Source organism: Hesperophylax consimilis, chromosome 22, assembly GCF_061612785.1.
Source record: "Hesperophylax consimilis isolate HC1 chromosome 22, BYU_Hcon_1.0, whole genome shotgun sequence".
Classification (NCBI taxonomy): Eukaryota; Metazoa; Arthropoda; class Insecta; order Trichoptera; family Limnephilidae; genus Hesperophylax; species Hesperophylax consimilis.
Window position 1 is genome coordinate 28,387,655 of NC_142857.1, and position 288,358 is coordinate 28,676,012.

The following is a 288,358-nucleotide window of genomic DNA, read 5'->3' on the forward strand; positions in this document are numbered from 1 at the left end:
CTCAGGTGTGCCCCAGGGATCGCATCTTGGACCACTCTTATTTAATATTTATATAAATGACATTTCCGTATGCTTTAAAAATAGTTACTTTGTTTTATACGCGGATGACATGAAAATTTATAAAGCTATACAGTGTTTATCCGATTGTATGGAATTGCAAAGCGATCTTGATAATTTGTGCGTATATTGTGAATCAAATTTATTGTCCTTAAACATATCTAAGTGTCACTCAATTACATTTACTAGAAATAAAAACAAAATCATCTATCCATACAACTTGAATAACAAACCTTTACAACCTATGTCTACGTGTAAAGATCTAGGTGTTTACTTAGATAGCAAATTAATTTTTGACAAGCACATTGAACACATTATTTCTAAATCCTACAGAATGCTAGGTTTCTTATTAAGAATATGCAAAGTTTTCAAAAGTGCTAAGACTCTGAAAATTTTGTTCTGTTCATTGGTCAGAAGTCCACTGGAGTATGCTTCCACAATATGGAATCCTCAATATAAGGTATACATAGATTTAGTAGAAAGTATACAGAATAAATTTTCGAAACATTTACTCAAGAAATACAACAATACTACAAATAATATGTTAACTTTACAAAAAAGACGCACATTGTCAGACCTGTTGTTTCTACATAATCTGCTAAATAATAAAATAGATAGTCCCGAATTACTATCCGTCATTGGTTTAAATGTTCCAACGAGGCGTACCAGGCACACTACACTATTTCATATTGAAGCCAACAATACCAATGCAGCAAACAACTCAGTAATTACTCGCGCAATCACAACATACACCCATTACGAAAAATTACTACATTTAGACATCTTTCATGATTCCTTTCTAACATACATAACTAACTTATTAAATTTCTTAGCATGACAAATTTCAAAAATATTTTCACATCATTTTTCAAAACTCCTATGTATTAACAGTCAATTACAATTCGTGAGCTTATTATAAGTCTTATTTTCAATTCATTTATTATTATCTATCCACACACTTCCTTCCTTTTATAACAATCTCAGGCGAAATTACGTAATGACATTTTATGGACATACGTAATAGGTACTACAACTATGTAATAACTAAAAAATTTCTAACTGTATCTTATTGTACTGTGTATGTCTTAACAAATAAATAAATAAATAAAAATAAATAAATAAAGACGCGTGAGTAAGAAGAGAATTACGTTTGTACGAGCTCTCGTTGGGACTAGTTTATTGACTAGCAGGTCGTCAAAATGTCGATTAGTGTTATTACTAAACAATTTGGCAGGCGGATTTGGGTACCTCAGCTCCGTGAAACATTTATTGCATAACCAACACCTCTGCCATGGATCAGCGCAAGTGGTTCGCTACTTTTGTTGACTTAGCAGGGCTGCATGAATTCATGAGGTGAGGTTTGTTCAAGTCTTGCCGTTGGATGTGGATTATATTGATAGATAACACAAAAATTAATCGCTTTTAATATCTTTATATTTTGAATTATCCGATCACCTAAATGGCAAGTCTTCCAAGTTCGTTTAGTTTTATCCAATGATGATATTTTGTCGTAAATGAAATCATTATAGCTGCGGAAATATTCCAGAAATATGAAAACCATATTGTGGAGGTGCACCCATCTCATTAACTGGTATAATACCAACAGCCCCGCTGTAATGGTTTTTGGTTTACTTAGCTGCAAAATATTCATTGACAAATTGGCTTTCAGCGGCCATTGTTGATTGTTTATAAAATGGATGAAGCCAATTTTAAAAGCTTTTGGTAATGGGGTTTGAAATTTGATCCTGAATATTAGTCGATAGTGGCGAACTGTAATTTATTTTTTAATATCTTCTATAGTCCACGTTTTGATTGAATGTGGCCTGTTTACTGTTTACACTATTCTATGGCGGTATTGAATACCTACATTCAATATAATAGACATCGTGTTTCTAATATTTTTTAAATTTTTCTTTATATTCAAATGTACTTATAAATGCACTATGACTTCTTAATTCAATTTATTTATTTAGAATTAACGGCACCAGTGTCATTTATGTGCATGCTAGTTAATGACAGTGCAGTATAACGGCACCAGTGTCATTTATGTGCATGCTAGTTAATGACAGTGCAGTATAACGGCACCGGTGTCATTTATGTGCATGCTAGTTAATGACAGTGCAGTATAACGGCACCAGTGTCATTTATGTGCATGCTAGTTAATGACAGTGCAGTATAACGGCACCAGTGTCATTTATGTGCATGCTAGTTAATGACAGTGCAGTATAAAAAGAAGAAAGAAAATTGTATTATGATGTAATTATACAGGGCTTTCCAATAAGAGGTGTTATTTTGAATAGCCCGTTATTTCAGTAAATGTTACTTTTAAAGCTGTCATTTATTGACATTTGACAAGTAGAAACTACGCCATTAATAAAAATGGAACAATACACGCTTCGACAACGCATTAAAATTATTAAAATTCACTTGAGTGAATCGAATGCAAATCATTTTGAGTGATGAGGCCCATTTCCACCTCGGTGGCTTCGTCAACAAGCAAAATTGTCGCATCTGAGGCTCGGAAAACCCAAGAATTATTATTTAAAAGCCTCTCTATCCTCAACGTGTGACTGTTTGGTGCGGTTTATGGTCCGGCGGAGTAATTGGACCTTACTTTTTCGAAATTGAGACTGGAGCAACAGTTACGGTAAATGGATCGCTATCGAGAGATGATTAATGATTTTTTATGGCCGGAATTGGATGGTATTGATCTGGACAACATTTACTTTTAACAAGACAGCGCTACGTGCCACACAAGCAACGAAACCATTGATATTTTACGATTGAATAGCACCTCTTATTGGAAAACCCTGTATAAGACAAAAAATAATATATTAGTACAAAGAAGAAACAAAAACAAAAAGAAAAAAATATATTTTACAATAACCTCGTTAAAGTATGCACTGCTTAAACGTTTAATTAGTTAAGTTTTATACATCAATAAAGGCATATTTAAAAAATATCAGCTAACATAGCATTATAATAATAATAAATAATAAAAGTGTTTATTCCGGTATGAGGGGAGATTAGTGCAGTCCTACACAAGAGTTGCTAATGTTGTGTATCCTATTTATAACATAATTGTAGCCTGAAACCGTAGTACACTTGTGACAATAATACATAACTAGCAGTTAAAAACCCGCTCCGCGGGTTTTTTTCTGCTAGGCCCTGCGGGCGGCTCTTGCTTGGGCTTCGCCCATTTTAAGTGATATTAACAACAGTTACATTTAATATATAGATATTAGAACATTCACAGAGAGAGGGTGAGTATATATATTGTTAAAACACGGAACAGGAAGGAGTTAATTAATAATAACATTCTAAATTTACGCATAATAAGAATGACAGTTGTTTGAATAAATGAAATTTTACGTATTTGTGATGGATTATTTCAAATGAAACACTATTATTGACTACATGTCTACAACTGATATTAACTGTTATCGTACCTAATATAATTAGCTCATAGGAGACTTGCAGTGCTTAAATATGTGTTACAACCGTCAATGTCTATAAGTTGAATCAATATCGTTTAGTTTGTCACAATTAAAGACAGTTTTAACAAAGATTACTTAAATAATAGATTATTACATATTGATTAATTGTACCCGTGTTTATGAATAAAAGGAGGGTAATTGTGCGATGACATTAGCAGTCGGTTTAATTAAAAGGTGTTAATTTTACACCAACTGGTGGTAATTCTTTACCTACAACTGTTACTGTACCTAATAAAGTTTAAAGCTAGATTATATATACACCTTCATCAGGAGAGTAAAAATCTATATATAAAGGTAGATTATTACAATATAGCGCCCCTGAGGTGATATCTCACAAAAGCGGCGCTATGCAAATTGTCCAATAAATAAATAAATATAATGTTTACATTTTATTGTGTATACACCGAAGTCAAAAATTAAATATAGATTGCAATTGGGAAAGAAGAAGTGGAAGGAGGGGGGAGGAGTAAGAGTGTAATGATCTGCCCTTTCTACTTCAAACTTTTCCATAAGGCTTTGCTTATATATATATCCGGGGTAGGAAGGTCCTCCCTGCCGTCTTTTCTTTATTACACACCCCTTCAAGTGTGTACATCCTAGTTTGTCTACGTGACGTACGACCTTGAACGTACTCATTTCACGTGACGGTTCAGTATAAAAAGGCTTCACCGAACGTTGTGTTGGGTTTTTGTTTCTCGGTTTAGAAACCTAGTTATTTATGTTTTGTGTGGTATCCCTTGGTTCTTTTGAGATAGAGTGAGTTGAATCCATTACCGCTGTTTTTCAAAACCATTTTATAAACCTTATCTTCTAAGTCGCCTGCTCACCCCCCCCTAGCTACTCGATTCTACCTATCGTAGGGTAATGTGAATATAATAAAGTGTTAGATTTTATATATGTGATATACATACGATAAATTCATGGTGTTAGTTGTCGGCGCCATCCATGTATATATTTTGGGAGGGGAAGGAGAGGAAAGGAAATGAATTTTTTCAAGTTAAGACTGGCTCCTCCGCTTACCAAACAAAACTGATGGATGATAATTCGAACAAGGCAATCGATATCTGCGTGTCTGGATATCACAACCGGCCGGGTCTCCCCTTGTTCCAAATCGGCAACCTTCACGCCAGAATAAAGAAAACCAGGTCTCTTCACCAATTTCAGAATTGCCCCAATCTCAAACACCTCCAGGATAAACTACTTTACTGAGTGTAGAAGGGGAAAACCATAACATCCCTTTATCACGAATCTAGTCGCGAAAATGTGACACGCAAGGTCCTAAGTTACGTGCCACCTCCAGAAAACGTTGTAACTCCCACGCCGTCGGGGATTTACATCCCTTTCTAGGTCAATACACATATAACACACGACGATCTTGTCGACATTCTGCCTGCTTATTAACGATAGGTTGTGTGCCTACCCATTCAGCCAATTATCATGTGAGATATATGTAAGGTCTACTCGATATGCCAAATTTGGGATGAGGACTGTCTGTATTTTAATATTTGGTTCCAGTATTTATTTTATGAGGTTACTAGCATCCTCGTGTATTAGGTATGGGTAACTTCTACTGAATACCTATCCTCTCAGGTAAGGTATAAACGGATAATTGGTTTGATTTTTTGCATTTAATTTAAAGAGGCTGCCTACCTCTCGAAAGATACCTGTTGAGAAAAGTCGTTCGGTTGGTAGTTTTATTTCGGAGATTACCATCTCCCTCTTTCGACTTTAGATTTGTTTTTGTGCATCCCAATTCGTAACTTAGAAAGTCAAACAATAGATGAAAAGTATTAAATTAGAAGGTCAAATAACAGAAGAAAAGTTTTCATTTTGTTCCGTCTGGTTGTATCCGATCGCTTTCAATTTGGGACGGCATACGCTAGCAAAACTTCCCCTTTGACTGACTATACTCCGCGCCTCTCGGCCTATATATGAAAAGGTCGTTGACTCGTCTCTCGCTCACAGCTGATTGACAATGCGTCTAGCGTATCCCTTCTTATGGGAAGATTATTTGGGTTGCAGGCGTTGCAAACTCGGTTCCTGTACCTCGGTTGTATCCTATTATTATTAAAAGGGTCCTCTGAAATTTAATAAATAATATAAAAAAACTCACCCTGTTAGTCACCTCCAAATCCTCGTGTGAAACTTACCTGGTTACACTATATAGCTAAATCACTTTAATTTTCGACCTCCTCCCTACGCTTATAAAAGGGTAATTAAATATTCCTGTAAATAAAATTGTACCTCCCTAATCTGTTAGGATTCGAACCCACAGTTAATAATCTATTTGATTCTCTGGTTTTCGGTCTCCGTGGATAGAATGCCATCTCGCCAAATCAATAACTTAGCCCGATTAAACACTTCCTGCCTTTAAGTACATTCACTCTATTTTAAAACGCAATCAATATTTTTATTATTTTCATGTTTTTAAGACAAGCAATCTAGTTCGAACTGTATACGAAATCACGTTTAAATCAACACAACTTTATAACACAATCGCGATTGCACAACACCTGGCGCCCCTGAGGTGGGTTTTTACAAAACGGCGCTCTACAAATTATCCAATTATTATTATTGTCATTATTATTAATTGTTTTCCCACTGAGTCGAATCACTTTCACTTCACACAAACACCGGATCAATAATCTTTCACTTTAATTCAATATTCCGCAATATTCTCTAATACCATTTGAATTCAATAATTAACTGCAATTTCAAACAACACTTCTGATTTGTATCCCTTTCTCGGGGCTGTCAATCCACCCAAGTTCCAAACTCGACTGTCCTCCGGTCTCTCCTTTCCCGTGGGAATCTGTTTACTCAAGGCCTGTCTGTCAATAAATCTTCCGTCGTTGTTTAAACAAAAAATTTTTTAGAGCACGTTATTTTATTATTTATCGTTTATTTTTGTGGATGTCCAAAACATCACAAGAGTAGGCTGGGTTTATAATAATTAGGAATTACAAGATCGTTAGACGGGAAAGACCAGTTGAGTGGGAAAATATTTAAAAGAGAGTTTATAAAAAAATTCTTGTTAATTATATCTGCTTTTATATTAATATGTTTCCTCATTTCTAAAATTTAAAAATTATTTATAGTGAAGTATTTTAAGACCTGAAAAAAACAAATAGCATATAACCATAAAACAATATATTCATAAGACAAATAGCATTTAATAACGGTTATTCTAATAAATTGATAGTTGAAATACTAAATAAAAAAATTAAACACATTCTCTTCAAACGGTCTTTCTAAAGATAGAAATAAACAATGGCGTAGAATTCTGTTTGTGGATAACGATACTTCTAAAATTATATATATATAAACAATCCTGGTACCATTCAACTGGCGTTTTACACTAATAACAATGAAGAAATATATTCTTAATAATAATGATAGCAAAATTCAAACAAAAAAAACAGGAGTTTAAAAACTCAATTGAGATGATTGTAATTTATTTTACAAAGGTAGAACCAATAGAAACTTTGAAGTCAGAACTAAAGAATATCGCAGGGCTATAAATGGAAATAGTGAATCTGAGTTAATCTTTTAAATAATGATCACACTTTCGATAAAAATTCAGGTCTTAAAATACTTCACTCAGGATATAAAGCATCGCAAATAAATAATTTTGCAATTTTAGAAATTAGAAAACATGCCAATATAAAATCAGATATAATTAATAAGAAAAAAAATGTAAAAAATAATGATAAATGCCATTACAAAGTGATAAGCTTCCAGAAGAAATCTTCTTATAAAACGCTTGTTAATGGTAAGTAGTCAAGTATTGTTAGCTGCATATTTAAATATTCGCGCCAGGCATTTGGTTCGTTTTTAAACCGCCAGAGGTGCGCTCTGTCGGCCATCTTGAAGAAACGCGTGAATTTTTATAAACGTCAAACATAATCACGTAACTGTGGAGAATTTTCATTGTAATGTAATTAATCCAATGGATTATGAACTTTCTAAAACATATTTTCTTCGATATTATCCAAAAATTATATGAGCAGAAACGATGCTTATGAAGAAATCTCGTATTATTATGAGGCGATCCTATTTTAGTATGGAATTGTGTCTTAATATTCAAGTTACCCGAAACAGACAATTTAAATTTGACCAATCAGAGGGCCTACACCGTCCAGACGCTGGGACAATAATACTATCAGATTAGAAAACTTAATCTAATAGTAGGAGCACGAAAGTGAATCAACATTATTGTATCAGGGCTATCTCACATATTGTTTACAGTAGAATCGTTTTAAGGAGATTATTGCAAATTTAGCCATGTAATATGTATATAGTAGGACTACTGCGGGGTATGAGGGGAATGCGGGTGGATGTTACTACCGAGTGGAAGATACTACCAGTATCGCCCTGGTGTAAGACCACCATTCAGAATTGAAACGTTGCTCCAAATGGCTTTAGCCGTGTTTAGTGACTAGATCTGAATAGCCAGGTACTTCCCCACCTTCCTCTTTCCCTTCCCCACTTACCTTCAGCCTCACAACATCCCCCAATTGGGGATGCCATAGTCTCACTGGCTCCAGACGGGAGCAGTTGGGACTCTTGTGAGGTATTCACTATAAAAAAAAAAAAAATGTTCGAAATTATAGATTTCCTCACCAGACTGTATTTAACAAAGAAGTATATTTTCGAATTATCTTTTCCAATTACTATATTTTGTAATTATAGACATAAACTTCGTCCACCATACTACGGGCATGTGCCTTGTATGGTAGTCTAAAACACGTAAAAGTTATGTCTGAATTTTTCACACAATCAGTTCCAATTTAAAAAATGATTGTATGTAAAATAAATTCAAATTATTAAATGAATCAGAGTTACGCAGGACAGACACAAAATAAAATTGATATTTTTTTTAAACATACGCACTTGATGAGTAACTAATGATAAAATTTAATTATTTCGTTTTCTGAACTATAAACATAATTTTTTTGTTGACACACAAGTCAAAATAAAATGTGACCTTAATCGTTGCATTCATTTAAATTTGTTGATCGTCAAAATGCACTATTGTTTTATTAGCAACAATAAAAATGCAAACGAATGCAAAGAAACAATAAATTAGGTCGCGGCGCTGCAATACGGACATGTCATCTTTGTTTCCCATTTACAAATAATATGTAACAAAACAACAAAACATTTCAATTAAAAAATAATAATTTACACATCATTTTTACATAACAATAAAATAAAATAATCTGTTTAATTATTGCGATATAATATATAATTTTTTTAAATGATGTTTTAATGTTTATAAGACAAGGTTTTATGCAAAGCACAGAGGACAACACATTATTATAAGCAATAATTAGTCGCCTGAAATATCAATACGAATTGAAAATATCTCCCGAGTAAAAATAAATGCCGCCGACGGGAATTGAACCCGCACATTCTGATGTCCGGTCAGGTGCTCTGAACCATTGAGCTATGTCGGCTTATTTCCAACACGCCAAACAATTAAATATGTACTAGTACTTCAATCAACAATAACAGTTTATTATATTTTTTCTCACCTGTAAGTAATTTAGCGGCATTTATTTTTACTCGGGAGATATTTTCAACTTGTATTGATATTTCAGGCGACTAATTATTGCTTATTATAATTTGATATAATATATGTATCCGCAAATATATTATATATAACATTTGCAGCTAAATTATTAGAAACCGTATTCTACGTAATATCGCTTTCCTAAGGCCGAACTTAGATAAAATGCAATAACTCCTAATTCTCATCCTATCTGATAGATTTGAGAAAGTATACAAAAAATCAAAATGGACATAATCGTACTTTCACAAAGTAATTTCAAAGAATTTTGGTTTGAACCGTTTTTGTGGCACCAAGTGAAAAGGTATCATGTTTTTAGTATCGGAGCCATCACCGACTGTTTTGGAAAGGAAATGGACTTTTAATAAAGTGGCATTTTTACGCGTAGGTAGGTACTAAGGTAACATGCTTCACACCAAACGGTAAATTTATCATCTCGGATGGTACTTGATTGGATGGGGAAACAAATATTTGGCTCTCGAAACAATGACTTAAAATTAAAAATGGTAAGTAGGGAAATGTCCACGTAAATACAAAAAATTTACGTCAATATGTAAATGCATTGTACTTAATCAAAATATGTATTATATATATGTACATAGATATTCTAAAGCAGTATGTTTTTATAACTAGCAAGGATTTTTTGTTTGGCTTTTTTGTCCTCATAGCACTCATATTGATGCATAAACCTGTTAACAAGTACTAATTTAAAATTTTATAACAATAGGATGCGAATTTCATATCATTAATCAACAGGTAATTTAACATTGTCACTAATGTCACTGTAATTGAACGGAAGAAAGGTATTTTTTTCTCTCGTCACAGGTTTCTCCTCGATATTAGGTTAGTATTGAACATTATATTCGAAGAGGATGTTTTCATATAAATAATGAGTTTTGCGAAATGTAATTCGAATAACGTGAGAGTTATATTATGGCCGCTGGAGGTGACCTTATCTGCCAGGTACTTCTGCCAGTGGCAGCTCATCTTCGAAGGTCTTTTGGTCAAAGACCTCCCAAAATATGATGCAATAGTATTAATATAAACAAAGGATTTAACAAACTACCCGATTATTAATTTATTTTAATATCCGTGCATATTCGTACGGTAAAAGTAATAAGTTCCAGTGTCATCTAGCGTACAAATGAGAAGCTGCTGTATGTACCTGGCGTGGGTGACTCAAGTTTTTTTACCAAAGCTATCTCCTTTCTTTCTCTTTGTTATACAGACAAAGGGGCTGCCAGTTGGAAGAACGCATTTCTTTCATAAGTAAGTAGCCGTTAATTTTTACCGTAAGTTTTAGGGAGACAAATATTGATTATTTTGTTCCCAAAAATTACATCCAAAGTGGTCCAGTTCCAGGATTCCTCCTGAGTATAATTCTAGCAGAACGCGTTTTTTCTACTAATCTTATTTGTTGTTTGTATCTAGTAATCAATGTAATCATTTAGTTGAGGTAACTTATTGGTCAGGTTATTTTGCGGCTATTGTTTGAACCATAGTAAATATATGGACCTACAATACGAAAAAGGCATGAGCGGAACATGTCGAATAATTCACAAAACGAAAAATATAACTACTCATGATATGGACAACGTTATCAGACAAAGGTCATGTTATATAATTATGTCACAGCAACACGATTTCACCCTATGCAGAGAATGGTATTATTATAAATCATAATTTATAGTTTTCATTTATTTAGTTTAGGTACAATTTTTTAAATGTTTACGTCAAAATATTATCTTTTCAATAAAGTTGTTTATGTTCTCAATATCTATTTACTAATAACGATTACTTAAAACACCACATCTAAACTAGGTGCTCATATCAAAAATCCATTATTAGAATTGGGCTGCCCTTGAAATGATCTTTACAAAAAATGATCTTTATAAAAAAAGTATTAATGAGTATTTCTCAAAATAAATGTACGTAACGAAAATGTAGTTACGAAATAGTGTTACGAAATAGTCATAAGACGTAACTAAATAGTAAACATAAGGCTTGTTTACACAATGGCAAATTTTATTTTACTTTTTTTATTATTTATTCAATTTAATTAGTTGTCGTCTTTTTTAAATGTAAGTAATTATCCTTTACTTTTTTTTATTTATTGTACATACTACAAACATACATAAACTCACGACCCAAATATTTGTATTTTGTTATACCAAAGGGGTTTAAAAAAAAACAAGGGAGTATAAATAAATGTTTTTTAATCAAATTATCAGCTCCCAAATTGAAGTACCTAACACAATATTCAACAAATCTTAAGAAATTAAAGAACAGGCACTGTTTAAACTATTAAAAAATTAATAACATACAATTATTTAGTTTGAATCACTATCCATTAGCGTTTTATAAATTTCTTCCTCATCTTTATAATAATTGAAATCTTTCCGAGACACATTTGGTCAGTTTTTCAGTCTTTGGTTTATCACTCCGCTTTGGCGCATGAATATAGTCATTTAGTGATAGAGATTTAGAGATAAGGCCCTTACAAACCACTTTCTTTTTTGTATGAATATTTTCCAGTTTTTCGTTTTTAAGATAGTCACTCCACATGGTTTATCTTTGATTTTGTTAGAATCTTCATTTTCACTATATTTTCACATATTTTCAGTATCAGTGTTATTTTCTATGGCATTATTATTTCCTATTATAACATCTCCGATTTATTATATAATCCAGTTTCGATGGGAATAGCATCATTATTAGTCTTAGTTTGTTTATGCAATAATATTTTCAGAATATTCACTTGCCTTTTCATCCGATTATAGCACTGTCTTAAATTCTTATTTCGACTTTTTAATCGAGTATTTTCTTCAGTCAGCTTTTGTAGTCTTTCCTTTAGGATTTTTTTATTATTTTTTCTACGTTCAAATGTATTATTGTCTTGTGTCGTAGGATTAGCCTTTTTCTTTCTTTCAGCTCTTTTATCATTGGCTTGTCTCCACTTTGCCCGTAGCTCTTCTTTTTCTTCTTCTGTAAGAATTTATTTTTTTATTTTTGATATTTTCTATAACTTTTGTTAAATGCTTAATTCGGATTTCCTCATATTTATTTGTATTTTCCTTTTTCAGTCTTTCTCTGTAAGCGTTTTGCTTTTTGGCATTGGTTTTTGGGGGCATTCCTTAAAAAAAATTATGCTGTAGTTATGGTTTTATCAGAGTAAATAAAAATAAATTTATATTTAAATAAGCTTTTATAAAAAACTTAAGGCACTTATAAATATTGTATAGAGCGCCTGTAGAACGGATAGTGTGTATGAGTGCCTCACGCTTATTTAAAATAAAACCAGTATTGGACGGCTCAGCTTGATCTTCAAGTACTTGTCATTATGTATAATGCCATATAATCGCGATGATAAAACATACAAGTCCGACGACACCTGCTCTGCCATTGACCATCAGGAATTTCCAGCGCATCCTATGTATTACAACCTACCTACTTTCCAGCGCCATCAACAGATCTGCTCTATGGTATAATAATATTTATTTTTTTCCTATTATATCTAAATACATATGTATATTTGTGCATTGTGCATAATATATTACATTATTACTAAACTTACATAAGACTTTCATAAAAATGCTAGACACACTTACAATATACTTACTTTTCTTAATCACGTTGTAACTGTGTACACTCAGCTTTACATTGAACTTTTTCGTTACGTTACGAAATTCATAACAAACGTTACGAAATTGTAATAAGAATTTATGTTATAAAAAGTCAATGGTTTGATAAAATTTAAAAGTGTTAATATGTAAGCTTAGCAATGTTCGTACCGCACATGTTACAAAAAGATGAGTAGAAAAAGACTTACCGTTTTGTGAAAAAAGGCTAAAATATTTTCTGTTACGAAATAGTGGTCCCACTAAAGAAACACGTTATTACTGATTTTAACAATTAATGTTATGGCGGAGAAGTCAGACCAACAATTAATCAGAAAGAGGCTAGTGTTGCCCATGTTAAATTTTACAAATGGGTTAAAAAATTACGGTGGAAGTACTAATAAAACGTAACTAAAGAGTAGTTACTAAAAAGTAAATGGTGATGTCTCATTTTGTTTTTTGTGCATAAATTATTAATTTATTATGAAACCCCATAGAAAATTACCTTTTTACAGAAACTACATTTAATTAAGACCCTAAAACTTACAAAAAATCACATATTATAACGTTATTATCGCATTTTATGAAGTATAAACAAATGAAGTGGGTAGGGTGGCAATTTTATTTTGTATGGAAGGTAAAAATCGATATTTAAAAAAAAATTAAAATGTTTGCGAATTGATACGATTGTAATGTTTATTTTTCGATATTTTAAAGCCTAATATTTATTCTACAAAATGGTGCATATTTTTTTTGTATGATTAATTAAAAACATGTGAAATTTTTGAACTGTTTGTAGGCACACTTTATTTTTCCAAAATGTACACTTTTTTTGAGAAATACTCAAAAAAAATATTTCAAGCAGTAAACAAAGGTGAGCGACCACTGTTATTTCGGCGTTCCATATTCGCGCTTGTATTTCTCCCGCCTCAAGCAGTCCGCTTTCTCCGACTCTCCTTTCTCTTTCATTTCCAAACCGCGCACGCGCAATCGCCATTTCTCCGTCATTCGAGCTGCGCGCGCCGCTCGGCAGCCGCCATGTCTGAATTTCGCGAGCCGTCTGTCAACATAACCTAGCCGAAACTTTCTTACTACCGACAATATTATTACATTATTGAGTATTTCGCGTAACGCACTTGAAACTCTACGTTATCGTTCTTAACATTGATCCCGATAACACGGGCAAACTACTACCGGTCAGTCTTTAATTGTTATTTAACGCACACGGATCGTTTTCGCGCCGTGAAAATGGCTTTTTCTGCGCTGGAAAAGGTCGGAATTATTTCTCTGGCTTTCTTCGGATGCATTGTGGTGAATAAGTTGTTTAGATTTATTTATAGGAACTACTTATCGCCGCGTGCGAGGAAGATTAATTTCAAGCAGCTCGGGCAGTGGGCATGTAAGTATTTTTAAAATTTATTTGTTGACTTTTTAACATGTGATTAATTGGGTTTTCCATTTGAGTGTGCGTGTGCGCAGAACGAAGGAAAATTTGATTTTCGTACTTGGCGAATCTGTTATTGTATACATAATATTGTGTTTTCCTTGCCGTCTCCCAAAGGAATAAATTGTAATAGTTCAATGTGTAAATAGTAGATAGTAATCATTGTAATGATGTACTTAAACGTACTACGTACCAACTAGAAGTTTTGAATCACTTATTGGTGCTTATTTTATTTGGTCTCTAGGCATGAACGATATTGGATAAAAATGGGTTTACTGATCGTACGATGTATTGTTTGCTTATCTTTTGGCGCTTTCTGAAAACTCAAGTCCAATGTACATTTTTTATTGCGGATTAACTTGGCCTGAGTTGTTTAATTCGATAATGCGGTCGATATTACGTATCGCTTTATCACGTAAATAAATACTTTATCAATAATGATTTATCATCGTTGTTCATTGAACATTAGTTTTTAGCAGAACATTATACTATTGTCTAAACAGTTTTTTAATATTTATTTTACTTATCAATGTTACCTACGCGTAGATTTTCAGTGTCATGTTTTTCAGGACAGTACTTTTGTTTCTTTATTATTTTGCCTTTAAGTCAAATCAAAGTTTTGCACTAAACTATTCAACGAAGTTGTGTTTATCAATTTCCAGTAACTTTATCATGTCATTGGAACTGTTTTTGATTTCCAGCTCTTACATAATAATAAACACAAGACATGCATAAGAAATATGACATTGATGCATTTACAGTGTCATATTTGAAAGGTATTTGTAAGAACAAACAATGTAGGTAGTTAATTTAATTTTTTTTGGAATAAGTTAAAATATAAATTTTTATTATTGAAGGCAATATAAGCAACTATCATACGAAAATTTGTATTAGAAAAAACATATAAAGATAGCAATAAAAATATACGTTAAGAAAATGAAAATGTTTTTGGTAATTCTTAGTCGAAGTATGATACAGTTAAATATGACCGAGGGGGATAGGGTCGGATTAGCTCAGTGGTAGAGCATTTCCCCGGCAAGGCTAAGGTCCTGGGTTCAATTCCAAGATGCAACCGAATCTTTTTCTGATTTTTCTGTTTTAAATTTTCGTTTGTGAGTCACTTATATAACCTTAATAAATGCAGTTATTTGTAAAATTACCCTACCTTACTACACGCAGTATTTTTTGTATGATCTATCTCATTATGAATATAGGATTAACTTACACGTGCTACTAGTACCTGATAGGTATCCATCATAAAATCTTTATTATTCAAAGAAATCACATAAAAAGATCGCGTCGGTATTTTTTCCACCTTTTGACCCTTGGCGATCGATAATGTTGTTTATAGTATTTCCTGTGACTACGTGATGATTAGTTGTACTAACGAAATAAAACAATTCTTTGTTTTAAACCAATTTATTTGACTTATACTGGTCGATCGGTTTCGGTTGATCTTAACCTTCATAAGGACAATAAACATATAGACTGTTGTCAAGCCACAAGTGTTTGCTGTCTTCTATAATAGTTTTACTGTCTCACATTATTTTTCTGCAATAAAAAATGGTTAACCACTTATGGTAAATAAATTCTTCAATATTTCGACCGTCAATGGTCAATGGCTGAGTTGACATCACGTTTGGTTTCCAACCATGCGTGGTGTGTTCAATTCCTCGGCTGGCTAAGTCCTCCATCACAAAACATTTTCCGCTCACAGTGGTGGTAGTAGGAGATGTTCAAAGTCAGGTTATTCGTAACCCGGAAATATTTGTCTTTGATCCCGATAACACGGGCAAACTACTACCGGTCAGTCTTTAATTATTATTTAACGCCAACGGATCGTTTTCGCGCCGTGAAAATGGCTTTTTCTGCGCTGGAAAAGGTCGGAATTATTTCTCTGGCTTTCTTCGGATGCATTGTGGTGAATAAGTTGTTTAGATTTATTTATAGGAACTACTTATCGCCGCGTGCCAGGAAGATTAATTTCAAGCAGCTTTTTCTTTAAAAAAAGATATTTAATAAAAAAAATAAACATTTCTATATTTCATGGAATTGAATACAATGTAAACAAGAGCAATCTAAGTGTGAGATTTACGATTAAATTTGATACGATTGTACTACCCCAGACAAGTGTTATCCTGTACCGGTGAAACTTAATTGCTGGGAGGTACCAACTATATAAACAGTACCTAATATATAATCGGTACCTAATATATAAACGGTACCTACTATATAAATTGACCAGGCTTTTTTGAAGTTTTAGAAATCTAATGTAGACAGTGGCCATAATTGACCGACTATTTTTTAAAATAGCCTCTTGTTTTAAAGGTCAGATCTACAACATTTCATCAATATCGGAATATAACTGTAGTTTTGTATTAAAATTAAATTCATGCCGACCGCCACAAACGCTCTTCGGTCGGTTCGCGTACCTGAATGTTGGTTTGTTTTAATACACACTATCTATTCAAAAGAACTCTTCACGTCGTCCGGATAAAAGTTTATTTTTTGATTAGTATTGAATCCAATTCTTTATGAAATTAAAGTTTTTGATGTTGAAATTCATAAATGATTTTGTGCCGGTAATTCAGAGTATATCGCACTTTGGAGCGAGTGACCTATAACAAATCAAAGCGATAAATGCTCGAATTGAATATTCGTTTTGAGGGGAACTTTTGACCCTAGATCATAAATATTTATTCAAGTGTAGAGGTTAAATATTCAGAATATTATTATATCCCTCTTTCTGGATAGTTCGTTGATAGTCCATTGTATAAAGTAATAACTGTGTATGGATTGATTGGTTCCGTATGCATTTTGTTAGAATTTGGCAAATATTCGACAACTAACTTTCGGTGTACTTTCGCTCACGGATCGCTTCTGTCATAAACCTCTATATATATGATGCAGTGAATTATCTTGGACTTCGGAGTCGATGGTAATGGAAACGATTCTGAAAGCTTTTAACAATAGATTTACAGCAACACTATGTTACTCCGTTAAATCCCTATTTCCTGGTTTGAATTTGACTTATGTCGTGGGTTTTACTAATTTTTCATCATGTCATTGGTACCCTTTTATGATTTTATGGATAATCAACAACTTATGATATAATTTCGTTAATTTTTTTCGCTTTTTGTCATAAACTTCTATATCTATGTTAAGAGAATTATCTCGGACTTTGGAGTCAAAGGTAATTGGGTCGATCCTTTTAACAATATATCAGGAACACTTTGTAACTTCGTTAAATCCTTATCTCCTGATTTGAATTTAACATATATCGAAGGTTTTACTATTTTTTTAATAATTGGTACCCTTTTGTGATATTGTTGTCCATCTGTAAAGATGCCAATACTACAGGCAATTGTTAAGTAACAATGTTTTTTTCATTTTCAGGGGACAAAGTCAATTTTTTTTTCATATGTTTCTATTTGTGAACATCCTACGCAATTTCTAATAGCCCTTCGTTGGTTTGAACCCGCAATCTTTGAACCCTAGTACACTTTCACTGAGTTCAAAGGGCCAATATCAAGGTATTTCTTAGGTAGGTTCTTTCGTATGCTGATTGTAGCCCGAAACAAATAAACGAAATTGCATTTATGTCATCTTCCATAAATCTTTTTCTTGGTTTTAATTTTTGTAACCTTGCATTCTCTGCCCTTCATAATCAGGCCAACATATACAGCACTTTTAATTTCTGAAACAATATGGTAATTTTTAGCCGCTCAGCGGAAAACTGTACACCGGGTATTCTATCAGGGTTTTGCAGTGAATAACTGCGCCTTTTGCAGTGCTAAAAAAGTCGCGGAGAGATGAATGAAGATGGAAAATCGTTTGATGGATTATTTTTTATTTAAAAACACAAAATTTACACGCGATAAAAAATGACCTAAAAGTGAACGCGGGAAAAAACTAAAACACACGGCTGCTCTGCTGCTCGAGTCGGAATGATTTTATTGTTCGCCGCAATAGTCCATGGGGGCTACGCGTCGCTTCAGTGTGGCAAGCTGATAAATCTTGCCAGTTGCCAAATATGAAATATGTGCGAGCTGTTCCTACAGGGGTAATTTTGAGAATGCGCCAAAAAAGTCATATCTTTTGTTATTTTTGTGATTTGTTTTTGGGGTATTATGCCGTGTTGCGCTACCTCCTTCTTTAGCCAACGTTTCGGACACTGCAATGCTGTCAGATGTGTAGTGATTACACATCTGCCCTAATGATGGACACTGCAATGCTGTCTGAAACGTTGCCCAAAGAAGGAGGTAGCGCAAAACGGCATAATACCCCAAAAACAAATCACTTTAATACTTTTGGCCGTGAAAATCTCAAATCATACCTCATATGTATCACAATCTTTAGTTCAGAACAAGAGTTCTTTAAACAGAACAAGAGAGAAAACAATATGTCATCGAACCTTACTGTCTACTGAAGTGTAACCCTTGGTCAGGTTTAAACACATTTTAACAAACAGTTTACTAACAGATAAAACATAAGTATATTTGGAATGTATTAGTGAGAAACACCGGATGGCAGATGCAATTTTACTTTCTCGAATCTCTGGATTGTCAATTCTGTTATCCATGTGTATTCATGTCACCGCGCACTTTCACATTTCGTTTCGCCATTCCTCTTGTCACATTCGTCTTTCTCTGGCTCGTGGGTGAGGAATCTTTGTACTGCAAACATCTTTCCCAAACTTTACAGAACTCACACAACCTAACAATAGCCTTAGAATATGCATTTTGAGCTACATACTACTAAACTACTGTTTTTGAAGTGACTGAATTTGAAACTCAAATTTTACAGACGAAAAATAAGTGTAATCATTTTATTATAGCACTGCTTTTAAAAGAAATGCCGCACAACTTGTTCGAGTTAGTTAGAACATATTTTTATTTTTCGGAAAGAAACATATTTAGACAAATCTTACAGTATTTTCTAAATGGAAATCTTTTAGTATTTAAAACATTCTGATTTCTAATACAATCTAAAGCTAGCTAAGTCTTCCATCATTGCACAAGCAACATTTTCAATTTTTGTGTCCTCAATGTGTATCGTTTGGCACTTCAACAGGGGTCTCCCGAATTTGGGGTCCTATGAAAAATGTGATACATTAATTTCCGAGTCCTGGTCCTCAATGTGTACCATTTTCACAGCAATCCCAAAGCTGAAATTATGCCCTAATGAACTTATTACCGCCCCTACTCCAATTAAATAATATATAAATAAAAAAGGTAAATGTTCCTTTGTTCAAAATCTTAAATCTCCGAAAGTTCTTCTCCGATTGCTTTGAAATATCAACACGTTTCTTTTTTACATAGATGTCACTTGGCATGTTTTTACCTGCCACAGCAGTCTTATTTTTAAGAGGAAAACGAATAATTTAACGAGATTTTTCAATAAATTAATAGTATTTCATATCAGTAAATTTTCTTCGTGTACTGTTATCTAAAAATGAAGACCGAAAGAAAGATCACAGAGCTTACAAACGATATAATATACTTATCTTTGTCACCACAAAGTATCTTTTGGATTAGATAACGTCGGTCTAATACTTATCGGATTTGTTTTAATAGAATGATCCAGTTTCGTGATAGAACAGAAGTTTTTTTTAGCGTGACGGTTGGCATGGTAACCTCGTTACGGTGGGCTAAATAAATAGCTATGCCAAAAATAGACAGACTAAAACTGAAGAAAGAATTTCTTGGGATGGTCAAATCGACTTGCTCATTGTTTTTACAGCTAGTTTTTCGATGTAATGTAAAAATGTAAGGTAAATTTGAAAATAAATAAGGTCAAGTCATTTTATAAATAGACCAACATCAGACTGATGTGGCCACGGTGAGAGTTTTTAGGATGGATCGAACCAACTTACTGTACTCATGGCCGTTTTTTTAAATTAAATTAAATTCTCTTTCAAAGTTAAAGTTGTTTGTTTGTTCAAAATCATAACCCGAGAGATTTTAATTATAAGCAATCTAATTTTTTTAATTAGGTTGCTTCCTTCCTTTAATTTATTTTTATAATTATAAGCAACCGCTAAACTACCAACGCAGTTTAATATAGCAGGTCAATTTCACAATATTATTTATTAGCTGTCATGTACCCGGCTTGGCTCGAGTTTTGTCAACTTTCAATAATAACAAGTATTTATATAGCGCAGTTTAGTGCAATTTCACTCAATAAATATAATATCCCTGAATTATATTTATTGAGTGAAATTATAAACCTTATAAACCTTCCAGAAGAAATTCTATAAATGATAGTGAAAAGCCTATCTTACTCCGTTGCATAGTTTAGAAGAGCTAAGCGCACAAACAGACATACGCGGACAGTGACTTTATTTTATACTATTTAGAGATAACACTAAAGCACACATATAACAAGAAGCCACCATATGGAAAATAGATATAGAAGAATAAAATTTAACAAGACATAAAATACAAAGGCACGAAATGCTAGACAGTTAGGTGTAACACAGTTAAGACGAGACAATACCCTAAAATCCAGAATAATAGCCAAAATCTTAACGACTTAAGTGAAGCAGCCGTGCAGACAAATATGCAACGCGCGGTCTTTGTGTATTGGACATACATGCGGTTGAATTTGCCCCATCAAATCTATAAAATAAAATGGGAATCTTAACGACATAAGTAATGAAGCCGTGTAAACTAATATTCGGCGGGCGGCCTGGCGTAATGGACAGACCTATGCTCGACTTTGCCCTAGCAGGCCTAGAAAATCAGTCTTTCCGTGGGGTTTATTTTAATTATTTCTCATGAATGTATTACTAAAATCACAAATGTTTCTAGAGAAATCCCTAGGAATGTATTTTTGTTATTTGTTTTTGGGGTGTTATGCCGTGTTGCGCTAACTCCTTCTTTAGCCAACGTTTCGGACAGCATTGCAGTGTCCATCATCAGGGCAGATGTGTTATTTCAAAATAACACATCTGCCCTGACGATGGACACTGCAATGCTGTCCGAAACGTTGGCTAAAGAAGGAGTTAGCGCAACACGGCATAACACCCCAAAAACAAATAACAAAAATACTTTTGGCCGTGAAAATCTTAAATCATATTTTCCTAGGAATGTACCTAAGTTATGTATTTCGAAGATTAATAAAAACAGGTCCTTACAATTAAAATATTTTATGTAAAACGGCTAATGGAATTCATAATATATACAAATATTTAATATAAATTTGAAAGTCAATTCAGTTTATTAATAGACAAACCTTAATGATTCCGGGATAAGTTTAGGTTATGTAATTAAAGGTTAAGTGAAAATCTATCAGTCATAATCAGGGTGAGGGTTTAGTCAAATACCCAAAGTGACTTATGATAGTAATTGATTTCATTAGACTGTAAGTGAATGAATTATAGAGTGTTAAGTAAAAGTCATTATAACACGATTAGGTATAAGAAAAAAATATGTCTGATATCACTGATAAGAAAATATATTTTCAGTACCTAATACTTTCCTGAAAGAAGTTAGTTTTAACAAAAGCTGGTTGACACAATGCATAGATTACAATAAAGTGGTAAAACAAAATAACTCTTTTCGTTTAATTTTATAATCTTAGTTTTGCTTTGCTGAAGTCCTCTTTAAATAAATCTATTTGAATGTCACTTTTGTTTTCGTTAATTAATGTAAATCTTGAAAGTAGATGCTAACCTTCTTCCCGAAATCCGATCGAGCTGAAGTTCGGCAGATAGGCTCGATGTCGATGACAAAACATTTTATCAACATTCGGTGGCACTTGATATTGGATTACATTAAACAAGACATAAATGTGTTTACCATTGTAAATTCAAAATCTGCTTATAACCATTTTTCACATCTTTTTATTTTATTTTTCCTTGTTTTAGTTTCTCAACTCTCTTTTAAATTTTAAATATTAATTTCATCTTAATAAAAAGTAAAATTTCATTTTGATAAACTCACATGTCAATATTTTTTTACTATATTGCTATTTTTGAATTATCATATTGAAATATTCTTTTAGTCTATTCTCTACGTTCATATTCAACTTCTTATATCAACCAAGAAAACTTTTCATATTATTTATAAAGTGCAATAACTAAGTAAAAGTCAATACACTAGACTAAACAAGAATCGCATTTAATAAATCTGCCTATTTCTGACTGTCCTAAAACAGGTAATCTCCTAGTTGGACAGCCAAAGATCACTGTAATTTGTAATATGTCATGTTTTTTAAAAATTAATAAATAAATAAATTATATTTAAAAACTTACAGCAGTTCTATACAAAATGAATGGTGACAATAACATAGACCACGCGGAAGTACAAGCATTAATTTGATCTTGTTTAAAATATTGTCGATTAGTAACGATTCTTCAAAAAATCAGTGTTTTAACGTTTTAATTAATTTGCAATTAATGCATATTTTAAATATTCTCCGACTGTTTTGTATTTATTATTGATAGTGAAATTATTTTTTGCTTTCGCGTCCGTTTTTTGTTATTCTTGACATCGCAAAAAAATAGTTTTTTGAAAATGTTTTGCACTTCCTCTTTGTTCCTATTAATCGTTTTTATGCAGTAACCTCAAACAGGAGGCACTGATGATAATAATTTCATTTATGGGCTATGTTATCTTTTGGAATTCTGTATGGATGGTCCTTTTTAAGGAAAGGAAGGAATGGATGTTCTGGGAAGGTAAAGGGTATGAGGGTTGTCTAGGAATCTAGGAATAAGCGTGTCCAGGAGTGACACTTCAGCCGACGAACCCGGGCACCCCTGCTAAATCACCAAACGTTGCGAACCACTTGTGGTGACCTATGGCAGAGGTGTTGGTTATCCAATAAATGGTTCCCAGGGCAGCGGTACCCAAACCCGCCTCACAATTTATTGTTAATTTATTTATTTACGAACTTTTTATTTTTTTTTATACATAGTTTACTCATAAGAAAGTTTATTCGTGGCTATCTTTCGTTTAATTGCGACGTGGTTAATATAAATTGTTTAAAATGTCATTAAAACAAAGCAAGCGTTATAATTTTCAAATATTTTACGTGTTATTGTTCATATTATTGTGTCTCCACTTGGAATTTATAATTTAATCTTTAATCATGCTAAACGTTGTTTACGAATCTAAATCTCCATAAAATAATGTAAATCTCGCTTACGTTGCTATCTACTTCAATTATTGAAGCTTTGTTGTATTGTAGATAATTTAAGTAGAGCAGTGATATAAACAAACCAGATGAGCCCTTCACCAGAAGAAAATTTACCCTTACTTTAAAAAAATTCTTATGTTGAAGATATTTCTTGATCTGGTAAACGATTTCTTTGGTCTATCTGAAGTCTAGGGTCGATAGGACTTTATGAATTGCCAATAACCATTTTCTATGAAATCGGTTTGGATTGCACTTTTATGGAAATTTTCTGTTAAACATTTGCAGTCTTACTTAAGATTCCCTAATACGTCGCTACAGCGTTGGTATAGCTATACGAGAAAGGGGGCCGTATACTGCTCAGGTTAAAATTGCAACTCATAATAATAACATTCATCGAAGATTTTTAAAGATTTTATTCCAACCTCAAAAACACGGTAATTTTCGCATTTCGAGTTTTGTTTCTGACTTTAAGTTTCCGGTCTGTTGTTATTTCCATCAAAATCCAGCTAATTCGAATATGCGTTCTGTATTTACTTTGGTAAATCGATATTTCGATTTAAAATATCCCTCCGATAGAGCTGAAAATGGGGTATTACTGCTTTTCTACATTATAATTACGCCACAGATTAATATTTGTCAAACTTCACAAAAAAAAAACAAATTCGTGCATTCTTCATTTTGCCGGCGCTATCCTGACGCTAATACTTAGGGGTCAGCCGATATAAATCTGACATTTACAATAACACGGCCGGTATATAAGCCGCATTCGCAGCGATTATGAGTAACATTTTCCACTATCCCGACCTTATACGCCCGTATAATATTGATTCCGCGATTAAGAGTAACACGGTTGACATTCTTTCCTCCTTTAGTCCTTGGATCCTATCGAATATTACAATAGTGTCATGCTCAATAAGATATTAGACAATGGTTATTCAAGTGCAAGAAGGAACTGTGGAAGTAGTTTATTTAATTAACGTTATTAGGATAGCAGTTTATAATTTACAAACTAACGACCGCCATGTAGTCATTTTTGGTATGAAGGGCTCAATCTTGGTATTTTAAAAGATTTCTTCTGTGTATTTGAACGAGAGCATTTATTTCTTAAAATTAAAGCAAGTCACTACAGTAACAGGCGCGTTGCTTCTTATTAATATGCACGTTGAGCGGTTTTGATCGTAATTCTCAATACGTTCACAAACAGTAAAGTTGTGCGGAAATATATCACAAGAATTTAGGAAAGATATTGGATGCTTTTTAGACAATATTACGCTGATGAATTTTGTTTTTGAACTGTATCGAAATTCGTCGTTTTTATAAAATAATTTTAATTGGTATTATTTTATGCAGTGATAATGCTTCTTTGGTACTGATCAAAACACTACTTATGATTACACATATTTGATTATGTATATTTATATCATACATATGATAATGAATAACACAAGAAGTACATTGTCTATGTGTTTCGTGATCCAAATATTCAAATGGCGTGGAAACATGGAATTTCAGGCCAGTTTAAGAGAGATGGACCGCATGTTGAACGGTCTTGAACCGGAAGGTAATAAGTCGTTGGGACATTTGTTTCCATACAAAATTGAATGAAAATCAATTCTAGTTTCATCACACTACTTTATGGTTAAATTTGATTTATTTAAGCTATTTTGTTTTGCTTAAAGTAAATGGACTGTTTAAGCATTGCAGATTGGTGGTATTGGGTTTGATTCCCGATAAAAACAAGATTAAACATAAACTTTTGCATTTCGCAAGTTTTTTTACTAAGAATTTTTTTAATGAATTAAAGTTGACAGAGACAAGTAATGAATTAAACTAAACAGATAATTTCCAGCATTTTTTTAAATTAATGAAACTTAACAGAGACTTTCCAAGATTTTACTAATGAACTAAACTTAACAGAGACTTTCCAGGATTTTACTAATGAATTAAACTTGACAGAGGCTTTCCAGCATTTTTTTAATGAATTAAACTTAACAGAGACTTTCCAGGATTTTACTAATGAATTGAACTTGACAGAGGCTTTCCAGCATTTTTTTTAATTAATCAAACTTAACAGAGACTATCCAGCATTTTTTAATGAACTAAACTTAACAGAGACTTTCCAGCATTTTTAATGAATTAAACATAACAGAGATTTCCCAGTATTTAACAGAGACTAGTAATGAATTAAACAATAATTTAATAATAACTAAATGGTTGATTGGACTGGGTAAAGGAGAATCTGAAAAAATGTTAAAAAACGTCACATTATAATAAATAGACATAGACTAATCACACACTGTATATATCTTCCATTATTCGAATTATTGCTCATACACAATTGAAACATAAACAACAGCTCAAGTTCGACTCTATCATAAGATTGTAACGATTAAACATCACAAATTAAAACATTAATGAGATATATTGTAGACATAGACAAATCACACACTTACTTTCACATATTTTTGGTTCCTTGGAACGGGCAATTTGCCTAGTTAGGAACCAACAATTTCGACCTGATAAGGTACAATAATCTATAATCACTAAACATATTTTAATTATATCTTGTATCATATTGTACTGTGTGTAAATCTAAAGGAATAAATAAATAAATAAAAATTAAACAGAGACTTTCCAGGATTTTACTAATGAATTTAACTTAACAGAGACTTTCCATCATTTTTTTGATGAATTAAACTTAACAGAGACTATCTAGCAATTTTGAAAAAAAAAAGTTAATTTAATGGTTAAAAAGTAGAAAAAAATTTGTTTTTCAAATATTACAAAAATCTTAAAAACGTTATCAAAAATGTTCAAAATTTTTCGTTTGTTTAGAACATTTTTGTGATAAACCGTTAGCGTAAAATGAAAGATTTTGTATGCGTAAAGTGGATTCTTGCTTTTTAATTAACAATAATGATTTTCGGCCATTGAACTACTAGCTGTCTATCTAGCGACCTCCATAACGGAACAGTTCCATTATAATAATTCGACCGTTTTCATAAATATTAATTTCGCTGTTTCACCCCGGAGCAGAATAATTATTTCACGTATTTTTGGAATGACGGTGTTCAAAGTTTTAGTTTTAAATATTTATTTTTGATGAAATTCACCGTTTCGTGCGGATTTAACAGTTAGTTTTAACTGGCCGGTTAAAGAGTTTATACGATAGTAAATCTTTTACCAGTAAATTAACGTAACATTAAAAAAGATTTATTAATTGGAATTATTATAAATCATACGTGTAATGTTTCATACAATATCATCTTTTGATGGATTGAAAAATCTGTTTGCTTATGTAATAAGACAGACAAATAAACCCATTTCCGCATTTTTCAAGGAAAATTATCTATACAGGGTGTGCGGGGGTAAAGTGCGCTAACTTCGGGAGAAGATTCATAATGGTAAGAAGTAAAAAAGAAAATTAACTTTTTTTGAAATTCCAATGTTTATTTTTCCATACAAACATATTTTCCATATAAAAGTTTTTTTTCCCATACATGAATATTTTTCCATATAAGAATATTTATTTTCCCATACAAAAATATTTCTCCATTTTAGAATATTTATTTTCCCATACAAAAATATTTTTCCATGTAAGAATATTTATTTTCCCATACAAACAATTCTCCTTTTTTTTACTTAAAAACTACCTTAAAAAGTTCAAGTTTCGAAAAAAGTTATTTATCTTTTTATTTATTTTTCGGAATAACTTTATTGAGTAAAACCTCAAATTGTAATATTTAAATATTGAAGACGATATTAGTGATTTCTAAACGAAAATCTGAAACAGAAAAATCAGAAAAGGAAACGGTCACATCTGGGACTGATGTGACCGTTTCCTTTTCTGATTTTTCTGTTTCAGATTTTCGTTTAGAAATCACTAATATCGTCTTCAATATTTAGTTATTTATCTTTTTTACTTGTACTATTATGTAGAATCAAGCCCCGAAGCACTTTGTGCGCTAAGCGCTTTACACCCGGACGTACTGAATATATAAAAAAGAATGTTTCTTTGTTTGTCCCGTACGCTTTCCTACACCATTCATCCGATTTCACTGAAAATTTTAATGTTTGTTCTTTTAAGTGCCAGAAATGATAGAAAAAGTCGGGACACTAGAAAAAGACTCATTATCTCTGCACTGGAATGAGATACGGAATCGAATTAAAGTCGATATAATGTAGTTTTCTAACAGTGACAATGTGTATTTCATGATACTACATGAAGTGAATGGTAGAAAAAGTTGGGGACGTCAGAGAGAGACACGAATTACAATTAAGAGTACACTGAAATTCACAAGCTCAAAACTTTACACCAAACCATTTATAAATTCCCGAGAAAGGCCGGGTACACGTCAGCTAGTCAGATATAAAAGAAAAACTAATAAAATAATTTAAAATGGGTATTTAATATTTACATTACACTAACACGACTATGTTTGCCGTTTAATATGTCCGAGCTAAGGATCGTAGCAACCCTTTCTAAATCTAATTTATTATTACGTCACTTTTAAGGCGATGCCATACGTGGTAATGCAAAATCATGTGTTTTTGGTTTGAAAATTTGGTCGCCTAGAAATGTTTCAGATGCTTTAATTAAATACTGCGAGTAGAATACATCTTGGCCTTTGAAATCATCGAGTATTTTTTAGATAAGTCTTTTTATAAGCCCAGAAAAAAATAATGTATAAGGCCTATGAAAACTGCTTTAAAGATAAAAATCTCCTACTTACGAACCCATTTTCGGTTAAGATTTTATTGTATAATGTGGCAAATTAAGTTATTTATAAAATGATTGAAAAAAAAAATATTTATGCCTGAAGATCCACAAAATAAAATAAAAGGCATTTTTTGGCCATGTTTTTTTCTTGCATAAATCAAAACAGGCGGATGGTGTTAAGCGGGAATTTAAACTTTATCGCCATCTAGGTAAGGGTTGCTATTGATAGCGGCTCAATTTAAAATATTACTCGACGTAGTGCATCGCCTTAAGTTTTTTTATTCTGGACTTTCGTACGTCATCGCCGTTAATTTCAGAATTTATTTCGTAACATAAAAAATTAAAAACAATGCGATGTCTTATCATTTTTAAAAATACGTTGCTAATTGAAAAAAGTTGTTGGACTGCTCGTCCTAATTAGAGAGTTTTTGTTGCTTCAGACAAGACAGATTTTATCTCATAGATTATGATTGAAGTCAATAAACCATAGATCATTTTCTCACACTTTACAAAACCTGATCATGAAATCATTATCAAGGTGAAACGAGTCTACTTGGTAGTTGAACCGAGCAATAACAACAGTTGACTGCGACCGTTAACAGCCCGGTTAAAGCGAAAGTAACCGTCATCTCGACTGTGCCCTTTACCGGAGGTTGGTGATTGGCCCAGTTAACGGCCGAGTTAAAGTTGAACCTCTTCGTTTTCTTTGTTGGATTAGAGAAATGATATTACTCATATTATTAATAAGGTTATGTGCAAGTGAATTTATCAGTGGTATATTGAAATGCGGTCATTCACATGATAGATGGATTCGTGTTTGCCATTTTAACTTAATGTGAGTTTATTATTTTTATTTGAACATCGCTCAAGAGTCCAAACAAGCGATGAGTCTTTCTTGAGCGAGCCGCACAATTGAGCTAGATTTTTTTGATGAGAAGTCTGACAGTCCGGCATATGGACTTGGACATTATGTATATACACCTACTAACTACCTAGCAGCAATATTTTTTCTCATATGAATTATTCATAAGCTGGGAGCTGGGTGCCGTATCTGAGTGAGCTGCACTGAGTACAGTATTCTCATTGCTCTGAGCTCACGGCTCCCGTTCAATTGAACCGTAGTTCAATTGAGTCGAATCTTTGAGCCGTACAAAAATATTAAGCTGGTACCGTGGCAGCCGTGTCGAGCGAGCATAGTATTCTCATCGCTCTGAGCTCACCGCTCCCGTTCAATTGAACCGTAGTTCAATTGAGTCGAATCTTTGAGACGTACAAAAATATTGAGCTGTTACCGTGACTCCCGCTCTTAATAAAATTAGTCATGACCCACCACTAGTCCAAGCTGACTGTAGCCAGTGAGATTATGTCATCCTCGATCGGATTGGGGAAGGGTATGAGATACATAATTAGACAGAGCATAGGAAGGATTAGGATTTTTCACAAAACCGGTGCTATACAAATTATTAAAACTTTGGTTACTCTTGAAAATAAAACAATACAGGATATAATTTTATTTTTGAAATGATAGCAATCGTGTTTAGTGCCAGATCTGAATAGCCAGCTACTTCTTCACCTTTCTCGTCCCCACCTCATTCCTTCCTCCACTACCCACAGCTTCACAATATACCCCAATAAAGGTACAAATTATTGAAAACTCATCGAAGAAGAAGATAATACTAATAAATCCAAAGGAAAGATAAAACAGAACCAGATACCGACAAATAAAAATATAACGGTCTTAAAATATTCGTTTAATATTTTTGAATGTTTTCTTGTAGAATTTCAGACATCACAAGTTTTTAAAATTTGCGCATTGATTGGAGTTGCATCCATGAGTTAGTTATCAATGACTTCCGTGGTCAAGCGGTAAGGCACATGACTCTCGACTAGCAATCCGGAGGTCACTGGGAATCGAACCCAGGATCTCTGTATTACCGGGACAGGGTACCTACTTGGGACCTATTTAATATAATATACAATATTAACAAAGTTATAAAGAAATGGTATGTAACTTAGATAGTGTCTAGGATAAACATACCCGATTTTCAATTATATGGATCACCTATTGACTTTTTCTGAAAGTCTAAATAAATATATTTACATTGAAAAATCGTTTCGAAATATTCTACCTACCCCCGTACTATCTTCAAAGAATGATAAAAAATTACAGATTAGCATTCAAAACATCCTCGAATGAGAACAATCTTGTGCCCCTTCCCTCAAGAAAACAATTCAATAGAGTCGATGCGGGGAAGTTGGTGTGATTGGTGGAATATCCCTGATTGGGATCGCAAGCGAAGTCTTTCAATCGACGCCTCTGTTCTGAATACCAACCGGTCACAGGAAGACGGGCGGGAGGGGGATATTAAATGTGCGGAGGATCAAAGGACACCATAAAATTGTTACCTGTATGAATTTAAGGCTGTGCGGCTTTTTTCATACAAAAAATAAATCGGGATTTGAGGCTAAAATACAATAAAAAGACAAATTTCAATTAAAATTAATATATCAAAAATGTAGTGCGGATGCATATGTGCTGTTTGATTGATTTGTGTGTTAAATTACCTATGCTTTTAGGCGATACCTTACGTAGTAATGCAAAATCATGTGTTTTTGGTTTGAAAATTTGGTCGCCTAGAAATGTTTCAGATGCTTTAATTAAATATTGCGAGTAGAATACATCTTGGCCTTTGAAACAATCGAGTATTTTTTAGATAAGTCTTTTTATAAACCCAGAAAAAAATAATGTATAAGGCCTATGAAAACTGCTTTAAAGATCAAAATCTCCTACTTACGAACCCATTTTCGGTTATGATTTTATTGTATAATGTGTCAAATTAAGTTATTTATAAAATGATCGAGAAAAAAATAAGTATTTATGCCTGAACATCCACAAAATAAATTAAAGGCAATTTTTGGCCATGTTTTTTTCTTGCATAAATCAAAACAGGAGGATGGTGTTAAGCGGGAATTTAAACCTTATTGCCATCTACGTAAGGGTTGTTATTGATAGCGGCTCAATTTAAAATATTACACGACGTAATGCATCGCCTTAAACATTTTTATTGATTCGGGACGGTACATATAGGTTCCGTAAGCACTTGCAGCTTTTTAAAAGACAATAGGTACTGCAACAGAGTCCGAACTGTTCCCAACCGTCTAGAGCCAGTGAGACTATGGCATCCCCAATTGGGGTATGTTGCAAGGTTGTAGGCAGTGGTGAGGGGAAAGCGATGGGAAGAGAAAGGTGGGGTAGTACTTGGCCATTGAGATCTAGTCACCAAACATTATTAAAACTATTTCAAGCAACGTTTCAATTGCAATTTATTTGATAGCTGTAAAATATACACAAACAGTTTGAATTATTTTTCTTTCATTTTACTATTAATAATTTTTATAATAATGGCGATTTTTTTTCTAAAAAGTATGAACAATCATAGTTTTTCACCAGTGGTTTTTTAGTTTTCTATTTAACTGACCGCTAGAACATTGCTTCTCTCGCTTTTTCAAAATGATTATTAGTACCTACCCATAAACCGTTTTGTGACGTGACCGCCTGCTAAATTGAGTTAAAACATTGGCCCAGTTTCCTGCCGCCGAGAGAACTCGCGACGGACCATAAAAACCTCCACGAGCCTCCGAGAAGCCATTGTCTCTAGTTATCCAGAACTGATTGAGACGGAAGCCAGACTGTTGGCAATTTAACTTTTTAAATAAGCAGGGAATTGTTATTTGGAAAAGTGACAAAAAATATTCAATTAATACATTTGAATGTTTTCTTGTAGGATTTCAGAAATCACAAGTTTTTAAAATTAGCACATTGATTGGAGTTGTATCTATGCACTTGACTCTCGACTAGCAATCCGGAGGTCACGGATTCAAATCCCGGCGTGCGCAAATAAATGTTATTTGATTGAATTGTATTATTTCACTATTAAATCATTTAAAATAGTATAAAGCACGTTCCAGAGCGGAAAATATTTTTTTTTTCGGTCACCAGGGGGACAACCATACAGAATTAAAACGTTGCTTGAAATGGCTTTAGCCGTGTTTGATCGGAATACCTAGGTACTCACCCAGCTTTCTCTTCCTCGTTTTCTTCCCCTCCCCACTAAATTCAGCCGCATAATACACCCAAATTATCATAGCCTTATTATTTTAACTCGTAAATAAAAATTCAAGGGTTCTTCAAAGTAGTGTGATAGTAATTTTTGAAGTATTTATATTTTGTTGTTTATTTGTTTTTTTAATTTAATTTACTATCGTTACGTAAAAGCCCAATAGGGTGTTAATAAATACTTTATGCTGAAACTTCATTGGTACAACCAAATAAACAATCAGTTTCAAAATGTGTTCGCAACTGTATATTTCCAAAAAAATGCAAATACTTCTCTTCTTCAAAAGTCAAATAATGAAAACGCATTCACTTTGTAAAAGAAATAAAACTGCATTAAAAAAATTTCCACCTTTCCAATCTACATAAAAATTATCACAGCTCATCTCAGCGCACACGTTTTTCGTAGTTGATTTAAGTTAGACCGCGAGTTGGCTAATGAAAAATGCAAAGCGGTGTACTTGAAAAAGTTATTACTTGAAAAACGGTTTCTTTATCGGGTACAGTTCCGCCTGTAAGGGGGTCAACGTACAACACGAGTGCCTATTAATATGTAAACAGAATTTGCAGTGGCGTGTGGCGAGCTTTAAAGCCCCAGGGCTGTGTCTTCACAAGTTTATTGGGTGTTCACAAGTTCTATAAAAAACAAGCAGTTATTTTAACGTTTTATGTAATATGTAAAATACATATGTTGTGTTACGTTATCTATTGCAAAATTACTAAAACCCGTCAAAATCATTTGTATTTTGCAGGAACAGTTTTTATTCACTCACATTAAATTTTAGTCAAAATCATGAAGTTAACCTAGTTTGCAAATCTGTGTCTGTTTAAAAATAAAATGTTAGCTTACTTGTCGAATTATTATCGGATGGGGAATAAAATCCATTTTAATATTATTATGTCAAAACATGGCTTGAATAGCTGTTAAAATTCATTACTTTTCATTTGCGGACACTAAAATACTTACTTCTTATTGTTACCTAACTGATAGACATTGTTTTTTCCATAATAATTGTGTATTAACCGTGTCCCTATTATCTGTATATTTACCGAAAGTGTACCTAATTATTTTTCTCCATACGCTCAGCTTTTCAAAAGTAAACCTTTAAACTCTAAACCCCGACCAATCTCAAACCTTTAACGCACCCTATAAGTTTACTGCGGAAAATCCATTACTAATGACATCATATTTCGAAATGTGGCAGATTTGCAATGCTTTAAATGTGTCTTTAAGTTGCCCTTAACACTTGAATTGGCATATAATTTGTAATAACTTACCAAAAATGTTGAAAATAGAATTTATTAAATCTGTGACACATTGACCATCCTTCGATGAGACCTTAAATTAGTAATTTTCGTGCATATATAAATGATGTCAGGTTAATCTTGTTGGTTTATTAAATAACAGATCCTTACCGTCGACATCATAATTTTACTGAAAGAATAAAAAAAAAAATGGCCAAAGATCTAAAAATATTGTCAATTAATCGATTTTTAAATTTTATTGTGAATACCGTACAAGAGTCCCAATTGCTCACCACCGTTTGGAGTCAGTGAGATTATGGCATCCCCAATTGGGGTGTGTTGTAAGGCTGAAGGTAGACGGGAGGGGAAGGAGATGGGGAAGAGGAAAGTGGAGGACTACCTGGCTATTCAGATCTGGTCACCTTAGATGGCTAAAGCCATTTCAAGCAACGTTTCAATTCTGAATGTTGGACTTACACCAGGGCGATACTGATAATTACTTCCAGTCTGGAACGTGCCGCAAGAATACTATATATACTACCAAACGTCTGGAGTCGGTGAGACTATGGCGTACTCAATTGGGATTTGGGGTATGTTGTAACTTTGAAGGTAGTGGGGACGGAAAAGAGATGGAAAAGAGGAAGGTATCGCAAATATACCTTATATTATTTTAAATTATTAAATAGTGAAATAAAACAATTTAATCAAATAAAATTTATTTGTGCACGCCAGGATTTTATCCCGTGACCTCCGGATTGCTATTCGAGATTCGAGTGCCTTATCCCTCGATCACGAAGGTCGTCTTTGATTACTACAACTCTGATCAACTTGCAAATATAAAAAGCTTGTGATTTCTGAAATTCTACAAGAAAACATTCAAATTTATGAAAGAAACAATTTTCACAGTTTTTTTGTCACTTTTCAATCGCAATGAAATATAGATAGGTACTGGGAAATACATATACAGGGTGTATCGGCACGTACCCGACAAACTTTAACCAGCTATTCCTTAGCACATTTGGAGTAAAAAATGTTATAGGCACTTTGCTGTCCGGTAACATTTTTTTTAATAAAAAAATTATTATTCATATTTTCACCACATGTCACCAATGTTTTATCCTTTGTCAAAGTTTGAAAACCCGTCTGGCAATATTTTGTTCGAGTTTCGTTGAATAATGTACGTACGTACCTACGTTGGCGCGCTTTTACAATCACAACGAAATGGCACGGCACCATTCGTCTCATTTTTAAGTATTGTTATTGAGTGTGTACGAAAGAGCGAGGACACTTTTTGACACACTTGCTAGTAACAGCCGTTGAACACGAGAAACAATGCAAATGACAGTGACGGAGTGTGGATTTTTAATTTATTTTTTGTTTTTAATGGAAAAAAAATGTTACCGGACCGCAAAGCGTCCATAACATTTTTTACTCCAAATGTGCTGAGGAATAGCTGGTTAAAGTTTGTCGCGTACTTGCCGATACACCCTGTATACGAGTACATACGTTTACCTTCCAGTAGTGATTGCGTGCATTGTCTCCACGCCGCCCTGGCACTCGCTACGCCTCTGCGTGATGGGTACCAGTCACTAGTCATGAGTAGAAATAATGGACGCTTCATTGAAAGCGAAACCCGTTTGACTAGCGAACATACTTTCTACACAAAAGGGAATTCGACAGCGAAAAGCAAAATTAATCTTGTTTACGTGATATATTTTTTGTGCATTAGTAGGGACCTAACACATACATACATAAAACATTTATCTAATAGCTCTTTTTTTTTGACAAAATGGTTATTATTTCTAAGTATTTATTTTTATCAACATAAAATTGTAGAATTTAATTTTTATTTCACAGCAGAACTTATTTATAAATAAATTTTTTTTGGTAAATTTAATAAAAATTGTATTGGATGCTGAAAAAAAAACTTCAAATAATTTTTTTGCTTTTTATAAACAAAATACCCTGTCAACAAGCGGTTTGCAATCTTTAGAGTACAGGCGTCAGATGGCAATGCAGACCTTGTACTACCGGTATTTCAATGGAAGATACTCCGAGAGTTAAAAAATAAATAAAATCATGTGAAAATGCTTCCAATTGTCTGGATCTGGACCAATTGGGGTATGTTTCGATCCTTAAGGTAGTAGGGAGATGTAGAAGATAGAGAAGAGTTCTATGGATAAGTACTTGGCTATTTAGAACTGGTCACTAAACACGACCATAGCCATTTCAAGCAAATTTTCAATTCGGAATGGTGGTCTTACACTAGGGCGATACTGAGAGTATCTTTACACTCTAGAACGTGTCGCAAATACTATTATAATAACACTATTTAATCAAATAAAATTAACCTACGCACTCCGGGATTTGATCCCGTAGCCTCCAGCTTGCTAGTCGAGAGCCTTATACCTCGACCACATAGGCCGTCACAACTGCATCATTGATCCCTTCGGCACCAAAAGCATGCCTAATTCTAAACGCATGACATTTGATACATGATAACGGGTTGTTTCGTCCTCTTCTCAAAAAGACCCTTCACGTAGAATCTTCATAGATGACATGGGCCCTGACGTAAATTATTTTCTCGGGCCTCCTATAATAGTTCTAGTCAATGTTAAATAAAAAAAGCTGCACAAATTGCTTGTCCACTGATGGAGAAGTTAGCTAGCAGAGGAAATGAACCCACTAATTTGTCAACTCGGCTACTAACCGGCCTAACCTAACATAATAACTTAATAACCTAACATAACCTAACCTAAAATTATAACTTAATAACCTAACCTAACCTAACCTAACCTAAGCTAACCGGCCATTAAATCGAGTTATCGGTTCATATAAATGCATCGGACTTTATACTAATGTCTTAATGTGGAACAATTTAATATTTTCCAATACGAGCTCATATGAGCTACAATGTTTTTACATTAACGTCACATTAATGTATCTGCTATTCCAGATACTTGGCAGAGAAAAGCACCGCACGATGTTGCAATTTTCTCTGTATATTTTTATAGAATAACTCCACTGCGGGTTTTTTTCAAAATACAATTGCATTGTGCACTTTTGTTGCACATTTAAACTTCTGCACAATGCGGTATCACGACATTTGCATTTTGTTCAATGGAAATTTACCTTGTACAATATATTTTTAATTAAGTTTGATAAATGGTATTTAATAATTGACAAAATATTTATGAATCACAAACGAAAAATGTGAAACAGCCAAATCAAAAAAGTTTCGATAGACATCCTATTGAGCTGAAACAAGCAGATAAAGGTGATAATGCTTTATATCATTTTGGAGGTAATCACGCACACACACACACACTCGGACGTATAAGCATCTCCCTGAAATTCAATCGCATTACAGCACTTAATTACTCAATAATTTTCGGTCTTATTCAATTTGCTCAATTTGTAGAGTTGTTGACTTCAGTTCCTGTGTAGGAAAATTCAATCCTCGGTCAATTTTTTTTTCACTTTTAAAAGACGCTGAAAATAGATATTATATATGTATTATAGTAAAAGAGATTTTTAAAACTGATAATTATCGTTCAATTAAAGGGTTTAAAATCTAAAATTATTACAAAAGGGACTCTTATAAAAACTAAAATTTAATTATGGTCGGTGTTGATGATGTCACGTATAAGAAAGTCAGTTAAAAGGTTTTTTTGTGAGTTTGTGAAACTATCACATAATTAGTCGTTCCATTGGGGTTAGAATTAAGCATGCTTTGTTACGATATAATTAGGAGACCTTGGATAGAAAATTGCCGGATTTTGGACACTTTCCATTTCTCGATTTTGTGTACTGAATTACTTTGTTCGTGGTTCATTGTTCTACTTTTCGATTGGCAAAATAGTATAAAACAATTAAAATAGGTAGGTAGGTACTAACCTAAGCTCTTGTGGGTTTTTGTCTTTTATGTTAATGCGAATGTGTTCCTTTTATAAATAATTCTGGAAAACAAAAGAGTTGTTGTGATAGAAAGAAAATACTAAGATAACTAGATGGCAGCACTTCTGTTTGTAGCTGTACGTGGAGCGAGCGGTTATGGCAGAAGTTAGCGTAATAATATTTTAGATGTTTGGGTCCAAGAAAGGTTGAAGTTAGAAAGATGCATGTTGAAATTTTGTTTGGTAAGCAGAAATGTAAGTAATGCATTAAAGCACAATTGGATTAAATTTTGCCATTTTATGATATCAAGCTATTGTAATGATGTCTTTTAATAACATCTTCTTATCTCCTTTAAGCCCTTATTAATAATTAAGTAAATTAGTTTTTATTTTCTAACATCCTCTCACCATATATATTACATAGTAAATATATATATTTACTTTATTTACTTGCGCAGACCCGTTAAAAGTCACTGGATAATCTAAATTGTTGTCAAATCATTTCCGATTTTGAGAATGATAGTTACACTCAAAGCAAATTTGAATTTATTGAACCGGAGTTACGCAGGATGCACCAACAGAGAAAAATGAGTATTGCTGTTTTATTAAAACAATTAAAAATCATCCTAGTAATCTATAAGTGAAGACCACCATTCGTTAATTCACTGTGTTTTGGTGACCAGTTCTGAATAGCCAGGTAATCCCCCACCTTCGTCTTTCCCCATCTCCTCTCCCACCCTAATAACTTCAGCCTCCCAACATACCCCAATTGGGGATGCCATAGTCTCACTGGCTCAGAAGGTTTGGAGGAGTTGGGACTCGTTCGGTATTCACATAAATATATAGGATGATCTAAGTAATAAAGGTATGATAATAAATAAATAATTTGTAAAGCACCGTTTTTGTTAAAAAAAAAGTAGTAGTAAAACATGAAGGTATTATATATTTACCGTTTTATTCAGAAAATTATGATGCCTTAAAACGTTTGAACATATAAGTACAGTACACAATGAAGTGGTTAACTTGGTTTAATAATTTTGATAATTCAACGCTCCAATTTTATTGATGACCAATGAAAGTAATACACTAAATGCCATACATATGGTTTTTATAGAATTGAAATAATCGTTTGAACAAATAAAACATCAGATTAAATCTCAACAAGTTTTTCTCATAAGAAGTTGAATTTTAAGTAGAAAGAAGTAATTACAAGTTGAATATTAAAACTTCGTGTCTTCATTCCCAAATTTAAAGAAAAAATTGGTTGGTTTCCCAATTTCGTTAATTTGATTAACATCAGTTAGCACATCACTTTCAAATAAAGAAATCGTCGCATCTAATCGTCAAGTTTCCCACCTGCGCGGCCAATGTCCCGCCGGGTGTTGAACCTAACCCCCCTCCGGCCCCCCTTCACCCGTCCCACAGTCCGCCACTAGGCCACTACAGATACCGTTGTCGTGGGTCGCCAGCAGGCGCAACTGCACGAGTCTGCTGCTTTGTCAGAGTTAATGAATGGGTACTTTGTACTGCTGTATCAAGTTTGTATTGCTATTATTATTATTTCTTATAATTAGGTGAAACTGTCGAGAATTCAGATTATCCTTATTTGGATGAGATTCGAAGCGAAAAAACTGGTTCCACTTTTTTTTACATCTAATTAGTCCAATTCAAAATCTAGCACCGAACGACCGGAAACTACCGAATCTGGTCCCCGCGCATTGCTACCCGCTAAGTTTCGACGAGATATAAGTAAGCCATAGCTCCTCAATAACTCCCCTTTGTTTTTTCACCGGTCTGCGCTAGTAACTCATAAAAAGTTTGTAAAACATACTTTTTGAACTACATTATAAATCGAATCCATTACTTCATTATTTAAGATTTTAAACAGGGAAACAAATTTAAAAAATATATATAATACACTAACCTCTTCTTATTTATATATAAATGAAACACTTTTTTATTTATTTTACAACATGCGAAGCTCTGATGCATTTATTACATAAAAAAATATAAAGGGAACGTGTTCAGGACCTTGCGGTAAGCCGGTATTTTTGTGAAAGCTCAAACACATCTGTCGTTCTTCTGTTACTTTTTAAGTGGCTTGAAATGAAGCTTTAAATTGGGAGCATTTTATTTAAAGTCGCCTGTTTTTAATGTACTTTACTCTCGTTTGTCTTTATTGTCTGTTCGTCTGACGGCCAGGTGCTGTTTATTGATTATTTCAAACCATCCATCAGCTTGGCAGATTTGTGCCGTTGGAATTTATGCAAACATTATATACGACATATACTAAGATTTTGGAAGCGGTTTAATATAATAATATATATTATTACGTTGAATGTTCGTGTTTTCGTTTTTGGACCGTGTTACACAATTAATTACATCTTGGTTTTTCTCTGGAGTGAAATGATGAGACAGCTTTCGTGATTCCTCCCTCCTACAATTGTTGATACAAGGCCAAGGTTAACTAAATGTTTATCGTCTGCGAAGTTGAGTATGTGTTTAGCGTGTTTGAAGATGTGCTTTGGAGCTGAAAGGATCAATTATCAAATTTTCGGATTTATACCTTCCATTGAACTATCGGCAGTACAAAAATAATTCCTTGACACTCAATTCTAATGATTAAAGGAGATTGCAATCCTTCTGTTGACAATTGAATTTGTCCTTGAAATTCTCCATTTATGCAGGTAAAACTTATTTAATAATAGTGTAAAAACAGTCAGTGTGTTGCTTTGGATTAGGTACCTTTAATTAATATACAAGAATATTGCCGTGTTATTCATAATGTAATCATCACTATTGCATGTACAGATAAATTATTCTTTTTTTATGTGATGACAAAGTACGGAGTTATTTTTAAATTCTCCTAGAGCAGTGAGAATAATACTTGGAGAAAAAGGTTTCAGTGAAATACCTATATTATGCTGACCTTCAACACGATGATATTTATACATAAAATAATAAACAACCTATTACCAAAATACTTTTCAAAGAAAATTATATATAAAAAGGATATTCACAAATATTATACAAGAACGTGCAACGAAATTAGGTTACCAAAAAGACAAAGCCAATACACAAAGTAATTGACTGTGTAAAAGGATACTATATTATAATTCGCTGCCGAAAACCATGAAGTCTGCACCGATTGATAGATTCAAGCTGGATTGTAAGAGCCATATTAATAGAAATAGAATGCAATAAATATTAATTTTGTAATATGTGTATGTAATTGAATAATAAATAAGAGATTTGTAAACTTCGATGTACAAATGGCTAAAATGAAATTAAAGTTCAACTCAAAATGCATTGTTTCAAGTCTTGTTTGTCATTGATTCGACCCCTGTTCCGGGGTGCATCCAAGTTCTCCTCAGTACCACGACCCGTCACCATCCGTGTTGAGTGTCCTGACACGGGTGCTCGCTGTTCAGCAGCTAAGTAAAGTGAAATAGCTATCGTATAATCCGACCGTTTGTCAACAAAATGCAATGGATTTTCGTTGGGTTTTGTTCGACGATTGGAATTTAAAGCGTTCCTTCGATTCACGAAATTTCAAGACTTTCCTATGCAATTGGAATGAAGAAAACATTCTTTCCGATTGTTTTGAGTTCTTCGAGGCATTACGAATGCATACAAATGCTTACATCGATACGTTTCCGAGTCTGCTACGTGTTGAACTATTATTGCGATGTTCATCAAGTTTTTAGTCAAAATCATGATTTCATTTGCAAATGAGAGCGATTCCAAAGAAAACAATGTTGGTGTATGCATTCTAGCATTAATAATGCAACATAACATATTCAAACATAGAACAATGGTATTTAAAATAATAATACATGTTTATCATTTGATTAAAAGCTGTGTTTTGACTGATGTTTCGATGCGAATTAAATATGCGTAAAGGTTCATCAAGTCTTCCGTTACGGCCTACTTAGATGTAATAAAGCGTTCAGTTGCTTAGTTTTAATTGATAAAAGCCATAGACATTTAATTGATAGACTAGCCAACCATGTAAAGGAACAAGAGAGGAAACCCGTCTTCCTTTCCGTGATTTGTTAGTAAATAAATCTGTCAGTAAACAGGCAACTTGCATTGTAAGAATAACTATTTAGTCTTTGAAAAAAACTCTGCTTACGAATTACTGGTCCTTTTTTCAATGGCGCGCAAATTGATGGCTGTGCTAAAGACTAATCTTAAATCAGGTAAATAGAAGTTCGTGCTTGTTTCCAAAATTGAATATTTTGTTCCACTATTTCGTTGAACACTTTATCAAATGTGTTTTTATGTTAGGGCAAGTCTATCAAATTGGATATCTATGGTAAAAGCAGTCTGTAGTCATGTTAGATACTTAATTTAGTTTTTTTTTCATATTGTAATCTTCTCTTCGAAACATGTTCTACTATTATAACGTGGTATTAGCTTTTGCGCGAGGCCAAATTCGGTGGTTTCTGGTCGATCGGCGTAAGGGAGTGTTGGAGGTCAATAATTGGAGGTAAAAAAATGGAATCTATTTTTTCGCTTCATGTCTCATCTAAATATAATGCATCGATGTTATGATACGTAATAAGTTTTTTAAATCATAAGTTTCTAATCACGTTCAAGAAAGTTCAATGGAAAGCCACTCTCAATTCTCCGTCCATTCCTTCTTTTGAGCAGTTTCACGAACGCGGCAGTAAATACATGGACTGGTATGATGAATTTATATCATTTTACACCCGGCCATTCGGGACATCGGGCGGCTGCCACTCGCTCACTCGGCGTGACGTCACCGCGCATCTGCCGGTGTCGGGAATAACGGTTAACCCAGGTCTCGCCAAGACTCAAACTAACAGAAAAATAACGAAAATTTTTTACATTAAATAAATAAATATTTTTTAGTTATTACAAAGTTCCTCACCATAAAGAAACAAGGCTGTTGTGATTGGTGAGGAAATTCAAGCTCAAATAATAAAATCGTATAAGTAAGTAAGACAAATGCAAGATTTATCGATATCAGATACAGAACAAAAATTTTGGTCAAATTACTCGAATTCCTGCTAAAGACGGGACTGCAGGTCTTTAACGAATAAATTGACAGATTTTCTAACAGCAAAACACGAATGTATTATAAGAATGTCGGAACACGTGTTCATAAAAATTATAATATTGTCGCATTTCCTTATCCTCATTATATTTATCAGAAAAAGCGCAGTTGCACGAACACGTGTTCCGATATTCTGAATGGACTAATATTTTATCAGGAAATGGCATGCCATCACGTTTTTAACAGCATTTTAATAAATCAGCCAAACTCATTTTTCTTCGGGTAATAATAAATACTAACTCTTTTACTAGTTTTAGATGGGTACCTAATATTTCAATTAAGGCGATGCACTACGTCATGTAGTATTTTAAATTGAGCCGCTATCATTAACAACCCTTACGTAGATGGCGATAAGGTTAAAATTCCCGCTTAACACCATCCGCCTGTTTTGATGTATGTAAGAAAAAAACATGGCCAAAAAGTGCCTTTTATTTTATTTTGTGGATGTTCAGGCATAAATATTTATTTTTTTTCCGATCATTTTATAAATAACTTAATTTTCCACATTATACAATAAAATCATAACCGAAAATGGGTTGGTAAGTAGGAGATTTTGAACTTTAAAGCAGTTTTCATAGGCCTATACATTATTTTTTTTCTGGGCTTATAAGAAGATTTATATAAAAAATACTCGATTATTTCAAAGGTCAAGATGTATTCTACTCGCAGTACTTAATTAAAGCATCTGAAATATTTCTAGGCGACCAAATTTTCAAACCAAAAACACATGATTTTGCATTACTACGTATGGCATCGCCTTAAGCTGAAATTCATTTATAGTTTTACATTTAAAGGATGTTGTTAACGTAAGTTATTCCTAGATAGGGGTAGGTATTTTAGTAATAATAATAACACGCTATTCAATTTACAGATTTTGATAACTTGCTGATAATACAATTGTTTTTTTTTTTAAATTTATATTATTGAATATTTTGTATGTATTGTCCTCCTTACTCATACGCACGGTGTAAATATTATGCGACGCAATAATGAAAAACTTGACCTAATAATAGCGTGGCGTTTGTTTGTTTAAAACGGTCTTCAACAAGGCTCAAGGTCGGCTTTACCAAACCATCTTTGATATCTCATGTCAGTATCTAATTAGTAGTAAGACGGTTTGTTGATTATTTTTGTGTTTAATTCGTAAAATTTTCATAAAAATTTAATGTAAAATAAATAAAATAATGTTATTATTAAGTTCTGCTATGGAAAATAAAATATTTAATTATGTAATTATTAAGTATTTGAATAGTTTGTTTATTGTTGTGACAACTGTTTCGGCATTCAAGGCCATTTTAAAACTGTCACAGAACTTCCTTTCCTAAAAAGATCCTCCCCACGGCATCCCCAAAGATGACAAAGATCTTGAGGGGAATTCTCTTCCTGATAGTTTCCTTTTTGGAGCTAACGTAAAAAAACTTGTAATTTTTTAAAAACACTACATTTTAATGAGAAAAATTAACTTGCTTTGTTATTTATACTTTGTCTGCTCTTACGCACCGCACATCTGCCTTTGGAGTTTCCCATCTTCTTTTAGCGTTAGTGTTTAATATAACGCTTTCTCTTTCCGCCGCGGCCGCCGCAAATTACCAATACGAATCTACTGAAACTTTCACGATTTTGTATCTCTCGTTTAATTACGTTTTCCCGCCATTTACTGCCACTTTTCACTTTAATAATCTAATGCCTTATTGACTTTCGATGTTTATGATGTAAAAGAAGTGATTTTGTTATTAAAATAAATTGAATCAAATGTGTAATAATACTTAAATCGTAAAAAAAAACATTTGGAATAATTTAGAAGAGATTAGGCTATGTCAATGGTTTAAATTTTATGAACATTTTTACCAAACCTAACCTAACCTAACCCCTCGAAACCTGACTTAACCTAACCTAGCCTATATAACCCCTCGTAACCTGACCTAATTTTCTCAAGAATTGGAACATTAAGTACCCGTCAATTTATCATAAATGTTTTTCTGTTTACCGTACATAACCGATTAGGAGTACGTTGTGTGGCTTAAATAGCGAAGAGGAGGGAGATAAAGGCTTGATGAAGGTAGAGCAAAAACAAGCAGTAAGGTTGTATGTAGGTTACCAATTTATTTTCGATATAATTATTAATATAAAATAAAGAATATATTTCACATAAAATCCTTTAAAATGTATGAAAAAACAAGGCGCCCAACTCATGCCGCTAGGAGGCGCTAGTATAGCATGCTGCCATCAGAATGTGTAGGAAATGTCAGAAGTTGGAGATATTATTAATATTATAGGGACAGGTAATGAAATACACCTTACCACATCTTTTTTATTAAAGCTCTCTCTTCTAATACCTTCCCACTGTACTAATAGCTTCCTGCTTCGTCAAAGGTTAATCCAGCATTTGTAACCAAGTTTCCTAAGCTTAATCTTCTCCATTATACTTATCTCGGCTTAATTAATATTTATCTAACTTCTGAAACTCATTTTCAATAACCCATTATAGGATTACACAACTTCCGTATAATATGCACGGTTAAATTCCGTCCTTATGACTAAATACATAATACACATCTATCTTATTTACGTAACTCGTCAAATATAAATAATAAAAAGCTGTTCACGTAACGGTGTTATAAAATACTACTTAGAAAACAATAATATTATTAGAAATTTGAAATGCCAATGACTCCCATAAAACCTGTTTTTATTAGACATAGAAAAAATCTTATTTCTCGCAAAAAATACGACATTCAACAAAGAAATTATTAAAAGTTCAAATGTCTTTGAATAAAAAACGTACTGCCACTTTCATTAGGCAGCTATTTAACGGAAATAGATATTTACTTTCTCCGATATTTTATGGTGTCGCATCGTCATTATTTACGAAATAATCGAATGTTTATGCAGATTTTAACTCTGAATATTTAAATTATGTTTACGTGATACGTTATGACGGATCTCAAGAATTTTTGAGATATATTTTATAACGTGATGTTTGACTAATTTAAAAAAATTATTTTGTTTGACGTCCTCGTTGGTTGAGTGGTTACGATCCTCGGCTATGATTCCTCAGTCACAACGAGCGCAAGTAAATGTTACTTGATTATTTTGAGTTATTTCAAATACGTACCAAAGTGGTAAATACTTTCAGTACCGCCCTACACGGAAAAATGAGTATTGCTAATTTATTAAAAATATCTTCAAATTATTCAGGTTTAAAACGGGATTGAAGACCTTTAAATAATGAATTAACATGTCGGAACAAGTGTTTGAACACGTTACAATCCCGTTTTTAACCGGATTACTAATAATTTGTAAAGATTTTTAATAAATTCTAAAAATATTTCCATGCGGTGAGAGACCACCACTCAGAAATGACTTTAGCAGTGTTTAGTGACCTCTTTCGCATCCACATAACAAACGTTCAGCATTAAAATATATCTACCCCAATTAATTGGGAATGTCGTAGTTTTACTGGCTTTAGATGTTTAGTACTGTTTTGTAGCCCTTCATTTGTTTAGTTTGCAATTTTTTCTGTGTATTTCAATTTCAAATAAATATCTTTTTTTTTAATTTTTCCTTAAAAAAATACTGTTTTAGAAACTAGATAAAATTGTCTTTCCAATAAAATAAACATTACCATTTCCAAATAATAACATTTTAATATCATACATGAAAAATGTTGCCAAAAACGCTAACCACATTTTTATTTAATTTTTTACTCCAATCATAGAGAAAAACGAGAGAACAAGATATTTCAAAAACACATTCGTTTTGTTTGGGGAATTTGTAAGTAAACTGTAACTTCTCTTTTATCTCGTTCATATAATAAAAAATAATTTTTAAAGTTAAACCGATCGTTACGATAGCGGCGCGAAATATGAATTATTAATTTTGGCTATTTTTAGGATTTTATTAATGGATTCCAGTATAAATATTTGAGATGAACTGAAAATAATAATTATTTCTCTTTCTAACGTCAAAATAAATGTATTTTTGTATGAAAGAAAAAAATATAAAAAATACTTTTATAAAATATGGATGTACAGGTTATATATGTCCCTCGAACGCTGGAGAGGAATTCTACTTTTTGACCTAAAATGTACTTACCTAAAAATGCGTTTATCTATTTGCTTGTACTGTTACGTACAATCAACCTCCGAAGTTAGTAAACATTACCCCCTGACACTTAGATATATATAGTTTTTATGTTTAAGTTTTCGTTTTTGTTGTATTTTGTATTCTATATAGCATCTTATATATTCTTGTAATTTCTTAAATAATTTTGTTCCTAGCTATTTGTAGTTCTGTTGCTCACATGCTCTTGTTCTTTGAAATTATTATTTTTTTTACTGTGCAACTTTAAGCACGGTAGAATATGTTTGTTAAAAAATTTAAGCACACTGCTAATGGTTATTTTCTTTTTATTTTAGTGGTTACTGGATCTACAGATGGAGTCGGAAAGGCATACGCTAAAGCTGTAAGTAAATTAATTGCCATATTTTGTAAATGGGACTTGTCGTAATAATTAATTAGAGTTTTGTTTACATTAGCTCCACATAGAAAGCCATGGGGAAAATTTTCCTAAATTTTCCATAAAGCTTACTCCAGAGTCCGACAGACGTCGCAAGAGTGTAACAATTACTTGTGAGATGAGATTGACAGGGAACAAGCTTCTCGAACCAGAGAATTACCAACCCTCGGGTAATGAACAGTGTAAATAAAACCATACCTATTATTTGTAACGTAAATAAACACAATTATAAGTAGAACCTTTTACTTTTTAACAAAGAGTTCCCAACACTTAAATCTGCAAAGAAAGGCAGATATAACAGATACCAAAAAAAATGTGTGGTCGATGAATTATGTTTTTCTGTACCTGTTTGTAAATAATGAGTATGTTTGTTTTTTTTTAGTATGTTAATAATAAAATAAGATAGAGCCTAGGAACTCTTCATAAATTAAACAGGGCCCTTGAGGTGATTTTCACAAAAAAACAGGGCTATACAAATTGTCCAATTATTATTATTATTATTGTTATTAAGGCATGGATTAATGTAGGGATTAGCTTATATATTATTAGTTGAGGAGGTTGTTTGAATCTTAAGAAAATTAAAGTACAAATCTGGGATTTTCCTGTAAGAGTAGAGTTCCGTTGCCATCGTGTGCTATGGGTATTTGAAATTTCTACTCATTTGTCAAAAAAAGACAGGACATTTGATTTAAATTTGTTCAATTATAAAATGTAAAATTTTGATTGAAATGGCTTTGGCTATGTTTGGTAATTAGATCTGAATGGCCAGGTAATTCCCCACCTTCCTCTTTCCCATCTACTTGCCCTCCCCACAACATTTAGCCTCTCACATACCCCAATTGGGGATGCCATAGTCTCACTGGATCCAGACGGGTGAAAGCTGTTGGGACTCCTGTTTTGTATTCAGATAAAACAGTGAGAGTTGTTTTGTATTCAGATGAAAATTCTATCCTTCAAAATCAATATATCCATAGAAGTTACGTAACTGAATATTCTGTACTTTAATTTATGCAACAAACGTTTTTTCAGAAGGATGAAATATTTCTGATCTTATCTGAAAACTAAAAACTGTTTTTGATAGGTGATGAAAGACGCTTTCAAATTATATTATTAGAAACAATGAAATAATTTTTAAATTTAAATGCAAACAAAAAAAAGCTAAAAATGGCTCCGACCAAATAATCAAATACTGATTCTAAAAAAATATATTAAAAACCACGCATTTTATTCCACAAATTTAATACAAAAGTTTTTGTCGTTTCATATAAAAAATTCAAAAAGAGTCGCGGTCGGAATCTTAGTTTTATAAAGGTGCACATTTAAATTAGTCCGTGCTTAACTTCTAGATTTCAATATAGAGCGCGGAATTTATTTCTTATATCGTTTCTATAATATTTCTCTCCATGACACAACGATTTGTATGAGACCATGTCAATTGTTCCCAAAAGCGAACACATCAGCTCGAGGTGTTAAGACATTTTAATTTCTTCTCATTTCATACGAAAGCGTTAATAAAGCAAAATGGTGACTATATGGAATGTAGTTACCGTTCACTGTTTCTTACATAAGTTTATTTTTTCTTAAATAAGACATTGCTCAGTTTTGTATGGTGAATGCGACCGTAAAAGACTACTATATTGAAATGTGATTTCCACAAGAAGTTTCGCTCTTTATGTCTCAAATCCCATCTTATTTCCATGCGAATTGAAAAGTTTTATACACTTTCCGTTTATACATGAAGTATGCTTTACGGTCGGAATTTCACATGGCTTTTTGATCGTGCAAATAAATACTATGAAAAGCGAATTTTATTTCATTTCACCGCTTTCGTTTGGGTAAATTTATTATTTCATATTCCTGACATGTAGGGCTACCACTGAACAGAACATGTTTAGAAGTGAGATCAATCGAACGAAAACTGTTGAAAACTGATCCTCGAACGAAAACTGTTATCGACAATCTGATAGTATTATTACCTTAATGACTCTACAGTTTAGGAATGTTGTAAATGGAAGTGGCGCCCTCTGTTATTTCCAAAAAGAACATTAGAAGTTTTCAAACCACGACAAAGGGTTTTTATCTGCTAGTAATTATTTATTGTACAATCTTTTGACTTTCAGTGAAAAAGAAACTTAACAATGTCGGATTGATAGGCATAACTACCGATTAACTAACGACATTATTAGTGTATAATGACAGTTAACCGATGCTTGGATGCGCTAAAATTTATTTGTCGTCAGTGGGAATATTTTTTATCAATCGAGACTATAGATGACCGTGCTCGCAAATATCGAAAACTGACCATAGATGACGAATTTTGTAAATACCGTAATGATGTAGAGTTTTATCTGTTCAAGAAGCCGTTCAACGGAAGCCGGCCGCCGACTCGGCGACTAAGTTAGTTTAACAACTATTTTTGGTTGGGTTAAGTTATGTTGTTATTATTATTATGATATTGTAAATGTAGTGGGAGCGCAACGTCACAGTTGCAACGATCGGTTAGTTTTTTTAATGATGGTACCTTCAGCTTTTTTCCGTTGCAATTGACCATTTAAGTTGTAATTGACTATGTATTCTTCGGACACACAGAAACGCCCTCAAGAAACTTCCGCCGATTTCCCTCTTCAGTGAGAGTTACCATGAAAACGTTCCGTCAAAGGTTTGCCAATAATTTTCAAATGGAAAGCACAAGGCCGCCCTCCCTTGGCTCGCTGGCGGGGAATTTAAAACAGATTTTGCACCCTCATAACCTTTATTCAGATACACGTTTCAACAATGGGGCATTACTGTTCGTGCCATTAAATTTTCCTGACAAATGGTGGATCGATTGAATAATCTTGGCATATTTTAATTTTTCATAATTTAGTCATGGCATGCCCCAATTACCTAGTGCCAGAACTCAGGAATGAAATACTAACAATGTCATCAAATCACCACTACTTGAGGGACCGTAGGTTTATACGATTTCCTGATAACTGTAAGATTAAACAAAAAAAAATTGCATTTGAGAAAAAAATATATGCTTTTTTTGGGTCCCATAGCCCGAACTCTGTGGGAATGTGTAATATATGTATTTTAAAAAAATATTCAAATTTAAGATTAATTTTTTTTTTAACAATTTTTTTTAAAATGAGTTCTTCAAATTAAACTTAAAAATTATAAAAATTTTAAAAGAAGTAATATTTTTCAGGCAACGTTCCTCTTTAACGTCTTCTTTTTTCCATTTCACTTTCTGTTTGACGATATCTTACCAGGTCAAAACTAAAGGTATTGTTATTATAATTTTAAACCACGTTGATTAAAGTTTCATTATTATTGTATTCGTAGCCACTATTATATTCCATTCCTACACTGAGTCATTAACAACTTAATTGATAGTCCTGCCATTGTTGCCACGATTAAATTCCATGCAATTCCACTAGGAATCCATGACAAAATGTAACGTTCTTGTGCAATGCATTCGTAACCAACTATCAGACACACTCACTAACCAATAGGATGCATGATCTGGGAAACAAGTTTGAGGGTACTATTGATATATTTACTGACATTTATTGAATTAAATGTAATTAACGTAACCATCATTTTGTTGAATCCTACAAGTTATAGTAGCGTAAGTAATTTAGTTTTAGTGATTTATCTTATATGTAGTTTTGTTCTAGTTTCTATTTTATTTTATGTTACTGTTACATGTTTTACTTACATTGTTTCATGTTTAGTGTATTAGTTTAACGTTATTTCAAGCTTTAAAAACTTTGTGTACAATTGTCGATAGCTCAATAGGTATATTCTGTTCTTACAATCCATCTAATAGCCCAGCTGGGCGTGAAACCAAATAAAATAAAATTAAAATAATGATTTCCAAGCAAGATACTTCTTCAACAGCTATGCAGATATTCATGTATTACTAATTTTAGCAATTGATAGCACAATAAAACCAGATCTGGCACTTAATCACATTATTTTTAAACATTAAAATCCTGACAATATTCGAATTCCTCCTACTCCTATAATTTATATATGCCTTGCTGTACTATCTCTACAATATTCTGAATTGTCTTCAACCAGGGTCATACTAAGTCTTCCACTCTGGAAACTAATAACTTATCATATTTAATAAGCAAAGTGTGAAATATCACAAATCGTCGCATTAATTCGTAGAATGCGTAACCACCAAATGTAAAATTTTACAGGAGGCACAAAAAACCTCGTAGTGAAAAAAAAAATGAAAGACGGCTCATTCTTTTTATTTGTGTTTCGAACATATAATATATTTCGAAATTTCTTTTCAATCATTAAACTTTTGTCAGTTAAGGCTTTCTATTTCAAATCGGAGTTAGGAAGTTTACATAAAAACCGAGAATGGAGATACGTATTTTACAAAAGAAAACCCGGGCAAAGAGTAGCCATGACAGGAAACGTTGTGAAAGAGACTCCTCAGAGTGTGAAAATAGGTGGGAGAGACTTGAAAGTGGAACTGGTGAGCAAACATGTGCTTTGAGCGTAGAAACTCTTCATGCTCAGCATCACTTTGGAGTAAAGTGAACGCTTCATCTTGCCCGGCTGGTCGATCCCGAGGCGAGAAGAAAGAACGTCGATAGATGCGTGCGTTCCTGCGTACAATGCAGGACAATTGAACCTCCGCCATCATCCCATGAAGCGGGTAATCTTAATGTTGTGACAACTTGGAGTCGCTTGGCAGTTGATGTTACTCATTTCGGTAGGAAATGTTTACTCACATTTATCGATTGCGGTCCAAGTAGATTTGCCGTGTGGCGGGAAATCGAGTCAGATAATGCAGCTTCGATTATCAGAAATTTGGAAGAAGTGTTTCGGGAAAGAGGCCCGCCCAAAGTAGTTCTCGTGGACAATGGTACTACATTTTGTTCCTACAGTGTTACAGATAAGTGTTAGAGATGGAATGTTCGTCAAAGATTTCGCGCGGCATACCGACCAGCTGGAAACGGTATATTTGAACGACATCATCAAACAATAAAGAGAACTGCAGCCAGAAGTGGAGGCAATTCCCTGCAAGCAGTGTTTTGGTACAATCTTTGGCTGCAAAAAGTCAGGATGATCAAGGTGTTGCGCTGTCTAGTATAGTTCACACTTACTCGTGGAGACACCCTTCTGCGCAAGTGAATATAGAAGAGGAAGTATTGACTGAGTTCTAAGTGGGCGATCTTCTTGGGGTTAAGCCAGTAGATGGGAGATGCACATCGTGCATGGAAGGGTGACAGGACTTACTTCAGTCAACAACATCGAAGTAGATGGCATACCAAGACATGTGCTTGACCCACGGAAGATGCCTGACAGAGAACGGACTGTGTCTGAGGAGAGACGAGATGGAATTGCCGCACGTTCCACCGTCAAAATTTTGGGTTTATTTGAAGAGGACAGTGAAGAACCGGATCCGGATATGCATCAGGAGGAGATCCACTTGCAAAGAGATGGTGACCTTGAAGAAGAGATAATCACAGAACAACGACCTATTAGGTAGGACGCGAAGGGCTCCGGGTTAGTTAAATCAATTCGTGCAGTGATGATGACATTAGGAGGGCGTGTGGTGATAAGCAGGTACCACTGTAAAAGTGGTGAACGCAACCGCAGAGGCACATAGAATAAGAGAGCTACGGCAGAGCGTCACACGGTGCAGAAGACGTCAGTTTAGACTACAGATACAAAAGACTATTCGTGACTTCACAATTAAAATTAAGGTTATAAAATGTTTAAAATTGATTAATCAACTTATCTCAGTTTATTTCACGGTAAAACTATTACACCGTAAATAAATTTCCTCAGTCAAAAACACAACAAGCGTGCACGGCTCACCGGCCAATACTGAATTAAGGAGTTTCGAAGTATTCGTGAGTATAAATGGCACCATGATTTTACGCAGTTTCCTAATTTGTGTATCTAAAAGGTTAATTTTTTTTTATTTTTTCAAGTTTTACTAGTCGATGCGGGACTAATTTTAACACAAGATGGCATTAAAAACGTATTTTCGAAAAATTTGGAGTTACGCAGTCTACGAATTAATGCGACGAAATGAATCAAATAAACCCGTGATCTCCGGCTTGTTTCTAGAGCCTTACCCCTCGACCAGGCAGGAATCGGTACAGACTGACAACAGTTCACTGATTTTATTTAAATCATATTTTATTCTAAATTTTATTACATTTTCAGCATGAAATATAAAAAAAAAATGAGGGTTCAGTTTAAGAAATGAATTGTACAGATTTTTTGTAAAATTATCCTTTCTCGGTAAACAGAGGTAAATAGTTGCCAGGTTTTTGCAAATAGCTTTTTAATGTTGTTGTTGTAAAAAAAACATTTAGCTTAGGGCTTTAGCTTAGGAACCATTTGAAAAAATAAGGTAATCTTCCTGTTTTCAGAGTCTGAAAACGGTCGTTTATAGTCAGCTTATTAACATAAATATCACACACTGGGTGTAAAAATTTATTATGTGCAAACAAGGTAAAACTTGTGAAAATATTTTATTTTGCAAAATATTGGTTGATTTTTATTTGTAAAACAACTGGAACTGACGAAGTGTTCTAATAAATAATCAATCACGACATATTTTCAATACGTATTCTAAATATCCAAAAATTCTATTGTCTGAGCTTACAGTAAGACTGCATACTAGGCCGTCACGAGTCATCGATAAAAAAATATTTATTTTGCTTACATTTTTCCATATTCATTATCTCCCTTTTCACACGACTTGTATGATAAATAAAAACAGACAGAATATATCAAAATTTCGAATGTTTCCAATCAAATAACCATAGAAATTAAAGAACTTGCATTCATTTTCAGTTTCAGTACCAACAAATCCGCGTTTCTGTTTATGATAACGTAATATGTAAAGTTAAAGAAATTTCAGCAATCTTAAACCATCATTAATTGAAAAGTTGGACAAGCGTAAAAAAAAAAATCTCCGACAGTAAATACAAGCTTTGGACAAAGACACCACAAATACTTTAAAAAAACAATTAAACGTACTGCACACTACCATTGCAATATACACAACATGTGCCTCATAATACGAGTATAAAACGCGTTGCTGTGCTCAGTCTGTCTGTACAGATAAAGAAACAATAGGACGTGTTGCTTTTACGTCGAACAGGTGGCACTGTTTTTTTTTTAAAATGCGTGTAGGGTTTTTAATATCATTTAGAGAATTCCTTCCGGAAGATTTATATATATAAAACATGCATATTATGTTTCTGGAAAGTAGAGAAATTTTTTCGATTAGTAATCAAATTTCTGGCGCTTACATTTCTAACACTGGCTAAAACTCATGAGATACATCAAAATAACGTACTGAGGAAGTTTACATCTTAAAAAATCATACAGAAAAGTGCAGGATGGTATATGTCTATCTCTCAAAGATAAACCCCATCAACTTTAGACACATAACTGTGAAATAAATCAATGTGAATAAAACTGCAAAGGATTTTTCACGAGTTTTTCTAGATTATGGATTTTATTCCCAGTGTGCGAAATGTAGGTTGCCTGAAATGTTATGTACATAGATAGGACATGTGATGTGTTTGATATTCCATCTTGTTGTTGTTTTGTTCCAGTTGGCGAAGAAAGGATGTGACGTCATCCTAGTCAGCAGAACAGAGTCCAGACTGGAGGCTGTGGCGACGGAAATTGGTATTTATTTTATCTTTTTCTATTTCCTCATGCATGAATACAAAGCTTCGCCTGAAACTAATAGTGAATTGAATCTTTATACTATGAGAGGAACTAAGGATGAACACTTTCACGTTATCGATATGACCAATGTGACAGATGGCAGTAATTTTTGCTCAGGATTATACCTAAAAATTAATTTTGTGCATATAAATGTAACAGTGTCGAACTATCGAGCTGACGCCTGCCTTGTTTTTTTAGGAAAACAGCGCAATTCTTTAAAGTTTTGTTGAAGTTCTGATACTTAATCATTGTGGGGCATTTGTTTCACAGCACTGAAATAAAAACAAAACTTGAATAGCAATTCACAGAACTTGAATTTTAACTTTTTGACATTGGTGAATTGTTAACATTCTGTGAAAAAATATTTAAAGTGTTACGACTCAAGTGTCAAGTGGTGTCGGGATTTACGGGACCTTTTCAACCGAGGGTGTCTGCCTGGAGGACAGATAAGCCATATTTTGTTTAAAGTTTTTATTTTCTGTTTTTGTCTATGTATTTTGTTACAGATGACACACATAAACTCCACTTTGACTTTGGTTCAAGATTTTGCTTATGATAGCCTGCGATAAGCGAGCCCTAAGGGTCTGAGACAGAGGTGTGAAATCGTCGGATCACGACAATAGAAAGATTTTTTTTTTTTTTTTTTTTTTTTTTTTTTTGCTGGTTTTTATTAAGTTATTGGAGCCAGGAAGGAGTCTGAAAGGGTCGAGAGGATGCACTAGGTGGCATGAAAGGCTGGGAGGTGACTGGAGAGACTAGGGTAGACTAGGATGAGGTGATTTTGCACAGCGGTGCTGCCAAGGTCTGTTATCTATGTGAGGATGTTGTGTCGGCGCTCTTTATTGGCAGCAGACACATGTCAGCGCTATATTAGCGGCGGACACATGCCTGAGCGGATGACGAGCCTCGTGCTGGCACAGTTGGTGGACGGGGTAGTCTCTCTCCTTGCAGCAGCTGGTACAGTTCCTTCGCTACCTAGGACTCTTGCAGCAGAGTCTCCATCTTCTGTCTTTGTCGAGCGTCACAGCGGTGCTGCCAAGGTTTGTTGTCTATGTGAGGATGTTGTGTCGGCGCTCTTTATTGGCAGCAGACACATGTCAGCGCTATATTGGCGGCAGACACATGCCTGAACGGATGACGAACCTCGTGCTGGCACAGTTGGTCTAAATAACAAATGTAGATCCTAGGAAATAAATTGTACAGCGCCCTTGAGGTGATTTTTCACAAAAACGGCGCTCTACAAATTATCCAATTATTATTATTATTATTATTACAAAATACGAGTGTTAAACGATTTATCTGACGAATTCGACATGTGTAATTTTTTTGCTTAGTCTTCTGCTGAGGGTATTAATTTAATTTTCTCGTAAATTATTATTTACGTAAATAATATTAAACTAGCAGTTAAAAACCCGCGGAGCGGGTTTTTTTCTGCTAGGCCCTGCGGGCGGCTCTTATTTGGCCTTCGCCCATTTTAAGTGATATTAACAACAGTTACAATTAATAGATAGATATTAGGACATTCACAGAGAGAGTGTGAGTATATATATTGTTAAAACACAGAACAGGAAGGAGTTAATTAATAATAACATGCTAAATTTACGCATAATAAGAATGACAGTTGTTTGAATAAATGAAATTTTACGTATTTGTGATGGATTATTTCAAATGAAACACTATTATTGACTACATGTCTACAACTGATATTAACTGTTATCGTACCTAATATAATTAGCTCATAGGAGACTTGCAGTGCTTAAATATGTGTTACAACCGTCAATGTCTATAAGTTGAATCAATATCGTTTAGTTTGTCACAATTAAAGATAGTTATAACAAAGTTGACTTAAATAATAGATTATTACATATTGATTAATTGTACCCGTGTTTATGAATAAAAGGAAGGTAATTGTGCGATGAGATTAGCAGTCGGTTTAGTAAAGAGGTGTTAATTTTACTCCAACTGGTGGTAATTCTTTACCTACAACTTTACTGTTACTGTATATAATAAATTTTAAAGTTAGATTATATATACAACATAATCAGGAGAGTAAAAATCTATATATAAAGGTAGATTATTACAATATAGCGCTTCTGAGGTGATATTTCACAAAAGCGGCGCTATGCAAATTGTCCAATAAATAAATAAATATAATGTTTACATTTTATTGTGTATACACCGAAGTCAAAAATTAAATATAGATTGCAATTGGAAAAGAAGAAGTGGAAGGAGGGGGGAGGGGTAAGAGTAGGCTGGGTTTATAATAATTAGGAATTACAATATCGTTAGACGGGAAAGACCAGTTAAGTGGGAAAATATTTAAAAGAGAGTTTATAAAAAAATTCTTGTTAATTATATCTGCTTTTATATTAACATGTTTCCTCATTTCTAAAATTTCAAAATAATTTATAGTGAAGTATTTTAAGACCTGAAAAAAACAAATAGCATATAACCATAAAACAATATATTCATAAGACAAATAGCATTTAATAACGGTTATTCTAATAAATTGATAGTTTAAATACTAAATAAAAAAATTAAACATATTCTCTTCAAAAGGTCTTTCTAAAGATATAAATAAACAATGGCGTAGAATTCTGTTTGTGGATAACGATACTTCTAAAATTATATATAAAAACAATCCTGGTACTATTCAACTGGCGTTTTACATTAATAACAATGAAGAAATATATTCTTAATAATAAAGATAGCAAAATAAAAACAAAAAAATCAGGAGTTTAAAAACTCGATTGGCATGATTGTAATTTTTTTTACAAAGGTAGAACCAATAGTAAATTTTGAAGTCAGAACTAAAGAATATCGCAGGGCTCTAAATGGAAATAGTGAATCTGAGTTTGCAAATCATCCTTTGGATAATGATCACACTTTCGATAAAAATTCAGGTCTGAAAATACTTCACTCAGGATATAAAGCATCGCAAATAAATAATTTTGAAATTTTAGAAATTAGAAAACATGTCAATATAAAATCAGATATAATTAATAAGAAAAAAAAATATAAATAATAATGAAAAATGCCATTACAAAGTGATAAGCTTCTTATCTTCTTATTAAACGCTTGTTAATGGTAAGTAGTCAAGTATTGTGAGCTGCATATTTAAATATTCGCGCCAGTCATTTGGTTCGTTTTTATACCGCCAGAGGTGCGCTCTGTTGGCGTGTCGGCCATCTATAGCCGTGCGTATCGGCCATTGAAGGAACGCGTGATTTTTTTGTAAACGTCAAACATAATCACGTAACTGTGGATAATTTTCATTGTAATGTAATTAATCCAATGGATTATGAACTTTCTAAAACATATTTTCTTCGATATTATCCAAAAATTATATGAGCAGAAACGATGTTTTTGAAGAAATCTCGTATTATTATGAGGCGATCCTATTTTAGTATGAAATCGTGTCTTAATTTTCAAATTAGCGGAATTTACCCGAAACAGACAATTTTAATTTGACCAATCAGAGGGCCTACATCGTCCAGACGCTAGGACAATAATACTATCAGATATCAATATTTTTCAAAATCGTTAATGCAAAAAGTTATTGTTTATTGTCATCAAGATTAATCAAATGATTGTTTATTTTTAAATGCGTGTTAAAAACGGTAGTCGTAGGTATATATTTACCATTATTTCTACTAAATTTAGCATTTCCCCCGTTTTGTTTGATGGAAGCGGTCTTGCAATTGAGCTTAGAACTAGAATGTTCAATCCACCTCAGCAATATATTTTGGGATGCCGTTAGACCAGTCATTCCCAAAGTGGTTTCAACGCGTTGCGCTCAGTTGCAACGTTTTACCAAACTTGTACCAAAGCTTTGCAAGGATGGCGTAGACTTGAACTAATTGTGCTTGCACGGACTTGTTTAATTATTTATTAATAAATTCGAAGAATGTCAGAGACAAATTCTGTTCATTTTTTTACCGAATTTTTAGGAGAAATATTCAAAAAATTTTAAAAATAGTTAATCACTTTTTAGAAGCCGTATGTATGCTACGATAGTTAGTTTTGAAATACAAAATATTAGGATGTCAAACATTATGATGTAACGAGAATTTCGACACTTTAATTGCATTATTACTAAAATTGTTTTTTGTGTTTTACTGATGAATGTGTATCTATAAAACAACAAATATTTTTTACTATTCGAAAATTTTCCACTCTAAAGTAAGCCCCATCAATTTGTCAGCTTCAAAAATATATTAAAGTTGATGCATTTGTAAAAAAAACAATATTAGGAAAGCAAGAGATCTAACCAAAATAGAAAAAATCGGCCTGTGGTCTACGGGACAAAAAAGTTTGAGAACCTCTGCGTTATACAATGAATTCCACCAAAATAAATCGCAACAGTGCTAAAGAGCTTGCGCACATCGGTCAATACATTTCATACTCTAGGCGGAATCATTAGAAAATAGTAGAAACTTGGAGTCACATTGACTAACATTGCAGCCTCGACCCTCGATATTTATTTCGTCTGGGCACAAAGCTCCAGAATATGTTTATAAAAGCTTGGGATTGAGTGCTCCGGATAGAGGATTCTTTTAAGGAGAAGAGCGGACAAAGGAAGTGAAAGGGACTCGACGCGATAGGGCTCTCGAACTGGAGTGTGCCAGGAGATAGAAAAACGAAAAAATAATCTATTTTCATTGTTGAATACACATCTAAACTAAGTGGTTTTGTTATAACAGAAAATATTTAGAAAATATTCGCAGTCAAAGGAATCTTTGAAAATTTTCAGAAATTTCTTTTGGAAAAATACTTGAAGCTTAACTTAGCAATTGTTTCCCGTTCAGACTCGATATTATTATTGATAATATAAAAATTTATTAAAAAGAGTTTTTGTGGTTAGGTCTATTTATAAAAAATATTGACAACCTCTACATTTTTTGATGACAATCAATTCGTCGATTAGCACCATTTTGAATTTTTGACAACGTTCGGTTTCTGTTCAACACCGATTCTCGACCCGTTACAGCTTTTAATCAAATTGTGATCATTTAACAAACACGACAGTCATGTTTTTATGCTATTCAGCTGATCAGAATTGATTCAGAAACTGATTCAGAAACTGAAATGGCCCAATAATTGGCTTTCTGAGTGTCGTAACTGTGCTGATCAACGAATTAATGAAAGGATTTTTAACAATTAAACCTTAGGCAGGTTCATCCACGATGAAATAAATGTATTTTAAAGTCTTAGGCACTTTCGTTTATGATGTAATCAATATATTTTAAACAACCGAACCTTAGTCACGTTCGTTTTTGATGTAATTAATATATTTTGAACAACCGAACCATAGGCGCTTTCGTTTATGATGTAATAAATATATTTTAAGCAACTGAACCTTAAGAACGTTCTTCTGTGATGTAATATATAACTTAAAAATAATGTATAACTTCTTCGCAAATATAGGAAAAGTTTTAGCGAACCGTAAATTGCATAACACAAACACACTAACACAAACAAATAGATCAAATATCATTAAAAAATCACAGATTTATAATAAAAATAACACAGATTTATAATAAAAATAACCTCGGGAGAGGAAATTGACAAAATAATAAACACACTAAAAAACCGAATGAAATTTAAAAACCTATAACACACTTAATCAACCTTAGTATAACACACTCCTGCTTTCCTAGTAGGTACTCTTAAAAAAGGAATAGTGATCTCCATTTATAAATCCGGAGACAAAATGGAAATAACTAACTATAGACCAATCACTCTGTTAAACTCGCTTTCAAAGATTTTCGAAAGAGTATTAAAAAAACAAATTATAAAATACCTAGAAGAAAATAAATTAATCTCGGATAACCAATATGGATTACGAGAAAAAATAGGCACAAAAGAAGCTTTGCCATGTACAATAGATTATATACATAGCAACTTAGATCAAAGGTACAAATGCAAAGCAATATATCTAGATTTAGCTAAAGCCTTTGACTCAATCTGCCCCAATTCACTTTTTAAAAAATTAGAAAATATGTGTATCAAAGGCAAGGAACTCCAACTATTAAAAAGTTATATTAGTAACAGAACACAACAAGTCAAAATTAACAAACATACTAGTAAACCACTGCCGATTACATATGGAGTTCCACAAGGAAGCATACTAGGGCCCGTACTTTTTATTATTTACATAAATGAACTTTGCAGCATGAAAATAGACGGTGAAATAGTTAGCTATGCTGACGACACAGTTTTACTCTTTAAATCTAAGGATTGGAATAATGTATATAACATAGCGAATTGGTAATCTCGCAAGTGAAAACATGGCTAGACTCAAACATACTTACACTTAACATATCAAAGACAAAATTCACAACATACAGTATAAATAGCAAGGGACAGCCAAAAAACAACACTAACACCATAAAAATACACGAATGTTTAAACACCAACATCTGCGATTGCCTTCCTCTAGAAAAAATAGAACAAATAAAGTATCTAGGAATCGTAATTGACCATAACCTTAGATGGATACCTCACATCAACAAATCACAAATAAACTTCTCAAAACAATACACATTTTCCTAAACATAAGAAAAATATATAAAATAAAACAATTGAAAACAATATATTTTGCACTCTGCCAATCAATAATAGAATAAAGAATTATTGCTTGGGGAGGAGCAACAAACTCGGCAATCAATTAAATAGAAACCGCACAGAAAACGATCTTAAAGGTAAAACTAAAAAAACATAGACTGACTGATACAGACCACATATTTAACAGCTGTCACGTACTATATATACGCCAATTATACGTTAAAACACTACTAAACTACATTTTTGACAAAAAAAAATTTAAACATACACAAAATAATACTAAGAGACCAGTTAGACAAGCATACAAAGAAAACATAAAAACTCCGACAGTAAATTCAAGCTTTGAACAAAGACCCTACCAATACCATACTATAAAAGCTTTCAACAGTGTAAAACTTGAAATTAAAATTGAGGAAAATAAAAATAAATTCACACACAAAATTACAAAATGGATTAAAGAACAAAAAAGACAATATTACCAATATTTCATAGCATAACATAAAAATAAAACCTACACGTAACACACAAAACCAATATAAACACATATCACACAAGATCATATTTTAAATGAATTATTTTCTCTGTATTATGTAGATTATATTTTCATATTATAGAATGTGCGGTAAAATACCCAGTGAGGCCAACATTACTGGAAAACTTTGAAATGTAAAAAATATTGTACCAAATAAAAAAAAAATAAAAAAATCAATGTATTTTAATAGAACTGTATTTTTTGAAAATTTAATTGAAAAGTAAACAAATAAAAAATATATATTTAAAAAAATCGTTTTAGTAATGAAATACAGCCCGCCATTTTAATAACTTGTTAGTCAATATCCGATTCAATATTTGTTCATAATAAAAAAAGTTAATTTACTTTGAAGGTTTCTGTTTTCATAAAATAGTTTTCCATGTAATTAAATTAAGATGGATCATTTTCAAGATAATAAATAAATGGCTTCAGTACGGTAGACTTCCCCATCCTTTAAAATTAAATTTATTTTGTAAAAATGTTTTAGTGAGATGGTTTTATTTATGGATGTCTATGTTTTGTTGTTCTGCAAGAGAAGTAAAATGAATTGCAATTGCCTAAATAAGTCTCCAATGTCCTAAATAAGAAGGCGACATCCTTTTCTTATATTTTTACCAGTCTGGCTAGCATCCCTGGTATATTATATAATATTGCATCCCTGGTATAATTTTGATAAAAGAAGCCGCAGATTTTGTAAAAATAATTATGGATTTTTAATAACGGCGTTCAACAGTATTTGGTATCTGCAGTTATATCAGAAATCTGATATGCTTCCGGCACCACTTTTTAAGAACCATTAATTTCTTTCCGTTTTCTTCTACTTGTCAAAAATAAGGTTATTTTTATCGTAGAGGTACAAAATGTTATATTAAACAAATCGAAAACAAATACTACCGTAGAATTTCTTAACAACCGAATGAGTCAAAATAATTGGATATATTACATTCTTCCTTAGCATCGCATTGCAAAGCCTTTATATTTCGTGAATTTGTAATAACATTTAAAGAATAATAAATGTTTTAACCCTCGAAATGCCAGGTGTAAAATGCTAAACGCACGCCTTAAGGCGGCTGATACTATTTTCGGTAATAGCTTACTTGTTTTTTACAAAATTGTATTTTTTTCCGTCTTTAAAAATAACGTGTTTATACATTTATAATTTTTTATGTAGGTACACCTATCCTTTTTAGCTACCCCAGGATAGCTACTTATATTCAAATACATATTTTTTCTCTCTCTAATCTTATAAAAAAATATAAATATATTTTCAGTGTATTATATTTTCCAGCTAAACAAGCGTTTTATTAGCTTATATGAGGATTACTTGTCAATAAATAAAGTACTATTACTTTTAAAAAGCGAAATACATTATGACTTTGACATGTAATTTTGCGACGCGCTGTTTCACATAAAAAATAATATATTTATTTGCAAGTGACAAAACGACGAGCACAAATAATATTAAAAATCATTATTTCCTTTCCGAGCAAATTAAATATATTTTAGCATTCTAGGAGCATTTACATTTATTTAGTGCGGTGAGTTACCAGTAAATCCACGGTGGATTTCTTGGCACAGTAGGGGTTAAGAAATTTAATTTAATCTTAATTGTTTCAGAGGCGGAATACCGGGTGAAGACCAAGATCATAGTGGCGGACTTCACGGAGACCGAGGGAGTGTACGAACACATCGAGAAGCAGCTGACTGGGCTGGAGATCGGCGTGCTGGTCAACAATGTTGGCGTCTCCTACCCGTATCCCGAGTACTTCCTCAATCTGCCCGACAAGTAGGTTCCTTTCACAGACATAGGAATTAATAGACGAGAAGATAATGGCGAGGGGTAAAATCAACTGTTGAAGAACGAAGGGAGTGAAGCTGACTGTGATTCGTCAATAAATCAATCTGACAGTAAATAGGCATCTCGCATTATAATATCACCATTTACTTCTTAAAAGTAAAATCTGCTCTTGAATGAATAGACATTTTTACATGGGAGCGCAAATTACTCGCTACGTTATGAACAAATTTGCGAAGTCCAAATTCGGCAAAAAATTCGGTTGTATTTTCAGAGTCGAATATTTCGTTTAAGTATTTAGTTAAGACACTTTTATAAATGTTCATAATTTACTTCCCAGCAACCAACCAGCTTTGTGTTTCGCATCCAGACGTTTCTCGATGTGATAGTAACAACTGATTCATGTTATACGATGTGAATATGCTTAAAATAAAGTAAAATAATGCTTATATATGGAATGTAATACGACAATTGGGTTTATTCTCTTTTTCACATCTATTTTTACAAGTTTTCATAGTACAAGTCAACATTTTGCCGTTTTATTTCGTAAAATGAACCGATGATGCCTCGACCATAGTTCGCACAAGAATGATGACGTCACGTTTTTAAATTTCACTTGAGGCCATACGCGAGCACAGCCGGCTCCAATGGAACCGGTATGGGGAGTGGGGATAATACGCTTTTAATCACTTAGGGCAGGTCTACTAATATTCATATGTCTATGGTTCCTTTACATTAAATTATGTTGGATTGTTGGTTTGATTTCGGCAAGAATTTGGGTGTGGAACGCTACAAGAAACTACTTCCAAAAATGTCATTGGAAGCACTCGCAGACACTAAAGTTTCTACATATTATGGTATTTGGAGCCGGATTCGAACCAGCAGGTGCTGCCAGCAGTCTCCAGTGTTCCAATATTCTCCTGTTATGTTTAATGATATTCGGAGATTTTTAGAGTAAAATAATTTACTGTTTTCTAGACGATGATTGTAAATTGTAACGTCATAATGTTTTTAAATAAAATACTTGGTTCATCCCAAACGTTATTTTTTATGATTCTACATGTACGCAATTGATGCAATGTTTATATGACTTTTCCATGAGCAAAGGATACCATCGAAAACAACAATTGTGTGCTTTTATTCACATTTGTTAATAAGTTATTTAATTTAATCGAAAAGTTTATTATATGGTAAGTTTATAATAACAAATATGAGTGCAGGACAAAAAAAAGGAAATTCAAGATAGTTCCACATGTTCTCATTCCTTCTTGAAATACATTAATGGACAAAGCGTCGAGCCTTGTGGCACACCGCTTTTCCAATTCTTTGAACACCTATTCTATAGAGCGGCGTGTCTCTTGTAGTCTGTTGTCTCACATTCACCGAGTCTAGGGTCTAGTGTCTAGATGGTGATGTGAATTTGTCAGAGGAGGTCCTGACGGTGCTCCGACACCGTTGCTCTTAGCCGGGCTTCCTTTAAGGCTCTAGTCCCAGGGGAGAAGGCTGTATGCATACGGAAATAGTGAGGGAGGGGTGTACAAAGGCTCAGAGTGTATGTAGAGTTGTATGCAGGATGTAAAATATCATTCGCTTTGAAAATGTATGCATTTTGAAATGGAATTGAAAACACATATACATAGAAACGTACCTACAAGTTTAGATACCAATCACGATCTAAAATAGAGTATTACGTGCTAATAAATTGTCAACTATTGATTGTTTTGTTTTTAAAAACGTACATTAAATTTACAGGTAAAATATTTTCATTCCTTTTTAAATCGATTTAAATCCGTGTTATGTATTTGTCCAAACGTGAGCATCGGTAACATGCTAATCAATTATAATCACATTGCTAGAGAGATAACTTTATATTTTTTAGTGCTAATTTGAATTGTTTTTTAAAAATGTCGTTCTGAATTCCATCAGGATATCCAGGAGTGGTGCCCATCTGAATATATATGTCGGAATATTTTCCATCTGAAAAAGGAGAATGAAACGCAATACAATATAATACTTTTGCCATGATATTCTTACAATTTTAGAACACGTGTGCACATATTATATATTCGTAGAATTTGTATCATTATTATTTTGTTCATCATCCGGTTGAAGGCTTATTGCGTGGTTGGGTCTCAATTGATGTAGAATTTCTAAATGTCACCGCCCTTCACGAGAATAATTGTCTTACAAAAATCTGACATAATATCCTTATTTCCCGAGTATAACGAACTTCCCTTTCCACGTGAATTTTTCATTACAACCCCAATTATCATACATATTAATGTTATTTCGTTCACGTTTCAGTTTCACATAAAATAATTTCCTCTTTAAAAGTAAACGAAAACCAAAATTTCAGCGAATTGTCTCCTTAGATAAGAAGGTTCCATCTTACATACACATGTTATGAGATAATAAGCTTTAAAACAAATCTTTCTGGAGCCCATTATCGCATAACATAATTCCGAATACGCAAAGGCAGCATTTCTCCTGAAAAAGCTCCGTAAAGTGTAGGATTTCGCTTCGTCGGTGTAATGGATTAGTGCACGGACCGCAGAGAACTCGTCACGGGTTCGATCCTCGGGCCGGAAGGCTCTATGTGTATGGATTGTGGAAGGTTCTGCCTGACCTCTGTGATTAATGAGGTCTGCGGCGCCCCGTGACCTCGGGGTGATTTAAGACTTTTTGAGTTCTTTGGGCCGGTTTAACGAATCTGGAATATAGCGGAGTTAGGTGTAAATGAATTGTTACGGAGTTGTTGTTACGTGTAAAATATATTCACGCACCTTTTGTGAATTTGGCCAATGCTGTGATTTTATTTTTGACTGTAATTATTTTGAGTAAGTTGAGCTCGTCGATGCTGAAGGTTTTTAGTTTTTTTTAAATGAAAATTCGTCTATTATGAAAGAAAAAAATGTAAGGATACTTTTTTTAAATTTAAGGATGTGCGTAGGTACTGACACTGACAGATTAATGACCCCTACACTAACCACCAAATTTTTGAAATGAATGAATTGTTAATATAAAGCTAAAAATCGTATCTCGTAATCGTATAAATATTTAAAGAAAAGTGTCTGTGGTGAGCGGTCTCGCGGGTGTATTTGATTTTTATGCAAATCTACAGTTTTATTCAGAGATTGATCTTGCACAATTTACCATCAAAACCAGAGGAGGAGGGTCACTGTCCACGATATTTCGAAAAACCAATCTGATCAATTTTTCCCAGCCCTTTCAGCAGAATTTTGACAGTTCTTGGTGAAATTATGCCCACCTTTGAAATACGAGGAATATTACTGTCTACATCTGATTTTGAAAAACTCTGTTTAAAGCCTGGGCAATGCCGGAAAGTTCAGCTAGTCTTCTTCTTTTAATATATAAAATTTCAGCCTGCGAATGTTTCTGCAAAACTCGAAAAGTAGTCTACCGATATCGCTGAAAATTTCAAAGTTTATTGTTATTAGTACCAGGAGTGTTTAGAGAGTGGTTTAAATGGTAGAAAAGTCGGGGATGCTCAAGGAATACTTAACACAATATCTCTGCACCGAAATGAGATACGGAGTAGAATTGAAGTCGATATAAATGTAGTTTTTTAATAGTAACATTTTGGTATACAGTAGTGAATGGTGGGAGAAGTCGGAGATGCACAATAAAGACATTAGCAATAGCGAAGCGTTGATGGGTCCATTAGTATATTATAAAACTAATTTTCGATTTATTTTGCTATTCATGGCTTTTATTACTTGGTCTTTGAATATTGATGTGTGTCTCATAATTCAATTTATTTACCAAAATTCTGTGATATTTAAGTCAAAGCTTTACTCTTTATTGCTGTTCTTATTCATTAAATAAATGAGAATTGGGTCACAAACATGTTTTAATATCGCTGAAACTGCGGCAGTGCACTTCGGTGAAGCTAAAAGTTTTGTGTTCGCCATCAATTCGATATTGCCGCCAACGCCATCTGTGAAATAAATCCGAAACTACAGTAATGGTTTTTAGTTTCATTCATAAAACGTTTTCTCGATAGGTGGCAGTTAAAGCAACTCGAATAGACGGAATTAAATTACTCGGAACAAAATAAAATCGAGTGATTTCCAAAAGCCGTAGAAGGATTGACATTAACCGAAGCAATTTCTAATTTTGTACAAAATAAATAAGACTTCAACCAAATCATTTTATTTTTTATGTGCAACATTTATATAATTCTATGACAAAACTCAACATGATTTGCATAACTTTAAGTTCTTGTCTAAAATGACTAATGAAACCTTCAAGGAAATGTCAAGAGATTGTCATGCTTTTATGTTGGGTCAAAACGTCCGTTCTGAAAAGTGGAATATAGAGCAAGCCGTGGTGTCGCCCTTGGCGGTAGTTGTTCGGTACAAACAATTTATGGTATTTCAGGAGGCTGTCATTAAAATAGTTTAATATTTTAAATGCTGTTACTGTAAAGGGGTCCCATTCCTCCTAGATTAAAGACTTTAGTAGCATGTTTCGGAGAAATCCATGTGGTGCATGAATCGCGGGTGTTCACCATACAATCTCATATAAAGATACCTAAGAATTAGATTACCGCATACGAGGAAAAAACAGAATCACAGAATTGATTAATTTATTAGTATTAAAGATGTATGTAAATGCCCAAATGTCGGAAGAATTAACGTATTTAAAAAAATGTTATGTTTATTGCACATATATAACTATACAGATAATGTAATGCAACCAGGTAAAAATTGGTTTATATACGTAAAATATACAATATATTATGTATTTTTTCTTTTTTAATTTGTTCTAGTAATTGTATGTATGTTATAAAAAAATATGTATTTGTATTACGGGAAGTTTTTTGTCTGTTTTGGTTTACATTTGTAATTTTTACCTTAAATCTGTTTTTTTCCTTGTTTTACAAAATATTATTTTTCATTTTCCTGCATTATAATTTAAATCATGCACGACTCTCATAATACGGGCATGAGCCTAGTACGGTAGTAAAGAAAATCGCAAAAAAATATTTATAAAATTAATTAATAAAATACAACATTAAATAAAATTAAATGCATCGAAGTATATTTTACTTGTTATTGTACTCAAAAAATTAATACCAGTGAGCTTACACAGATATTAGTTACTTCAGGCAATAATTGAAAATTTTACAACATTAAGATTTTTTCTTTAAATGTATTACGTTAATTAGCAATATTAGTTCACTTTCATTTTGGTGAAGGTATATTTAGGATAAATATAGTAATTATTGTTAATTCAAGGTTTGACTGCCCTGACGCTTTTTCATACATCCTGGATAGAATATAATATTTCACAACAATAACTTCGTGTTGAATTCTGTTATGGATATAATAAATATTTTTTTAATCGTTAAAAAAAAGGTAATAAATATATAAGTAAAAAAAAAACAAGAAAAAACAAATTTTCTTCACATTTTCACAGTATGTTTGCGGCATGCTTTTTTGGGCACAACAGAATTTTTGTCCATTTACAATGTACGTGTAACATAAAATATAAATTTAAAAAATTACATTAAACACATATTTATAATGGGTAATGAATGACATTTGCATGCTCCTTGAATCTTTCAAGGCTACTGTTAAAATGTGAACCGTTTTAGACATATAATATAACGCCATAACTCTTGTCACACTGTGCCGAGCAAGTAAGTCCATTCTGCTGTGTGGGATACATAGCAGATTATGGTGCCGTCCCTGGCTGTAGTTGTTTGGTACGAATAGCATTCTAGGAGGTATGCGATATCTATTCATAATTTTATACGCTGTTAATGCAAGGGCCCCACTTCTTGACTATAGACTTTAGTAGCGCGTTTTATTGAGAAAATCTTCGTGATGCGTGAATCCCCGCTCCTCTCAATGTATTCTCATAAACTAGCCATCAGAGTGGAAGATACTCTCTATTTCGCCCTTGTCCTGAATTGAAACGTTGCTTGAAATGACTTTACCCGTGTTTGGTGACCAGATCTGATTAACCAGGTACATCCCCATCTTCCTCTATCACATCTCATTCCCATCCCCACTCCCTGCAGCCACACAACATATCCCAATTGGGGACGCCATAATCTCACTGGGAGCAGTGAATATTTTTAAGCACTTTGATTAGGTACTAAAATAAATGTAGAACTGCCTAATTGGTCATATTTTGATATTGTTATGCAGTCGATTATTGTTCGCATTTTCTATATAAATAATGATTAAATCGGTTGTCAAACAATGCGGTTATTTGAGATATTTATTTCCCATACAACATATGCCCAGTAAAAAGCATCGAAAGCTTTTATGCCGTAATAATATAAACAGTCAGGTGCAAACATATATGAAAGTTGAATGACTGAAAAATTTGAACGGAGAAAGGAACCTGGAACCATTGAATAAAGAAACAACTAGAAATAATACCTTCGTCGCAGATTTGAATAGAAACCGATGTCGCCACTGGCTTTATCTTTTAGTTCTAGCTCATTTAGAACAATTTCTATCTCACTTAGCACTTGGCTGCCATCGCTTAAAGCCATCCCATTTGATCGAAATTATAAATTCATAATCAAGATGATGTTCCGTATTTGAAGTTTAAAGGAGAATCCCACAGACTTTTGGACCACGAAATACGCCCACAAGTAATGTTATTCTTTATGCAATGGCTGGAAAGAAATAAATAATTATACATTAAAATAAATCACGTGAAATTAATTTATTTTTCTGGCAAAGATAGGTAATTTTTTTGTTACTTTACCAAATATGTGTGAAAATATTCTTGGAAAATCCTGTTATTTTTAATTTTATGGAGCACTATCCATAAAGGCTGGCTCAAAAGCGTTGGTAAATATTATAAATAGCTGAAATCTCCGGCGTTGCTCGATTTCATCAGGAAAATATCAAATTTCTGTTTTAATCAGTGGAAAAAGCGGATGGTTTTTCTAAATCTCATATAACATTTCTTCTGTTTTGAAGTTCAAGCATTTGTGAATTTTATTAAGTCTCTATTAAGTCTCGTAATTAAACTGTAGATTTGCATTAAGGAAGGTCAAGAAAAGGTGTTGAAGAAGGTTGAATGTTGGACTGTTGACTGCAGTGTTATATTTGTTTTTGTCACACGCTTACGTAATTTTGCAGCAGACTGTTTTATCTATGTTGGATTAAACAAGAGAAGATAAACTTGGCCACCCAAGATAAGTAATTTCCCTTGTTTGCTTGTTTTTGCTTGACTCCCCTCCAATTTTTTTGCCCTCAGAAAAATATCTTATTGTCTCGAGGAGTGGATTATATTGCGTATTATGATTTTAAGATTTCCCATTAATCTGTTACCGAGAAGACAATCTAATACTTTGTCTTCTTAAATTATAACAAAAGTTTGTTGTTGAAAAACACCAAACAAAGACTCTTATTTTTTGGCTTTTTGACTTGAAAATTACAATGAACACTTGGATTTAAAAAAAAATGTATTTCGCGATTTATTTGGTATTGTTCTATATTTTTGGTTTATTTATTTTAAATTTGTGTCGTCATTATACATAATGCATTAAATTATGAAAGAACCCTACAAAATAAATCGAAAGGCTTTTATTAAGTTACATACTAGGCCAAATAATGATACATTTGTAATAGATATATGCATAGTGATATTTACAAGTAAAATGTACGGTGAGGAAAAGCTGCAATACGGGGGTGAATACATTATGGCCCAGTTAAAAAAGCAATAAAAATTAGTTTCTCCATAGGCAGTGCCTGTTCTAAGAAACTAATCACGACTTTGATTTTTATTGTTTGGTGCGTAATATCAAATATTCCAAATTTAAAAAAAATATATTAACTCTATAATATTATTATTAATCCAGCGACGAATTCCGCGGCGATGAAATGAGTGATGAAACATGCAATAAAACTTATGATGAAACATGCGATGTAATAATCACTGATGAAACTGGCGATGTTGTGTTGAATCGAGTGATGAAGCACGCGATGAAATCACTGTTGAAACTGGCGATGTTGTGTTGAATCTAGTGATGAAGCACGCGATCAAATCTCTGTTGAAACTGGCGATGTTGTGTTGAATAAAGTGACGAAGCACGCGATGAACTCACTTGTATCATTAGTCATATTAATTGATGTTTTTCTCGATCGAGATCCAGAACATTGGTAATTGTAATAATTTTGTAAGTATCTGTTTCAATTTTCAATCCAATGTTTACAAAGTTAATAGAAAAATAGTAGAAAAACATTGAAAAAATGCATTAATTAGTTATAACTTTTAATCAACAGATGTTAATTTTAAAACACGTATAAAGTCATGCCAAATGATATGCCAGATATCTATTTACTGCTTTCGGCATGGCCTTCACGGTGGAGGTCTGAAGGTTAAGGCTCTCGACTAGCAATCCGAAAGTCACGGTTTCTAATACAGGAGTACGCAAGTAAATTTTATTATATAATCTTCAACCTCACAACATACAACAATTGGGGATGCCATGGTCTCACTGGTTCCAGAATTAAAAAAAAATATATTTAGAATTCTATCCGAACCGCATTCAGCGTGGAGATCACAAATTATTCGTAAATAACATGTTTTATGGACAAAACATTCGACATGATGACGAACCCCAATGCGAAATTTTAGGTGTAAATTTTTTTAAATGTTAGTCAGTTATTTTTCTGTTATTTCCAGTCCAGATTTGATAATTGAGTTATTAATTTATTTTTATAGGTGAGAGTTTGTTGTATAACTTTACAGCTAACAATTCAGAAATTTTTTCTCCAAAGGTTGTATTACACTCTGGTTTGGTTGCTTATTTGTTTTGCTGTGGTTTTACGATTAACTGAGGTGTTTCCTTTGTGTCTTTTTTTCTTGGAACGTCGAACTATAGATTTTTATTGTTGAAGTACTTATGGGGATCTTTTAAATGGACTATGATACATTTCTGAGTTATATTTAGTCATTTTAGATGATTTGGTATTGCTCAGCCCCGAACTACTGTTTAATATTACAAATGAGAGTGCGTTTAACCCCTCAAGACTCAGAATAATAATAATAATAATTGGATAATTTGTAGAGCGCCGTTTTTGTGAAAAATCACCTCAAGGGCGCTGTACAATTTATTTCCTAGGATCTACATTTGTTATTTAGGAAAGATACCAACAGATGCTTACCTGGAAAGTCACTTCCGACAAACACACTTATATTAAAAAGTTTATGCTTATAAAATATAAAACTGCACGCAGAGGACACTATATAAAAAAAAACACTGGTCATCGCATGACCTTAAGTCTGCTTTAGTTTTTATTTTAATTTAACTGTATTTTAACTGTCTTAAAAAGCCTACAAATTGTTAGTTGTTATCATTTTTATTTATTTATTTTTAATTATTATTTTTATTCATTTTATTTTATTTTCAGTTTTTTTTTAACATTTTGTTAATTTAAATTGCCGTCGACTGTGAAAGTGTAGGTTTCTGAAATTATGGATACGACTGTCTGAAAAGGTGCGTTTTAAGTTTAGACCTAAATTCCGTCGAGTCTGCGATCATTCTCAAATCATGCGGCAGTCCATTCCAGGCTTTAGGTCCTGACACGGCGAAAGCACGCTCACCGAACTTAGTATCTGGTGTGCGCTTTGGTTCCTTCAACCTTCCGATAGCTGATGACGTTGCTGACCTAAGGGTTGACTGTCGGGAATTGGAATCTTCTGGAATACACAATTCTGATAAGTAAGCCGGAGCCATTCCGTCAAGTGACTAAAATACCATACAGCATACCTTGAACTGGATTCTTTCAGGACATTTGAGCCAGTGCAGATTTTTGAGATGCTCTGAAATGTGGGAGTATTTAGATACTCCGGTGATAAGCCTTGCCGCGGCGTTGAAAACGGATTGTAATTTGTTGATTTGACATTTGGGGAGACTTGCATATATTCCGTTGCAATAATCTAGACGTGAAACAACATAGGAATTGACTAACAATTTAGTCGCCTCTGTTGGCAGGTTTCTCCGCACTGCTTTAATTTGCCTTAATTGAAAGAATCCCGTGCTAACAGTTCTCTTCACCTGAGTTTTAAGGGAAAGGGAAGGACAATACTAGCTAAAAACATCATATTCCACTAGAGCTTTAAAAGGACAGATCTTACCGGGGAGTCCGTACACAATAAAATTTTTCTTTTTTTTTTTTTTTATAATTCGGAGTTATGTGTTTAGTTCATCGTTGGACAAACAAAAATATTCTTTGTTTTTTCGTTGGCAGTTGAAAGTTAAAAAGATAATTTCTTTATTGTGTTACCAGCACAAAAAGTGAAGTTCCGTTTACTTATTCCCTACAAAAAGGAATATGTTTTCTAAATATCTAGTCTTTTAAACATTATGGACCTTTCGAGTCAAAATATATCGCAAAGATTTTTTGTCAACATTTTCATGTTTGATATAAAAATATAATTATTTAAAAAAATATCAATGTTTATGTCAAATACAAACATCTGAAATATTATAGTTTCTTAAATAATAACTTCAAAAATACTAAATTTATAACATAATATTTGAAATACCCCTAAAGCAATCCGAACTTTCATTAAAAATTTCACCGTCGTCTTTAGGTCTCGTAGGTAAAAATGCCTCGAGGGTTAAAATTGATATTCAGAGAACATAGATATTCTTTCATCTACTGTCTTAAAGTTGGGGATGTAACCTAGGTATATGGGTAGTATGGAAATGTAACCTACGTAGGTATAGTTTACAACTACTGCTATTTTAGAAAGCATCTCCACTGGCCGGGTTCCAATATACGACGCTAGATGACTATAGTTTGACAGTTCGACAAGGAATGTCTCAAATATATAATATAAGTTCCCGTGTCAGCCCAGTTTGAATATTAAACTTTGGCTTTTGATAAGGGAGTAAGAATTTGTCGAAGAACTGGGCAAACAGAAATTCTTTTGCAAACTTAAAAAATTCTCTTAAGGAATTAAATATATTTAAATAATTTCACACATTTTAGCACTAAATGAAAAATCAGATACCTTAAACTACCAAAAATTAAGTACCCATCTTCTTATATACAAATTATGTGGATATGGGTATTCCGTGTGGTTTATTTGAATTATTTATGCTAAACGTATTACTAAAATCTCAAATGTGTCTAGAGGGATCACGCCAGAAGTTGCAAATTCATCGACTAGATAATAGAAAAAGCCGACATAGCTCAGTGGTTCAGAGCACCTAACCGAATATATATAACCTAACCTAACCTAACCTAACCGAATATCAGAAGGTACGGGTTCATTTTCCGTTGGCGGCATTTTGTTTTATTCGGAAGATATATTTAATTTGTATTTATATTTCAGGCGACTAATTATTTGTTATCCTTTGTGCTATGCATAAAACTTTGTCTTATAAACATTAGTTTATCATTAAAAAAATAATAACTGGTTCTTACCGCTAATTTTATAGTTTTTACAAATAAATTATATTTGTAAGGATCCCTCTAAAACATTTCAGATTTTAGAAATACGTTCATCAGAAATAATTAAAATGTGAGCTTCTAGCAAACTTAGATCGCCCTCGCAAACAAAATCGAGTGTTCACAAGTTCGTAGTCAAGTCAAAATGCAACCATATCCGAAAACTTATTGATCTATTTATTTCACTACCACTTTGGATTCGGTCGTAAAAATGGATTTGAAATATTATGATAGTAAAAAATTGTGCTTCTTGCAAATTTTTGTCTAATTTTTAACGCACTGGAAATCACAGTAATGTTTGCTTTTTTTCATGTGTTTGTAAATAAAATCCGTTATTTTGTGATCGTTCAAAGATTGGCGATCGAAAAATTACCCTCATCTGCGTTGGTGACACCGAAAATGGTTAAGCTTAAGTTAAGCCGAATTTGAAATTGGAAATCGTTCATTTTGGTTAGTGAAAAAAGTCGTAAATTTATGGTTACAATTTTTTTCCGCTGTGTACTGATGAAATGATCATGACCTCGACTTTATTTACTGATTTAATTTAGAACATTTGAACTTTTTCGAATATTTTACCGTGCCTCTCTACCAAAAGTGTTATTTTTTACTTTAATGCTCTGCATTTGAATGAAAAAGGGGAAGGAGGCCATCACCGAGACACATTTCTGAATGGAGAATGTAAAAGTTCACTCCTCCAATACCAACCCCTCTTCCCCTCATAAAACCTAGTATTGTTTCACCCCGACACGGTTCGTGCTCTTTTGCTTTTTCTTTACTCGCGAAGGGAAAATATTTTCGCTGAAAGGGGGACCAGTGAAAGGGGTGTTTTGACATACGGGGAGCAATGGTAGGGGGAGGGGGGAGGGGTTGAATGCGATTGCGTAACTTCAGCGAATAAAACGAAAGAAACTTTCAAACGCGTGAAAGGCTTCAACTAAAATTATTTTATCGTAAACGCAGGAGATTTTCGATGGAAGTATTTGCATGATAAAAGACGCTGTGGAATGAAAAAGATATTGAGTGACGGGAGCATATTATAAAGAGGAATACAAAGATGGGACCCTTCCGAGGGCTGATGCGTCACATAAAAATGTATATACTGAATTGTATATAGAAACTCAAAGAAAGTCAACCCTTAAAAGGTAACGCTCTCGTCTCGCAAACCGAAGGCGGCAGGTTCAAATCCTTGTGTACGCAAGTCAATTTTATTTGATTATTTTGTGTTATTCCACAATTTACTCCTATAAAATAATATAGAGTATGTTTGCGGCACGTTCCAGAGTGGAAGATACTTTCAGTATCGCCCTGGTGTAAGACCACTATTCAGAATTGTATTGAACTGTTGGTTGAAATGGCTTTGGCCGTGTTTGGTTTTCAGATCTGAATAACCAGGTACTTCCCCACCTTCCTGTTACCCATCTCCTTCTCCTCCCGAATACCTCCAGCCTAACAGCATACCCCAATTGGGGATGCCATAGTCTCGCTGGCTCCAGACGGTTGGGAGCAGTTGGGATCAAACGGACCTCTTTGTTTCACAAAATCAAGATTGCATTATTTTTATTCTTCATGTTCCTGAGGGAAAACACTGCCATTGAAAAGGTTAATTGAAAAACTTCTTAGAAATGCGATGACTTCGTTGAAGACAGTATGAAAAGACAGGGATTCAAACATATTGATTTTAAATGGACCTAAGCAGGTTGCCTATCGTTTTCTTTTCTGCGACTCCCAATTAAAATTCTGTTGTGGTCTCTCTGGTATACCCGGAGTAGATGGATTCTCCCTTACTTCGGATAAAATTAACAAATAAATTATGGTTTTTGATCATAGAGAGATGACGGGCGGAGAAAGGAATACAAAAAAATGAGACTCGCACGAAACGAAGTTGGATGAATATTTTGGAGTGCAACGATCAACTGAAACCATTTCGTGAGTCAAGTCAAGCCAATAGTCGGTATAGCAAAACATAATCACAGTCAAAAGTGACACAGTACATAATAGTAATGTAGTGTGTAGTTCGTTCTCTCTTACATCACAACATAGCTATCTAGTTTAGCTATGTTGTGATGTAAGAGAGATCTACATAATAGTAATGTAGTATGTAGATCGTTCTCTCTTACATCACAACATAGCTATCTAGTTTAGCTTTGTTGTGATGTAAGAGAGAACGATCTACATAATATTAATGTAGTATGTAGATCGTTCTCTCTTACATCACAACATAGCTATCTAGTTTAGACCATAGAGCTACAATCAGAGGAGCCTATGCGTACTAATATTAAAACGCTATGAGCCGTGCGCTTAGATCGGATAAGGTTGTTTTAGGTAGAACGTTGAAAAAGTTGGAGGTAAAGAAGTGGAACATGTTTTTAGCTTCATGTCTCATCTAAATATAATACATCAATGGTTAAGACGTATCAGCAATCCTGTAATAGGTCTGATACATGTAATAATCTCAGAGTCAAATTGAAGTCTACCCGATCATCCACACACAGTATAATAAATAACCATGCAGCAAAACAAAAACAACAAATACTTATATTTTATTTTATTTTATTTGTGTACAAAAATTTTTACAACATTACAGATATTTTATCTAACTAATTGTAAAAGTACCATTTTCACAGTGAGAATGTAGCGCCAAAAACCTTACAAACTCATTGAATTTTCCGAAGAATATGTCGAAATTTTTATCTAATATATTTAAATAGCGTATCGCTCTTCCCACGGGCTAATTCGGGTATAGATTTGTACGAATCAATCGGCAATATAATATGTTATGGTGACGTGCCCGAGAGTGAGACTCTGGGACAAATAAATTGATTTGCGCCAGAATCTCACCGTTAGAGACGAGGCCATTGATTAATTGAAAGAAATATTTTAGCAACGCAAAACATCTACGAGTTTCTAGAGAATGGTAGTTAGTCATACCTAGAATAAATCTCGATGGATATAAATATGGATATTTTCCATAGAGGCGAAAAAATAAAAAAAAATGTAGGGATTTTTTATGAACTCTTTCAAAGTTTAAAATATAGGATGCTTCAAATGGGGCCCAGATAATACAATTCGACTCCAGTACACTTAGCACCAGTGAGTTGTAAAGTAGCCTAATTGTTAGTGGGTTTTGACATGAGCGTGAATTGCGAATGACAAAGCCCAGCAGTTTATATGCTCTGTTGCATAAGTTATTATTAAATAAAGGATGTCACAAAAGTTATCCATTGAAGGGCTGATTGACTGACCAGAATATTAAAATATGACCACAGTGAAAAAAACGCTAGATACACAGTAAGAAGAACGCCCTGATGAAAATAATTTCCCTCGAGGCCTATGTCATCTTTAGGAATACAAAATACATGAGGGGTCGGTAGGAATCTAAGGATCAGTGTGGTTCAGGAGTGAAGGAGGTATGAATCAATCCTTCCCGCTGCGGCACAAGGCGATGGATCAAAAGAGACCAGTTGTACATAAATCCTGAATAGACTTGCTAATCCACCTTTGATCGAGAGGTTCCCTCAATATTCAGGGACAATATTTTTTAATTGTTCCCCGATATTTTTTGACTCCCCTTGGCCGGGAGACCTATCGGTCTTCGGCCCCTTAAATAGCGGCATAGTTTGTAGTTGGAGGCCCACTTAATTTGGTATCCGCTTCACTCACTGCACTACCTGCACGCGCGGTAACAATAACTTGCCGGTGGCATCGCGAACATCGCGGCGGACACAACCGTTGCGTGCGGTAGTTGGCACACTACTTGAACTACCGGCAACACATGGAAACAGTGGGTAAAAAAACAAGGACAAGGCTTAACTTAGTTAATAAGCTAGCTGGAACTAGCTGGGGATGCGACGCCAACACGCTCAGAACAGCATCCATTGCCCTGGTTTTCTCAACGGCTGAATACTGTGCTCCAGTATGGGCTAGAAGCGCCCACACTTCCATGGTAGACGTTCAGCTTAATGCCACAATGCGAACCATCAGCGGGACTTTAAAATCTACTCCTCTCCCTTGGCTCCCCGTACTTGCAAACATAACCCCGCCAAACATCAGGCGAGAAATTGCAACACTGAGGGAATACAAGAAGGCGCTGCAAAAAAGCGCAATACCTCTACACGAAGATGTCGTCTCCCACCCGGCATGCCGCTTGAAGTCCCGAAAGCCCTTCTGGGCGGAAGGAGAGAGGCTCCTCCGACTACCTCTCACCCCAGAAGATAGGTGGACACTTGAGTGGCAAACGGCCAACGTGGGAAATGCCCATCTCATACATGACCCCACCGAGAGACAGCCTGGGTTCTCACTGCCTCGCAAAACCTGGTCCGCCATCAATAGGTTAAGGTGCTCCCATAGCCGCTGTGCCCACATGATGCACAGATGGGGCCTTAAAGAGTCGGCGATGTGTGAATGTGGTGCGGTGCAGACTACCGAACATGTGGTCAACGAATGCCCGCTCCATTCATTCCCCGGCGGGATTGATGAGGTTCACATGGCGACGCCTGAGGCCCTAAAATGGCTCGCAGATCTAGATGTCCCCCTCTGACCCCCCACCATATGAAAGAAGAAGAAGAAGAATAGACTTGCTCACTTCACAAACGAAAATAAAGCGAACAGTGCCTTTATACTCTTAGAAAAAATATAATTTTTACCCGATTCGTTAGTAATTTTTTTAAATTAATAATTTTTGAGGTTAGCGTAGCACATTTTTTTACCATATTACGAATCGTAGTTAGAAAAAAAAAACTCGTGAATTGGTTTCTCTCTTTGGTGTTTTAATCTAAAAATATTTATGAAATTCTGTCAACGTAGGGTACGAGCTAGTAACCACAGGCGTACATATCTGTTTTACTTTGTCATTTACAGTTTGATTATGTTTGTAAAAATAACTTTCAAAAATCACTTTCCGTGGGCATCTTAGATAATAATATATGTATTTTATGAAAGACGTCACCCGGAAACTTTAATCTTGGCAAAAGTCGTAAAAGCCTTAAACATTTCCCATAAATGTGACAAGTTCAAACTTAGGACCAAATATTTTAACGATCTCAATATACTACCAGCCAATAATGCAATAATTTTAATTAGAAGTCGCTCATATTTAAAACTTTTTATAACCAGATATTGGAGATTCTGTGAACACGATTATATTATTTGTTCAAATCACTGTCTCCCGAAATGTCCAAATAGAATTCTTCCGAAATTAACGAGCAAAGGTTCTTAGTTATCACTGGAGAATTTTCTCACTTTTAATTAATAAAACTTCTCGTTCAAAGAAAGTTAAATTGGCGTTTATTACAGAATCACTTAAAGAACCTTCGAATTATTATTTGCCAGAGGTCTCTTTTTCACTTACGACATCTAGCACGTCCGCCTTAAAATTGTCAACAATGACAAGAAAAGAATTATTTATATAACACAATCGACCAATAAATGAGTTTCGCTATCATTGCCCGCAATAAAAAATTCGTTTGACACATCTTATCGACTAAATGCTGCTTAGTTTATTGATACTGCCGCAAGCAAGATGAAATTGTGTAACATTAATGAACGTTGTTGGTTATAAATAATTTTGACTTATTTGAAATAAATGACAGATTCGGACACGTGAAAATGAACAAATAAATAATAACACCAAAAATATAATATGTGTTTGTCATCGGTCGCGTCGTAGATCAATTTACTTTCCGACAAATCATAAAATTATCGACATATTTACTAGCGACGTTGATATGCAATTAGTATCGACGTAATAGTTTGTCATATCGATTCGGATTGGTTGTCGATATGGTCACGCTGGGGTCCTGGGGCATATAAAATAAAACAAACAACCTGGAGTTTATACAGCTTTGCACTTCATAATTATGAACCATTCTGACCGTTCGCTTTTACAGAAACGCACTAATCTTCTATAAACGTCACACATTTATGAATATCAAAAAATACATGGTTGAATCAGAAGCCAGTAAGCAAAGAAATTCCCCTAAGATCCTGCAAGCCATTTCACTCCCTTCCCGAGGTGTCAACAGTTTCGCTGGGTGCCGCTTAGTTGTTAATATTTTATAGCCTGGAAATTGCTACGTGATTTTATTTGGGAATTCTCACGAATTTACGGCACTCCGGACGGTCTTTAAGTAGCCTGCTCCGAATCGTTTTGATTTGATTCAGCAGAACGATAAAAGTGTTATTCTTCTGATTCTTTATGTGTCGTTTCTATCGGTGGTTGGACAGCATAATTAATAAGTTACCTGCCTTCTGTTAGGGAGCGTCGGGCATGGTACCGTGTTATATAATCAACTTTCGTCATAATTTGGTGCTTTACTAAAAACACCTAAAAAAAATATGTACCTTTCTATGATGTGATGTAAAAATTTTCATAAATTCATAGTTTGATTGAAGTATTTGAGTGTATCAGATATTCACGGGCTTCCAGTTTATATAGTTCGCCATTATTTCCCTTATCGATCTTACCAGTTAGGAGAGCTGTCTCTTTTCTGATGCTTTGAATTTTTTGAACGTTGACCTTTTACATTTTAGTGAGGTTGAGTTGAAAATCATTAGCGTTCGATGATTAGTAGTCGAAACAATTAGAGAGTTCGTAAAACAATAGTTCTCAGCTATGAGGTTTTCTTTGCGCCAATATTTCGTGTCCTGTTTCTGTGGATTTAAAAACAACTCTCTTCTACATGTCTAAACTACTACAGATTATGCTTTTTGACAGTGTTGATCCTCTATAACATTCGATATCATCAACAATTTGGTGTGTCCAGAATCCATAAGCAGTCCGAAACAACAGCTTTGGAAGGCATTCTGCCATAGGTACACTCTGACTGATGGTGATGATTTGTCCAAAACGTTTACATTTCTCTTCTTTAATACTCCATTTGTTCATTTTCAACGAGACTCAAGAGAATACTGCTGACCAGAAGTATTTTGACAGAAGACGCTAGCAATTTCACATAAAAGTCTTGAACGTTTCATTTTTGCATTGTTGTACCTATAATGTCTTCCGTTTTGTATCATTGGGCTTCTCAGAAATAAGTACATTTCAAAATGACCTCCAGCTATTTCAAAAGATAAGACAGACATTTTCTGAATAAATGCCGTGAATGCATGAGCAACAAGATAGCGGAATGGAGACAAGCGAACTACTCGGTATTTTTAAAGCTTCGCTGCACTGGAAATATGGAATTTTATACATCTCGATAAACAAGTAGTGGTACTCGTACTGTAAAGCGAGTGGCTCTTGAAAGCATTTATAAATAAGTTATCGTATTTCACATAATATTTATATTGTGCGCTTGGAACAATACCAAAGTATCTTATAATAATGATAATGGCCTGTTTTGAAATAGGGTTATTATTTTTGTGGTTACCTTTATTAATTGCATTGTTGTCGAATAACCTTGTCACCTTATCAGTACCTTCTACACTGCTAGAGAAGAGAAAATACACCTATTTTCTGGTCATTATATTCATACACCCTTATCACGTTTGCTTTTTTAACGACATTCAAGAAATAAATGATTGAACTCGTGTCTTTCAATATTTTTTTCCAGTTTTTCGACAAACCTAAACCCTTTCGCACAGAGTTCTGTGGACATGTTATGTTTTCTCATGGAACCGATGATAACAATAATATTAGTTGGTTGATTTTTTTGGAGTATGTTTATAATATGACTGATTAATTATCTCTCGAAATAAAGTACCTATTGAAAACAACTCAAAATATGAAAAATTTATTTATGTTTACTTTGTCTATCTTAAATTTGAATAATTATCGGAAGGATAATGCAACACCGAATTAGGGTGTTGACCAAGCAGCAACAGGAAGCGAATGTTTTCTATCTTACCAATCTTATCTAAAATCTTTGAACGTGTAATCTACGATAGATTAAACAACTTTCTATCAAAAAAATCGTTCTTATATAAAAAACAATATGGCTTTAGGAAAAAATCAAACACACTTGCGGCAGTAAATGACTTAATCAGTAAACTTAGAAGCAGCATTGATGGTGGAAATTATATTTTATCTATACTAATTGACCTTCAAAAAGCCTTCGATACAGTAAGCCATGACATACTTCTCAAGAAACTCGAGAAAATTGGTGTAGTTGGTCCTGCTCTTAATCTATTCAAATCATATCTTAGCAACAGAAAGCAATTCGTTAGCATCAATAATCAAAATAGCAACCACCTACCAATAAACTACGGAGTTCCGCAAGGATCCATACTAGGACCACTTCTGTTCCAAATTTATATAAATGATATCTCCCAATTAGATTTAAACGGTGATATTTTTTTATATGCAGATGATACTGCAATTTTCTACTGGGGTAAAGATTTAAACATCTTACTAGAAAATGCACAGAGTGACTTAGACAAAATTAACAGTTGGCTCCAATCAAATATATTAACAATGAATGTTAAAAAAACAGGATACATGATTTTAAGCTCAACTCGTAAAATAATTCCTCCTCATGTACCCTTAAAAATTGAAAATAACAACCTGCAAATCCTGATACAGGAGAAATATCTTGGACTGTGCATTGATAAACACCTAACTTTTAAACAGCATATTCAAGATATTAAAGATAAAATCACCCCCTTAATTAACGTATTCAGCCGGATATCATATCTGTTACCAAATAAAATTAAAAAAGGTTTTCATTATAGCCTTGTACACTCACATTTAAACTACTTGGTTGAAATCTGGGGAAATACATGTGAAACATATATAAACGAACTACAGGTAACACAAAACAAAGTAATCAAAAAACTATTTCACTTCAAATCTAGAACATCAACAAAAAAATTATATATGGAAACAAAACTATTAAAATTAAGAAAATTATATGAATATAATACATGTCTTCTTATTTACAAAATAAATAATAAACTCATACATACAAATACAGAACTCATTAAAACGTCCCAAGTACACACACACTTTACACGGCAACACGATAAAATACATTTAAACACCATACATACTCATTATGGCAAGCAATCCATTGGTTACGAGGGAAGCAACATATACAATTGCCTCCCAGACGAAATTAAAAATGAAAAAAGTATAGGTACATTTAAAAAAAAATTGCTCAGTTTTATGCTCAATCAACAAAACAATGAAAGTGAATAATATCAGTGTGTAATATATTTATGTGTAATATATATGTTATTTCTAGTTAAATAAGTGAAAAATGTAATTTTCTTTTATCTAGAATAAAAAAAAAAAATAAAAAAAAAAAAAAAAAAAAATGTAATGATCTCAGGTCGGCAAACGGTGAGCAGGTCATGGCTTGATGATACAATAGCGCAGAAATTGGTTGAAGTTGGGAGCCGCCTCATTTCTAATGACGATGATTTTCTTTGTTCCAGAGAAAAGCTGTACGACCAAATCATCAAGGCCAACGTTGTAGCCGTGACCAGGATGTGCGCGCTGGTGATGCCGGGCATGGTGGAGAGGAAGAAAGGGCTGGTAATCAACCTGTCTTCCGCTGCAGCCGTTATGCCAGCTCCACTGTTCGCCGTTTACTCTGCTAGCAAGGTTAGTCTGAATACTTAATTAATTGGGTAAATATTTACCTACGACTACCGTTTGAGAAAATATTCCGTACGAGACACTATTTTGACATACCGAGTTCTCGCATACTTCGCGTTTGTTATTACGTAGTGTAGGGCACTGCCAACATAACAATTGAAAAACACAATCGGATAGTTTTTAAAATTTATATGGCAAAACGGTTTTTTTATATCATAGACAATGAAAAACATTTTTTTTAAATGATGTGTTAATTTATTTATACAAAAAAATATTGTAAATAAAAAATTATTTATTAAAATTAACGTATTAAGGAAAGGTTTTTTGGTAAAGGTTACGAATTCCGCTTCACGGTAAATATGGAATGATTCATTTTAATTAATACTTGAATTTAGTTATATTATTAAATTATTACTAAAAGTTACTATAAATGTTGGGGAACCTTTAATAACGCCTGCTCGCGTCCCCTTTAGAGTTATATCCCAGTTTTCAAGTAGTTTGTGGGCTACGCTAGGTTTGTATAGACTGGTTTGTGATTTAATTCTAATACCTATTTTCCATGTTATTTCCTGTTACAAAAAAATGCCCCTTTAATAACGCCTGCTCGCGTCCCTTTTAGAGTTGTATCCCAGTTTTCAAGTAGTTTGTGGGCTACGCTAGGTTTGTATAGACTGGTTTGTGATTTAATTCTACCTAATCCAACCTAACCTAACCTAACCTATCCTATAATAATCCAACCTAAACTATCCTATAATAACCCAACCTAACCTATCCTATAATAATCCAACCTAAACTATCCTATAATAACCCAACCTAACCTAACCTAACCTATCCTAATCTAACATATATATTAATCCAACCTAACCTAACCTATCCTAATCTAACATATATATGAATCCAACCTAACCTAACCTAACCTATCCTAATCTAACCTATAATAATCCAACCTAACCTAACCTAATCTATCCTAATCTAACATATAATAATCCAACCTAACCTATCCTAATCTAACATATAATAATCCAACATAACCTAATCTAACCTGTAATAACCTTTAATAACCCAACCTTACCTAAAATGAAAACGTTTTATTTAAAAAAAATCGTAGTAAACCTTTAAATATTAAGAAACTAAATTCATCTGATGTTTGGTATCAAAGTTGAACGCCTAACAATTAACGGATGCGTGTCTAGCGATCTCGAAAAATTGTCTATTATGCCGATTATGCCTTTCATGTTTCCTACACTGCCACTACACAAACAAACGCGAAATATGCGAGAACTCGGTGTGTCAAAATAGTGTCTCGTACGGAATATTTTCTCAAACGGTAGTCGTAGGTAAATAATTACCATTAATTGTTTTTTAATTTGATAACTTTAGTGATCTTGTAATGATCTGCCCTTTCTACTTCAAACTTTTCCTTCTCTTCTTTCTACGATACATTTTCCTTAAGTCCCGTAGGTAACTTTTCCATAAGGCTTTGGTTATATATATATCCGGGGTAGGAAGGTCCTCCCTGCCGTCTTTTCTTTATTACACACCCCTTCAAGTGTGTACATCCTAGTTTGTCTACGTGACGTACGACCTTGAACGTACTCATTTCACGTGACGGTTCAGTATAAAAAGGCTTCACCGAACGTTGTGTTGGGTTTTTGTTTCTCGGTTTAGAAACCTAGTTATTTATGTTTTGTGTGGTATCCCTTGGTTCTTTTGAGATAGAGTGAGTTGAATCCATTACCGCTGTTTTTCAAAACCATTTCATAAACCTTATCTTCTAAGTCGCCTGCTCACCCCCCCCCTAGCTACTCGATTCTACCTATCGTAGGGTAATGTGAATTAATAAAGTGTTAGATTTTATATATGTGATATACATACGATAAATTTATGGTGTTAGTTGTCGGCGCCATCCATGTATATATTTTGTGAGGGGAAGGAGAGGAAAGGAAATGAATTTTTTTCAAGTTAAGATTGACTCCTCCGCTTACCAAACAAAACTGATGGATGATAATTTGAGCAAGGCGATCGATATCTGCGTGTCTGGATATCACAACCGGCCGGGTCTCCCCTTGTTCCAAATCGGCAACCTTCACGCCAGAATAAAGAAAACCAGGTCTCTTCACCAATTTCAGAATTGCCCCAATCTCAAACACCTCCAGGATAAACTACTTTACTGAGTGTAGAAGGGGAAAACCATAACATCCCTTTATCACGAATCTAGTCGCGAAAATGTGACACGCAAGGTCCTAAGTTACGTGCCACCTCCAGAAAACGTTGTAACTCCCACGCCGTCGGGGATTTACATCCCTTTCTAGGTCAATACACATATAACACACGACGATCTTGTCGACATTCTGCCTGCTTATTAACGATAGGTTGTGTGCCTACCCATTCAGCCAATTATCATGTGAGATATATGTAAGGTCTACTCGACATGCCAAATTTGGGATGAGGACTGTCTGTATTTTAATATTTGGTTCCAGTATTTATTTTATGAGGTTACTAGCATCCTCGTGTATTAGGTATGGGTAACTTCTACTGAATACCTATCCTCTCAGGTAAGGTATAAACGGATAATTGGTTTGATGTTTTGCATTTAATTTAAAGAGGCTGCCTACCTCTCGAAAGATACCTGTTGAGAAAAGTTGTTCGGTTGGTAGTTTTATTTCGGAGATTACCATCTCCCTCTTTCGACTTTAGATTTGTTTTCGTGCATCCCAATTCGTAACTTAGAAAGTCAAACAATAGATGAAAAGTATTAAATTAGAAAAGTCAAATAACAGAAGAAAAGTTTTCATTTTGTTCCGTCTGGTTGCATCCGAACGCTTTCAATTTGGGACGGCATACGCTAGCAAAACTTCCCCTTTGACTGACTGTACTCCGCGCCTCTCGGCCTATATATGAAAAGTCATTGGCCTGTCTCTCACTCACAGCTGATTGACAATCCGTCTAGGGTATTCCTTTTAATGATAACATTATTTGGACGGCAGGTGTCGTAAACTTAGTTGTATCCGTCTTTTAAAGGGGGTCCTCTGGAATTTAATAAATAATATAAAAACTCACCCAGTTAGGCACCTCTCATTCTCAGCGTGAAGCTTACCTGGTTACACTATATAGCTAAATCACTTTAATTTTCGACCTCCTCCCTACGCTTATAAAAGGGTAATTAAATATTCCTGTAAATAAAATTGTACCTCCCTAATCTGTTAGGATTCGAACCCACAGTTAATAATCTATTTGATTCTCTGGTTTTCGGTCTCCGTGGATAGAATGCCATCTCGCCAAATCAATAACTTAGCCCGATTAAACACTTCCTGCCTTTATATGTTCACTTTGTTTTAAAAACGCGATCATTATTTTTATTATTTTCATGTTTTTAAGACAAGTAATTTAGTTTGAACTACACATTTAAATCAACACAACTTTATAACACAATCGCGATTGCACAACACCGGGCGCCCCTGAGGTGGGTTTTTACAAAACGGCGCTCTACAAATTATCCGATTGTTCCTTATTGTCATTATTATTAATTGTTTTCTCACTGAGTCGAATCACTTTCACTTCACACAAACACCGGATCAATAATCTTTCACTTTAATTCAATATTCCGCAATATTCTCTAATACCATTTGAATTCAATAATTAACTGCAATTTCAAACAACACTTCTGATTTGTATCCCTTTCTCGGGGCTGTCAATCCACCCAAGTTCCAAACTCGACTGTCCGTCCCTGCGCCCTGTTCCGTGTGAATGTGTTTCTTCAAGGGCCGCCTGTCAATAAATCTTCTCATATTCTAAACAAAAAATTTTTTGGAGTATGTTTGTCTCGTTTATTTTATGTGAGTATCCAAACATCACAGCCTCCCTTTAGTTCTAAGCCCAGCGGGTAATCTCGCTTCCTCGTGTTAGTCGATGGGATTAGAAATAACTATAGGTAATTTACGTTTCTCGAACACCTCTGTATTTATTTTTTTATTTTTATTTTAAATTTTATTTTAATTCTTCCAAAATGTTGAGCGCCCCTGTTCTTCGGTTTTTTCTTCGCAACCTACCATCTGTTTATTTTTTGGTTTCCGTGATTATCGGCTTGTTCTACTGGTGAGTTTTTTTCCGCCCTCAGCTTTTTCAAGTGTTTCGTGTCGCTATGGGTAGAAATTCAATATGTCATGTCACACTTGTTTATTTTAGAATTTTAAACTCCGAGTTTTGTTTATTACATAACAGTACTTGACTTAACTTTGTGTTTTTTTTCATCTCAATGCGTTATTTGTATTATGTTCGAGTGTTATTTATTTTCATGTTGATTTATTTTGTGTCCTCGGCTGTGATCCGATGGTTTTTTGTCCGTCTGTGTTATTTATGACTTAAACATTCTCTGCCTTTTAGATCTGGAATAAACAATAATTGTTTACAGTTATTCTAATATCAACGGTATAAAATATGCCATATACTTCACGATATCCGATGCAATGTTTATTTTAGATTTGTCCCAGCTATCTTATTCTTGTGTTATAATTAATCCGATTTCGATGTTTGTTTATCCTTTGGCTTCGTTGTTTATGAACATTTTAGATGTTTTTTGTCGTCACAATGAATTCAATGTTTTCCGGGTCTGTCTGTTTATTCTATTTTGACTTTGAAGTACGATGTCTCTGTTATCATTTTTGACGATAGGTACCATTTCTTTTGCTGTTAATGTGAATTAATAAGGTTTATGAAATCCATTTTTTCCTCAACAACAGTAATGAACTCAAGCCAGCTTTTATATCTATCTCCTCCTGGTTTGCGGCATCAGATGTAATGATCTGCCCTTTCTACTTCAAACTTTTCCTTCTCTTCTTTCTACGATACATTTTCCTTAAGTCCCGTAGGTAACTTTTCCATAAGGCTTTGGTTATATATATATCCGGGGTAGGAAGGTCCTCCCTGCCGTCTTTTCTTTATTACACACCCCTTCAAGTGTGTACATCCTAGTTTGTCTACGTGACGTACGACCTTGAACGTACTCATTTCACGTGACGGTTCAGTATAAAAAGGCTTCACCGAACGTTGTGTTGGGTTTTTGTTTCTCGGTTTAGAAACCTAGTTATTTATGTTTTGTGTGGTATCCCTTGGTTCTTTTGAGATAGAGTGAGTTGAATCCATTACCGCTGTTTTTCAAAACCATTTCATAAACCTTATCTTCTAAGTCGCCTGCTCACCCCCCCCCTAGCTACTCGATTCTACCTATCGTAGGGTAATGTGAATTAATAAAGTGTTAGATTTTATATATGTGATATACATACGATAAATTTATGGTGTTAGTTGTCGGCGCCATCCATGTATATATTTTGTGAGGGGAAGGAGAGGAAAGGAAATGAATTTTTTTCAAGTTAAGATTGACTCCTCCGCTTACCAAACAAAACTGATGGATGATAATTTGAGCAAGGCGATCGATATCTGCGTGTCTGGATATCACAACCGGCCGGGTCTCCCCTTGTTCCAAATCGGCAACCTTCACGCCAGAATAAAGAAAACCAGGTCTCTTCACCAATTTCAGAATTGCCCCAATCTCAAACACCTCCAGGATAAACTACTTTACTGAGTGTAGAAGGGGAAAACCATAACATCCCTTTATCACGAATCTAGTCGCGAAAATGTGACACGCAAGGTCCTAAGTTACGTGCCACCTCCAGAAAACGTTGTAACTCCCACGCCGTCGGGGATTTACATCCCTTTCTAGGTCAATACACATATAACACACGACGATCTTGTCGACATTCTGCCTGCTTATTAACGATAGGTTGTGTGCCTACCCATTCAGCCAATTATCATGTGAGATATATGTAAGGTCTACTCGACATGCCAAATTTGGGATGAGGACTGTCTGTATTTTAATATTTGGTTCCAGTATTTATTTTATGAGGTTACTAGCATCCTCGTGTATTAGGTATGGGTAACTTCTACTGAATACCTATCCTCTCAGGTAAGGTATAAACGGATAATTGGTTTGATGTTTTGCATTTAATTTAAAGAGGCTGCCTACCTCTCGAAAGATACCTGTTGAGAAAAGTTGTTCGGTTGGTAGTTTTATTTCGGAGATTACCATCTCCCTCTTTCGACTTTAGATTTGTTTTCGTGCATCCCAATTCGTAACTTAGAAAGTCAAACAATAGATGAAAAGTATTAAATTAGAAAAGTCAAATAACAGAAGAAAAGTTTTCATTTTGTTCCGTCTGGTTGCATCCGAACGCTTTCAATTTGGGACGGCATACGCTAGCAAAACTTCCCCTTTGACTGACTGTACTCCGCGCCTCTCGGCCTATATATGAAAAGTCATTGGCCTGTCTCTCACTCACAGCTGATTGACAATCCGTCTAGGGTATTCCTTTTAATGATAACATTATTTGGACGGCAGGTGTCGTAAACTTAGTTGTATCCGTCTTTTAAAGGGGGTCCTCTGGAATTTAATAAATAATATAAAAACTCACCCAGTTAGGCACCTCTCATTCTCAGCGTGAAGCTTACCTGGTTACACTGTTCAGACTTTAGCCAAGAATCAAACCAACATGCCACATGTATCTGTATTGAGTAATTGAAATATCCGACAGATGTCTCCCCTAAATAATTGGGCAATAATTGTGATTATATATACACCAATACATTCAAATGAATTAGTTTATAAATAGGTTTGCAAGCCCATTCTCTTTCTCTTCTCTCTCTAAATAACGGATCAATAACAACCATGAAATAATTAAGGAATTCGAGGGTCGTCATTTTTTGTTACCAGTGATGTGTGTTCTGAAGAATAAAACTTATCAATTATTTTCTTGGTATCATTAATTTAACCAGGCCATTACTGTAACATATGGTCCAATCGAGCCGCATCGTGCACCAGAACGAGCCGAAATATGAACCAGCAAAAAATCAAGAAGATGCAGATCATCATCAGATAAGTATCCCAACGCCATCCTAGACAAAACTGTGACCGAATCCCGAATCCTTCCTATTTCAAATTATCCCAAATGAAATATTTAAATATGCAACAAAGATTATTGTTGTTTTTGATTTTTCAGTTGCATAAAATTTTAATAGCTACCTACATTGCAAATTGATACGATTATTGTTAAATGAGCATCTCAATTGTAAGAGTTTTGTCATTGGATTTATTTAATTAAAAATAATTCACGCGAATATTCAAAATTACCGGGTAAAATCTCGCTACAAAATAATTTCAGCGAATTTCTGATTTAAAAAGTTGTCAGTGGTGAGTGGTTCAGTGGTTGTTCTGATTTAAAAGGTTGTCAGCCCTGGCACTAACAAGCATTTTTTGCTAACATCGCCGTGTTTTCATTCGTAAACTGTCAGTTGTTTGAGGTTAAAAGTTAAATTGTTTATTATTTGCCATTAAAGATGGAAAAGTTAAAGCAGTTAATCAACAAGCGTGGAGTTTTGAAAGCGAAATTGACAAGGTTTAATGATATTTTAAAGACACTCGATAAAACGGAACTAGAATTACGTTATCAAAAGGTCGAAAAATTGTTAGATGACTTTGAAAAAATTCAATCTCAAATCGAAGAACTTTCGGATGACGAGGCAGAACACGTAAGTCAACGTGAATCCTTTGAAAATCAATATTTCTCTGTACTTGCATTAGCAAAAGGTTTATTGAATTCAGTAAATCATGAAAAATGTGAAATTAAATTACCAACTTTGAAACTTATTGAATTTCATGGTGAAATTACTGAGTATGCTAAATTCGCTGAGACCTTTAAAGTACTGGTTCATGAAAATAATACGTTAAACAAGTCTCAAAAATTCTTTTATTTACAATCGTGCCTTAAAAAAGACGCAGCTAAATTGATTGCCTCCTTGACCATATCGCACGACAATTACGAATCTGCGTGGCAGATACTGCAGGAACGTTACGCGAATAAAAAAATAATAGTTCATAGGCATGTTGCATCTTTATTTCAGTTAAAAGATATGAAACAAGAATGTCCAGTCGCGTTAAGGCATATTATTGATCAGGCTAATATAAATTTAGAAGCGTTAAAAAATCTAGGATTACATGTTGATTCCTGGGACGCGATTATGATATATTTAATATCTAATAAATTGGATGGATCAACTCGTAGATTTTGGGAAGAGCAGCCAATAGATGGTGCACTCCCAACGTTGAAAGAATTTATTACATGTCTAACCAAACGTGTTGAGGTACTGGAGTTCACAAATTTGCAAGAAAAAAGGCCTACCCACAAGAATGTTACAACACGTGATGATCGCAAGAAAGATTTGTCTGTCTCATTGATAGCAACCAAACACGGATGCATCCTATGTAAAGAAAATCATCCAGTGTATTATTGTAAAAAATTTCTCAAATTAAATATCCAAGGAAGATTAGAATTTTTAAAAAAGGCCCGAGCCTGTTTCAAATGTTTGAGGGTAGGACATTTTACACAAGATTGCAAAAATAAATTCAAATGTAAAATCTGTGCAAGTGATCAACATAATACTTTGATACATGTTAATGAATTAAATAGTGAAAACACAAATGAAGAGGCACACAGCTCGACATCAGTGGCAAATCATACGGTGTTAAATAAAAATGAAAAGATAATTTTATTATCTACAGCGATCGTGAATATCGTAGGTAGCGACAACCGTTTACACAAAGCGAGGGTATTATTGGATTCAGGCGCCCAATCGAATTTCATAAGAGAGAGTTTTGCAAAAAAATTAAAATTAAAAACAGAAAAAATAAATATGCCGGTGTCTGGAATACAAAATCGCATCACACATATCAATCGAAGAGTTACAATTGACATGTTAGCAGTGAATAGTGATTATAATAAGAAAATTTCTTGTTTAGTATTGCAGGCTATAACAACCGACCTACCCCAAATGACCTTCAGGAAACAAGAGTTGAAGATCCCATCTGGCTTGCAACTAGCGGATAAGGATTTCAATGTCACGTCTCCAATTGACATCCTGTTGGGTGCGGAAGTTTTTTGGGAAATAATGAATAATGATCGAATACGCTTAACGGAGGGCGGGCCAACTATTCAAAGGACTGAACTCGGTTGGATTGTTTCCGGAGCGATCGACATCATCACTAAAACAAGGCCAGTATCAATTAATTGTAATCTAGCCATTAATAAAATAGGTAACCAGATGGAAAGATTCTGGAAACTAGAAGAGGTGGATGTCATGAAACCTCAGAATTTTGAAGAAAAGGCTTGCGAAGTCAACTTTACAGAGTGTCATAGTAGAGACACGGAGGGCAGATTTACGGTAGCCTTACCAACCCGCCCTTGTATAGACCAACTAGGGAGTTCTTTGTCAATGGCTGAAAAAAGGTTTCATACATTGGAAAGAAAATTTTCCACCAATAAAGAATTGAAATGTCAATATAGCATGTTTATGAGAGAATATTTACAATTGGGTCATATGGAAGAGTGCCAAAAATCCGAATGCGATGCGAGATCATATTTTTTACCACATCATGCGGTGATGAAGGAGTCAAGCACCACTACTAAAGTTCGCGTGGTGTTCGATGGATCGGCAAAAACATCTTCTGGTATTTCCCTTAATGATGCTCTGATGGTCGGACCTAACATACAAAAGGATTTAAATATGCAAATTTTACATTTCAGAAAACATCCTGTAGTCATAACTGCGGACATAGAGAAAATGTACCGTCAGATAAACGTGCAGGAAAGCGACCGCAATCTACAGAAAATTGTTTGGCGCTTTTCACAGGATGAGGATTTGAAGCATTACAAGCTAAGGACAGTGACTTATGGATTAGGACCGTCATCTTTCCTGGCGACAAGATGCCTGAAGCAAATAGGTATTGAAAATAGACTTTCATTTCCTATAGCAAGCAATGTCATTGAAAATGACTTTTACATGGACGACCTATTAACGGGAGGAAATGACGTTGAATCGTGCCACCTTCTAAAACAACAGATAATCAGTTTACTAAAATCTGCAGGGATGAATCTAAGAAAATGGAGATCGAACGTGGCAGAATTATCTTCCGAACCAGGTCAGGATATGCAAGGATTGATATCTAAAGAACCCCAAGAAGAAAAAATACTAGGATTAATCTGGAACAGTGAGTTTGATTACTTTTCATATGTAGTGAAAAAACCAGTATGTACCGTACAAAGCAAACGGCGGATATTGTCAAGTATCGCCTCAACGTTCGATCCTTTAGGACTGCTAGGACCAGTAACGGTTGTAGCAAAACTAATTATGCAGAGATTATGGATATCTAAGACTTCCTGGGACGAAGAAATACCCGAGGGAATATTAAAAGATTGGGAAAATTACATGAAAAATTTATCTCAAATAAACCTGTTGAAAATAAAGAGAAGAATCTTGTGGGTTCAAAACAGCCTACAAATCCATGGTTTTTGCGACGCATCAGAAAAGGCCTACGGAGCCTGTGCGTATCTAGTATCCAGGGACGCCGAGGGTAAGATGCACTCTCAGTTAATATCTTCCAGGTCCAGGATAGCGCCATTAAAAAACATATCCCTGCCAAAATTGGAACTTTGTGGTGCGGTGCTGTTAACGAAATTATTAAAAAACATCAAAGAAGCGCTCAACATGGTTGAGGTGGATACATACTACTGGTGTGACTCTACCATCGCACTATGCTGGATAAGAGGACAGCCAGCTAGATGGAATACCTTTGTGGCCAACAGGGTTGCCGAGATACAAGAGGCCGGCGATCCCGCCCATTGGCGACATGTTTCATCGCAGGAAAACGCCGCTGATATTTTATCAAGAGGAGTTACAGCAAACAAACTATTACAAGCAGATATTTGGTGGAAGGGTCCGGATTGGCTAATAAGAGAGGCCGATCACTGGCCGAAGCCAGAAAATTCCTGTATAAATCCTCCAGAGATAAAAACCAAGGCGGTATGCGTGTCTACTAATGTCACGGAGTGGGACATCTTTTCAAAATTTTCCTCTCTCAACAAGCTAAAGAGAGTAACTGCATATATATTGCGTTTCTTTAATAATTGTAACACAAAAAACTGTAAATTAACCGGGAGGTTAAGCGTGCCGGAGCTGGACAATACATTGCATCGTCTAATAGCAATAATTCAACGCTACCATTTTAAGGATGAGTTCAGGGCTTTGAGTAATAAATGTTCACTGGATAAACGTAGCGTTATTTTGTCGCTTAATCCATTTATAAATAATGGATTAATTTGTGTCGGGGGCAGGCTAACAAAGGCGAAACATTTATCATACCAGCAACGACACCCAATAATTTTACCAAAAAATAATAAGTTAACAGAATTAATTATTCGACATCTTCATTATGTACATTTACATGCAGGGACACAAACTTTGTTATCTCTAGTGAGATTACAGTTCTGGCCGATTGCCGGAAAAACCACTGTTAAGCAAATATTACATAAATGTATAGTATGTTTCAGAAAAAATCCAGTAACCAGTCAAGTTATCATGGGTGACTTGCCGGAAAACAGAATAACACCTAGCAGGCCGTTCGAGGTTACCGGGATTGATTACGCAGGTCCTATCATGATGAAAAGCGGTATCACCAGGAAGGCTCCATTGGTGAAATCTTATTTATGCATTTTTGTTTGTTTCTCAACGAAAGCTGTGCATTTGGAACTGGTAACAGACCTCACCACTGACAACTTTTTAAATTGTTTAAAACGTTTCATTGCGCGGAGGGGCAAACCCTTTAAAATATATTCAGATAATGCGACCAATTTTAAGGGAGCATATAATCAACTGAGAGAATTGTATGATAAGTTAAAGAAATCTGATGACAAGATTCAAAAATATTTAGCTGATTTGTCAATACTGTGGGGATTTATTCCACCACGGTCACCGAATTTCGCTGGACTCTGGGAAGCAGCAGTGAAATCCGCCAAATATCATTTAAAAAGAATAACCGATAATTCAAGTTTAACCTTTGAACAATTATATACTTTATTGTGTCAGGTAGAATGCTGTTTAAATTCACGTCCGCTCACTCCTCTGTCCAACGATCCGACTGACCTGAATCCTTTGACTCCAAATCATTTCCTGATTGGCGGAGGGATAGCTTCTATCTCTGAGAAGGATGTTCGGGAGATACAATATAATCGATTGAATCAATATCAAAAATTAAATGCACTGATTCAAACATTTTGGTGCAGGTGGAAACTGGAATATCTTGCAGAATTACAAAGACGTACCAAATGGAAGGAAGACAAGGGCCTCAGGACTGTTGAAAGGGACGACATGGTCATACTAAAGGAGGACAACCTGCCGCCTAATATGTGGAAACTAGCCAGGATCCTAGCTACTCACCCTGGAGCTGACGGGAAAGTGCGGGTGGTTACCCTCAAAACCGCACAAGGAACATTTAAGAGACCTATCAGCAAAATATGTTTATTACCCATGGAAAGGGATTCAAGCATTGCTACAGGGACGCCCGATGTACCCCCCGGACTGAATAAATAAGTTCCTGCAGTCATAAACAAGAGAAAAATCAACAACCTACCTGAAGGATGACCTTGGACCATCAAATTTTTGCTAGCAGTCATAAAAAGGAGAAGAATTAACAACCTACCTGAAGGATGACCTTGGACCATCAAAATTTTGCTAGCAGTCATAAGACGGAGAAGAATTAGCAACCTACCTGAAGGATGACCTAGGAACATCGAATTAACTTGTTCATATTATGATTCTCTTATTTTAGAACTTTTTGTTCATATTCATCTCATGATTGTTTTTCAAATTAATTTGTCCATATTTATATTATGTTTATTTTTCAAATTATTTTTGTTTATATTATGGTATTTTTAAAAAATTATTTTTGTTTATGTGTAAAAAAAATAAATTCTTCCGTCCCCTGGCAGCATGTTCAGACTTTAGCCAAGAATCAAACCAACATGCCACATGTATCTGTATTGAGTAATTGAAATATCCGACAGATGTCTCCCCTAAATAATTGGGCAATAATTGTGATTATATATACACCAATACATTCAAATGAATTAGTTTATAAATAGGTTTGCAAGCCCATTCTCTTTCTCTTCTCTCTCTAAATAACGGATCAATAACAACCATGAAATAATTAAGGAATTCGAGGGTCGTCATTTTTTGTTACCAGTGATGTGTGTTCTGAAGAATAAAACTTATCAATTATTTTCTTGGTATCATTAATTTAACGAGGCCATTTACTGTAACATACACTATATAGCTAAATCACTTTAATTTTCGACCTCCTCCCTACGCTTATAAAAGGGTAATTAAATATTCCTGTAAATAAAATTGTACCTCCCTAATCTGTTAGGATTCGAACCCACAGTTAATAATCTATTTGATTCTCTGGTTTTCGGTCTCCGTGGATAGAATGCCATCTCGCCAAATCAATAACTTAGCCCGATTAAACACTTCCTGCCTTTATATGTTCACTTTGTTTTAAAAACGCGATCATTATTTTTATTATTTTCATGTTTTTAAGACAAGTAATTTAGTTTGAACTACACATTTAAATCAACACAACTTTATAACACAATCGCGATTGCACAACACCGGGCGCCCCTGAGGTGGGTTTTTACAAAACGGCGCTCTACAAATTATCCGATTGTTCCTTATTGTCATTATTATTAATTGTTTTCTCACTGAGTCGAATCACTTTCACTTCACACAAACACCGGATCAATAATCTTTCACTTTAATTCAATATTCCGCAATATTCTCTAATACCATTTGAATTCAATAATTAACTGCAATTTCAAACAACACTTCTGATTTGTATCCCTTTCTCGGGGCTGTCAATCCACCCAAGTTCCAAACTCGACTGTCCGTCCCTGCGCCCTGTTCCGTGTGAATGTGTTTCTTCAAGGGCCGCCTGTCAATAAATCTTCTCATATTCTAAACAAAAAATTTTTTGGAGTATGTTTGTCTCGTTTATTTTATGTGAGTATCCAAACATCACAATCTATTGGCTAAACATCAAATTGCCAATTATTAGCCTAGCTCGAAGAAAGCAACCTTCACACTCTAAATATACCTGGGCCTACATATTGACAGAAAAGTTACGATAATACAGGTATTTTTATTTTATTTTCATGTTGACGAATAAATTTTCTCTAACTAAAGGATGTTCCAATAAGAGGTGTTATTTTGAATATTAATTTAGGAATTAAGGTTTTTTATGGCCGGAATCGGATGGTATTGATCTGGACAACGTTTACTTTCAACAATACAGCGCTACGTGCCACACAAGCAACGAAACCATTGATCTTTTACGGGAAAAGTTTCAGGACCGTGTTATCTCTCGAAGAGGTGATCACAATTGGCCACCGAGATCTTGTGATTTAACACCTTGCGACTTCTTCTTTTTGGAGCCACGTGAAAGAGAAGGTCTACGCCAACAGCCCAGATCAATTCAAGACCTCAAAGATGGAATTCGTGAGGCTATCGAGGACATAAGGCAGCCACTTTGCGATTTGGTTATGGAAAATTTCATGAAAAGGATATGGTCCTGTGGGCGTGGTCGTAGTGGTCATTTGACTGATGTTATTTTTTATTATTAATGGCATATCTTCTTCTTTATAATAAAATAAACATTCGATAATTTATATTAAAAAATGACATTTTTTTAATATCAAAATAACACCTCTTATTGGAAAACCCTGTACTTAAAATGTGCCATATTCAATTTTATTCGTGAATACCGCGACATTGACGTCTCGCCGAGCAACCTGTCGGCGCCAGTTTCCAGCCATTAGCGTTCTCGTCATGATCACGTTGTCTCCAGTTCAAACCGTTTCGGAATGTGCGGTTTAAGATCGCTTTTAAAATAAAAAATTACGAAAGAAAATTACACATTTTTAGCGCAATGATCAGAATCAGAAAAAAATAATTAAAAATCTTCCACTCATTTTTAACGGCATATGTACACAGTTTATGAAATGACCTCAGTATATGACATTTAACTTACAAAATACAAAATTTATATAAACGTCACAAGTACACGAACACTAAAAAGACGTGCAAAGTGATGCAATCATATGTCATGGGTGGTATACACATTTAAAATCTCCTTCCCAATGGCCAGAAAACGAATAATCGAATAAACAGAATCATAATTATTGTAATATGGATTTTTTCAAAGATTTTAAAATACAACCTAATCTAACTTTACACAACTGTGTGATAAAAATAATATTATTTATTTATTTAATATCAACGGTATAAATATACCATAAACAATGATAACATGTATTTATGATATAAGCAATATATTATGTAATTAGAAAGTGAAGTGTGTATATTAATTAACCTTAATGTATAGAATACCACCATATTGCTGTGTAAAGACATACTTGTTTGTGTTTTTCGATGTAAGACTTACCAATATTTATTTTATTTATTTGCGTATATTTAGGAAACATGCAGTTAGCATGCGAGATATGTGAATTAATTTTGCATTTAAGATGTTGAATATAAAATAAAACAGTAAAGTTCTATTTTTAATGGTCACAGCACAGGTTAGAAAGAAAGTAGATATTTTAAATTATAATTCGAAGAAAAAAAATATGAAAAGGGTATACGATCAAAAAAAATAAAAATAAATGTTTGGTTTTAATAAATTGTAAGGTTAATTTGATTTTAAAATGTATAAGGTAGAATTTTAACAATTCATCAAATTTCAACGATATTTTTCAAGTTCTGTGAAAGTTTTGTTCAAGTTCTGTTTTTATTTCAGTTCTTTGAAGCACTTTTACAGAACTTGAAAATTAACTTTTAAATTTGACGAATTGTTTAAATTCTGTGAAACAACCCGTCCTTACGGAATTTTAAGTTTTGCAGATACGTCTAAGTAAAGAGTTTTGTATTATTATTATCACAATACTATAACCTTAACCATTCTTTTCTGCGTTGTTCCTGGTGAACTTCTTCCCTTCCATCTGTGATTTATTAAGGCGTTGCATCGAAATATTTATAATATATGTTTCCATTATTATTTCACTTTTGCCATTATTACTAATTTTTCTAATTATACTAACCCAATTTCAAATTATTAAATCTACTACCAGATTCAAACTATTCAAGATCTATTCATGTTGGAAATTAATTTGTTCGCTCATTAAAATAATGAAGATTCGTTTGCAGCGATTCTGTTCGTCTATGAAGTTTGAGTGCGGATTTAAAGTTCTTTTAATAGTTTAGCAATAAGTCTAGACCTTAAAATCACTCAGATATGTGTCTGAACTATCATTTTAAATATCAATTCATTTCAACACATCAAAAACTAACTAATCAACCACCTCAGCATGTCTCTGCATTGGCAGAGGCAGAGTCGTAGCAAAGTCTCCTTTCATTTCGATTTCTCATCTGACTTAAGTATTTAGTTCTTTTGATGGTGCCACATCATCCAATACCATCCCCAATTAATATTATTACTTTACAAATCCTATAGCAGTATATAATATCTTGGCTTTAACCAAGCTTGTGAACATTTCAAATATTTCTATTACCTATAATTTTTTTTTTCTAAATTATAAATAACCAGGTAGAATCTTCCCTCTTGGCCACAATCAAAATCAATACAAAATAACCGTCTATCTTATATAAGAAACCCCAAAACTTTACATGTTCCTTTTCAAAGATCCTTCTTAATCTTCTCCCAACCTCTCATGTGATTGTACACTTCTTGTGTTATTCGTTATTCTATGGTTGTTTATCAGTTGTGTAAAATTTAACACCCATTTATTAGCAAGTCCCTTATTGTTTTAATCTTACATGTTGCTGTATGCCGTAATGGAAAAGTTATTATTTATTCTTTGTAATTATTTTAAATGTTCGCTCTGTAACATACTTAACATGCATAATCATACAGTATTATCTCATCAAGCCTTTTCTTTATTTCTCATCAGATTTACGTGGACAAGCTCAGCCGAGATCTAGCCACCGTCTACGAGAAGCACGGCCTGATCATCCAGTCCGTGCTGCCCGGTCCGGTGGCCACGAAGATGTCCAAGATCCACCGCGCCACGTGGATGGCCCCCACCCCCGAGGTGTACGTGGCCTCTGCGCTGGGTAAGTGCGGCAAGGGGCGCGCCACCACGGGGTACCTGCCCCACGACCTGCTGGTAGGGTTCATCTCCGGATTGGGGTGCGTGTGTCCTGCTGCCGCGGAGTGGCTGGTCACCAAGACCACCGAGAACATCAGGAGACGAGCGCTCAGAAAGGTGAAGGATGCCGATGTGCCAACTTCATCGCAGCGATTAGATTGAGTACAATTAAAATTTAAAAGTAATAATAATATTATATTCACTGCTGACGGATTCATTGTAACCTAACTGTCTTTGTTACTTTTCTCCTCTAGTAGAAGGTACTTTCTGTATTCCTGTTTCAAATCATCTCTTTTTCCTCTCCCTACATTCTTTAACCTCACAGCTCACGACGTATCACGAATTGGAGATGTTATCACTCAGATAGAAAACCGTTACAAAGGAGCTCTTAGTGATAGCATTGTAATCTTTCATGTGTACTTTGTAATTAACTATCCACTATTAAACCTAATTAACTATCTTATTTTGTCAGTTTATAAACTAATTAAACTGATTTCTGAAGTACCCTAATATTATGATGGTACTTCCGGGATTCCTTCAGAACTATAGGTTCAGATTTTGTTTTTTGAAAATATTATTGTAGATTTTTCCAACAAAAAAATTATGTTAGTACTGACGGTCACTTTTGCCAATCAAAAGTGACGAACTGCACTGATTTTAAAGTTTTTAAATCTTTTTAGAATCTTTTATAAATTATTTCATAAACATTTTTTAAAAATTATTTTTATCTTATTATAAAACTTTCAACTCTATTAGAAGATACTTTTTTTGATTAAATTCTAATTAACTTTAAAAACCAGTTACTTTTGAAAGTATCCGACGATAATTAAGGTTTATTAATTTATTGAATTCTTCGAATGGGCAAGCTAAATAATATTAATATAGACAAGACTTTTTAAAATTAGATTTAAGCGTTGAAAATTAATTTTAATTAATTTAGGCCGTTATATTCGTTCTAGAATTGTATGAAAGCAAAAAATTAAAATTGACTTTTACTTCGCCAATTATTTTTATAAAGTAAACAGAAAAATTCCAAAGATTCTAACCATTCTTTTGAATTCAAATATTTTGAATGAATTTCATATTTTATTTCAGACTTTGATTCCACTTTTCAGTATAATGACGTTAACGTGACTTTAATTCAAAAATAAATATCTCATTATCTAACCTTTATGTTCAAAAGATTAACATAAAACCATATTATCCAGTCTAGGAGTCTAGACTTCAGACCTATACGACACCAAAGTTAATAGCTTCGCTGTGGTTTCGATTCAAGACAGATTTTAATCAATCAATTGCAGATATCTGATTACTTATGTGCCTAAAACTTATACGATCGAAAAATGACGTAGTTACAAAATAAACACAACAAGTTTCCAAATCGCAACCCATTTCAGACATTTTAAAAATATGTTTTACAAACAATTTTCTAAATAGGCAACATTGGCCTGTCGCCTATTCCAAAACAATTGTTAGAATGATAGGATGACGAATGAATGAATCTTTTTAATTTAGTATTAGGGTTTTAGAGTACTTTGAATATTTTAATTTTAAAGCGAGAGTTAGAGGTTCCCTCCTCTTGTAAACAACGGTGTTACGTTACCAAACAAAACTGTTCTAGAATATTTAGATAATAAATTAAACAATAATGTTGCTATGTTTTATCTTTTTATATTGCTCTTTAGAGAATTCAATAAGTCAAAAAACTCTCAATTTAAATTTTTTATATTGAAGCCAAATTAGTTTTCATGTTATTTATATCACACATGTAAACAATAACAGGTTTTTTATTGTAACACAAATGTTTTCTTTTCTTGCCTTAAATTAATACCTTCTCTTTTAAACTTTACTCTTAAGATAATATTATATTGCAAACTTTGTTTCTTGGTGTTAAATTCCTTTGTTTTTGGGTAGTTTTATTTGAGTTATAAGCGCTTTTATATGTTGAATGCTAGGAATATTTTCTTTTGTAAATAAATAATGTTTCGTAGTTTTATTTGAGTACCTCAATAAATACTTCATTCTATATATATACATGTTCTTTTAGAATACTATTTTCAACTTGTTTGTCTTTTTTATATTTAAAATATTAAAAACATTGTTTCTTTATTGAATGGCTTTTTATTTATTTCTCTAAACAAATAAGTGTATTTATTATGTGAACAGCACACCGAATAATTATAGATCAAAGTTTTTTTATGTGAATTTTTTTAAAGATATCATTTTTCAGTCAATTTCCAATTTGTTGAAAGTTCCCAACATGCCAAAAAGATCATCTACTCTAGTTTTTGAGTGCTTTATTCTCTTGGATTCGTCAGTCTTGTAGTTCACGGAGTCGAGGAACCAGGCTCTTATTTCTTGAGACTTAAACATCTTCGTCATTTTATCTGAAATTTTAAAAGCAACCCTTTTATTCAAACCATAGACATATGAATATTAGTAGACCTGCCCTAAGTGATTAAAAGCGTATTATCCCCACTCCCCATACCGGTTCCATTGGAGCCGGCTGTGCTCGCGTATGGCCTCAAGTGAAATTTGAAAACGTGACGTCATCATTCTTGTGCGAACTATGGTCGAGGCATCATCGGTTCATTTTACGAAATAACACGGCAAAATGTTGACTTGTACTATGAAAACTTGTAAAAATAGATTTGAAAAAGAGAATAAACCCAATTGTCGTATTACATTCCATATATAATCATTATTTTACTCTCTTTTAAGCATATTCACATCGTATAATATAGATCAGTTTTAGAAACATATACTATCACATCGAGAAACGTCTGGACGCGAAACACAAAGCTGGTTGGTTGCTGGGAAGTAAATTATGAACATTTATAAAAGTGTCTTAACTAAATACTTAAACGAAATATTCGACTCTGAAAATAGAACCGAATTTTTGCCGAATTTGGACTTCGCAAATTTGTTCATAACGTGGCGAGTAATTTGCGCTCCCATGTAAAAATGTCTATTCATTCAAAAGCAGATTTTACTTTTAAGAAGTAAATGGTGATATTATAATGCGAGATGCCTATTTACTGTCAGATTGATTTATTGACGAATCACAGTCAGCCTTACTCCCTTCGTTCTTTAACAGTTGATTTTACCCCTCGCCATTATCTTCTCGTCTATTAATTCCTATGTCTGTGATTCAAACGCATATTTTTTAGTTCTGTACTAATAGTTTTCTGCTTCTTTTCATACAAGATGAAGAGTCTTAAGAGATGTAATAAAGAATAGTGATCAAAGATATGATATACATAACAACCAAACAGGCGTTTTTATATAACGCCTTAAAGACGAAGGAGTTTTGGAAGAGATATTAGATTGGCACCATTACCTTTCTTATGACGGTATGAAAACTGCTTCGTCGTACACTTCTTTGTAATCCTCTAACTAGCTAAGACTTATAATTTGATCGCTTTCAGGGTAATAATAACTCATATTCATTATGGTGCAACCCTGTGATAGTGAGTTAAATAGCGACCGGATAACTCAAAACAGTGACAATTGTGAACATAGTGATTTAAAGTTAGTAAAGGCGATGAAAAATAACTAAAGTGTTTCATCACTTTTCATGACTTTATATCACTTTTTAAACGTGTGTTGAATTAACATTGTGTTGAGTTATCCGGTCACTGTTTAACTCGCTACCACAGGGTTGTCGCATAATGAATATGCGTTATAATTGGCCAGGTAGCAAGCAAATCAAACGTGCAGGGACACAGGGATAGCTTGTCAAAAGTAGAGCAAAAATTTTATTTTTAATGTCTCATAAGAATCAAATTAGTAACAGCTCCAACCGTCTGGAGCCAGTGAGACTATGGCATCTACAATTGTGGTTGTTCATCTACATGTAGTAAGGCTAAAGGTGGTTCAAAACAACACAATTTGAAGCCGCGACTTACGGATTCGTACCCAAGGATCGTAACCACTCAAGCATGAAGGTCGTCAAAAGTCACTATCCGAATGTTGTTGACGACATGCGTCAAATAAATTACTTCAAATAATATACGTCGGAATCACATTTCCACGTCTGAATAACATACGTCGGAAAAACATATGTCGGAAAAACACACGTCCGAATAACGTCGTACGTATGATCGTTAATGAATTTGAAGAAGGCAAACGGAAAAAAATGGGGTGAGGTTTAGTTAGGTGAAATTACATTTGTAAAAAGGCATAAAAGGGGTTATTTTTTCTGTTTAGACTATAAATATTTTATCTACATAAATCATTATATTGAGAAAATGAGATTTTGTGATGAAAAATATGTTTTTAGTTCCATATTGCAATATTTGTATCTGATGTAAATACAACATTTTTGCAACGATTTTGATTAAGTATACATTTGAATATTTCTGTTATATAAATACAATATCTGAGCCCATAAAAATATGACTTGGATGATTTAAAAAAAATATTTTAAAATTTTTGTATCTTTGTGACGGTAGATTTAGGAGATGCAATAATTGAATACAAAATAATATGGGCTATCTTTGTTATGTTTTGTACCGAGCTCATTTTCGACCAAAATTTTTAGTCGACCAAGGATAATCTAGACCGGGCGTGTGAATCTTAAAATTAATATCTAAACTAAAAATGTTTATCAAAAAGAAAGTCCATTATATCGCAGTCGAAATATCGGAAGTATCGCTGCTTTGTACCTTTTTTGGTCTGCACGTAGCAATGTTTTCCAGACAGGTCGTCCCAAGACTAGTGAGCTTTGTGATGATCATTATTTTTCAAAAGCGAAATTGAGGCATATAGAGATATTTTCGGTATGGGCTCTCACGGACTTAATGATTAATAATTTATTCAGCTATATTAATATAAAAAAATATACTCTCATTATAGATGGCTTCAAGGCGGCGGCGTGATAAAAGTTAAAAATATTACATTTATTTCTAGCAAACCACCAACGTCACACACAAATTACGACAGCACTTTTGCCACAAAACAAACGATCTTCGCTGGTTTCGCGAGCGTTGAGCGTTTATAAAAGTTGTGCAACAAGTTTACATAAAGTTGGGTTGTTAAGTTCATCTCTATATATCTTTTGACATGTACTTTTCAGGTTGCCTATTGGCCAGGTTAGTATTGATCAGGTTTATATTGTAGGAAAGTTGCATTTATATATAGGTTTTAAAGCAAAGTATCGGAATTCGATGGGAAGTTGTATTATGAAAGTTTTTTTAGATTTTTATTAACATTAGGTATCAGATGGCTATGATTAGTGTATTTCTGAGCCATCAAATTTAATCGTTAAAGTAAAATATAATAATTTGACAATACCTGAGAACTCCTTGGAAGATATTGGATAATCTCCCCCCAAGTCCTTGGGAATTAGAGTCTTGGGTACAATTTTGAAGAGGTCCTCCATAGATTCATAAATGAAAATCCTGTCCGCATGTTTCTTGTTTGAGATGGTCTTTATGGCAGTGATTACAAATTCGGCAAATCCAGGCAGGTAAACGTAGTGAATTCCTTTTATATTCATTGCGTAACATCTCTAAAAAACAATGTGTTTGGTTTTATTGATAACAATTGAATTGAACATCTAATACTGAAATATCAAATAACTTAATCAAAAAAAAGTGTTGTTTTAAAATTTGTAATTTATAATTTATTTTAACAGTTTCATTATTATGTAACAATCATTATCAATGTCTCGGTCACAAGGAGCGATTCGTCGCTGCAAGTAACTCTACTAGCAGCTTTTAAACCTAGTAGCGATTCGATCGGAATATGTTCAATTCTGATTTGAAATTTTCACTGGCAAAAGTATTCTCGTTATTAGTTTGGGTTATTATGCCGTGTCATGCTGTCTGCACTTCTTTAGCCAATTATTTTAGTAGGTATTGTTTAGGTATTGTTGTATTTTTTACGTTTGCTAACTCAGGTTAACTCGGCGTTAAATGAGTCGTATGTAACGTACATATCAGACGCACTCCCCAAAAGCTAATGTGTATGTTCGTTTCATTTAACGCTGCGTTAGCTAACGCAATAGGTACAGACTCACCACTCTGATGATAGACACTGTATGTAAAGTGGTCCGAAATGTTGGCTAATGAAGGAGAAAGCACAATGCAACAAAACAACCTAAAAACTAATCTACATGGTTTTCCAATAAAAGGTGTTATTTTGAATAGCCCGCTATTTCGGTAGATGTTACTTTTGAAGCTGTCATTTTTGACATTTGACAAGTAAAAACTACGTCATTAATAAAAATGGAACGATACACGCTTCAACAACGCATTGAAATTATTAAAGTTCACTTGAGTGAATCAAATGCAAATCATCTTGAGTGATGAGGCCCATTTCCACCTCTGTGGCTTCGTCAACAAGCAAAATTGTCGCATCTGGGGCTCGGAAAACCCAAGAGTTATTGTTGAAAAGTCTCTCTATCCTCAACATGTTAGTTTTTGGTGCGGTTTATGGTCCGGCGGAGTCATTGGACTTTATTTTTTCGAAAATGACGCTGGAGCAACAGTTACGGTGAATGGATTGCGCTATCGAGAGATGATTAATGATTTTTTATGGCCGGAATTGGATGATATTAATGTGGACAACGTTTACTTTCAATAAGACGGCGCTACGTGCCACACACGCAACGAAACCATTGATCTTTTACTATTAAATATCAAAATAACACCTCTTATTGGAACACCCTGTAGATAAGGATTTATGTAATATGTTCATTGCTGATCGCGATAAACGAGTGATTTTGGCGTTCACGTGACATATATGCCGGTCACGTGACCTCTTAACATCTCTCCGACATCTCAAATCACTAGCTCCAGACGTTGAGTTTTTCCGGTTTATTTCATGTTTTTTTACAATTCACTCGCTACGGATTGTAGCTCCGGGTTATTGAATACTAGCTGACACAACAAGATGACGATCATTCAAAATTGCTTCGTGTGACCGAGGCTTTAAGCGGCAAATATTGTGCCCACCTCAAAAACGAACGTGAACTTTTTCAGTAGCACGGGGCTAAATTTGACTGCTTGGCTGAACGTCAAATCTCTCATATCAAACACAATATTTGATCCAACATTTACATCCAGGTATATCCCGAAATCCATCATCATTAGGATAAGAGACATGGCTCCTATTGGACTAAAGGAGTTCACATCATTTGGGTTCATTCTGCAACAAAAAATAACATAAATTTATTTTGATCAACCAGAAAGTACTAAAAAATTTATAAAATATATTTATAAAATTCGATAAGTGTTTGTTGCTCCCCGGTCAGAGGTGAATAAAAACTAACAATAATAATAAAAAGATAGTTTGTATAACGCCGTTTTTTGTGAACCTGGGCAGATTATATTGTAATTAATAATAGTATTGTTGCAGCACAAGGGTGCTCAATATATTATCACATTATTATTCAACCTTGATCCAATATTATTATGATGAAAATGGTAAAATGCAGGTTACAAAAAATGGTGTTAATTAAATCATTATTTATAATAATATAGGACATGAACGCCATATCGTCACCATAATTAGTAAATTCCATTTTTTTATAATTGTGATAAATACAAAGGTGCGTTATGTTTATATTGTTCATACTAATCGAATAAAAAATATAGCACTAAGTAAGTTTAGTAATTTTTTTGAAATATAAGCAGGCATCGCTCAAGGCCTAGAGCAATGGGACCTAAGTATGGTTAACCATAGTCCAACTGGTTAGTTTGAAAATAAGTTTTTTGTTTCTACCATAAAGTTGTCAAAACGGACAAGAATGTATTATTAATTAAGGTGGCAATATTTTAAATTGTACCTTATTATGAATAGCCTTGTCAAGTCGGCCATTGTTTGAGGTATAGCAATCCATTGAAAAGAAGCCAATATTTTGGACACCTCTGGACTCCAAGTGTCTCTGTTGGCAAATATTTCTGGCATTAAGTTCCTGGCAGTGAATAGATTTTCAAGTCTTTCCTTCGACTTTTCAATTTTGAATTTATTCATAGCCAAATATCTGTACGCTGATCTTTCATCTGGAATTGAAACGTAGGTAAATTATAAAACCTGGCATAACATAAATATGCTTAAGGAAATAGCTTTCATTGCTGTTCTGGAGAAAGACTTCAATAGGCTTTTCCAGAGCTGAAGGAAATATGGATTACCACTGACCTCCGGTTAACTCTTAATCCAGAAGACAGATGGTAACTTAAAAGGTAATTGGCTGATGTAAGATGTGCCCATCTTGTAACTGAATCTACTAGAGATAGCCCGGTTCACACTGCTTCGTTGATTCTGGTCCTTCCTCAATAGGATAAGTTGCTATGCGCACATGATATGCATAGGTGTGAAAAAAAGAGTTGGCTATGTGATAATGCATACAAGAACATATGGTCAGCGAATATATTCACTCTATTCATGATAAAGTCCACAGAGCCTGACTTCTGAGGCCCTAGACTGGTTCATACATCTAGACGTTTCCGTCACCAAACGAAAGAAGATATTTATTTTCATAACACGGCTGCAACTTGCGGGACAAAGGAGTGTTAGGAAATCTATCGTCAGCATCGAAAATGTTGGCATATAAAGCTGGATAGAGACAGCAGGATACCGGCAGCATTGGATGCATTGTTAAATTTTACCAGGAATCGAAGTTAGGTTTGCAGATGAAAATTCTCACCGATATCGGGCTTTGGAAAGTGTAGTTGAATTCGATACCAGTTCCTGAAGTTCTTCACGATTTCCTTCACCTTCTTATCGGTGACCTTATAGTGGTCTGCCACCAGGTGAAACATGTCATCTGAAACTCCGTACATCTCTCTCTGCCAGTAAATGAAGGCATCTGGAAGTTCTGCTTTGGCCCTGAAATAATTGTGTTTGAGCTATGCATTGTATCGTTTATACCGATAATGTATAATACTTGACAGACTTTAACCAGCGATTTGGGAACTTTATTGGAATAACAAATTAAGTTGTTATTGTGGATTCCAATGAAATGTTAAAAAATATATTCCATCCCACTTGTTAATCAATAAATAAATAATACTCACATTGTAATTACACTTGTAAAAATAAAAATGTATAAAATGTAATTGTGAATCTGTTTTATAATAACCAAGGTAATGCTTCCGCTCACAAAATTTTCCAAACACTGACCGCTAGCTGCAGAGGAGACATAAAGGAAATTTTATAAAAAGTACTTTGCACTTAGATAAAATAAATCAATTACTTCGAGAGTTCTCAAACTTTCTAGAATATTCGCTGCGCAAACGTGCCAATCCCTAAAGGCCTTAACCGTAGCAGGTTTTTAGAGATTCGAAATAGAATTTATTTTTCATAAAACCAGTTAGTTACCTAAATGCTCGATTCAATTAACTTATCAAGAAGACCTGAAATAAAATTGGGCTTTAGCACCAATAACCTTAATTAGGTTCTTAGTACCGACAAAGATATTGCTATGTTAATTCAAAGTAGTAAAAAGGAATGCAACTTACTTCGAATATATACTTAATTCTGCAGAAAAAAAAATACATAATGTTAAACACTTGCATCATTTTTAACATTCTGGCACTTAAGCCCTACTTTTTACAAGTCAAATATATAAAAAAATGTTTGGGAATCATCTGTTATCGAATTGTTTCATTGAAAGACTGTGCTATTTACATTTATTATTAAATTTATAGTAGTCAAGTTGAATAATCAGGCGTTTTCTTTTCTGTACCAAACATGACAGTCATGTGCTGTTTTTTTGAAAATAATTTCCTTCAGGGCCTACTTCATCTTTGGGAACGCTGTGTGTAATCTTTTTTAAAGAAAAAAAAGAGTGGAAGTTCTAGGAAGGAAACAAGTATGAGGGGTGGATAGAAGTCTGGGGGTCAATGTGTCCAGGAGTGACGGACGTATGAATCTATTTGTCCCGCTACAAGGCGATGGAGTCCTGCTGGTAGATTTTATAAATTGAAATAAATAATTTTGTTTTCGTTAAGCGTGTAAATTTTAATGCAAACATGGATTTACATTTATATTCCACCTGCAATCGCACATTTAATATGTTTTTACCAAAGACAACAATCGTAAAATGTTGTATCTACAGTAATTTTTACATTTTCAAGACGAATTAACAATTTCTAAAAACAAAACAATTAAGAAACATTATTTATTGAATAAAAATATTTATTCTGTGGTTTGTTGGATGAGTATTATCACTAAGCCCCGACAGTATTATAGTAGGTTCATATTTTTATAATTTCAGTCGATATCCAACTTCCTGAAGGTACCCATCATTCCTAAAAGATCGTCCACGGTCTCCGACTGTTTACTTCTTTTGGTCTCATCAGTTTTTTGATTTTCATAGTCCAGGTACCAATTCCTCCACTCTGGAGATCTGACTGCTTTTCGCATGTCCTCTGGAGTTAAAAAAACAAAACAGTTTTATTATTCATTCATATTATAGCAAATTATATTATAGTAGGAAGCACAGGTTGCGTTTTATGTTCCAAGCTGAATTTGTTTAGCTGCCATTTTGGTTTGGATGACATTTGTCAGTTGGCATTTGACAGACAGATTGGTTGATAACAATTAGTTATGAAGCATCTAACGCCAGAACAACTATTGAAAAAAATTAACCGTAAAATAAACTTAAATTAGTAATAAAATCTTAAAACCATATCTTTAAAATAAAAATGATTTGCCTGAGGACTGTACTTTCCTTCCAAGGGAGACTTTGATTTATAAAACTGATTTCGGAGAAATGCGAATATGTCCCGCGTGTGTGTACGTGATTGACTTAAAAATTTGGTAGAATGTACTGTCATCAACAAAGAGTCTATTTGTCAAGTTTCAAATCAATCGGATACGGTGAAGTGGGTTAATTTTCACTTCCTAGATTTGAACTCATTTATTACTGAAAACAAAAGTGTAATTCAAATAGATGTATTAAAAATCAATGAGTTCCCAAAATTATATTTACCCATTTGCTTCTTCTTCCTTCTCCCTTCATCATCAAAACATACAATCCAAACGATGAATGCAACAATCCCACTAGCTCTGGACGTATGAAGTCTTATAATAATACTTCCCAAAATACGTACCTATATAGGTTTCTTTTGTTAACAGATGTTATTGGAGGTAAGATTTTATTACCTGCAAGATCATCACTTGTTCTTGGGTAATCCCCTCCCATGTCCTTGGGAATGAGGTCCTTAGGCAGGACCTTGCGGAGATCGTCTATGGACTTGTGAATGAAGACCCGATCCGCCACCTTCTTCTTCATGCAGGCTTTCATTATAGTGACCAGGAACTCAGCGTAAGGAGGGAGGTTTAGGATGTGCATGCCTTTTATATTGGACCCGTAACATTTCTATAACATTGAAAATATAATTTAACATTCTCTATTTTTTAAATAATGGTATACAATGGGCATATCAATTGTAAGACAGACCTGAGGGGCATTCTGGTTCTACTTAAGGCGAAGCTTAATGCTAAATCACTATTTTGATTAATCTTTATAACGAATTGGTGTACGTTATGAATACCAAAAATATACTTTAGATAAATTGAAGGTTTTCCTATCATTTCGATTGAGTAAAATACAAACAAAAATAATAAATTACTCAATAAAAAATGTAAATGTAAGCTACTAATTTTTTTTTTTCAATAGAAAAGTATGTACGCGTAAACAACTTTTAATACTCAATTATAGCTAAGATTATCTGCGACAGTTTCACTTGATTAACTTTTTTGCTTTCTTATAAAATTATTTACAAAATAAATAAAAACCAGTTTTGTGCTTGAAATCGAACGTTTCTAGACTCCGTTTTTCAAGCTATTTTAATGCCTATTATCTACAATATAAGGTATACCAAGAATATAAACATTTTTGGCTTGTAGCTTCCTCTTAAGAATAAGGAATAGGTATAAGTAATCAGTGAAAATAATATAAACTACTCTCAAACAAATGTTTGAAAAATAAATTTCAGAAAAAGAGGTTTTGAAGTAACTCAGCCTTGTCGGGGCTTTGATCTAATTTAACTATATCTTCGCTGCTCATATTTAACTAATAATAATAATAATAATAATAATAATAATAAATTTAAAAAAAGAATTTAAATTTTTTAAATTTAAAGCGCCGTTTTTGTGAAAAATCACCTCAAGGGCGCTGTACAATTTTTTTCCTAGGATCTACATTTGTTATTGTACTTCCACCAAGCACCAACTGTATTGTACTTCCACCAAGAACTAATAACATTATCTTCAGCATGTTTTGATTGACAGCTATATTTTATCATTTTTATTTTAGTTTATTTAGGAAAGATCCAGTTAAACATGTGAATTAATTTTGCATTTAAGATGTTGGGTAAAAAATAAACCAGTTAAGTTCGATTTACAATCTTTTTCTTGTTAAAGGTTAGGAAAAAACTAGATATTTAAAGTTATAAGTAAATATATATATGTATGAAAAGGATAGACGAAAAAAAAATGTTTTGGTTTAAGTACATTGAAAGGTTAATTTGATTTTAAAATTTTAAGGTTACTGTGGAAAATATCAATATCTCTTAGGGAATTGTAAGTTTTAGCAGATACGTCCGAATAAAGACTTTTAACCCTTAAATGCATGATTTATTTATTTTTCTGGAAAAAAAATATTTTGTTGATATTTACATGCATATGCAAGGAAATATAAAGAATTTTATTTTTTTATAATTTTTTAAATATATTTGATTTAAAAAAAAATGTTGCATGTTTTCAACACCATGTATTTAATAAAAATTAATATGAACAATTTACGCATGAAAAAAAATAAAAAAACCTAAAAAATTTCTCAAAACTAATAAGTGTACCGGAAAAATACGAGTTATTACATATAAGTATTGTATTATTGTATCTACTTACCTAATAAAATCAAAATAATAACAGCAAAACAAAACTGTAATTCTAACCTCCAACCAATTTTCGAGAATCTTCACTTTGTTAAATAAAAAGTGACATTTGACATTCGCGAAAGAAAAAAAAGGTGATGCCACTCGATAAAATATATTACCGTGAACTTGATAATTCTAAAACGGCATGCATTAAGTATACACCAAAGAGTTAAAGGTGGTTTGAACGGTATGTTGCAGTTTTGCAACAGTATGCATTTAAGGGTAAAAATAAGGTATTCGATCTGGTATTGCGTTCAGGGCAACGAAATACAATCTTTTCTAATAGAACTGGTTACTCAAAAAAGCAGTTCACGATCTTATATAGAAACAGTACGTCAATTTTTTTCTTCGTTTGTAAAGAATATTGGGTTACATTAATAATTTTTCAAAGCGATACGACAGGTAATTCAATTTTTTTTAATATTTTTAATTCGGTTAATATAAGTTTGGTATTGAGGATTCCAAATGATGTATATTCTAGATGATATTTTATGTAGTATAGTTAAAGAGTAATAGGTTTATTGAATGGTTTTGTGATGCGTATAATGAACCTCATTTGTTATTACGTATGATTGCAAGATTATTTTCGAAATAAATGTAATCTGTATAGTGTATTGCATAAATGTTTTTATTTAAACGTGCGAAATCTATTAACTTTTAATTCTAGGATGATTTTTTATTTTATTTTTAGAATAACTTTGAGCAAAGCCTTGGCAGGACTAAGGTCCTGGGTTCAATTCCTAGATAGGACAGTCGCTAAAAGAGTATTCATTGATTAATTATAACACTTTAAGTTATTCCAAAAATTAAAAATATGTAATTTAACTTAATTTTTTTAACTAACGATTTTTCGCTGTCATGCGAGAGAACTAGAACTACGCCTATTTTGTAGAGATAAATGAATATTAGTTACATAAATGGTTTTTTCTTCAATAATCGCATTTTTTTTAATTAAACATGCAAAGCATGCATGCACGCAGTATGCAAAATGGTTTATTTTAATTAAATTATGTAAATAGGATCTATTTTCACATTTAATATAAGTTTGCCTGTGTTCAAGAGATACCTGAATGACATTTTAAGTAGCATATTTAAAGAGCGATTGCGTATATTTGTTGTTTTCTTGTAGATATGTTGTGAACTTAAAAAAAAGTAATTTTTAGTTGATGTTTTAAAAATACAAATAAACAGTTCAGTTGTCACTGTATTATGCAGTAAATGATGTAAAATATGTATCGTGTAAAAGCCCATCAGGGCGTTTAAATAAATAAATAAAAATTGTAGTTATTGGAAAAGCATGAAATTTCAATATTAAGTAACCGCACGGCGACCAGCCAATCGAATTTGTTACCACTCGCATCGCCATGGCGGAGCAATTAAAAATAAACATGAAAGTCGAGAAAAAATGGCAGTATTATCGACAAATGTGTGAGACATTTCGTACAACAAAAAGAGAGGTGGTAAGGAGAATATTGTGATTTCAGTAGCGTCGTGCAGAGAATATAAGAACAAGAACAACATCAGTATCGGATCCCTGCGTAATCCTGTGGAAAAGGGTCTTAATAAATTTACAAAACTCACTTGAAGTACGAACATGACTTTCTTCATGATCGAGGGGCTCACTTTGACCGCCTGGGCGAAGGTCAGGTGTGCCAAGTCACACACGTAGATATCTCCTAGCACTATGTCCAGGTGGTACCGGATGTCGGCCACCATGAAGCAGATGCCAAAGGCGGAGATGGGATCGTAGTCGGCGAAGTTAACGTTATTAATTCTGGAAAAAAAGTCAAGCTTTCATTTGTACGGATTTCATCGATTAGGAAGTCCCTGGCTTCATTTGAAAGTCAGTTATTCTTCTAGCGCTTCTTCTGGATCACTTCTATTTTATTATTTTTTTATGTGAAATACTCCCAACCGTCTTGAGCCAGTGATAATGTAACAAACACATAGGGGTATGTTGTGAGGTTGAAGGTACTGGGAATGGAAAGCGAAGGGCATGATTCTGTTGGTTGAGATAAACCAAGAAACAGAAAATCTGCAGAAATTTGAGGAAGACCTATGTGGAAAGCTGGACATATGATTTACAATACAATGATTCAGAAGTCCTTCAAGGATGAGACATCGTAGAAGAAAAAAAGGCATATTATATATTTATATACAGGTTGTCCGGAGTCAAAGTGCAGTAACTTCAGGAGGTGATTTTACATGATGGTAAGAGCATAAAAAATAAAAACCTTTTTCCGAAATTCCAACTTTTTTTTCTATAAAAAAAGATATACCTACTAAAAATCCGTAGTGGACGTACACACTTACCCGATAAATTCGCTGTGTGCTCGTCGAGCGCGAGATTGGTGGCGTTGTTTATTTTTTGCCATTGACGCGTAAACCGAGAGTTCGAAGTTATAACAATGCACTTCAAAATCGTCTGTTTTATGATGTTTTAAACCAAATTCGAAGAACAAAGAGAACTGCACTAAAATAAAAATACGAATTTACACTTTTAATGATATATGTTCTGTTCCAAGCTACAAAGCGCGGGAAAGGAGGGTAGCGCGTGTTAATTCTAGGATCGGCCGGTCGATTTCAAATGATCCAAAAGCAATAATAATGCAGTACGCACACGCGCGCCGGCGCAATTTTTCGTTTGTAGCTGAAAAGTACATCTAAAAGTTGAAATTTCAAAAATTTTTATTATTTTTCTTTTTTGCTTCTACCATCATGTAGAATCACCTCTCGAAGTTACTGCACTTTCACCCCGGACATCCTGTACATAGAGGTCGAAGATTAGGTGACTGGATAGTGTGAAGGATCACACTGTAACCGTAGGCATACGAAACTTGTCCAAGAAATTCAGATTTGCCTTGCTGTTGTGGCGGTGGTATGAATCCAGGTTTGTGTGATTTACTTTAATATAATGTCCAGGTGCATCTTTAGGAGTAGATATCAAGACTTCAGGTGTAAATGTGGAAGATAAACTCCAAAAAGATTCCCAGTGAGGAGAAAGACGTGATAGCTATCTAGTTCATCAGTTAGTTACCTCAATATTTGCAGTCTGAGATTTCCAGGCGCACGTTTAGGGATCGAGATCCAGTCTACGGAGTCTAGTGCCTTACTTATATCTGGACTCCAGGGATCTCTGTTTGAGAAGAATTCCGGCATAATACTACGCGCGGTGAGCCAACTCTCCACCTTCTCTTTCGTCTTCTCGACGCTGAATTTGTTAATTGAAAGATGCCTTTTGGCTGATCTATCATCTGAAAAAGAAAAATTATTGCCATGAAAAAAATGAAAGAAAAGCAATCTATCAAAAGGAGACACAAAAACCAAAAACGCCAACATTGTGCTTGTGTTTTTATGTACTTGTTCATAATTTATACAGGTAATTTCTGTCTTATTCAATATCCTGAATTCAGATGTACAGTGAGCAATATTTTAGTATCCATTATGAATGTAGTGAAAAGTCGGCTCGGTGTAAATTCGGTGCGATGAACACCACCGAACACGTTGTCAATGAATGCCCGCTGCATTCATTCCCCGGCGGAATTGATGAAGTCCACAGGGCGCCTGAGGTCCCAGACTGGCTCACTGACCTAGAAGTTCCCCTCTGACTCCCCACTATGCGAATGAAGAAGAATGGTGAATATAAATATGTGCATTTGCGTAGTTGGTCGAAATGAAGACAAAACATAAAGTATAAAAATAAATAAAAAAATTTTCAGTATTTTTATTTTGTTCATTTTATAAAGTAAAATCATATTATTTAGTCTTTGATGTCTGGAGTAAAATAAGAAAACAACATATTTATTTTAAGAATACTTAGTGAGTGCTAAGAAAATGTTGTCAAAGACAAATCTTTCTTCTTGGTTTACAAGTCCCATAAGCGAATCATGTTATGTACGCTTGATTTATTTCGCTGTAAAATAATACATTACATACTCATGTGCTTACTAAATTTCAAATTCTGTAATAAAAAATAAGACAGTCACAAGAATTATTACTTCAAACAGCTCTCCTAAAAAAATGCGAAAAATTATGAATAGTTTATATCGAGACCTTCGTTTTTATTTTACTCCCAGTAAGGTATTTAATAAATTATTTTTTAATGATAAACTAACGTTTATAAGACAAGGTTTTATGCATAGAATAAAGGATTACAAATAATTATAAGCAATAATTAGTCATCCGAAATACTAATACAATTTCGAAATATTTTACAATTCATAAATATTTCACCAATAAATGAAGATATAATATGTCTCGACGCCATCTAGTGAGAAATCTAGCACTAACAAAGTCTTTCCTACAAAAATGAAGTTGGTTGTATACAGGTGAAAATATATAATAAGCAGTAATTGTTGATTGAGATACTAGTACATATTGAATCATTTAGCGGGTTGAAAATAAGCCGACATAGCTCAGTGGATACAGAGCCCCTGGCCGGACATCAGAAAGCACGGGTTCAATTCCCGTTGGCGGCATTTATTTTTACTCTGTATTTTCAATTTGTATTAGTATTTCGGATGACTAATTATTGCTTTTAATTATTTGTTAATTGAATAAATGAATATTCACATTAAAAAAAACGGTTTTTAGAATTAACGTTGTTTTCATGGTCAAAGTACTAGGTACTAGTGACGTCATGCGGACATTAATTTTGTCAGTCAAAGTATAGCGATTCCCAAAATAAATAATAAAAAGTACTTTTGAATAATAATTTGTATAGTCCACGCAGCGTTCTTATTGAAATACATGCACATATATTTTTAAGCCATAATAATTTTCAATCAAGTGTTCCTAAGTGGTATTTTATTAGTTCACATAAACATTTTAAAGCCTAAATTATATACTGAGGTAATTTGTTCTTCTGCACAACTCACCGAGTTTTATTTTAGGGAAATGAGGCTGCATGGCGAACCATTCCTGATAGAGCTTGACGCTATCCTCCAGCATTCTGTCGGAGATCTTATGGTGGTCCGTAACTATCTGGTACATGTCATCTGTGACGCCGAACAGCGGGGTCTGCCATTCGAGGCTTGGTAACACCCCCGCAGTCCTGCAATATGAAGTATTTAAGGTTTCAATATCAATGCTCATAAATTGGCGGTTATTAAATATTTAGTACATTTAAATACAGTTATTAGTTAGGATTCATCGGGTGAGGTGTGTTCAGGATGCGCCTGGCCACCAGCAGCGTGGCGTGCCAGATCGAGAGAGGCTGGTTCGGGAAGACCCTTTGGCCTCTTCAACACCAAGACAGTACTTTTTCTACCACGCAACCGAAAAAAGGTTGCTAGTTCGATTCCGGGTGACGTGCAATTCATCGTGGAGTTTTCGTGGTGGTAACACTGAAGACAACAAACTCAAGGTAGGGCTTTTAATATTCTGGTGGCATCCTCTCAGAGTTCCATTCCGTTCCTTTTTCTAGAAACTCGCTGCCGACAATATTCCAAGCGGGTTCCATGATAACTCAATATAATGACAATTCAACACACTTTTAAAAAGTGATATAAAGTAATTAAAAGCGACGAAAAAACTAACATATATACCTAACCTACGGAACCTATTTAATCTAGTTTTTTTATACTCATTCCTTTTCCTGACTTTAATATCATTTTTAAGGTGTGTTGAATTGTCATTTTACTCTTTCGCTGCTTTTTCCGGTCACTCGTTTCTGCACAGCGTCAGGGATGGGCAGCGTGTGAGGCGGGTTAAGATGGGGGCTGTATGAAATAATTAATTAATGTGGGTCTTGAAAAAGTCCGGATTATATGAAGGAGAAAAACAGGTAATAATTTTCTAATAATAAAATGGCATTTATATAGCGCAGTTTAATGTCATTTCACTTCAAGTGCGCTTAACTATAACAAACTTAAAAATGGTAATTCAGTATTAGTGGTTCTTAAAATAATTCCTACAGTGTGCCTTACCCAATAAAGATCTAATATTATAACACTAAAAACACTGTTTATACAAAGTGATGACAAAACTTAGAATAACAGTACAGGACAAAACAAGAATATTAAAACTAAAACATCATATAAAACAGGAGGCAGTTTGTGCTCAGAAACGAGAATTTTCTGAGCAGACGTTTTAATAGGTACAATAAGGAGACAACCGAAACCAAACTATTAACGGAAGTTTAAGAATATGGCTTATTATAAAAAAATTGAAAAGAAGTTAAAAAAGTCATTTTATTTTATTTTAAATAAAATAAAATAAAATGGCCGCCAAGAAAAAAAAAGATTTATGAATGTAATGTAATGAATTAAATAATTTTGTTTTTAAAGCCCGTTTAAATTCAGCCAAATTCTGGAGATTAGTAAGAGCTGAGAGAAGTCTATTCTAGATGAGCGGGCCTGTTCTAAAAGAACGATCATAGTATTCTAACATGAAAATTTACCAACAAACATTTTTATTGATAGATCAGAAAATCATCAAAAAATACATTACTAAAGGTGGCAAGTCACTAACCTTTTATCAACATTTTACATAGTATTATTAGAAGACAAGCTGCACCTACCTCGTAACCTACCTAGGGACGTTAGATAAATATGCGGAAGGTTATAATGAAAATCATTTGGTTGTTCATAATGCATCATCATTAAAACGTTTGTTAAGCGGTGATATATAAAAATATGATAAAGGGACAAGCAAATAGAAGTATATAATGCGAACGAATCGCAAAGAAACGGGGAAATAAATTTATTTATATTATTATTATATAACTAGCAGAAGTCAATTGAGGTGTCAAGTGAAGTGGTACGTCAATTGTAGTGCTTTCGATTTCGTCGTTTCAGTACTAAACTGTCACACGTAATGTAAGTTTGCTACCTCTAAGTTAATTGCCTTAAAAAAGCCAAAATTTCCTCGTGTGAGAAGATAAAGTGTTTTAATTGTTCAGCAAATACTAGTAAAGGCCAAGGAATAACATTTAATTTGAAAAAAACAAGCAAATTACTTATTTTTTCGATTATTATAAATAGTTCAGTTCTTTCCATTCCAAATTTTTTACACGTTGTACAGAAAATTTAAGGCCGACTAAAGTAGAGGTCTGTGCGCGCAAAAAGCAAATTTATTTATTAATTAAACTTCACTGTTTTAAATATTCTTATCACTCTGTTTATTCATATGCTTGCGGTAAAACAACATATATCAACAAGGATCATCACTATTTGCAATCTGTCATTGCTCTATTATGACACGGCAAAGGCTTAATTACTTGACACCTCAAAATACTTCAGACGCCCAGGCTTGTCCAGTCCGCCTTGGTGTGGTATTCGAAGAAACTTATGTAATACGGAAACGCCGCTCGGTCCTATCGTTTATTTCGTTCTTGCAAATATCTTTGTTTTGAATCTTAAGAAGAAGCTACAAGCCAAAACTGTGTTTATTCTTGGTATACCTTATATTGTAGGTAATAGGCATTAAAATCGCTTGACAAACGGAGTCTAGAAACTTTCGATTTCAGGCACAAAACTGTTTTTTATTTGTTTTGTAAATAATTTTATAAGAAAGCAAAAAAGTTAATCAAATGAAACTGTCACAGAAAATCTTAGCCATAATACTATAGTATTTAAAAGTTGTTTTGCTTTACGCGTTCATACATTTCTTGTGAAAAATTTTTTTTTTGGTACTTTACATTTATATTTTTTATTGAGTACTTTACTTTTTTTATTTGTATTCTACTCAAACAAAACGAAAGGAAAACATTCAATTTATCTTAATCATATTTTTTGGTATTTATAATGTACACCAATTCATTATTAAGATTAATCAAAAAAGTGATTTAGCAATAAGCTTCGCCTTAAGAGTGTTTCTTACTTGCCACATTTTATGAAACAATAACAAGTCCAGATGTATTGTTATTGGTTTCTAAATTTATTAAAAAAACTAAAAGAAGAATTTTCGGTTTTAAATTTCCAAATTATATCGAATATTTTTTTATTTTTTTATGTAGTAATAATTTTAATACCATGACCACTTATACCAAATTACTATTTTTAAGTGTGTTATTGAAACGAATTGACACTAAACTTCACTGTATAAATGCTATGTTGTTATTATTATATTATATAGGTACAAATAATGCTTATAAATTCCAGAAAATATTATGTAAGTTCGAATAATGCTCATAGATTCCAGATAATATTATGTAGGTTTGAATAATGCATACAGACTCCAGATAATATTATGTAGGTGCGAATAATGCTTACAGATTTCAGATAATATTATTTAGGCAGGAATAATGCATATAAATTCTAAATAAAATTATATAGCTACGAATAATGCTTATAGATTCCAGAAAATATTATATAGGTACGAATAATGCATTTAGATTCCAGATAATATTATGTAGGTATAAATAATGCCTTCAGATTCCAGATAATATTATGTAGGTGCGAATAATGCTTACAGATTCCAGATAATATTATTTAGGCAGGAATAATGCATATAAATTCCATATTAAATTATATAGCTACGAATAATGCGTATAGATTCCAGAAAACATTATATCGGTACGAATAATGCATTTAGATTCTAGATAATATTATGTAGGTACGAATAATGCATATAGATTCCAAATAATATTATGTAGTTACGAATAATGCATATAGATTCCAGATAATATTATGAAGATACGAATAATGCATATAATTTCCAAATAATATTGTGTAGGTACGAATAATGCATATCGATTCCAGATAATATTATGTAGGTACGAATAATGCATATAAATTCCAGATAATATTATGTAGATACGAATAATGCATATAATTTCCAAATAATATTGTGTAGGTACGAATAATGCATATCGATTCCAGATAATAGTATGTAGGTACGAATAATGCTTAAAGATTCGTGAATAAAATGTAAGTGATTCTCTTCTGACAACAAATTAAGATCTGGCAAATTTAGAAACAGCCATTTACTACTTTGATGTTATTTTGTCTCTTGACATGACCTGACTTAAGCATTTTGTTCACTTGATCGTGTCATGTCTTCCTCGGGCGTCCCCGAATTCTTTCACCACTTACACTCCTTTCTTCGTTCATTCGCTCTACATGCCCAAACCATCCAAGCCTCCCTTTCTTCATTACTTCATTGCGCTTACATCAGCCTTGCATTATTTGCAAATCTCTATATTTCTCATAAAATAATACCCAACATAACCACACGTACAGCAATCAAGCAATATAAAAACAAAGTAAAAAAATGGAACTAAAATAATTTAGCAAATCAAAACAGAAAAATATAATGAAATAACGACGAACACCTGCATTTTATTAAGGAAAAAATAAACTTTATAAATGAAATGAAAAATAATATAAGCATTGAGGATTTTACGAAGGTAACTCTATTACAATCGTAAATTTAAGAATGGTTGGCCAATCTCATAATAAAACCATAAAATTATAGCCATGGAGATATCCCGACCTTGACCTGGTTAAACTAATCCGAAACATTTGTTGTTGGTACAAATTTCTGCACTGTGATTATTGTTACACCATCAAATAATACATTTCTCATTTACTAATTTTAAATCCTACCATAAAATCTCACCTAAGCATAAAATACTTAACATACACATCCGCGTTATGAATTACCTGTCAATATTAATTTGTATTCATTCTTGTGCAATTCTTTATTATAATAAGCGGAAAATTATTCAATCATTAACACACAAACATAATTAAAATTGATTTTATGTTTATTTTTTACTGTCTGACGTGTACCCGGCGACGCACGGGGACAGTGGTTCGCGTTAAAATTTTGAGATTGTGAGGAAGATGTACTATTTCATTTTACATTATTTTGATGTATCTCATAAGATTTAGCCAGCGTTAGAAATGTAAGCGCCCGAAAATAATTTTTAAATTAAAAAAATAATATATGTACCTATACATAACCTCCCGGAAGAAATTATCTAAATGGTAATGAAATCCTATTAAATATTATTGTAAAATTATACATTTTAAAAGAACAAAGTCCAATTACAGATATACGCGGAAAATTAATTTGTTTTATACTATTTAGAGATTAAGCAAAAAGACTACAAGTCAATAATTTTTCAAAAACAATATTTTAGGAGAGCGATTTCAAATTTATAAACTGTAATTACTTATATTGTATAACAAATGCTTAAATTTTAACGAATTACATTTTTTATTTTTTTATTTTGATACCATGTGAAGATATTGTCCCAAAGATTGAAAGATGAAATAATATTAAAATAATTCTTTGACTTATACTCTTTATAACTATCATGATAGAATTATGAACTCGCGTACGTATTTAAGTGTTTTATTGCAGTCATTTTAAATTTAAAGAAGTCAATATAACTTTATTATAAGATCATACTTGGCTAAATTTACAATGTCGACTTAGCAGCGCAATCCAACGACATAGTTTTGTATTTAATATATATTATTTACTATATCGCACATTATACTAAATCGCGCTGCTAAGTCGCTAATGTAAAACTAGCTTTGTAACATTCCTTGATAAAAACAAAGTTAACAATTACACTTTGCGTAATAATCACGATGGTTTTAATTAGCTTCATTATACGATTCAATTAATATACTTAAGTGCAGCAATTACGAAATAACTTTTAATTGCTCTTTTGATGTCCTTTATTGATGACATTATTATTCATGAAATTGTATCCGTACCCAGAATCCAGTGGCTTGCATTCATATACGTTATTATTCATGCTGTACGACATTTAAAAAAAATTTATATATATAAAATAACACTAATTTAATACGAAACACGGAAACGATCGTTATCAAAACGTCAACACACTTGAATATAAATGACAATAATAATAATCCATAGAATTAGAGCTACAACTTATCTGCCTCATTAAATATCTACAGTTTGACGTTGCATCGACACCATAGAAATTAAGGATTATTGGGGATAACAGTGCAAAATAAATTACTGATTTAGAAATAATTTGAAAGAGTAAAATTATTTATCAATTAAATTTATTTTATTCGGTTTTACGCTCAACCGGGCTTTTACATGGATATAAGAACAGAATAATATACGTAGTGAGCTATCGAAAATTATACACAAAGTTTTTAGAGCATGAAATAACGTTAATCTGATAAATTGAATGTGAAACAATATTAGTAAACGATGTAACAGTAACATACAATAATTTGTAGGATTCAACGAAGTGCTGGTATAGATTACCCTTAGTTATATAAATGGAGTCAGTAAATATATAAAATAGTACCCCCACACTTGTTGCCCAGATCATGCATCCTATTGGTTAGTGAGTGTCTCTGATAGTTGGTTGTGTATGTATTGCAGAAGAATGTTTGTGTTCCCAGTCAGCTACTAAAAGTGCAAACCCATGAAAAATAGTTGTAAGATTTATGAAGCTGAAAGTATTTATAAAATATTTGTGTAGCGATCATTGCCTTTCAAATACAAAAATTTTTCAATTTTCTGTCCAGTATTTTTTTTTATCACAAATAACGACGATCAGAAATTTACCTGTCGGATGAACACCATACTAACAGGTACTTTCCCATCTCCTTCCCATACCTAATCACTATCTTCAGACGGTTGGGAATTGTCATTCTGGCGCACATTAAAAAAACAGCATTTCCAATCCTTGCCATATCTTGACATTGAAAAAACTCGTTCTCGAAAGTATCTAATATGCTAATAATATTGCGGATTAAAACATCCAGGGAAAAATAAAATGGCTAATATTTTATTTAACGACCATTGAATATAAATTTGCATGCCACATTTGAAAATAATGAAATTTCTGGCTTACTCGTAAATATATTCACATTTGAGAAAAACGGCAAAACAACAAACATTTAAATTTTAGATTTGATGCCAAAATACCGGACAAAATGATTATTTTTTTTAAATCTTATGTAGTATAGGAGTGAGCTATTGTTTTTATTTATTTTTGTTTTAAATTATAAAATACAGAAAATGAAAGAAGATAAAATACTAAAAATTTGTCATGTTTTTCAGAAATAACTTTTGTGAATTAGAAGCATTTATTGAAAATATAATCTTGCCGTAACTGATGTATTAATATAATATTGGAAATGGCCTCCGTAGTCGGAGGTCGCGATTGTATTTGATTAATTTGTGTTATTTCGCAAATTACTCACTAAAAATAATATGTAGTATATTTGCAGCACGTTCCAGAGTGGAAGAAACTTTAAGTATCGCCCTGGTGTTAACTACGATTCAGAATTGAAACGTGGCTTTGGCCGTGTTTGGTGACCAGATCTGAATAGCCAGATACTTCCCCTCCTTCCTCTTAATGATCTACTATCCTTCCCCACTGGCTCCAGACGGTAAGGAGCAGTTGGGACTCTTGTGCGGTTTCACATAATAAAATAAAAAAAAATATGTTCCAACCTAAATCGGTCGTATGTAATAATTTAAATCTACGCCATCAAATCACTTAATTTGTAATATTATTATTTTTTATGTATTTTATATTTCATCGTATTTACAATTTGTACAATTTAAATCAAGTTATTCACTTATTTCAAAGGATTATAATTCCAAACCAAACATAACCAAAATATAATAAGTAAAATTAAATATTTATACGCGTTTTTCAAGAATTATCCAACAATACATACACTCACATAGAAATGTGTGTTTGCATGTTTGAATATGTGCCTGTGAAAAAATAAAAACTAAATTTCTACTACAACTCATAAATATTTGTCACACTTAATCACAAACACGTTTACACCTAAGCACAGGTTCTCCTAGTGAGGTGTTCACGTAACATACAATATTACCCACACACAGTTTTACCTCATCAATCTATTTTTTGTACCTTTTTCTGTACCACAATATAAACCACTGTAATCATTTGTAAAATGTGTATTCAAGAATAGACATAAATAAATTAATAAATATATAGCAGAAGGGAAAACTTATTTTAAAAATAATTATCAAAATTGCCAAAGTTGCGCCTAAAATCATGAAAATTGAGTTCCATAACACCCTTACAAATAAATAAAACAGCTCGAATCCGAATTTGATATTTGCTTTCTCCGGATTTAAAAAAATATACATTTTGGTTGGGTGTTTTGACATCTTTTTCCTTTTGTTTACGAAAAAGGCCGAGCAGTTAATTTATCATCAAAAACCAATTCTCATGTATCTCTTTCCGCGTATTGTGAATTAGCCTTCAAGTAAGGCCAACCTTGCTGAGATTGTTGCAAAGGCGTTGCGTTGGCTGTAAGAACTTACGAGTCAGTTAACACTCGGTCTTGTGATTTTTACAGTTTATTTAATTCTCGTGACTGGCGGAGTTATTTTTTTATACAAATTTATAAACAAACTATTATTGATCATAATGCCAAATGTTATATTACCCTTGACAGTTAACCTTTGTCAGCCGAGATCTTGTCGATTAAAAAACTTTATTTTATTAAGTACATGTTTATTTATTTGCTTTGATTCGTATTAGCATAATTATATTTTATAATGTTTTCCTGACTAGGATTTTCCGTATTTGGGGACACATACGTTGATTTTATTCAATCCAAATGATAATGTAATCTTATACCTATTACACTAGTTGGTACGTGTGTTACAGTATTTTTTGTATTTCTAAATACTTAACATTTTAAATTTTAAATAAAAGGTAATACAATTTATTTTGACCATACTTTAATTATTTAAATATTAAACAGGTTGTTTCACTTCAATCGTACTGTGTTTTGGTTGCAACATTCCATAAATATCAGGATCCCCTGTGTTCTAGATTCATTGTATTAAGAATGTTTTGTTGTAGGAGGGTGGTAATCTATCTTTATGTTTTAAGGCGTAGTAAATTTAATTTCTCAGTCAAAATGTTGTGTTTTGTTTTTGCTTCTTGGATGTACCCTTGATTGAAGTATTTAGTGATTTTGTTAGGTATGTTAGTTATAGATCAGGTGTATTATTGTTGTGAGTAAAGCTAAAGTATAGTTTTGGCATAGATTTGTTTGAGTGACATGATTTTTAGATTATTGATAATTAGGTCAGTCATTCCAGTTCCATAGTTCCAGATAAAATACCACTCAGAGTTCTGATAGATATTATGAGCGTGAGTTATAATTAGGTGATTTAAGTGATAATTATATTGATTTCTAAAGCTACGATGACATGTAGCTGACTTCAGGTAAGCAATTTAGAATATAAGAAGTAGTGAGATTCTTAGAATAATTTGTTTGAGAGACGGTTCGAAAGGGTTAAGGAATAGATATTCAACCGCATTTTTTATTCAATACAATACAACTAAACTCTAACGTCACAAGGAATCAAGTATTAAAATACAATCATTAACATGTAAATGTCATGAAAACTCCGGTAGTTTATACATTATAATATTGTTTGTTTAACTAACTAACTGAATAACTAAATGACCACTACGCCGTTTCACTGCAGGGGTAGGCAGAAAGAACACACCGCCCAACAACTCTGTCTTAGCACACACTGCTTGCTTCAGTCACCTTCATATATATTCAGTTCTTCTGTTATTCTAACTGACATGATGTCATTTATGTATTTAGTTTACTTGATCATGATATCTTTCTCGGGCATCTTCAACTTCCGTATATATTCGCATTCATCATCATCATCATTATCATCATCATCATCATTACGCTTAGATCAGTCTTGCATACTGAATTATATCATTTTAAACTTAACATAGTTTACGTTGGACCATCCCTACATTTAAACTTAACATAGTTTACATCCGAGCTGTGCAAGCCTAGGTTTTCTACATAGCGTTGGACCATCCATATATTTAAACTTAACATATTTTACACCCACGCTGTGCAAACGGATTTCCTGCATAGCGTTGGACCATCCCTATATTTAAACTTAACACAGGTTACACCCGTACTGTGCAAGCCTAGGTTTTCGACATAGCATTGGACCATCCCTATATTTAAACTTAACACAGTTTAAACCCGCACTGTGCAAGCCTAGGTTTTCTACATAGCGTCAGACCATTTATATATTTAAACTTAACACAGTTAACACCCACACTGTGCAAGCCTAGGTTTTCTACATAGAGTCGAACCACCCCTATATTTAAATTTGTGAGAGATTTGTTTTGTTTTGTACGTAGTGACTTCATGTCTCTAAAAACATTATGAATCGCGTTTTTTTGCATTGTTCTTTTTCCTGTTAAACTTCAGGAATCTAGTTAAAACTTTTCTTTTTTCCATTTTTAAATACGTCTATTTGAATTTGAATTTTGTTTTTTTTTGAAGAATGAATGAATGAACGAAAGAAATGGAATCTTGGAAGTGGAAATTAACACTCATCCAGACATCCGATCGAGCTAAAACTCGACAGATAGACTCGATGTTGATGATAATGCATTCTATCAACTTTTGGATACACTCATTACATACACGCGCGCACACGAAATTTGAAGACATTAAATGCAATAAATAAAAAAAATGTTGACTACAGTCCCTGAGGAGGAAGATTCAATCCTCAAACAATATTTTTTTTGTGATGTTTTAAAAGACATTTTAAAAGTTCACAGCAATTATTCCAGTCGCTGGGGAGGAAGTTAAATCCGAAGTCCAACAAAAAAATTAACTTTTAATAAAAATAGATGTTGTATAAGTTGATTTTTTCTTCGTAATAATTTTTGTAACTTTTTTCCTGATACTTTTATTTTACCTATGATTATTTTTCATAAATGTTTTAGTTGGCATTGATTATGTACCTAAGATAAATTTTTATCTATATTTTAGCTAGCTTTGATTACGTACCTAAGATATATTGTTATCTATGTTTTAATTAGCATTGATTATGTACCAAAAAAAAAAATTGTTCTTCGTTTTAGTTAGCGTTGATTACGTACTTAAGATAAATTGTTATTTATGTTTAAGTTAGCATTGATTATATGTACCTAAGATAAATTGTTACAAATGTTTTAGTTAGCATTGATTAGCACCTAGGATAAATTGTAATCTATATTTTAGTTAGCGTGGATTATGTACCTAAGATAAATTGTTACAAATATTTAAGTTAGCATTGATTAGCACCTAGGATAAATTGTTATCTACATTTAAATTAGCATTGATTATGTACCTAAGATAAATCTATTTTTAGAGAGCTATAAAATTCCACAGCTGGATTTAACGACAATGTTAACATATACGTTATTATTCTGAACAATTTTATTTTAATGGACGTCATAAATGAGTAATATCGACTGTAACATTATGCTCGTTTTAAATTAAATAATCACTCCTTAATAATATATTTAAATTTATTAAAATATGACTACAATTGGCTACAGCGAAGTAACCAGGGTCACCTGCCTATATGGTACACATAACACATTATCCTGTAATTGGATCGAATCGTTGGTAACTTTATGATATGATTTTAATATTCATTTAACACATCTGACGTGTAACCGGAATTGCTCGGGACTTATGAATGGTTCTGTCAACTGGGTACATGTGGAAATACTATTATTCTTTCACTCGAGCGTTCCACATCTTCCTCGGGCTTCCTCGATTTGTTCAACCATTCATTTCCAAGACACACATTGCCCTTACACCTCTTTCATCGTTAGGTATGATTTGAGATTTTCACGGTCAAAAGTATTATAGTGATTTGTTTTTGGGGTATTATGCCGCGTTGCGCTACCTCCTTCTTTAGCCAACGTTTCGGACAGCATTGCAGTGTCCACCATCAGGGAAGATGTGTAATCTAAGGTTGTGGTGAAGTGTGTGTTTATGTATGAAGATGCGATACCGTGTAGCATCGTTCATAAATATTTGATTCGTGTCTTTTCTATTATGCACTTAATGTAATATCACGATATCCACATTATAACTTTTAAAACCTGCAATTTATCGTCTATATTTCTACTTGATATATCATTCCAGGGTATCTATTCCAGAGTCTCTACCACGAATTACTCGCCATGCACCATCTACGAACGAAAATCTCTACGACTTTTGTCATAAGTTCTATTTATACATTCTTGAGTGTCGCACGGTTGAAGAGATAACTGTGTTGGAAACCCTGTGAATATTGTCTATGTTTCTGATGTGTTTGAGGTTTCTATGGAGTTAATTTGAAATGTCAAAAACAAACCGTTGCCGCGTCGTTCCGTCAACGTTTTTATTTGCTACCGCACTTTTTCTGAAATGAATGGAGGTGGTGGATACATATCGAAATGCCAGAAAAATCTTTTAATAGAGCTGGTTGGTGCAGACGCAGAGTTGATGTCTGGCAAATTTTCATCTATTTTAACCGGATTTTGACCGGTTAATCAGCCATTATATTACCCATAACTCGGTATCTATGTCAGGTAATGATTTTAGCAAAATAAACTTATCAGACCCGAGTGGTTAAAAAAACTTTGCAGAACTAAACGAATCCGATATCAACTTCGAAAAGCGCGCGGGAAACGATCTTTTTTTTTGCATATGGCAATTCACCAGGATGCAATGAGATTTTGACAGTTTTGCCGATCTCTACTGCTTGGACCAGCTCGTTGTTTAAGTCGAATGAATTTTGACGTATGGCGTGTAGTATGTACTTTCGGTGAGACTCAAGAATAACAAACTCTACCAGTGTATGTACTTTCGGCGGAAATTGCGAGCGATCAAGACTGGGGAATAGATACCCAGTACAGAAATACGAATTTAGTCTTTCTCGGTCCTCCCAGACTTTTTCTACATTTCGCTACCTGTATACCAAATTGTTACTTTAAAAAATCTACACTTTATCGACTTTGATTGATTTAACTCCTTATCTTATTACCGTGCTTAGAAAATGCGTAAATTCTTCCCTAAACATCTCTGACTTCATCTACAATTCAAACTACAATTTAAACACTCTTGACACTAATACGAAATCGGTCCAGAAGTTTTGGAATTTATAGGGCAAAAACAAATAATCATTTCTTGAGGCCGGATTACATGTACGAGTATGACATATATCAACTGAAGTACCTAGCGTTGTCCGGTCTTTATTCTACATTAAAGGGTGGTAAATAGGGGTGGTAAAGAGGGGTGGGTGTTGTTTTACGAAATTTAATGTAGATAGTGATCTTCCTCCTGCTTTGAAGCTTAATTATGCAAAATTTGGTAAAGTTACCTTACTCAGATTACTGCTAAATACGCCTAAATTGTAGAATTAACACTTTGTTTCAACTCAATTAGTACAGACAACAACTATGTACACGTCGAGGGAGATAGAAAAACATCCACATAATAGGTTTTCGGTTTGGGTTATATTAATGTGAATAAAGTAAGGAGAATGTATAAAGACATAGTTGTTTGTCAGTCCACCCTCTATGTCTATCTACTTGTTGGTTACTTAGTTTAAAAGTACCTATCTACGAAAATATACCGAATGCAGAATAAATGAAATTCCTGAGGCATACGCGTCGTAAAACTTTGAATTACTTAATTACGTGTGACTTGTATAGTTGAGGAATGGAACTATCAGAGGTAATATTAAATGTTTAAAAAATATAGTAATGAGATATATTTATGCGTGTTAATTACATAAATATTATGTCACCAATTAACAGGAAAAGGTTGTAGTAAAAATGTTTTGAAAACGAATGGAGTTTTGAAGAAGAAAGGAGTATCAGAAGAATCTATTATTATGACGTTCAGGTGGAAGGAATAATAAATCGGGGACTCCCGGGAAAACTAATTACACGTTCAAATGAGTCGTGGCACTCCAAATAAAATATTGAACAAATATGATACTATGCGTGAATGTAGATGAAGCAAGCATGACGATGGGCAAGTACCTGGCTATTCAGATATAGTCAAGTCACCAAACATGGCAAAAGCGATTTCAAGCAACGTTTCGATTCTGAATAGTGGTCTTACACCAGGGTGATACTGAGAGTATCTTCCACTCTGGAACGTGCCGCGAATTTACTTTATATTATTTTTAATGAGTAAATCGTGTAATAACACAAAGCAATCAAATGAATTGCCTGGCTTTGTTTTTTCATACAAATCTACCGTTTTTTTCGAAATTGATTGACTGATGAAATTTTGCACACTTGATGGTCAAATTAAGAGAAAAATTACTGTATTAATTTACTTTCAAAAACTCTGCGGACAGAGCGGACAGCGCCGGGGACTCCCGACAGTTACAGTATAAATTATTTTAAAAAACGGAGTTCTACATACTGAACAAATATTTACAAATTAAATGTTTACACATACGTCGTCTTGGTGGAAGCTGTAACGCTGACCGAAATAAAAATAAGTAGGTAGCGCAACACGGCATAATACCCCAACAATAAATCACGATGATACTTATGGCTGATGGAAAATTACAAATACATTCTAAAACATAAATTTCATTTTTCACACACATTATTAGTATTAAAAAATATACTATAAGAGAATTCTTACAAAAATTAACACTGTGACAGAAAGGTCAATGACATATTATTATTTAAAATTTAACACTTCATAAAAACTTACATTTTCACTTTTTTTCACAAGACACTAACAACAATATTATTTTTAAAACTTGTCAATATAATGATTATTAAAAAAAATGTTTGCTTTAATTTCGAATGAATTATTTGTCGAGAGGTCTTTTAGAACATGCAAACCTAAAGACCTCCTGCCTGGTACTGTGTTCAACATCGGACACTCTGTGCCGAACTGTGAAATTGTAAAAACGAGTTTCTCTGCTAATTGTTACAGCCATGAGTAAGGAGTAAGGATACGTCCATGATAGTGACTGTATCAAACAACTGGATTCTTACATAATATTTATTAATTTAAATACCTGATCTCGCAAAGGAACTTTAAATAATACACAGGGTGACTCGCAGATGATACGAAATAATATAGATGTAATTGATATGATCAAGCAAAATAAACACAAGTTAGTGGGATAAAAAATTAAGTTTCGGTAAATTTCCAGCAGCCATTTCAAGTAACGCCATTTTCGTATGTTTTTATTAAGTTATAAAAAATTACATTTTTATATCTAGTATAAACCCTTTAACAACTTATTTCTATAATGTTAAGGACACTTTACAAAATACTTAAAACTTATTTTTTATTATATTTAGGCATAACCTATTTTTTGATTCTGAGAGATTTAAATCTTTGTTTTCGTTACATGTAAATTTTACTATCAGCTTAAAAAAAAACTATTTTTTATACATATGCCACGAGGAAAATAACTCAATTCAGGTTAATTGTCGTCTTTGGGGATGCTGTGTGAATGGTCTTTTTCCACTCTTCTCCACAGCCAAGCTGTTGAACTCAAGAACGAGTCGTGGAAACGACCCGTTCTCTTTACCGTTTCAATATGAATGTGTTGTCTCTTTTTTTTACGTAGGCAGGTAGATACACGAATTGTGTGCGATTTTATTATATTTCCCGTGAAATTTAATCTAACGTGGGGTGAACATTATATACTATTTTAAATATGTAAAAAATGTATCTGGTTTCGAACACGTGACCTTTGGTTCCGAAACCAAGGAACTTTCCGCTCTGTGACAAATTGTCCTTGTAGTGGCTACTCTGAATGCAGATTGAGGTGTAACAACCTGAAAAAGCAGAATCCTGAACGTGACATATATAAATAGGTCTACCTATAAATGGCCTCAACATGCACGTGCACTGACTAGGTACGAACATATTATGTAAAAAATTAATTCAGTTTACTAAACGGGAATTCCATAGCAATGCGTCTACGTTGAAATTAATAAGAAAACGATTTCAATCGACTTGCTGAACACAAACACTTTTTATTTTAATGCCGCACAAAAGTCATAACTGCTCCCATCCGTCTGAAAATAGTGGGGAGGGGAAGGAGATGGGAAGAGCAAGGCGTGAGAAGCACCTAGCTATTCAGATCTGTTCACCAAACAAGAAACTCATCAAATCTGAATGATGGTATTTCTTTCTGGAACGTACCATATGTATTTTATACTGTACCTATTACCTACTGGACCCTACACCGACATTGTTTCTTCTGCAGCATTACTATTTATAATTACTATTAATAATGCATTAAATAATATAATGAAATATTCAAAAGTGTATCCAAATTTAGCTGAATTTTCTATGATTTTTTTTTCAACTTGACAACGTCGGTGATGTTTGGTAATAAGTTGGGTATTCAAGCGATAGATGGAACTAGTCAGAAAGCTTACTCCAGAGACTGACAGATGTCGCTAGAGTGTAACAATTGCCTGTGGGATATTATTGACAGACAACAAGTTTCTAGAAACAGAAAATTACCAACCCTCGGGTAATGAACAGGTAGCTAAATCCAGACATATTAATTGTTACCAAAATAAACACAATTATAATAAAATAACCTTCTAATATATCAAAGAGTTCCCAACACAGAAATCTGCAAGTCTTTGCTATCGGAGACATAAAAATTACGATGTCATCAATGCCGTTCCTTGGCTGGGATAGAGGAACAGAGATCGCCCATCGATGAGATGGGCTGATGATCTGAAGACGATTACAGTTTTCGAAAAGATGAGAACCGCCCAGGATCGACAAACTTGGAGAAATAAAAATAATATTTTATTTAAGACCTTCGAATATTGTGCATTATGTTTCATTCTCTCTGTAGTGTACTGCTTATCTTTTTTATAGTTACCTACGCGAACTGATTTTTAGAATGATTTGACTATTCTAAATATAAATGCTTATCTATGATTGTACGGAAAATCTCAAGGTTATATGATTCTTTGTGTTGTTATAATGTCCGTGGACATATTATTCAATAAGTTAATTCATTGCCAAATTACCGAAACTAATTTACTCTAATGGTTTATGTGTGTGAATGATTGTTAATCCGTTAAAAAATCATAAAACATAGTATAATATGCATGAAACATATTTTATGTGAATTTAACACAAACGTCCCAGCTGCTCCCAAAAGTCTGGAGCCAGTGGAGCAACAGTAACAGAGAAAAGCTGGGAAGAATCTCGCCATTCAGATGTGGTCACAAAACACGCCCAAAATTGTTTCAAGCAACGCCAACCCATTCTGTATGTGATATTTCACCCAGAAACTCGTTTGTACTATTGAACCTGCCATAAAAAAAATATAATAAGCAGTAATTGTTGATTGAAGTACCTACCATTACAAATTGAATTATTTGGCGGGTTGGAAATAAGCCAACGTAGCTTAGTGATCCAGAGCACCTGACCGGACATCAGAAGATGCGGGTTCAATTACCGTCGGCGGCATTTATTTTTACTAGGGAGATATTTTCAATTTGTATGGATATTTCAGGCGACTAATTATTGTATATAATAATTTGCTATCCTTTGTGCTATGCACAAGAAACCTTGTCTTATTAACATTAGTTTATCATTAAAAAAATAATGAATAGATAGGCTCAGTATCGTAACTGGGCGTTTGAGTCAAATCAGTTACTTAACTCTGTAACTTAAGCGTAAACGAAACGTACGTTATAATCTACGCTTTCATAAATGGCAATAATTTTATTATTTTATTATGAAAATACACTTTTTGCAGGTCATGTATTAAAATATTAATACTAATAATTTGTTTGCGCCTGTACAGTACACACGCAATATGAACATGAATAAATAGTTTTGTCCATATAAAAACTCAATTTTTTCAAGTAAGGCATACAAATAAGGTGTCAGTAGTAGTACCACGTGATAGAGACAACTGTCGGATGTTTGTGTCTAATACCCGATGGTTACGATGATCGCCGATGTTAGTCGATCTACAGGCGAGCATCTTTAGTGAGCTTCAAAATAACTTACGAGATATGGGAAGGCTGACAGAGATATTGAACAATGTCCGCAATGGAGTGCTGGTACCTAACCTGATATATGGAAGTGTGTATGGAAAAGTAAACTGAATGAAATGAGATCCCTGAGGCGTATGTGTGATAAAACATGAATGATCGTTTGAGAAATGTGGAGATCCACAGGAATGCAAGGCTGATGTAAGCGTAATGAGTATGAATAAGAAATGGATGCTTAGATGGTTTGGGCATGTATAGCAAATGATACTTGAGTCGGGCCATGTCAAGAGTCAGAAGAGTATTATGAGACGATGTATGAATGTAAATGAGGCAAGGAGTATTTGCCAAGACCAAGTTGTTTGGTGGTCCGCCCTCTCTGCCTACCCCTGCGGAGAAATTTTATTTATTTATTGTTTGTTTGTAAATATTACATAATACAATTAATGAACTTAAAATGTCCAACTAGGCGATTGCCCGTTTTAGGACATTCCAATATGATAATGTTTTTACATGTAAAATTATAGTAAATTATAGTTTTGACTATTCTGTTATTAAAAAAAATACATATGTATATGTATATTCATATTCTAGAATACTTTCAGTTATATCACGACATATTTTACTATTGTTTAGCTGACATAATAAACTAAAGAAATATTAATAGATAAAAACAAGAAAATGAATTTGAAAATGAAACTGAATTGAAGAAATTCTGTTGGTAAAGTAATACAAATGTATATTCATAATCTAGTATACTTTCAGTTATACCACGACATTTTTTTTTTTTTTTTTTTTTACTATTGTTTAGCTGATATAATAAACTAAAGAAATATTAATAGATAAAACAAGGAAATGAAAAATAACAAAAAATAAAAAATGAAAGTAAAGAAGGAACTTTTCCTTTAAGGAAATATATATATATATATAAAATACCTTAATTACCTTTACGGAAGAATTGAACAATTTTCGAACTTTCTTTATGTAAAAATACAGTTCCTGTAATGCTAATATAATACCAATATAAGTTAAAATGTAAAGAAGAATGTAAAGAAAACAAAATTTACAATTTAATTACTGTTTTTTAGCATATTCTTGCCTTCAGCTCTCCTCAAGACCAGAAGCCAATGGCGTGATGGTTAGTTAGTTTGTTAATAAAAAAATCCATTATCTCGGAACGAACCGAAGTGTAAAAACTCCCGAATATCCAAGTGTATTACATAGTGCACTTGGCATGGAAGGTCACCAAGACACAACAGTTATATAGTGCACTTGGAATGGGAGGTCACCAGGACCCCGCAGTTACGTATGGTACTTGGCATTGAAGGTCACCAAGACACCGCAGTTACATAGTGCTCTTGGAATGGGAGGTCACCAGGACCCCGCAGTTACATAGTGCACCTGGCATTGAAGGTCACCAAGACACCACAGTTTCATAGTGCACATGGAATGGCAGGTCACCAGGACCCCACAGTTACGTATTGTACTTGGCATTGAAGGTCACCAAGACACCGCAGTTACATAGTGCTCTTGGAATGGGAGGTCACCAGGACCCCGCACTTACATAGTGCACCTGGCATTGAAGGTCACCAAGACACCACAGTTTCATAGTGCACATGGAATGGCAGGTCACCAGGACCCCACAGTTACGTATTGTACTTGGCATTGAAGGTCACCAAGACACCGCAGTTACATAGTGCTCTTGGAATGGGAGGTCACCAGGACCCCGCAGTTACGTATTGTACTTGGCATTGAAGGTCACCAAGACACCACAGTTACATAGTGCACTTGGCAGCCTACGAGAATTAGCTCCCTACATCATAAAAAAAGGAAAGCAATATTATGTTACGATGAATGGCAATGAAAGTACCTACGTCAATTGTTACATACTATGTCAGTCAAGAGTAGATATCTGATCGTCGATTAGTCAATAAGTATAATTTAATAGTAATTACAGTGTAATAAAAAACATACGTGAATAAAGAGAGTCGTACGAGGTGGCGAGTACATTGGCAGCACACACAAAAAATATTAGTGCTTCAACAATATAAAACTACTCAGGTTTTTGAATCATATCAAATATAGCATGGAAATGGCAATTAAGAAATCGTCAACACTAATATAAAAATTATTGATTACTAGCCTTACTTCATTTGAAAATAATGATTAATGATCTCCCTTCATCCAATATCCTTCCCTTGGCAGCCTTTCAGTACGTGCCTTCAATAATTTATTAAAAGAAAGTGAAATTTTTAATGAAAGTACGCTTCTGTGTACGGCAAGTGTTACTTAATTATTCAATTTGTTTTTACAGGTCCAATAAAATTATTACTAGAGTTATGAAGGGTCGTATATGGTAGCAAGTATAATATTAACTAGCTCGCAAAATATAACGTAAGTAGTTCATGAAATGTCGGTGAAGAAATAAATTAAGCACTCTGTGAATAAGTGTGAACACTTACTTCTGTTTTTTTAATAATGACCTTTGTAGAGGCTTTACATACGTTTAGAAAAAAATATAAAGTATTTATTATACATTAACTAACATAACAACTAAATTATCATATAAACAATCTTTTATATTTTTTAGATCTGGAATAAACAAGAAAAAAAAATGATTTCTAAATTGAAGATTTCGACTGACTCGGTGTAATTATTTTGCTCCATAAGTATTCTGTAATGAAAAAACTCCCGCCTTCTAGTATTACGTAGATTTATTTATATATTTTAGGAAAAACTGACAGCAACTCTGTAATTATACAATAATATTATAATTAATCATGCCAATTATGAACTTTCCACTGGTGAATAATTAATGGGAAGGTGTTCTCTTAAATTAATTTCTTTATTTGTTTTAGTTTTTAGGGTGGAGTAGGAGGAAACATAGGATAAGGATTAAGAGGCAAAGGACGGAAATATATAGGGATTGAATTTCTAGTTTGAATTATGTTGATTAGTAAGGTTTTGTTTTATGTCGGGTAAAATCGAGTTAAAAATGTCAATATGGTAATCATTTAAGTTAAATAGATCTGTAGATAAATGAGTTTTGTTTGGAATTGGTCCTGCAAAGAGTTAGATTAAAAGTAAGCTACTGTCTGCTGTTGCAATTAGGAACATGGAATAATAGGGGTTGAAAAAGATCAGGACTATCGATAAAGTTATGTGTTATTTAAATAACATTACCGAATCTGCTATATTTCTTCGAGATGCATCATTTAGAATTTAATATAAAGAAAAAGTGGATCCCCCGCAATGATTCGCTTTTGCTAATGATAATAAAGCTTTCTCGGGCGCCTCAGACTTTTCTACCATTCACTACTGAATACCAAAAGGTTAAATTACATTACTTCGACTTTAATTCTACTCCGTATCTCATTACGGTGCAAAGTTATTGCGTTAAGTACTCCTCGGACGTCCCCGACTTGTTCTACCAAAGTTATTGCGTTAAGTACTCCTCGGACGTCCCCGACTTGTTCTACCAAAGTTATTGCGTTAAGTACTCCTCGGACGTCCCCGACTTGTTTTACCAAAGTTATTGCGTTAAGTACTCCTCGGACGTCCCCGACTTGTTCTACCAAAGTTATTGCGTTAAGTACTCCTCGGACGTCCCCGACTTGTTCTACCAAAGTTATTGCGTTAAGTACTCCTCAGACGTCCCCGACTTGTTCTACCAAAGTTATTGCGTTAAGTACTCCTCGGACGTCCCCGACTTGTTCTACCAAATTTATTGCGTTAAGTACTCCTCGGACGTCCCCGACTTGTTCTACCAAAGTTATTGCGTTAAGTACTCCTCGGACGTCCCCGACTTGTTCTACCAAAGTTATTGCGTTAAGTACTCCTCGGACGTCCCCGAATTGTTCTACCAAAGTTATTGCGTTAAGTACTCCTCGGACGTCCCCGACTTGTTCTACCAAAGTTATTGCGTTAAGTACTCCTCGGACGTCCCCGACTTGTTCTACCAAAGTTATTGCGTTAAGTACTCCTCGGACGTCCCCGACTTGTTCTACCAAAGTTATTGCGTTAAGTACTCCTCGGACGTCCCCGACTTGTTCTAGCAAAGTTATTGCGTTAAGTACTCCTCGGACGTCCCCGACTTGTTCTACCAAAGTTATTGCGTTAAGTACTCCTCGGACGTCCCCGACTTGTTCTACCAAAGTTATTGCGTTAAGTACTCCTCGGACGTCCCCGACTTGTTCTACCAAAGTTATTGCGTTAAGTACTCCTCGGACGTCCCCGACTTGTTCTAGCAAAGTTATTGGGTTAAGTACTCCTCGGACGTCCCCGACTTGTTCTACCAAAGTTATTGCGTTAAGTACTCCTCGGACATCCCCGACTTGTTCTACCAAAGTTATTGCGTTAAGTACTCCTCGGACGTCCCCGACTTGTTCTACCAAAGTTATTGCGTTAAGTACTCCTTGGACGTCCCCGACTTGTTCTACCAAAGTTATTGCGTTAAGTACTCCTCGGACGTCCCCGACTTGTTCTACCAAAGTTATTGCGTTAAGTACTCCTCGGACGTCCCCGACTTGTTCTACCAAAGTTATTGCGTTAAGTACTCCTCGGACGTCCCCAACTTGTTCTACCAAAGTTATTGCGTTAAGTACTCCTCGGACGTCCCCGACTTGTTCTACCAAAGTTATTGCGTTAAGTACTCCTCGGACGTCCCCGACTTGTTCTACCAAAGTTATTGCGTTAAGTACTCCTCGGACGTCCCCGACTTGTTCTACCAAAGTTATTGCGTTAAGTACTCCTCGGACGTCCCCGACTTGTTCTAGCAAAGTTATTGGGTTAAGTACTCCTCGGACGTCCCCGACTTGTTCTACCAAAGTTATTGCGTTAAGTACTCCTCGGACGTCCCCGACTTGTTCTACCAAAGTTATTGCGTTAAGTACTCCTCGGACGTCCCCGACTTGTTCTACCAAAGTTATTGCGTTAAGTACTCCTCGGACGTCCCCGACTTGTTCTAGCAAAGTTATTGCGTTAAGTACTCCTCGGACGTCCCCGACTTGTTATACCAAAGTTATTGCGTTAAGTACTCCTCGGACGTCCCCGACTTGTTCTACCAAAGTTATTGCGTTAAGTACTCCTCGGACGTCCCCGACTTGTTCTACCAAAGTTATTGCGTTAAGTACTCCTCGGACGTCCCCGACATGTTCTAGCAAAGTTATTGGGTTAAGTACTCCTCGGACGTCCCCGACTTGTTTTACCAAAGTTATTGCGTTAAGTACTCCTCGGACGTCCCCGACTTGTTCTACCAAAGTTATTGCGTTAAGTACTCCTCGGACGTCCCCGACTTGTTCTACCAAAGTTATTGCGTTAAGTACTCCTCGGACGTCCCCGACTTGTTCTAGCAAAGTTATTGCGTTAAGTACTCCTCGGACGTCCCCGACTTGTTCTACCAAAGTTATTGCGTTAAGTACTCCTCGGACGTCCCCGACTTGTTCTACCAAAGTTATTGCGTTAAGTACTCCTCGGACGTCCCCGACTTGTTCTACCAAAGTTATTGCGTTAAGTACTCCTCGGACGTCCCCGACTTGTTCTACCAAAGTTATTGCGTTAAGTACTCCTCGGACGTCCCCGACTTGTTCTAGCAAAGTTATTGGGTTAAGTACTCCTTGGACGTCCCCGACTTGTTCTACCAAAGTTATTGCGTTAAGTACTCCTCGGACGTCCCCGACTTGTTCTAGCAAAGTTATTGGGTTAAGTACTCCTCGGACGTCCCCGACTTGTTCTAGCAAAGTTATTGGGTTAAGTACTCCTCGGACGTCCCCGACTTGTTCTAGCAAAGTTATTGGGTTAAGTACTCCTCGGACGTCCCCGATTTGTTCTAGCAAAGTTATTGGGTTAAGTACTCCTCGGACGTCCCCGACTTGTTCTAGCAAAGTTATTGCGTTAAGTACTCCTCGGACGTCCCCGACTTGTTCTAGCAAAGTTATTGGGTTAAGTACTCCTCGGACGTCCCCGACTTGTTCTAGCAAAGTTATTGGGTTAAGTACTCCTCGGACGTCCCCGACTTGTTCTAGCAAAGTTATTGGGTTAAGTACTCCTCGGACGTCCCCGACTTGTTCTAGCAAAGTTATTGGGTTAAGTACTCCTCGGACGTCCCCGACTTGTTCTAGCAAAGTTATTGGGTTAAGTACTCCTCGGACGTCCCCGACTTGTTCTAGCAAAGTTATTGGGTTAAGTACTCCTCGGACGTCCCCGACTTGTTCTAGCAAAGTTATTGGGTTAAGTACTCCTCGGACGTCCCCGACTTGTTCTAGCAAAGTTATTGGGTTAAGTACTCCTCGGACGTCCCCGACTTGTTCTAGCAAAGTTATTGCGTTAAGTACTCCTCGGACGTCCCCGACTTGTTCTACCAAAGTTATTGCGTTAAGTACTCCTCGGACGTCCCCGACTTGTTCTAGCAAAGTTATTGCGTTAAGTACTCCTCGGACGTCCCCGACTTGTTCTACCAAAGTTATTGCGTTAAGCACTCCTCGGACGTCCCCGACTTGTTCTACCAAAGTTATTGCGTTAAGTACTCCTCGGACGTCCCCGACTTGTTCTACCAAAGTTATTGCGTTAAGTACTCCTCGGACGTCCCCGACTTGTTCTACCAAAGTTATTGCGTTAAGTACTCCTCGGACGTCCCCGACTTGTTCTAGCAAAGTTATTGGGTTAAGTACTCCTCGGACGTCCCCGACTTGTTCTACCAAAGTTATTGCGTTAAGTACTCCTCGGACGTCCCCGACTTGTTCTAGCAAAGTTATTGGGTTAAGTACTCCTCGGACGTCCCCGACTTGTTCTACCAAAGTTATTGCGTTAAGTACTCCTCGGACGTCCCCGACTTGTTCTACCAAAGTTATTGCGTTAAGTACTCCTCGGACGTCCCCGACTTGTTCTACCAAAGTTATTGCGTTAAGTACTCCTCGGACGTCCCCGACTTGTTCTAGCAAAGTTATTGCGTTAAGTACTCCTCGGACGTCCCCGACTTGTTCTACCAAAGTTATTGCGTTAAGTACTCCTCGGACGTCCCCGACTTGTTCTACCAAAGTTATTGCGTTAAGTACTCCTCGGACGTCCCCGACTTGTTCTACCAAAGTTATTGCGTTAAGTACTCCTCGGACGTCCCTGACTTGTTCTACCAAAGTTATTGCGTTAAGTACTCCTCGGACGTCCCCGACTTGTTCTAGCAAAGTTATTGGGTTAAGTACTCCTCGGACGTCCCCGACTTGTTCTACCAAAGTTATTGCGTTAAGTACTCCTCGGACGTCCCCGACTTGTTCTACCAAAGTTATTGCGTTAAGTACTCCTCGGACGTCCCCGACTTGTTCTACCAAAGTTATTGCGTTTAGTACTCCTCGGACGTCCCCGACTTGTTCTACCAAAGTTATTGCGTTAAGTACTCCTCGGACGTCCCTGACTTGTTCTACCAAAGTTATTGCGTTAAGTACTCCTCGGACGTCCCCGACTTGTTCTAGCAAAGTTATTGGGTTAAGTACTCCTCGGACGTCCCCGACTTGTTCTAGCAAAGTTATTGGGTTAAGTACTCCTCGGACGTCCCCGACTTGTTCTAGCAAAGTTATTGCGTTAAGTACTCCTCGGACGTCCCCGACTTGTTCTACCAAAGTTATTGCGTTAAGTACTCCTCGGACGTCCCCGACTTGTTCTAGCAAAGTTATTGGGTTAAGTACTCCTCGGACGTCCCCGACTTGTTCTACCAAAGTTATTGCGTTAAGTACTCCTCGGACGTCCCCGACTTGTTCTAGCAAAGTTATTGGGTTAAGTACTCCTCGGACGTCCCCGACTTGTTCTAGCAAAGTTATTGGGTTAAGTACTCCTCGGACGTCCCCGACTTGTTCTAGCAAAGTTATTGGGTTAAGTACTCCTCGGACGTCCCCGATTTGTTCTAGCAAAGTTATTGGGTTAAGTACTCCTCGGACGTCCCCGACTTGTTCTAGCAAAGTTATTGCGTTAAGTACTCCTCGGACGTCCCCGACTTGTTCTAGCAAAGTTATTGGGTTAAGTACTCCTCGGACGTCCCCGACTTGTTCTAGCAAAGTTATTGGGTTAAGTACTCCTCGGACGTCCCCGACTTGTTCTAGCAAAGTTATTGGGTTAAGTACTCCTCGGACGTCCCCGACTTGTTCTAGCAAAGTTATTGGGTTAAGTACTCCTCGGACGTCCCCGACTTGTTCTAGCAAAGTTATTGGGTTAAGTACTCCTCGGACGTCCCCGACTTGTTCTAGCAAAGTTATTGGGTTAAGTACTCCTCGGACGTCCCCGACTTGTTCTAGCAAAGTTATTGGGTTAAGTACTCCTCGGACGTCCCCGACTTGTTCTAGCAAAGTTATTGGGTTAAGTACTCCTCGGACGTCCCCGACTTGTTCTAGCAAAGTTATTGCGTTAAGTACTCCTCGGACGTCCCCGACTTGTTCTACCAAAGTTATTGCGTTAAGTACTCCTCGGACGTCCCCGACTTGTTCTAGCAAAGTTATTGCGTTAAGTACTCCTCGGACGTCCCCGACTTGTTCTACCAAAGTTATTGCGTTAAGCACTCCTCGGACGTCCCCGACTTGTTCTACCAAAGTTATTGCGTTAAGTACTCCTCGGACGTCCCCGACTTGTTCTACCAAAGTTATTGCGTTAAGTACTCCTCGGACGTCCCCGACTTGTTCTACCAAAGTTATTGCGTTAAGTACTCCTCGGACGTCCCCGACTTGTTCTAGCAAAGTTATTGGGTTAAGTACTCCTCGGACGTCCCCGACTTGTTCTACCAAAGTTATTGCGTTAAGTACTCCTCGGACGTCCCCGACTTGTTCTAGCAAAGTTATTGGGTTAAGTACTCCTCGGACGTCCCCGACTTGTTCTACCAAAGTTATTGCGTTAAGTACTCCTCGGACGTCCCCGACTTGTTCTACCAAAGTTATTGCGTTAAGTACTCCTCGGACGTCCCCGACTTGTTCTACCAAAGTTATTGCGTTAAGTACTCCTCGGACGTCCCCGACTTGTTCTAGCAAAGTTATTGCGTTAAGTACTCCTCGGACGTCCCCGACTTGTTCTACCAAAGTTATTGCGTTAAGTACTCCTCGGACGTCCCCGACTTGTTCTACCAAAGTTATTGCGTTAAGTACTCCTCGGACGTCCCCGAATTGTTCTACCAAAGTTATTGCGTTAAGTACTCCTCGGACGTCCCCGACTTGTTCTACCAAAGTTATTGCGTTAAGTACTCCTCGGACGTCCCCGACTTGTTCTACCAAAGTTATTGCGTTAAGTACTCCTCGGACGTCCCCGACTTGTTCTACCAAAGTTATTGCGTTAAGTACTCCTCGGACGTCCCCGACTTGTTCTAGCAAAGTTATTGCGTTAAGTACTCCTCGGACGTCCCCGACTTGTTCTACCAAAGTTATTGCGTTAAGTACTCCTCGGACGTCCCCGACTTGTTCTACCAAAGTTATTGCGTTAAGTACTCCTCGGACGTCCCCGACTTGTTCTACCAAAGTTATTGCGTTAAGTACTCCTCGGACGTCCCCGACTTGTTCTAGCAAAGTTATTGGGTTAAGTACTCCTCGGACGTCCCCGACTTGTTCTACCAAAGTTATTGCGTTAAGTACTCCTCGGACATCCCCGACTTGTTCTACCAAAGTTATTGCGTTAAGTACTCCTCGGACGTCCCCGACTTGTTCTACCAAAGTTATTGCGTTAAGTACTCCTTGGACGTCCCCGACTTGTTCTACCAAAGTTATTGCGTTAAGTACTCCTCGGACGTCCCCGACTTGTTCTACCAAAGTTATTGCGTTAAGTACTCCTCGGACGTCCCCGACTTGTTCTACCAAAGTTATTGCGTTAAGTACTCCTCGGACGTCCCCAACTTGTTCTACCAAAGTTATTGCGTTAAGTACTCCTCGGACGTCCCCGACTTGTTCTACCAAAGTTATTGCGTTAAGTACTCCTCGGACGTCCCCGACTTGTTCTACCAAAGTTATTGCGTTAAGTACTCCTCGGACGTCCCCGACTTGTTCTACCAAAGTTATTGCGTTAAGTACTCCTCGGACGTCCCCGACTTGTTCTAGCAAAGTTATTGGGTTAAGTACTCCTCGGACGTCCCCGACTTGTTCTACCAAAGTTATTGCGTTAAGTACTCCTCGGACGTCCCCGACTTGTTCTACCAAAGTTATTGCGTTAAGTACTCCTCGGACGTCCCCGACTTGTTCTACCAAAGTTATTGCGTTAAGTACTCCTCGGACGTCCCCGACTTGTTCTAGCAAAGTTATTGCGTTAAGTACTCCTCGGACGTCCCCGACTTGTTATACCAAAGTTATTGCGTTAAGTACTCCTCGGACGTCCCCGACTTGTTCTACCAAAGTTATTGCGTTAAGTACTCCTCGGACGTCCCCGACTTGTTCTACCAAAGTTATTGCGTTAAGTACTCCTCGGACGTCCCCGACATGTTCTAGCAAAGTTATTGGGTTAAGTACTCCTCGGACGTCCCCGACTTGTTTTACCAAAGTTATTGCGTTAAGTACTCCTCGGACGTCCCCGACTTGTTCTACCAAAGTTATTGCGTTAAGTACTCCTCGGACGTCCCCGACTTGTTCTACCAAAGTTATTGCGTTAAGTACTCCTCGGACGTCCCCGACTTGTTCTAGCAAAGTTATTGCGTTAAGTACTCCTCGGACGTCCCCGACTTGTTCTACCAAAGTTATTGCGTTAAGTACTCCTCGGACGTCCCCGACTTGTTCTACCAAAGTTATTGCGTTAAGTACTCCTCGGACGTCCCCGACTTGTTCTACCAAAGTTATTGCGTTAAGTACTCCTCGGACGTCCCCGACTTGTTCTACCAAAGTTATTGCGTTAAGTACTCCTCGGACGTCCCCGACTTGTTCTAGCAAAGTTATTGGGTTAAGTACTCCTCGGACGTCCCCGACTTGTTCTACCAAAGTTATTGCGTTAAGTACTCCTCGGACGTCCCCGACTTGTTCTAGCAAAGTTATTGGGTTAAGTACTCCTCGGACGTCCCCGACTTGTTCTAGCAAAGTTATTGGGTTAAGTACTCCTCGGACGTCCCCGACTTGTTCTAGCAAAGTTATTGGGTTAAGTACTCCTCGGACGTCCCCGATTTGTTCTAGCAAAGTTATTGGGTTAAGTACTCCTCGGACGTCCCCGACTTGTTCTAGCAAAGTTATTGCGTTAAGTACTCCTCGGACGTCCCCGACTTGTTCTAGCAAAGTTATTGGGTTAAGTACTCCTCGGACGTCCCCGACTTGTTCTAGCAAAGTTATTGGGTTAAGTACTCCTCGGACGTCCCCGACTTGTTCTAGCAAAGTTATTGGGTTAAGTACTCCTCGGACGTCCCCGACTTGTTCTAGCAAAGTTATTGGGTTAAGTACTCCTCGGACGTCCCCGACTTGTTCTAGCAAAGTTATTGGGTTAAGTACTCCTCGGACGTCCCCGACTTGTTCTAGCAAAGTTATTGGGTTAAGTACTCCTCGGACGTCCCCGACTTGTTCTAGCAAAGTTATTGGGTTAAGTACTCCTCGGACGTCCCCGACTTGTTCTAGCAAAGTTATTGCGTTAAGTACTCCTCGGACGTCCCCGACTTGTTCTACCAAAGTTATTGCGTTAAGTACTCCTCGGACGTCCCCGACTTGTTCTAGCAAAGTTATTGCGTTAAGTACTCCTCGGACGTCCCCGACTTGTTCTACCAAAGTTATTGCGTTAAGCACTCCTCGGACGTCCCCGACTTGTTCTACCAAAGTTATTGCGTTAAGTACTCCTCGGACGTCCCCGACTTGTTCTACCAAAGTTATTGCGTTAAGTACTCCTCGGACGTCCCCGACTTGTTCTACCAAAGTTATTGCGTTAAGTACTCCTCGGACGTCCCCGACTTGTTCTAGCAAAGTTATTGGGTTAAGTACTCCTCGGACGTCCCCGACTTGTTCTACCAAAGTTATTGCGTTAAGTACTCCTCGGACGTCCCCGACTTGTTCTAGCAAAGTTATTGGGTTAAGTACTCCTCGGACGTCCCCGACTTGTTCTACCAAAGTTATTGCGTTAAGTACTCCTCGGACGTCCCCGACTTGTTCTACCAAAGTTATTGCGTTAAGTACTCCTCGGACGTCCCCGACTTGTTCTACCAAAGTTATTGCGTTAAGTACTCCTCGGACGTCCCCGACTTGTTCTAGCAAAGTTATTGCGTTAAGTACTCCTCGGACGTCCCCGACTTGTTCTACCAAAGTTATTGCGTTATGTAACAATACTAAGTGTCACAGTCAACACGTAAATTTTTGCTCCACACAAATTAATAATTATATTAAAATTAAGAGCTTAAAGTAGTGTTTTTCACCCACGAGTACTTTACCATAATCAAAAATTAACATTGTGTACCAACAGTTGCAGCTGCCTAACCGGTAATTCTTTATTATTAATTAAAATTTCAACTGTCACTGGATTCCATTAGACACACACATACAAAGCCGATTAGAAGGAAGAATACTAATACAATCAAAGTTTCGAAGAGTACAAGTGAAACGCCCACCCACTTCTCGCCATAGACAACGCATGAACACTGCATCTTATATAAATTATTAATATACAAAATCCAATTGCAAGATGAGTACCACTGATGCACTATCATATATCAACAAGGCTAAGGAGGAAATTAGTGCTTTATATAGTAATATTACTGATCCGGCACTTAAACTAACTAAAGATCAGATGACTAAATTACTAAACAAACTTTCCAACCTCTCTGGCACCATGCTGGATGTTGGTGTCAAAGTTGGAATCCTCGAGGGACAGGTTAAGTCATATGAACACATGGTCTCTTCAAAATTGATAGAATCAACCTCACAACATGAATCTTCATATTTACCAAATTTAACAATGTGCGAAGCTGCTGACGAGCTCGAGGAGAGGAAAAAACGTTCGAAAAACATTATTATTTTCAACTTTCCTGAAAGCTTGGCCTGCTCTCAAATTGACAAAATTACAGATGACACGACAAAAATATCAAATACACTAACGGCCATAAACTCAACCATCACCAAGGCCAACATCACAACCTTTCGTCTGGGGATAAAAAAAACGGACAAACCCAGACCTCTAAAAGTGATGCTTGACAATCCCACCCAAGCCATTGATATTTTGCGAAAAAAAAATAGCATAACAGAGTACCCTGGCATTAAAATTTATTCCGACCAAACTCCAGCCCAAAGAAATTATCTCGCCAATTTACGATTAACCCTAGACCAAAGAACCCGAGACGGTGAAATAGGTCTCACAATCAAATATAAGAACAATAAACCTGTTATTGTAAATACAAAAAACTCCCCACGAAACTAACATTTTACTACCAAAATGTTAGAGGTTTGCGTACCAAGCTCAACACCCTAAGGTGTAATATTCCAACGATAAATAACGATGTGTACTGCCTAACAGAAACCTGGCTTCATGAAAATATATCTTCCCCTGAATTAGGCTTCACCAACTACGATGTTTACCGGCTGGATCGTGAAAATATTATTGGCGGCGGGGTTTTAATATCGATCAGAAAGATGTTCCATTCAAAACTATTAAAACTAAAAAATAAAAACATTGAACAAATAGCTATATTAGTGAAACTCAAAGCAACAAAAATAATAATTGTGTGTGTGTATATCCCCCCCCAAGTTAGTGCTGATGTGTATTGTAAACATTGTGATGAAATTGAATCTTTGAAATTGAAATATCCTGATGCAAAATTAATAATTTTTGGGGATTTTAATCTCCCAAATGTAAACTGGGTACAACCCACCGAGTCTTCAAATCCCATTTCTGCTAAAGCCCAATTAATCATTGATATCATCAACTTTCTCAACCTTAAACAATTAAATCATGTTAAAAATATAAATGACAGAATTCTTGACCTTGTCATATCAAACATAAATAATAGTAATGTCAGCGAATCGCGTGAATCAATAGTATCCATTGACTCTCATCATCCCCCTTTACAGGCGACCATTTATTTGGCACCCATTGAACTCCTTAGTCCCCAACCTCCCGTTCACGAACTAAACTACAAGAAAGCCGATTATAATCAAGTGCGGTTATATCTTTCTTCGCTCAATTGGTCCCGCATTTTTATGTCTACAAACGTAGAAGAAGCAACAAATGTGTTCAATTCAAACCTTTATGATACTATTGAAAATTGCATACCAACTTCTATTGTAAAACGTAACGACTGTTACCCAAAATGGGTTAGTACTGAACTAAAAAAACTCATTCAATGTAAAAAAATTGCCCACATTAACTTTAAATCCGATAACTCCACTGACTGCTATAAAAATTTTTCTGTTTTACGAAATAAATGTAAAAGTCTATCTAAAAAATGCTATTCAGATTATATTACAGATGTAGAGCAGACTATCAAGTCAAATCCAAAACATTTTTGGAATTATGTGAATTCTCTTAAAGACAACAACGGCTGTCCTCGATCAATGTATTCAGGGCGAAAACATGCTGACAGTGATCAAGAAATAGTTGACCTCTTTGCTGATCATTTCTCAAGTGTTTATGAACAGAAAAATGATAATGTAACTATACCTGAATTTAAATACACCAATGTAACTGACATATCAACATGCCACATTTCTCTGGATGATGTTAATACAAAGATCAGATCTCTAGATTGTAAGAAGGGGTCAGGTTCTGACAAAATTCCACCGGTATTCATAAAGGAATGCGCTCAGTTTATAGCAGCTCCACTTCAACACATATTCAATCTGTCACTTCAAACTGGAATATATCCTGATCCTTGGAAACTTAATCACTTGACACCTGTATTTAAATCAGGTGATAAAAATTGTGTTTTAAATTATAGACCAATTTGCATACTGTCTACCACCCCGAAAATGTTTGAAAGTATTGTCTTAGATAAAATTGCTGTTAAGTTTAGGCATATTATTACTCCAGAACAGCATGGTTTTGTGACCGGTCGGTCTACCACAACCAATCTTCTATTGTATGAACACTATATCTGTGAAGCTTTCACGTCTCGTGCACAAGTAGATTCAATATATACTGACTTTTCAAAAGCCTTTGATAAGTTAAATATTAATATCCTTCTCGCGAAACTGCAAGCCCTTGGTATACATGGATCATTCCTAAAATGGTTGAATAGTTACCTCTGTAACCGCGAACTGATGGTAAAATTAAATAATAAAGTCTCATATAAATTTAAAGTAACATCTGGAGTTCCTCAAGGCTCTCATCTGGGCCCACTTCTCTTCGTATTGTTTATAAATGATTTATCTTTATGTTTCGAAAATGTCAAATTCATTCTATTTGCAGATGACCTAAAGCTTTTTAAGATTATAAAATGTTTAAATGATGCACTTATCCTTCAGCATAATATAGATAGACTTGCTAGCTGGTGTGAAATAAACAAATTATTCCTAAACGTAAAAAAGTGTTTCCACATGTGTTTTTACCGTTCACGGACTCCAATAACCATATCGTATTCAATTAACAATAATGAAATTGCATTAGTACCATTTATCAAAGACCTTGGTGTTATTTTTGACAGAAAACTTACCTTTGATCGTCACTGTGAAACAATTTCCAATAAGGCCATGCAAATTCTAGGTTTTGTAATGCGTAACACAAGGACTTTTCAAAACATTGAGTCAATTAAATTACTCTACTGCTCTCTTGTGAGATCGCACCTAGAATATGCATCTCCTGTATGGTCTCCGATTTATACCTGTAACTTACACCGCTTGGAGAAAGTACAAAGAAAATTTCTTCGATACGTTCAATTCAAATTGAGACAGCCTGTAATTGATATCTGCTATAATACATTAATGTCTGGTCTAAATCTACCACTTCTTTCTACCCGGCGAACTATTAATGACATTCTTATACTTTTTAAATTACTGAACAATCTCATAGACTGCCCTCAAATGTTAAGTGTTATAAATTTTCGTGTCCCTGTTAAATCAACTCGACTCCACCATCTTTTCCACAGTGACAATCATAGCACTAACTATTTGTATCATTCACCGTTGGCGCGTTTTCACCGCACTGCCAACACGTATACAGACCTTTTTGATATTTTCAAAACCTCACCGTCTTGCATCAAGGCAAAAATACTTGGTTATGAATGTAATTGATATGTTTGTGAAATGTTAAATGTCTGTTTGTACTGCATCATACTGACTGTTGTGTTCTTCTTTATGTGTAACATATATATGGTGTTCTATACATATACATTCCACATATATACATATATGTGAAATGTATATGTATAGTATCAATAAAAACTGCTTGTGGATGTATTATTTTAATGAAAAATGCTATTTCTAATTGTCAAGTCTCTGACAGCCCTGAACTGTGTACTTATAATCCCATGTTTCACATTACTGTAAAAGCCTTTTATGGCGTTTAATAAATAAATAAAAAGTACTCCTCGGACGTCCCCGACTTGTTCTACCAAAGTTATTGCGTTAAGTACTCCTCGGACGTCCCCGACTTGTTCTACCAAAGTTATTGCGTTAAGTACTCCTCGGACGTCCCTGACTTGTTCTACCAAAGTTATTGCGTTAAGTACTCCTCGGACGTCCCCGACTTGTTCTAGCAAAGTTATTGGGTTAAGTACTCCTCGGACGTCCCCGACTTGTTCTACCAAAGTTATTGCGTTAAGTACTCCTCGGACGTCCCCGACTTGTTCTACCAAAGTTATTGCGTTAAGTACTCCTCGGACGTCCCCGACTTGTTCTACCAAAGTTATTGCGTTTAGTACTCCTCGGACGTCCCCGACTTGTTCTACCAAAGTTATTGCGTTAAGTACTCCTCGGACGTCCCTGACTTGTTCTACCAAAGTTATTGCGTTAAGTACTCCTCGGACGTCCCCGACTTGTTCTAGCAAAGTTATTGGGTTAAGTACTCCTCGGACGTCCCCGACTTGTTCTAGCAAAGTTATTGGGTTAAGTACTCCTCGGACGTCCCCGACTTGTTCTAGCAAAGTTATTGCGTTAAGTACTCCTCGGACGTCCCCGACTTGTTCTACCAAAGTTATTGCGTTAAGTACTCCTCGGACGTCCCCGACTTGTTCTACCAAAGTTATTGCGTTAAGTACTCCTCGGACGTCCCCGACATGTTCTAGCAAAGTTATTGGGTTAAGTACTCCTCGGACGTCCCCGACTTGTTTTACCAAAGTTATTGCGTTAAGTACTCCTCGGACGTCCCCGACTTGTTCTACCAAAGTTATTGCGTTAAGTACTCCTCGGACGTCCCCGACTTGTTCTTCCAAAGTTATTGCGTTAAGTACTCCTCGGACGTCCCCGACTTGTTCTACCAAAGTTATTGCGTTAAGTACTCCTCGGACGTCCCCGACTTGTTCTAGCAAAGTTATTGCGTTAAGTACTCCTCGGACGTCCCCGACTTGTTCTACCAAAGTTATTGCGTTAAGTACTCCTCGGACGTCCCCGACTTGTTCTACCAAAGTTATTGCGTTAAGTACTCCTCGGACGTCCCTGACTTGTTCTACCAAAGTTATTGCGTTAAGTACTCCTCGGACGTCCCCGACTTGTTCTAGCAAAGTTATTGGGTTAAGTACTCCTCGGACGTCCCCGACTTGTTCTAGCAAAGTTATTGCGTTAAGTACTCCTCGGACGTCCCCGACTTGTTCTACCAAAGTTATTGCGTTAAGTACTCCTCGGACGTCCCCGACTTGTTCTACCAAAGTTATTGCGTTAAGTACTCCTCGGACGTCCCCGACTTGTTCTACCAAAGTTATTGCGTTAAGTACTCCTCGGACGTCCCTGACTTGTTCTACCAAAGTTATTGCGTTAAGTACTCCTCGGACGTCCCCGACTTGTTCTAGCAAAGTTATTGGGTTAAGTACTCCTCGGACGTCCCCGACTTGTTCTAGCAAAGTTATTGGGTTAAGTACTCCTCGGACGTCCCCGACTTGTTCTAGCAAAGTTATTGGGTTAAGTACTCCTCGGACGTCCCCGACTTGTTCTACCAAAGTTATTGCGTTAAGTACTCCTCGGACGTCCCCGACTTGTTCTACCAAAGTTATTGCGTTAAGTACTCCTCGGACGTCCCTGACTTGTTCTACTAAAGTTATTGCGTTAAGTACTCCTCGGACGTCCCCGACTTGTTCTAGCAAAGTTATTGGGTTAAGTACTCCTCGGACGTCCCCGACTTGTTCTAGCAAAGTTATTGGGTTAAGTACTCCTCGGACGTCCCCGACTTGTTCTAGCAAAGTTATTGCGTTAAGTACTCCTCGGACGTCCCCGACTTGTTCTACCAAAGTTATTGCGTTAAGTACTCCTCGGACGTCCCCGACTTGTTCTACCAAAGTTATTGCGTTAAGTACTCCTCGGACGTCCCTGACTTGTTCTACCAAAGTTATTGCGTTAAGTACTCCTCGGACGTCCCCGACTTGTTCTACCAAAGTTATTGCGTTAAGTACTCCTCGGACGTCCCTGACTTGTTCTACCAAAGTTATTGCGTTAAGTACTCCTCGGACGTCCCCGACTTGTTCTAGCAAAGTTATTGGGTTAAGTACTCCTCGGACGTCCCCGACTTGTTCTAGCAAAGTTATTGGGTTAAGTACTCCTCGGACGTCCCCGACTTGTTCTAGCAAAGTTATTGGGTTAAGTACTCCTCGGACGTCCCCGACTTGTTCTACCAAAGTTATTGCGTTAAGTACTCCTCGGACGTCCCCGACTTGTTCTACCAAAGTTATTGCGTTAAGTACTCCTCGGACGTCCCTGACTTGTTCTACCAAAGTTATTGCGTTAAGTACTCCTCGGACGTCCCCGACTTGTTCTAGCAAAGTTATTGGGTTAAGTACTCCTCGGACGTCCCCGACTTGTTCTAGCAAAGTTATTGGGTTAAGTACTCCTCGGACGTCCCCGACTTGTTCTAGCAAAGTTATTGCGTTAAGTACTCCTCGGACGTCCCCGACTTGTTCTACCAAAGTTATTGCGTTAAGTACTCCTCGGACGTCCCTGACTTGTTCTACCAAAGTTATTGCGTTAAGTACTCCTCGGACGTCCCCGACTTGTTCTAGCAAAGTTATTGGGTTAAGTACTCCTCGGACGTCCCCGACTTGTTCTAGCAAAGTTATTGGGTTAAGTACTCCTCGGACGTCCCCGACTTGTTCTAGCAAAGTTATTGCGTTAAGTACTCCTCGGACGTCCCCGACTTGTTCTACCAAAGTTATTGCGTTAAGTACTCCTCGGACGTCCCTGACTTGTTCTACCAAAGTTATTGCGTTAAGTACTCCTCGGACGTCCCCGACTTGTTCTAGCAAAGTTATTGGGTTAAGTACTCCTCGGACGTCCCCGACTTGTTCTAGCAAAGTTATTGGGTTAAGTACTCCTCGGACGTCCCCGACTTGTTCTAGCAAAGTTATTGGGTTAAGTACTCCTCGGACGTCCCCGACTTGTTCTAGCAAAGTTATTGCGTTAAGTACTCCTCGGACGTCCCCGACTTGTTCTACCAAAGTTATTGCGTTAAGTACTCCTCGGACGTCCCTGACTTGTTCTACCAAAGTTATTGCGTTAAGTACTCCTCGGACGTCCCCGACTTGTTCTAGCAAAGTTATTGGGTTAAGTACTCCTCGGACGTCCCCGACTTGTTCTAGCAAAGTTATTGGGTTAAGTACTCCTCGGACGTCCCCGACTTGTTCTAGCAAAGTTATTGCGTTAAGTACTCCTCGGACGTCCCCGACTTGTTCTACCAAAGTTATTGCGTTAAGTACTCCTCGGACGTCCCTGACTTGTTCTACCAAAGTTATTGCGTTAAGTACTCCTCGGACGTCCCCGACTTGTTCTAGCAAAGTTATTGGGTTAAGTACTCCTCGGACGTCCCCGACTTGTTCTAGCAAAGTTATTGGGTTAAGTACTCCTCGGACGTCCCCGACTTGTTCTAGCAAAGTTATTGCGTTAAGTACTCCTCGGACGTCCCCGACTTGTTCTACCAAAGTTATTGCGTTAAGTACTCCTCGGACGTCCCTGACTTGTTCTACCAAAGTTATTGCGTTAAGTACTCCTCGGACGTCCCCGACTTGTTCTAGCAAAGTTATTGGGTTAAGTACTCCTCGGACGTCCCCGACTTGTTCTAGCAAAGTTATTGGGTTAAGTACTCCTCGGACGTCCCCGACTTGTTCTAGCAAAGTTATTGGGTTAAGTACTCCTCGGACGTCCCCGACTTGTTCTAGCAAAGTTATTGCGTTAAGTACTCCTCGGACGTCCCCGACTTGTTCTACCAAAGTTATTGCGTTAAGTACTCCTCGGACGTCCCTGACTTGTTCTACCAAAGTTATTGCGTTAAGTACTCCTCGGACGTCCCCGACTTGTTCTAGCAAAGTTATTGGGTTAAGTACTCCTCGGACGTCCCCGACTTGTTCTAGCAAAGTTATTGGGTTAAGTACTCCTCGGACGTCCCCGACTTGTTCTAGCAAAGTTATTGCGTTAAGTACTCCTCGGACGTCCCCGACTTGTTCTACCAAAGTTATTGCGTTAAGTACTCCTCGGACGTCCCTGACTTGTTCTACCAAAGTTATTGCGTTAAGTACTCCTCGGACGTCCCCGACTTGTTCTAGCAAAGTTATTGGGTTAAGTACTCCTCGGACGTCCCCGACTTGTTCTAGCAAAGTTATTGGGTTAAGTACTCCTCGGACGTCCCCGACTTGTTCTAGCAAAGTTATTGCGTTAAGTACTCCTCGGACGTCCCCGACTTGTTCTACCAAAGTTATTGCGTTAAGTACTCCTCGGACGTCCCCGACTTGTTCTACCAAAGTTATTGCGTTAAGTACTCCTCGGACGTCCCTGACTTGTTCTACCAAAGTTATTGCGTTAAGTACTCCTCGGACGTCCCCGACTTGTTCTAGCAAAGTTATTGGGTTAAGTACTCCTCGGACGTCCCCGACTTGTTCTAGCAAAGTTATTGGGTTAAGTACTCCTCGGACGTCCCCGACTTGTTCTAGCAAAGTTATTGGGTTAAGTACTCCTCGGACGTCCCCGACTTGTTCTACCAAAGTTATTGCGTTAAGTACTCCTCGGATGTCCCCGACTTGTTCTACCAAAGTTATTGCGTTAAGTACTCCTCGGACGTCCCTGACTTGTTCTACCAAAGTTATTGCGTTAAGTACTCCTCGGACGTCCCCGACTTGTTCTAGCAAAGTTATTGGGTTAAGTACTCCTCGGACGTCCCCGACTTGTTCTAGCAAAGTTATTGGGTTAAGTACTCCTCGGACGTCCCCGACTTGTTCTAGCAAAGTTATTGCGTTAAGTACTCCTCGGACGTCCCCGACTTGTTCTACCAAAGTTATTGCGTTAAGTACTCCTCGGACGTCCCTGACTTGTTCTACCAAAGTTATTGCGTTAAGTACTCCTCGGACGTCCCCGACTTGTTCTAGCAAAGTTATTGGGTTAAGTACTCCTCGGACGTCCCCGACTTGTTCTAGCAAAGTTATTGGGTTAAGTACTCCTCGGACGTCCCCGACTTGTTCTAGCAAAGTTATTGCGTTAAGTACTCCTCGGACGTCCCCGACTTGTTCTACCAAAGTTATTGCGTTAAGTACTCCTCGGACGTCCCTGACTTGTTCTACCAAAGTTATTGCGTTAAGTACTCCTCGGACGTCCCCGACTTGTTCTAGCAAAGTTATTGGGTTAAGTACTCCTCGGACGTCCCCGACTTGTTCTAGCAAAGTTATTGGGTTAAGTACTCCTCGGACGTCCCCGACTTGTTCTAGCAAAGTTATTGCGTTAAGTACTCCTCGGACGTCCCCGACTTGTTCTACCAAAGTTATTGCGTTAAGTACTCCTCGGACGTCCCTGACTTGTTCTACCAAAGTTATTGCGTTAAGTACTCCTCGGACGTCCCCGACTTGTTCTAGCAAAGTTATTGGGTTAAGTACTCCTCGGACGTCCCCGACTTGTTCTAGCAAAGTTATTGGGTTAAGTACTCCTCGGACGTCCCCGACTTGTTCTAGCAAAGTTATTGGGTTAAGTACTCCTCGGACGTCCCCGACTTGTTCTAGCAAAGTTATTGCGTTAAGTACTCCTCGGACGTCCCCGACTTGTTCTACCAAAGTTATTGCGTTAAGTACTCCTCGGACGTCCCTGACTTGTTCTACCAAAGTTATTGCGTTAAGTACTCCTCGGACGTCCCCGACTTGTTCTAGCAAAGTTATTGGGTTAAGTACTCCTCGGACGTCCCCGACTTGTTCTAGCAAAGTTATTGGGTTAAGTACTCCTCGGACGTCCCCGACTTGTTCTAGCAAAGTTATTGCGTTAAGTACTCCTCGGACGTCCCCGACTTGTTCTACCAAAGTTATTGCGTTAAGTACTCCTCGGACGTCCCTGACTTGTTCTACCAAAGTTATTGCGTTAAGTACTCCTCGGACGTCCCCGACTTGTTCTAGCAAAGTTATTGGGTTAAGTACTCCTCGGACGTCCCCGACTTGTTCTAGCAAAGTTATTGGGTTAAGTACTCCTCGGACGTCCCCGACTTGTTCTAGCAAAGTTATTGCGTTAAGTACTCCTCGGACGTCCCCGACTTGTTCTACCAAAGTTATTGCGTTAAGTACTCCTCGGACGTCCCTGACTTGTTCTACCAAAGTTATTGCGTTAAGTACTCCTCGGACGTCCCCGACTTGTTCTAGCAAAGTTATTGGGTTAAGTACTCCTCGGACGTCCCCGACTTGTTCTAGCAAAGTTATTGGGTTAAGTACTCCTCGGACGTCCCCGACTTGTTCTAGCAAAGTTATTGGGTTAAGTACTCCTCGGACGTCCCCGACTTCTTCTACCATTTAAATGTTTTTAAACACTACTGTCACTAATAACGACAAATTCAAAAAATTTCAGCGATATCGGTCGACTACTTTTCAAATATCATAGTAAACATAAAATCAATTGCTCTAATGCATGGTACATGAAGGAATTAATGATATTAAAAAGAAAAATTACACATAAAAATCAGACAGCTTCGTTCGCTTAGATATTTCATTAGAAAGTTGTAGCTTATATTTTCAATAGTATTCGGTAAATAATTTATATGCTTTAAAAATTTTGCTGTATTTTTCAATAGAATTTGAATGAACCTTATAATTTGATGACCAAATATGTGAGTCATATTCAATTTGTCTTCGGACTAATGAAGTTAACAAACAATTTAAAGTCGATATTATTAATTTTTTATTTAAATATTGGAGACAATATTAGTGATTTTTAAACGAAAATCTGAAACAGAAAAATCAAAAAAGGAAACGGTCATATCTGGGACTCGAACCCAGGACCCTTGTCTTTCCGTGACAGTGCTCTACCAACCCTATAATGGGACCCTATTCCCCTCGGTCATTTTTAACTGTATCATACTTCGAATAAGAACTTCTAACATTGTCTTCATTTTTTCACCGCACATTTTTATTGGCTTTATCTATCTTTATATATGATCGCAAGATTCAACCCGAACTAAATACAATCCAGACAGCGTCTTTTTAGATAAACCTATCTTATTTTTTATTTTTAATGTGCGACATCTGTTGACTTTTCTGCAAGTCTAGAATGAATATTAATTTTTCTGAATAACTTTTTTGAGTAAAACAAATTGTAATATTTAAATATTGAAGACAATATTAGTGATTTCTAAACGAAAATCTGAAACAGAAAAATCAGAAAAGGAAACGGTCACAGAAAGTTTTTTTTTTATTCTTTCGATATTATTCATTCAAAGTCATTGACAATTCTTATAAAAAACTGAGCATTTTTTTATTTATTCGTAGTTCGTAGTAGCTTTGTTAGATTAGGTTAGGTAAGGTTAGTAGTATTCAGTGAGACAAAATATTATGATTATATTGTATAATACTAATGACCAATACAATATATGTCATTGTAAGATATAATGAGATACGCAGTAAATGGATGTGCCACGATTGATATCTACCTTCTAAAAAACTGTTTTTTTAGTCTACTTTCAATAAATATAATATCCGTGTATTATATATATATACAAATCTTTTGGAAGAAATTCTCTAAATGATAGTGCAAACCCTATCAAACTTCGTCGCATAGTTTATAAGAATTAGTTCTTCTCATCTCAAACAGACAGATGCGGATAGTGAGTTTGTTTTATACTATTTATAGATACTATGTTTAGTCACATTTACGAATTTACTAAAAGTTTATCAGTAAATGGCCTGTAATCCCGTTTTTAGTTCATTATGATCTTCGATGTTCTGGGATGTTCCCGAACGTTCCACCACATTTCGCACAGATGTTCTGGAATGTTATGGAATGCTCTCGAATACACTCGAATGTTCTGGACTGTTCTAGAAATTTTTAGACGGTGAAACCTCCAACCCTTATATCTTCAAAAGCACGCCCTTCAGATAAAAATGGGAACCTTATTCATGGATGGTGGATAGAGGGCTACCACATCATATAACTCTTATGATCGTACCGGGACTCGTTTCTGAGTTTTAGCGGCACGTACATTGTACACTTAATTTTGTAATATATATTGATTTATTTATTCAAAAATGGCTTATTACAACAAAATAATAAGTACATTATTAAGATGATATTATTATAAGTTCATTAAGAAGTTGATATTATAATAAGTACATGAAGAAGATGGTATCATAATAAGTAGGTATATTAGTATATTAAGAAGATGATATATTATAATAAGTGCATTAAGAAGATGATATTATTAAAAGTGCATTAAGAAATTGATAAAATAATAAGTGCACGAAGAAGATGGTATTATAATAGGTACATTAAGAAGATGGTATTGTTATAAGTATACTAATAATGTATAATATGAGTATTTATAGGTTTTTGTACTAATGTAGGTTATGCAAATATTGGCTTCATATTTCGCACAATGTATTTTGGTCAGTTTTAATGTTAGTTACATAATATATTTTATCTGACCCAATTATCAAGTCTTGCGAAATGAACTTTAAGTGAAATGGATATATCATGTTATGTTGTACCGAGTATTTCTAGGTCATTGCTAATTATGAAAGTTTACGTTCACGATATTGTTTCCATACTAATAATATATAATAATACATGTTCATTTGAAGTTAACATTTTAACTACTAGGGGGGTATTCAATTCATAAATTGGATTCCATTTACAAACGCTGGGAAGCGGGCGGACATAGGTCACCCTAAGTGGTTTACTACGTTTGGTGACATAGCAGGGGTGCCCGGGTTCATCGGGTGATGTGTGTTCCGGATGCGCCTACCCACCAGCTACGCGGCATGCCGGATCGGGAGAGGTTGGTTTGGGGAGACCCGTAGACCTCTACAACTGATATCTCTCGACCTATCGCATTACGCTACAGCGAGAAGGATATATCACACGTCTGTTCCTCCTGAACACACTGATCCCTAGATTCCTACCCATCCCGCATACCTTTTTCCTTCCGAGAACTTTCTCTCCTTCATTTCCTTAAAAAAACCATCCACACAGTATACCTAAAGATGACGTAGGCTCTAGAGGGAATTATTTACCTCGGAGCCTCCTGTGTGGGATTAATGTAAAAAAAAACATTTTTATTTGAATACAATTTTGTTTTATTTGAATTCAATCTTGTCAAACTGACTAAGGAATTCAAAAGTTCATAAAAACGGACTCGCCTTAATGTGTTTAAATTTGAGAAATCTACAAAATTCTCCCAAATGATATTTTTTATGAGAGAAATGGTAAGAACATGATAAAAGAAGCAGCGCCAATCAAAAGAGACCAGTGCATTACAGATAAACATCGTCGTTCAATCAAATTAAACTAAATTTATCAATAAAATTATTATTATTGTGTTATATTAATTTAATTAAATAAAAATGGTAGACATTGCAGACAAAATGCCTTGTGGCAGCTTTGCATAACTACTTTTTTTATTATATTTTCTTCAATGATAATCACAACAAAATACCAAAACCAAAATGATGGAGTTGTCGTTTACATAAAAGATAATCTTAACGTATCTGTCTCAGAATTCACCCTAGAAAACTCAAATTGTTTACAAATAATCGCTGACCCAGATACGTGCATACTCGCTATTTACAGATCACCTTCATCACACAACATTACGCCCTTTCTAACAGCTCTCGACACTCATATAAAAAAAATTACCCACTTCAACAACACTAACCTCAACATAAATATACTTCCACAAGGCCATCCCCAGAATATCGAATACCAACTGATGCTCCTGGAACATGGCATAATAAGCGCCATCAACACTCCAACCAGAGTTACCAGAGACTCGGAATCATGCTTAGACCACATAATGATCAAATCCAAAAACAAATTCTGTAGCGTAGTATTTGAATCCACAATCACAGACCACTACACAACAATGATAGGACTGACCACACAGACATTGAACCCAACAATTCAAAACAATATCACAAAATTTGAAACTGACTACGTGAACCTAAAAAAATGCCTAGAAAAACAAACGTGGGAACACCTTAAAAAAATTAACAACACTGAAGAAGCCTGGAATTACTTAATAACATACCTACAAACGCTCATCACTCAAAACACCACAAAAACATTCAAATCTTTCACGCACCGCAAAATAAGACTAAAAAAATGGATTACTCAAAGCATAATAAATTGCATTAAAAAACGGGATAAACTACACAAACAAGTCACACGCAACCCAAATGATACTTTTCTGAACTCTTTCTATAAAAGGTACAGAAATACTTGTTCTCTAATTATACGAAAAGCCAAAGAATTATATTACAGAAACAAACTGATTACTGCTAACTTTGACCCGAAAAGCGTTTGGTCTATTCTGAGGGAAAGTACAAATACACAAAAAAACAAAGATGATGAAATAAAAAAAATACTTATCAACGACGAAGAAGTCGACTTCCACAAAAATCCTACACTTATCCTTAATTACATAAACAGACATTACACAAATATCGGAGCAAGCCTAGCCGAAAATATAAAACAAAAGTCGTCTAGTAACGATAATCAAGAACCTCAAAAAATTCCGACTCAGTGCAAACACAAAAATAGTGTCAGTCTTTTCAAATTACATAGAGTAACTCTGGAAGACACCAAAAAATTAATACATTCCCTAAAGAATAACACAACATCAGGTCCTGACGGAATAGACTCTAAAACAATAATAACACTAAGCGAACAACTACTTACTCCACTAACATACGTTATTAATCTTAGCCTGAAAGAAGGAATTTTTCCGAGCATCCTAAAAAAGGGTCTGGTTATTCCTATTCATAAATCAGGACCTAAAAATAATGTAAACAACTTCAGACCCATTACACTATTAAACACGTTGTCAAAAATTCTTGAAAAAGCAATAAAAGAACAGCTGCAACATTATCTGGAAAACATGCAAATACTCTCAGTTAACCAACACGGCTTTAGAAAAAATAGGAATACAGAAAACGCAATTGCCACTGTAACCGAGTTTATTACACATAATTTAGATGCCAAAAAAAAAGTAATTTCAATCTATTTGGACTTATCTAAAGCCTTCGATACAATTTCGCACAAACAACTTTTCAAGAAGCTAAAAAACATTGGCATTAATGGAGTAGAATTGGAATTAATGAAAAGTTTCATGTCTGACAGAACACAACAAGTCAAAATTGACAACAAGACAAGTGAACCACTTTTAATCACGTACGGAGTCCCACAGGGGAGTGTACTTGGCCCACTAATATTCCTCATATACATTAACGAATTATGTGACATTGAAATTGATGGTAAAATCGTGACCTTCGCTGACGATACAGTTCTTCTGTGTCAAGCAGCCACATGGAAAGATTTATTCACAACAGCTGAAAAAAGTTTGTCAATTGTCATAAAATGGCTAAACAGAAATACTCTTACCGTTAACACAGTCAAAACAAAATACATCACACATAGTATAACACAAAGAGGTCAACCTCCTTCTAACTTGAACTTGTTTTTGCATGACTGTAAACAAACATCATCCTATTGCCTATGCGAACACATCGAAAGGGTAAAACAAATAAAATACCTAGGAGTTATCATTGATACACACTTACAATGGACTGAACACATTAATTTTATCACTAATAAACTAAAACGAGTCTTGCACCTAATAAAATCCATCAAAAACATTTTTCCACTAACAATACTCAGATCAATATATTTTGCACTGTGTCAATCCATTGCCACTTATGGAATATTAGCTTGGGGAAGCGCTACAAACATAACAATTGACCCAATTCAAAAAGTTCAGAAGGCAATAATAAAACTCATACTGCAAGTACCATTCTACACAGACTCAAACAAAATTTTCAAAACTCTAGACGTCATGTCAATAAGACAACTTTACGCCAAAACTGCTCTCCTACATCTCATCCATAATAATCTTCATATTACAAATCAACCAAAAGCCATAATAAAAACCAGGTCATCAACAAATAAAACACTGAACATTCCGATAACACACACCACACACGGACAAAGACACTTTCAATACTACGCAACCAAACTTTTTAACAGTATGCCCATTACTTTGAAACAACTAATGACTAAAAATACATCTACAAACTTTCTCAAAAAACATATCGTAGCCTGGATAAAAAATCAAGATATTCACTTTATTCAAAAGATTATAATTCCAAACCAAACATAACCAAAATATGATAAATAAAATTAAATATTATACACGTTCTTTAAGAATTATCCAAAAATTACATACACGCACATATATTTGTGTGTTTTCATGTTTCAATATGTCTGTGAAAAAAAAAAAAAAATAATAACTTTCTACCACAACACATAAATACCTGTCACACTTAATCACAAACACGTAAACACCTCAGCACAGGTTCTCCTAGTGAGGTGTTCACGTAACATACAATATCAACCACACACAGTTTTACCTACATCAACCTATGTTCTTTATTTTTTATACCTATTTTTTTGTACTACAATATAAACCACTGTAAAAAATTGTAAAATGTGTATTCAAGAATAGACATAAATAAATAAATAAATAAATAAATCTAATGTTTATAAGACAAGGTTTTTACGCATAGTACAAAGGATAATAGATTATTATAAGCAATAATTAGTCGCCTGTAATATCAATACAATTTGAAAATATCTCCCAAGTAAAAATAAATGGTCGAAAATCTCCCGTCGGCGTAATTTATTTTTACTCGGGAAATATTTTCAATATGTATTGAAATTACAGCCGACTAATTAATGCTTATAATAATTTCTTATTATTATTAAAATTCTAATAATATCAATGTTTCATAATAAAAATTTTCATGTGGGTTTTATCTATTCTCGGATATTATGCATGATGGTACTAAATGTTGTTATGTTACGTTTATAAATAGTCTCGTATGATGAGTTTTTCACGGCCAAAATCATTAAAGTGATTTATTATTGGGGTATTTTCGTGTTGCGCTACTTCCTCTTTTAGGCAACGTTTCGGACAGTATTACAAAGTATCCATCATCATAGCAGATGCGATTGTGGACAGTATAATTCTCTCCGAAACGTTAGCTAAACAAAGAAACGGCATAATCCCCCAAAATAAATCACTACAACCAAAAAGTCTCCTCTATAATTAGCCTGCAAGACAAAGGCATGAGTAGTTTATTTATATCAAAGGCATATTTGTGTACCTAGAAGAAACATTTCATCCTTAAGTGTTAGTAACTGCAGGAAAACAGCAGGAGACCGGAAACAACGAAACAGAAACGGAAATAATTTCTTTGTATGGGCCACAATACAATGACGATGTGAACAAATAAATACAATGACGAAATGTTGAGAACTAGCAACTAACGATTATTGTTAAGTACTGAATGTTCGAGGATTTTTTTTCTTACCTGGACAAAATATGGATTTCGTTTTTTCTCAAGTAGAGCATTCATAGAACCAGTGAGTACTGGCAATTGAAAACATAGGACTTCTTCTGAGGCATCTAGGTCTGCGAGTCAGTCTAGTAACTAACTCGTGAATACGAATGAATGCATCGGGCATTCGTTGACCACATGTTCGGTGGTCGGCATCGCACCGCATTCACACCGAGCCGACTCTTCACTCCATTCATAAAGAATAATAAAACATTGCTCACTCGTCATCTGAATTCAGGATATTGTAATATATATAAAAACCGAGGCGACTCCTTAAGGCCCCACCTATGCATCGTGTGGGCACAGCGGCTGTGGGAGCACCTTATCCTATTGGTGGAGGACCACGAGTTCACGAGTGTGAGAGATGGGTATTTCTCTCGTCAAGTTTCCACCTATCTTCTGGAGTGACAGAACAACCGAAGTAGCCTCTTTCCTTTCTTCCAAAAGGGTTTCGGGACTTCAGGAGGCATAAAGGGTGATATTTCTGTATTTCGTCTATTTTACAAATACTCCCGACTGTTTGGAGGCAGTCGGACTAACATCATCCTTAATTTGGGGATTTTGTGGTGCTGAAGGAGTGAAGAAGGGTAGGATATAGGAAAGAGGTAGATTTTAAAGTTCCTGGCTACTCAGATCTGGTCATAAAACACGGTTGAAGCCATTTAAATCAGCGTTTCCATTGTAAATATTGGTCTTTGGTGGACACATTTACAATATCAATAGCACAGTTAAGTGGAATTTGAAAATTTAATTTATCACAATACTTCATGTTCATTATGAGATATTAAGCGACAAATTTAATGTGATTTTTATCCATTCTAGATGAAAAAAGGAATTAAATTACACACGAAAATATTTATTTACAAAGTGGTTACTCTTGGTAAATGCTTTACAAAAAACGTAATTGTTTTCACTTAAATCTACACTTAACGCATTTGTGCGCTAGGCCATCGATATTAAGGTTAACGCCGGGTACAAAAATAATAATGCAAATAATAAAAACAATTTTAAAGTTTTTGTGATGTGTTTTATTGACATTGAAATAAATAACTGTTTTTCCTGAAAGCAAGTAGTTCAATACATAAGAATAATTTGAAGGAAATGTATTTACATATTTGTAATAAGCATTTACTTTGTGGCTCGTCATAATTTACAATAAACGTAAAATAATGAAATGTATTTACGTAATTCAAAGTTACTATAAATATAAGTTCGAGAAAATAGTTAAGAGGCCACTTTTGAATGTATTTGTGCACATTGAATGTTTCAAAAATGTTTTGCCGGGTCTTTCAAACTTGCTTGGAATACCACTCTTTACCTCGCAAAAAGATACTGGGTAGCCACATTTATCAATAATTATTATATTTATACAAATATAATTTATTTAATAACTTGTAATTCATATTTTCACCATTATCCGTGAAATTCACGAATGGTTAATAAAGTTATATAATCATTATTTTTTTATCCACCCGTAGGCACACCGCAATCTCTTTGAAATTATTTACCCTTTTATCCAGGTTTATATGTCAATAAATTAATAAAATGAGGATTGAGGACGGAGGGCCATGATATAGAGATATAACTGATGTACGTTAATTTAGTCGATGTCCAGTTTCCTGAAGGTGCCCATAAGGCCGAGGAGATCATCTACCGTGGTCTGGGGCTGGTGCTCCCGCTTGGTTTCATCAGTCTTGAACTTAACAGAGTCCATGAACCAGCGTCTCCATTCCGGCAATCTCATAACCCTTTTCATATCATCTGCAACAAAATAAAATTTTGTTTTTGACAATTTTAAAAAATTTTTTTCATCTTTATGTTATTTTATCAGATCTGCAGGCTGGTAAAATTTGCTTAAAAATTTAAATTACAAATTACAGACTTAATTTAACATTAATATAAAAACCTGTTTATTTTAAAATTCACAGCTTAACAATTATTTCACTTTGTGGGACGCAATTTCAATGTCCCTCATTTTATGTTAGTCATTTGGCATAAGTACTGAACTGACCATTTATTTTTAATCATTTTTCTTCGAGAAATCAACACTTATATTTTATAATTTTTTACACTTAAAAAATATAAAATAAAACCAACAAGAGATTTCCTCCTTGTGATTTTACCCCTAATTAGATATCATGTAAAGATTAATTATTTATTACAATTGTATAAAATTAAAACAACAAAAAAATATGATAAACTAACCATCACGCCGTTTTTTCGCAGAGATGACGGAACTTGCCGCATTCAAATTCTTACATCTTATCATAATACTCTTCTAATATTCTGACTCTTGACTTCCGGGAATTCTCTTCTTCTTCTTCGACATTCACATTTGAGTCATATATTCTTCTTACACTCATTACTTCGTTCATTTGCTCTACATGCCCAAACCAGAAGCGAAATTACATCAGCCATGCATTCTTTGCGAATCTTAACATTTCTCACACGATCATACGTGGTTTTACCATACGCCTCTGGGATCTTATTTCTACAGCAATCAGTCTTATATTATAACTTAGTAAAAATGAATACATAAACAAATCAAAATCATTGCAGAATTATCTATACAGCATATAACAGTACGTTCCGGAAGAATTTTATCTCTATAGCATATAACAGCACGTCCCCGAAGGATTTTAGCTCTATAGCATATAACAGCACGTCCCCGAAAGATTTTAGCTATATAGTATAGAACAGCACGTCCCCGAAAGATTTTAGTTATATAGTATAGAACAGCACGTCCCCGATTTTATTTTTATTTTTTTTTAATTTTTTTTTTATTAAAAGTATACAATACAGAATATAGTATATTATATAAAGCATTGTACTCCCAGGAGTTAATAAACTCATTGCGGGAATGATACGCATTACATGAAACATATAGCTGTATGTATTAAATGGACATATGATGGGACATACACAACATTATTATTTCAGATAGTCATTAATAAGATGAAGTTTGAGCATGTTAGTTTGGGTCTTTTTACATTGACTTGCACATTTGATCTCATTATTGCACATTATTTTAACCAGATATCTCTGAGCATATTTGAAGCTTAAAACGTGGAAGTCATGTCAGTCGTGGATAATCGTTTGGCACGAACTACATTTAAGATATATATTTTTTTAATTGTAAATTAACAAATATTGCTTTCAAAATTACAAGTGCATGTAGTTACATATTTCATAAACATATCTAATTACAATCAAAGGAATAGCAAACATGACGTATTAAGGTAAGTGTCTTGACTCGACTGTATGTTACGATCTAGATGTAAAGTGCACTAACTTCGGAAGGTGATTCTATAAACTACAATCCTCTGCGTGAAGTTTTATCTTTTATAAGCATAAACTTTTTAATATAAGTGTGTTTGTCGGAAGTGACTTGCCAGGTAAGTATATTTTGGTATCTTTTCAAATAACAAATGTAGATCCTAGGAAATAAATTGTACAGCGCCCTTGAGGTGATTTTTCACAAAAACGGCGCTCTACAAATTATCCAATTATTATTATTAGTAAAATAATAATTTTTTATCAAAATTCCAACTTTGAAGGTGAGGTAGAAATGTTGAAATTCTTCTATGGAACAATTATTTTTATGGTTAAGAAAACAATGGAATTTCGAAGTTGTAATTTATCTTTTTAATTTCTACCACCAAATTAGTGCACTTTACCCCGGACACTCCATTTAGGCATGGATGGGTTGAGTTTTTCATGGGGCGAAACGTAGCTCATGGGTAAAATAAAACCTAAACGATAAAAAACGTAACAAAATTAAAAAAAAAATTAAGTACCTACTCGACATTTTTATTATGTATTTGAACAAATATACCGAATCTTTGGCAAAACAAGGAGCATCCAACCCTATTGTTACCCCTGCAAACCACATTCCCCTATCTGAAATTTTTTTCATCCTCAAAGATAGATCCCGCAATGTTTGGTCGGAATATTGGCACATCGCAAGTCAATCCGAGGGAGCCATCTATAGCTCAATATAAAGGACTATCCCATCACAAATGTGGTTTCAACAACTCTCCCATGTATCCAAAATATAAATTTCCTCACTTATTCGAATGAGGATTGGGCATTGTTCCGTTCCTTCTAAAAATTCAAGTGCTTGACTCCCCAGATTGTACTGGTAATTCAGTGGTCTAGAATTGGGAACTTTAGATAACATATTTTTTGTTGTCCCTCTCTAAAAAAATATCTTTTCTTCTATTCACCATCTCATCTCTTTTAAGTCTTAATTCGACTCCAATCTGACACATACTTTTTAAATTTTCCGATTTAAACAAAATTAAGTTATAAATTCACCTTTCCTCTCTCCATAATTTGAAATGACGGCCTAGAACATCCTTGAAGCGTGAACGCCAGAAACATTTAGAAAATATAACAAATATACCAAGGACAGTAAATCGAGGTTCTAGAAAATCGTTCTCGCATCGTTAATTTTATACAATATTTATGTCGCGAGCGAAGCATTCAAAATAGGTATAATTTTCTAGCATGTGATAAACTCCAACGGCTCGGAGGGCTTTGAAGCAGAGAATGGACGGTTATCTCGAGAGTATTTCCTCCTGGGGTAAAAATAATCTCGTCGAATTTAATGTTTCAAAGACCCAATCCTGTCTGATTACGTCTAAAAGGGATCCAAATGATAATCTAGTCTCCTTCAACGGAAGCAATCTTCCGAACAGGCCTTCCATTGATATGCTTGGTGTAACTATAAGTGACCAGCTCAGGTACGGGGGCTCCATCGAAGCTAGAGTAAAGTTGGCCTCTCAGAAGCTGGGCGTACTGTACAGGGCCCGCAGATACTTTAATAGTACACAACTGCTCACCCTGTACAAATCGCAAGTGCGCCCTACTGTCGAATTTGGCAGCCATCTCTGGTCTGGAGCCCCAAAATACCTGAAAAAAACCCTTGACTCTGTGCAGAAACGGGCGGTCCGTTTGATAGATTCCCCAATCTTAACAAACGGACTGCAATCTTTAGAGCACAGGCGTCAGGTAGGTATGCTGTCCTTGTTCTATCGGTATTACAATGGAAGATGCTCTGAGGAACTAGCGTCATTGATCCCTTCGGCACCGGTGCGTAGTCGGGATACACGCCAAACGCGCGCCCAACATTTGTACACAGTTGACACTTGTCACATGAGAACGGGTCGCTTCTACGATTCGTTCTTAAGTTCAACAGCTCGGCTGTGGAACGAACTGCCGGCCTCTGTGTTTCCTCCCTCCTACAACATGGGACTCTTCAAGACCCATGTTCACTCCTTCCTCTCCACAAAAAGACCCTCCACACAGCATCCCCAAAGATGACATAGGCCCTGAGGGAAATTATTTTCTTCAGGGCCTCCTGTGTGGAGTAAATATAAAAAAAAAAAAAAAAAAAAAAATTAATTAGTAATCTAAAACAAAGTGAATGGTCAAGTGTTAATGGACGTCATGTAACTGAAAAAACGCGTGCACAGACGGGTACGAAGGCTGTGTCTTTCATAAATCGTTGACCTTCTATGCAGGGGTAAATGTACTACCCAAAGTGGAAACACAATCATGTCAAGGTCTCTGCAAAAATATGCTTTTACTTTAAGCACTATTTACGGAGTTTGGTATTTGTTTTGTGGTATTTATTTTGAAGTTTGTTGAACCATACAAAATTGATTAACAACTCTCTTAAGTGGAATATTCTGTTTTCATTTTTTAGTTTTGTTTTAACAAACATGTTTGCTATATTTTATTGTCATACTGAGGAGGCTTTAAGATTGCCAAACCCAATGATGACAAATGCTCTGGGGTTACCGTCTGTGGTCAGTTGTGTGGGGGTTATTTTTTAGGAAGGAAATGATTGGGTGCCGGACAGTGGCGGTTTAAAATCTTATTTTAGTCTTAGGCATAATTACACCTTTTTCCTCCAGATCTTATTTATTGTTACTGGGTTTTTACGGATGATTTCGCTCACGTGAGAACAATCCTTTTATAAAAACTCAGCACAAATGGGTACATACAATTACAAAATGTACTCAGGCATAGGACAACTTAATTTTCGTTTATCTTAATAAAGATTATAAAACAAAAACAAAAAAAATTCAAATTTTTAAAAGTTCACTCAAATAACTAATAGTAAAAAGCGAGGCAAGAGAAAAAAGAGACAAAAATAAAGACACAAGTAATACAAAATATAATTAGCGCAACATGTTTTTTATCATCCGCAGAACATTTTTTCTGAATCCGTAACTATCGCAGAAAATGTCTACTTCAGCACAATCCGTATTATCATATAGTCAACACATTTGGGTCAAAGAGATAAAATTGGCCATATTATTTTTGCATCATAAACAATGGAAATTAGGAACATTTATTGCAATATTGCTAAGACATAATGTGGTTTCAAAATGGCCGTGAATTATTATGTGTAAACATATAAGATCAGATAATTTCCAAATCCAGATCTAAGAGAATTTCATCATCTCACTGCACCAGATGTCATTTACCTAACACAACAAGGTACAATTTACGTCAAAATCTATTTTTTATAGGAAGAAGCAACAACGGTCTTCAGTACGTACATAATAAATTTATTTTAATGACAACTTATTACATGATAACCACAAAAATCTGTTGATTCTTGAAAATACTACTTGGTACAAATTTAGTGTCAACAAATTTTATAGTCGCTACGCACCCGTATAGTTAACAGATTCCTAAGGCTTGCACGCTTCCATGGTTCGTGGTAGAGCAAGTACAGCTAAATAAGGAAATATAGGACCAATAATCGCTGAATTCATAACGCACGTAGCATGGGATTCATGTCGAACACGCCCACGGGCAGTATTTTAAAACGAATATGTGGATTTATAAAAATAAATTAATTCATGGTAACATGTTCTGTAGTGCGTATTAGTTTACAGTAATACAATTTGGAATCCCTAAAGCACCTATCATTAGTAGATTATGTAAGGTACGCATTTAATCCGGGTATAACATATCAAATTACATTGAAAACGTTAATTTTACGTCAACCAGTACCTGGTTTTGACCCATTGATTGCGTTGAAATGAATAGGAAATTGCATCAAAATAAAGCAAGCATCACCATGACCATATCATTACAGCAAAATGGTATTCATTATTAATCTATTCCGACCATTAACCGCTGAAATTATAGGACTCATCCGCGTTAGAAATAATGAACAGTGAAATCAAATGACGCGGTTGTGTTGTCCGCTGCATTGAACCAGACAGTGGCGGTTCTTCACAGAGGGACAATGGAGACAATCCTCACCAGATAGATATTCCCGAAACCAACTCAAAGAAATAAATAGCCAATGCTACGTCTTCACAAACGATCATTTGCAGAAACGTAATATAAAAATATTTCGCATAATTTTCAAGCTCGAATTTTAGTGAGATACCGAGGCTAAAGCAACTGCCCGGCGCCATAATAATATTTGAATGATTTATATAGCTCCGTTATTGTGAAAATCACCTCAAGGGCTATGAATCGGAGCTTTAGCTTACTAGCAACTAGCGATAGTCAATGGCCTTTGATGCATTATTTCTTAGTGCGCAGGACCTAGCCGGAACCTATATTCCCAGGATATTCCCAGGAGTTTCATGCTATTTTTTTTGGTTTTGCAATCAAACAGTTATTACACGTATAGTCATTTTGTTCGCTTTTGGAACAACTCATTTGTCTTATTGTCATGGTCAAAAATCTGTTCTAAACGGTGTTAGAATGAAAAAACACCACGCTTTGTATTTAAATATGGAAATTAACCACAGCATAATTAAAACTTAGACCTCGATAAAACCAAAATTATCGACCGCAATTCGAGAAAAATTTATGAAAATTACATCATTTTATTATGAACTAGCTGACGTGTACCCGAAGATGCTGGGAGTTATCCTTATGAGGTAGACATATAGCGTCACGCACTTTTCTGTAGGCCTTTTTAAGTTATACAATTCCGTTAAACATTATTTTGATGGATATCATAAGGTTTAGCCAGCGTTAGCAATGTAAATGATCAAAAATATTTTTTACGACTTGATTTCAAAACATCGACTTTTCTCTACTTTCTTTAAATATAACATGCATATATTATACATATACACCTTTCGAGAGAAATTTAATATTTGATATTGAAAGCCCTATCAAAATACTTTACGTAGTTTAGAAGAACTAAGCGCACAAACAGGCAGACGCGGATAGCGACTTTATTTTATACTACATGGTTTTTAGAAACTACGCCATTAATAAAAATGGAACGATACACGCTTCAACAACGCATCGAAATTATTAAAATTCACTTGAGTGAATCAAATGCAAATCATCTTGAGTGATGAGGCCCATTTCCACCTCGGTGGCTTCGTCAACAAGGAAAATTGTCGCAACTGGGGCTCGGAAAACACAAGAGTTATTGTTGAAAAGCCTTTTTATTCTCAAAGTGAGACTGCTAGGTGCGGTTTATGGTCCGACGGAGTCATTGGACCTTACTTTTTCTAAAATGAGGCTGGAGCAACAGTTACGGTGAATGGATTGCGCTATCGAGAGATGATTAATGATTTTTCATGGCCGGAATTGGATGATATTGATCTGGACAACGTTTACTTTCAATAAAACGGCGCTACGTGCCACACAAGCAACGAAACCATTGATCTTTTACGGATGAATATAAAAATTACACCTCTTATTGGAAAACCCTGTATTTAAAGATTATTTTCATATGAAACGACAAAAAAGCAAGGTGGCAATAGTGTTCATAATACATTTGTCTAAAAATATTATTTTTAAAATGATATGATTATTTCTAATAATAAAATTTTAAGAATATTTTATTAGCTTTCAGTTTATAGTTTCAGAATAAATTCAGAAACATCCCAACCATTTGGATTTTATTGAAAAGCGGACATACGCACAACTTCTCCGACTTTCTGATAGCATCTATAAGAAATATAATGGCCATTATGCCAAAGGCCTTAGGGGTTATGCACTCCTTGACTTTCTTTCACGGTTCTAGGCAATACGCGAAACCGCACACGTGCACTTGTATGTTGATTTCATACGACTCGCGGACACGTTTCAGTTTAAAAAGTCAACTATTTTCTTGCAGGAATCGAGCCTGTGCAGTGACAATCTTGCAAGATATTGTGTTATTTTTATTTTACTATATTATAAATATTGTTCTGTTTAGATGTGTGGTTTGGTATACATGAATAATTTTACGTTAAAGATTTTTTTATGTTTTTTCTTCATAGTGAGATTTTAGTAAAGTACACGTACAAATGTAGGTCCCCTTTACTGAAGAAATGTTCTAGCCGCCACTGGACCAGGCGACCAGGCAAACGGGCTAGGTGGCTTGGCAAAACATTGACCCACAAATCGTCGTGAATTATTACTGTGTTACTAGCTGACAAACCGGCAATTATATCGTTACTCTGTGAAAGTAGTCACATGATGGAAGGTCTACTTGCATAATTTTATTACGAACCTCAAAAATACTATTTATTACTACCTAGCAAAGATATTAGAAGAACGAGATGTGCTATGAGCAGTTCGTACTGAGTGGAATTTTTTTGCCGAGTGTCGCCGGTTTTGTTCACCAATACTACTGCACACCTTCGCTTGCGCTGAGGTATCCGCACTAATACATAGAACAGATTTCTGTGCGTACACGTCCCGATACCGTTCAAAGTACCCTAATTAGGTAGTACTCCGGCTACGGTCCGGCGGCCAACATAGCATATCTCGTTCTTCTAATATCTTTGCTACCTAGCAACTATTATTTATGTTTGTTGAAAAGCGCAGGTCCTTGAAAATCACTTTACTTGTCGAGATTAACTGTGACGGCCATTTATTTTACAGAATTTAAACAATTCATATAATTTAAAAGTTAATTTTCAAGTTTGATGAAAGCAAGTGCTCTTATTAGAACATTATGGACCAATTACTTCACAGATAATGACAGTTTGTTCAAATTCTAAAAAAAAACTAACCTTCCAAAAAAAAAAAATTATTTATGAAAATTTAAAATAAAGAATGAAAATAACTTTCTGGTAAAATAATTAAATTATAGGTAGGTACCTCAGACATCCAGATGTTTATTACACGTTATCCATTAATGACACGTCATTTAGAAAAAGTACTATGTCATTGAACCAGAATTAAAATCACACCCTAAATTCGTATCATTGAGACTTATCGTCAGTTTTTTTTTTTTGTTGTTTGTTTTTGGGGTGTTATGCCGTGTTGCGCTAACTCCTTCTTTAGCCGACGTTTCGGACAGCGTTGCAGTGTCCATCACAGGGCAGATCCGGTAGATCCGAAGATGTGTGATATCGGATCTGCCCTGATGATGGACACTGCAACGCTGTCCGAAACGTCGGCTAAAGAAGGAGTTAGCGCAACACGGCATAACACCCCAAAAACAAACAACAAAAATGCTTTTGGCCGTGAGAATCTAAAAAAACCTTATCGTCAGTTGTTTATTTTTACTTGATCGTGCTTTCTATTTTTAAAACACCCCCGACCAGTGAAGAGATATACCAATAGAAGTGTAATGTGGTTATATGCGCATGCCTGAAGTAAGATCAATTGATCCTTACTTCTGATGAAAATGATAAAACATTTTCAAATAAGTATTAGATTTCTTTCTTGAACAAATAACCGATTTCATTAGGATTCTGCAGGTATAGATTACAATTCGAGAGACTATCATCTTAAATCACGTTCTATAAAACCTTTTTGGGTTTTGAAAAGTTTTTACATTCCAAAATATCTAACGAGACCCCTCATGAAGAGCGTTCATAAACTCATTTTAATTATTAATCTATGTAAATAATAGAATTATAATAAAAAGTGTTTTACTATCGTATTATTTGATATAATAATATCCTCACTGGAATCTCGAGTAATTTTGCTATGGTCAGAATATTTACCGCTAAACATATCAAATATAAATTGCCATTTAACTGCAAACTGACGTAAAAAAACCTTAGAGTTTGGACTTCCTTGGTGATACTCTTACGTGATAACTATTCACTTGTGGCTAGGTAGGTACCAATAAAAAGCGATCCACGATTTTTCGTTTGGAAATTTATTCTATAATTTAAAAATGGGTACGCAAGAATTTAAAAATCATTTCAGAATATCTCCTAAATGGTTACGAATCATGCATGTTGAATATAAAATGCTTAATTAAAATTTGTACTGCAAACACTAAAAGCAAGTTTTTGACTGACCGTCACATTTGGCAATTTGTTATTAAGGCGACATATGACTAATGACGAGGTTTTGCTCAAAGCTCACATTTTAATTATTTCTGATGAAATTATTACTTAAATCTCGATTATTTCTAGAGGGATCCATACGGGTGTAAGTTATTAATATTTAAGATTAATACAAAGAAGACATTAGCATTTAAATATTTTACGTAAAACGGGTTGAAAATGATAAAAAAAGTTTTCAACTATAAAATTGGTGGTAAGCACCAGAAGATTTTATTTTTATAGACAGTGAATTAGTAACTTCCCGAAGGATCCATCTACCTACCTACTTTATCGCTTGTCTAAATAATTCGTACTAAAGATTTAAGTTTGAAAATGACACTTAAATTCAAAGCATACCGTGATCTAGAGTTCATCAAATTAGAGTTACAAACAACATAACCGAATTTAGTATATCTCTAGCATGTTTTAGAATCAAATGATAATTTTATATTTATTGTTTTCCTTGGTATTGCAATGTAAGGCCTTAAGCAACCGACAGACATATTCATTAATATCACGAAAGCATGCTACTATTGAGCATTTGCTACAAGTTGCATGTGTGTCAGTGACATTGCTAGTATTGAGTTTGCTCATACGAGCATGCTACTGGATTCGCGGGAGGAAGGGGTGTGGTCTAAGCATGTCTGAAAAGTCTTGCTTATGAGCATGCTAGTCTCGATCCGATATCAGTTCGCGGCAACTGTGCGTGCACATTCTTTGTAAAAATATCTAAAACGGCCCGTTGGGGAGATGAAAAAACCTTGCTTTTCGTGATTCACCATCGGAGTCACGAATGTTTTTGGAACACAGGATCATCTCAAAAATTAACTTTGCACGAAATAATTATTCTGAAACATTTTTAAATAACGTGAGCGGCCAAGTTTGACAGTAAAAATGATTAAAACAAATAAAAATAAAAAGTTAATCAATTAAAAAAAAAAAAAAATATATATATATATAGATATATAAATATATATGCGCATAACAAGAGTCCCAACTGCTCACAACCGCCTGGATCCAGTGAGACTATGGGATCCCCAATTAGGGTATGTTGTGAGGCTGAAGGCAGTGGAGAGAGAAAAGAGAAGGGGAGATAAAGATGAGGAAGTACCTGGCTGTTCAGATGTGATCACCAAACGCGTTTAAATCCATTTCAAGCAACGTTACAATTTTGAATGGCTGTCTATTCAGGATGAACAGACAACCATTCTTTCCACTCTGAAATGTGCCTCAAGTATACCTTATATTATTTCAAATGATTAAATTGTGAAATAACACAAATCAATACAACAAAATTTAGTTTAGCACGTCGGGATTTGGACCCATGACTTCCGGATATACTTGTCGAGAACCTTACCCCTCGACAACGGAGGGCTTCATCGACCACGGAAGCCATCCTTACTGGTATTTTCTTACAAAGCTTTCATTTTGGCCGAGAGCCTGCTTTTAAATAGCACGAGTGTTTAATTGTTTACTTTGAGCATGCTTTTTCATGTGTATACTTAAAGCAAGTTTGCCATATACAAACAAATTTATCCAGTTGACGAGCATGCTCATTCAGCATGCTCATAAGCATGCTTATTTATGAGCGAGTGTGTCAATACCTACAGGCCCCTAGTTTCACACATAGGTGTTTCTCTATCTTTTCTAAATTCAATATTAGCATATGACGAAATTTACTTTTTGTCATTGCAATAGTTATGCAATATTTTTTTCAAATTATTTTCCTTCTCTTCATGATTTTCCTGTTGTTTATAGCGGTGAGTCATGTAGCATTTTTATTTTTTTTAACTTTATTTTTTTAGGAAACAAGTAAATATTCATATGTAATCTGGACCAATAAAGTTCCATTAACTTTAGTTATTGATTTAGTATTTGTACCTACACAATATATTTATAAATGACAAAAAAATATTAACATACAACCATTAGGAATTACAAAATGTTATGAAATAAGTAAAGACAATTAGATTATATTAAAACAATAAAATAAACTAAGATGATAGAATTATTTCACAAAATTAAAATTGAAGTTATCAGTTAAGTGAGCTGAATTTAATATGTTTTCAAGTTCCAGTTGAAAATGTGTACATCTCTAGAGGCATTGTGAGTTTTTACAGATACGTGCGCATATTTGAATTAACATTGTGGTGTCCTAAATTAGTCGTTCGATCAGATGTTGTGTTCAGGGCAACGAAATGAAATCTTTTCTAACAGATGTGATGAATCAACAAGCTTGTACACGATTTCGTATTAGAATAGGGTATCGCAAATTTTTCTGCGTTTATATAAAGCGATTTGGTCAAACCTATGATATCTAAAGCGATACGATAGCATAAATAATTATTTTAACTTAAACGGTTTTCTAAAATGGTCAGTAAATAAATTTAGAAATCTGTTGGCCTTTTTGGTTGAGGGGCAAGGCTTTTTACCACGAATATGGAGTTCGCTGGTTCAAATCCCGGCTCGGGCAATTAATTTTACTAAATTATTGATTTTAGATGCTGAGCTCAATCACCAAGTAAATTTATATTTCTAAATGTAAAATCGGCATTTAAAAATAGTTTCTTTAATTGTGAAATAAAGGCTAAAAAACTACTCTACCGATTTCACTGGTAATTTTAAAGCTTGTTTTAATCAGTGTCATGGGTGTTAAGAGGGTGTTTTGAATGAAAGAAGTAGTCGGGGAAGCTCGACGAATACTTATTGTATTTTCTCTGCACTGGAATGAGATTCAGAGTCGAATAAAAGTCGATATAATGAAGCATTTTTAAAAGTGAAAATTTGGCATACAGTAGTGAGTGGTGGGATTCAGGGACGCCCAAGGAATACATGGCACGATCGAGTGAAACAATTCTTTAGAATATTATTATTTCCACCTTAAAAAAGATGCAGTTTCAAGTATGTATTCTAAAATTCACAATCTTATTTTTTTTCTCAAAACCATTCATAACCCCAAGCAACGCCAGGTACACGTCAGCTAGTACGTAATAAAATAAGAATGCTTTTATGTTTAGAATTTATGTTGTTATTATTTACATCGTAATACAAGTGGTCGGACGAGTACGGATTAAATTAGACAAGATACAAAGCATACACGCTCATTTATACGTCAGCATAATCATGCTATCTCATGCGTACACGAATGTCTATGTCTACCTTTAGACACACGTTCAATTATTCGTACAATTATTTGTACGATGAATTCATTTAAAATATAGTATATTTGCGGCACGTTCCAAAGTGGAAGATACTCTCAGTACCCTTCTTTTTCTCGATCTAATTCTCCTCCCCACAATTTTTAACCTCACAACTTTAACTTAAACCCCGATTGGGGATGCAATAATTTTGATGGCTAGCATTATATGAAGCATTCGCGGCTTTCCCATAACAAAGCACATTTTCATCATCCACTCCCACCCACGTTAAGCCACCCCCACCAATATCTTACTTTCGATGTGACACCAAGGGCTATCTAACCTCTTGGCTGGTTGTGAAGAAAATTGGTTTGGTAGGGATACATGGGTTTCTTTATATTAGATATATTTACTCATATGCTAACGATAATCTGTACAAACCATAAATAACCGTAATGATGATCAATATACAGGTGATTTAAATAGCGTAGCTATCTATCGATTGGAAGAATAACTAGTTATTTTTTATGGTCCAATAAATGATAAAAAATAAATAATTGCAAATCATTATCTGTTGAATGTAAACTATAGTAAGTAAAAATATAATTGTCATAATAATCAAATAATAAACAAAGCAGCCAAAATGCCTGGATCAATAACAAGAAATACCAAATAATTAACGAACATCGTCGTGCCAAACAATTATACTTAGCATATACATGTAGTCATTTAGATTTTGGTCTCTGGTATTTTGGTATGCATAGCATAAATATTATTTACAAAACATTATTCAATGCATTCGAAAAAAATCATGAAATTCGTTTCTTATAAATTGCACAATCGATCTTATAATAATTATCTTATGGCAAACGTGTTTTTCACAAATTGATTCATTGAGTTTACGTAAACAATTTGCAGATGTTATTATATAAATCGTAAACAACATTACTGAACGACATGAGTCATTAAATAGAATTATATTGAAAGTCCTAGATACGCGGCACACACATTCGTGCATCATTATTTTTAATGAAAAATACTGTAAACAAATTCGATTAAAAGTGCTTGTCTTATAAGATTACATAACATAATAACATTCTCTCTGATTTTGATATCTTCAATTGAAACTAAAACAACTTTAAAATCTCTTTTAAATAATGTTCATATCCCAAATAAACCAAAGAACATATTTATATTATTACGAGGTAACTCTTGTCGTAATTTTAAATACCATATTATTGTTTAATACATAACGAAGTAGTAAAATATAGAGTTCTATAATTGGTTTCTCGGTTAAGTAAATTGCGTATGTATAAACCAACAATATTATTTACTGATGATTTCCAAATAACAAAAGGTTACGATAATTTAATGAACACCGTTATAAAAATACAGTAAGTGAATATAATATGATTAATTACTTATCTATTGATACTTGCAGACAAAAAAAGATTTTGCATCTTTTGTATAATAAGTATGTGTTATGTGGTAATCTACGCAAGCGAAATGTTATTGAATTTTTTTCTGCGTTAGTGGCAGTATTATTACAATAATAAGGTGAAATGATTAGAGTTGGTCTACAAGGTACAAGGCGATTTATCAATGAAACTAATTCAGGGGAGTCAAACCAGTTATTGTTTAATTAATATCAGTATTCGTTTATCTTTTAACGATTTTAACGAGTCGCATTGTTTGTAATAGAGAATCATAATTATTGTGGTAAATACTAATTTAACATTTATTGTTCTCATAAATTTTCGTTGGATTCTCTCAATGAAAACTGTATGATTTTTTATGAAGGGTTCCATATAGAGATGTTGTATTCTAAATGGCTTCTATCAAGAGTTGCACAAAGTATTTTCAATGTATGGATATTTTTTTAATCTTAAGATATTCTTAGAATGAAGCCTAACAATTTCATTTCTTTATTAGTAAATGTCAATTTAGTATTAAAGGTTATTCCGAGGTATTATATTTTAGGTTATTATTATAGGCTATGGTTATTCATTTTATAACTTAATCTAATCTCAGACAGGGTTTTTTTATTCTGAAAAAAATGATTAATTGACATTTTTAAATACCAAGCGTGAATTTGTTAATGCTACACCACTCCGCGAATTTTATAATTTTCGATGGTAGGGTCAAAAAGTCATAGATATTTTAAATGATTTTATATGTTTTCATGTCATCAGTAAATAATAATATGTTGACATCCGAGAATATGGAAGTGACATCATTGTATAAAAAGTATTGGACCAAGGTGCGAACCCTGAGGCACGCCGCTCAAGCTTTAGCTTCAAATTCGTAAGACAAATGATCTTTGATACAAACAGTTTATATACGTTTTGATAAATAATTCTGAATCCAGCATAGTAATATACCACTTATTTCTAGTTTTGACAATGTATTTATTTTAGGAATTTTATGGCAATATCAAACGGTTTACTAAATTCTATATAGATCGAGACAGCTTTTTGTCTATTTTTAAGGTCACTTGAGTTGACGTTTTCATACAGTGTAAGGTTAGTTGAAGTAGATCGGTCAGAGAAAAAACCATGTTGTAGAGATGAACTGTTAAATTTTACACAGGAACATATTTCTTGAAGAATTAACTTTTCGAAAACTTTCAGTATTGACGATTATATGCGTATTGGTCTGTAATTTTCAACAAAAGACTTATTGCCGCTTTTAAGTATTGAAGTAAGAAAGCTTTTTCTTATGTGTGTGGGAAGTTATCTGTTGAAAGCGATTGATTAAAGAGTAGGTATAGTGGATAAAAGACACTATCTGTACAGTTTTAAGGGATGATGGATGTTACATAGTTGAAATATTCCGCAAGAGGTTGGGAGAGGGATAAGTTGGTTATTTGGAAAGAAATATAGAAAGTTTTAAGATTTCTTAGTAGACGCTGATTGCTAATGGTTTTAATTGTTGGAAAAGAATAAATTCTACATGGTTATTCATAATTTTCAAAAGAAATTTGATGTAATTTTTGCCACGACGCGCGATAAAGTGAAAATCTGAGTATATAATGTGTTGGTACATAATAAAAAATATATATTCACTTTACCTGAAATCTCTCTGGAAGTCCTAGGAAAGTCTCCGCCCATGTCCTTAGGGATGTATTCCCTAGGGACCACTTTGAACAGGTCCTCCATGGACTTGTGTATAAATACCCTATCTGATACTTTCTTCTTGAGTCCGGACTTCATAGCGGTCACCAGGAACTCGGCGTATGGGGGGAGGTTTAATAGGTGGAATCCGCGGATATGGGCACCGTAGCATTGCTGAAATACGACAAATAATTCCAAAATTCTATCATATTTGTATCAAACGTGCCAGACATAAAAAAATCCATAACATTTTTCGTTTAAAGACTAGGGTTGATAAACCTGCCCTACAGAGAGGAAACTAATGTTTAAAAAACTTGCCCTGCCGGGTAACGGGAAATTTTATCGCTCGGACCCAAAAGGCGGTTGTCTCGCTTCAACTCAAGCAACCATCTTACTCTGGCTACGCAGCCGCTGATTGGCTAAGCACAAAACCCGCTCAGCGGGCCACGTGTATCCAAGAAATTTGTAAAAAATACAAATTTTCAAGTCTTTTTCTGTAATAATAGGAGATAATTTCAGCTAATTAGTTTTACACACATATGCTCACATGTTTTCCCAATAAATATTCATATAATTACAACCTTTTAGTATGTAAGATATGTACTTATAATCAAAACTCTGAAAATGTTAAAGAGATTTGGCGACTTATCTTGTAGAAAATGTCTTATTTTAACCAAATAAAGAATATTGCAACAGCGTGGTTTTGGCAGGGCGACAGAGGCAGATAAGGCATAATATTATAGAATATTCATTTGTTTCTGAGATAAACTTGGTCCGTGTAATAACACGGCAAAACTCACGCCGAAAAAATAAGTTCCTAAAACACAGAACGGACAAGGGGCGAACCGGGCCAGATACGCGGTCTTGTAGCGCGTTATAAATAGAGCGCTCACATTTGTACCGGCCTCTTTCGCCTCAGACCCTGGAACCGTCAACACCTGCTGTCCGCTCTACTAGACCCGCTTCGCTACCTGGGACAAATACGCTGTGTTTGATTTCATCTTGCCCCCCCCCCACCTCTTCTGCTGACGTCACCCCAGAACGCGACCGGCGAGCATCACTTCTTCTCCCAAGGCTGACTACACTTACCGACTAAGAAAAAACCAACCGCCTTTATCAAGGCGTTTTCAAGTGCAAAATTACAATTCGAACATATATATCGTCTTTTTCAAGACGCTTTCAAAGATTAGCAAATTACAAGAGTCGGAAAGACAAAGGTGAATGTGTACCGGTGTCATATTTTACAGTTTTGTTAATTATTTTCTCTTGTGCAGGTTGACAGATCCCGTACAAATTGGTCCTTCGAGCCGGATCTACACATCACGCCTTCAGTTCTTCCCCAGTGGAGATGCCATCGCTGCGCAGCGGCCGCAAGGCCCTGAACGTATCCAAGAAGCCAGGCTCCCTCCCCGCAAGCAGACATACGCCGTCACCCCGCCGACCTCCCAGCCGGCGCGCCTTGGGCTCCGCAGGAATACCAACCGATGTCGAAATAGTCCAGTAGTCACCACCCCCTCATCGAGCCTTGAGCCCCCTAGCCTCGGGCTCTATCGAGCGACCAATCTCCGCCCCGGGCCCCATCTCAGGCTGCACTTTATCTGATGAGGATGACGATATGCAAATCGAGTCAACGGCGGAGACACTGCGCACTTTACGCCGAGAGATGCGTGATAAGGACACCCGCCACGCCAAGCAGATAGCCGACCTGTTCGCAGCTCTGAACGCTGCAGCACCTAGCCGCCAACCAGACAGCCAATACACGATAGCCAGCCAGTCGACCCCAGTGCCCGCAGCGACCGTCCCGGCCTTGAATGCCGGTCCCGGATATGCAGCAGCACACAACTACATAATGGCCAGCCAGTCTACCCCCGTGCCCGCAGCGACCGTCCCGACCTTGAGTGCTGGTCCCGGATGTGCAGCAGCCCATAACTACACGATGGCCAGCCAGTCTACCCCCGTGCCCGCAGCGACCGTCCCGGCCTTGAATGCCGGTCCCGGATATGCAGCAGCACACAACTACATGATGGCGAGCCAGTCTACCCCCGTGCCCGCAGCGACCGTCCCGGCCTTGAATGCCGGTCCCGGATATGCAGCAGCACACAACTACATGATGGCGAGCCAGTCTACCCCCGTGCCCGCAGCGACCGTCCCGGCCTTGAATGCCGGTCCCGGATATGCAGCAGCACACAACTACATGATGGCGAGCCAGTCTACCCCCGTGCCCGCAGCGACCGTCCCGGCCTTGAATGCCGGTCCCGGATATGCAGCAGCACACAACTACATGATGGCGAGCCAGTCTACCCCCGTGCCCACAGCGACCGTCCCGGCCTTGAATGCCGGTCCCGGATATGCAGCAGCACACAACTACATGATGGCCAGCCAGTCTACCCCCGTGCCCACAGCGACCGTCCCGACCTTGAGTGCTGGTCCCGGATGTGCAGCAGCCCATAACTACACGATGGCCAGCCAGTCTACCCCCGTGCCCGCAGCGACCGTCCCGGCCTTGAATGTCGGTCCCGGATATGCAGCAGCACACAACTACATGATGGCCAGCCAGTCTACCCCCGTGCCCGCAGGGATCGTTTCGGCCTTGAATGCTGATCCCACACACCATACACTATCTGGGGTACGGTCCACCTTGATAGCTAGCCAGGCCTCTCACTACACTGGCTCCCTCAAACTTTCGGCGCCCACCCCGAAAACTCAACTAATAGCCCGCCAACCTACACAAGAATACGGCCCGGCAACTCAAGCCCGCATAACAGCCGTAGCGCAGCCCGCCACGAATGCTAGCCACACATGCGACTACACTGGACCGCTCGCAGCGTATGCGTCAAACGCACACCCGGCTTACACAACAGTTATACATGCCCCGATACTGGCCCCACTACAGGAGCCCACCATCCCACAGCGCACGGCCTCCCCGAGCTACCTACCTACGATGAATCCCCCAGCGACCGGGTACCCTCTCCATACAATTCCTACGGTACCTACTGGCGTAGTTTACCCCCCTCCAGGAACCGAGCATCAACAGGCAGCCTTTTCCAACCGGGGCTTTTCTCCGATGTCTCCACCACCACCAACGACGGACGAAAGTCATCTGGCCCAGATCGCAGCACTGATGAAAGAGGCCTTTCGCTCTAAGAGTGCACAGGAAAACTCCCGCACAGAAGAGAACGACGCACAAATCTCAGCCCTGATTGCCAGACAATCCACTGCAAAGGACCTCCCCCTCTTCGCCGGAGATCCACTTGAGTGGCCCGCCTGGTTGGCTCAGTTTAGGCAGTCCACTGCTACCTGCAAGATGACAAAGAGCGAAAATCTTATCCGACTACAGCGTGCCCTAACAGGCAAGGCCAGGGAGAATGTCCATCCGTTGCTGATGGACCCCACACAAGTCGATGAAATCATCTCGGTTCTCGACCAGCGGTTTGGCGGCCCTGACGCAATCGCCATGCTGATGCTTGAGAAGGCAAAAAGGCTACCTTCACTCGCCGTCAACGCGTCGTGGGAAGACTTGAAGGACTTCTCGGGAACTGTACAAAATTTGGTGAGATCGTTACAACTTCTCAAAACCGGCGGATACCTCACCAACCCCGCCCTACTGCACGACATGACTGCTAAACTACCCGTTACACTGCAATTACAATGGCTCGTTGAGGTATCATTCCAACCCGCGGAGGATTTGGCGACCATCGCCCAATTTGCGACCTTTGTGAAGCGCCTATCCACTGCAATCCCAAGAAGTGGACTGAGGGACCCCCTACGTTCCCGACTGCGCCGAGAGTTGGTTCTCGCCGAGTGCGGCGAACCGCTTAACGACAAAGAAAACATCAAAAGTGAGGCAGTCTACGTGCAAAACAGCAGCGATGTCATTCCTAAGACCGAAAACCACTTGCAGGTACCTGCGAGCGTCGCGCACAAACGCCAGGGCGAGAAGTGCGCTCAATGCGGAGGAGAACACAAGAACCGCGAGTGCTCCAAACAAGCGAAGCGATCCAGAGCGGACAATTGTGCACAGTGCGGCGGCCGACACAGCATACGAGAGTGCCCGGTATTTACCAAAAAGACATTTGACCTCCGTTGGGAGACCGTTCGTGTAGGTAACTTGTGCCGAAAATGCCTAGATAGGCACCACACACGGGACTGTAAACTAAAAGTGTGGTGCGGCGTAGGAGAGTGCAAATCTCCGCACCATCGCCTACTACACGATCCTGATTTCGTGCGAGGTAGCACTGCCGGTGCCGTACACTTGTGACGCCAGGGCAACGATCGGGGGAGTGTAATGCTGAAAATTGTGTCGGTTGTGTTGCGCGCATCCCAAGGAGATGAAGTGTCAGTATTTGCGCTCCTTGATGAAGGCTCCACTGTCACACTGTTTGACGCCGATACCGCTACCCAAATTGGCGCAACCGGGCCCATCCGTGGCCTACGCATTCACGGCGCCAAAGGTATGTGCACTTCCGACACGCTCTCCCGCCGTATTAAACTGATCATAAGAGGCTCAGGCAATAGTGACATCTACCACATTACTGCTAACACTATCGCCAACCTTGACCTGCCAGAACAATGGACGTCCGGGGGATACGTCACACCAAAGCTGCTAATAGGGCAAGATAATGCCCACCTAATTGTTTCTCGAGAAGTGCGCGAAAATTGAGATACCTCACGGATAGTATCACGGACCGCACTGGGGTGGATCGCTCACGGTGGAGCGACCCCCCGCAGTAGCAGCACAGACACCACATTGGCCCTACAAGTTGAGACAGCGGCAGATTCCCGCCTAGGGGAGTTGGTGAAATCAAACTTTGCCATCGACTCCCTCGGCATAACGTCCTCGGTCAGAATTAACGCGAGTGACCAACGAGCTGCCTACCTGATGACTGAAACTACCCGCCCCCTCAATACCGGAAAGTGGGAGACCGGTTTGCTATGGCGTCATCCCCAAGCCACGCTTCTGGACAACCGCCAGTGCGCACTGAAGCGACTCCAAGCCCTCGAGAGGAAGTTGGATAAAGACAAAGTTCTAGCGGCTGCCTACGCTGAAAAAATGTGTCAGTTGGTGACTAAAGGCTACGCAAAGAAACTATCAAAGCACGAGGCATCAGCACCCGCTCCCCGAAAATGGTACTTACCTCATTTTGCGGTAACCAACCCGAATAAGCCAGGAAAGCTTAGGGTAGTATTCGACGCTGCCAGCCGATGTCGCGGCACTTCCCTCAACGACCAACTGCTTACCGGCCCCGACCTACTATCTTCACTCCTTGGAAACGTGCTGCGTTTTAGAGAAGGTGTCGTCGCCATCGCCGCAGATATAAAGGAGATGTTCCTACAGATCAAAATAAGACCGGAAGATCAACCATCACAACTCTACCTCTGGAGGTCACCAGCTCAGCCTGAACCCGATACCTACCAGATGTCCTCCATGATGTTTGGTGCCACTTGCTCGCCGAGTAGCGCCCAGTTTGTACGGGACAGGGTTGCCGGAGAATACGAACAGGAGTACCCAGCCGCTGCAGCGGCGATTCGCAGTAAATTTTACATGGACGACTACCTGGACGCGGTAGATACGCCCGAAGAGGCTGCAGCACTCGTCCATGGTGTGAGCGCCGTCCTGATGAAAGGGGGTTTTCATTTAACGAACTGGGCCTCCAATAGCCCTGCAGCCATAGCCGACATCCCCGCGGCAGACCGAGCCAGCACAGCCGTACGAATCAATAGTGGAGGGACGGAGACAGAACGCATACTGGGACTAGTTTGGGACCCGGCAACTGACCACTTCATCTACTCGTTTGACGAGACAATTGCCCCCGAGGTAGCCGCACAACCTACCAAGAGACAACTGCTGTCGGTAGTGATGAGAATATTCGACCCAGTGGGCTTTGTATCGTGCATTACCATCAGGTCAAAGATTCTGCTGCAAGCCGTATGGCGCTCCAGCGTTGGCTGGGACGAACCCATCATTCCCGAGCATACCCAGAGATGGAAAGACTGGCTGGACCTGTTAAACACAAGCAGCTTATCAATCTCGAGATGTTGCCTGTACCGGAGGAAAAACAACGTCACTCTTCACATTTTTTGCGATGCTTCAGAAAAGGCCTGCTGCGCTGTCGCCTACTATACGGAAGAAATAGACGGGGCCCTGAGGACGACATTCGTAGCCAGCAAATGCAAGGTAGCGCCACTAAAACCACTCTCCATTCCCCGACTCGAGCTACAAGCTGGGCTCATCGCAGCAAGACTAGCTCACACCATACGGAGAGAGAGTCAGGCACTAATATCCCGCGTCTGTTTCTGGACAGATTCAGCGACCGTGCTGTGCTGGCTGCGCACTGACCCACGAGCCTACTCTGCCTTCGTGGCTAACAGACTAGGTGAGATAGATGAACTGACAAACATACCCGACTGGAGATGGGTGCCAACGAAACTTAATCCGGCTGACATCGGCACACGAGACGCAGACACCCCCGATTTGTCGCCAGAAGGGAAATGGTTCAGCGGCCCAGTTTTTCTCACTGGACCCGAGAGCGCATGGCCAAAGGAGCGCGCCCCGTTTACCAAACCCGATGATGTGTCTCTAGAAGGTTAAGCCACACTACGTCGAACACCTGATAACCACAGGGGAGGCCCTCCCAGTAGTGGAGCGATTTTCTTCCTGGCATAGACTACTTCGTGCCACTGCCTGGATTCTCCGCTTTATCAGACGATGTCAGATAAGGGTCAACAAACCGAAAGAGGGTTCTCTTCAAGCAGAAGAGATCAGAACAGCGGAGAACAGATGGATCCGAAAATCTCAGGAGGATTCCTTCAGCGCAGATTTGCGCGCCATCCGACTAGGCAAAACCCTGTCCACTGGCAGTCGCCTAAACTCGTTGAACCCCTTCGTGGGACCAGATGGCACTCTACGGACAGGAACCCGGCTGCAAGCTTTGCAAGGGACTGGGGATGTGGCCCGGACACCTGCCATTTTAGACGGCGATCATCCATACACCCAACTCTTGATTCGTCACTACCACCAGCAGGCAGACCATCCGAGTACAGAGAAAACGGTGGCCGACATAAGAAATGACTTCTTTGTGTTACGATTACGCACAACGAGTCGAAAAATAATGCACGCCTGCCCCACGTGCTATATGCGCAGGAGCAAACCATCTCCACCCCTGATGGGAGCACTGCCGCCGCCCCGCCTGATGCACCACGTGCGCCCCTTCACGCACTGTGGTCTTGATTACTTCGGCCCCATGGCGGTCACAGTAGGCCGACACCGGGAGAAGCGCTACGGAGCAATCTTTACTTGCCTTTCGACCCGCGCCATACATTTGGAACTAGCCTTCTCCCTAACTACAGACTCCGCCATTATGGCTTTGCAGCGGATGACCGCCCGAAGGGGGCAACCCGCAGCCATATATTCTGATAATGGAACGAATTTTCACGGAGCTGACGCTGAGATGAAGGACGCCATTATTGCTCTGAGCCAGGACCCAAGAATGCGCGATGCCCTGGCGACACAAAACATCGATTGGCATTTTATACCGCCAATGACGCCTCATATGGGAGGAGCGTGGGAGAGACCGGTAAGGTCCGTGAAACGAGCCCTGAGCGCCACACTCAAAGAAAGGGCGCCCAGGGAAGAGACTCTACAAACGGCGCTGGCGGAAGCTGAATTTGTGGTAAATAACAGACCACTAACACACATATCGATGGACCCACGCGACGACGGCCCCCTGACACCCAATCACTTCCTGTTAGGATCAGCCGGAAAACGCCCTCAGCTGTCCCTTTATGGCAAAAACGAAGAGGAGGTGTGCCTTCGCCGCCAATGGCAAATTGGCCAGCAGCTTGCAGATATTGCTTAAAATAGCTTTGGAAAAAATAGAATTCTGACTATATCATAAAACTAATTTACTAGTTAGATTGTATTATAAAAACTATAATATACCTTCAGTACTTTATATGAAATTCTATATATTAATTCCCAATAATTTACATATCAATTTATTTCCATTTACGAAAAACTCTCATTGTATACTACAAATTATAATATCGTTTAAATTCTTCAAAACTTTAAATGTGTTTAAAGAAAACATTTCACAACCGTTTAAAAACTATATACAATACGATTACCAATATCATAATATTTTTAAAATATATTCCTTCGTTTCACTGAACAAAAATGCATCAAACGCTTATATATTATTTAATCCTTTTGCTAAAACTAAAAATGGATGACTACATTATTCAACATCTGGAAAAAAAATTTTACGTAAAAAATGTAATTTGTGACAACTCTAATGACTGTAACACAATACTTCAAACGACTCCAGATTCATTTACCGTAATGCATCTAAACATACGATCTATAAAGAAAAATTTTGATCATTTTCTAGTAAACCTAAATTTATTAAACAAATATCCTGACATAATCATACTGACTGAAGCACATTTAAACACCAACTCAATCATCCCAACTCTCCCCAATTACAACTACTTTCAGAGCTCACATTATATTAACAAAAATAGTGGTATTGTTATATACACGAAGACGATATTTAAAGACGTACTCTTTACTGAAACGAATATGACTAATGCAAACTGTATTATTATAAGACTGAGCATTAATAATAAACTACCTATACAAATAATATCAATATACAGGACACACTCTGCTGTTATATCCACTTTTATTGGAGAATTGAATAATATTATTTTAAATAATAAATGTACAAATAATTTTCTAATTGGCGATATTAATATTAACATTGCTGAAAATAATCACACTATTGAAAAGGACAATTATATTAACATGATGACCGCTTTAAATTTTAAACCCTGTATTAATAAATATACTAGAGAATTTAATAATCAAATACCATCATGTATTGATCACATATGGTGTAATTCCAACTACATTGATAATTTTCAAACAATAATATGGAGAAACAACATAACGGACCATCATACATGTATTCTTAACCTTAACATAGAAAAACAAAACATTAATAATAGTAATAAATCTAACATGCCTAAAATATCGATAAATCAACAAATACTTCATGAAAAACTGTCTCACGAAACATGGGAATCTATACTCTGCACAGAAGATGTAAATAATAGTGCTTTTAAAATTTCATGACACCTTACAAAAGCATATAAAAGATTCAAGCTGTGAAATACACAAAAAAATATATAAAAAAAAATTCAAAAAAATTAAACCATGGATTACCCATGGTCTAGTGGTTTCCATTAGAGAAAAAGAAAAATTATTTAAACTTACAAAAAAATTCCCACTAAATAATTCGATTATTTTACACTTTAAAAAATACAGAAATAAACTAACGGCACTAATTAAAATGACCAAAGAAGAATTCTACAAACAAAAGATGTTAAATTCAGGTAACAGTGGTAAAAAAATTTGGAAAACAATAAATGAAATAATTGATAAAAAAAGAAAGACAAGTGACATTTTAAAGCTGCACATTAACAATAATATGATGCAAGTTTCTGATAACCCAAAACTATGTGCGAATGCTTTCAATAATTTTTTTTCAAATGTCGGAAAAAATCTCGCAAACGAAATAACTAACAACATAGATAATACCACCACATCAGGAATTCCAGTAGCTTCATTAAATAAAACAGTAAAAACATTCGAAACGATAACCGAACAAGAAACTGTTGTTATAATACAAAACCTAAAAACTGAGTCCGCACCAGGTTTTGATGGGATAACCGTTGAAATTCTGAAAAAAAATCTTAACTTTTTGAAAAAACCTATTACACATATCATAAATAATAGTCTTAAAAAAGGAATCTTTCCATGTATTTACAAAAAAACTATTATTTCACCGATTTTTAAATCAGGTGATACTAAAGAAATTAATAACTACCGACCTATATCAGTATTATCAAATATCTCAAAAATTTTTGAAAAGGTAGCAAAAAAACAACTGCTAAAATTTATTGAAACTAATAATATATTGAGTGACCAACAATTTGGATTTCGCGAAAAAATAAGCACACAGGACGCAATCATAGATTTAACAACAAAAATACATCAAGCACTAGACAAAGGCAAAAAATCTCTTGCAATATTCATAGACCTAAAGAAAGCCTTCGACAGCATAAGTCACAAAAAATTACTCTACAAGCTTAACAAAATAGGAATTATAGATAATGCCAAAATGTGGATAGAAAGTTTCCTGAACTCTAGAAGTCAATATGTAAAAATAAATAACACTCTCAGTGAACCGAACACAAGTGACTTTGGAATACCACAAGGCACCATATTGGGCCCTCTTCTATTCATATTATATGTTAATAATATCTTTAAATTACCATTAACAGGAAAACTCATTTCATATGCAGATGATACTGCAATTATATTTCAAGCGAATTCATTGAATGAACTTGAAATAATTGCTAACAATGATATCAATACGTTAAAAGAATGGTTTGATAAAAACTTATTAACATTAAATATTGAAAAAACATATTATATAATTTTTAGTATAAACAAAATAAACCCTTTTATTACATTAAATATTAAAATACATTCAAAAAAATGCACATCAAAAAAATCTACTTGCCAAAATAATGACTGTTTATCCATAGGAAATAAAAATGAAATTAAATATTTAGGTGTAATAATAGATAGTCAACTTAAGTGGAAAACTCACATAAACAATATCATAAATAGATTAAGAAAACTCATTTACATATTTATTAGTCTAAGAAATATACTTAACTTAAAAATTCTTAAAAATATTTACTACGCTCTAGCGCATTCAATAATACAGTATGGTATCGTTGCGTGGGGGGGAGCTTACAAATCATCACTTTTACCGCTGGAAATCACTCAAAGGCTGTTAATAAAAATTTTAATAAAAAAACCATCAGACTACCCAACCTTACAACTTTTCCAAGATTTTCAAGTCCCATCACTAAAAAATACATATACGAAAAATACGCTACTTCAAATCCATAAAGATCTGTATAAGAAGTCACACCATGCCATGGTTCGTGTCGAGAGCAATAGGCAAAATACAATGGGTCGCTTATGGACTCCATTAATGCATACCAGTTTTGCACAACACTATTACACGTACACTGGAGTGGTATGGTTTAATAAATTAACGACTGAGATGAGATTAGAACCGGATTTTAATAAATTTAAAAATAAAATTAACTTCACTACAATAAATAATTTAACGAATTAGAATGACGATGATATCTCACTATATTATTTTATAAATTATTGTATAAAAAAACTAAAATCTCTTCACTTTATATGTTTTTATGATTCTTTTTTTCTTCTATTTACATATGTATGTTAAGTTTTTATTATTTTCCCTTTACACACGAGTTTTAGACTCTTGTAAAGGTAAACATGTTAATTTTTATTGAAATATGCTCTTACTATGTAAATTTAAACATTATACTGTATTTTATAAAATAAATAAAAATATTAAAAAAAAAAAAAAAAAAAAAAAATGTTTTGGCGGCGATGGCTCCGAGAGTACCTCCCCAGCATGGCCACCCGTCAAAAGTGGCACCATCCGACCACACCTATCAAAAAAGATGACCTGGTGGTTATCATGGACCCGTCACTACCCAGAAATAGCTGGCCACGCGGCCGCATCCTTGAAGCCGTGCCCGCCGCTGACGGACAAGTCAGAATCGCCCGGGTCCAGACCCAGTCCGGAGTATACATACGACCGGCAGTCAAACTCGCTGTCATCCTGCCAGCCCCGATGACCCCTGAGCCGATGACCGTAACAGAAACACAGGTTACCCCAACATCAACCGCGGCCTTAATCACTGCTGGTTCCGGAAGCCGAAACCGCCGCTGAAGAACTGACACGCTCGACTAAATGGCTGGGTGCAGCCACGACTGCACCGGGAGGAGTGTATCAAACGTGCCAGACATAAAAAAATCCATAACATTTTTCGTTTAAAGACTAGGGTTGATAAACCTGCCCTACAGAGAGGAAACTAATGTTTAAAAAACTTGCCCTGCCGGGTAACGGGAAATTTTATCGCTCGGACCCAAAAGGCGGTTGTCTCGCTTCAACTCAAGCAACCATCTTACTCTGGCTACGCAGCCGCTGATTGGCTAAGCACAAAACCCGCTCAGCGGGCCACGTGTATCCAAGAAATTTGTAAAAAATACAAATTTTCAAGTCTTTTTCTGTAATAATAGGAGATAATTTCAGCTAATTAGTTTTACACACATATGCTCACATGTTTTCCCAATAAATATTCATATAATTACAACCTTTTAGTATGTAAGATATGTACTTATAATCAAAACTCTGAAAATGTTAAAGAGATTTGGCGACTTATCTTGTAGAAAATGTCTTATTTTAACCAAATAAAGAATATTGCAACAGCGTGGTTTTGGCAGGGCGACAGAGGCAGATAAGGCATAATATTATAGAATATTCATTTGTTTCTGAGATAAACTTGGTCCGTGTAATAACACGGCAAAACTCACGCCGAAAAAATAAGTTCCTAAAACACAGAACGGACAAGGGGCGAACCGGGCCAGATACGCGGTCTTGTAGCGCGTTATAAATAGAGCGCTCACATTTGTACCGGCCTCTTTCGCCTCAGACCCTGGAACCGTCAACACCTGCTGTCCGCTCTACTAGACCCGCTTCGCTACCTGGGACAAATACGCTGTGTTTGATTTCATCTTGCCCCCCCCCCACCTCTTCTGCTGACGTCACCCCAGAACGCGACCGGCGAGCATCACTTCTTCTCCCAAGGCTGACTACACTTACCGACTAAGAAAAAACCAACCGCCTTTATCAAGGCGTTTTCAAGTGCAAAATTACAATTCGAACATATATATCGTCTTTTTCAAGACGCTTTCAAAGATTAGCAAATTACAAGAGTCGAAAAGACAAAGGTGAATGTGTACCGGTGTCATATTTTACAGTTTTGTTAATTATTTTCTCTTGTGCAGGTTGACAGATCCCGTACAATATTCTTTCAAATAATTACATGATATTGAAAGAGAAGATAATACTAAAAAATCTAAACGATACATCAAACAAAACAAGATAAAGAAAAATTAAAAGGTAATGGTCGAAAGGTAAAGAATCGAACCTAGGATTTCTGTCTTACCAGGACAACGCCTCTAACCACTTGACCATTGGGACCTAATTAATATACCTAATTTTTGTCGATCTTATATTTTATTTCAGAATTAACAATATTATTAATAAAACTACCATCAATATTAACTATGTAGGTCTATTGATATAGCCGGATTAAACTAAGAGCTAACAAAACAAAAAAACTTTCCCCCCTGTTCTAAAACTGGTTTTAAATCCCAAAATGACTTTGTCATATTATTGGATTGAATGTTTATAAATATGCTATCGGATGTCAGAAAAAAATCGCAACATTATTTGACAGCACTATTAATTATTTCATTGAAAAAAATCCGAGGGTCATCAAGTGATTTATTACATTATTTTGTATATAATTGTAATGTTATCTTGTTACGTGTTAATTATTTTTATTTACAAGAAACTGCTCGACCCTTTTGATAAATAACTTATTTTCAGATTTGAAGCCAAAATACTCAAACTACAGGCTTTTCCAATAAGAGGTGTTATTTTGAATAGCCCGCTATTTCGGTAGATGTTACTTTTGAAGCTGTCACTTGACATTTGACAAGTAGAAACTACCCCATTAATAAAAATGGAACGATACACGCTTCAACAACTCATTGAAATTATTAAAATTCACTTGAGTGAATCAAATGCAAATCATTTTGAGTGATGAGGCCCATTTCCACCAAGGTGGCTTCGTCAACAAGCAAAATTGTCGCATCTGGGGCTCGGAAAACCCAAGAGTTATTGTTGAAAAGCCTCTCTATCCTCAACGTGTGACTGTTTGGTGCAGTTTAAGGTCCGGCGGAGTCATTGGACCTTACTTTTTTGAAAATAAGGCTGGAGCAACAGTTACGGTGAATGGATTGCGCTATCGAGAGATGATTAATGATTTTTATGGCCGGAATTGGATGGTATTGATCTGGACTACGTTTACTTTCATCAAGACGGCGCTAAGTGCCACACAAGCAACGAAACTATTGATCTTTTACGATTGAATATCAAAATAACACCTCTTATTGGAAACCCTGTACAAACTGATTCATTTTTAGATACATCTATTTTAATTTCGGGAATGAATTAATAAATAAATTCTAATACTACTCGTTGTCGATACTAATGCATTCAATCAACTTGGTGGCAATCACATACATGCGCACGGACAAATTCGCATTTCTCTGAAATCGTATGACATTACGACAGTATATTTATTTATTTATAATTGATTTTTTGACATCTCCAAAAAAAAAAACTTTTAAACAATACTAACAAAATCTCTAATGACAGATTTTCACAATCAATTCAATTATAACAAAAAACTAAGGTTCGAAAGTAAGTTTTTAGATTCTCACGGCCAAAAGCATTTTTGTTGTTTGTTTTTGGGGTGTTATGCAGTGTTGCGCTAACTCCTTCTTTAGCCGACGTTTCGGACAGCGTTGCAGTGTCCATCATCAGGGCAGATCCGGTAGATCCGAAGATGTATCTATTCGGATCTACCGGATCTGCCCTGATGATGGACACTGCAACGCTGTCCGAAACGTCGGCTAAAGAAGGAGTTAGCGCAACACGGCATAACACCCCAAAAACAAACAACAAAAATAAGGTTCGAAAGTTTATATTGATAATAAAATTGTAAATATTAGATAAATTACTATATTATACTGCTGTAATGTCATTCGCATGGCTGCATTTGGCGATGTTGGTAGAGTTGCCAACTCCAGTTCCTGGGTAGGAAGGTTCCATACTAAGTCAAACCAAAAAAATAATGTTTTAAAAAACATTAAAAAAAATTGTCTTTTAAAACACATTTAAAAATAAATAAATTGTTTATTTACAAGAAAAAAACTAATGCATTATCTCTATATATATTATTATCTAGTAAGGACGTGGGTTGTTTTTTTTATTTGTGTATCTACATATGAAATAAAATGCAAAGGCCATTAAAGAATTCCATTTTTCGTGATTTTAGAAGCAACTTTGGCATTTTTTTTGTTTTTAGTAATTATTAAATAAAAATTATTAGCTTAATCCACTTCTATAATGTAAGAAAAAAATATTAATCATAAGCTGTTTCAAACGTTGATATTAAATGGGTTATGATCGAAGTACTGTTATTTGTAATCAAATGCGTATTTAGCAAAAATTATAGCATTTGACTTCATTAAAATATTTTATTATAAAAGTAAGTAGTTTGGCATTTACGCGGTGACATAGACTTTGGTCAATTTGGCGGAGATCGAAGTCTGGTTAGCTAACCTGTTTCCCGGTCTGTATTTCGATTCAACACCAGTTTGTTTATTTTATTATTAATTTTTGTTTTTATTATAGCGACTATTGCAACATTGTACATACAAAATATGATATTAAATATATGTATAGTAAATTGTTCTTAGTCCTCCTCAATAGGATGACCTGTGCTAAGGCGAACTACAGTTATTCATTTCTGTTTTATTAGTTTTCTATGTCGTTTTAAATGTTTTTTCAGCCAGGTTTTTATTATTGAATTGTAATCATTCAAATTTTCTATTCGCTTTGTATCAAGGAGAAGGATGTTGTGGAGTTTCGTCGCAAAATAAATAAAATTTAATGAGTAATATGTTGACTAATGAATGAACCTGAAATTGTAATATTTAATTATTGAAGACAATATTATCGATTCCTAAATGAAAATCTGAAACAGAAAAATCAGAAAAAGATACCCGTGCCCAATGCAGATGAAAGTTCCCCAGCAAGGCAAGGGATCTGGGTTTGAGTCCTAGATGTGACCGTATCTTTTTCTGTTTCAGATTTTCATTTAGGAATCACTTATATTGTCTCCAATAATTAAATATAATTTCTCTGTCCGAATGTGGTTTTATGACCTGGAATATTTTTTATGGCATTGTGATTTGACCTTTTTTATGAATACGCGGTATTGTAGAAATGAGATCCCTGAGGCGTATGTGTGGTGAGACCAGGTTTGATCGTGTGAGGAATGTGGAGATCCGCAAAGAATGCTAGGCTGATGTAAGCGTAATGAGTAAGATTAAGAAAGGGACGCTAAGATGGTTTGGGCATGTAGAGCGAATGAGCGAAGATAGGAGTGTAAGTCGGGGACGCCCGAGGAAGACATGACGCGATCAAGTGAATTAGATACTCGAGTCGGGCCATGTCAAGAATCAGAATAATAGAAGATTATGTATGAGACGATTTATGAATGTGAATGAGGCAAAAAGTGTGTGCCAAGACCGAGTTGTTTGGCGGTCCGTCTTCTCTGCCTACCCCTGCGGTGAAACGGCGTGATGGTTAGTTAGTTAGTTAGATAGTAGAAGAATGTGAAAATGGTACTTTTGCAATTAGTTAGATAAAATATCTGTAATGTTGTAAATTTTTTTGTACACAAATAAAATAAATTAAAAATAAAAAAGATTTAGTATTTTTGAATACTTTCAACAGTATATTTTAAGCATGTATTTGTTGAACTGTTACAGCAGATTCCCCATTCCCACTTATTCTATAATTGCATATGAAATACGTAGGTTTAACACGACGTTCGTTTTTATCTACGCGTTCACAGATGGCGTTAATTATTTATTGAAAACACACTTTTTGCAAGTTATGCTTGAAAATGTTAAGACGAAATATCATATTACATACGCAATATGAATTTCAATAAATATTTTTGTTCGTATAAAAACTCAATTATTTCAAGAAAGGCATTCAAATACAGTATTATACCGGTGATTCAAACTTTGACACCTAATATCTTGGAACAAAAAAAGTGGATTTGGAACCCTGTCTAACAAAGGACCAAATATATGCTGATGAGTATACTGATAATTTGGTTTTCTTTCATATATTTTGGTGGACTTAAAATTGTTCATAAACCGCTCATTCATAGATGGCGCTAATTTAATTATTTTATGAAAAAAAAATACTTTCGCTTGTTACGATGAATAGTTTATTTGCGCATGCAGATAAGAAAAATGAATAAATAGTTTTGGCCGTAAAACAACTCAGTTTTTGACAAATTAATACAATATTTTACTTGCGTAAGTAATATTTGTGTAAACCACAGACATAGGAATTAATAGACGAGAAGATAATGGCGAGGGGTAAAATCAACTGTTGAAGAACGAAGGGAGTGAAGCTGACTGTGATTCGTCAATAAATCAATCTGACAGTAAATAGGCATCTCGCATTATAATATCACCATTTACTTCTTAAAAGTAAAATCTGCTTTTGAATGAATAGACATTTTTACATGGGAGCGCAAATTACTCGCCACGTTATGAACAAATTTGCGAAGTCCAAATTCGGCAAAAAATTCGGTTCTATTTTCAGAGTCGAATATTTCGTTTAAGTATTTAGTTAAGACACTTTTATAAATGTTCATAATTTACTTCCCAGCAACCAACCAGCTTTGTGTTTCGCGTCCAGACGTTTCTCGATGTGATAGTAACAACTGATTCATATTATACGATGTGAATATGCTTAAAATAAAGTAAAATAATGCTTATATATGGAATGTAATACGACAATTGGGTTTATTCTCTTTTTCACATCTATTTTTACAAGTTTTCATAGTACAAGTCAACATTTTGTCGTGTTATTTCGTAAAATGAACCGATAATGCCTCGACAATAGTTCGCACAAGAATAATGACGTCACGTTTTCAAATTTCACTTGAGGCCATACGCGAGCACAGCCGGCTCCAATGGAACCGGTATGGGGAGTGGGGATAATACGCTTTTAATCACTTAGGGCAGGTCTACTAATATTCATATGTCTATGGTGTAAACTAACTCCTGACTGAACAATTTGATGTGTCTAAAATTCTAAAATATTTAATATCAAAATGGTCAGAACATAATATAATCTCATATGTGTTATGTCCTAACATATGGAGAAAAAAAAATCACGGGTCACTGTGTTCGTACACGATAATCTCCGAAATCGCACAACCGATTTAAATAAAGTTTTTTGAATGTGCATGGTTGGTTTCGGCTTAAAATTTTCTTCTTATCCAAAAATACATACAACCACACATTTTAACTTTCTTGCACCCCCTCTTCCCCTCTTTAATATTTTATGGATTTATAATGCGATTTTATGGATTTTATGTAAGAAAAAAGGGACTTAAGTTGGGTAAGCTTTAAAAAGATAGCGGTATGAACAAATCTATTGACATCTGTATTACGCATATAGAAAAAAAAATGAAATAAACGGTGCTGAAATAAACGTTTCCATGATGCTATAATTTTTCTAAGGTGTTCCACAGATATATGAACCACATCCAACAATCGCAGGCGTATTCAACGCCAAAACATTGGGATGACTTTACACAGTACACCCAAAACAACGTGAATGTTTCTTTTTGCGTTTGTTGATTTTGATTAGTAAAAAATATCAAGATTCATGCAGCGAGTCACAATTGCTGGAAGAAGACAATCATTGGGATCTGACACTTGCTGATTTAGCATTTGCAAATATCATTCGTAAAATGTTCGCAATTATATTGATGACATGTTATCCAACACAATCATTGGCTTTGTGTGAAAAATACACGAACTACAAGACTGAAGACATACTGCACGGAATTTGACAAACAAACCATAATCCAAATATTGATTACACTCCAGAAATGTACACTGAAGTGTTGATCGAGGATATGTGTATTCTAATTTCAAATTGGTCACTTAAGCATTACGGCATGCCATCGCCTGATCGCCCGGCCGCCGACTTAGTTAACAGTGACGTGCAGCGAGAAGAACAATGTAACAATTTTGACTGAGATACATTTATGACTGCCAAAAAAAACATTTATGAAAGAATTATGCCAATGGTTGCTGCTAAACAAGGCGACGTTTACTTCATGGATGCTCCAAGCGGAACCGGCAAGACGTTTTTAATATTACTTATCCTTGCAAAAATACGTTCGCAGCAGCAAAGTGGCAATTGAATTGTTAGGCATTAGTTAGCCACTTTGTTAGATGGTGGACAAATGGCACATTCAGCACTCAAGCTGTCATCAGACATTGTTAGATGGTGGACAAATGGCACATTCAGCACTCAAGCTGTCATCAGACATTGTTAGATGGTGGACAAATGGCGCATTCAGCACTCAAGCTGTCATCAGACATTGTTAGATGGTGGACAAATGGCGCATTCAGCACTCAAGCTGTCATCAGACATTGTTAGATGGTGGACAAATGGCGCATTCAGCACTCAAGCTGTCATCAGACATTCATAAAAAATGGTTCTATGATAACTCAACACAGTAACAATTCAACATATCTTTAAAAAGTGATATAAAGTCATTAGAAACGATGAACCATATTAAAAAAAAATATGTTTCATCACTTTTCATGACTTTATATAACTTTTTAAAGATGTGATGAATTATCATTTTGATGATTTATCCGGTCACCATAAAAAAATATAATACAAACTGTAGCATAAAAAAGTGGAATGGCTAACTATTCGGTGATGCTTACTTACTGTCCGGTAATTTACGACAAACATTCCTCGCTCTACTTATGTCGATAATATTAACACATGTTTAGAACACTAATTTTTACGACGAAGCGTCGAAAAAGTTTGATTGACCATCAAAATGCTAGTACAATTGCATAATGATCCATTGGCACAAATATTTTCTGAAAAATGCTAGATATTGGCAACGGTAAAATAGAAACGCATCAAAACACACAATGCCTCAAATTTTCCGACAATCTCCGTACTATCGTTAATACAAAATGGTTCCATGATAACTCAACACAGTGAAAATTCAACACACCTTTAAAAAGTGATAAAAGGTCATTAGAAACGATGAAATTTTTTTTTTAAATCTAACCTAACCTAACTTAACCTAACCTACTTAACCCATTTAATTTTTTTATAAATTTAATTTAGATTAAATTTGATAATATTATTATTAAGTTCTGCAAGTGTTTTAGTTTTTTATTATTGTGACAGCTGTTTCGGCTTACAAGGCCATTTTCAAACTGTGGTTAGTCCACATTGAGACGACGTATTTATATTATTTCAAATGTAAATTTTAAAGGTGCATACATTGATTTATTACTGGTTACACCGATGACATGATCTATTGTTGGTTAAACCAATCTATGTTTTCCCCTCAGTAAATGGTAATGAGTTCTTAATTATTTACTAATGACTTTATTGCTATGAATTATTTGGGTGCCTTATACTGCTTGGGTTTTGTGAAAATACTGAGAACTGGTGAGTAAATTATTTTCCGTACTTTATTAATTAGTGTTAAATTTGGGTCAAGAAATCAATAAACGAACGAATGACCCAAATTTAACACTAATTAATAAAGTACGGAAAATAATTTACTCACCACTTCTCAGTATTTTCACAAAACCCAAGCAGTATAAGGCACCCAAATAATTCATAGCAATAAAGTCATTAGTAAATAATTAAGAACTCATTACCATTTACTGAGGGGAAAACATAGATTGGTTTAACCAACAATAGATCATGTCATCGGTGTAACCAGTAATAAATCAATGTATGCACCTTTAAAATTTACATTTGAAATAATATAAATACGTCGTCTCAATGTGGACTAACCACAGTTTGAAAATGGCCTTGTAAGCCGAAACAGCTGTCACAATAATAAAAAACTAAAACACTTGCAGAACTTAATAATAATATTATCAAATTTAATCTAAATTAAATTTATAAAAAAATCAAATGGAGTTCTACGAACTAAACACAAAAACAATAAAAAAATAAATAAAAAAAAAACTACTTAACCCAGTTAATAAAGATGAATTATCACCGTGATGATTTATCCGGTCACCATACAAAATATCAATTAATTAACAGTGTTTTCCCGGCCATACTGAATAATTACTTGAACCATAATTGGCTCATTGAACGTGATATTTTGGCATCGAAAAATTAACTTTCAGATAAAAAAATCGTTGCCAGGTGAACCGATATCTTTCAAATTAATCTATACTGTCGTTGATGAAAACGAAGCAGTAAATTATCCAACTGAATTTTTAAATTCACTAGATATGCAAGGAATGCCACTACAAAATCTTTGCGTGAAGATTGGTTCACCGATAAGAAGATTAGGAAGAGGAATGAATAGAAATATAGGAAGAAGAATAATAAATGAGACCAGATACCTCTGTCAGAAACATGGCCTTCCTCAATACCGCCGGGCTAGTCTTGATGGCATGGCTGAATTTGAAGTTACTGTAGTCCCAGATGAAGATGTCCCCGACGGCTATGTCCAGGTGCACCCTGACGTCAGCCACCATGAAGCCAACCATAAAGCCTGTTGAGGTGACGTACGAATCGAATTCATCTGGATTTAGTCTGCGGAATATGTAAGCAAATAATTAACTTTATAATCATTAATTTATCGGTTATTTTGCCCTCTTGCGCTTCCTTCTTTTTTAGCCAACGTTTCGGACAGCGTTACAGTTTCCATCGTCAAGGTACATGTGAAGATATGGTTAATGTTTATTACATGTTTGTACAAGCTATACCAAGTTGCACGTGTTTATCCTCTTAGGGCCGGTATTACAGTAAAATAATTAGATAAATTATTGTGGTTTTCGATGATCAGTTTTGTTTTTAGATCCCAAGAACTATTAAGGTTAGCCCCGTTGTTTCTATTAATTTAATTATCAAACTGGAATACTGGCCCTACAACTGGTGCCCAGGTTAAGCCTTTGACCTCTCCACCCATTGGAGGAATATATTTATGTGTGCGTTCATCAATCCTGTACATACTGATCCCTAGATTCCTGCCCTACTCTCGTGCCTTTTACCTTCCCAGAACTTCCTCTACTTTGTTTCCTTAAAAATCCCTCCACACAGCTTCCCCAAAGATGACACAGGCCCTGAAGGAAATTATTATTTTCCAACACGGAATCACTTCTGCATACATACACACCACAATCTACACATCCACCCTGATGATGGACATTGTACCGTTATTCGAAACATTTTCTAAAGAAGGAGATAGCGTAACAATGTATAATAATTACAAATTAATAACGATAATACTTTTGGGGGTGAAAATCTCAAAAGTATCTAATAATTAATTTTGTTATTTCTTTATAAATAAAAAAATGCTTTATCTATGTATTTCATCTCACTATACATAAATCACGTCTTTTCTCATAAAAATCAACGTCACGAGGCGAGATTTACAATTTGAATTTGAGTGAAGCCAACATAGAGTAATCACAAACATAAAGCAATTCTACATAAAACACAACATATTTGAAAAATAATGAAAAAAATATGTATCTGATGTGTTACCAAATGGGTAATTTGACGGTATGTTGTAACAATATTTGAACCATAACTACTTATTTATCATTATTCCCAAGAAGAAACAAGTAAATAGCTTATGCTTTGATTCAAAACTTGCTTGGTTTTTTTTACACAAGTATATAAAATTTACAGGACTGGAAAATATCTAGTTTTAGTAAAAAATCTAAATACCCATTGGAAAATAGTAGTGTTTTATCGTTTAAATTCAGAATTAACAAAATTATCTTGCAACTAATTTATCCTTTTTTTGCCACTATCTTTTTGAATGATTATAAACTTGTAAAGAATTTGATAGAGTCTCGAATAAGCGTTTTTGATTTTTATTTATTGGACACTTTTTGACTTTTTCTGTTCAATTTTAATTGGAATAATTTATCTTTTAATTACTTTGAGGGTTGTACTCATCAGTTTAATATGTCATTAAATAATAAGATGATTCTAATGAATATTAATGAAATCTATAGTAAATAAAGACACAACAAAATAACAAAGGTGATGTCTCCACTGGGAATCGAACCCAGGATCTCTGTATTATGGGGACAACGCCTATTACAATGTCTCTGGGGACAACGCCTCGAAGTACTTTCGATTTTTGTAGTTTTATAACTAAGCTGTCAAGCGTCGGGTTAGGTCGTGTGCTGCCTCTAAGTAAATTGCCTTAAAAAGTGAGTGATGAGAAATCGTTTTCATAACTTGGAAAACAGCAGTAAAAGTCAAGAAAAATATTTTATTCGTTTAATACACACAAATTATTATAAAAAAAACATTAATTTCGATAACAAGCGACCGACAAGATACCCCTCCACTCGACTCCTCATAGAGTATAAGGTCTTAAACATACGACAACTCCACCTAAAATTTTCGCTAAAACATTTTCTGTTCAAATATAAAAAAAAAACAAAACTCTCTTACAACACAACTACACCACCAGAACAATAACCAACGGTCACTGCAAATTACCTTCACTACATACCAAGTCAGCTCAAAGACAATTTTTCTTCCCAGCTCCAAAAATCTTTAACCATATCCCTGAAAACCTAAAAACCGTGAGTCAACCCCATTCCTTTAAAAAAAACAATTTACGAAATGGATCCTTACACACGGAATACATCACAACTACAATACCCATTTATTCTACACTCTATCAATTTAATCACCTTTCAGACAAAACATAATAATATATCCTTATTCCCTAACTTAGCGGTATAGTATGTACATAATTAATTAGTGTGTTCTATTAACTAATAATTTCACAAATTTTTCATCTTCTTATAATTCTCTAACTTCTCCATCCTCTTCTTGCAACCCAAACTAGCATTACATCATTTTTATTTTTTATATTATAGTAATGTATAGATTCTATGTCCGCAAACTGTAACATTCACCCGCCATAACACAGGGTCATCCCTAGCATGGAGGGTGAAATATCACAAAAAACTACATGTACTCTCTAAATCATGAATCAATAAAATAAAATAAAAATAAATTGTTTCCCGAAGATTTGCAGTGCCATAGAGACTTATGCACGCAAAATTAGCAACACATTAATATAATAAGGATAACCTGAAAGCAGTATCGCCTTACAGTATAAAAAAACACAATTTGTTTTTACCTTACGATTTGCACTCTATAATTCTCAGGAGTAAGTTTTGGTATAAAAATCCAATCTGTTGAATCTATGGCTTTGGACATTTCTGGACTCCAGGGGTCTCGGAGCTCGAAGAACTCTGGCATGATATTTCTGGCCATGAAAAAGTTATCCAGTTTTTCTTTGGACCTCTCCACGCTGAACTTGTTCACAGAAAGGATTCTTTTCACCATCCTTTCATCTGGAATTAGAAAACAACAGATGGCAAAATATTATTGTTAGTATTTCTGTTAACTGTAGTCCTCGCGTCCAAAAAAAATACTTCTAATTTTCTCTTATTTACTAAATTAAAACCAAAATTTATAAACCATTCTATGTAAGGTTTTTTTATATTTCAAGAAAGCAATTATTCAATTTGTCCAAAGATATAAAATATTACTATCTTACTTATAATTTATTATTTTGTGGAAATTTATTTAGGCAGGTAGGTCTCATAATATTGATTCTTCCGATTTGACTGCTCCTAGTAGGAAGCATGATCTTGCGAACTCTAGAGGTATAAAAAGGTAATATATAACATGACCGCCATCTTGAACCGGAACCGGAACATAGTTAACAGATTTTAAAAGGGTTTTGTATCTGAACATTAACAGGCTTTTTTCCAATGCCAGTAAATGGATTCTTACCGAGCAATATATTAGGAAAGTGCGGCTGCATTTCGAACCAGTCCAAGAAGAGCTTCACACTCTCCTTTAGCATTGCCTGGGACACCTTGTAAAGGTCTGTAAGGATGTGGAAGTTATCATCTGTTACTCCAAACAGCTGCTTTTGCCAGTCGAGGCTTGGAAGTTCCAGTTTAGTCCTGGGAATAAAAACGTTATTTTTTTATGAAAAGTCCAGTGAGATTATGGATTCTCCAATCAGGGTACATTCTGAGGCTGGAAGTAGTGAGGATAGAATTCAGTTCTGGTCACCAAACCCGCAACGTTGCGATTCTCTCACCAGGGCGATACTAGGTAAAGGTAAAACGAACTTTATATTCATAAATTTAATTGGAATCACTTTTTTGGATAATGTTTTTAATATTGTATCATTGAAGATAATTATTATTAAATTAAATGAAACACGAAACAGAAAATGAGTAAAATATAGTTTTAATTGCATTAATTTATTTGTGTATACTTTCAAATGCAACAATGGAAACAACTTTAGTTTGAACTATCTGAAGTCCCCGGCATTGCCCGGGCTTTAAGTAGAATATTTCGAAATCAGATGTAGGTAGTGACCTTCCTACAAGTCAAGTTAGCAAAATTTCTCTAATTTCAGAATAAACTGTGGATTTTTTTAAAAAATCAAATCTACAGACACTCTTCTTTGTATAAACAGATAGAAGATGGTCAAGTTAGCAAAATTTCTCTAATTTCAGAATAAACTGTGGATTTTTTTTTAAATCAAATCTACAGACACTCTTCTTTGTATAAACAGATAGAAGATCAACTCAAGTCCTTGTTTTTATTCGGGCTTCACACATAGTTTTTTTTTTAAATTAGACCTAGATAATAATCTTCCTCTCGTTTTGCTGGAAAAGGGTTCAAAATTTGATCAATCTGCAAAAATCTGTAGATTTGTATCCTAGTATCCAGTATGGCCGCCCGTCACAGACACTCCTCCCTTTTTAAAATTTAAATAGTAACGATTTTTTTGCTATGCTTCTATTTTCAGAAGATTAGGTATAATTCCTCAAAATTGGTTGTTCCGTCACGCCGTTTGCTTTTGACAGGCCGTGTGCTAACCAAGCACACGGCTGTGTAGTTTAACTTTATAACTCTGAAGTTTAAATTCACACACGTCAGCTATAACCGCGGAGTGCCGTGAGCCGCACAATCGCACAAAAAACGTTCGTCCTGTCAAAACCAATGTGTATACTATCGCCGGTTATTTATCGGAATAATCCCTTAATACGTATTTTATCGACATCCAATTTAAAATAACGAGTGCTACCGCACCACGATCACCGTTCCAGTGCTGAAAGATGATTTTCGAGATGCAGATTTCATTCGCCACCCGGTAAGTTGATTGTGAATTAACCTTGAGTTCGAGATGCTAACATTTTACCTAGGTGACTGGTGACGCCACCGATCACTTCCATAGATTTGATGCTTTGTTTGAGAGACTAAGGGAGTTAGTTATTAAAACTAACTATAACAGTAAACATAAATACAGTTGTGTAAGTTAGAAGATCATTATTGTTTAAAAATGGATTGCAGTTCCTCATTATATTGCTCCGAATGCATGAAATTCTCTTAACCAAAGTTCTGTTTTGGAGAGATGATGAATCGATAAGAAATAATTAATAAAAAAAATTTATGTGTTTTTTTTTGTTTTTGTTTTTTTTTTATTTTTTATAGTGAATACCTCACAAGAGTCCCAACTGCCCCCGTCTGGAACCAGTGAGACTATGGCATCCTCAATTGGGGGATGTTGTGAGGCTGAAGGTAAGTGGGTAAGGGAAAGAGGAAGGTGGGGAAGTACCTGGCTATTCAGATCTAGTCACTAAACACGGCTAAAGCCATTTGGAGCAACGATTCAATTCTGAATGGTGGTCTTACACCAGGGCGATACTGGTAGTATCTTCCACTCTGGAACGTGCTGCAAATATACTATATATTATTTTAATTAATTAATTGTGAAATAACACAAATTAATCAAATAAAATTTATTTGCGCACGCCGGGTTCGAACCCGCGACCTTCGGAATGGCAGTCCAATGCGTTACCACTGGACTATGCCGGCCGTCGGTGTTTACATTTACAGTATCGTAAGTTTTTTTCAACTGATTAATATTAAAACGGTCTGTACACGTATTGTGAAAAATAGTAATAAATATACAAAATTAATGAAAAATGGACAAGTCAAAAAACCGTCATGAGTCGATATTGCTTTTTTATTTAATTAATTGTGTTTTTGACAAAGTTTTCCTCAGTTTTAAAGTCAATGCTATATTATGAATAATTCAAGGTTATGACAAAAAAGGAGTCATAGTCCATTGTGCTAATTCAATGTGGTAATTCCGGTAGTGTAGTCCACTATAATATCATGTTATCAAGGTCAGCTAGACTTTTCTGGAGATTTGATTGACCTTTAGCTCTACCGCAGTGACGCGAATCAGATATTGAATTCAAAACTATTTTTTTTTTATTTAACGGCAATATAAAGTTAAGTAAAAAAGATTCAATATGTAAAATAAAAATATAAAGTGATGTCGTTTGTTCTCAGTCCTCCTGACTGGGAACAGCGGACTGTAGGTTGTTGTATGTGTGTTGATCATGATTTCCTCATCTTCTTATTTGTTGGTTTCCACAAAATATAAAATAAATTAGGCAAAAAGTATTTATGTTTGTTGTCTGAAGGTTGCGTTGGGGTTACTTCATAAATTTAATGATTTCCTCATCTTCATGTTTAGTTAGCCATAATTTGATGTCTTTTTTAAACTTTTCTATATCCATGATGTTTTTAATATCAATAGGAAGGGCATTATATAATTTTATAGCATGGAAATAGTGGTTTTTCTGGCCGAAAGATGTATTCAATTTTGGAATGTTTAGTAGATTTGAAGATTTCGTCTTTTATTGTAGGTGTATTGTTCATCAAGGTAGGTACTCATATTTTTCTATAAAATTAAGTAGTGCATATTTTGAGTACAGCTACAATACAGTTACAATACCTTACTCCATCAAAATGTTTCGAATGATTTAGTATATAATATATAATGGGGATTTTCCTGTAAAACTAATATCGACCATGTTCAATCCGTGCAAAATTCAAAGGTTAAATTATTAATTTTTGAAGACAATACGATGTAACCGTATCCTTTTTTGATTTTTCTGTTTCAGATTTTCGTTTAGAAATCGCTAATATTGTCTTCAATAATTAAATATTACAATTTGAGGTTTTACTCAATAAAGTTATTCCGAAAAATAAAATTTAAATTATTAGCTAAAAAAAAAAATTTTACAAAGAAAGGCATGATATTCCATACTTCTATCTGAGTCTCAAAATTCTTTCAGTGAGAGCAATTCTGTGGTACAAAATTATATTTCAGCATATAAATAACCCCTTATATATAAACAGGCTAGAACACAATCATAATACTCGTTTTAACTTTAATGAAGGACTTATTGTACATAAGCATACAAATAAATATGGACAAAGAACGTTAAACTATATGATTCCCAGTTGTTTTAATATGTTACCTGCTGAAATTGAAAACTGTGCCGAAAACAAACAATTTGTGAACTTACTGAAGACTTGGCTTACGGAAAGAATTACATAATTTGTATTAGCTTTCAATGATATATTATTCTAAAGACTTTTAAATTTGTTATTTATCTTTTACATAATTTTTTTTGCTATATTTCTGTAATTATTTTGTTTTATATAATTGTAAAAATGTAACTGTAAACTCACTATAATAAGATTTATAATGTATAGAACCCGTTGGACAAACTGCTAAAAAGTAGTTTATAGGGACTTTTTGCCTTATATGTAAAGTGTGTAAAAAAATAATAATGAAAATCAAAAACTCCTATTAAATCACATAATTTACTAAATAAAATTATAATACTTTGATATAGGTCACTTTATTGAAAAAAATTACTGTCTACCTGTTTCACTACCTCCGTACTATTATAAAGAAAGTTATAAAAAATATAAATATAGCAAATAAAGTGACCTAAAACCAAGTATTTTCATTTCATTTATTTAAAATGTCAAGTAATAATGGGATTGCTACGTTTGAAAAAAAAAATTACTATTTATTAAGGGAATAATTGAATTGAATGGTTTTCACTGAATTATTGTTATCAGGCAGGGGTCTATTGCTATTATGATTATATTTTGTTAACATTTTTAATCATTTCTCATCTGATTCAAAATAATTTTGTCATGTTCCGAAGACAATGTCAGAATAAAATTTTTTGAGAACTGTGTTATATATTGTTTCTTGAAAAGACGACAGACATCAGCCAATAGGCTAAAATTGTTTAGAAAATAGTACGATCATTGTTTGTTTGACTGGTTGGTGATAACAATGAGAACGGAAGTTACTCAAAATTTAATGTAATTTATTTAAAAAAATCGCAATATTTTTTTACGCTTTATTAATTTCAAAGTTCGTATTTCCATAAATGAAATCAATTATGTGAACTTACAAAGTAAACTCAATTTATCTAAAAATTATCTGAAATGCGAATAATGTATTTGATATCCTTTTTTTAGTTTTTTTTTAATTCTTCATCACAAGCAGCTGTTAAAATTTAAAAGCAGTTTGTTAGTAAGTAAATTTCACAACACTTAAACACACATACAAAATAGAAAATAAATAAAGAAAAATAACATTACAAGTAACCACAATACAAAGGCATAAAAGACAGATCAACAACACAGTCAACATACTCATAAGCACACACACACTCAAAGGCAGAAAACATACTTAAACACACTCATGGGCATATTTATACAATTCAATTTCACAACAATAATTAAATGTTATTTTGTTTTGATGTTGTTTTGTTGTTGTTATGCAAATAATGCGTAGACTAGGCAAAGCACTAATAGATGTCGTATAACCGGATAATAACGAAATTCGATAGTATCCACGTCGTTATAAAGCATTTGAGACGAACCTGTCAATCCTTAAAAGGGGGGAAAATTAAATTCGATTAAAAAAATAATCGGTTTTTATACTTCACTTAAATCCCCCTCCTCACAATAGCTCATTGATACAAACAAAAATTTAGTAATGGGTACACATAATCATATAAATAAATATTCTCAATGTGACCTAACCAGAATTAATAATATACAATAATAATGACCTTAAACGTCAAATGTCACGATAATAAAAATTAATATTTTAAATCTCACATGCCAATACAAATGCTCCAAAACCCTAGTTTTTGTTTTTATATTAAGTATGAAACGAAGACGAAAAAAATTTTTTGTATTGGATAAAATAAAAACAACAAAAACTTCAAACGACAATAATTATTATATAAATACTTACATTTTAATTTATTTCACTGTTTTTACCAGAACTACGATGCTTACGAAAAGATTTTCTTAAGAAGTTAAATAATATACTGTAGAATAAAGTTAGAAATAACAATTAATTGGGATTTTTATTAGGCTGATTTTGTTACACCCACCCTAAAAGGCTTACTCCTTTACACTAACCTCTTAGTTACTTTCTTGTCCATACGTTGGAAACTCAAACGAGTTTTTTTTTGTGAGCAAGGTTAATAAACATTGTACGTTACAATACATTACGTACGTTGCTGATAATATAAAAATTGCACTTAATTAACATAAAATAAAAATATTGTATTGAATGCTGTAAACATGCCACTAAAGTACAAAAGTCGCTCTTTAGCCGAGGTTTTGATTTTTTTAATACTAGCTGACATGTACCCAGCATTACTGGAGATTACTCTTAGGAAATAGACATATACCATGGTCGAATTTTCTGTAGGCTTTTTTAAGATATACATTTAAGTAAATCATTTTGATTTATCTCGTAAGGTTTAGCCAACGTTAGCAATATAAGCGCCCAAAATATTTGTTTTATGACTTGATCACAAAACATCGACTTTTTTCTACTTTCTGTAAATAAAATGGTACTGAAAATCCAATCAAAATCCGTTGAGTAGTTTAAGAAGAACTAATCGCACAAACAGACAGACGCGAATAGCGACTTTATTTTATATTATTTAGAGATTGGAGAAGAGAAAATTAGAAATGTACTTCTTTGCACGTGAGGTCTAATAACTGTTCATAAAACTACTAGTTACCTTTATGTGAGTAGTCAGTAGGCACATAACTTTTATTTAATAAACAGGAGGCTTATTTAAAGGATTGTAAATCACACTTTGGATCAGATTTTTTTTTGTTATATTTATTATTTTTGTACATACGAGTATTTAAAATAATTACAGTAAAATAACTAAAAATGTATAATTAAACATCCCAAGAATACGCTACAAACTGAACAATATAAATTTAGTCCAATCAACGTAGAGATAAAGCGAGCTTAGTCGAGACATGTCAGTAATAGGAATGAATTTCTTGTCGGTCCATTTAATCAATGTCCAGCTTCCTAAAGGTTCCTCTTAATCCCAGAAGATCGTCCACGTGGGTTTCGGATGAAGTTCCTCTCTTGGACTCATCCGTCTTGTAGTTCACAGAATCCACGTACCATTCCCTCCACTCTGGGGTTTTTATAACCATTCTTAGGTCATCTGAAAATTAAGAAAATTACATTTTGGTTTAATTTATAACCATCGTTAGGCTATCTGCAAATTAAGAAAATAATATTTCGATTTAAACCGAAAGATATTATTTTGTTCGATTTTATTGACTATATCGAAAGAACTTGTTAATTGGATACAATTTTAGATTTTTACGGCCATAAGTATTAAATTCATTTATTTTTGGGGTATTATGCAGTGTTGTGCTACCTCCAACATTTTGACAGCATTACGGTGTTCGTCATCAGGGCAGATGCCCCGATATGCAGATTACAAATCTGCCCCGATGATGTATACTATCATGCTGTTCGGAACGTTGGCTAAATAAGGAGGTCGCGCAATACGGCATAGTACCCCAAAAATAAATCACTATAACTTGTTATTGTTCAGCTTGCAGAAAAAGTATTAACGGCAATGGAACCATATTTGAAATATTTTAATAGAAGCGAAAACTTACAAAACTGGGATGTTTTGGCTATAAATCAAGCTACATTCATACATGTTTTGATTACAGATCAAGCTACATTCATACATGTTTTGGTTACAGATCAAGCTACATTCATACATGTTTTGGTTACAGATCAAGCTACATTCATACATGTTTTGGTTACAGATCAAGCTACATTCATACATGTTTTGGTTACAGATAAAACTACATTCATACATGTTTTGGTTACAGATCAAGCTACATTCATACAAGTTTTGGCTATAGATCAAGCTACATTCATGCATGTTTTGGCTTTAGATCAAGCTACATTTATAAATGTTTTGGTTATAGATCAAGCTATACTCATACATATTTTGGTTGTAGATCAAGCTACATTCATACATGTTTTGTTTACAGATCAAGCTCTATTCATAAATGTTTTATCGGCTTTTTAAAAATGTCGTTTCTAATTCAAGCTCATTTCACAATAACACACAAGAAATTTGACTTAAAAATTACTATATATTCTTCAGTATAAAAAAAATTTCCAAAATAATTTTATTTTTATTACTTATCCATAATTTTCTGGATGAAATAATATCCCCTTTTAAATAAGGCAAAATATAAACAAAAGATAACTTGTAATTAATTTGACTATTATAAATGATGCGTCTTTTAAGATTTTTTATTTATTTAATGTCAATTTTATGCTATTAATAATTGCAGTTGTACTACTAAAAATTTTAAGATTGTAAAAGAGAAATTTTTTTTAAATTGCTAAATATCTGAAAATGTTTCATAACAGTATTATATAGGTACAAACCAGCGATTTCCCTTGTTGTTCTTGGAAAATCTCCTCCCATATCTATCGGGATGAATTCTTTAGGAATTTCCTTGAAAAGGTCTTCTATACACTTGTGCATGTACACCCTATTAGCCACCTTTTTCCTCATGCTCGCTTTCAGAATGGTGATTAGAAATTCGGCGAAGGGAGGGGTGTTTAACAGGTGAAATTGTTGTATGCGGGCTCCGTAACACTGCTGCAATCGTAAAGAAATGGTTAAATTTTCATTTGAAACATACTAATAAAAATAAAACATAAAAACAAACAAAATAAAACGTGTTTATGTCTAAGCCATTTGATAAAAATGGATTTCTTGGAAGTTTAACGCACAACCCCATAAGATCTATTACACCGGGTACTTAATATTGAATACGTGCTCGTCAAAAAATGGTAACCCCGACATACATTTTCATTGGTCGAGCTTCGAGGAAGGGGGTTTCAACGGTTAGTTGCGCGCTGAGGGGTCTAAGGGGGTTTTAAGCGTTAAAAAGGTCAGTCATTGAATTTTCAATTCAAATCATCATAATTTAACTGAAATTCTAATAAAAAATCAAAGTAAAATTGTTATGAAATCAAGAAATTAACGAGCAACGAGACTGGTAATGTAAATTTTGTTCTTGTTACAATATTATTTTTTGTTCTGCAAACTTATAAACATACATACACCCACAGTAACAACACGACAAAATACAATATTCTACAGCAGCACACATAAGCGTAACTACATTGCCCACTCTCCGATATAACGACTTCACACCATGGGAAATCATTACTTGGGTGATGTTGACATATTCAATACCAACTTGGCAAGTTTTGTGGATCATTTAAAACATTTATTTCAACAATACTCCTAAGCACATCATGTAAACCTACAAACAGCTGTAATTTTCAGTTTTTGTTTCTTGTGTTTGTATGACTTGTTGCATAGCTTTCATCAAATGTAATTTTATTCTTATTTTTTATGTTTCAAAGTATCTGTCAAATTAAAATTATACTACCAACCATGTAAAAGCCCTCTGGGCGTTAAATAAATAAATAAATAAATATTTTGGTTTGTTTAAAGATCTGCTTTAGCTGAAATAAATTTAATTCCAGTAAGTTAACTTCCAAAATTCTTTCACAAAGAGATTAAAGCTTTTCCTATAGCATAGAGTCACTTGCTGAAGTTTACGCAACATAGGCGGCTTTAGCAAAAGATATCGTGTTATTTATAAATATTTCTATGTTTTATGTACCTATTCTATTATTGCTTATTCCCTGATTAGAAGCGATTTTCAAAATCAACCACCAACAAACTGAAAACATGACAGGTAATCCACACAAATAATTATAAGCAATAATAAGCCATCTTATCGTATTTTTACTCGGGAGATATTTTCAATTTGTATTAGTATTTCGGATGACTAATTATTTGTTATCCTTTATACAATGCATAAAACCTTGTCTTATAAACGTTAGTTTATCATTTAAAAATAATAAATGGTAATCCACACATTGAGAAAGCAACGGAAGTTGTAGTAAGTATTTGATTAACAGTTCATAATATTCAAAGCCAAAAACCGTTCGTAACCGTATCTTTATGTAACACTTTTGTAACGCACATCGACAAAATACAGCGACAATATTAAACAAATTTATCAAATATAACTTATAAGTTTTTATTTTTTCGTTGCTACTCGCTACCGAACGAAAACCTTATTGAATTTATTGGGTTGACTTGGATTTCTCATTTCCAATTGTTATCCTACAGATCAATTGGATTCTTGACAGATCATAAATCAGGGAGAGCAAAGAAATCAATTAAGAATAAACTTCAAGTGAACGTGACTAAACTTAAACTCTCCGCTACCAGATTATACTTGATGTTCATATCAGTTGCCAACATAAATATTAGAACTGGGAATCTTTGCGGAATCACCGCAATATAAAATCGAACAAAGGCGCAAAGTGCTAATAATATGTTTTATATAACAGGTAAACCAATGGAGTGGAATAAAGGTACATACTCCAAGATTTTACGCGGTGATCTGATATCACAAAAGGTGTTAAACGGGGCTGCGTAATGTCACCATGGTTATTCAATCTATACATGGTATGCAAGCTTTGAAATAGGAAGGATTGGGCGCGAATTTGAGTAATATGAAAGTATGTTGCCTGTTGTATACTGATGATGCAGGGCTGATTCCTAACAGAAAGAAAGATCTACAGTCTCTCGTGTCTAGGATGAACGAAGTATGTATGAAGAGTTAATGTAAAATGTAACTCTAAAGTAATAGTGTTTGAAAGAGAAAGTACGAAAACAGTGTTCAATATAGTTGTGAATGAGGAATACTTGGAGCAGGTGGATGAGTTTGTGTATTTAGAAGTATGTTTATGAGAGATGGGAAAGCTGACAGCGATAATGAAAAGAGGGAAAATGCAGGTAACTCTATTTTTTTTATTTTTTTTTAAAAAGAAAGACAAACATTCCCGGGTTACGAGTAACCTGACAATATTTGAAAATCTCCTACTACCACCACAGTAAGCTGAAAATGTTGCTTATGTTGCGATGGAGGACTTAGCCAGCCGAGGAATTGAACACACTACGTCTTGGTGGGACCCAAACGCGATGTCAACTCGGCCACCGACCGGTCAATTAATGGAGGACTTAACGCAGTTGGCGCTTGCACAAAAAATTCAGAAGTTAGCAGTCCATAATGGAGTGCTAGTACCTACACTGACGTATGGAAGTAAGGCATGGAACTGCCAGAGAAAGGATGAAAGTAAACTAAATGCTGTTAAAATGTGATCCCTGAGGCTTAGGTGTGTTAAAATCATATATGATTGTGCGAGAAATGTGGAGATCTGCAAAGAGTAAAAGGCTGATGTAAGCGTAATGAGTAAGATTAAAAAAGGGACGTTTAGATGGTTTGGGCATGTAGAGCGAATAAGCGAAGAAAGGAATGTAAGAAGACTACGAGACACGAGGAATAGAACGTCCGTCCTCGCTGCCTACTCCTGTGGGGAAACGGCATGATGGTTAGTTACTTCAAAAACTGCCGAATTTATTCCTTCGGAATTGGTGCATGTCTTAGATATTCATCAAAAGCTGAGATGATTGATATTTATTTGTCACTTGAGAACAGGTAGTTTCAAATGGCTCGTTGTAGAATTCAGCAACAGCGCTGTGAAATATCCAGCAAATTATTGTATTTCATCCCTTATAAAACTTGGGTCTAATCAAGATTCAGGATTTTCAAAGATACTACAACAGGTCTATGAATATTGATACATAAAAAGGCCTAAAAATTTTTCTTTATGAATGAATAAAAGAGTATCCAGAACGGAAAAAATAAATGTAGGAGAAAGAGTGGTCTACCTCGATGGTAAACATGAGTTTTTTAATAACAACTGGATTGATCTTAGCCACGTGGTTAAATTTCAGGTTGCTGAGATCCCACAATATGATGTCAGCCATAGCGATGTCTAGGCGAGCTCTGACGTCAGCCACCATGAAGCCCGCTGCAAAGGCTGCCGTTGGGTCATATAAGTGAATGTCTTCAGGATTAATTCTGGAATAAAATAATACCACTTTTACTAGCAAAATTTCTTAGCATAAGCTTAAACATATAAATGTTCACTATGCAACCCTACATAGTTAACCTCATTCCTTTGACAAGAACTCAGTTTCTATAATGAAGTTCAACAGAGTTGTCATTGGGAGTTGGTCGATATCTCTTGGGTCCGAAATGTGCGACTGCAGTCAAAACATGTGTTTTGAACTACCTTAGTCTTCAGAGCGACGATTGTTCGATGATAATATTATAATAAAAATATCCCGTTATCGTTTTTATTTCTGCTTCTATTGAGAACGGTAACTTTATTTCTGGAATTATCTCTTTGTGCAATCTTTTTCCACCATACTAAATTGCTGAATAGGGGTATTTAAATTCAGTTTGTTCCTACCTAACGATTTGCAATCTGTAGTGTTCTTTTGTAAGCTTAGGTATAAATATCCAATCCATAGAATCTAAAGCTTTTGAGATGTCAGGGCTCCAAGGATCTCTGTGAGCGAAGAACTCTGGCATTACATTTCTGGACGTGAAAAAGTTTTCCAATTTCTGTTTTAGTTTCTCGATGCTGAACTTGTTCACTGCCAGCATTCTGGCCACTGCTCTGTCATCTGAAATAATATAAAATGCATGAAGTGTAATGATAATTGATAAAAAATGTGATATTGAAGTGTGTCTTAGATAACCCCGCAAAAGCGGTATTTCAAATTATGATCTTAGCAAGACCGGTAGGAATACCAAAAGCTAGTAAGAAGAGAGCCGTTAAAGTACTGGATCTCAATGTAAACGAGTTACAGGTGGTGACACAAAATCCAACCGGAGATACCTTTTCATCTTTAATATGAACGTGGAGAAGTAATTTTTAGAATAAGGTACTAATAAACACAGTGTTTTGGATAATAAATCAGTTCACGGAAAGAAATGATGAAGGTAAGTTATAATAAAATAAATCAAATGATAAAATAATACTTGTTCCAAAAGTCATCCTTGGCTAACGCCATAAAAAATAAACTTAATATTTACTAAGTTTTTAACATACCTAATCGGACATCGGGAAAGTGTGTCTGTTTGCTGTACCACTCCTGGACGATTTCAACACTGTCCTTTAGCATTCTATCAGAGATATTAAAGTGATCGGTCAAGATATGAAACATGTCGTCTGATACTCCAAAGAGCTCCTTCTGCCATTTGAGGGATGGGAGTAGCGCTGTGGTCCTTGGAACAAAAACACAGAATATTATTAATACATAATTGTTTTACTTAATTTGTACTTTGAAGGTAACCATTTTCATTTGAAATATATTCAAGCACTCCACCCCCCTTTTTTTCAGCTACGAGATTTTTTTAACATAAAATTGTTATATGTTATATATTCTAATTGGGTAAATTGACAGTTTTCGGAGTCACTGTATTTTTTCACACAGTGCATTTCTCTTCTATCGATTTGGATACGGCATTTACAATAATATTCAAACAATTCAACCTATTCTTTCTATTCAGATACAATATCACCATTGCCATTCAAATAGCCAGTACTTTATGTTTCTCTTCGGTTACAGAATTCAGTTCAATTTTCAAACAAACCTTTCCTCTTTTTTTCTCTCCAGGTACGGGATTAGTATTAATTTGTAGTAATCCATTTTTGTTCATTATATTGCAGTACAGACTATATTTTTGTTCAAACAATCCATTCATCTCTTTAAATTTGAATACGATGTTTAAATAAAAAAACAGATGATGGAATAAATGAAAATAACTAACTTTGTTCATGCCACCATTTTTTATATAAATAATTAATAATGAAGTATATTTTGCATCCTGACAATAAAATATTTGGTTATATAACACGTTAATATTTTCATTTGATTTCAAATGACGCCACAAATGGGATTAATAATATTCTACTGGTTATTTTCTTCGCATCCACAAAATCCATAACCGTATTACATTAGTCCTTCACTATTGAAATTAATGATCATTTATACATTTCTGTAAGCGAAAACACATTATAGAAAAAATAAATCATTCTTCATGCCATAAAATAAACATCAGATTAATATCCTTCCTTATGACGAAAAAGAAATAAACCCATTTGATGGGATCCGTTCAATCTTGCAGAGTGTCTTACAAATTAATATTAAACGAGGTTAGGAATTAAAGTTTCGGAAGATCAACAAAAATATGAGTATTTCAACAAAATTTCGAAGCAAATATCTCGAAAGTAGACTTATTAAATTCTTGTTATGGCAAGAAAAAAACTAATATTTTTATACTGAAGTAAAATGCCCAAGGCAAAGAAATATCTTTGAATAAGGAAGGCTGGCTTGATGAGAAAAAGTTGAAGGAGCTATTTTGAATAATGTTCTGGTTATTTTTGTATTAATTTTACTTTTGAGGCTCCGAAGAATCCACTTTTTAAATAAACCTATTTGAATATCTCTTTTGTTTTCGGCAACGAATGAGTGTAAATCTTGAAAGCGGAAATAAACCCGTTACAAAAATTTCACGGGTGGATTTTGTGTATCGGTTTAATATGATATTTGTTGAAAAAACCGAATAAATTACCTACATTAAGAGGAAGCTACAAGCTAAAAATGTGTATATTCTTGGTATAACTTATAATGTAGGTAATAGGGATTAAAATTGCTTGACAAACGTAGTCCAGAAACGTTCGATTTCAAGCACATAACTGGTTTTTATTTATTTTGTAAATAATTCTATAAGAAAGCAAAAAAGTTAATCAAGTGAAACTGTCACAAATAATCTTAGTTATAATATTGTATTTTTAAAAAGTTGTTTTCTTTATACGTTCATATATTTCTATTGAAAAAAAATAATATTTCAGTAGTTTACATTTATATTTTTTATTTAGTAATTTATTTTTTATTTGTATTCTACTCAAGCGAAACGATAGGAAAACCTTCAATTTATCTAAAGCATATTTTTTGATATTCATAATGTACACCAATTCGTTATAAACATTAATCAAAATAGTGATTTGGCACTAAGCTTCGCCTTAAAGCAACTTAGTGTTAACAGATGAGTTTGTCATTTTAAAAAGTGTGATTATAAATTTAAGTAACTCTTCTTGACTCTTATGCTCTATAAAGATTAATGAACTTGAATAACAGTTCAAGAAAGAGTTTCGACATACGATTTTTTTTATCTATCTTGCTCTTGGACTATCAAGGCTCTATCTGCTTTTGGTATGAAACTGAGATATAATGGTTCAAGGTTTGAATTCAAAATAAAATGATACCACTTAACATTAATGAAAAAATGAGTAAGCCGAACGTATTGTAATTGAATTATCTTTAAGTTTAATAATAATTTAAGCAAAAAAACAGGTGACATTTAGCCAAACAACTAAGCAACATTCTGTTACTTTTAAACTCAGTTAAACTGAGAGAAACACGATTATTTTACTTGTTTTTTTTTGATTATTTAATTAACGTGTTTTAGGCAAAAAACCTAAAAAAAATAATTAATAGCTACAAGGGCTTTTCACTTTTTAAAGATGTAATTTTTCGTTTAAGTTCTCCGTTTCGCACAATCGGTGGATGGAACCTAAATGTCTCAAGCGAATGAACTCAAACGAAATGCGGATGAAACCATGTTGCTTCAAAAATATTATGTCCTTGGATAGAACTAAGTTGTCCTTAACCTTGGAAGAAATCTTTTTCTCTTCAATTTCCCCCAAGCCAGTAACAATTGCAAGATGTTCCAAAAATTAAAATAATGTTTTTGAATTACTCGTAAGTCGCTTTTTAATAGGAAATGAAACTTGGTTGTTCTAAACAATAAATATAAAGAATTTTAAATTAATAAAACTTTTTCATAATTATCCGCGAACCTACATAGAAATTGGACATATTTAGGCAGGGTTTTAAAGAGAAAAAATTCTTAGAAACTTGGGGCATAAAAATGATTTTTGTACAAAATTTGTGAAAGAACCTTGTTGACCCAAGATTACGCTATTTTACTAAAACTTCCGTGGTAGGTACTAATGGAGAAATGAATACTATGCCTATCAGAATAATGATAAATAATTGCATAAACTTCAATTTACGATGCGGGTACCAGTACCGCTGCCCTGGGAAACATTCATTGGCTAACTAAGACCTCTGCCATAGGTCACCCCAAGTGGCTCGCCACGTTTGGTGATTTAGCAGGGGTGCCCGGGTTCATGGGTTGAGGTTTGTCCAGGTCTTGACGGTGGGTGCACCTGCTCCCCAGTTGCGTGGTGGATCGGAAGAGGGCGGTTGAGGGAGACCATTTGACCTCTCCAGTCGGACTCTCTCGACCCAACGACTTGCATTGCAGCGGGAGAATAATATTCATTTGTCCTTCACTTCTGGATACAATGAACACAAATTTCTACCCAACTAGGCCTCGAGGAAAATTGGGAAAGTATGTAAATACGGTGTCTGGAAATTGGTAGTGCAAGCGGAAAACTCGTTAATCTACATCACATTGAGAACCCCAAAAATTTTTTCTTCATCAAGGTATTTCGATTAAATTTTTTTCGGAAATCAAAGGGGTTAAAAAACTTTTGTAGCCAGGTTGAAGTTAGACGTAAAAAAATCAAACGAGATTTACTCGAAAATGTAAGTTAAAATCAAAATAGTCATTCCACAAAATCGACTCCAAATACATTCACTAGTTTCCTACTTGTAGGTAATACGAGTTTCCGGACACCGTGTATAACTTAATCTATGATATTCTCAAACGGTAATAAACAATACTTAATTATTATTATTTTTAATTCACTTACATTTTGAATTAATAATTATTTCACAACACAAAACTCTTTAAATCGTGTAATATAATGTATTATACGAAAAGAACTTCTGAAACCGTATTATATTATGATTATATTTAGGAGGCATGTACACCGAATGAACTCTTAAATTAAACTGAATCAAACGACATTTTTTCTTAAGAAAATTAGTTTTTTCTTTCTCTTCATGAGTTTCGAGATGGATGCAGTCTTAATCGCTTTGAGTCGGTTAAAAAGTAGATTACCAAGAGGTTATTTTACAGATATCTTAGCGGCATCTTATCCAGATCATCTAGTATGAACCCACAAAAACAAGATTTATCTTTTGAAGGTAAAAAGTATATATTTTTAAGTCGTTTTAAAAGTATAAGGAAAAATAATAAACAATTCTTAGAATTTTCCTACAAAGAACGAAAAAACATGTTTGTAATGAATTGGGTTTATATTTTTACTTTTATATAAGAGCTACGTACGACGAACGTAAAGGTGCTACTACAACAGAGTGGTAGTTTTTTTATTATTTATTTTTATATGAATAACTCACAAGAGCCAACTGTCTGGAGCTGGGAAGATTACTGCATCCCCATTTGGGGTATGTTGTGAGGCTGAAGGTAGTGGGGAGGGGATAGAGATTAGGAAGAGGAAGAAGGAGAAGTATTTGACTATTCAGATCTGGTCACCAAACACGGCTGAATGGTGGTCTTATACCAGGGAGATAATGATAGTATTTTCTATTCTAAAACGTTCTACAAATGTACTATGTTTTTATTAATTAATATCTTAAAGAAATTAGTCAAATAAAATTTTCATATGTACGCCGGGATTCGAAACCGCGATCTCTGGATCGCAAGTCGAGAGCCTTACATTTTGATCATGATCATATTGTCGCTTGGAATGTCTTTGAAATACAACTCTGTGTTTTTTTTTTTTTTTTTTTTTTTTTTTTATAAATTTAATTTAGATTAAATTTGATAATATTATTATTAAGTTCTGCAAGTGTTTTAGTTTTTTATTATTGTGACAGCTGTTTCGGCTTACAAGGCCATTTTCAAACTGTGGTTAGTCCACATTGAGACGACGTTTTTATACTATTTCAAATGTAAATTTTGAAGGTGCATACATTGATTTATTACTGGTTACACCGATGACATGATCTATTGTTGGTTAAACCAATCTATGTTTTCCCCTCAGTAAATGGTAATGGGTTCTTAATTATTTACTAATGACTTTATTGCTATGAATTATTTGGGTGCATTATACTGCTTGGGTTTTGTGAAAATACTAAGAAGTGGTGAGTAAATTATTTTCCGTACTTTATTAATTAGTGTTAAATTTGGGTCATTCGTTCGTTTATTGATTTCTAATTGTTCAAGTAAATTTAATCTAATGCCCTTTTTTTCTATATGCAATGGTTTAGGACCCTTGTTGTTAAGTGGGGTATGATTATTCACCAAGAGATGTTCTGCGAATTTTGAGGATGTGTTTTTATTATTATAACATCGTATATGTTCTTGGAATCTAGTTGAGAATGCCCTCCCCGTTTGTCCGATGTAAGTGGCGTTACAATCGGCGTGGTCACATTTTAATTCATATATGCCACTGTTATTGAGTATAGGGATTTTACTTTTAGAGTTTTTAAGGCTTGTTCCTAAATTATTGTTTGTTCGAAAAGCTATATTTAAACCACATTTTTTAATTTCTTTTGCAATTTTTTCAGATATTGGGCCGAGGAATTCGAGACATGCAAATTTTTCTATATTTTTGTTATTTACCGGATATATTAAATTGATTTTATTTTTATATTTCTTATTTTTTATTATTTTTTCAATGTTATTTGCCTCATAGCCGTTATTAATCGCGATCGTTTTTATCGTTTCCTTTTCTTTTACATAAGCTTTATTGTCTAAGGGAATGTTAATGAGTCTATGTACCATTGAATGGTACGCTGATAATTTATGAGACCAAGGATGATTTGAATTTGAATTTATTGTTGTATCTGTAAAAGTTGGTTTTCTAAATATTTCAAAGGTATGTTTATTATTACTTTTACCAATTGTCAGATCTAAAAAGTTTATTTTACCTTCAATCTCATGTTCAACTGTGAAGCAGATTTTATTATTAACGGTGTTGGCCCAATTAGTAAAGATATCTAACTGTCGGTTGGTACCATTCCAACATATAAGGATGTCGTCTACGTATCGGACATAATATACTATATGTTTAGCTAAGGGAGATTTAAGAATTATATTTTCAATATAATCCATAAATATCTCCGCTAGAAGTGGACTTAATGGTGACCCCATGGGGAGACCATCATGTTGTTGGTAATATATATCATTGAAAAGGAAATAATTTGTATCTACGCAGATTTTTATGAGCTGGAATAACTCTTTTCTTATTACCGGATTGATATTGCATTTTTCCAAGATATTTTCAATTATTATTAGGCATTCTTTAATGGGGATGTTGGTAAATAGGGATTTTACGTCTAGAGAAATGAATTTACAGTTATGCGGGAGATTAAAATTTTTTATTTTATTAACTAGTTCTATCGAGTTTTTGACACTGTAACGTGGTGAAAAATTTGTTAATTTTTTGAAGATGAAGTTAAGTCTTTTAGCCAGGTTTGATGTAGGGGCGTTAATAAAAGATACTACGGGCCTTATTGGATTATTCGCTTTATGGAGCTTAGGTTGGCCATACAGAGCTGGGGCTCTTGGGTTCATGACCCTTACGTTTTTCTTTGACCATTCGGTGGGAAATATGGCATTGCAATTATTTATAAGGATGTTGACGTTATTGACAATTTTATTGGTTGGATCCTTAGTTAAAATTTTAAAATCTTCTGGTAACAAGAAGTCTTCCACCTTACTGATGTAATCAATTCTATCTAAAATAACGATTGAGTTACCTTTGTCAGCTTTGGTTATAGTTAGATTATTATTTTTAATTTTATCTCTAATTTCTTTCAATGTTCGGGTTTCTGTACTGACAGCATATTTATTTTTATTGTTTATCGATTTTAGTGTTTTTTCTAAAATAACTGCCGTGACGTGTTTTGTTAAATTATTATTTTCCATTTTTTGTATTTCTTTGGCATTCACTATGTAACAATTTCTAGACATTTTTTGTTTTTAATGAGTTTTATTAATTCACAATGTAAATTTGTTACGTATAAATTTTTTATAAAATTAGCGACCGGTTTCGACACGTCCGTGTCATTAACTAGCTATTTTAAAACTAAATTTTTAAGTGCAGAAATATGGGATCCCCTCCCACCAAAGAACCAAACTAAATAAAACCCCATATTTCTGCACTTAAAAATTTAGTTTTAAAATAGCTAGTTAATGACACGGACGTGTCGAAACCGGTCGCTAATTTTATAAAAAATTTATACGTAACAAATGTATATTATTTTCCACTTTACGTAGAGAAATTTCAGTGTCGATAGCTAATGATTCTATTTGTTTGGGTGTTACTTCGCTAGGGATTTTATATTTAAAGCCTTTATCTAATAAATTATTTTCATCCGTTTCAAATGCAGTGTTTGACAAATTCACAGTTTTTTTATAAAATTCTATATTTTTCCTGGTGGGAATCTTAGTTATTTTCGAACTTTTATTTTTGTTATCAATCAAATTTTGAAGTTTATTTTGTTGTGTTTTAAATTTTTCAAATATAATTCCGTTAATATGTTCACGTGTATCAAAATCTAGGGTATCAAATTCCCATGCGTGAAGTTTAAATGTTAATTCTGAATGGATCACCTTTATGTAGTGAAGCAATGTGTCCCGTTTCCGACAGCACTCCTTTGTTTCTTCCTTCAGCCATATCCTCTGTACTCTCACCACAGTGGCTATGGCTGCCGTAGATGTACTTTTGATGGAGATCTGCACGAACTTCGGAATCACATTACACTTCAAGCACTCTTGGTTAAACCACAAATTTTGAACTATTTTTCGATGTTTGAGTTTAAGTCGTCTATATAAGATCACAAGGGTAGCTATATCAACTACCTTTAATTTATTTATTGTTTTTGTGTTTAATTCGTAGAACTCCATTTAATTTTTTTATAAATTTAATTTAGATTAAATTTGATAATATTATTATTAAGTTCTGCAAGTGTTTTAGTTTTTTATTATTGTGACAGCTGTTTCGGCTTACAAGGCCATTTTCAAACTGTGGTTAGTCCACATTGAGACGACGTTTTTATACTATTTCAAATGTAAATTTTGAAGGTGCATACATTGATTTATTACTGGTTACACCGATGACATGATCTATTGTTGGTTAAACCAATCTATGTTTTCCCCTCAGTAAATGGTAATGGGTTCTTAATTATTTACTAATGACTTTATTGCTATGAATTATTTGGGTGCATTATACTGCTTGGGTTTTGTGAAAATACTAAGAAGTGGTGAGTAAATTATTTTCCGTACTTTATTAATTAGTGTTAAATTTGGGTCATTCGTTCGTTTATTGATTTCTAATTGTTCAAGTAAATTTAATCTAATGCCCTTTTTTTCTATATGCAATGGTTTAGGACCCTTGTTGTTAAGTGGGGTATGATTATTCACCAAGAGATGTTCTGCGAATTTTGAGGATGTGTTTTTATTATTATAACATCGTATATGTTCTTGGAATCTAGTTGAGAATGCCCTCCCCGTTTGTCCGATGTAAGTGGCGTTACAATCGGCGTGGTCACATTTTAATTCATATATGCCACTGTTATTGAGTATAGGGATTTTACTTTTAGAGTTTTTAAGGCTTGTTCCTAAATTATTGTTTGTTCGAAAAGCTATATTTAAACCACATTTTTTTATTTTTTTTGCAATTTTTTCAGATATTGGGCCGAGGAATTCGAGACATGCAAATTTTTCTATATTTTTGTTATTTACCGGATATATTAAATTGATTTTATTTTTATATTTCTTATTTTTTATTATTTTTTCAATGTTATTTGCCTCATAGCCGTTATTAATCAAATCATCCTTGGTCTCATAAATTATCAGCGTACCATTCAATGGTACATAGACTCATTAACATTCCCTTAGACAATAAAGCTTATGTAAAAGAAAAGGAAACGATAAAAACGATCGCGATTAATAACGGCTATGAGGCAAATAACATTGAAAAAATAATAAAAAATAAGAAATATAAAAATAAAATCAATTTAATATATCCGGTAAATAACAAAAATATAGAAAAATTTGCATGTCTCGAATTCCTCGGCCCAATATCTGAAAAAATTGCAAAAGAAATTAAAAAATGTGGTTTAAATATAGCTTTTCGAACAAACAATAATTTAGGAACAAGCCTTAAAAACTCTAAAAGTAAAATCCCTATACTCAATAACAGTGGCATATATGAATTAAAATGTGACCACGCCGATTGTAACGCCACTTACATCGGACAAACGGGGAGGGCATTCTCAACTAGATTCCAAGAACATATACGATGTTATAATAATAAAAACACATCCTCAAAATTCGCAGAACATCTCTTGGTGAATAATCATACCCCACTTAACAACAAGGGTCCTAAACCATTGCATATAGAAAAAAAGGGCATTAGATTAAATTTACTTGAACAATTAGAAATCAATAAACGAACGAATGACCCAAATTTAACACTAATTAATAAAGTACGGAAAATAATTTACTCACCACTTCTTAGTATTTTCACAAAACCCAAGCAGTATAATGCACCCAAATAATTCATAGCAATAAAGTCATTAGTAAATAATTAAGAACCCATTACCATTTACTGAGGGGAAAACATAGATTGGTTTAACCAACAATAGATCATGTCATCGGTGTAACCAGTAATAAATCAATGTATGCACCTTCAAAATTTACATTTGAAATAGTATAAAAACGTCGTCTCAATGTGGACTAACCACAGTTTGAAAATGGCCTTGTAAGCCGAAACAGCTGTCACAATAATAAAAAACTAAAACACTTGCAGAACTTAATAATAATATTATCAAATTTAATCTAAATTAAATTTATAAAAAAATTAAATGGAGTTCTACGAATTAAACACAAAAACAATAAACAACTCTGTGTAATTTCGTCAAAGGTGTATTTTATATTTTACTTATTATTAATAGAATTACACACGATCGAAATTATACCTACTATAATTACACGTTCCGGAATTCCGATGAAAAACCCAACCTTAGCTAACCTGACCTAACTACACACTAATTAAACATCTGATCTGATAACGGACACTGTAATGCTGTCCAAAACGTTAGATAAATAAGGAGGTATTACACAACACGACATAATAGCCAAAAAATAAGTCTCTGTAACAACTTAACCTTCCTTTTGTTATTAGAATTTAATTCAACACTCTCTAAAATTTAAACCTCCTGAAAAACAGATTTTCGTCTTGTGTAAGTTATGTACCTACCTACTGTTTTTTAAATAGATTAAAATTTTTATGTGTAAAATAAATTTCATATTAGGAAAGTCAGGTAAGGTGTAATTTTGTTGGCGCGTGCAAATTTAGCGAGTGTAGTTTAAGTTAATTGAATGCAATTCTTTTCATGTGCAATTTCATCCATGTGTAATTATTGCCCTGTATTTTTGATACATGAAATGCTTCTATGGCCTCTCAGAACTTGTCTTTTCTGCAGGCTTCTAAACTATTCCCGCCTGTCAAAAAATCATTTGCTGAGGCTTTATCCAGCAACTCCTCATCCAACCCTCTTCCCTCCACTACAACAACTTCTTCTCGTTCAACTAAATTCACATACAAAAACGCTATTTCTAAACCGGCTCCTGGATACGATCAGCAACAACACAACTCACTACTCTTAAATCCCAATGGTTCACCTCTTTCAAATGCCACAAATGGGTGTGCAAATAATTATAATCCGTCCTCAATGAACTCTCTTAAACTTTCTGAAAAACTCTCCCAAGACAATTCTTCATTTATCCAAACTCTTATTATGCTTCTAATTGACCTTATTTCTTCTCAAACTAATCTACCGTCCAACGCTGCTACTATTATTTCCACATTAAAATCATTTATTCAAAATGACTCTTCAGGATGTCAGAATACTTCAGTGGAATAGCCGAAGTGCTATTTCTAACAAATCTGATCTCCTTAACCTATTAAATTCCAACATTATTTCTTTGGCTGCTATCTCGGAGACTTGGTTTACTCCATCCACCCACTTTAATGTGGGAGGGTATTCCTGTCTTCGCGACGACCGCCCGGAAGGTTCGGGCGGCGGTGCTGCCCTTTTTATTAAAAAATCCATATCATTTTCCCCAATAAATAATATCAAACCCCCCAATGCTGACTTCCAAATGGTTGCAGCTAAAATAAAGGACACATCCTTTATTTCAGTCTATCTTCCCCCAACAGCCCACTTCAATAAACAAACTTGGTTGCAAATTGTAAGTCAACTAAGCCCTCCTTTCTTTATATTAGGCGATTTTAATGCCCATTCCCCCGTCTGGGGTTCTGCTTTCTCCGACCGAGATGGTCGAAGTGTGATGGATTTCCTCGATCAATCCAACCTTTTCCTTTTGAATGACGGATCTCCTACTAGGATCTCACGCCCCAGCACAAACCCCAGTGCAGTGGATCTATCGATATGTTCTACTAGTTTGGCTTCTCTCTCCTCGTGGGTGGTGTCCCCCGACCCTTGCTCCAGTGATCATTTCCCGATCACCATTACTTATCAAACTTCTTTCCAATCAGACAAGTCTCATATTTCGACAAAAATTAAAACGAAACCACCGATATATTTTCCGTCAAAGATGATTATAATAACTTCAAATCAATGCTCATAACTGCAATAAATAAATCAAATCCTCCCCCTAAAACTAAATCTCTCAAAAAACTCCCTCCAACTCCCTGGTGGGATGAGGAATGTTCCAAAGTAGTAAGAATTCGGAAAGCTAAATCTCTTTCCTATCGTTACAATATGACTATGGAGAACTATCTTATATACAAAAACGCTGAATCCAATGCCAAAAGGGTATTGAGGTCAAAAAAAAGATCCGGGTGGTACAACTTCTGCAGTTCAGTATCTCCGAACACTCCAATTTCGGAAGTTTGGTCTATGATCCGAAGATTTAGATCTTCCTTCAGTTCACCATCTCCTCGAGCGTCTCATTCTAAATGGATTGATGAATTTTTGGAAAAAATTGCCCCCCCTTCTGTACCTAACTTAGATGAAATAACGCCCATCTATAATACTCCTATGTCTAATCATTGGCTAGACTCTCCGTTCACCTTAATTGAGCTAAAAAATTGTTTATCAACAGTCAAGGACTCATCTCCAGGCAGAGATGGTATACCTTACAGCATAATCAAAAATAGTAATGATAATGTTCTAAACCACTTCTTAAGCATCTTAAATAAAATCTTCCAGACTGGTATAATGCCTGATGACTGGAGTTGTCAAATAATCATCCCTATTTTAAAAACAAACAAATCACCAAATTCTGGATCCAACTACAGACCAATCGCTCTTTCATCCACCCTCAGTAAACTTTATGAAAAATTAATTAAAAACCGATTAGAATTTTTTGTCGAGAGTAAACAGCTTCTCTCTCCATCTCAATTTGGATTTAGGAAAAAAAAATCCACTCAAGATAACCTTGCCATCATCAGTACTGATATTAATTTATCAATTTCTAAACAGGAAGTTTGTCTTGCCGTCTTTATAGATATAGAAGGCGCCTTTGACAATGTTTCCATCCCAATCTTGAAAAAAAAACTTCTAGGCCTTGGCCTTCCCCCCATGTTTGTCCAATCTATTATTAATCTATTTCTAGATAGAAAAATTTTCATTGAACTTCCAGATATTTTTCCTCAAAGTAGGTCTATTTGGAAGGGTTTACCACAAGGCGATGTATTGTCCCCCTTACTGTATAATATATACACATATGATATGCATGTCGCTATTCCCCCACAAGTAAAAGTTATTGAGTTCGCAGATGACATAGCTTTCTTCTTATCATCCAAAATCATCCCTCTCGCCGTCAAATATCTTAACGAAGCCATGAATGCCCTTTGCACATGGCTCACGTTAAATGGTCTTGAACTTTCAATCCAAAAGACTCAGTGTGTCACCTTCTCAAACCGCCATAAAAACCCCCCCGTTCAAATTTTATTTAAAAATTCTCCAATCCCCAACGCTTCTGAAGTAAAATTTTTGGGAGTAACATTTGATAGGAAACTTAAATGGTCTTCACATATTAATAATTTAGTTACTAAATGCGAAAAAAATTTAAATATCATCAGATCATTATCTGGCGTTTGGTGGGGTGCTCACCCTACTTGCATTAAGTTGCTTTACAACGCACTTATTCGAAGCCATCTTGACTATGCCTGCCCACTTTTTAGTACTGCCTCAAAAAATGTACTTGATAAATTAGACAAAATTCAATCTAAATCTTTGCGAATTATAACTGGAGCGATGCAATCGTCACCCATCAATTCCCTTCAAGTAGAATGTTCTGATCCTCCTCTTTATTTAAGGCGTCAACTATTTGCTGACAAATTTGTTCTTAAATGTTTAAATTCTAAATGTCATCAGGTTATCCCCAGCGTCTCGTTGTTCATTGACTCAACCCATTTATCTACAAACAGAGCTTCAACTAAACCTCTTCCTGACATCTGTAAAAATTTTAAGTCTCTCTCAGAGCTTCACATCATCCAAAATGATCTACTACCCTTATACAAATTAAAATATAGTCACGTCACCCTATCCCCAACAATAATAGAAGGGATCGGAATCCTTAAAAGTCATTCCAATCTCCCGGCCCGAACTGTCAATAATATGTTCAATGACATTATTTCATCTAAATGGCCCAACTTTTCTCTTTTATTTACTGATGGATCCAAATCTCCCGACTCTCCTAACTATGGTATAGGTATTAACGTTTACCACAATAATTCTAATGACAGAATATTTCATTCAATTTCAAATCAATTTTCAATATTTTCAGCCGAGTGCATTGCTATAATAGAATCTCTCAAATATATAATCAAAAATAATTTTGAACTTTCCCTCGTTCTCTCTGACTCTCTCAGTTCCCTCCAAAAACTTAAATCCAGTCCTCTTCTTCATCCTGATGATCACTTTGTATGCCTTATTCGAGAGATGATAGCCTCCATTCAAAGCTATGGTAAAACTGTAACTCTGATTTGGATTCCTGGACATGTTGGTATCATGGGTAATGATATTGCGGATGCCTTGGCAAAACAAGGAGCGTCCAACCCTGTTGTTACCCTCGTAAACCACATTCCCCTATCTGACATTTTTTCCATCATCAAAGATAGATCCCGCAATGTTTGGTCGGAGTATTGGCACATTGCTAGTCAATCCAAGGGAGCCTGCTATGCCTCAATACAAAGGACTATTCCATCAAAACCGTGGTTTCAGCAATTCCCTCATTTTTCCAAAAAAGAAATTTCTTCACTCATTCGAATGAGGATCGGACATTGTTCCGTTCCTTCCCATCTTTTTAAAATTCACGTTGTTGACTCCCCAGATTGTACATTCTGTGGTCTAGAAGTGGGAACTTTAGATCACATATTTTTTGGTTGTCCCTCTCTAAACAAATATCCTCTATTCTATCAAGCCTTATCTAAAATTGCCTCCCCTCCATTCAACATCTCGTCTCTTCTAAGTCTGAACTCGACTCCAATTTTCATTATAATTTTGAAATTTGCCTATTTAAATAAAATTAATATTTAAATTCACCTTTCATTTCTCAATAATTTAAAAATGATGGCCAAGAACACCCTTGAAGGGTGAAAGCCAGAAATAATGTTAAAAAAAAAAAAAAAAATGCGATGCATGAATACGCCTCTGTAATTTGTAATTATTTCATCATGTATCCTGAAAATATATATTTTTTATGATAGTGAACGATCGTACAAAATTCAGAATCTTTTCATTGTCTTTTCACTTAGTAGGGGTAGGTGGGTTGATTGTGGCTTCATAGCAATGTTGATATATGTCAACCCTTTGCAAACGTACGTCCTCACGTCGTAAAGTAAATGAATTCAAAATGTTTTGTGTATCTTCTCAAAGGTTCAGATTTTTGAAAAGATACACAAAACAATTTGGTCTTCGCCAAAAATACGACATATTCTTATACGCGTTCTCTGTTAGAATAAAAAATGTTAAGCCTAAGTCGATCCATTACACTAAAATGTTCCATAACTTGTATATGTTTTCAAAATTTTTTATCCTTATTATTTAAATTTCATTAATCAAGTGTGCATTCGTCTACATAGCTGGCTATAATAATTCCAGACCTTAAATTTACTCCAACAGTGGTGGCTGTTTGAAATACATATTATTTTCGACATAGACATATTAGTAGATACTATTAAATATACATTTTAAATTTCAATGAAAGATTAAATAATAGACATCCTAAGATGTATTTTGAACATCAAAAATTTCTTTATAAAATACTTCAATAATAGACTTAATAAAATATATTTTGGACTTTAATAATTCCTTTATTAATAAATTTTACTGTGGAATTTTCAGACATCTATTACACATACTATTGTGTAATTTTTAAACTTCAATAAAACTTAATAACATATACTATTTTGGACTTTTTAGACTTCAATAACAATTAATAACATATACTATGTTCGAATTTTTAGACATCAATAACACTTAATATTAGATACTATTTCGGACTTTTTAGACTTCAATAACACTTAATAATAGATACTATTTTGAACTTTTTAGACTTCAATAACACTTAATAATAGATACTATTTTGAACTTTTTAGACTTCAATAACACTTAATAATAGATACTATTTTGAACTTTTTAGACTTCAATAACACTTAATAATAGATACTATTTTGAACTTTTTAGACTTCAATAACACTTAATAATAGATACTATTTTGAACTTTTTAGACTTCAATAACACTTAATAATAGATACTATTTTGAACTTTTTAGACATCAATAAGACTTAATAACACATATTATTTTTGACTTTTAAGACTTCAATAACACTTAATAATAGATACTATTTTGGACTTTTTAGATTTCTATAACAATTAATGATAAACTCTATTGTGGCATCTTTAGACATCAATAACAGACTTAAGAGTAGAATTTTGTATATGTTTATAATATAAAATTATAGACATAATATTTATTTTACAATTCAATAGGCTAAATAATAAACGATTTAATAGATATTGTAAATTTCAATAAAAAACATTTTAGACTTCATTAGCAGACTTAATAATATGTTTTTTAGATTTCGTATCAAACTTTTTAAATGATGATCAAAGCAAAACGAACTCTTAAGCAGAATTCTTGCCTGAACAGACTATGCAATAATTACAACAGCGTATTATCCAAGGTTGATATTTTTAGTTCCGAACTTACCAAATACAAGAGGTCCATAAAAGAATATTTCTCTGATGGTTTGTGAATAATGTTTATGTCTCTATTGTTTATATTTCCAAATCGAAGGGACACGGGTTCGAGTCCCGTTGGCGTCATGTATCTTTTATCAGGAGATTTTTCAATGTGGATGAGTGTTTCAGGCGAATGATTATTGCTTGTAAAATAATTTTTACCCTTTGTGCTATGCATAAAAAATCTTGTCTTAAACATTATTTTACCAAAAAATTATAATTAATATTTGACAAATTCTAGTATTTCATCTAAAAATGTAGACAATTTGTCTCGACGCCATCTAGTGAGAAAGTTAGCACTTACAATGCCTTTCTAATATAAAATAAAGTTGGTTGTTTTCAGATGAAAAAATGTAATAAGCAGTAGTCTAAGAGGTCACGGTCTTTTTCATAACGATCAGAGGAATGGGTAGTTTTAGTACATATTCAAAGTATGGCATCTCCGCATATGAAAAACGTTGGTCTGCCTGCTCTAAGTGGTTGCAACTATGAGTTATAGAGCTTACAAGAGGCTTCATTGTTTCGAAAAAAAAACGATCAGAGGAATGGGTAGTTTTAGTACATATTCAAAGTATGGCGTCTCCGCATATGAAAAAAGTTGGTCTGCCTGCTCTAAGTGGTTGCAACTATGAGTTATAGAGCTTACAAGATTAGGCTACATTGTTGCGAAAAAAAAAACGATCACAGAAATGGGTAGTTTTAGTATATATTCAAAGTATGGCCTCTCCAGTAATCAATAAAATAAAAAAATTAAATCGAACAAATCCAATTTTTATCAATTCAACTTCCATAATCTAAACATCTTTGGGTAAAATCACAGATTAATCATTTTGTAGAATATTACTAAGGCTTAAAGAGTTAAATATTTACTTACTTCTAATATTCTTTTAATATTTTTATGAGCTTTTTCATTAGTCACATCAAAACATCATGGATTTTGGCGATAAAAGTAAAAAATAGCTTAAAAAAAGGGGTCTACGGTATCGTATACCGTTTACCTAATTCGAGTTTGAGGGATTTCTTAACGTACTTCGAAAAATGGTGTTCAGAAAACATAAAAAAAGACAACCTAATATTATAGTAGGAGATTTCAATATAAACATGAATAAAAATGCAGACATCTATACAAAAAACTTAAAAACTTAATCATTGAATTCAATGGGATGAAACAACTGGTAAAAGATCCCACTAGAGTAACTCTAACATCAAGTACATTAATTGATCTGGTGATAACAAATGTATTTGAACTACAGGTAAATCTATTAGATGCACCCAGAATCACAGATCACTCCATAATTCAAATTATAGAGCAAAATCGAAATACGAAAAAACATTTTATAAACACCAAAGCTTATCGGAACTATGCAAAATATGACGAAGAACTAAGATTACAACTCAGAGCACAAAATTGGAATGGAATAATGGTGACAATTGTAGATTTTCCTCTTTTAAAAAGAATTTAAAATGGATTAATTGTAAGGCCAGTGAAATAATAGGGTGAAGTCTCTTGCATCGATTGTAATGCGTACCAGACATGAATCCATTAAGAGACCCATTGGCTAGCAAATCAGCTTCGATTAGCATATGCGTCAAACCACAATCATCTATAAATTTTCCTATAGCTTTGAAATAGGCCAGGATGATATGAAATGTGCCAAGAAAAATAAAAAGATTGTCAAAATTTGGCCGTTCTGTGGATTGTATTTGTAATGCCACTTTTGCAATTGCAAGATCATATGTAACACATATATATTCCTGACCACACTCTTCGGCTATACTTTTTGCTTGTTGCATTGTTGTTTTAACAACGGAAGTGTTAGTGGGAGACATGTTTATTGGGTTCAAATAAGCTATTTTCTGTTTACTGGTTTGATCATTCATAGTGAGGTTATTAAATCCTACCCACATAGGAGTATTCTCGATTTCAGCAGCATGACACAAAACCCATAATAAATCTCTATTCTTTGCATTTATTTTGACAGATTCAGTTGTTTTACGTAAGTCACTATCAAGTAAAATCATACTGTCACTCATTCTTGGTTTTTTAATGGGATGATCTATATTAATGTCAATCACGTCGAATGCCCTTCTTCTTTTGCCTTTAGATGGTTTCATTGACAAGTCAATAGGTTGATTTCGTATGGAGTACTGTTCTTCATTTTGAAAAATAATTCCTACTGTGTCATGCAATGTATTTTTTCCAGAAGGTGTGTCTACGTAACGGTCAAAATTATAGAAAGCTACTCCAGTATTTAACTGAGGACATGGAATTATCCCAGACGGAATGAATGTTGTTATAGATTCATCGATAGAGGCATAGGTAATTTCAGTTTCTAATTCTTCTAATAAAGTGTAGCTAGGTATCTGACCATATTTGTTCAAAATGTTTACAACTTTTCTGCTGTTAGTTAGACTTTTAATAGCCATTCCCAGAGCTAATTGTTTAGAAGGCTTAACATGTCCATTTGTCACAGCGTAAATTTGATCCTGGCTTATCGATTCAGCTTTCTTTAAGCAAGTCTCAGACAACTTTTTTTTTGTGCGCGAACCGATGCCAAGGAGCTCCAAGTTGAATTTTTTAAGAGCATCGGGTATATTACACTCGCCTTGGAGTAATTCCTGCACTGAACAAGTGGTTGGTAGGGGAGTTTTAGGCAGGGAAAGAATCTCTTTTCTCAATATATTAGCAGCAGACGTGAGAATATCTCTTTTCACTAATTCCTTCTGTTTCGACATCACGAAATCAATTGGCAAACCCGTTCTGAAAACTAACTTACGTCCATTTATTTCTTCTATAGTTAAAACGCTTCGATCAAATGAGGCTCGAATTTTCTGTTCTAATCTCGAACATGTAATATTATTTTCAGTGCTATTTGACTGCAGAGAAGATTCATAATATTCGTGAAGATTGGACATTAAATGAATATTATTGCCATGAATTATGTCGTTTATGAATTCATACAATTTTTGTAAGGCATTTTTATGGCTCTCGCGTATAACGTGCCACACACCGTCTTTTTCATTGGACTGACAGTCGGATATTTTTTCAGTTCTTCTAAAAAAATCTTTCAAACAATTAGTGTGATAAAATAATGGAACACTTGTCTGTGAAATTTTATGTTGTAAATTGACTTCGTTAGATGCTAACGATTTCATCAGTATCTTTTCGCGGGTTTCATTTGATTGCAAACAGTGCATCTTTTCAAATTTTTTATGTGATTGTTTACGCTGGTGATCGCAGAATAAGCATATAGCTTTGCAACTAGACGTACTTGGTGAAGGTGATGACAATGTCTCCGCTTGATTATCTGAAGTCTCGACTGGCAGAAGTGTTAAACTGTTGGTCTCAGGAGTAGATATTATTGTTTTTTTCACTGCGGTAAATTTTTTATAGCACGATAGATGATATACGGCAGTACTGTCACAATCATTTGGTATTTTGATATGAGCATGTTTCAAATTACGGTTAATACGAACTGTTAATATATCACGACACTTTTCTAAACTGTTTTTATTAAAAGGCAGCACTTTTTCGTCCATTTTACATTCACAAAACAGGCATGTAGTATTTATGTTCGACATTATTGTAAAAGTGGGAGTAACGGGTAATAGTATTAAAAAATGCACCAAAACAAGCGAAAGCACACCCTCTCACAACGATTGTACCGGGCCGGACGCGGGCGGAGGAGGGGGCAATGTGTGTATCAAGCAGGGTTCCCGATTTGCGGGAATTCCCCAAACTGCGGGGAATTTTTCAGATTTACTTTAAACTGACCATTTCTCTGATCGTTTTTTTTTCGCAACAATGTAGCCTAATTTTGTAAGCTTTATAACTCGAAGTTGCAACCACTTAGAGCAGGCAGACCAACTTTTTTCATATGCGGAGACGCCATACTTTGAATATGTACTAAAACTACCCATTTCTGTGATCGTTTTTTTTTTTCGCAACAATGTAGCCTAATCTTGTAAGCTCTATAACTCATAGTTGCAACCACTTAGAGCAGGCAGACCAACTTGTTTCATATGCGGAGACGCCATACTTTGAATATGTACTAAAACTACCCATTCCTGCGATCGTTTTTTTTTCGAAACAATGAAGCCTCTTGTCAGCTCTATAACTCATAGTTGCAACCACTTGGAGCAGACAGACCAACTTTTTTCATATGCGGAGACGCCATACTTTGAATATGTACTAAAACTACCCATTCCTCTGATCGTTTTTTTCGAAACAATTAAGCCTCTTGTAAGCTCTATAACTCATAGTTGCAACCACTTAGAGCAGGCAGACCAACTTTTTTCATATGCGGAGACGCCATACTTTGAATATGTACTAAAACTACCCATTTCTGTGATCGTTTTTTTTTTTCGCAACAATGTAGCCTAATCTTGTAAGCTCTATAACTCATAGTTGCAACCACTTAGAGCAGGCAGACCAACTTGTTTCATATGCGGAGACGCCATACTTTGAATATGTACTAAAACTACCCATTCCTGCGATCGTTTTTTTTTCGAAACAATGAAGCCTCTTGTAAGCTCTATAACTCATAGTTGCAACCACTTAGAGCAGACAGACCAACTTTTTTCATATGCGGAGACGCCATACTTTGAATATGTACTAAAACTACCCATTCCTCTGATCGTTTTTTTCGAAACAATTAAGCCTCTTGTAAGCTCTATAACTCATAGTTGCAACCACTTAGAGCAGGCAGACCAACTTTTTTCATATGCGGAGACGCCATACTTTGAATATGCACTAAAACTACCCATTTCTGTGATCGTTTTTTTTTTCCGCAACAATGTAGCCTAATCTTGTAAGCTCTATAACTCATAATTGCAACCACTTAGAGCAGGCAGACCAACTTTTTTCATATGCGGAGACGCCATACTTTGAATATGTACTAAAACTACCCATTCCTCTGATCGTTTTTTTTTCGAAACAATGAAGCCTCTTGTAAGCTCTATAACTCATAGTTGCAACCACTTAGAGCAGGCAGACCAACTTTTTTCATATGCGGAGACGCCATTCTTTGAATATGCACTAAAACTACCCATTCCTCTGATCGTTTTTTTTTCGAAACAATGAAGCCTCTTGTGAGCTCTATAACTCATAGTTGCAACCACTTAGAGCAGGCAGACCAACTTGTTTCATATGCGGAGACGCCATACTTTGAATATGTACTAAAACTACCCATTCCTGTGATCGTTATGAAAAAGACTGTGACCTCTCAGTCTACTAGTATATATTGAATTATTTCGCGGATAAGGGATAAGCAGCCATAGCACAGTGGTCAGAGCTGTCGACCGGAAATCGGAGGGACACGGGTTCGAGTCCCGTTGGCATTATGTATCTTTTATCGGGAGATTTTTCAATGTGGATGAGTGTTTCAGGCGAATAATTATTGCTTGTAAAATAATTGTTATTAATAATTTTATTTAAAAGTACAAGGTCAGAGATGATCCACCTATCTGACAGCGTTATTAAGTTAAGTTGTTTCATCAAAATGACTTAGTGAATTTTTTTAATTGAATTATAAACATTTCTTCAATGATAGGCTAAATAATAACAGATTTAAAAGATATTTTTGAATTTAATAATAGACCCGAAGATAGATATATTAGGCATGAATAATCAGTTATAATTAACAACTAAATAGATATTGTGGACTTCATAATATACGCTTTAGACTTTAATAATAGGCTTAATAATTAACAATGTAATAAATATTTTAGACTCCAATAACCGCATAATATGACATTATAATGCAGATTTTAGACTTCAATAATAAACTTAATAAATAATTAATTTTCTGGACTTCAATTATAATAAGCCTGTAATTGAAAAAAAAAATTATTTTTATTCTTGACACGTCCATTTACTAGCGGAAAACAAAACCTTATATTCATTAAAAAAATGGGATCTACAGATTAAAGATTTAAAATTAAATTTTCATAAATTCATCACTTATTTCGGCCTGTTGTTCGTAAATGCTAAGGATTTACCCGTAAAACTCTAATATTTTCCGTTTTTTTATACAAAAAAAATAACTAATTACAGCCTATCCGCTATTGCCAACATTTCCGTCGTATTTAAAAATCGTAAACAAAACAAAAATCCCGAATTGAAATCTGTTTTGCAAAGTTCCTTATTTGAGTGATTCCTGCCGCGTCTCTTTATTTGTTTTCGGTTTGAACTGCGAGCCTTCTGTTCTTCCTTCCAATCCAATAAACCGGATGTTCCGCAACATTTCGCAATTTCAGTCCCGACTTGACTTCCTGTTCCCGGATGTAGGTTTGTGGACAGCCCAGAAGGCGGGAGACATTTGTCAGTGACACAAAATGGAGAGTGGAAATATTTTAAATTCAAATCCATACCTATAAGGAATACTGGTACTAAAGCTTCAGAGTATTGTCCTCAGGAGTTCTACACTTTTTCAGAATGAAGAACCTCACACAATCCTTTTAACAAACAGTGATGTTATTTTGAAGGCAAATATTATGACTACTAATTTTATCTAGTACCTATCTAAGTATGTATTGCTGGCGGGGCAGGGGCGGTCTGCACTCCATGTCAAATGGCCTTTGACTCTAAAATTAAAAGACAACAATTATTGTTGGTACGTAAAATTTAAGCTCAGAATTCCGATTGAATAATTAATTATGTCGGTTTGATGAATCGATTGCATATAATAGCACTGTATGACAGGAGAATTATGTTAGACCTGGTTGTGTTACATCGAGTCATTGACAACTTAATTGACAGTTCTACCATCGTTGCCACTATAAAATTCCATGTGCCGACTAGGAATACAAGACAAAATACAATACATACACAACCAACTATCAGACACACGCACTTACTAAGGGGATGCATGATCTGTGCAACAAGTTTGGGAATACTATTGATATATTTATTGTATCCATTTATAAAATTAATCGCAATCTATAATACCACATTGTTCAATCCAAAAAATTATAGAAGCGTTGGTAATGTAGTTTTAGCGAATTTTTTAATATTTTGTATGGTTCTAGTTTCTATATTATTTGATGTAACTGTTACATGTTGTACTAATATTATTTTATATTCAGTTTATCAGTTTACGGTTATATCTTGCTTTAAATTTTTATTGTATAATTGTATTTTGCTCACTAGCAGATATGTTCTGTTCTTAAAACCAAATAAAATAAAATTCTATTATTATTTCATCATAGGCAGGTTGTATCAATGTACTTGGATAATATCATAACTTGAATAGTACTTTTACGGAACTTGAATGTAGACTTCGAAATTTGATGAATTTTTCAAATTCTATGTAACAACCCGTCCTCAATGTTCATATTATTAAATAACTTGCTGTATTTCTCCACTTTCTATAAATATAATTTGCATATATTATACATATACACTTGTTACGGGCATCTTGTGTTACTGATTTCAAAAGGTTTGGGCGCCAACCTGCCTATTTCAGCAGAAAAAAAATACAAAGAAAAATGAGAAATGCTTACCTCAGGTCGTGACCCAAGGTACAGGCAATTTGGGAATGAAGGTGTTACAAATTCAAAAGCAATGTTTTCAGTAGCATTAAAAGAAAGTTATATTAAAAGATTAACTAAACACGTTATACTGAGAACACCCTACATCCTATTCGGTAACTTTACCAAGGGGGGCTGTTCTTGTCACTTGTAGCAGGATCGGTCCAACGATCATTCGAGATCCAATCGATTCTTCTTGAATGTTACAAACATGTGGTGATGCAACAGTCATTATTTCAGGCTTTTAAGATATGACCTTGGCGACGTTTGATCCAAGATCAAGGCGAAAAAATGACCTTTGTTCAGGCCAGAATATCCGTACAGGAATGCTGAACGTCCTTAAGCAGAATGGAATTCTTGAAATCCCAATATCACAAAATGTTAGGAAGGAAATGAAAATACGACCCTTGTATTATGGATTGATGATTATTCAATCATTTCGGGTAGAATTTACCTCGCCAGGCTATAAAATACTCCGATTACTTCGGACTATGTTTTACTTCAAAAATTACATCTCGTACTGGACTGATCCGTCAGCAACACACAAGCCGGCTGGCTCCAGGTGAACCGTCCTATGTCTTATCAAAGAATGACGTGGAATGACGTTTCGTTTTCTTTCTCACCGACATTTCCATAGATAAACTGGTGATACCAGTGCCTAAAAACACAAAGAAAATTTACTGCCTGTGCACGTAGGTATCCCTACATTGTTGCTTATTTTATTTTTTATATTGTTGCTTATTTCATTGTTGCTTTTTTATTAATTATAATAAAAACCCTATCAAAATTAAGCGCACAGACATACAGACGTAGAATTTTTATATATATATAATCTATATATAGTTCGAAATACATTGTTGAAATATTCGATATATCGGTGCTTACAAATACATTTAAACCAATCTTCTTTCAAAAGATTTGCATGTAATTGATTGCGTTGTTATTTCCAATATGTAATTTGACTTGCAGATTCGTGACGCACCTAAAAAATAATAAAAAATATATATCGCCATTTATCACAATATCCAATAAAGATTAGTCACAAATAATTTTTCAAATAACCTTCCATATTTGGACCCGAAAACCACCTCTGATCAATTTTTTTAAATTCGTTATGTACAACTTATGTAATACTACTAACAATACTATATTCTAATGTACAACTACACAATTGCAAGCGATACTTGTGATGAAAGGCTTTAAATCACAGTGAAAAAACAGATAAACCATAGCTGCAAAAAAATATACAAATTATTTATGAAAAACGGACATGCTAACGACATCTGGCGGAGAAAGAATTGATTCAGCTTGCTTGCAGTAGACACCTGTAATAGTTGGAATTAAATCAAGGTTCCGGGACGAAAGCAGAGAGGTCGTAAAATCGTCTAGCACGAGAAAGAAAACCCCCTTTCTAGGCCTAAAAATAAATATTGAATTTTGTCAACCAATAGATCTGAACAAAGAGCTATAAAATTTTGAGTAACCAATCAGTGAACGGAGGGGCGTGTGTCTACGAAAGACAAAGGAATGAACTATGGACCCGACATTAAAATAGATAATTAACGACGTCTCGATTCTCACAGAAATTAGAGGTGAACGCACTTTAGGGTAAGCATCGACTTTCAAGGTGACAAACTCCTGGGAATGTTTACAATAACTGCGAAATTTAGGGGGTAGCGTTTCAATGGTAATCGAGTGCTTTGAAGTTTTCATGTTGGAAAAACACACACACGAAAATGCAATGAAAAAAATTATAAACGTGATAGTATAAAAAAGGACGGGAAAAGCGAAGGAAAGTTACTGGCGGAATTTTCAACTGTAGTGCAATTATTTATGATAGAAGTAGGGTGTCGAGTTCGAAAAAATCGTACTAAAGAGAGGTGAGAGTTTTGGAAACAATGGAAATTAATCGTTATCAATTTAAGATGAAACGGACATATTGGTAAATCAATTTTGAATGAAAATCTCGCAAAAAAAATAGACATTTTAGAAAAGTGCGGCGACCGAATGGAAGGATAATACAGAGATTTTGAACTGCTACAAAGGTCCTAGGGACATGAAAATTGAGTATCAGAAGAAGACAGTAAAACTAAACATATAGCGATAGATTCGATTCAGGAAAAGTAGACATTTTACATAATTATTATGTTAGATAAATATTAGAGCTACACAAGATTACAGAGGGATCGAAACAAGATAAAAGGTTGACGGTCTCATGTGTATTTTGGAATATAAACAATCGAAATCCGAACATGATTTTTATTTACGTTAAGGTAATAAACGATTGGAGAGACGATTAATTTTAACGTGGACCTTATGGAATGTTTATTTAAAGCAAAAGATATTAAAATTAATAGGTTTGAAATTAAATAAAATTTACGAGTCTAGTACCAAAATTTGGAACGTAAACAGATGTCCAGACGTATAATATATGTGAAATCTTGTATGTAAAAGATAGGAGATAGGGCGGAGATCAAGTAAGGCAATAAAAGTGACAGATATCCCAGAGTCAAATTAGGTATATCTCCCATAGAAGTGTGGAAAAATATATATTAATTAATAATAAATGAAGTATGAAATTTTCCTGGAGACCACACACATCGGGAAAAGTGAGAAAAGATAAAAGAAAGGGTAAAGAACGGAGATAAAGAATAATCCAAGTGGAGAAAAGTGATACAATTCAAATTTATCCGTGAAATAAATAAATACGACTTGGAGAATAAGTAGCTGTAGAGTTATGGGAAATAACATAAGAATGTATTTATAGACAAACCGGGCCTAACTACTTTGTACACTCACGAAATAAGAATGACGGACGAGACGCCTTTCGTTAAGCGATCCTACCCAGTACCTTTTGCTTACAGGGATAAGATTGATGAAAAAATTAGAGAATTGGAGTCATTAGGAATCATCAGTAGAGAGGCCACGCAGTTTTCTAGTCCTCTAACATTTACCTTGAAAAAAGATGGGACGGTTAGGATACTCTTAGATGCTAGATTCTTAAACACCAGAATGCAGGCGGAAGTAGAAAAACCACCATTAACTTCAGAAATTATACAGCGTTTTCATGGTGTAAAATTCATAACCACAATAGATCTAAATTCAGCTTACTTTCAAATACCTATCAGTCCAGAAAGTCGCAAGTATACTGGGTTTGTATACAATGGAAAATCTTACGTATACAAGGTATTACCGCAGGGGTTAAAAACATCAGTAGGGAGTTTTTCAAGAGGAATGGACAAAATTCTAGGACCAGGGGTGAGGGAATTCTGCGCTAATTACTTAGATGATTTAATAATATATACGTGTGGTAGTCAAGAAGATCATTTTGAACATGTAAACGCAGTGCTTGAGAGGTTAAAGGAAGCAAACATGACTTGTAAACTCGAAAAATGTCAATTTTTATTCACAGAAGTACATATGTCTATAAAGATATATAGTACAAGAGAGCTTTAAGTAGCTTTCTGTAGATATCAAAGAAAAGGGTCCAATTTTCATGGAGGCTTATGTGTTGTAGGGGAGGAATTTTCCATCCCTGCGAACACATATACAAAGCCTTAGAGAAAAAATTAAATATCGGTCATAGCCAAGAGAGAAGAAAATTTTATATTGTTTTAAACAAATAAAAGAAAGAGGAGAAGAGGCGGAAATATTACATACTACAGTTAGAAAAACTAATTTTACTGCTGTGTACTCCCTTATGGGCTGTTTCATAAAACAGTTTATTGGATTAGCATATATAAATGTAAATAGATAATAAAAAAGGTGTTTTTTTATATTTATAGAAGACAATATTATCGATTCTTGAATGAAAAATTAGAAAAAGATAGGTCGCATCTAAGACTTGACTGGGTTCAACTTGACCCTTGTCTTGCCAGGGAGCCGCTCTACTAACTGAGCTAATGGGACCCTATCTCATATCGTATCATATATCGAATAAGAACTATCACATTATATTCATTTTTTTGGAGAAAGAAATCACTTTGTGGTTTGTCATAATAAAAAAAACACACTTTTTTTTGTAAAACCACTAGTTCTTAATTAATAAAAAACCTGATGATGCTTAAGCATAGCGAAACCGGTCGGTAAATAAACTAATTTAAAACTCGTGGTTTTACACAAAACAAGTGTTTTATTATTGTTTTCTCACTGTGAATACAGGCTGATATATTGATCTATAATCGCAATATTCAAGTTGGACAAAATGCAATATAAATAGTGCCTAGGATAAATATATACTATTTTTATTTTTATGCACAACATCTATTCTTTTTACTTTTCTATATTTTTAATAATAATTGAATATGAATGAGGCATTATTTATTTTGAAATAAATACATGATTTACATGGGTATGATTTAAACTCAGGGTGCGAGAAATCCCGGGTTCAATTACTGTAAAATCACCTTTTTGTTATTTTACTTGATTTTGATTGACCAAAAAAACGTATCACAAAATAGTTGAGTAAATATTGGACGGAAGGAAAAAAAAACAAGACATGGGTTCGAAATTTTCTAGGCGTTTTCTAAGGATCTACTACATGGCCAAATCGAAAGAAATTTCAAAAACATACTAAAAAATAATGATTTGAACACGAATCATTGAAAAATCTGCGAACACAAGCATTTGTGGAAATATCATCAGTCTTACGGACAAAAACGCAAGACGGGGGTTCAAAATTTAGAATCTGTTTTTTCAGGATCTACTCAAACGTATGGACTGAAATTTTAGATAAATACTAAAAATATTGGTGAAAACATGAATCATAAAGACAATCTAAAAAAACATGGATTTGTGGAAAAATCATCAATTTTACGGGAACAAATGCAAGAATTGGGTTCGAAACTTTGAAGTCGTTTTCTCAGGATCTTCAGAACAGAATGGACTAAAATTTTGGATCCGTTATTAAACAAAAGGTCTCAACATAAGTCACTGAAAAAATATGCAAAAAAAAACAGATTTGGAAAAATCATCATTTTTATGGCCATAAATGTGAGACATGGGTTCGAACTTTTGAAGCAGTTTTCTCAGAATCTACACATCTATTTGGAATGAAATTCTGGATAAGTACTAAAAATAATGGTTTGAACATGAATCATTGATAAAATCTCCAAAAACAAGCATTAATGGAAAAATCATCAATTTAACGGGCACAAATGCGAGACTTGGGTTCGAACTTTTGAAGCCGTTTTTTCAGGATTTACACAACACAATGGACTGAAATTTTGAATAAGTACTAAAAATAATGGTTTGAACATGAAATATTGATAAAATCTCCAAAAACAAGCATTTGTGGGAAAATCATCAACATAACGGACACAAATTCAAGACTTGTGTTCGAACTTTTGAAGCCGTTTTCTCAGGATCTACACAACCATTTGGACTGCACTTCTGGACTGAAATTTTGGATACGTTACTAAACAATAGGTCTCAACATTAATCATTCATAAAATTTCCAATACCAAGAATTTGTCGAAAAATTATCATTTTAACGGGCACAAATGTGAGGACTTGGGTTCGAACTTTTAAAGTCGTTTTTTCAGGATCTATACAACAGAATGTACTGAAATTCCTGATAAAAACTAAAAATAATGGTCTGAACATGAATCATAGATAAAATCTTTAAATAAAGCATTTGTGGAAAAATCATCAATTTTACGGGCACTAATGTGAGACTTGGGTTCGAAAATTTGAAGCCGTTTTCTCAGGATCTACACAACAGAATGGACTTAAATTTCGGGCAAGAACTTAAACAATTGGTCTCAACATAAATCAATAAAAAATTCTTCGAAAAATAACATTTTTGGAAATACCATCAGATTTACGGCCATAAATGTTTTATTTTTATTTATTTATTTATTTATTAGATACAAATAATTACATACATATTAAAGAAGCTTTGGCTGTCCAACTAGGAAATTTTCCCGTTTTAGGACAGCTAAATTGCCTGGTTTAGTTAACATTTGTACACGCTGCTGTTATGAATTATGTTTCCATACTTTACATTAATAGTTACGCTAGTAATATAGTCTATAAACATATATATTTATCAAAGTAATCAAAATAAAAACTTTTTCAGACATATTTGTACACCCGAATATTAGTTTTTTTTTTATGAAAACACCTGATTAATTTTATCAAGGTACATCTAATAATATGCAATTAAGGAACACTGTATCAGGGTACATGATAACATATTGGATTAATTCAATTTATAGTTACAATATAAGAAAAATATTAGGTGGGTTTCTTAATTTGATCGCTGTTACTGTGCTGTGTATTAATTTGCATAATCAAGAAACATATAATATAATATACATAATCAAGAAAAATATAAACAAGGTACATGAAAACATATTGTATAAACATTATCAATCACAACAATTATCAATCGCATTGTATAAATCAGATGCATGGTAGGAATTTTTTTATTTAACTGCCAATAACAATGAATAAATGTGAGTACAGAACATTTTTGTTTATCTGTTGGTCATCATAAGTTCGCTTTCGACTCTTCCTAAGTCTAGAAGCCAATAATAAACTAATTTACGCAGAATGCTTATGCTTTTCGATTTCCATAAATCGGGCAAGAGGTTGAATAATTTTGGACCAAGGTAATAGAATTGTCTTTGGGCAAAGGATGTCATAGTAGTAGGTGGAACAACTGGATTCCTCCTTGAATGTCTAGTTTCGTGATAATGATCAATGGAAGGGTAGTGGTGACGTTGTTTTTGAGTGTGTAATATAATTTTTTTTATGTGTTGCCTTACATCAAGAACTCGTATCTCTTCGAATAAAACATCACTGGGGTACCTAAATGGTTTTGTTAGGATGACCCTTAGCAGTGATTTCTGTGCTTTTGCTAAGGGATCCAGTATTTTTTTAGTACATCCGCCCCATCCCAAAGATGCATATTCAAGTAATGAGTTACACAGAGCATAATATAAACATTTAAGATCTTTTATGCAGAGAATATTTCTAATGCCCAGGAAAAGATGAGTAAGTTTTCTGACTTTTGTGGAAATTGAGTCTATATGTAGGTCCCATCTCAGAAATTTGTCTATCATAATTCCTAGATATTTTATACTATCTACGCATTCTAGGGTGTACAATTACAAGTAGTTAGGTTATTGCAGTGGTGTATAATAATGTTTTGTGTTTCTTTCGGTTGTCCCGCTTGAGTTGCACTGAAGCGGATGAATTTTGTTTTCTCCGTGTTGAGTGTGAGTAGATTATTATCAAGCCATTGTTTAACACTGTTTATACCAGCTTCTGCTTTACTGTGAACTTCATTCCTGTTTTTACCTTCAAATAACAAGACCGTTTCGTCTGCAAAGGTAATAATGTGGTCGGCAAGGGAACTGTTACATAGCTCATTAATATATATACTAAACAAAATTGGCCCTAGAGTACTTCCCTGAGGTACACCAAATTTAATATTTGCTGAATCGCTTAGAGTATCATTAATGTTCACTCTTTGGTTTCTGTTTTCTAAATAACTAACCATCCACTTTAATAGTTGACCCTGTATTCCAACGCACTGTAGTTTTTTCAACAGAACTTTATGTGATATAGTGTTGAACGCTTTGGCTAGATCCAGGAATAGTGCAGTGCATTTAATTCCTCCATCGATATTATTAGAGATGATTTTTGTCAGGTTAGCGATAGCGTTTTCTGTGCTTAAACCTGGTCGGAAGCCGTATTGTCTATTACAAAGAATGTTATTATCTTCCAGATATGTGCTAAGGCAATTTTTTACAATTTTTTCAATAATTTTCGAGACTGAATTTAGCAAAGAAACTGGCCGGTTATTATCTACATGCGATTTGTCACCATTTTTGTGAAGCAATATAACTACTGAATTTTTTAAATGATTGGGGAATATTCCTGATTTAAAGCTTAGATTCGAAATGAACGCGATCGGTATTGCGATTGAGGATTTAATAAGTTTTAACAGATTTGATGAGGCTTTATCAGGACCACAAGCATTTGATGACTTAAGATCGTCAATTATTTTCATGACTTCGTTTGTCGTTGTTTGTATATTGTCTATTTTATGACCGAAATTAGAGGTAGTAAACTTAGCGAGATTAATTTCAGTAGTATTAAGTTTATCAAGAATTTTTTTCGCAAGAGTGACTCCCACTGAAGTGAAATAATTATTGGCAAAATTTGCCATAATTTTTGGGTCTGAACAGTTTATATTATTAATGTACAACGATTTAATTTCGGAAGATTTATTAATTTTTGTTTTAGATATATTACGAAAAGCTTCCCACAGACGTTTTGGCGTACAGTTATTTTCGTAAATATTTTTTTTTATAATAATTTTCTTTGGTCGATTTAATTAAATGTTTACATAAATTCCTATACTTTTTATAATGAGCTTGTACTAAAAAATTTTCAGCACATCTTTTCGCACTTTCGTGTAATTGATTCCTTCTGTGAATAGATTTGACAAGGCCAGGGGAGATCCAAGGTGTGAGTTTTACTTGATTATTTGTTATGTGTATGTGACTAGTGTGTTAAGATATATATGAATGTAATTTTGTGATAAATTCATTGCTGAGTCAGTATCAATTTGGTCTAGCTAGAACGTTTTGCCAGTTTTCTGATCGCAAGTCTTCGACTAAGTTATTGTAATTTGTTCGAGGGACATATTTAATTTTAACATCAGTGGGAGGTTTGTTTTAAAGACAGAGAGCTGTGGTGTAGTGGTCTGAAATTGTAGTGTGAAAAACAAATGAGTCGATTAGGTTTACATTTTTAACATTGATATGGTCTAGGCAAGATTTACTCATGCCCTGTTCTCGAGTAGGGCTGTTAATTGTCTGAATGAATCCATTTTCAGTAAGCAGGCATAAATAATCGTTATATTGACGGTGGTATTCAAGAATAGTATTAATATTGAGATCGCCTATGATGATTTGACGTTCTATTTTTTTTGAACTATTGATGATTGCTTGAAGTGAGCTCAAAAAAGTGTCGATGTTTTGGAAAGCGGGTGATCTGTAGATTGCAAAGATACATAAGTTGTTGTTCAAAACAATTTTCAGACAGTTTGCTTGTGATAATAAAATTTCATCTAATTGTGCTTGTATTCCGTCTCTGATGTAAACAACGATTCCACTTGATTTATTTAAACTTATGTTAGTGTGATATTCAGAGTAATTGTGTATAATTTTGGAGGTGTATTCTTTATTTATCCAACATTCCAACAAAATTATAAAATCGAATGAGTAATTAAATTGATCAAGAAATAATAAAAAATCATCGATTTTTGAAATGCTTTTGATATTCTGATGTATGATTTTTAGACTATATGAGCCCCAATTGTATTTGTTAAGATTATTTAGATCATAAATAACATTTGTGCTATAATTTATATCGGAATTATTATAAATTATCATATGGTAAACGAAACATAGTTAGTATATTTTAAATAAGTGTAGTATTGCGTAACATAGTTATTATATTTTAGATTAACGTGGTGCTGTGATAAACTTTCGCATAATATAAGTTTTAGTACAATATCTAATTTAGTTTTATTGACACCTAAAATTAATATAAAGCTGGTGATAATACAAGTTCCTAGCAGGTAGTGGAAAGCAATAGACTTGATGAAGCGGGAACAACGACTAAATATAATAGTAAACAAGCGAGACAAAATATACCTCGAGAGCGAAATTGGTACAATTTTATCACAGTGCTGACAATTTTGATTCATCGGAAATGAGAATAGCATTTGTTCCCGCCTCTTTTCTAATATTTATGTTCCCTCTTTTAACCCACGCGAATCGAAACATACGTTCCTTGGCATATTGACGTGTCTTTAACCAAAGCTGTTTTGATCGAAAGGTCAGTTGTTCGGAAACGTAAAAAGGCGAGCGAGGACCGGCAATTCCAATGTTCAATGTGTTAAGTTTGTCTTCGGTATTTTGTTGATTTTTATTGTAATTTTTCACATCCGCTAGCAGTTGATCTCTAGCTAGATTCGTCTTTAATTTGATAATTATTTCTCTCGAATGATTCTGTTTATTATTTTTTTTAGCTGACCGATAGATAAAATCGATATCTTTAGTTTGAACCGAGGATTTTGTAGTCTGGCAGATGTTGAACATTACGTCTTGTAAATTCTCCCCGTTGATTTCAGGAATGCCTTAAGATATTTCGGCATTATTTGCTTTGAGGGCACGCTCCTGAAATTCTAGACCATTCTCCAGGACCGTAATTCTGGCTTCCAAAATGGCGTTCTTCTTCGTCAGCTCATCATTCCGTTGCTCCATGTTACGAAATCTGGCAATAAAGTCCTCATACTGCGCACTTATGAATTGGATATTTTCTAGAATTTTATTATTTTGGTCCAAAATATCATTTTGTTTTTTTTCCAAATTAGTTGTTTTATAAATGGCTAACTCTTGCAGTTCTTCTAGATTAGTTGATGGTTGGTAGGTGGGCGTTGAAGCTTTGTTAGTCACTTTTTTTATGGTTCCAAAGTTGCGGTATCACTGGCGGTCTCCGTTAAAATAGTAGCACTTAAGACGGCTGAACGAGTATCCTTTTTGCACTGCTTGCACTTCTTTTGGGTTCGCCTTTCTTGAGTAAATCGACGGTATGTATTCTCATTTATGCCTCCACAGGCTAAATGATAGGTGGTTTTACACGTCGCACACCCACATATTGAATCGTATAAAAGGACGGCTTCGGACATACTCTGCAGTGCATCTTGAATACTATATTTACTTCCCGCCTTATAACGACACTACGATGATAACCGAATTAGGTATATTGGTTGAACTTTATAAATTATAAAATAAAAATAAAATCGCTTTTATTTTATATTTTATTATTCTGGATTTGGTAAGATTCGATCCTAGGATAATCAAATGTCTGCACCAAATTCAGGTGACGTTTTAGACCACTGAACCAACCAAGGCTTGCGGCGAACTGTAGTTTTGACGGCTTATAATATAACCGAGCACCTGTAAATTAAATAATTTACTATTCTTTTCAATATTATCAGTTCGCTTTTGTAATATTATTATTTTTAAACACTATCACGGGACCAATAATTATGAACACTTAGATAATTAATTATATATCACCAACAGATTGAATTTCAAATTAAACTGGGAGATGATATGACAAAATCACTGTAAAATGACGCTGATCTGTCACCTCACTTCAATATTTGTTCTTTTTTAATCACTTTATTAAAGAATATTTCTTTGTTAATTAGATGTGACACAATAATCATCTGTGGTAAACACGGATAAAACTTATACTTTGTTTAATAAGCGTTTTTAGATTTATATTTTAATTATTTTGTTCGGAGCGATTGATTTGCGTGTACGTTAGTTAATAGGTAGATTGTTGATGTGAGACTTGGGTTTGAAATTATGAAGCAGTTTTCTCAGAATCTTCCCAACCATTTGGGCTGAAATTCTGGATAAGTATTCAAAATAATGGTCTGAACATGAATCATTGATAAAATCTCCAAAAACAAGCATTTGTGGAGTAATCATCAATTTAACGGGCACAAATGCTAGACTTGGTTTCGAACTTTTGAAGCCGTTTTCTCAGGATCTTCAAAATAAAATGGACTGAACTTTTGGATACGTCATTGAACAATAGATCTCAAAATAAATCAATAAAAAAATTTTTAATTTATGTATAATCATTATAATTTATATATAATCTTTAATTTTTGTTGTTTACAACATATTTGGAAATATGATCAGTTTTACGGCCATAAATGTGAGACTTGGGTTCAGACTTGAGAAGAAGTTTTCTCAGAATCTACACAACCATTTAGACTGAAATTCTGGATAAGTACTAAAAATATTGGTCTGAACATGAATCATTGATAAAATCTCCAAAAACAAGCATTTGTGAAAAAATCATCATTTTTACGGGCACTAATGAATCAACTTGAATCATTGATAAAATCTCCATAAACAAGCATTTGTGGAAAAATCATCATTTTTGTGAGACTTGGGTTCGAACCTTTGAAGCCGTTTTCTCAGGATCTACACAACAGAATGGACTGAAATTTTGGGCACGAACTAAAACAATAGGTTTCAACATAATACAATAAAAAATTCTTCAAAAAATAACATTTTTGGAAATATCATCAGTTTTTCAGCCATAAATATGAGACTTGGGTTTGGACTTTTGAAGCAGTTTTCTCAGAATCTATTCAAACATTTGGACTGAATTTCTGGATTCGTACTTAAAATAATGGTCTGAACTTAAATCATTGATAAAATCTCCAATAACACGCTTTTGTGGAAAAATCATAATTTTTACAGGTACAAATGTTAAACTTGGGTTCGAACCTTTAAAGACGTTTTTTCAGGATCTAAACAACAGAAAAGAGTGAAATTCTGGATAATTACTTCAAATAATGGTCAGAATATGAATCATTGATAAAATCTCCAAAAAAAGCATTTGTGGAAAAATCATCATTTTTACGGGCACTAATGTGAGACTTGGGTTCGAACCATTAAAGGCGTTTTCTCAGGATCTACACAACGGAAAGGACTGAAATTTAAGTAAAGTAATGTGAGACTTGGGTTCGAAATTATGAAGAAGTTTTCTCAGAATCTACACAACCATTTGGACTGAAATTATGGATATGTAACAAAAAAAATAGTCTGAACATGAATCATTGGTAAAATCTCAAAAAATAGCATTTGTGGAAAAATCATTATTATTACGGGCCTTTTTGTGAGACTTGGGTTCGAACCTTTGAAACCGTTTTCTCAGGGTCTACACAAGAGAATGGAGTGAAATTTTGGACACAAACTTGAACAATAGGTCTCAACATTAATCAATAAAAAATTCTTCAAAAAATAACATATTTGGAAATATCATCAGTTTTACGGCCATAAATTTGAGACTTAGGTTCGAAATTATGAAGCAGTTTTCTCAGAATCTACACAACCATTTAGACTGAAATTCTGGATAAGTACGTAAAATATTGGTCTGAACTTGAATCATTGATAAAATCTCCATGTACACGCTTTTGTAGAAAAATCATTATTTTTACAGGCACAAATGTGAAACTTAGGTTCGAACTTTTAAAGCCGTTTTTTCATGATGTAAACAACAGAATGGACTGAAATTCTGGATAAGTACTTAAAATAATGGTCTGAACATGAATCATTGATAAAATCTCCAAAAACAAGCATTTGCGGAAAAATGATCATTTTTACGGGCACTAATGTGAAACTTGGGTTCGAAATTATGAAGCAGTTTTCTCAGAATCTACACAACCATTTGGACTGAAATTCTGGAGAAGTACTAAAAATGTTGGTCTGAACATGAATCATTGATAAAATCTCCAAAAACAAGCATTCGTGGAAAAATCATCATTTTTACGGGCACTAATGTGAGACTTGGGTTCGAACCTTTGAAACCGTTTTCTCAGGATCTTCACAACAGAATGGACTGAAAACTTGGACACGAACAAAAATAATAGGTTTCATCATAAAAAAATCAATAAAAAATAAGCAAAAAAATAACATTTTTTGAAATATTCACAGTTTTACGGGCATAAATGCTAGTCTTGGGTTCGGACTTAAGAAGCAATTTTCTAAGAATCTACACAATCATTTGGACTGAAATTCTAGATAAGTACTAGAATTCATGTTTTGAACATGAATCATTGATAAAATCTCCAAAAACAAGCATTTTTGGAAAAATCATCAATTTTACGGCCACAAATGCAAGACTTGGGTATAAACTTTTGAAGCCGTTTTCTCAATACAAAATTGACTGAAATTTTGCATAAGTACTTAAAATAATGGTCTGAAAATGAATCATTGATAAAATCTCCAAAAATAAGCATTTGTGGAAAAATCATCATTTTTACGGGCGATAATGTGAGACTTGGGTTCGAAACTTTGAAGCGGTTTTCTCAGGATCTACACAACAGAATGGACTGAAATTTTGGACACGAACTAAATCAATAGGTTTAAACATAAATCAATAAAAAAAATCTTCAAAAAATTACATATTTGGAAATATCATCAGTTTTTCAGCCATAAATGTGAGACTTGGGTTCGGATTTTTGAAGCAGTTTTCTCAGAATCTAAACAATCATTTGGACTGAAATTTTGTATTCGTACTAAAAATGTTGGTCTGAACATGAATCATTGATAAAATCTCCAATAACACGCTTTCGTGGAAAAATCATAATTTATACAGGCACAAATGTTAAACTTGGGTTTGAACCTTTAAAGCCGTTATTTCAGGATCTTTACAACAGAAAGGACTGAAATTCCGAACAAGTACTTAAAAAAATGGTCTGAACATGAATCATTGATAAAATCTCAAAAAAAAGCATTTGTGGAAAATCAATATTCTTACGGGCAAAAATGCAAGACTTGGGTTCGAACTTTTGAAGTCGTTTTCTCAAGATCTTCAGGCCAGAATGGACCTTAATTTTGGATACATTATAAAACAATAGGTCTCAACATAAATCATTGATAAAATCTCCAAAAACAAGCATTTGTGGAAAAATCATCATCTTTATGGGCACTAATGTAAGACTTGGGTTCAAACCTTTAAAGGCGTTTTTTCAGGATCCATACAACAGAAAGGACTGAAATTCTTGATAAGTACTTTAAATATTGGTCATAACATGAATCATTGATAAATTCTCCAAAACAAGCATTTGTGGAAAAATCATCATTTTTACGGGCACAAACGCAAAACCAAATTGTCTGAAATTCTGGATACATACCAAAAATATTGGTCTGAACATGAATCATTTATAAAATCTAAAAAAGCAAGCATTTTTTTGAATAATCATCAATTTAACGGGCACAAATGCAAGACGAGTTCGAACTTTTGAAGCCGTTTTCTCAGGATCAACATGGCCTTTTTTTTATTTTTTATAGTTAATACCTCACAAGAGTCCCAACTGCTCCCGTCTGGAGGCAGTGAGACTATGGCCTCCCCAATTGGGGGATGTTGTGAGGCTGAAGGTAAGTCGGGAAGGGAAAGAGGAAGGTGGGGAAGTACCTGGCTATTCAGATCTAGTCACTAAACACGGCTTAAGCCATTTGGAGCAACGTGTCAATTCTGAATGGTGGTCTTACACCAGGGCGATACTGGTAGTATCTTCCACTCTGGAACGTGCCGCAAATATACTATATATTATTTTAATTAATTAATTGTGAAATAACACAAATTAATCAAATAAAATTTATTTGCGCACGCCGGTTTCGAACCCGCGACCTTCGGAATGGCAGTCCAATGCGTTACCACTGGACTATGCCGGCCGTCACCTAATCGAATGAAAGTGTAAAAACGTACTAAAAATAATGATTTGAACACTGTACTTAGTTTTTTTTATGATCTACATATCCGAATGGACTGAAATTTTGCATTCGTTCCTAGAACTATTGTCTGAAGTTGAATTAATGATAAAATCTGCAGATAGTAGAATTTTTGGAAATATCATCATTCGACCCATTTTAGTGATTGAACTGAAAGTTTAGATTCATACTAGTTGAATTAATAAAAATAAATCTTATTGTAGTGTATCGTTTAGGCGATCGTGCACGGCCGGAGACAGCCGAGGTTTGACGAACGCTTCCGACTCTGCTCCGTGAACGCGGGCAGTAGGGACGGACGGCGGGGCATTCTATTCGATTCCTTCCATGCAGCTGTACTGGATGGTACTTTGAACAACTGAGTTAAAAATAAACCATACTTCGTATAATAGAACCTTTTTTTATTAAAACATCAAGAACATTACACTTATTAATGTTGCATCTTTAGAAAAAATATTATTTTCACAAAGACATTCAAGAATTGGTTTCGAACCCTTCATAAATTACCAAGATTTACGGTTTACATATGAATCAATAACAAAATTCCCACTAAGTTTTATTTTGTGGAAAATCGCCATCATCACAGGAACAATTGCAAGACTTTGATTCCAAATTTGAAAGCCTTTTTCTCTGGATATGCATTCTAAAATTTATGGTCTGAAGTCTAATCAATAATAAAATTTCAGTAAAGTAGCATTTGGGGAAATTTCGTCCTAGATGTGACTGTTTCTTTTTCTCCTTTTTCTTTTTTTGATTTTTTCGTTTAAGACTCGCTTATCATGTCCTTAATAATGAAAACTATTTTTTGGTATCGATACAACAAAATTTTAATCATTATTTTAATTTGCTACATGATAGATCCCAGTTGTGAAATCTTTTTCAAAACGACGTTTGGTAATCATTTTATTTACGTCACGCCGATGACTTCGTTACGAAACAATATCATTTTATCTATTCGTTAATAAAAGTAAAATTATAAAACATTTTATTATTATTATTATATAAAATTCTAAAAATCGCTCAGTTTGTTCGCGTACACGTAACTAGATGTTTAGATATATTGGGAATGTTCCCTCACGAATTACACGCGTCATTCCTAACCACCGATCAATCTACGGCTGTTTCCAATTCCGAATACAGTCGGAGTATCCCGATGAAAGGATATCCTCGCCTAGTATTACTTAACTTCACCTAACTTAACATTACCTCACCTGACTACCCAAATAAGATTATCTGCTGTTACGGCCACAATTCTATCAGGCTTACTTGACACTGAATCGCGATTTCCTAGAAGTATTATTATATTTTTCATTTTAATAGAAAGAAAGAAACAAATTGCATGAGAATCCTTAACTCCTAGAATCTGGAATGGTCAATAAAATTGACTGACTGCTCAAGAAAGAATTTTGATAAGAAGGGGTTTGAAGGGGTAAGTCTATCAACTAGAAAGCCGGAGGTTACGGGTTCAAATCCCGGCGTGTGCGAGTAAATTTTATTTGATTAATTTATGTTCTTTCACAACTTACTTATTAAAAATAATGCATAGCCTATTTTCTGCACGTTCCAATGTTGAAGCTACTCTCAAAATTTAAACATTACTTTAAATAGCTTTGGCCGTGTTTAGTGACGAGATCCGAATATCAAAGTACTTTCCTGCCTTCCTTTTTCCCGTTTTCTTCCATTGCCCACTACCTTCAGTCTCATACCATACTCCGATTGGGGATGCCATAATGTCACTAGCTCCAGGTGGTTGGGAGCAGTTGGGACTCTTGTGGTTTTTAACATTAATTTTTTTTATCTCATTTTAGCAATAACAAGATTTTTTTCTTTTACTTCGGATATACGTACAAGGCCAAAATACACTTCTTTCTGATAGTGGTAGCAATCCACACTCATAAAGATTTTTTATGTGAATATCGCACCAGTGTCCCAAATGTTTCCAAACCGTCTGGAGCCAGTGAGATTATGGCACTCCGTACTTGAGGTATGTTGTGTGGCTGAAGGTCGTGGGGAGAGAAGGTGATGCGGTAGAGAAAGTTTGAGGAGTACCAGTCAACCAAACATGACTAAAGCTATTTCAAGCCACGTTTCAATACTGATTGGTAGATTACACTAGGGAGATACTGAGAGTATCTTCCACTCACTTGTATGCGTCTTTATTTTTACGTTAAAACCAACAATCAGACACGTATTCAGAAACCATGTTTTAATTGAGTGTTTGACAAAACTAATACTTCGTCATTTGACCAAATATTAATCCTCTTACTGATACACGTGTTTTAAATTTTAGACGACTGATTGATAAACCATTTTTATTTCGTAAACCGTTGTTTATCATTTGTGTTAAATTTAAGACTCTCTCATTCGTATCCCTAAATGGATAAATACATATTATATTTTCATAATTTATTCATGTCAATGCATAAAACCTGACTTAAACGTGGTACATATTTTTACTTTGCAATAAAATAACACAGAATGAATCTTTGACAAAATTTTAATGTCTATACTTTACTTATAAGCAGTGGCTTCGTGATTTTTGGGTATTTTAGAGTTCAAATATTATGAAAATGGCATTATTGATGTTCTTGTAGCTGAAAACGATTATTTTTTTTTTCTAAAATTCAATTTTTTGTATGAAGATTTTCAGTAAATCCGTACGGTGCACGGCCACACTGAAAATTCCTGAAAACCTTAAAAAAATAGAATTTAAAAAAAAAAAACAATTCATCGTTTTTAGCTATAACAACATCAATAATTCTATTTTTTGCAATATTATCACTCTAGAACACCCAAAAGTCACAAGCTGCCATTTCTTATAAGTTAATTCAAGTTTTAGAGATATCGGATTCTATGCTAATTGTTTTGCATTTTCGATGCATATCATTAAAGGGAAATTGTTTAATTGATAACAAAATACGGACAGACGGAATATTTTAAATCACAATTTATCTCAACATTTAATACTGAATCGTCGACCTTCAACAACAAAGTCAAACATGGATTACAAATATTAAGACATCTCAGAGGTCTCCAAATGTGATTTAATCTGAAATCAATAAATAATATCCAAACTAATGCAGCTCAATGCTGTTTTATAAGTACTTCAATGCAACTAATTATTTATTCATAATCGTGTTTAAAACTTTACTCGGATTATCCACTGGAGCGATATTTGGCATATTATGCCAAGTTTGCAAAAACGTTTTGAGCGATTGCTTGTGCAATATTTATAGAACCTTAAAACATGAAATGTAGTTAGAATCATTGGCTTAAAACCACATTAAACAATGATAATATTTCGAGGAATGGTATTAATTGAATAAGATGGTAAATCTTTATATATGACACAAATGGCTCGAGTGGATATGAATTATCATACTGTTTTATTAATACTCCATAAATGCAGACAGCCTTGTGTCAATTTTACTAAGGCGATGCACTACGTCGTGTAGTATTTAAAATTGAGCCGCTATCAATAACAACCCTTACGTAGATGGCAATAAGGTTTAAATTCCCGCTTAACACCATCCGCCTGTTTTGATTTCTGCAAGAAAAAAAACATGGCCAAAAAGTGCCTTTTATTTTATTTTCTGGATGCTCAGGAATAAATATTTAATTTTTTTTGATCATTTTATAAATAACTTAATTTGCCACACTATACAATAAAATCATAACCGAAAATAGGTTCGTAAGTAGGAGATTTTGAACTTTAAAGCAGTTTTCATAGGCCTTATACATTATTTTTTTCTGGACTTATAAAAAGACTAATCTGAAAAATATTCGATTATTTCAAAGGCCAAGATGTATTCTACTCGCAGTATTTAATAAAAGCATCTGAAAGATTTCTAGGCGACCAAATTTTCAAACCAAAAACACATGATTTTGCATTACTACGTATGGCATCGCCTTAAGTAATTTACCTATATGGTCTTTAGTTATTTGGTTAGTTAATTAGTTATACTTCTAAAGAGACAAACTTGTAGGGTCCACCATCAGGCAGTCTGTAAAAGTAGTCTAAGTATTGTAGTAATATATACCTTTTTTTAACACGATATATTTCATGAGAATGTCTCTCCAGGACTCTTGGCAGTAGATCCCATTGTTGTGAACAGTCGAATAGATGAGTTTAAAATGAGGCCAATTTAAGAGGGGAGGGTATTGGAACTGCAGATTCAGTTCACTAATAATTGGATAACCAACACATTTGAAATAGGTCACCCCAAATGGTTTGCTGCGTTTGTTGAATTAGAGGGGTGCCCAGGTTCATGGTGTGAATTTTGTCCAGGTCTTGGCGGCGCGGGCGGGGGCGTCTGCGCACCAGCTATGTTGCAAACCAGATCGGGAGAGACCGCCGAGAGAGATCCTTTCACCCTTTGAAGACGTTTGAGGGAGGCCCTTTCGCAGTTGGACTCTCTCAACCCATCGCTTTACACCGCTATGAGAGGTATGGATTCATACATCCGTTACTCCTGAACACACTGACTCCCGGATGCCTACCCATCCCTCTAAGGTATCTTTTCAATTCCAGAATCTTTTTTTATTTTTTATTTAATATTTGAATTTTTTTTTTTTACATAGGTAAATACAGGATATTAAGAGATATAAAACAATAGAAATTAAAGTAGCCTTTCCTCACCATAAAGAGACAATGCTCTTGTGTTTGGTGAGGGAATTCTAGTTCAATTATGTACATGTTAGTATTAAGGTAAATAAATTATAAATTATTAAATCTCTTCGCCATGTTTTTTTAAACAGACCCTCCACACATCAATCCCAAAGATGACATTGTCTCTTAAAAAAAAATATTTTGCACGAAACATCCGGTATGGAGTTAATGTAAAAAAAAGTGTTTTAAACAAACAGATTGCAATCTTTATAGCACTGGCTTAAGGTGGAATAGAACTCATGTAATACCTGTATTTCAATAGAAAATATTCCGAGGAACTAACGTCCTTGGTTCCTTCAGCACCGGTGCATAGTCGGGAAACACGCCAAACCCAGTATTTTATTTTTTGTTTTTTTTTATATGAAACCGCACAAGAGTCCCAACTGCTCCCAACCGTGTGTAGTCAGTGAGACTATGGCATCCCTACTTGGGGTATGTTGAGAGGCTTACGGTAGTAGGGTGGGGAAGGAGATGGGAAGTGGAAGGTGGGGGACTACCTGGCTATTCACATCTGGTCAAACATGGCCAAATTTTTTTTTTTTTTTTTATATTTTTATTTATTTTATAAAATACAGTATAATGTTTAAATTTACATAGTAAGAACATATTTCAATAAAAATTAACATGTTTACCTTTACAAGAGTCTAAAACTCGTGTGTAAAGGGAAAATAATAAAAACTTAACATACATATGTAAATAGAAGAAAAAAAGAATCATAAAAACATATAAAGTGAAGAGATTTTAGTTTTTTTATACAATAATTTATAAAATAATATAGTGAGATATCATCGTCATTCTAATTCGTTAAATTATTTATTGTAGTGAAGTTAATTTTATTTTTAAATTTATTAAAATCCGGTTCTAATCTCATCTCAGTCGTTAATTTATTAAACCATACCACTCCAGTGTACGTGTAATAGTGTTGTGCAAAACTGGTATGCATTAATGGAGTCCATAAGCGACCCATTGTATTTTGCCTATTGCTCTCGACACGAACCATGGCATGGTGTGACTTCTTATACAGATCTTTGTGGATTTGAAGTAGCGTATTTTTCGTATATGTATTTTTTAGTGATGGGACTTGAAAATCTTGGAAAAGTTGTAAGGTTGGGTAGTCTGATGGTTTTTTTATTAAAATTTTTATTAACAGCCTTTGAGTGATTTCCAGCGGTAAAAGTGATGATTTGTAAGCTCCCCCCCACGCAACGATAACCATACTGTATTATTGAATGGGCTAGAGCGTAGTAAATATTTTTAAGAATTTTTAAGTTAAGTATATTTCTTAGACTAATAAATATGTAAATGAGTTTTCTTAATCTATTTATGATATTGTTTATGTGAGTTTTCCACTTAAGTTGACTATCTATTTAATAATAAGAAATTAAATATTTAGGTGTAATCACCTAAATATTTAATTTCATTTTTATTTCCTATGGATAAACAGTCATTATTTTGGCAAGTAGATTTTTTTTATATGCATTTTTTTGAATGTATTTTAATATTTAATGTAATAAAAGGGTTTATTTTGTTTATACTAAAAATTATATAATATGTTTTTTCAATATTTAATGTTAATAAGTTTTTATCAAACCATTCTTTTAACGTATTGATATCATTGTTAGCAATTATTTCAAGTTCATTCAATGAATTCGCTTGAAATATAATTGCAGTATCATCTGCATATGAAATGAGTTTTCCTGTTAATGGTAATTTAAAGATATTATTAACATATAATATGAACAGAAGAGGGCCCAATATGGTGCCTTGTGGTATTCCAAAGTCACTTGTGTTCGGTTCACTGAGAGTGTTATTTATTTTTACATATTGACTTCTAGAGTTCAGGAAACTTTCTATCCACATTTTAGCATTATCTATAATTCCTATTTTGTTAAGCTTGTAGAGTAATTTTTTGTGACTTATGCTGTCGAAAGCTGTAGCGTGTTCTATAACACTTTGAGTGAACTGTAAAAAAACGATAACTAAAGCTCATTCAATTGGTTTGTAAATAGCACGGGAATAATTGGAAGAAGGAAAACAGCTTACCTGAACTCCCATGAATCCGGGCAAAAATACGGGTTTTCGATGCACTTTGCACTGGTGAATTTTCCTCCACAAACGAGACGAACAACAAACGAATTTATTTCGGTATTTACACATATGATACGACGACGAAATTTTAGGTGGCACCTTCTTGATGTACGACACGAGCTCGACTGGTATTTGCGACAATTAGTGCAACATAAATGTTCATAATGTCCAATGTGGGTAGGACTGTTTATAGGGAAGGAAATGGATAGTAGGAAAAATGGTAGGTAATTCAAAAAGCTGTTTCAATACTAAACATTCCGCCCGCCTTGAGGAAATGTACAAATTTTCTCAACAATCGACATAAAAAAAAGAAGATGAACAAAATATATATATATATAAACTTAAGTTAATGTAACGAAAACTAAAATTAGAAACTAAATAGAACAAAATTTATTCGATAGGTAATCGATATAGTTTCACTACGGGGCGTTTAAAAACACCCTGTGGCGTACGAACTGAAACGACACGAACAATTTTATCAGCGCCAGGAAATAATTCAATAACTCGCCCAACGGGCCAACGCATGGGCGCAGAATGTGAGTCGTCAATCATTACTAGGTCGTCGACTTTCAGATTGGGTGATGATGATGACCACTTGTTCCGTTGTTGAAGAGTGTGTAAATATTCTTTTCGCCAACGATTCCAAAAATGTTGAGACATTTGTTTCAATAATTGCCAGCGCGATAGACGGTTCATTGGTACGTCCACAAAATCTTCTTCAACAACAGAAACTAGAGGAGCTCCAATCAAAAAATGCGCTGGAGTCAGGGCGTCCATTTCAGACGGATCCGTTGACATCGCGCCAATAGGACGAGAATTTAAGATTGCTTCGATACGAGTCAAAACAGTAGCTAGCTCTTCAAAAGTGAGTACTTGATTTCCCACCACCCTTTTCAAATGATGTTTAGTTGATTTAATTCCAGCCTCCGATACTCCGTTAAAGTGTGGTGCGGAGGGAGGATTAAAGTGCCAGATAATTGAACGAATGGCAGTAGCGTCTATAAGTGTGTTATTGTTTTCAGGTAATCTTAAAAATTTAGAAAGACCTATATGATATCTATTGGCACCGACAAAGTTGGTACCACAATCGCTATAAATGTTTTGGCAAAGTCCACGACGAGAAATGAATCGATCTAATGCTGCTATAAATGCTTCAGTGGATAGATCTGACACTAATTCCAAATGAACGGCTTTAGTCGATAAACAAACGAAAAGACATAAATAGGCTTTATAGGTTTTAGCGCCGCGACGCCTACTTTCGCGGACTACAAACGGACCTCCATAATCGGTTCCTACATTTAAAAATGGACGACCTTCTCGAAAACGGGAAGCGGGCAAGTTACCCATCAAGGGTAAACTACCACGCGGGTTGTTTTTAAAACAAGAGATACATTTGCTCAAACGATGTCGAATTACGTTACGAGCCGAAATTATCCAATATTTTAATGATAGTATAGATTGCAATGCACGCGGACCAGGATGAAGGTACAAACGATGGTAATAATCTATTATTAGAGTTGTTAAATGACATTGCTTTGGTAAAATAATAGGATGTCTAGAGGTTTCCGACACTACTTGTGCAAAGCGAAGACGTCCGCCCACCCTTAATATTCCAAATTCATCGATAAAGGGAGCAAGTCTTTGCAGTTGCGGTGAACACACATTATGCGAGATTATATTATCTATATCTTGTTTAAAATAAATATTTTGAACGAATTTAATGCAACAGGTCAAAGATAAATTAATTTCTTTCAACGAGAGTGTGTTGCAACTTATCTTTGATTTCAAACTTAATCTATTAATAAATCGACGACACCAAGCTATAACTCGTAATAATTTCGATAGTGATGAAAATTTCAATAGAAACTCTTGGTCACGAGTCGACACATTAGTTGATAATGAAATTAGATTCTTCGATTTATACTCTGGTATTTGTTCTACCGGAATATCTTGAGGTTTAACAAAGGACCACTCCTCTACGGGTGACGATATAAAACGTGGACCATACCACCATAAGGAAGATTCGGCAATTTCACTTGGAAAAACTCCTCGTGACCCCAAATCTGCAGGATTTTCTTGCGACGAAATGTGAAACCAATGTTCATAAGGTAGACTTTGAATGATGGTTTCAATACGATTTGCAACGAAAGTTTGCAAACGAAACGTAGGTGTTTTTAACCACGCCAAAACAATAGTGGAATCGGTGAAAGCTATAATGTTTTCTATTTGAAGTCGATCTTTATATACTTCTTTACAATAGGTTAACAGCTTTGCCAACAAAACTGCTCCAAGCAGTTCAAGCCGTGGAATAGATATCACCTTAATGGGTGCAACTTTTGATTTAGATAGTAAAATGTGGCTTGAAATTTCTCGATTATTGATTGCAATCAAATAAACAACTCCACAATATCCTCGTTCAGAGGCGTCAGAAAAACCAACCAGTATACAACGACTTTTTTGAGACGTAGTAACAAAGCGATCAATTCTTAACTTTGATAGGGAAGGAAGTTCCGTTATATATTTCTTCCACTTCAAACTCATTTCCATGGGGATTACCTCATCCCAACCAAGTTGCAACTTCCACAATTCTTGCATGAAATATTTAGCGACAAAAACGACAGGGTTAATGAATCCCAATGGATCATATAATCGTGCTATGGTAGATAGCATTGTACGTTTTGTGCAGTGGTCACTAAAAGCATTATTAATTTTATATGTAAATTTATCGAGCGACGGGATCCATTGAATACCTAATATATTAATATTTTTCTTATCACCGTCAAATTCAAAACTTAATGGTACTTCCCGATAATTGAGAGGAATGTCTTCTAAAACTTCAGGATAATTGCTAGTCCATTTTCGTAATTCAAAACCACCCTTTTGAAGTAATGCATTCAACTCCATGATGTAAAATCGAGCGCTTTCCAAAGTTTGCGCACCACTGACAATGTCATCTACATATGTGTCATTAATTAATATGCTTGCAGCCTTTGAATAGTTAGTACTTTCATCAGCTGCTAATTGATGCAATGTTCGAATAGCTAAGAAAGGGGCACTTGCTGTCCCATATGTGACCGTTTGTAATTCAAATTCTTTTACGGGATGATTGCGCGACTCCCGCCATAATATATGTTGATAATTACATGAGTTTGAATCCATGAGGATTTGTCGATACATTTGACGTATGTCAGCTGTAAAAACGACTTTGTGTATACGAAAGTTACACATCAATTCGACTATGTCCTTTTGTAATTTTGAGCCCACGAAAAGTATATCATTCAATGCAATACCCGATGATGTTTTGGTACTTGCATCAAAAACGACTCTCAAACGAGTTGTAGAACTTGTCTCCTTGATTACGCCGTGATGTGGTATGAAATAGTTTCCAACTGGTGACCGAGGTGGTATTTCAATCATATGTTCCAAAGTTAAATACTCTCTCATAAAAGAAATATATTGCGATTTGAGATCAGGATTTGAATCCAGCCTCTTTTCTAAATGCATAAAGCGCGACAATGCGGTGTCATATGACTTTCCCAATTTTTCTGGGCTTTCCTTAAATGGTAAAGCTACGACATACCTCCCGTCTTTGTTACGGTAGGTATTTTCAATATACAACTTTTCACACCGAATTTCATCAGGGGATCGAATTTCTTTCAAAGAGGGGACATTTTCGATTTCCCAAAAACATTTAAGTTTATCCTCAATTGAGTCATCCATTGAAGTAAAAAATGAATTTATCGAATCATTTGACGATCCGACATTTCCCATTAAAACCCATCCTAATGTTGTTTCGATGGCAATAGGTTCATTTGCTTTGCCGACCAATTTACCTGGGCCTAATAATGAGGCAAAAATATTACTTCCGAGTAGAATGTCAATTGCTGATGGCAAGTAGAAGGTTGGGTCTCCTAATTTGAGTCCTCTAATATGTTGCCAGTCATGTTCAACGATATGAGACGACGGCAAGTACGATGAAATGTTATTGATAATAAGGAAATCTGTTGTAATACCAGACTCCTTCGAGGCGACAGGACGAAAATTTGTTTTTACTAATCCGTTTGATCCAATTGTGCGAGTGCCACCAATACCGACGATAGAAAATGAATGTTTACTTGAACGAGAAAAGCCGAGGCGTTTTGCACACTCCTCCGAAATGAAATTAGCCTGACTCGCCGAGTCCAAAAGAATTCTTGCTTTTTGAAAAACGCCATTTTTTCCTAATATTTCCACGTAGGCTGTGGACAACAGTACCGATTTACTATTTTTATTGTAGAACGTTGTTAACGCAAGTGGTTCAGAATTTTCTTGATTTTCAGAATTTTCCTGATTTTCAGTATTTTCAAACATTTTCTTTGGAAAATGCAACAGACTGTGATGTCTAGCTTGACACTCATTACAAGAGAAACGAGACTGACAATTTTTTGCATTATGTTTATTTTGTAAACAGTTGAGACAGAGCTTGTGCTCCTTGGCGAATGAAAATCTGTCCTTTGGTGACAGACGTAAGAATTTTTCACATTTATTCAGATAATGTGACGATTTACACACAAGACATTTATTTACGACATTCGACACAAAAGAACTAACATTATTATTATTATTATTCGAACGATTTTTAATGTTATATGCTTTCGAGGGGCTTTTATTAAAGATTTCCCTTTGTGACAGACTTTCCGGAAAAACGCCCAACGCGGTCTCTTTAGCTAGACATTGTTGCTCCAAAAAATGTAATAATTGGTCAAATGTAGGCACTTTTTCCAATTTATTTTGAATTTCAAATTCAATACGTAATTCTTTTGGTAATTTACGTAAAACAATATGTAATAATAGGAAACTCCATTCATGTACTGGAAAATGTAATGCCATTAAAGCCGCTACGTTTTCCTTCAATATTGAAATAAATTTCCTCAAGTTATCATTGGCTTTGACAATTTGACATGACAATATTAACTCTATATGGGTATCTGCTATTAACCGAATGTTTTCGAATCTTGCCTTTAACAAATTGTAGGCAACAATATAATTTTCTTCCGAAATAGGAAGATGTTTAACACAAATAAATGCTTCTCCAGATAAACTACTAATTAAATAATGCATTTTTTGTACAGGATTTAACGTATTATTTGAATGTATTAACGAATCAAAAGTATTTATGTAATTTACCCATTCTGTTGAAATTCCAGAAAAATTTATCAATTTAATTTTCGGAAGTGAAATATTTGAATTCTTAGTAACATTTTTACTTTCAAAATCATTTTCGAAGTTTTCCGGAAACAATTCACTGTGATGTGACTGTATTTCGTAATAAATATCTTGAAATTCCGAATATTTAGTTTCCAAAGTTGCAATTTCAGATTCCTCCTTTTTCGAAGTTTCCAAAAACATATGACACTGTACGAAATTATCTCTAACTGTTGTTATATCCGAAAAACGTGCTTTAAAAATCATCTTATCTGATAAATCCGATGTTTTTAAAGCCTTAACCGCCGACGCGCGAATACTTTCTAGATCTAAAATCGCCAATTTATATTTAATCGCGTTCGATGCCATATTTGCAGATTTAAGAAAAGTATTTTAGTAAACAAAATTCCGAAAAACAACAACAAACTATTTTGACAGCTAGATAATTTGTAAACAATGTATTCCAATATGGCCGTCCAATTGACAGCTGACTACTCAGTAGTACCAACTTAAAAACCAGCCACTTTCTGATTATTGAAACAATCTGTTTTACCGACACGAGAATATTCAAAAATAATTGCACCTACCTACTTCAAATTTGAAGGTAACAAATTTAAGATTACCCACCGAATTTGCAAACAATATTGACAATATTCTAGGTACTAAATTTATGCTTCTATTATTGAATAATGATTCTAAATTGTTGAAACAGCTTTTAGACAGGGGAATGGATGACAAGGTTGTGATATTCAAAAAAACAATTGAATGGCTAATTGAACCGATGTTCAATATCCAACCAGATCGATATCCGGGGAGAGGACCAAACAATGTAGCGTGTTCTATAACACTTTGAGTGAACTGTAAAAAAACGATAACTAAAGCTCATTCAATTGGTTTGTAAATAGCACGGGAATAATTGGAAGAAGGAAAACAGCTTACCTGAACTCCCATGAATCCGGGCAAAAATACGGGTTTTCGATGCACTTTGCACTGGTGAATTTTCCTCCACAAACGAGACGAACAACAAACGAATTTATTTCGGTATTTACACATATGATACGACGACGAAATTTTAGGTGGCACCTTCTTGATGTACGACACGAGCTCGACTGGTATTTGCGACAATTAGTGCAACATAAATGTTCATAATGTCCAATGTGGGTAGGACTGTTTATAGGGAAGGAAATGGATAGTAGGAAAAATGGTAGGTAATTCAAAAAGCTGTTTCAATACTAAACAAAAGCTTTCTTTAGGTCTATGAATATTGCAAGAGATTTTTTGCCTTTGTCTAGTGCTTGATGTATTTTTGTTGTTAAATCTATGATTGCGTCCTGTGTGCTTATTTTTTCGCGAAATCCAAATTGTTGGTCACTCTCTATATTATTAGTTTCAATAAATTTTAGCAGTTGCTTTTTTGCTACCTTTTCAAAATTTTTTGAGATATTTGATAATACTGATATAGGTCGGTAGTTATTAATTTCTTTAGTATCACCTGATTTAAAAATCGGTGAAATAATAGTTTTTTTGGAAATAGATGGAAAGATTCCTTTTTTAAAACTATTATTTATGATATGTGTAATAGGTTTTTTCAAAAAGTTAAGATTTTTTTTCAGAATTTCAACGGTTATCCCATCAAAACCTGGTGCGGACTCAGTTTTTAGGTTATGTATTATAACAACAGTTTCTTGTTCGGTTATCGTTTCAAATGTTTTTACCGTTTTATTTAATGAAGCTACTTGAATTCCTGATGTGGTGGTTATTATCTATGTTGTTAGTTATTTCGTTTGCGAGATTTTTTCCGACATTTGAAAAAAAATTATTGAAAGCATTCGCACATAGTTTTGGGTTATCAGAAACTTGCATCATATTATTGTTAATGTGCAGCTTTAAAATGTCACTTGTCTTTCTTTTTTTATCAATTATTTCATTTATTGTTTTCCAAATTTTTTTACCACTGTTACCTGAATTTAACATCTTTTGTTTGTAGAATTCTTCTTTGGTCATTTTAATTAGTGCCGTTAGTTTATTTCTGTATTTTTTAAAGTGTAAAATAATCGAATTATTTAGTGGGAATTTTTTTGTAAGTTTAAATAATTTTTCTTTTTCTCTGATGGAAACCACTAGACCATGGGTAATCCATGGTTTAATTTTTTTGAATTTTTTTTAATATATTTTTTTGTGTATTTCACAGCTTGAATCTTTTATATGCTTTTGTAAGGTGTCATGAAATTTTAAAGCACTATTATTTACATCTTCTGTGCAGAGTATAGATTCCCATGTTTCGTGTATTAAGTATTTGTTGGTTTATCGATATTTTAGGCATGTTAGATTTATTACTATTATTAATGTTTTGTTTTTCTATATTAAGGTTAAGAATACATGTATGATGGTCCGTTATGTTGTTTCTCCATATTATTGTTTGAAGATTATCAATGTAGTTGGAATTACACCATATGTGATCAATACATGATGGTATTTGATTATTAAATTCTCTAGTATATTTATTAATACAGGGTTTAAAATTTAAAGCGGTCATCATGTTAATATAATTGTCCTTTTCAATAGTGTGATTATTTTCAGCAATGTTAATATTAATATCGCCAATTAGAAAATTATTTGTACATTTATTATTTAAAATAATATTATTCAATTCTCCAATAAAAGTGGATATAACAGCAGAGTGTGTCCTGTATATTGATATTATTTGTATAGGTAGTTTATTATTAATGCTCAGTCTTATAATAATACAGTTTGCATTAGTCATATTCGTTTCAGTAAAGAGTACGTCTTTAAATATCGTCTTCGTGTATATAACAATACCACTATTTTTGTTAATATAGTTTCAAAGCAAAGTTTCAATTCTGAATGGCGGTCTTATAGCAAGGCAATACTGAGAGTATCTTCTACTCCGAAGCGTGCCGAAAATATACTATATATTATTTTTAATGAGATATTTGTGAAATAAAAACACAAATTAATCAAATAAAATATATATACGAAAGACGGGATTTAAACCGAGGCTGTCAGACGTTTTGTTGGAATGATTTATTTCTTAAAAGATCCATTTTCACTCCTTCCTCTACTCAAAAAGACCCTCCACTTAGTATCAAAAAGGTGACATAGACCTTGAGGAAAATCATTTTACTGAGGGCCGACCTCCTGTATGGACTCAATGCATACAAATTATGAATATGATATGCAATCAAAAGTAATATCACAGTATGAAGGGGAAAAGGCAACAAATATAATGGACTCTATGGAATTATTAGTCTAGTTCTTCAAAAGCCGTCTACAAGACCTAGCTTATGCCTATCCCAACATACTTTAGGTGGTCATAGCCATGTCTGTGTATTGTTTTTATCTCAATTGTTTTGTTGTTACTTGTAATCATTCGACTAACCGCATCCTTATCATTGCGTAAAAACAATAACAGAATGATTATATTCTGCTTGCCCTTGAAGTATTTGTATACATTATCTTATAGAAGCCAAGAAAAACAAAAACATTTTTAAATAAATATTGATTTTCTAAATAGGAATGTATTGGAACTATTATGACTTGGTTACTTAAATATAGAAAGGGAAATGCTGTCAAAAAGTTAAATAAAATAAAAGTGTGCAATATTGCACGTACTCGTTCTTATTATTTCTCTTCATTTTAATTTTTTTATTTTATTTTATAATATAGAAACAAACAGTACATGTTTTACAGTGATAAAACAATATACAGGAATAAGATATTTCATGTTGGGTACCTATGATATGCTTCCTTGTAATGTCTGCTAAATGTTTATTCCTTAATTACCAGGTGACGTGTGTAGTTTATAGGTGTGTGTGTGATGCATGTAATGTATGTGTGAATGTTTATGTGTGTGTGTCTGTATGTATGCGCATTGAATAGTTTAAATTATTTACACGATGCCAAGTTTGAATTTGGGCAGTGAATCCGAAAAAATGTCGATGTTAGAGATAAGACAAATACTATTTATATATTATTTATAAGTTTCGATGTTTAGTTTGTATGATAAAAGTTTACGTAAATAAGCAAATATAATTATTTTAATCCACATCCTTTTGTATCGGAGTCAAAGAATACCCGATCTATCGATAAACTGATGGAAAATTATTGATAATTCGCCTAAATAATAAAAATAATAATTTTATCACTGGCACTTGACAGATAATGCAATTCTGCTATTTGAAATGTAATTACTGTCAATTGAGCCATAAGAATTATAATTGCTGATAATGTGGACATCGAAACAAGTTCCGCATTTTGTTCTAATTAGCAGGAATTATCTGCAATAATTTATATCTTATCTTACTAACAGATAACATAATGTTATCAGTGGAATATTACAAAACCATCCAACCAAACATCTTAATATAACAATCTTATCTAAAAGAAAAGTTGGCACATTTGAAAACCATACATTGAAAAAAGTATTCAAATCTCCAAATAGTATTTGGGATGTACGTATCTTCCTGTGCTAACCGTGATTTAAAATAAGTGTCAAAGAACCGAGTGGCACTTTGCCAGATTGGCAATCTGCACTCCTCACTGTGAACTACGATTACATAAATAGTCGCATTACATACTGGGGAGCACAATCAAAAGTGCAACCGACAAGACAACACACTTGTAATTGCTACAAACATTCTCCTTATTTAACAAAAAACTGTGCAAAAAGTGATTAATCTTATTGTTTACCGTGAATATAGTAAATAAAACTATCGTCATGACTACACCAGGTGTTGTATTAAAGGTGGATGCCTTTGGAGTGACTCCTGTAACAAACAAGCCTATCACAAGATTCACATGGACAACCATCAACAAAATGGAAGTTCAAGTCATCTCTTATGGAGCCATCATAACAAGCATCAAAGTTCCAGATAAAGATGGAAACGTCGTTGATGTTGCACTCGGTTTTGACAACATCGAAGGATACCAAAAGAATCAAGGAGCCTACATTGGCGCGACTATGGGAAGAATTTCAAATAGGACTATCGATGGGTTGTTCACTTTGGAAGGAACAAACTACACCCTTACAAAGAATGTGGATGGACATCACCTTCACGGAGGTTTCAAAGGATTTGACCAAGTTAACTGGGATCATCACGTCGAAGGCACGAAAGTAACGCTGAGTTACTTGTCAATTGATGGAGAAGAAGGCGTTCCTGGAAGTGTCATTACAAACTTGACTTGTGATGTTACTCCTGAAAATATCTTCAAAGTTTCAATCATGTCAACAACTACCAAACCTACTCCAATCAATTTGACCAACCATTCATACTTCAATCTGGCTGGACACGACGCTGGAGCAGCGGAACTCAATGATCATGTCGTTACAATTAACGCTGATAAATATACAGAAGCTACATCAAGATTTGTCACAACAGGAAATCTAATCCCTGTTTTTGATGCACTTTACGATTTCAGGAATCCAAAGCAGCTCAAAGAACTGCTGTTAAAGATTAATGGAGGTTACGGATATGACATCAATTACTGCATCAACAAAGGTGATAACCAGGGATTAACTTTTGTGTCAAGAGTTGTGCATCCCAAATCTGGAAGAGCTATGGAGGTTTACAGTGATCAACCTGGAGTCCAGTGGTATACTTCCAACAATCTTCCAGACCCCGCAACCCCAATGTTGGGAAAGGGAGGGAGGCCTTATGCCAAGCATGGAGCCTTCTGTCTCGAGACTCAGAACTGGCCCAATGCTATTAATTACAAGAACTTCCCCAACTCTGTCTTGTACCCTGGTAAAAAGTATATCCATCATTTTGAATACAGGTACTCAATTCAAAATTGATTCGAATGTAAAATCTAACCCGTTTGACACAATGCTTCCCTAACTTTTTCCTAATTTTGTTATTTATTTAAATAATCGAATCTTTTTAGTAGGTAATATGTTGAAAGATTTAAAAATAAAAGAATTTTAAACAACTCCATGTTAAAAATAATTCAAAAAATGTTTCGAAATTTCCAATGACCAATAATAAATTCATTGAAATTATTTAAAATCTTTCTTTGTTCCATATTTTACTTGCCAATAATATTTCTGTTCTATTTTTTCAATTATGGATTTTTTTAAAAATGTGAATACCGCAAGAGTCCCAATGCTCCCAATTGCTCCTCAACCGTCCGGAGCCAATGAAACTATGGCATCCCCAAATGTTGTAAAGCTGATGATAGTGGGGAAGAGAAGGAGATGGGAAAAATATAGGTTAGATAGGTTAACAGTACCTGGCTATTTAATTATGTACACTAAACATGGTTAAAGCCATTTCAAGCAAGGTTTTAATTGTGAATGGTGGTCTTTTGGCAGGGCGATACTGAGTGTATTTTCTTCTCTGAAAAGATCCGCAAATAACTAGTTATATTTATTTTTGATTAATTAATTGTGAAAAAACATCGAAGAGCTCCGGATTCGCAGTCGAGAACCTTACCTCTTGACCACGGAGTGCGTAATCATTTGATATGAAGTATGGGATTGAATTGATGGAGCAATATAAGTTAAATTCTTAATTTCATCCACTTAGACGTAATTTTTTTTTTGACATTCATTTGTTCAATATTGTTCATTCATTCGCAGTTAGTATAGCTTTGTATTATTCTCGTATGATTACTTTGCTGATTTTCAGAGTTGTTCACTCGTAATCTGTTTATATGTGGTTTTACCACACAACCCAAATATACAATGTTTGTCATAAGATTAATGCAATCTTTATTACATCCACTAAACTTGTATTATTTATAATATTCAGAGATGTGCTTTATTTCAAATAAATCCATTTCAAATGGAAATGCAAAATGCAAAATGGGTATTTTCCATTTTGCATTTTAAATGCTTTTCTCAATGCATTTTCCATTTTAAATGCTTTTTTGCAACATTCTTCCTACTATCTCCAATCATCTTTTTTTCATAAGCCCCAAATATCAGTCGGTCCTCAAACTCGCTATGAGAGATAATTTACATTTGTCAAGTTGCTCCCTGGTAGGAGCCCTGGCAATTTAGTGGATACCATTACAAAAAATACTGATTCAAATACTGAACATGGGGCCATGACGCTGTAATATTAAATGTTAGATAGCAGTTTCTATGTTTTTACGTTGGCAACATTAGTCCCGCGCAAATTTTTTTGTGGTTTCATAATCCGGAGTCGTGGTGTTTTTGGATTTACCATCATGTAATATGTTTGTTCTACATTGATGTCCATTATTAAATGACAAAATTGTTTAAAAATTCTATAATTATTTTGATTGTTTGACCTGAGAAACCATTTTGCATTTTCAATGCATTTTGAAAATAGGTATTTTGCATTTTGCATTTTGCATTGAAATGCTTTTCTAAAAACCATTTTGCATTTTGCATTTTCAAATGGAAAAGTTTTGACCCATTTCCATTTTGCATTTCAAATGGTTTTGGGTACCCATTTTGCACATCTCTGATAATATTAAACATCTTGTCAGTTTTTCTAATATAGTTTGTTTCAAAAGATATCGTCAAAATGTCTGTGCTTGAATAGTAGAAATTACAGTCTTGAAGATTATTAATCTCATTTTTGTTTCTTTTAGCGATCATGCGATAGCTACTGGTTCTTGCGAGAACAAATGAATTTTCTTACATGTTTATGTTTTTCAATCACATTATATCTGAAAAAACGTGTGCATAGTGATATATCGAGATTTTCCGTTACTTAACCGAAAAAAGATGATTCAAATACTGATAGTGGAAACTGGCAATATAGCAGTTGGAACTCTAGTACGGTATTTAAAAAATGCCAAATATTTATGCACTAATATTTATTACCTATCCTAACTTTTTGAAATTGTTAATCGGAAAAAAGGAAATCTGTAAATATTATTAATAATAATTAATCCAGTATGTGGGGAGGTTAGTGCAATCCCACACGTCCCGTATAGATATACACATTTTTTTATTTTTTTATAGTGAATACCTCAGAAGAGTCCCAACTGCTCCCGTCTGGAGCCAGTGAGACTATGGCATCCCCAATTGGGGGATGTTGTGAGGCTGAAGGTAAGTGGGGAAGGGAAAGATGAAGGTGGGGAAGTACCTGGCTATTCAGATCTAGTCACTAAACACGGCTAAAGCCATTTGGAGCAACGTTTCAATTCTGAATGGTGGTCTTACACCAGGGCGATACTGGTAGTATCTTCCACTCTGGAACGTGCCGCAAATATACTATATATTATTTTAATTAATTAATTGTGAAATAACACAAATCAATCAAATAAAATTTATTTGCGCACGCCGGGTTCGAACCCGCGACCTTCGGAATGGCAGTCCAATGCGTTACCACTGGACTATGCCGGCCGTCATTGTACAGTATATTTGTAAATATAACTATTTTTTTATAAATACAAGAAATCTAAAAAATAAACAACATTTACGTGAATACAATAAACTATACGAAACATTAGACAGTTCAAAATAGATAAAAATAAGCAATTACGAAAAATTACTATGTAGGGCGTGGTCTTGAGTGAGCTTGGGCCCAGAGCTAACTCAAGGGTGGCGCTTGGTGCTGGTAGGCTGTGGTCACCAACGTGTTGGCGGAGGCTATTAGACGCATCCTGGATCCAGTGACCCGGTGTCTCATCAGGCCGGCAAATCCATTTAGTGCTAATCCAAATATGATTCGATGTTTTATGTTAATTAATTTTTAAAATCAAAAATAATAATTATACGTGGCCAATTTTCATTTTTTAACTATCCCTTCCTCCCAAGAAAAAAACCTCTGTGCGCCACTTTTACAGGCACGATCACCCCAGCTCTTTACAAAACGATACGTTCTTAAAAACATCATTCGTAATTCATTAGGTTTCATCCGTTCCGGGCCTAGCTAGGTACATTTGTATCCAACCTCTACTTTAACTAATTCCCCGTCTCAGCTAGACAGAAGGTTATGGTGAAGGTTAATTAAAGATTCAGGTGGAGATAAACCAATCAGGCATTGGATGCTGTGGGAGGTACGAGATCTCTAAAACAATTCATTCTACAGAAGGTAAACTACAGATTTGTGTCGTTTTAGTTGTGATGGTTATCTATTTACTCGTATAAGTCTGACAGAAGACACCAAAAGTGAATTAAAAAAACGATTTCATTTAAAAACGGTATACAAGTAATTTTTTTTGTATATTAACTCCACACAGGAGGCCCTGAAGAAAATAATTTCCCTCAGGGCCTATGTCATCTTTGGGGATGCTGTGTGGAGGGTCTTTTTGTGGAGAGGAAGGAGTGAACACGGGTCTTGAAGAGTCCCATGTTGTAGGAGGGAGGAAACACAGAGGCCGGCAGTTCGTTCCTCAGCCGAGCTGTTGAACTTAAGAACGAATCGTAGAAGCGACCCGTTCTCATGTGACAAGTGTCAACCGTGTACAAATGTTGGGCGCGCGTTTAGCGTGTATCCCGACTACGCACCGGTGCCGAAGGGATCAATGACGCTAGCTCCTCAGAGCATCTTCCATTGTAATACCGATAGAACAAGGACAGCATACAAGGACATCATCCAGAATCCACAGGCAAGTAAGAGATGATTTAATTATTTTTGAACAAATTTATTTACTGCGACAGAAATTTAATATTAGCAGCAATAAATTATGATAAACGCTAAAAATAACATTATTTTTAAACATAACACCTCCAAAAAATTTTTGCAGTTTTTAAAAGGTTAATTATTTAAATTTACTTCAAAATTTATAGCATTTTATATGTAATGATTTTTATTTATTTTAATCGTACATTTAATTACAATAGTGACGTATTTCCTACTATGATTGAAATTATCATCTCATTATAATTCAATATAAAAAACAGCTTATTCACTAACAAGTTTTGTTGTGTAATTATTATTTCAGTTTTAAAATGCCTTCGAAAAAGGAAACAGCTGTGATGCTCAATTTAATTATTTATTTACTCTTCTTTTTATACGCCAATGGGCTTTTACAATGAATAAATTGAAAAGAATAGAGTTTTAAACAATGGTTGCAATATAATGTATTAGATTACAGTGGTTTAAAATTGAATAAAGTAAAAAAAATACAAATTACAAACTGAAATTATCAGTAATAATAATATGACAGAAAAAATGTTAAAGTATGTTTTAAACAATGACCAAATAAAATACCCTTGGCGTACCAATACAAAAATCTGTTTAAACGGTAGCACAAAAATGTTTGCCAAGATGGCGGCAACGCCAGATCGTTTCCATGGGTATTATTCAGTGGCTTGACATTAAATTTGTAGGAAACTAAAATTATTATTATTTATTACTTATTACATAGCCCTTTCCATTTAAATAAAACCCATTTTTCTTTGTAAGCCTAGAATTCTATCAAGGAAATTATAATAATAAACAATTTTCAAAACGTGGATACATAATTGACCGGTTAGTGGCCGAGTTGACATCGCGCTCCCAACCAGGCGTAGCGTGTTCAATTCCTCGGCTGGCTAAGTCCTCCATCACAACACAAGCAACATTTTCGGCTTTCTGTTGTGGTAGTAGGAGATTTTCAAATATTGTCAGGTTATTCGTAACCCGGGAATGTTTGTCTTTCTTAAAAAAAAAATAAATAAAAATAATTTTATTTTTATTTTTTACCCCTTAAATAACTCTAATAAAAATAACTAAATCGACATATATGATGTTGTGTTCACTGCTTCATCCATCGAGTTATATTCGATGTTCTGCTTTCAAAACGTTCTTCAAAATATTTTGCACACAGAACAGTTCTTAGTTGACTTCCAGCCATCAGGTCGCATAGCTTTGAAGCAGCATTTTTTCGCTACTACGGACACCGCGTGGAAACCTGAAAAGTGTACTTATATCACAAACATGTTACACATATAACTTTGCAAATGGAAGGTGCTAAACAAAATAAACAGTAACGCAACTTGAGTAGGAACTTTCTCTGACAGTTAGAATAGTGATTTCCTAATATTCCATTTTTAAAGTGTAACGAAGAAAATAATAATAATTTAACTTAAGGCCTTTAAGATTATTCGCCGGTATATGATAAATAATTGAATGGTGCTTAATTAATATTTCTATGAATATAAATATCAAGTTGTTATAGTAAATATTATCACTGATATAATTGAAAATAAATTGTTAAACAAAAATATACTGGCACCGGCCCGCGACGAATTTTTTCTAAGGCTCTGTATTTTTATTGTTCACTGCAAATTATTCGTACGACGGATGCTCGTTTACTTAGTGAAATATAAAATTTGGCCAGTTTTCTTGACATAAAGAACTCACTCCTCGGTGATTACAATACTAACTAACACTGCGCTATATAAATGCCATGTTATTATTATTATTACACACCTAAATATCGTATGCCAAAGATAAACAAAACGATAAAAAAAAAGAATATTAATAATATCTTTATTTAACCCTTGATTTACCCGGTAAGTCCCTGGGACTCCATTGAAAACCATTCGTTTTTGGAATTACAAATTGTGCGTTCCAGTACCTTCACGCAGTGACGCGCCAAGCGCGAGGGAGAGTGGACGTCGATGTCCGTGAGTGCGCGCGTGAGTAATCACTTAGTGCAGTCCGTGGGACTCCACCGGGGTATTAATGTTACAGTTTTAGCCAATTTACGGTATTTTTTACAGTGTATTTTTTTAAATTTTTTTCCCGGAATGAGAGAAAGTATTGTCACCTGTATCCACCGCGTCGAAAAGGGAAAACTGTATATATTTGCCATACTTGTACTAAGCCTGTGTGCCTTGGCTGTACAAAAAAATAAGCTATGACTGTGTCACCAACCGTGACTGGAAGGTCTTGCACGTTTTTTTTTTGTTTGAACTATGTTTTTTTTACTTTTTATAAGAATTGATTATGTTTTTGTTATATTTCTTTAAAAATTAGTTTGAAAAATTGTTTTATTTTTGAAATGTTGAGACTAGAAGTTAGGTCTCGTAATTTTGTTACAAAAAGTGTAATATTCTAGAAGTTTCTTAATAAAAGGCCGTGATTTTATAATTTTAAGTAAAAACCTATGCCATTGAAAAAAAAAAAAAAATATATATATATATATATAATAAACAAATGTTACTAGCATTTCATTTAAAAAAAGTGTTTTAATTCATGTAAAATTAACGATTTTATTTCCGGGAGTCCTGAGGACTCCACCAAGTAAATTGTGTATGTAGGAAGTCACCTGGTAAATCAAGGGTTAAAAAATTTGCAACTATATACTGAGTGGGTGAATTATTTTCCCATTTGATCTCTGGTGAGTTGACGTGTTGTTCTTGTATTATTTTGTATTTATTTTGCTTATATAATGCACTTGCATAATGTTGATTGACTAGATGATCATTTGTGGAAAAGTGTGTGGAAGGGTTTAGTTTTTCCTATGGGGAAGATTTAACCCGGACATAAAGTCGTAAATATAAAAAAGTTCTTTAAAGTTTATTTCCGTTTAACTAAAATTAAGCAGTTTGTCAACAGTATGTACATGTTCAATTACGATGAAAATATGTATTCATAATATTACAATTATAAGTTTACATAATTTTTTTGCTACTTACAAGATTTTAAGATTATTATTGTTGGTACACAGTCTTAAATAAAACTGAATCTACATGCCAACAAATAACAACTATTGATTGATAGTAATGATTAGTATGAAGTATTTCTACTTATGAACAATGTTTTCAGCATATATCTGAAACTTTTTGGGAATTTACAATTCTTTATGTTACTTGGCAACACGTTATATCTAGGGTTCACTGTCCGTATTTATTGTTGTATTTTGGAACAAGCATACCTTCATTCTTTATGATCCTAGTGTTGTGTTCATGTTTCAATACTGAATCAATATTTTATCCCGTAGTAAGGCCTGCACAGGCAAGTTAAAGTAGAGGTTTCTCATAACCTGCCTCACTAGGCTAGTGGCTATCCTGTGTTGAGGTAGTCATTTTAAAAGTTAATTTAAATACATATTAATATACCTACACTTATAAATAATTTAAAATTTGGGTGAGAGCACCGGAAAAGGCCCTATTATTACTATTTATCCAAATTATAATGTTCTTTTTGAAATTTGTTTGAGTTTCATATTTTTTATGTTCTCTGGAAGAGTATTGTACAATCCTGTTGCAATGTACCTAATATTTTTTGATTGAAAGTAGTTTGCATTACAGGAATTTGGAGTAAGTCTTTGTTATTGTTTCGAGTACATAGAGTATTTTGTGTACATATATAAAATTTTTGTGTAATATTTATATATGTTTGTATATAGGTGCGTGAGAATTGTTTTTGCGCATATCTGCCGAACGTCAAACACATTCACAATGCTTTCCTAACCTTTCACTTACCTGTTAAATGATATCATTTTCTGAAACAGAAAAATCGTATAAAAATACACGTCGCATCTAGGACTCGAACCCAGGATCCTTGCCTTGTTTTTTTTCAATAAACCGACTGGCAGTTAGAAAGAAATTGCGTATAATATCAACAATGGCGTCATTACTTAATACTGTATAAACAATTGAAATATGGCAATGTAGTTTAAAAAAAGAACAGGCGATGAAACTATTCTAGTCTCTGTCTAAGAAGTAATGCACGATGGCAAGAGAAGAGTGCACCTATAAGCAATTTTAATAAGTAAATTATTTATTTTCTTTATCCGTATTATTAGAGCACTTTGTGTTATTCTATATTCAATGTTATTACCTTATCTTACCTTACCTTATTTTACCTTATTTACTAAACAGTGTTGGCCAGGAATTGATGAGTTTGCTAAATAATTTGTTTGTGAACTGTGACATTGAAATAGGTCCTTATATCTGTCTAGTGTTTCGAGTGGGTACTCGTAAATCAACCAAACTCAGAAATTTGCAACATTTCGCATTAACAATTTTGAAAAATAAGAATAGGTAATAGGTAGGTACTAATTGTACAGCAGAACTTCAATATAAACCAATTTTTAAAAAAAAATAAAATAACGATATTATAAATACAAGAAAATTAAAAAGTAAAAATAAAAAGGGTCAATATGTATGAACGAGTTTTTTCACTGATTTTCGAAAAGAAATATGCGAGATCATAATGAAATAGCGCATTATTAATACTCCATCCGGCGGGATAACGGATCAGCAGATTATCTCAAATGGTAATGAAATAAGGTCAGTAATAATTATAATATTTAACACTATTTTCTGGTAACTAAAAATATATATCATCGTTTTTATTTCTAAATTATATTTCATATACTGGTTGGGTTTTCAAACGTGAACCGTTCGAGGATGAATGCCATTGTTTTTTTGGTCCCTTGGCAACCCAGGACTTTTAAAACTGATATGTATTGCTATGTTGGCAGTCCTGATGCGTCACGTGGGAGATTATAACGAGTGTGCGGGCAGTCAATAAACGTCATAGCTCTGAGTCAACAGTCTTTTATTTTTAATAATCCCCGATATAATAATTGGCGACGAGGATAATCTAAAAAGTTTAATGTAAAAACGAGTAATATTCATTTAATAGTCCAGTGTAAAACAGTGATTGCGTCTGTGTTTTTTTTTCAATCATTTTAACATGTCTACGAGTACTTTGCCAGTGCCGCAATACGAGTCGAGTTGTGAAACCTTCGGAATGTTTTTAGAACGTGTTCAAATTTATTTAAAAATAATTAATATTACGGACAAAGAGAAAATTGGTTATCTTTGTATAATTATTGGTGCGGAAAAATATAAAATTTTAAAAGAAACAGTTCATCCAAAAAATATTGAAGAGTTAACTTATAACGAGATTGTAACAACACTTCAAAATAAATATGAAGAAAAAAATGTACGATCGCCCAAAGATATAAATTTTATAATCGTCAGCAACAGTCGAACGAGGGAATTGATGATTACATTTCCGAAATAAAAAGTCTGTCAATATCATGTAATTTTGGGGCATTTCTGGATGAAGCCTTGAGGGATAAATTGGTGTGCGGTGTGAAAAATGAAGCCATGACTATAAGATTACTGTCTGAAGATGAATTGCTGAGTTTCGAAAAAGCAAAAAAAATTGTCAAGAATATGGAGACAGTAAGTTGTTCTGCTGAAATATTACACAAAGAAGATCTTTCATCGGGAGTTTTCGAAGTAAAGCCGAAAACTTCACGTCAAAGGAGTACTAGTCCGCAACAAGGTCAAAGGAGTTCAATGTCATCAAGTCGTCTTTCATCTCCATCACGTGGAAATCCCAGAAAAAGATGCGAGAGGTGTTTTATCAGTCATCAACCAGAGTCATGTCTGTCTAGGAATTGGAAATGTTACAAGTGCAATACATACGGTCATACGTCAAAATTTTGTTCTAGTGCAAAATCAATTGTTATTAATCATGTAAAATGTGTGAGTAATATAAATGTTTTAAATATGTCCGTGTCTGAAACAGCTAATATTGATTTGTTTGTAAACGGTAGGAAAATGTCCTTCATGATTGACACAGGGAGTTCATCGACCTTGATAAGTCACAAAATGTAC

General features: G+C 34.6%; 6 protein-coding genes and 1 pseudogene across 7 annotated transcripts; 3 read left to right on the forward strand and 4 right to left on the reverse strand.

Annotated features, from left to right (window-relative positions):
- Positions 1-13,789: 13,789 nt before the first annotated feature.
- Positions 13,790-103,552, forward strand: spidey (hydroxysteroid 17-beta dehydrogenase 12 spidey). The gene is made up of 6 exons (XM_089645525.1): positions 13,790-14,142; positions 46,805-46,851; positions 54,498-54,573; positions 63,332-63,500; positions 84,338-84,506; positions 101,405-103,552. Exons 1-6 carry the CDS (start codon positions 13,992-13,994, stop codon positions 101,762-101,764), a joined length of 972 nt encoding a protein of 323 aa, XP_089501651.1. The 5' UTR covers positions 13,790-13,991; the 3' UTR covers positions 101,765-103,552.
- Positions 91,346-97,690, forward strand: LOC149413421 (uncharacterized). Of its 2 annotated transcripts, XR_016304284.1 has the most exons (3): positions 91,346-92,081; positions 95,926-96,077; positions 96,668-97,690. XR_016304284.1 is itself a non-coding variant. In XM_089645527.1 (2 exons), the coding sequence occupies exons 1-2, from the start codon at positions 91,890-91,892 to the stop codon at positions 96,972-96,974; spliced, it is 366 nt and encodes a 121-aa protein (XP_089501653.1). In that variant the 5' UTR covers positions 91,346-91,889; the 3' UTR covers positions 96,975-97,689. The 2 variants fall into 2 exon arrangements, 1 of the variants encoding a protein (XP_089501653.1); XM_089645527.1 differs by lacking the exon at positions 95,926-96,077 and having other exon boundaries at positions 91,346-91,948; positions 96,668-97,689.
- A 276-nt stretch (positions 103,553-103,828) lies between the features above and the next one.
- On the reverse strand, positions 103,829-110,406 carry LOC149413422 (retinol-binding protein pinta-like). The gene is made up of 5 exons (XM_089644992.1): positions 110,256-110,406; positions 109,395-109,611; positions 108,562-108,754; positions 106,898-107,114; positions 103,829-103,989 (listed from the first exon to the last, which is right to left on the reverse strand). The coding sequence occupies exons 1-5, from the start codon at positions 110,389-110,391 to the stop codon at positions 103,829-103,831; spliced, it is 924 nt and encodes a 307-aa protein (XP_089501118.1). The 5' UTR covers positions 110,392-110,406.
- A 1,239-nt stretch (positions 110,407-111,645) lies between these two features.
- Positions 111,646-134,146, reverse strand: LOC149413423 (alpha-tocopherol transfer protein-like). The gene is made up of 6 exons (XM_089645081.1): positions 133,989-134,146; positions 119,373-119,548; positions 117,533-117,749; positions 116,077-116,269; positions 112,718-112,934; positions 111,646-111,981 (listed from the first exon to the last, which is right to left on the reverse strand). Coding segments are annotated over exons 1-6 (963 nt in total). The 5' UTR covers positions 133,991-134,146; the 3' UTR covers positions 111,646-111,823.
- A 34,086-nt stretch (positions 134,147-168,232) lies between these two features.
- LOC149413424 (retinol-binding protein pinta-like) lies at positions 168,233-214,905 on the reverse strand. The gene is made up of 6 exons (XM_089645001.1): positions 214,755-214,905; positions 209,378-209,553; positions 208,716-208,932; positions 205,942-206,134; positions 184,634-184,850; positions 168,233-168,914 (listed from the first exon to the last, which is right to left on the reverse strand). Coding segments are annotated over exons 1-6 (966 nt in total). The 5' UTR covers positions 214,757-214,905; the 3' UTR covers positions 168,233-168,753.
- Positions 214,906-215,824: 919 nt separating this feature from the next.
- On the reverse strand, positions 215,825-222,456 carry LOC149413425 (retinol-binding protein pinta-like). Its single transcript, XM_089644993.1, has 6 exons — positions 222,401-222,456; positions 221,856-222,031; positions 221,211-221,427; positions 220,624-220,816; positions 217,245-217,461; positions 215,825-215,985 (listed from the first exon to the last, which is right to left on the reverse strand). The coding sequence occupies exons 1-6, from the start codon at positions 222,454-222,456 to the stop codon at positions 215,825-215,827; spliced, it is 1,020 nt and encodes a 339-aa protein (XP_089501119.1).
- Positions 222,457-277,433: 54,977 nt separating this feature from the next.
- LOC149413426 (galactose mutarotase pseudogene) lies at positions 277,434-280,175 on the forward strand (annotated as a pseudogene).
- The last annotated feature ends 8,183 nt before the right edge of the window (positions 280,176-288,358 follow it).

What these genes read in the sequence shown, in the direction of transcription:
- spidey (XM_089645525.1), top strand. Translation starts at nt 13,992, where the DNA reads ATGGCTTTTTCTGCGCTGGAAAAGGTCGGAATTATTTCTCTGGCTTTC. An exon ending in TTCCTCAATCTGCCCGACAA is followed by an intron (nt 63,501 to 84,337) that starts GTAGGTTCCTTT and finishes TCTTTGTTCCAG; the next exon opens with AGAAAAGCTGTACGACCAAA. An exon ending in CCGTTTACTCTGCTAGCAAG is followed by an intron (nt 84,507 to 101,404) that starts GTTAGTCTGAAT and finishes ATTTCTCATCAG; the next exon opens with ATTTACGTGGACAAGCTCAG.
- LOC149413421 (XM_089645527.1), top strand. Translation starts at nt 91,890, where the DNA reads ATGGAAAAGTTAAAGCAGTTAATCAACAAGCGTGGAGTTTTGAAAGCG. An exon ending in TTGAAAGCGAAATTGACAAG is followed by an intron (nt 91,949 to 96,667) that starts GTTTAATGATAT and finishes ATTTTGGTGCAG; the next exon opens with GTGGAAACTGGAATATCTTG.
- LOC149413422 (XM_089644992.1), bottom strand. Translation starts at nt 110,391, where the DNA reads ATGTACGGAGTTTCAGATGACATGTTTCACCTGGTGGCAGACCACTAT. An exon ending in AGTTCACGTTCGTTTTTGAG is followed by an intron (nt 107,115 to 108,561) that starts GTGGGCACAATA and finishes ATTGTTTTTTAG; the next exon opens with AGATGTTACGCAATGAATAT. An exon ending in ATCTTCCAAGGAGTTCTCAG is followed by an intron (nt 103,990 to 106,897) that starts GTATTGTCAAAT and finishes TTAAAATTTCAG; the next exon opens with ATAAAATGACGAAGATGTTT.
- LOC149413423 (XM_089645081.1), bottom strand. An exon ending in AAGTCATGTTCGTACTTCAA is followed by an intron (nt 112,935 to 116,076) that starts GTGAGTTTTGTA and finishes TCAATGTTATAG; the next exon opens with AAATGTTACGGGTCCAATAT. An exon ending in AACAAGTGATGATCTTGCAG is followed by an intron (nt 111,982 to 112,717) that starts GTAATAAAATCT and finishes TTTTAACTCCAG; the next exon opens with AGGACATGCGAAAAGCAGTC.
- LOC149413424 (XM_089645001.1), bottom strand. An exon ending in CTTTCCTAATATATTGCTCG is followed by an intron (nt 208,933 to 209,377) that starts GTAAGAATCCAT and finishes TTCTAATTCCAG; the next exon opens with ATGAAAGGATGGTGAAAAGA. An exon ending in AGGCCATGTTTCTGACAGAG is followed by an intron (nt 184,851 to 205,941) that starts GTATCTGGTCTC and finishes GTCGTATTTCAG; the next exon opens with CAATGCTACGGTGCCCATAT.
- LOC149413425 (XM_089644993.1), bottom strand. Translation starts at nt 222,456, where the DNA reads ATGGATTACTACAAATTAATACTAATCCCGTACCTGGAGAGAAAAAAA. An exon ending in TACAGATTGCAAATCGTTAG is followed by an intron (nt 220,817 to 221,210) that starts GTAGGAACAAAC and finishes ATTTTATTCCAG; the next exon opens with AATTAATCCTGAAGACATTC. An exon ending in AACTCATGTTTACCATCGAG is followed by an intron (nt 217,462 to 220,623) that starts GTAGACCACTCT and finishes TTACGATTGCAG; the next exon opens with CAGTGTTACGGAGCCCGCAT.